The sequence below is a fragment of the Microtus oregoni genome, unplaced genomic scaffold (assembly GCF_018167655.1).
Source record: "Microtus oregoni isolate MIOR12 unplaced genomic scaffold, Mior012 000064F_ref0000363, whole genome shotgun sequence".
Classification (NCBI taxonomy): Eukaryota; Metazoa; Chordata; class Mammalia; order Rodentia; family Cricetidae; genus Microtus; species Microtus oregoni.
This window is the reverse complement of record NW_024543874.1, coordinates 9,007,073-9,295,430: the sequence shown is the minus strand read 5'-3', so window position 1 is coordinate 9,295,430 and position 288,358 is coordinate 9,007,073. Positions and strand designations below refer to the sequence as shown.

Here is a 288,358-nt window from a genome sequence, read left to right as displayed (position 1 = left end):
AAACAGAACAAAATAAAAACAGCAACAGAGGAAGAAAGGGCCAGGGATCCTAGAGCAGTAGACAACAGACAAACAACAACAGCCTTACTTAGCAAAAATCTACTTTACTTGTTATTATCCGGGAACTGAAACCTGAGCTGCACGCAAGTGGTTTGCTATCTAGAAAACCCTGAAGATGCCATATTCCTAGCCCCAATAATATAAAAATATAACTTCTCCACCAAAAGACAGGGTAGATGGGAACAACCCCCTCCCTACCTTCCCAAGATCCAACTGTTGCTACACCAGGGACTCACTAAGTTAAGGACACAGAAGCAGAAAGTGGAAAGTCAGTTCAAAAAGAGCAGTGGAAGGGAATGGGGTGGACACATGTACATCAGACAAAACCCTGTCCTAAACTCTCAAGTGCCACATTCCCACCACCTCTGAAAGCAATCTCTATCAAAATCCAATGGCAACTCCTCCCATAGAAATAGGCAAAACCAAAACCAAAACCAAAAATTCATTTATAGCACATTAGACCACAAAGAACTAAGTGATCTTAAGAAAAACAAAGCAAGGATTTCACTCTCCTGATTTCAGACTACATCACAGTGGCAGTCACTAGAGCAGAATGGTCCTGGCACAACAGTCAGACACGAGGATCAAAACACGAATAACTAATATTTACAAAGGGTGCAAAGAACTGACAGTAGGGAAATCATTGTGTCTTCAATAACAGTGCGGGGAAAACTGGATATCCATAAGCTAAAGAACTAGACACCTAAGCCACACATAAAAACCAACTCCCAATTGATCAAAGCCTGACACTGTGGGTCTGGAGGAAAACACAGGGAAAGGCTGTTTGACTCTGGTCTTGGCAATGACTGTGGATATGAATCCCAAAGCAGAGACAAATGAAAAAGTAAACAAGTGGAATAGCATGGAGCTAATAAGATTCCACAAGGAAACAACAGTATAATGTATAAGGCAGCCTTCGGGGCTTGTTCCAAGGTGATCCGAGTTCAATCCCCAGTACCTACCTCCAGGTAGGAGGAACCAATTCCTTTGAGTTGTCCTCTGACCGCTAGGTGTACGCCACGGTGCGCGCGCATGCACGCGCGCACACACACACACACACACACACCAACCAAATAATAAAATGTAGAAAGGTCGCTTTCAGGATGGGTGAAGGCATTTGCAAATCCTGTATCTTATATGGGGTTAATATGCAAAATACATAAGGAACTCATACAACTAAATGAAAAAAACAAACAAAACCCTTGAAACTTGATAAAACAAACAAAGAAAGAAAAAACAGGCTAAGGATCTGAATAAGTTTTTTTCCAAAGTAGACAGAAAAGGCCAACAGGAGTGCGGAAAGGGTACACATCACTCATCAGGAGGGGAATGCAAATCATAACCATAGTGAGGCACTGCCTCCCCCCATCTGTATGGCTACTGCTAAAACAATGTAACAAGTGTCGGAAGGGTGTGAACAAAAGGTAGTCCTTGTACTGTGTGTGGGGGATGAAAATTTGTACAGCCATTATGCAAAACAGGGGGGAAGTTCCTCAAAAAAAAATTAACAATAGAAATGTCATAGAGTGCAGTAAGCCCACTGTTGGAACTGAGGTCTGAGTGCTAGAGACACAGCACCCCACGTTCACTGCAGCAGCACCTACAAGAGCCTGAGTGTCCATGAAGGGGTGAATGGATAGAGGGAACATGGCCTGAACACATAACACACACTTAGCCTTCTCAGAACAGTCCTGTCATTTGTGACCACACGGACGGCACCATGCAGAGTGAAATAAGCCGGACACAGACACTACACGATATCACCTTTCCATGATCTAAAGCACAGTAGGACAGTGCTTGTCAAGGCTGGGGCAGTTGGTTCAAGGGTTCTGGCATCGTGCTTTATTGCACAGCTACCACAGCTAACAGCTGGGTCATGTACTTAAACACACCTGACACTGACTTCACCAACCATACCCAAGCCACAGTAATAATGAAGGGATAGGAATGGACTTTGGAAAACAGAGGATGTGCTCATGACCCTGATGGTGCTGACAGTTTCATGTGGGCATACTTATGCCCAAACTCATCAAACTGTACACACTGAAACGGTTCGCATGTCAATCACACAGGCAGTTTAAAGTAACATGGAGTGATGGCTATGTGGATAAGAGCACTTCCAGAGGACCCAGGTTCACAGTGCTCACATGGCAGCTCACAACATACATGCAAGCAAGTCACTGCACACAGATAAAACAGGTCATAGCTCCTTGCCTTATACTAAGGTAATACAGGGATCTAGAAGTCCATAGTGATATCAAGTGGAGGGAAGGGTGCTGCTTCTTACTGTAGAATAAGAATAAACAGGCGGGAGTTGTGGCACACGCCATTAAGACCAGCACTTGGGAGGCAGAGGCAGGCAGATCTCTGAGCTTAAGGCCAGACTGGTCTACAGAGTTCCAGGACAGCCAGTGCTACAGAGAAACCCTGCCTCAAGTAAACAAACAAACAAAAAGAATAAACACAGAAGAAATAAAAAACCACCCAGACACTGTCCAAGCGAGAGTTGTCAGAAAAGGCTCACCTTGTGATGTGCAGCAGTTCCCTCCATTTGAATATATGACCATAGCCAGCTTGTAGCCAACAAGTTTGATTTTTTGCAGGAAAAGTCACATGATAAAGGGAAGAGAGTCTGGTGATGAACTAGGTATGAATAATCTTACAGTCCTGTATCAGCAGTTTCTGGGATGGCAGAAGCAACTCTTTCCTATGGGACCCAAGCCAACTTCTCACATAGACTCAAGCCAGCCTCAGAACTCAGTGGTGGTGACACACTACAAAAAACAGCTTAAAAGAGGTTTATTTTAAAGTAAAGTTTACACCTTTGTTGAGGGAGCGGCGGGGCTGCGTCCCCGGCACCTGGCCGCCCGCATGGCTTATGCCCCGAAATAATTATATGGAAACTGTATTTTTTTTAAACATTGCCTGGCCCCTTATCTGTAGCCTCTTATTGGCTAGCTCTTACATAACGATCTAATCCATTTTTAATAATCTGTGTAGCCCACGAGGTGGCTTACCAGGGAAGATCTTAACCTGCGTCTGTCTGGAGTGGGAGAATCGTGGTGACTACTTGACTCAGCTTCTTTCTCCCAGCATTCTGTTCTGTTTACTCCGCCTACCTAATTTTATGTCCTATTAAAGGGCTGAGGCAGTCTCTTTATTTAACCAATGAAATTAACACAAAACAGAAGACTTTGGATTTTAAGGTCAATTTTGTTACATGTATTTCTGATCTTGATTAACGTATTGAGATTGTGTAGTTCACTTAAAATGTATATAGGTTGTTAATAGATAATCATAATAGTCAGGTTTGTAGTCATGTTAGTTAAGACTTTCTAAATGTACATAGATATATTTTAGATAGGCATTCTTCATATCTTTCAAAGATTATAAAATATGGCATTTTAAATGTTTTAATAACTTAGGACTTTTCGTGACAATGAGACACATCTACTCCTGACAACACCAATCTACTTCAAGAGAAAGATGGACATCAAAGAGGATCCTTATAGAGTTTGATAGCCATTTGAACAAGAAACTGCTCTTGCCTGGACTGTTGGATAAACTGGACACAAAAAACCCGCAGAAAGAGGACTGCTAAACTTGCCTAAAGGTGAGATGATTCTTTGGGGTTCCCGACTCATGAAAGAGTCTGTGAGACATTCTGCAGGACACAGCAGATAGTGACTAAACTGCCTTTAAAATTTCCTGCTTCATGGAAATGTCTGCTGGATATTGTGGGCCTGTAGGCCAAAGATGGATGCCCCAACGATACAAAAAAACTTTGGGTGACTGTCAAGGCAGCGAGATGTCTGTCATTTCTAAAATTTTAAAAGTTACTTACTTCTTGTTTGCTTAGGTAATATTATATCCTTCTAAAGTTTTTGGTGGAGTTAAAAATAGATAGTTATATAGTTTTCCATTGTTATAATAAAATATAAAATAGATGTAAATATCATAACTATAATTCTTACTTGATAACTGTTTTATGTAATTTTGCTATGTTAAAGTTAAAGCTTTTTTTGTTTAAACAGAAAAAGGGGAAATGATGTGGGAGTGTCATATCTGTTTTCATTGGTTAATCAATAAAGAAACTGCTTGCCCTGATAGGTTAGAACATAGGTAGGTGGAGTAAACAGAACAGAATGCTGGGAGGAAGAGGAAGTGAGCTCAGACGCCATGCAACTCTCTCCAGGGTAGACGTGATGCAGCCAGCCACCAGGTCAGAATCTTTCCTGGTAAGCCACCTCGTGGGCTACACAGATTATTAGAAATGGGCTAGTCCAGGTGCGAGAGTTAGCCAAGAAGAGGGTAGATATAATGGGCCAAACAGCGTTTAAATGAATACAATTTGTGTGTTGTTATTTCGGAGCATAAGCTATCCAGGCGGCTGGGAGCTGGGGTGGCAGGAATGCAGCTCGAAGCTCCTACAACATTTATTTTATAGATGAAATTCCCCCATTTAAAAAAAGTGGTTTTATAGTTTGTTTGAGTTATAGTTTTATAGTAAGTTTGTTGTTTGAGACAGGGTTCTTTATGTAGTTCTGCTTGTCCTGGAAGTCACTATGTGGATCAGGTTGGCTTTGAACTCAGTGATCCACCTGCCTCTGCATACCAAGTGTTGGGATTAAAGGTGTGTGCTATCACTGCCTAGCTTTTACATTAGTTCCTAATCTTTATGATAAGAAATACACGTGTGTATACACACACACACACACACACACTCAGAGAGAGAGAGAGAGAGAGAGAGGGGGAGGGAAGAATTACTGTCTCAAGCCTTGCAGTCCTTTTCAAATGCAGGTATGATACAATTTTAAAAGTACATATTTGGGACCTGGCATAGTGTTACACACCTTTAATCCCATCGCTTGGGGCAGGGTTAGGGATGGCTGGTGGATCTCTGTGAGTTAGAGGCTAGCTTAATCTATATATTGAGTCCCAGGACTAGGGTTACTTGGAGATACTCTTGTCTCATAAAACAAACAAAACACACACACACACACACACACCAACAACAACAAAGACTCATTTAGAGCTGGAGATCTGGCTTGGTGGTTGAGTGTTTGCTATTTTAAGAGGACCTGAGTTTGGTTCCCAGTACCCACACTGGCAGCTGACAACTACCTAGGATTCCACCTCCAGGGATCCCTTTTGTGGTCTCCAAACACACTCACACACGCATCCACACACTCTCACACAAATAAAACTTAGAAAAAAATAAGAAAATACATTCTTTTCTGAGTGAAGCTAAGGAGTGAGCCCAGGGTTCAAGCAAATGTTCTACCACGGAGCTGTACTCTCAGCCCCCAAATGTATACACTGTCAAATTGATAGGATTCAGAGTCACCTAGAAGGCAAACCTTTGGAGGTTCAAAGTGAGTTTCTTGATTGGGCTAATTTAGGTGGAGACCCATCTTGAACATGGGTGGCACCTTCCCATGGGTGGGGTCTTGGACTTAGTAAGAAGGAGAAAGTGAGCTGAGCACCCATGTCCATCTTGCTGCTTCCTGACCGCAGATGCAATGTGAGTTCTTGCTGCATGGCACTCCACCGTGACAGACTGTGTCTACACAGTATGAACCCAGGCAACCCTTCCTTCCACTGCTCTTGCCAGGTGTGTGTCACAGCAACAAGAACAGCAGCAGACACTGTTGAACACCTCAGAGCTCAATCCTCCGGGATCTGCACCAACATCTCTTGACTACACATGGTCACCTCACACTGCTACAGGGACATGCTGTTCAAAACTCAAACCAAAGAGGTGACTCACCCAGGAGCAGCATTCCTGGTCTGTGCCTCCCTTCCTGGAATGCACACTCTACACAGAACACTGCTGGGTGGAAGGGCTCTGATTTAGTTGCTTTCCAACAACTGAAGATCAGAGCTAGACAAGTCTACAGCATTTAAAGAAGCAAACTTTAAGGCTGTAAAATAAAGAGTATTCATGCATCCAAGGCCATTCCTTCTTACTTACCCACCACAAGTGTTCCTATCTTTCTCTGTTATCACCAGGTACCCAATACCTATCTGAAGTTGTCTTATCAAATAGTCCCCAAGGTGGGATTGATGAATGGGAGATATCAGATTCTAATCACCAGGGTAACTTAGCTTTTGAACTTTTTTGGGCAGGGTCTCATGATTTGCTTTGGCTGTCCCAGAACTTGCTGTGTAGACCAGGCTGGCCTTGAACTCACAGATCTGCCTACCTGTGCCTCTGCCTCTGGAGAGCTGGGATTGGAGGCGCGTACCACCGTGCTTGGCCCAGCTTCTGAATTACTAATTTTTTAGAAGGTCAGTCTTCACGGCTTAATGTCCCCATCTTCTCTCCCCTTTCCCTTTGATCTGCTATATACATACAAAAACATTTAAAATATACAGTATAACCAGCCGGGTGGTGGTGGTGCATGCTTTTAATCTCAGAATTGGGAGGCAGAGGCAGGTGGATCTCTGTGAGTTTGAAGCCAGCCTGGTCTACAAGAGCTAGTGCCAGGACAGGCCCCAAAGCTACACAGAGAAACTCTGTCTCGAAAAACTAAAACAAACAAACAAAAACCCAGTACAACCCTGGGTTCAAAAAAGTCTGAAAATATAGTATTTAAACTGTGACAAACCATGGCATAATACTCCCCACTCTTACAGAGACAGGACAGGCTTTTGTGTTCACACATATCATCTCTTTGGCTACATGTTCCGTGTCCTTTGACTACATTCTTAGGATAGCTTTGCCCTGTAAAGACTTGGATGCAAGGCCTGCCCTCTCTCTCAGCAGATTGGCTTCCTCAGCACTCTGGAGAGTCTGTGTGTGCTTCAGTAAGAAGTGGCTAATGAAGAGCTTCAGGCCTTCTTGCAACATTCCCAGCTTTGGGTTGTCAGACACTCTGAAAGGGAATTAGAGACATAGGTCAGGGAGGGGCTGGTCTTCCTGATCTCAGTGCCTGACAGTTCAAGCAGCAAGGCAAAACCTACTTTCAGGCATTTGTTTTTGTTTTTTTGGATGATGGGATAAAACTCAAGGTCTTCCATAAGATAGGCAAGTACTCTGTTACTGAGACAACCCCACCATGTCCCTTATTTAAGAGAATTTATTTTTAGGCAGAACCTTGCTATACTGTCTAAGCTGGTCTTGAACTCCTGGACTCAAAGCACCCCCCCCCCCCTTTGCTCAGCCTCTAGAAAAGTTGTGACCACAGGAATGTCACTACACCTAGATAAAGCAGTATGGGGGGCTTTACATTTGGAATCCTTCTGCCTCAGTCTCTGAGGTGCTAGGACTACCGACTGGTTGCTTTTAAAGTAGGATTCTGGGTGTGGTGGTACAAGTCTTTAATCCCAGCACTGGTGAGGCAGAGGCAGGCACAGACCTGTGAGATCAAGGTCAGTTTGGTCTTCAAAGCAAGCTCTAGGCTAGTCAGGGATATATAGTGGGACTCTGTCCCAAAAACAAAATAAAATGAACAAATAAACAAAAAGCAAAGCAAAATAAAAAAATCTTTTTTTTTTTTCTGCCTCAGCTTCTTAAATTCTGGGCTTACAGGTGTGAACTGAAATGCCCAGCTTTCACTTGAACTTCTTGAGGGCTAGGGATGAGGCTCAGTGGTAGAAGCATATGCTTAGCACAGAGAGAGGCCTGAAATGTCGGCACCTCATAGGAAGAACATGAAATGAAACCTAAGGAACAGTTTAACATATGCACGTGTTACAAACCACGTTCTCCATCAGGCAATCCTGTGCATAGACACTGTAAAGTAGACTTGGTCTACAATCATGTGCTAGGCACATCCCTGGCATTATAGGCCGACAGGAGTACCCTCCGTGCTTGCCCAAATGGCAATGTTTGCTCTTTTCCCATGTCTTATCAGGAAATACCGGGCACGTACCTTGAGAAAATTAAACCCAGGTCTTCTTCTTCTGTTTCCATCAACAGCTCGGTCAACACTTTCCGTAGGAAGTGGACTCTGGGTTTATCCAATTCACTGAACTCAACTACCTAAGGGTCAGGAGATAGGAAAACATCATCCTGCTGATCCAGTGTTAGCATGATTTGTGACAAGCTCTCTGCAATACCAACTGCTGGCAAGTACAGAGCACTGCGGGGCAAGATGGGCTGGCTCCCAGGCTGTGAGCTACACGGCAAAGCTAGGTTTACTTAGTAGAGGGGAAACAGGTATTGCCTCTGTCCTCTGCAGCAGCCACTCCTGAGTTACAACTCTGCACAGAGAGGCCAATTAGCATGCACATATGTACGTGTTTCCCTGAAAAGCACGACTGCACAAAGCTTCTCAATTTTAGCAGCAGGATTAGCATGCTATACTTACACCGTAGACTTTCATGCCGAAGTCATTACTCAAAGACCCAGACAGCAAAACAAAATCAAGCTGAACTTAAATGGAGCTTCCAAACATGCTTCCCCTAACACTCTGGGCTTTTTAATTCTTTCTCCAAAGCCTCCAATCCTGCAGTGCTGGCACACGCCTTTAATCCCAGCACTTGGGAGGCAGAGGCAGGCAGATCTCTGTGAGTTTGAAGCCAGCCTGATCTACAAGGTGAGTTCCAGGACAGCCAGGCTGTTACACAGAGAAACCCTGTCTTGAAACACCAAAAAACAAAACAAAACAAAACAAAAAAACAGCCTCCAGTTTTACCCTGAAGCTGCTTATTTTGTTTTGTGACTACTTCCATGCCCGCTTAAACGGCATGGTCATTTTTCCTTTATACAGCTTATCTGTACTTTTTCCTTTTTAAAATGCTAATAAAATTGTCCATGCTCGTAACAAAGAAAGAAAAACAAAAACGCAGAAATACAGGGTACAGCAGGTAACTAGGCACTGCCTAGAGACTTGAGCTATGCCCACATACACTCTGCTTACAGACACAGGCACAGGAAAGCACGGCTAGGAACAAGGATACGCACCACAGTAGAGTGGCTCCCCTGAGAAGAGCCTAGGGCACAGACCAGAGCCCAGGAACAGGGTCAGGGATGTGTCTAGGGCCCTGTGATGGCTATTCTCAACTGTCAATTTGATTACACCTGGAACTAAAACCCCACCTGTGAGGAACTTTCTGCTTAATTTGAAATAGGAAGATCCACTTCTAACCCAGAGTTTAGGTGGGAAGATACACCTTTAATCTGGGCCACAGCTTCTGCTGGAAGCCATATAAGGACATGGAAAAAGGAAGCTTTTGCTCTTTGCCTGCTTGTCCTGCCTTGCTAGCAAGCCCATTCCTCTACTGGCATTGGAGACTACTGTTTTGGAAGATCAGCTGAGATAGCCAACCTCATGGACTGGGCAACTACTAGATTCTTGGATTTTCTGCTCACAGTCATTGTTGGATCAGTTGAACTGCAAACTGTAAGTCATTCTAATAAATCCCCTTTATATATCGAGAGATTTCTGCTATATGTTGTTACTCTAGAGAACCCTATCATCCACAGCTGGCTCCTGCCCACTTCTCACAGTCACAAGGAAATTGTCAGCAGATATTTGGATGAAAGCCAGGAAGGACAATGCACACAGGACACCACACTGAAGACCTGTCACAGAAGGACAGAAGGATTTTCTAGGACACTGGCAGCCCATCTTGAATCCTACCTCCTGTGCCTAGGCTTCCCTGTCTTCTGTACTGGTGCTTCAGGTAGGAACGGACAGCATTATGGTATTTTGCAGTGAAGATCCACAACTATGTCTTTAAAAGGAGGAGTCTGTCCTAACTAGTAGTATGTCAACTTACACAAGTCAGGGTCATCTGAAAGGAGGGAGCCTCAGTTGAAAAAAATGCCTCATAAAATGGGCTGTAGAGATTGATTCTGGAGGGCCCAGCCCACTGCAGTAGGGCCAGCTCTGGGCTTGGGGGGCTTGGGTTCTATAAGAAAGCGGGCAGAGCTGCAGTCCTTCAGGACCTCTGCATCAGCTCCTGCTTCCAGGTTCCTGTCCTGACTTCCCCCTGAGATGAACTGTCACCTGGAAGTGAAAGTGAAATAAACCCCTTCCTCCCCAAGCTGCTTTTGGTCATTCTGTTTATTACAGCAACACGGTGTTTATCACAGTGAACCTGAAGATCCTCTTCACTCTACACTCCCAGCTAAGCTGTGACCGGTTCAGCATTGTATAACTAGAGCTTGGTTATTAAACAGCCTGTAACACGGCTGATGGGATGGCTCAGCAGGAAACTAACTTGCCAACAACACTGATGAACTGAGCTGATTCTCAGAACACATGGGGTGGAAAGAGATAACCAATTCCTGAAAGTTGCTTTCTGAACTCAGCACATGCAAGCCCACACACATAAAATAAAACCAAAGGGGGGAAAACCCCAAACAAACAAACAAAAAAGAAAACCCTGTAGCTTGACACTAACTTTCTAAGTAAATTTATATTATGTATTGATTAGATATTTTCTGTGATGGCTATGATAATGAAAACATTTTATAGCTAGGGGTGTTGGTGCGGCACACACCTTTAATCCCAGTACAGGAGAGTCAGAGGCAGGTGGATCTCTGAATTTGAGGCTAGTCTGATCTACAGAGTGAGTTCCAGGACACCAGGGATACACAGAGAAACTCTGTCTCGAAAAACCAAAACCAACAACCCCCATCCCCCCAAAAAAAGAAAGAAAGAAAAAAACACTCCAGAGGTTCAGTAAAGGCATTTTAAAATACACCAAATAGAAAGAATTTTACTAATTTCTTGCATTATACAGACCTTTAGGATAGAAAGTGGAAGTGATTTTGTCTTCAACAAGTGTGCCACCAGATGAACCAGATTTGAGAATTTAGTGGCTGGCAAATTTTCTAAGTCCCGAAATTTGTCCCATATGCTAAACTGGAAAGTCATCTAGTTAACAGTAAAGAAGAAAAAAGTTAAAATGCAGCAAACCACTGGAACAACTCACCGTGAACATACTTTAAAGGTACTCTATAGTCAATAACCCAAATCACAACTAAGCAACTTCCTGACACCATCACAGAAGTTCCTTCTGGTTGTAGTTTTGCCCCACATGTCAACACATGGCTTTGAAGAAATGTTGTTAGCAACAACCAGTTATTAGATAGCAGTGGTCTGAAACACTAGAGAGGTGTCCAGCCAGCCTGGTACACTCTTCCAGCTGTGGCAGACAAGCTGCCTCGGGATGTTCTGGGCTCTTGTTACCTTGCCCCTCTGTTCTATCTTCTCCAGTGCAGGCAGGCCTGGCTGCTGGCATGGCCAAGGTCCATGGTGGGATAATGAACCAGGCAGATGTACTGGCGGTCTTCTACATTACCTGGAATCTCCTTTCATAGCAGCAGAACTTGCTAGCCAGGAAAGCATAGAAAGGGTTGTAGGTTTTTTCCTGCAGGCAGCAATCCATGAGAATGTGAACAATCTCTCTCTCCTGCTGGTCCTTCAGCCCAAGCCTAAAAACAACCAGACTAAGAATGTATACTACTTCAATTTCTAGGGCAATATAAATCCTCCCTATTGGAGGAGTCCAGTGGAAAGGGAGTCGGTAAAGATGGTGATGGCAGTCACATACTGGTCACAACCAAAGCTTGTTCCCAGCCCCGATAGGCCTCAGTGCCCTATGATGTGACAGAATGTCCCAAGCTGTACAGTAGTAAAAGCCAAGGACTGGCTCTTGCAGACAACACAGACGATTCTCCTGTGATGCCATGAAGCCGGGGGTGGTTAAGGTAATCACTTTACTTTTTGTTTTTCTTTTAAATTATGTTTTTAAATTTTCTATGTGTATGAGTGTTTTGCTTGCATGTATGTCTGTGCATCACCTACATGTCTACTGCCCATATGGATCAAAAGCAGGCATCTGAGGCCCTCTAGGCTGGAGTACAGACGTTGGTGAGCTGCCACGTGGGTACTAGTGATCAAACCTGGGTTCTGTGGAAGAGTAGTAGCAAGTACTCTTAAATGCTGACCCAATTCACCAGACACTTTGACTTTTTTTGTTTTGTTCTGAGACAGAGAAACTCTGTCTAACCCTGTGTAGCCCTGGCTGTCCTGGAACTTACTCCGCAGACCAAGTTCAAGTTGGCCACCTGCCTCAGCTTCCTGAGCACCAGACTAAAGGCTTTCGCCAGGTACTTTTTTGTTTTTATTTGTTTTTTTGTATAACTTATGGTAACAGCTCTGGTGCTGTATAACAATAACCCAACAGTTGGGAAGCTGAGGTGGGGAGATTTGTGAGCTTAAGACCAGCTTGACCTATACAAGGAGACCTGTCTCAAACCTCCCAAACACCCTTCTCCCAGGTAAAACTCACAACAAAATGCATTCTTTCCTGTGTACAATCCTGTGAGTGTGGACAGGCCCACAGGGTCAAACAGCAACCACTCCAGTGAAAACACAATTCTACAGTCCCTCTACCTCCTTCCTCCCTTTGCAGCAGGGCATTCTCCCTGAAACACAGGCCACTACAGATGTGTTTTCTGTGCCTCTAGTTCTGCTGTGTCAACATGTCAACAGTCATGAAGTAGCTGTCCAAGTCTGGCTCTTGTCCCAGGTACAGAATATTTAAGACCCATCCTTGCTGTATGAGCCTTGCTGCCCTGTCTTCTGCAGAACTGACTGACAAGCAACCCATGTACCTAGAGGACCCACAGTCAGTCTACCCATCAGTGGAAGAACATACAGCCTTGGGGTTTCTGGCGATTTAAGATAATTGTCTTCTTTCTTTTGGAGGGCATTAGGAGTTGAACCCACAGCCTTGCACATGCCAAACAAGACCTCTACCCACTGAGCCATGTCCCTAGCCCTAGCTGACTGTCCTCTGAATCCAGGAGCTGTAAACAAAAGCAGAAGCTCTATGTATGACTTAGGAGAAAACAGCAACTCTGCTGCCATGTTACCCCCACGCTGTTCCCAAGCAACAAAACCCAACAGAAGCAGCATGCCTTTCAAGTGTATGTGGGCCACTCAAATAGCCAGTTTCATTTCAGCTGTACTATAGCAATCCTTGGGGTGACATGTGTACAAGAATAGACAGTGATCAAAAAAAAAAAAAAAAACCCAAACCAAAAAACCCTGCAATACTGGAATGCCGGAGTCAAGGACCTCACACTGTTGAATTACAATCCCAGTCTGGCTAATGATTTTCATGAATACAAGTGGGGTGGGCAGGGAGTCACTGTTAAGTCTGATATGCTTTTTCTTTTGTATCCTAGCTGACCTGGAAGTAAGACTGACCAGTTTTAGCTTCACAAGTGATAGGATGATATAGGTTGCGCCACCATGCCCAGCAATGTTAAAAGTTTGAAAACACTGAAATGAACTAGAATGCTCTAGATTTCTTATGTTTTTCTGATAAAAATGTGATGTAGAGTGACTTGAGGAGAGGGTTTATCTAGCTAACACTTTCAGGTGACAATCTGCCACTGAGGAATCAGGGCAGGAACCACAGAGGAATGCTGCTTACTGGCTTACCCTCTGGCTTACTCATCCTAGGCTAGTTCCTTATTCAACCCAGCACTATCTGTTTGGAATGGTGCTGCCCACAGTGGGCTGAGTCTTGCAGCAGTTAAGACGGTCCCTCACGGACACATGCACAGACAACCTGTTACATACAGTTACTCTATTGAGATTCTTTTCTGGTGATTCTAGGCTGTGCCAAGTTGACAGTTAATGCTAACTAGGCCATGAGAGAACAGTGAAGGAAATATACTTTTTGGCATAAAGGACATCAGTCAGAACTGGAACATTTCCCAAAGGTCATGTGCCGAGGGCTTGGTCCCTAAGCTATGGTGTTATTGGAAGTGAAGGAACCTTGAGAAGGCCCAGTGGGAGGGAAGTTAGGTCACTGGGGACATGCCCTTCAAGGGAATGCAGGGAAGCTAGATCTTCTTTCTGCTTCCCAGTTTCCACGAAATAAGCAGGTCTTTTCTACCACATTTCTGCAATGATGTACTGTCCCACCACTACCCAGAGCAACAGGGTCAGGGAACCGTGGATTGAAACTATAAGCCCAAATAACTTTTCCTCCTTCAAGTTGATTTTCTCAGGCATTCTATCACAGAGACAGAAAGTTGACTGTGGGAGCCCACAAGTGGCTCAGTTTCCATCTGGAGTCAATTCTGACTTAAAAGTCATCTGAATCTGAGTTCAAGCTTGCCTGCCCTGCCTGCATCCTTGAGGGCTGTGAGAAAGATCTGATTAAGTCCATGGGAAAGAGCATTTTGCCCAATGAGAAAGAGTACATTATCGAATGAACACAGGCTGGTGAATGCCAGCTGAGGGCACATCCAGACGTGTGTGCTTTGTTATGCTTTTGTGTATAAGCAGGCTCTGAAATAAACTCAGGGCTGTGCAGAGTAAGCTGGCAGTCTCCAGAATATACCCTGTGTTTTCTGTCTCAGTTTCTCTCAATCTAACAGTTCTTTAGCCTCAGCGCCCCCTTCCAGGTAGACTCTGTTAGAACAGGCTCTGACAACTGACTAGCAATGGGCAAGTAGGACCCTTTGACTGGACAGGATAATCCTCCTTTAACAAAGTCTCTCAGAGATGGAAACTGACTGAGGGACTCAGTGCTGCCTACATTCAGCAAACAGCAAGGTCTCAGAAGCATAAGCAAGCTCAAGGTTTCCATGTCAACAAGGCCCAGTTCAGAAAACCCAATCATCAGACTTGCACTTATTTCTAAGTTTGAACCAGATTAAGAAGGATTTAACATTCAACTGTTTAGACACACTTTGCAAAATTTACAACTAATTACAGGAACTATATTGTAAGCTTTATATTACGAGTCAGAAAGATAGAGATAATAATTCCCGACAAGCAGCAGCCCCGACAATCAGGTGGCTGGTTACTTAAACACTGCCGATCAAGCTCTCACCTGATGCTGCACATACTACTTACAAGGGTGCACTAGTACGGGTCAATGCCTCATGAGCTTCTCATGGAACCCAGAAACCCAGATGAGAGGTTCAGACTAGCCAAAAGCTGAACCTAGATCTATGTACAGTATGTCTACTAAATAACAGATCAAAATGCTCACACCAATGCTTACTTCAGCAGCTTCTCAAAAGCATCCAGGAAGTCCTCACTCGTCATGATAGTGCAGAATATGTTCCTCCTGACATCAGTGTTCATTCTCTGCTTCCTTGCAAGTTCCAGGATCTTGGAGCTCATCTGAAAAGAAAGCAGTCAGTGTCCAGACCCTCCCATCATCCTGATGGAAGAAGTTTCCTCAGAAACAGGACACTGTTCCTTAGCATAGCATGTTTCTGAACTTGAATTTCTAAAGTGTAACATATACATTTGAGCACATAAGGGAGAAAAGCACAGTGGGAGCCTTCTCAGGAGGTGGATTTGCTCTGTGGATCAGATCTGTTTATCAAATGAAGATCAAGTTCAGATACAAGCTGCTGCCAGAGTCTGGAAGTAAGACCAAGGTCCCCAGGAAGGAAAGACAAAGGAAATCGGAGTCACAATTTGAATCCACAGTAGGGACTGGAACCTACACCTCCTGGGAACAGCATGTGCCCGAGTTCCAACAACAGCTCCTCTCGGGCGAGTTTCCTCTTTACCCCTTTCTCATTACACTCAATTTCTAGATTTTATTTAAATTGGGTCTTGGAACTTTTTTTTTCATTTTTGGTTTTTCGAGAGAGGGTTTCAATGTGTAGACCAGACTGTCTGCAAATTCACAGAGATCCACCTGCCTCTGCCTCCTGAGTGCTGAGATTAAAGGTGTGTACCACCACTACCCAATGGGTATTGGAACTTATAAAAATTCTTAGAACAGAGAAATTGAACTAATCATACGCCGACAGGAGCTACTTCTCTGAGGCATCCTGATAAGCCTGTGTGGTACACTTCATGAATACTCAGGACTAACAGGGAGCTACTTCTCTGAGGCATCCTGATAAGCCTGTGTGGTACACTTCATGAATACTCAGGAATAACAGGGAGCTACTTTAGGCAGAGTAGACTTGTAACACAGCAGGCTAGGCAGCCACTGGGGTCTTCATACCGTTCCTGCAGGCGGCTTCTGTAAGAGCGTTTGATGACTGTTGTCAATCATTGGGGTCCCACTCCATGCAGACCCTACAATCCACCAGCGACCAGTCTGTTCTGCATTTAAGATGCCATCCCAGGAGATTCGAAGCTGAGTCTCAGAACCTGAACCAGCATTGCGTACCTGATTAAAAGAAAAGGCTTCATGAAGAGCTTTGGCTGGCTCACACTCTGAACTTTTCTTATGCTTTGTTTGAAAAGGCAGTTTGGGTGTATGACTATGGCAATGAACAGTTAGTCTGTTTGGGAAAATGTCAGAAAGAGCCATCAACTCTTAGTGTTCTGTCTGTGAAGTCTATGGGTCCATTATCCAAATGTGTGTGACCTGGACTACAACAATGACTATGTTAGAATGCCCACAGTAACCATCTCACGCTGCATGGCAAGACTACAGGTTGGACACCTCAGGAGACTCATACTGGGCACTCAACCAACTTGACGATTCCTGTGCATGGAGGTTCCACAATCTCACTACAGATATACAGTTTTTAAGACTTGTGCTGGGCATAGCATGACCACTGTTCACAACGAGTCCATGATGGCATGGAGACTCAGGACAAACCAGAATAGGGTGTCACTCACCAGAGCTCTCTGTAACTTCCTTAGTTTCTCCACAGGCTGAGGATCATAGCCAGGGATTTTACGCATGTCATTGTTCTTCAGGGCCAGCATTGTCTCCAACATGAACCGCACCTTAAAGGAAAAGGAAAAGCATCCGAAGGCATCATTTAACAGCCACTGAGGATTCCACACGGTGAGAAACACATCATGGCTGAAGCACATGGTCACCACTGATGGAGAACACTGATAGTCTGGAGGCAGTCTGTGATACCTCTAACAGTTCATTCAGCGATAGAGTATCTTAAAATAGATGTGTCTCACTATCTGGAAGCCTTCTCTTCTGCACCCCCACAACCCCAGCCCTGGTGTGAGCGTGACCAGAATCCTTCCTTGCAAACCCTTCTTCCAGACTTTATCTAGATGCCAAGTTGAATATTCAGAAGCTGTCACCTTCCCTTCCAGCCTCAGATCTCCTCCTGTATGTCCTACAGGGTGACCCCAAATTTCCATCCCATGTCCCTGCTCCTCCAAAAGTCACTTACTTCTGATTCCCAAGGTGACACCCACTGCCACCACACTCACACATGCTACTTTTATTTAGAGATTCCTGAAACCTTCCCCCTGCTCTGTCATCTCTCATCTTTCCTACACTGGGATCAAAGTCTCCATCAGAGTAGAACAGCTGTCAATAACTATCTGCTCAGATTTCCCTCCACCAAGAAAAAAAATCCTGGCTCCCTGGGCCTTATCTTCTCCTTCCTAGTCAGGCCCCCAGGTTCCCACACTGATGATCTTCAACAGGTCACATCCGGGCTTCTCAGGTGCTGTCCTAACCCCTCAGATGGGGTGGGAGCCTTGACAAAGGAAACTGGCAAGATTAAGCCTCTGCCGCTGACACCCAAGCATGGGAAATAGCTTCTGAGAGGGCAAACAAACCATTTATAATCATAAAATATGTATGAGTTCTTAATGAAGAAACAAGGTTCAAACAGGGTGTGGTGGTACACACCCGTAATCCCAGCACTCAGAAGAGTGTATCGATCACTGTAGGCTGCTCAGCCCCAGAATAATCACTCAGAAACTTTATTATTTGCAATACTGTTTGGCCACTAGCTTAAGCGTATTTCTAGCTAGGTCTTACATCTAGAATTAACCCATTTCCATTATTTTATATTTTACCACAAGGCTCATGGCCTACTGGCAAGGTTCCAGCCAGCAGCTTGCTTCTTTCCCTCTGGTGGCTGCATGGTGTCTCGTCTCCACCTTTCTTCTCCCAGAATTCAGTTTAGTTTTCCCCACCTGGCTCTATTCTACCTTGATATTGGCCCAAAGCAGCTTTTTTATTCATTAACCAATAAGAACAACACATGTACAGAACGACTTTCCACACCAGATCATGAGCCTGAGGCCAGCTTGGGTTACATAGTGAGACTTCATCTCAAAAAAACCAAGGAAACAAAAGCAGATTCCTCAAAACCAAGGTCAGTCTGCAGACTAGAGAAGAGGTCAAAGTACTAGGTGAGGCGGAAGAGAACAAGGGGCAGTAGGGCACGAACTAGTGTTCAGCCAGCTACTCGTTTACGCTCTACGTGCTTCATGGTCACTCAGCAGGTCAAGTGGCACTCCTACCCTGTTCTGGTCCTGAAACATGCTGCCTGCCCCACTGGCCTTGGCCTGGGCTTCTGTGATCAGCTCCTTAAGTGACAAGGCGTCATCTTTTCTCAATGCAAAGCCCACATTTTTCAGCATCAGCAGGATCAGTTCAATGTCTTTTTCCGTAAAAGTTCCAACAAGCTTCTTCAAAATGTCAAAGATGAGGAGAGACTGTACCACGTGGAAGTTGTACAAATGTGCAATCATGGTAAACAGGTTGTCTAGTTCTTTCCCCTCACCTCCATCTTTATAGACATCATCAAACTTCTTCACCACAGCCTCAAGGAAACAAGCACCAACCTGAAGGAGATGGAAGAAATGTCACCACGGTATTCTGGGACCCTGCCTGTCAAACTGCACAAATACCCATAAAGTACACACGAATCCAGGTGGGACAAGAACTCCAGCAGGGGCGCTGGTAACTAAGAATGCAGACTTCAGTAACTCAGGCTTCACATACTGATGAAAAGATTCTAGATAACAAACATAGTACTGAGTGCTTGCTTCAGCATAGAAACCTTTTCTATAAAAAAACTCTCATGTCTTTAGAATCATCAAAGAAGTGGTGGCTTCCATTGGAGTCACTGTGGCTCCCTAGAAATTCCTTTCAGAAGTGATAGCAAGATGGCTCCGCATAAAGGAGGTTGCTTCCCACCCGATGACCCAAGTTTGGTGTCAGAATACACGTAAGGGTGATAGCCAGGGGAGAGCAGTAGGCTGAGAACTAGCAGATGCCTGGTGAAGCTGGGCAAGGTCGCTATGGCGCTGTTCTTTTGCTGTTCTGGAACATCTATTTACAATTCATAAGTTGTATGAATACATATGTATGTATGCTGGGGAAGGCCAGGATTTCAACTTGTGGTGGTTCTGAACAAAGGCAGTGAAGGTAGAAATGGCAGTAACCCCGCTGCTGGTAGCATCATCTTGTGACTACTTTCTCCTGCAGGATATCCAGCTGGGAGATGAGTGAGGCATCTGTGATATATGGGAAAGGGCTGCTCATAGTGACGTGGGGCAGACTGGCAGGGTAGGCACCACTGAGTGTGATTCCCAGCATTTGCTCTGGATCTCCAGGAACTACACAGGGATGAGCAGGTTGTGGGCTGCTAGTCAAAATCTGTTTCAATGTCAGTTGGTCCAGTGCATATTTCTGTTAAAATTCACATCAGGTAAGACATGTGGATGTACAAAGGCAGATGAGATCCACATATAGCTCAGAGTATAATGGGCAACTATACACAGGACTGCTAGACTGCAAAACAACAAAGCTAGAAAGACTGGCAATACTGATTTCTGGGGGCCCAAAATAAAGGCCTGAGACTTGATTCCCAGCTCAGGTCTTCTCACTGAAGAGAGCCCGAAGCACATCCTTTCCTAATAATAGTCCCACCATCAAATCACGTAGAATGTTAGCAGGATCACAAGAAGCATTGAGACACTAACTGAGGCATGTTTTCAGCATACAATTAGGTCCAATTATGTAACCACCTAAAATTTAAATTCTATTAATGTTTTTAAAATTAAAGATACTGGTATAATGTAGAAATAGGAAAAAAAACTCACACTGCCAACACTGATTCTGATATGTGAATTTTAGCACAAAACCTGCAAAGGCCTGAATGTTAACTGACTGACAGAGGCCCCAGTAGCTGAGAAGACCCTTTCATATTTTTTCCCTCCCATGAGTTCCTGGGAGGTTTTTCTCAGCACAGTTCGATGGGAACCAGCATCCTGAGAAGGCAGCAGATCTGGCACAAGCTTGAGCGGATGCCATTAGCTAAAGTACTAAATGACTTCCCCTTGAACAAGTCATCTCATTGTCCTGCACGCTATTAGCAAAGGTTTAAATGGGAAGTAGGACCGATAATTTCAGGTTTTCAAATCAAGTAAATTCCTGATGTGCTGCGGTGGTCATATCTATGACTTTTAAAATAACTCACAGAAATGCCATCTGCACTCAAATCACTTTGATTAAGTCTGCTGAACTGTCCCAGTGTGGAGTGGGATGGGGGAGGCACCACAGCAGTCACAGAACAGTGTCAATTACTGTGATTATGGGGCACCAGGAAAGCTGTCCAGGGCGTCCATTACACTTTGTAATAGCAAGAAAATGGACTTGGGCATTGGCATGTGAAAACAAGCACACCCTTGGGGGTGGGGGGAGCACTACAGAAGCACAATTCCCAAGACAGCAATGTAGACCTTGCAGAACAGGGCAATCTCTCCCATCCCCAAACTCACTGACTCCACAAGGAATACTATTCCAGATGGCACAGGTGTACCTCTATCCCAACTGTGTGGTGAAGGATGCTGACTAAGAGGACATGCTCCATCATCAGTCTGCTGGGCATGGCTGAGGCAGTGACACAGGCATCCATGAGGGTAGCAGTCAGGGTGTCATTCATGTGCTTCCTGCTGTGGGTCATGTATAGCTCCTCCAGCTGCCCACTTATAGATGCCATGTTTGGCTCGCTCAGCCTGCAGTGAAGTATGAGCAGTGTTACTAATACATTCTGTTTTATGGATATTATATGACCCAGAAACCACCCTAACTTTGCCACAAAAAACCTGGTGCATACTGCTCTTAACACACTCTAGAATCCTGAAATAATGAAACCATGTTTTAGCGGTGCATAGCCACTGAATCATACCCTAGGATCCTCTCTATGTCTGTCCATATGCCCACAGGTGGCCTGAACTACTATCCCCCAGAGGCAGTGATCACGCCTAGGTGTTGAGTTAAAAACAAAAACAAAAACATGAACTTACTCATCTCTTATGTGACACAGACACACTCTGTGTACCTGTACTTACTACTGAACCAGCTGTCAAAACAACAGGTAGTGATGGAATTACAGGATATTAGGGAAACAGTGTGGGCTTTAACAAAAAAGAAAGAGAAAGCACAAAGGAAGGAAGAGGAGGTGTGACAAGGACTGGCATGAGAACCTTGTGTGATAGAGGAACCATGCATCTTGATAATGGTGGCAGTCACCCAAATCTTCATGGGACAAAACTGCACAGACTCAGTCTCAATCTCTCTCCTGTGAAAAAGATGTGACCTGGAACACTTGTGGGCGCTGTGTCAGTTTCATTTGAGACAGGGTCTCATGTATCCAAAACTGGCTTCAAACTACCTGTCTAGACAAGGATGATCCCGAACTTCTGATCCTCTTACTCGTACCTGCAGAGTTCTGGGATTACAGACTTTACAGACATGTACCACTATGCCTGGCTTATGTGGCCTGGCAAGCTAGGGCTTTCGGCTTTGTGCATGTTAGATGAATACTCTACCAACTTAGCCACATCCCCAGTTCTCTCTGTTTTGTTTTTAACTGTAATAACAAGCTGGGGGTGATCCCTCTAAGGACCGCTCCCCTTACCTCCCCGTCTTTGTAACTCCCAGTGATCTATAATAATAGGTTAAGCAACAAAAGGACAATACATATTTGAAACCTGACAAAATTAGATGAAGTGCTAGAGGCCAGGACAGTGGTCATCTTTCGAGGGCTTGGAAGAGGGGCCCGAATGAGGCCAAGTGAGGGACATGAAAGGGAAGGGCTTTAGACAAACGATTCTGATCCACGGGTTAAGTCTAGACAGCCAATAGGGAAAGGTAACTGACAAACCCCCACCCACGTGGCTTCTGATGAACCCTCTGATGTTTTATTCTTAAAATGAACAACAGAAAATGACGAAGCGAATGGCGACGGAGGACCCTGTTCACCACCAGGTGAATTCACTTTCACAGGGAGGGTGACTTCTGCTGGTCATTCCTGGGATGACACAGAAAGAAAGAACCCTGACCTGTTTCTTCCTGCTTCTCAGAATGACCTGTGGGAGGTCTTCAAATACGGAAAGGGCAATACCAAACAGCTGAGCATCCTACCTCTTCAAGAGTGATCCAGTTATCTCACACCAAGAACAAGGATCCAAAACACTGTCTAGTCCTGGCCCCATCGTTCGCTTCTTAGATGGTTTCTATAGCTAACTGATAATATGCCATCGTTGTATACGGTTACCTGTTAATGAGGCCTTTAACGTGTTTCTTGAGCCTTTCCAGCTCTTCTTTCTTGTGGACATCCACTGTTTCCTCACCCCGCAACCGAGGTGGGATGTACTTCCCACCACTTTCAACACAGTGCCTTTCCTTGAAGACAGGAATGAAATCGCAAAAAAAATTTACAGTCGACAAACTTAGTATTTTTCCTCTTTACTCAAATACTACCCCGCCTCTTGAGGATTTGGAGCAACTATCATTACAGGACACGGCTGCTCGACAGAGACGTTCTACTGAGCGAATGGCTGGAATGGCCTGGGTTGGCCTTTCCCTGGGCAGGCTGTGGCTGTCATTGTGTCCCCTACCCCCTCACCCCGTCTGGAATGACAGCCCAGGGCCTTACACGATGTTGGCGCCATACCTCATATTCTGTGTCGTCTTCCGAAGAACTTTCGCTCTTTTCAACGGCCTCTGCAAAACGGACTCTCTTACTCCCTTTATTTTCTAGCGTCCCACCCTCTGCTTCTTCCTCCCTGTGCGAGTTTACATCCTCCTGATCCTCCGAGTCTGAATCCTCCTCACTTTCCTCGGAACTGTTCTCTAGATCACTCTCCAGTGCCTGTTCAGTCTCCGCTTTGGCTTCCTCCTCCTCCTCCCCGCTGCTTTCGTACAGGCCGCCGCCTCTCCCGCATTCCAGGGCCCCCAGAATGTAATCTAGTCCGTCGCGCGCGAAGCTGAGCGGCACCGAGCTGCCGTTGCCCTTCTTTTTGCGCTTGTTTAGGCCGAGGCATCGCTCCAGCTTTCGGATCTCTCGGTCCTCCTCCTCGTTGGCTGCTAGAAGTGCCCGCTTCCGGGCGGCGGAGGTGGTGGGACCGAGTTTCCCGGGGCCACCTTTAGCTTTGGCCTTAGGTGACACCGCCGTGGCCGGAGAAGAGGAAGTCTTAACCTTATCCTGGGTCGCGGCGGCCTTAATGTTAGCGGAGGAAGCCTTGGCCTTGGTGGGGTTTGCTGTGGCCGTGGCAGAGGTCGGTCGTGAGTCAGAGGGCGGTGGAGCTTCCCGGCCGCCGGTAAGACCGACATTACCCTTTCTGTCCCCGGACCCGGAGTCCACCGTCCACTGCAGGCGCCGCGCTTTCCTCAGGTGTCGCTTCTCCTTACGAAGCTCCTTGCGGCTCTTTCGCCCGCCGGGCCGGGAGCGTGGCACAGCACCGCGGTCCTCGCAGCCCTCGAGGGCCTCGCTCTCGGAGGTAGCCCGCACGAAGTTCTCCACTGCCAACCGCATCCGCTTCAGGGCCCCCTCCCCACCAACCGGACCGCGGCGACCGCCCCTACACTTCGGGCGGACGGCGCGCGGGTGCGCTCCACTGCGGCTTGCAGCGCCCATGCCTACAGATACGGCTAACTTCCGGGATGCCCAGTGCACGACTTCCGCTAGGGGCGGAACTACCGGACTAGCGCTTCTGTGAGACTAAAAAGTTGGGATGGGAGGGCGGTGCCCTCTGCTGGTGGGAGGGCGGAGTCACAGACACTAACAGAGTTTGAAAACTGAAGCCCGTGCTTGAGGCAAGTCTGGACTACAGAGCAAGTCTAGACAGCCAGGGACGGAAGGAAGGAAGGAAGGAGGGAGGGAGGGAAGGAGGGAGGGAGGAAGGAAGGAAGGAAGGAAGGAAAAAGTTGAAACCCGGTCACTTTGTTTTGGGGTGCACAGCGGAACTCACCCTAGCTCTAACTTCCACATATCCTTGTTTTTCTGTGCATGCATGTGGACCCAAAGGAAGGCAGTCAACACTGTTTCTCTGTGTATCCTCTTTCTTTCTCCTTTTGAGACGATGTCTCAGTCTGTAGCACAGGCTGGCCTTGAACTCTCAGCCTCAAGCACTTCCTAGTTGAGTCTCCCTAGTAGTAAGACGCCAGGCCCACAGCACTGCACCTGACTAGTTATTTCTGACATTTGTATGTTAGAAATGACGCTGTGGAAAATACATTTGAATACATAGCATTTTATGTTTTCAGGAGCAGAGCCTGAAGGTCACATTGTAAGAAGAGTGATTTCTGAAGCAAAGAGTTTATCGTTTGATGAATGTGAAGATATTGCTGACTTCATAGAGTGAACATGTGAGGTGTGGAGTTTAGAATACTGCCCGGCTCATGCTGAATATCTATCTATAGAGCTATGAGTTGACAAGGTCACTGTTATCACTATAGTAATGACTCAGCTCCTGTTTGAATATACAGCCTCAGTGTCTTCACCAGTGATGTCCAGGAAAGAGTGTGGATGTTATCGAATGCTCTGGGATCCCAGGAGAATGACCAGGAGGAGGATGGAGAGTGGGTGCTAATGAGAGCAGGAGGACAAAGCCTGTCTGGAAGAGGATGACGTTTCTGTGTGATGGTTGCTGTGATGGTTAATGTTAAACTTGACACAAGCTGGGGTCATCTGGGTAGAGGGAATCTACCAGAAAATGCCTTAACAGATTGCTCTGTAGGCAAGATGCTGAGACATTTTTGGTGTAGGAGGGCTCATCCCACTATGGGTGGTATCACTCCTCCCAAGTGTTCAGGGGAGGTATAGGACATCTAGGTGTTATAGCATTTGTGATCCCTGGGAAAAGACCATAGATTCAATCCAGTTATGATTAAAAAAACTCATTGATTAGCTGCTAGCAGAACAAACCGTCTCTGAGACGAATTTGAGATTGCCATGAAGAAAGGGTATGGGGAAGGGTTTTTCTTAAAGGCAAAAACTACACGAAAACCTTCAATACCTATGCAAGCAAGCTAAAACTGGTCTGTTCACTAATGAGGGTAAGGCTGCCCAAAACAATCTTTGGGTATCTGTGTAAGCAAGTTACAGTGTTGACCGAAGCTTCTGTCCTGCCCAGTCCTGCAGCCATTCAGTCCCAAAGAAACACACAGAGGTCTACATTAATTATAAACTGGTTGGCCTATTAGCTCAGGCTTCTTATTAACTCTTACTTCTTAAATTAGCCCATTATTCTTGTCTGTGTTAGCCATGTGGCTTGGTTCCTTTTATCAGTGAAGCATTCTCATCTTGTGTCCTCTGTGTCTGGGTCACGACTGCAGACTCAGCCTTTCCTCTTCCAGGCATTCTCCTGTTCTCATCACCCTGCCTCTACTTCTTGCCTGGTTGTCCCGCCTACACTTCCTGCCTGGCTACTGGCCAATCAGCATTTTATTAAAAACAATACAAGACCATTGTCCCACAGCAATTATTCCCCCCCCCTTTTTTTTTAAAAAAAAAAAACAAGAACTCTGAATTTAATCTCCTTTGTTTAGCTTTTTTTTTTCCAGACCATTTTCCATAACAACTGTAACCAACACTCTAAACAAAGATAAATATCCATAATCCATTTTTTGGGAATGTGAGCATGGTTTTCCAGGCTACTTCCTGCTGATTGGGAGCACTGATAATCTTATGGGGACCTAAAGAAGATTTAGAATTATGATCAAGTCCTGAATGGAGTATTCTGTAAGGCTTGATCATCTCAGCCAGCAGTCTTGAAACTGTTCTGGATGTAGAACTCAGAGGAAACTCCAACAGAGGTCCTCTGAAATGTTGGATCATCTGGACCATTTCAGAAGGAAAAAAAAAGCAGTTAGTCATATCATAACAAATAGATAGTCATGGTTGTATATGGGCTCTTTGAGTCAGTGTTAATAGGGACTTATCTTTCAAGGGCTGGAGTCAGAGACAAACAGCTAGTGGGTACCAGGGTGGATGCTTGGCATAAAATAGAGTTTCTTTATCGTTCACATAGGAATGGAAGCTGAGCAGAGCCTGGTAGAGAGCCAACAAACACATCCCTCTATTGTTTCTGCTTTAGATCCTCCCTCCAGGCTCCTGTTTTGAGTTCTTGCTCCAACTTCCCTCAAAGATGCGCTTGATGCGAAAGTGTAAGCCAAATCAACCATTTCCTTCCAAGGGCAAAATGGTCATGGTGTTTTTCACAGTTACAGAAGGCAAGCTATGATGGTTACTCTTCTCTGTCGACTCCATTGGATTTCCAGCCACCTGAGACATGGAGGCACCCTTTTTGTTTGTCTATGGGGCATCTCCAGAGGCCCGAGAGAGAGGAAAAGACCCATCCCAGATATGGTTTGCTTTATCTCATGGGCAAGATCCAAATGAAGTTACAAGGAAAAGGAGCAAGTCAGGGAGCACGGGAACTGCCCTTCGTTGCTGCCTGGGCAGTTGCCATGGGAACAGCCTGTAACACGTGCTCCTGTTTTCACTGTCTTTACATCATGGGGCATCACTGCAAACATGGCTCTAATCTTGTGGGGTCAAGCTAGCTATGTGGTGCCTCACTGATTTCCTGGAGGAGCAGGAGTATGGGGTCAAGCTAGCTATGTGGTGCCTCACTGATTTCTTGGAGGAGCAGGAGGATGGGAAGGTTGGTTTGGAGGAGGATGGAGTAAGGGTGCATCCGAAGAACATTATGGGGAATAATGGAGGAAGCTGGAGCATTCTTCTGAGAGATTTTCCCCACATCCTAAAGTGTCAACAGGTATGGCTACAAATAAGAGATTCTGACTTAGGATGTGGTTAATTAGTATTTTGGGAATAGAGGTGGATTTGCTCCACCTGGACCAAAGGTTGGAGCATTCAAGTCTATTCCTTATATCATGTTAATGAAGTCTGTTGCATCCGCCTCCTCTTCTGGAGTGAAGTTTGTAAGCGTGTGGAAAACTAACGCGGTGGATTTGGTATTCACTGAATGTCCCTTCCAGTGCTGCGCTGTGTTTCCATCTCTTATTTCTCTCCTATCTCTGCTCCTTTTGCTTAATAATTCTAATTCTCACGCTCCTACCCTGGAACGTATGAGTTTTGTTGAAGCAGGTCTTTGGCAGTGTAGCTGTGAGTTAGCTTTGTATCAGGAAACAGTGAGGATCATTTTGCTGGAGTGGAGGGAGCAGGCACTGGGTAGGAAGGAGGAACAGAAGGCTGTGGCCACAGAGCCTGCCTCCCTAGGCCACTCCCCCGTCTCTAGTCTACAGAATCAAGTGTAAAGTGGGATTGGAGTGAAAGATGAATTCCCCTCAGCCTGGAAGCCCCAGCCTGTGTTAAGCAGGGCATGACCAACCTCTGGCTTGCCCAGTCCTCTCCAGGTGGTGCCCTACCCCGTGCTCCCCATGCTCCCCGTGCTCCCCATGCTCCCCGTGCTCCCCGTGCTCCCCAATAGCACTACTGTGATTCTTTGTCACTGGTTGTCTCCAAGACACAGTCTGCAGAGAGGGATGTTCAGGTTTGGTCTGGCTGTGTGATTCTGCGGTGCAGCCCTGCTCACTGATGGGACACTAGGGCCAGTCAGACATTTGCTGAGTGAGTGAATAAGGGAAGGGAAGGACAAAAGGGAAGGGAAGGAAGTGTCCTGGCCAGTTTCATGGCAACTCGACACAAGGAGAGAGTCAACAGAGAGGAGGGAGCCTCAGTTGAAAAAATACCTCCAATTCTGGCTGAAAGGCATTTTCTTAATTGATGTGGAAGGGTAATCCTGAGTTGTATAAAAAAGCAGGCTGAGCAAGCCATGAGGAGCAAGTCAGTAAACAGGACCCCTCCATGGCCTATGCGTCAGCTCCTGCTTCCAGGTTCCTGTCCTGCTTGAGTTCCTTCCTCACTGCCATTGTTGTTGTTTTGTTTTGGTATTTTTTTGAGACAAGGTTTCTCTGTGGTTTTGGAGTCTGTCCTGGAACTCACTCTGTAGACCAGACTGGCTTCAAACTCAGAGAGCTCACCTGCCTCTGACTCCCCAGTGCAAGGATTAAAGGCGTGCCCCACCACCACCCAGCTTTTGATGATATGAAACTGTGAGAGAAATAACACTTCCCTCTGCCCCCCACCCCTCCCACCCCTTCTACCCCCACCCTGCAATTTGCTTTTGGTCATAGTGCTTTATCAGAACAATAGTCACCACAACTAAGATGGAGAGAGGGAAGGAAGGAAGGAGAGAGGAAAGGTGGAAAGAAGCCCTTTGGGGCTCCTGAGTCCTCTGTCTTTTCCTGAGTTAATTGTGGAATGGCTCAACTGAAAGCCTGGGGGGGGGGTGTCAATTTCCCTTCATGAGCCTTGGGCAGCACTTGCCTGCAGAGTGTGGTCACACTGGCCTTAAAGAGGGATATGCTGGCCCTGGGGTAGAACTTTGGTGTTCTCACCACGTTTGTCCACAGGCGACTGAGCTGTTGTTTATTAGGAGTTAGCTGTAGGCTGCTCATCCTTTGACACACTCATCCATTCATCAGATGAGTAAGGAGTTGTCCTGGACCAGTGGCCTTGCTGACATCTCTCCCACAGTGAATACAGGGAGAAGCAGCCGGAGTTACATGTGGTGGTTTTCAGTAGCTGTAGTTTATAAGCCAACTGTTTATCACATTAGGACATGGATTCATAAATAAATTTGAAAGCGGTGATACATCTGGGTCCTTGTAGACCTCAACTTAAGTCAGCGACTTGTAAATATATTTGTTTGTGTCGCTGATCCCTTTATTATTAATGCCGTGGCTTCCATTGTCGTTATCAATCTCACCCAATTACCAAAGTTCTTGAGGAACCTTTGTTCCCAGCATGGACTGACTGGTCCTTACCCATCTGGGCAGCGGAAGGTTGCCTCGATTCTGATGGGATTTCATATGCAGAGCCTTTCCCGTTAGTGCTTTATCTTTTTATTTTCCCCCTATTTTCTCTTGTGTTTTTATATTATCAAGCACACAACTTCCTAAACTGTGGGTCACAAGTCTGTGCTGGATTATAAAACCAAACATAGGCATTGTGACACATTTGGTAACTGTAAAAGGTTCCTGAATGTGCAACAGCCAAAAACTAATTGAAAACTAAGTGTTCCATGACACCTGTGTGTCTGGCAATGCTTACCTGTGTTGTATCATGTGACGTTAACGCAGCCCTGGCCTGCAGCCCCAGTTCTGTTTTGTTCTGTGAGACAAGGTCTCACTATGTAGTTCTGGCTGGTCTGGACTATGTTATGTAGACTAAACTGGGCTTGAACATACAGAGATCTTCCTGCCCCTGACGCCTATAGTTTGGATTGATTATAGGGATGAGAAGACACACCACTTGTAGCTCTGGCTCTGAACACATAACACTTCCCTCTCAGCTCCCAGGGCCTCTTCTTTCCCAGAGCCCTCCTTTCACTTTCATGCCTTGTGCTTGTGGATCTCCCTGTACCAACAATATTTAACATATAAGGAACTTGTGGAGAATTGAACTTCTTTGTGTCAGCCTTAAAAACAGCAAATACTGGATCCGGGGAGATAGCTCACTTGGCAAAATGCTTGCCATACCACACAGAAGACATTGGCGGCAGCAGGATGTGCTCTAATCCCAGCGCTGGAGAGATGGAGGCAGGAGCGTCCCTGGGCTCTACAACTAGCCGGTATAGCCAATGAACTGAGTTCTAGGTTCAGTAATAATTTACTCAAAATTTAAGTCAGAAAAAAATCAGTGGATTAAAAAAGAAGAAAAAAGAAAAAAAAAGAAGGAATGAACTTGGGAGGGGGCATGGTGATGGGGTCTGGGAGGAATTGGATGGAAGGAGTGAGGCTGGATAAAATAAAAATATATTGTATGCATATATTAAATTCCTCAAAGAATAAATGATTTAAAAATAAAACATTAAAACCACAACAAAAATAAGATGAAGAGGGTCAATGAGACTGTTTAGCAGGTGAAGCCTTGTTGCTAAGTCTGTTTACCTGGGTTTTTTGTATCTGGGGACCCATAAGTAGAAAGAGAGAACCAATCCTTCCAGTTATCCTCTGACCTCCACATGAACACTATGGCGCATGCATGTCCCATCTCCACAAATAAACAGATGCCAAGAAATTTGTAATATAATAAGAGGGGGGTTCTGGAGAAGTGGCTCAGCGGTTAAGAGCACACACAGGCTACACCCACATGATGGCACAACACTGGCTGTAACTCCAGTCCCAGGGGATGCAGTGCCCCCTTTTGACCTCCATAGGCACAGGCACAAACGTAGTACACAAACATACATGCAGGCAAAACACACATCAAATACAATAAAAGGAAAACCACTTTAAAAAGGTGGAAGCAATTGAAGACATGGCATTGACCTCTGGCCTACACAGGGACACACACACACACACACACACATACACAGATGCTAATATAGACACACAAGAATAGCAAATGCTTGTTGTGTGTTTGCCATGAACCAAGCATGATCCCAACTTTTTGCTTGTGTGCGTGCGTGTGTGTGTGTGTGTGTGTGTGTGTGTGGATTTGACACAAGCCAAGCCATGTGAGAAGAAAGAATCTCAATTGAGGATTTGCCTCCATCACATTGGCCTGTAGGCAAGACTATGTGGGTGTTTGCTTGATTGCCAGGAGAACACCCAGCCCACTGTGGGCAGTACCATATCTGGGCAAATGGTTCTGAGTTCTCTAAGAAACAAACTGAACAAGCCATGAGGAGCAAGTCAGCAATTAGTGTTTCTCCATGACTTCTGCTTCAGCTCCTACCTTGAGTCTTGTCCTGAATTCCCTTCGTAATGGACTATGAACTAAAAACTGAAACAAATCCTTTCATTCCCAAATTACTTTTGGTCAGTGTTTATCACAGCAATAGAAATCTACCCAGGACTCAACTACAGGATCAGATTTTAACCCTCACAGCAGCAAGTCTGCAGCATGTCAGTCCTAGGGGGCCGCCTGCTGGTGGCCTTCAGAATCCCATCCTGGAAAACAAGAGTCACTGCACCAGTTTTCTTTCTCTCCTTTTTTTTTTTTAGCTTTGTTTTTTATTTGTTTTGTCTTTCACATCATGAATCCTGATCCCACACACCTCCCATCCACTCGCATTTACTCCCTGCCTCTGCAACCCCCCAAATAAAATAAAATTTAAGATAAAAAAGGGAGAGTTCGATCGGTAGAGGGAGCGGAGAGCGGACCCCAGAGAGCTCTGAGAGCCCCACTGCCGCCGCCGGCCTAGTCACCATCACACCCCAGGAGGAGCTGCAGCTGTCGCCGCGGGCCCCAGTCACCACCACCGCAACCATGAGCTGCGAGGCCGAGACCTAGCAGCCCCCCCACCCCAGCCCCCGCCGCGCCCTCAGCGCCCGCGACACCAAGCCCGGCTCCATGGGCAGCGGCGCGGGGCGTGGCGGCCCGGGCGGCCTCACATCGCAACGAAGGTTTTGGGAACAGTAAAATGGTTCAATGTAAGGAACGGATACGGTTTCATCAACAGGAATGACACCAAGGAAGACGTATTTGTACTCCAGACTGCCATAAAGAAGAATAACCCCAGGAAGTACCTTCGCAGTGTAGGAGATGGAGAGACTGTGGAGTTTGATGTTGTTGAAGGAGAAAAGGGTGCGGAGGCAGCAAATGTTACAGGCCCTGGTGGAGTTCCAGTTCAAGGCAGTAAATACGCAGCAGACCGTAACCATTATAGACGCTACCCACGTGGTAGGGGTCCTCCATGTAATTACCAGCAGAATTACCAGAATAGTGAGAGTGGGGAAAAGAACGAGGGATGGGAAAGCGCTCCTGAAGGCCAAGTCCAACAACGCCCTAAGAGCGTCGACCACAGTATTCCAACCCTTCTGTGCAATGAGAAGTGATGGAGGATGCTGACAACCAGGGTGCAGGAGAGCAAGGTAGACCAGTGAGACAGAATATGTATCGGGGTTACAGACCACGATTTCGCAGGGGCCCTCCTCGCCAAAGACAGCCTAGAGAGGACGGCAATGAAGAGGACAAAGAAAATCAAGGAGACGAGACCCAAGGTCAGCAGCCACCTCAACGTCGGTATCGCCGCAACTTCAATTACCGACGCAGACGCCCAGAGAACCCTAAACCACAAGATGGCAAAGAGACAAAAGCAGCCGATCCACCAGCTGAGAATTCATCCGCTCCCGAGGCTGAGCAGGGCGGGGCTGAGTAAATGCTGGCTTACCATCTCTACCATCATCCGGTTTGGTCATCCAACAAGAAACGAATATGAAATTCCAGCAATAAGAAATGAACAAAGATTGGATCTGAAGACCTTAAATGCTTGCTTTTTGCCCGTTGACCAGTACGCTAGAACTATCTGCATTATTTATGCAGCATGGGGTTTTTATTATTTTTACCTAAAGATGTCTCTTTTTGGTAATGACAAATGTGTTTTTTTTTTTAAAAGGTCTGGTTTTTCTCAATACACCTTTAATGGTTTTTAAATTGTTTCATATCTGGTCAAGTTAAGATTTTTAAGAACTTCATTTTTAATTTGTAATAAAAAGTTTACATCTTGATTTTTTTCAAAAAAAAGTCAACAAACTCCAAGCACCTGTTAATAAAGGTCTTAAATAATAAAAAAAAGGGGGGGGGGAGAAAAAAAGAGTAGAGAAAATTTTGTCATGGAGGCTGCAGAGTGACCCAGCGAGTTGCGAAGTAACCCCTTTTATCCGTACATCTTTATATGCAATCATTCATCACAAAGAGTCACTGGTCTGGTTTGAGACCTCTGGTCTCTGCTACGCATCGGTCCTCACTGGGACTCTTATTGGACGTCCTGTTGCTGCCGTGTGTTGTGGAGAGCCTACTGCGGCCCTGGGTCAAGAGGACTACCCGCCTCCTGCCTGTGCTCCAGCAGATCACAGATGGGGTGGATGTCAGGGTGGACCAACACTTAACCCTGCTGGTTCTGGGCTTGGATATTTGCAGGGTTCCCACCACCTCCCCCCATCCTCACCGCTAGGGTGAGTTCTCCAGCGTTGTTCTGGCTAGTTCACCCCTGTAAAGACGAGCAAAGGAGTGCGGCCAGCTCCCCCTATCCTCACCGCTAGGGTGAGTTCTCCAGCGTTGTTCTGGCTAGTTCACCCCTGTAAAGACAAGCAAAGGAGTGCGGCCAGCTCTCACACACTTGCACCTCAGCTCTACTGTGTTATTCAGTTGAGGACTACACCACTTTTCAATGAGTAGCCCCTAAACAAATTCTTTCCATTAGATTGTAGATTTAATAGTGGAATTCCGGATATGTGCCTGTGCTTGGCAAGTGCTCATGGGAACTTCACAGAGCGGTTGCTTATTCTATCCCAGAACTTTCCAGCCCATTTATTAACCTATGTCTGGCATACAAAGTCCCAGACTGAAACTAGGGTGGATTTTTACAATTTATACACAGATTCAAGTCTTAATGTACTTTTTGCCTTCATCATAATGTCACAAAGAAAGGCAGAGTGAGTGGGGATGGACTACTGATATTAAATTCTATGGTTAAAAGTTTTCACAAGACTCTTTTCTGTTTGGTTTTTTGTTTTTTCGAGACAGGGTTTCTCTGTGTTACAGCTCTAGTTGTCCTGGAAACTCCCTTTGTAGACCACCAGGCTGGCCTCAAATTCACAGAGATCCACCTGCCTCTGCCTCCCGAGTGCTGGGATTAAAGGCGTGTGCCACCACCACCTGGCTTACAAGACTTTTTACACATCCCAGGCACCTAAAAGTTTCAGCATTTTAGCCAATCTGGTCCTACGACCTCCAAAATGAGACAAACAGGAGGCTCCCTCAGCTGAGGACACAGAGCTGTCCTGGGAGCCTAGGAAGCCATGAAACCTTTGGCCAAAGAGCATCAGGAGCAGCAGCCCAAGTGTCAGCTAATGTTAGAAAGCTGCTCTTTCCAGGCTGGCTGTGACGTCTGAGTGGGGACACAGCTAGCGCCCCGCCCCCATCTCTGCAGCGAGTGGTTGTGTGTGTCCCCGTCTCCCCCCTCTGCAGCGAGTGGTTGTGTGTGTGTCCCCGTCTCCCCCCCTCTGCAGCGAGTGGTTGTCAGGATCCCCAGGAATTCCAACACGAACAATGCTGGAGTCCCTTGGTTACTGTGATGCAGGGTTTGCCTTGAACAGGCCACTTCTCATGCACTTTGAATTGCTGCGAGATCGCTAAGAGTACCTCGGTGCACAGTGTAGATCCGTAAAGGACTGTACTGTCGGGAGAGTGGTGGAAGTCACACTCATGCTGTGTTAAACCTAACACAAGTTGTTACCCTAGGGATACACACCCGTAATCCTAGAACTTGGGGGACAGATGCAGGAACATTATCATGAGTTCAAGGCTTTGTTTCAAAGACCTTAGGGTCTTTAGGGTCTTTAGACCTTAGGGTATAAAATGTTAGCATTTTATACAACCGTTGTAAAAATTGTTGAGGCTGGCAAGAGGCATCAGTGGTTAAGAGCGCTTGCTGCTCTGGCAGAGGATCCAGGTCAGGGTCCAAGCACCCACACGATGACTTGAACATCTGGAACCCCAGTTCCCACGCCAGTTCCCGTGGGTCCGATGCCCTCTTCTGACCTCACAGTGCCCGTGGGTCCGATGCCCTCTTCTGACCTCACAGTGCCCGTGGGTCCGACGCCCTCTTCTGACCTCACAGTGCCCGTGGGTCCGACGCCCTCTTCTGACCTCACAGTGCCCGTGGGTCCGACGCCCTCTTCTGACCTCACAGTGCCCGTGGGTCCGACGCCCTCTTCTGACCTCACAGTGCCCGTGGGTCCGACGCCCTCTTCTGACCTCACAGTGCCCGTGGGTCCGACGCCCTCTTCTGACCTCACAGTGCCCGTGGGTCCGACGCCCTCTTCTGACCTCACAGTGCCCGTGGGTCCGACGCCCTCTTCTGACCTCACAGTGCCCGTGGGTCCGACGCCCTCTTCTGACCTCACAGTGCCCGTGGGTCCGACGCCCTCTTCTGACCTCACAGTGCCCGTGGGTCCGACGCCCTCTTCTGACCTCACAGTGCCCGTGGGTCCGACGCCCTCTTCTGACCTCACAGTGCCCGTGGGTCCGACGCCCTCTTCTGACCTCACAGTGCCCGTGGGTCCGACGCCCTCTTCTGACCTCACAGTGCCCGTGGGTCCGACGCCCTCTTCTGACCTCACAGTGCCCGTGGGTCCGACGCCCTCTTCTGACCTCACAGTGCCCGTGGGTCCGATGCCCTCTTCTGACCTCACAGTCACTCATCCACAAAAGAAAAATAAATAAATCTTTTTTTAAAATGTCATTTTGGATAAACAGTACTTAAAAAACTTTTCAAAGGTACAGATAGACTTGCTAAGTTGAATAAAAATTTAAAAATAGCAACTATGATAAAAAGTTAGAATTTATGACTATGGGTTTGAGATGGTGGCATATGCCTTTAGTCCCAGCACTCTGGACTGAATGAATCTCTTGAGTTTGAGGCTAGTCTGGCCTATCTAGAGTTTCAAGCCAGGCTCTAGTAAAATCATAGTAAGATTTTTCTCTTAAAAAAGTGCTTATGTATAATTTTTTCAGAATGAAAGTAGTTTTAATGATAAATGTTGTTTGTGTATTTATTGTTTGCAGTGCTGGGGATTCAATGCAGGCATCATTGTACATGCAAGGCAAACGCCTGCACCACTGAGCTATTTGCCCAGTCCCTAGAGGTGGTTTTATTCTTTTACATATATTTGCATGCCTGTGAATATAAGTACATAATTTTATCGAATAATAATGTGTGCTGGTCTTTACAGTGGAAAGCAACCCCTGGTCTCTGGTTGGTTCCTCCTGGCAACTCTTGTAACCTTAAACAACATGCATTCCACCTCACTCTTGGTTCCAACAGTTGGAAATGTTACTTTTGACCCCCTCTTTGTCAGGTAGAACAATTGCATCTTTCTTGACGGTTTTGCTCTGCTCCCTTCTTGATTCTCCCATCATCACAACATAACCATCTTGTTATCAGCAACAATAACATGTGTGTTCCTGGTGGGGCCATGATGAAATCTACTGTCCAATTTGTATGTTGACTCTAAAATTAAAACTCAGCATTTACACTATTGTGAACTTAATATTGTTCTCTCTACCTCTAGAAAGACAGATTAGATATTTCCTTTTTTCTTCTGCTAAAGACAACTAAAATCATTGCATGGGAAATACAAAACAATCATAGGAAACGCTGAATTGTGGTGTGCAGGAGAGAGATCCAGTAGATATGTTGAGCCCAAGGGCACTGTGGGCTGAGTTTCCTGGGTTTACTTTCTGCCTATGTATTTCAGAGTTGGAACTAAAGAAGTTAGAAACCCAGAAACACCAGTCTGCACAGATATTCTTTTCTTTTTTTCTTTTCTTTTCCTTTCTCTTCTCCCCCCCCCCCCCCCAACTTGATTTTATTTCTGAGACAAGATCTCACTTTGTTGCTCGGGCTGTCCTGGAACTTACTACATAGAACAGGCTGACCTTGAACTAACAGAGATGTGTCTGCCTCTGACTCTTGAGTGCTGGGATTAAAGGTGTGTGCCACCATCGTGTCCAACACTGCAGTGAGCTTTTAGATGAAGATTGCTTCTTTTAAGACAAGTTCCACAGGAAAACCGACTGCTGAGTGTCAGCAAAGACTAGACTAGGGCAAATCTACCCTATGAGGCCATCAGGAGCTTCCCAGTGTCTGTGCTGTGTAGAGCCAGAGGAGACCATGTAGAAAACCTGGATGTCACACCTATCTGGCAGAGATGTTAAAACGTCCAACACAACCGGGTGGTGGTGGCGCACGCCTTTAATCCCAGCACTCGGGAGGCAGAGGCAGGCAGATCTCTGTGAGTTTGAGGCCAGCCTGGTCTACAAGAGCTAGTTCCAGGACAGGAACCAAAACCACAGAGAAACCCTGTCTCGAAAAATCCAAAAAAAAAAAAAAAATAAAAAGTCCAACACAGATTTTGACATTGTTACCATAAAAATGCCTCAGCTAGTGAAATAAAAATCCCAGAAAATAAAAGTAAAATACAAAGATGAACCAAATGAAACTTTCAGAACTGAAAAAATGAAATAATGAAAGGGAAAAGCTCAGCGAATGAGTTCCCCTGCAGAATGAAAGAGACAGAGGGAGAGTCACCGAGCCGGAAGAGAGCGGTGGAGATGACAGAGGAGCACTGGCAGAGACAATGGACCAGGAGCTGGAAAGAACAGCTTCAGGAAGCGTGAGATCTGACCACTGCATCCCTGGGAAGCTTGAGGAGATCTGACCACTGCATCCCTGGGAAGCTTGAGGAGATCTGACCACTGCATCCCTGGGAAGCTTGAGGAGATCTGACCACTGCATCCCTGGGAAGCTTGAGGAGTTCTGACCACTGCATCCCTGGGAAGCTTGAGGAGATCTGACCACTGCATCCCTGGGAAGCATGAGGAGATCTGACCACTGCATCCCTGGGAAGCATGAGGAGATCTGACCACTGCATCCCTGGGAAGCTTGAGGGAGATCTGACCACTGCATCCCTGGGAAGCATGAGGAGATCTGACCACTGCATCCCTGGAGCTTCAGAGGTGACAGCAAGAGGCTAGAGGAGCCACGAGCAAAGAGAGCTACACTAAGAAGAAGACACAGGATACCATGGAAAGCTCACAAGGGGGATTTCCTATGCTTTGTTTATCACATCTGTCTGTCTGTCTGTCTGTCTGTCTGTCTGTCTATGTATTTGGGTTGGGGGATTGTGCCACAGTGCACTTACAGAAGTCAGAGGACAATTTGTGAGAGTAAATTCTTTCCTTTGGCCATGAGAGTCTTAGAGACTGAATTCAAGTCATCAGGCTTGGTAGCAGGTAAGCTTACGTTTTGAGATATTTGTACAGCCCCAACAAAAGAATTCTCAAATAGCTTCAGGTAGCCCCAAGGAAGGCAAGGAAGAAACAGATGAAAATATAGCAAACAAAACAAAAAATGAAACGACACGTGTGGGAACACTTGTGCCGAAAGTTACACTAAATACTGTCAAGGACAGACATGAACAGAGGAGATTGAGAGAACACGAGCCAGCCACGCATGCTTGAAGGAAATCATGTCAGCTATCTGAAACGGGTAGTTTGAGAGGAAAAGTTTGCAAAGCTATGTCTGATGTAGCATTAAAGGAAAACATGCATGGCTAATAGCCAATAAAGTAGGCTTCAGAGCAAAGAAGACAGGAGGAACATTGCATAGTAATGTTATAGAAACTATCAGAGATAGAGAGGAATATTATATAGTAAAGTATAGAAACAGAAACTCCAGTGATCCTAATTGTGTATATTATTGTATAGCTGTTACACACTGAAACATTTCTTCCTGGAGACAGGTGGGGACGCAGAAAGACTAAGAAAGTTCAAAACGTTTTAAGAACCCTCCCCAAGTGTGGTGGTGTGTTGGTTTGTTTAATATCAACTTGACCCAAGTTGTGGTCATCTGAGAGGAGGGAACCTCGATTGAGAAAATGCCTCCATTAGATCAGGCTGTAGGGAGGCCTTTAAGGGCATTTTCCTAATTAGTGATTGATGGGGGAGGACTCAGGCCATTGTGGGTAACGCCACAGCCTGGCTTCTATAAGAAGGCAAGCTAGCAAAACCGTGAGCCGCGTTAAGAAAGCAGTGGTTAGCTCCCGACTCCAGGTTCCAGCCCTGTCTGAGTTCCTGTCCTGAATGTCTTTGATGCTGAACAGTGATGTGGCAGCATAAACCAAATAAACCCTTTCCTCCACAAGTAATTTGGTCATGGCCTTTCATTATAGCAACAGTAACTAAGGACAATTAGGAATTGCCTCCCTCAGCTTAGCCTGTGGGCAAGTCTGTGGGGCATTTTCTTGATTAACAACTGGTGTGGGAGGGCCTAGTGCATTGTGGGTGGTGCCTCTCCTGGGCAGGTGGTCCTGGGTTGGAGAAGAAAGGCAGAGCTAGCTGTGAAGAAGGAGCTGATAAACAACACCCCTCCATGACGTCTACTTCAGTTCCTGCCCCTCAGTTCTTGCCTTGAGTTTCTGTCCTGATTTTCCTTCATGAGGGACTGTAAGATGTAAAATGAAATAAGCCCTTTCCTCCCCAAGTTGCTTTTGGTTGTGGTGTTTATCACAGCCACAGAAAGCAAACTCGACAATGTAGAAACAGAAAACACAACAATTCTAACTATGCAGACTGTTGTGTAGCTGTTCTGCATGGAAACATTCCCTCTTCACAAGAATCAGGAAGCTCAGAGCTCTGCTTAAGACTCTCATGGCCCCTCTCCAACACGCAGTTTCTGGGGAGGAGGTGACTCTTCTGGGGGAATTGTCTGCAGGTTGAACCAGGAGCTCTGGGGATCTAGCTCCAGCCGAAAGAAAAGGAGATTAGGCCTCTGAGCGGGAAGACCTCTCTCAGCCCCTTGCAGCCAGCTTAGGGTTTTGGAGGCCGAGTGTGCTCCTGGGACTCTGTTGAATGTGTGCTCTGTGGTGCCGCGGTACGAATTAACTGGCTAGATGTGGCACATGGACGGGAGGTGAGACCTGTGTCTTAGAGAATAGTCCGGCTGGACCTGAAACCTTCAGCACACAGGGAGAGCCTGAGCAAGAGGGAGAGCAAGAGCATGCAGATGGACAGACTGCCAAAGCCCTGAGGAGCTGGGGACTGCAGATGAGGGAGGCAGAGTATGCCCTGGGTAGAGCACGGAAAGGCAGCCACCCTCCCCTCAAATCGTTGCTTTCTTCCCTCTGAGACAGTGACACAGATGAGGGTAAAGGCCCCAGTTAATCAGGGAACTTTCCCATGTCCCCAGCAGTGGAGAGCATTCTCATGTGCTCCTGACAACACCTATGTGAGCAGGCACTCATGTGCCACTGGACGGATGCACTGCCCCGTGCTGTACCCATGCAGTGCAGTGGAATCATCAGCCACAGGTCGAGGGACCAGGGAAGGCTCCATCTCTCTCAGCCCTGTGCCCAGAGTGTGTGCTCAGTGGTTCTGGTGAGAACAGAGGGGTGAGAGGGTCTAGTTCTGCTGTTATTGGTGGCGGGGGTCTGGGCCAGGTGTTTTCAGGTTCTTTGTCTCTCACCCAAAGAAGTTAAATAAAAACTTACACAGATTTGCAAAAGAGGCCAAGAAACCGTTCCAAAGCAAAGCGATAGAAAGGGCAGATTATACCACAAGAAGACAATGGGCCCTGGTAGTGAAGATACTCAAGGACCCTGGGTACTGTTTGAGGCTTCGTCCTCCTCCTGGAAGAGGAGAGCCTTTAGTTACTGAGAGTGTAGTGAGGGTGGTTCTGTTTTGATTGATAGATTAGGTAGCAGTCATATTTCTACCGCACTCCTGCACATAATGTATCTGATACTAATCCCATGCACATTCAGCAATGCATAGGAATAAGGTCATAAATAGGGAAGGCTCCTTAAAAGTTCACTTAAGGACACATGTTCCTAAAACCAGCACAGACTAGGTTGGCCTGCATATACTGAGTATACATTTGAATAGAAAGTGTCCAAGTTTGATGGTTATTAGGAGAGCAGAAATTTATCCCATTGTCCAGGGTGAGGTGTGTGTGTAGCCCATGCAGGTGGGAGTCTGAGGTTGCTAAGAGATTCCTAGGTGCACAGGTGGGGGGGGCGTGTGCACAGCACATCCAGGTAACAGGGCTGGGCTCCCAGGTGGGTTATTAGAAGAGGGTGTGCATAGCCCAATCCAAGTGGAGTCCCAGTTGCTAAGCTGTGTTTTATCATTTCCTGCCATGAGTGAAGCCTACAGAGATACCAGCAGAGGGCTGCAGAGTGCTCTGTCAGGAGTGTAGGGTCGACGGACAGTGGTGGCACACATCTTTAATCCCAGCACTCAGGAGGCAGAGGCAGGTGGATCTCTGAGTTCAAGGCCAGCCTGGTCTACAGAACCAGTTTCAGAATGACCAGCACTACCTAGAGAAACCTTGATTCCAAAAACAAACCAATGAACAAACAAACAAACACAAACAAAAATGAGTGTAGTGTCTCATGTGTATCAGCTGGGTGGCCAGGCTTCTTGGCCACCCACATTGGCCACTTGGGGCCCATTCTGGACTGCTGAGTGTACAGCATCTGCTTTGTTGCAGAGGTAGAGGACTGTACCCAGTGGCTTCCCATGGTTGGTTTCTTTCTGGGCCAGGGATGTGAAGGGCCAGCTCCTGTGAGTTATTCAGAAATAAAGAAGCAGAATCAGGGCCTGGTGGTACAGCTCTGTCGGTAGGTGCATGAAGCCCAGGGCTCACTGCTAGCACAAACTGGGCCTGGTTGTGAATACCCATAATCCCAGCTCTTGGGAGATAGATTCAAGAAGGCCAGGAGTTCAAATGTCATTGTTGGCTACATAGAGAAATTTGTGGTCAGCCTGGGCTACATGAGGCTGTCTCAAAACAACCTAAACTCAATTTTGGAGGGAGTTGGAGGAAAAGAGAGCCTCACGGTGCAACTTTTGTAATAAAGAACCTATCCCTCAAACCTCTCCTCCCCCCAAAACGGGGAGGGGGGAAGGAAAGGAAACAGAATCCACAGACGGGCTCTGTACACTGGCAGCACGAATGTCTGTGTCTGCAACCTTAATACAATACAGCTGGGACATTCAGAACTCTGCTAGGACTGGCGAGAAGGCTCAGTGGATAGTGGCATCTACACCAACCCTGACAACCGTGTTTAAGCCCCAGGTATCAAATGAAGGAAGCAGAGAAGCAGCTCCCATATGTTGTCCTCTGACCTCCACGCATGAACTGTGGCATGCATGTGTGCACACACATACACAAATGTTTTATCCTTTTATATCTTTTTTTTTTTTTAAAGAAGTGCTTAGGAAGTTTTAGTGTGCAGTGCTTTGGGGTGGGTATGTCAGTTGTCCACCTGGGGAGCCTCTCATTTCTGAGTGCTGGACAAATGGGTTTATTATGCAGTCTCTTTTTCCCACATAACAATATCCACTGCCCCCTGGTCTTTGGCTCTATGGACCTATAATGTTTGAAGCTGCAAAGAATCTACCACACAGTTCTGTTTTTTTTTTTTTTTTTTCCGAGACAACGTTTCACCTAGCCCAAGATGGTCTTAAACTTGTTGTGTAACCAAACTGGCCTTGAACTCCTGACTGATCCTTTGGTTACCACCTCCCAAGTGCTGGGATTGCAGGATTGCATGCACACTCATGGAGGCCAGAAGAGGGCATTGCATGTCCTAGAACTGTTATAGGTGTTATAACCTGTTGTGAGCCACAATGTAGGTGCTTAGAATCAGACCTGGGTCTTCTGCTTGGGCAGTCAGTGCTCTATACTGCTGAGCTGTCTTTCCAGCTCCAAATCATGAGTGTTTTTAACTAGCTCTTCTAGATTAGAACTGAAGTCATTATGGTGAGCTGGGATGCTGGGATACCTCACTCTCTGCTGGCTAGCTGTCTTCCTTGGAGTGAGAACACTGGACTTCTCCCAGAGGCCATTGTTTCTGATGGTTAATGTCCCCAAGCCCTGTGACATAAACCTGTCATGAGGAGTTGTCAGTTGGTTTACTGCAAGGCCTCTTTGAGCCATAGGTTAATATATTAATGAAGACGGTGGCTGCTACCCTCCATTAAATAATGACCATGAGTGACTGGAAGGAAAACATTCCTGTGTCCCTTGGCAGCATGTGAGATTGATGGGAATGGATTGCCCTGCCAGCAGAGCGCAGAAATATGACAACCTTTTATTCCTCTGCAGCCTGGGTGAGGATGTCTTCATTTCTATGTTATTATTTTACAAAACCTTTTACGATGATTCGGAGCTAACACCACATTAAATCATATATTTAATTATATCGAAACAGGACCCTGAGATTCTGCCACTAATCCAGCTTAATCTTGACATATCCCCTCTAATATTTCACTTCTGCTCGGGTCATATTAGTCAGCTGGGCACAGGCAGCAGTATTTGTTTCTCTTACTGGTTTATTTTGGTAAAGTAGTAAATTATGGTAGAATTATAATGATTCCTCAGTTAATATGCAGCTCAATCACATGCAGATGATATTTTGAAATATGGTCTAATTGTAATATTGGCATTGACACTGGCATTTCTACAACTGCCTTTTCCAGTTTTCCAGGACAGCCTAAGTGGTTTGGAATGTTCTAAATTTTTCCTAACCTGCTTTCTTTTTTTTTGAGACAGAGTTTCTTTGTGTAGTTCTGGCTGTTCTAGAACTTTCTCCATAGGCCAGGCTGGTCTTGAACTGAGCAATTCGCGTGCTTCTGCTATCCAAGTGCTGGAATTAAAGGCATGCAACACCACTGCCTGGCTAAACTGCTCTTGTTTAGAGTTCCACTTGTGATATTACTTCTTTTGTACAGATACAAACAGAGTGGGTGTGACAACAAGCGTTCAAGCTAGAGGAGCAGGTGGATGGGGCCTGGAGTGGTCCCAGAGGGCGCAGGCTCTGTGCTAACCAGATGTGTTGTCCTATACTCGGAATTATCCAAGGGAGGCAAGTGAGGAGTCCCCTCTACTCCTGCTTCCTCCAGTCTGTCTTTCTGCTTGAGTTCTCCTGAAGCCCAATGCTCCCTCTGGGGCTGGCTGCCTGCTTCTCTACTGGTAGAGACAACACACTGGCTCTGTATGGCTCCTCCACACACTCCTCACAAAGCCAGATTCATTAGCGGCTCAGCTTTTTCAATGTCTGGTCCTGTACTTCGCTTCATCGATTCAGAAATCCGCGGCAGTGGAGGCGCAAAGCTGGTCTCAGGGCTTTCATGTCCATGCCCATGAAGACACCCTGGGGTGGGTTTACAGCCTGAAGTGACTGTCAAACCAGTGCAGCTGGGTCCCGGCTACAACTAGCTTCTAGCTCCTGTGTGCTGGTCCCAATAGAAAATGTAAACGCCCCGAAGATGCTGGATATAAGACTGCACCACCAAAGGCCTAAAGGGAAGGAATTCTGGGAAATGGAGTTGGCCGACTCAGTGTACTGGGTGACACCATGCCAGAGGATGCAGGCTCAGGATGTGTAGGTCCTGGTGGGGGCCACGGCATCCAAATCTACCAGCAGCAGCTTCCACCCAGGCCTTCAGTCTCTCACTTCCCTGATGCTCAAGGAACTCCCTTTAGCCGTTCTTTAATGGTAGTTCTGAGACACATTCTTTCATTTTTCTTCGTATCTTTAATCATTAATTAATTAACTTTTAAGGCAAGGCCTTACTGTGTGCCCCAGGCTGGCTGGAATCTGTCATCTTGCCTACTGAGAGTTGGGCTACATGTGTGCACCAAGTTTACTTCACTGTTTTTTCAGGGTAGGGAGGTTGTTTCGATTTTTTTTTTTTTTGTGAGAGGCTTATCCCCTAGTCCTGCGCTAGCCTAAAACTTGAAACAATCCTCCTGCCTCAGTCTTCTAAGGATGGTGTGCATGGGCCATCACACGCACTTTGGTGTGTGTATGTATGAGTGTGTGTGTGTGTATAATTGTTTTCTTATTACTTGAGAATTTCATAATGCATAAAATGTATTTTGATCATACTTACCTCCCATTCCCTGCTTTGACTCCTCCCCAAAGCCCTCAACAGCCTCTTTTCTATTTTTATCCTCCCATAACCCACTGAGTCCAATTAGTGCTGCCCACATAGGCTTGGGAGTGAGGCCATTCTCTACAATATGGTTGACCAACAAGAGGCCATACCACAGAGGTCACTAAGTCTCCTTCCCCTAGAAGTCACCAACTATCCATAGCTCCTCAGCTAGGGGTGGTTCCTCCTCACCCTGTGCTGGAATGTTGCCTGGCTTGACCTCGCGTAGGCACTGTAGCTGCTGTGCGTCTTGAGAGTCCCTAACATGTCCTTGAGACACTGTTTTACCTAGATCCTCTCTATCCTCTGCATCCTCTTTTGAGATGGTCCCCAAGCCTTGGGGAGGAGGCTTCCTCCACTGGGTGATGTCTTGTGGAAACAGCACGTCCCACTCACAGAAGGTGTTGTACCTGCTCTGACCTTGAGAGGTTATGTTGGCAGAGGCCACTTGTTTGTTCCTGTCTGTCCAGACTCAAAATAACCACACAGAAACTGTATTAATTAAATAATTGACTTGGCCTATTAGCTCTAGCTTCTTACTGGATAGCTCTTACATCTTAAATTAACCCATTTCCATTAGCTTATATTTTACCATGAGACTCGTAACCTACCAGCGTGGTTCAGGAACATCTGTCTCTGTCAGCAGCTACATGGCTTCTCTGACTTTGCCTTCTTTCTTCCAACATTCAGTTTAGTTTTCCCTGCCGAGCTCTGTTATGCCCTGTCATAGGCCCAAACAGCTTCTTTATTCATTAACTAATAAAAGCAACACACATACAGAAGGGAATCCCATATCAAGGTTCTCTGCCTTTGCTTCCTGAGTTGCACTGCACTCTGTTGGATTTCTAGGGCTCATTCTGCTGGAATGTGTTTTGTGTCTTGAATCTGTCAGTTTATCTTTTTAAAACTAAATTAGTAAGTATCCTGACGTTATTACTTGAATATACATATGCTGTTCTTGCCTGGGACTCTGGTAATCATAATACTGGGTCTTTTGTCATTGTCTCACTGGTTCTGAAGATCTGCCTGTCTCCAGTCCCCAGTGTCTTGAGGCTCTTGGTTAGGCATGGATTCTAGTCCCCAAACTTCTCTTCTGCCATCAACACTGAGCCTGACTAGGAAGTTTCCTGTGTTGGTCACTGTATTTTCAGTTTTTATGATGTTTGCTTCTTCTTCTTCTTCTTCTTCTTCTTCTTCTTCTTCTTCTTCTTCTTCCTCTTCCTCTTCCTCCTCCTCTTTCTCCTCTTCTTCTTCCTCCACCTCTTCTTCTTCAAATGATAATCTCATTTTCTTTACTATAGTTTCTAGTTTTTCACTTGTTTCTAGGGAATTTAGAATTATCCACAGAAACTTTTTATTGGTTTATTAACTTATTTTTTAGTTCTTGGGATCAAATCAGGGCCTGAGATGCACTAAGCAATTACTTTACCACTGAACTGCACCTCCAGTCTCTAAAGCATTTTTATTCATGGCCAGTTCAGTTTTTTGCCCAGTAAACCTGACCCCTGATGGGTCTTGACATTGGCACTGTCTGATCTATATTCCCTCTTCAGCCTGTGAGTCTCTTGGCTCTTGACATGACAGGTCGTGTTTTTATTGCATCCTGGTCATTTTGGCTACAATGTTAGAAAGCTGGGAGACTGGGAGGGGTTTGGTATCTGTGGGCCATTGTCTATCTCTGAACATAGAATGTAGAAACATAGAAAGAAGTGAACTGGGCCTGGAGCCCAGACTCAGCTATGACTGCGCACCTCCTGGATCCTCCTGCCATGTCAGGGATTGCTTCCTGATTCAAGTCCTCCACAAAGACACGGGTTGCTCGTGCAGTATGTTCTGAATCTTATTATCACTTTCTCTCACTTGCCTTCTGAGAAGAGGAAGGTGAAGTTTGAGGAAGCAGTTGAGCTTGTCAAGCCTTGGGTCTCCTTTGGTTTGCCATGAGTGGCCCTGAACCTTTCCCTGCACTAGTCTGTGAGTCTGATACTATTTATTCTTGTTAATGAGTCAGAAGCCGAAGATTGGAAGTTTTACAACATTAGGCATTTAATTATCGTCCAGGACCAAGGCTGTTCACCTCCCCAGTCTGCTCTTTAGTGTTCTCAAATGCCTAGGAGGAGTCATCAGCACTTGAATTCCATTAGAATACAACATTTGTTCTTTCAGAACAAAGCTTGTCCCACCTAATACTGAAAATTAACCCAACTTATTCCCATGAGAATTATAATGCTTCTGGAACAAATCTCTAAGAAGAGGAATGGCAGGTTTTGTTTTTGTTTTCAAATTTTTATTATCTTATGTCCCAACTGTAGAAACAGATATGGCGGCTGTAAAAGACGTCACCCCTCACTTAATGTTTCTTATTTATTTGCCTGCTTTTCACAACTAAAATCTCAACTAAATTCTATAATACTACCCACCAGGACTCCTATGATGATAAGTGCGCAGACATTGTTAGAACAGGTGCATGTTGAAGAGGAGTGGAGTCAGGGAGTGCAATGCTAACACCTTTACCAAGGTTGGCTGTGGACTCTCCTCCCAGGGTCCTCAACAACCCAGACATGTTCTCTCTCTCTCTCATCTGAAGGCTGACATTGGGACAGGCTTGAGATCTCAATCTTTAACTCCTTTTCTGTTTGTTTTGATTGCAAGACAGGGTTTTCCTGTGTAGCCCTGGCTGTCCTCGAGCTCACTCTGTGGAGCAAGCTGGCCTTGAACTCAGAGATCTGCCTACCTTTTCCTGTGCTGGGTGGGATCAAAGGCACATGCCACCATACCCAATCCTCAATATTTAACTATTAAAACTAGCAAAGAGGCACTGGAGATGTAGCTCAGATGGTGGAGTGCTTGCTTAGCAAGTATGAGCTTTGGGCTTAAGGGATGAGATACCTTCCCTCAAGCTATTGGTCAGGGATGGGTACCAAAAGACCCAAAATAATACAGCCTATTGCCATTGCTCTTGGTGGGCCACCAGAACTCAGTGGTAGGACTCTCCTGAAAGGGACACTACACACCTTGATCACAGGCTATGGAGAAATCAAGTTGGTACTGAACAAAAAGATTCCATCCTTCTGGATAGCATCCATAATGCCAGAGGGTGTTATGTGGATTTCAGAGAGGAAAAGTCATCAACACTCTTACCTACCTGTGTACCCTCAGTGCTACAATAACAGCCAGACAAAGCATGCTCATCGATGCAAACACACGGAGATAACCAATTACTTTCTGATTGGATGTAAGGCACTCCAAGGGAGGAAAAGCCTGCCTGACACTGTAGATCTGGCTAAGAACCTGTGGCAAGGGACCTGACAGGCCCTAGAGGTGACCTATTACTATTATTCTGCTAAATAGACATAGCATCAAATTTCCTCTAAATCCATATCTCTCTACCCACAGATCATTGCAGTTCTCGGACCTGATCAGGGAAGTCGCTTTGTGTAGTTGGCGGTGGCTGATGCAGAAACTCACAACAGTCAAACTGCAGAGAATAAGAGTCCGTAGAGTGCTCAGCCAGACATGGGATATCCATATCAATACCTCCTTCCCAGGGCCCAAGGACCGTCTTGGAAGAGAGAGCAGAAAGGTTGTAAGAGCCAGAAGTCAGGAGGACCTGAGCTAAACAGTCTTTCATGCAGGCCAGGTGTGACAAAACTGTTGTTGCCCAGGTGAGCTCACAGCAGGTGGGTTGCCCAGGTGAGCTCACAGCAGGTGTGGTTGCCCAGGTGAGCTCACAGCAGGTGTGGTTGCCTACACAAGATCTACAGAAGACTGAGTCAGTCAACATTCCACCCTGGGGTAGGGAGTGGCTCACGACCTTCCATCCCTAGTTTAGGAGCTTGGAGCAGCCAACTTCTGCAGGAGGGAGAGTCAGTTTTCCTTAAGGATGTGGTCCCAGGTAGGTTGCTCAGGCTTCAACCCCTTAGCTATGAATAAAAACATGGACAGCACAAATTGGATTTGGTGGGTTTAAAAAAAAAAGAGGACACAATGTGGGGAGACATGGAGGTTAGATCTGGGGGAGTTAAGGTTAATAAGATCAAAATACGTTTTATGCATGTATGAAGTTCTCAAAGATTGGATTGAAATAGTTATATATATATTAATTTTTTAGATTTATTTATTTCATTTTTATGTGTATGAGTGTTTTGCTTGAATGTATGTCTGTGCGCCTTGTACATGCCGGATGCCCACCAAGGTCAGAAGTGGGCACTGGATCCTCTGGAGCTGGAGTTCTGGATGGTTGTGAACTGCTATGTGGTGCTAGGAATTGAACTCAGATTCTCCTAACTGCTGAGCCATCTCTGCAGCCCAAAATAATTATTTATTTTAAAGGCCCTGGGGTTGGTCCTCAGCAATGCATAAACAGGGTGAGGTGGTACATGTCTGCCATCCCAGCACTCAGGAGGGAAAGGCAGAAAGATTAGCAATTCAAGACTATATAGAGAGTTCTTAGCCAGCCTAGGCTACCTCTGTCTCAAGCAAATGGGAAAAAAAATTAAACTCCAAGTTACTGATAAAGTCACAGGACAGAAAATGAAGCTGTCTCCTGAACTAATACCTTGTAATTAATATGTATCATTTAGCCCAGATCCCATCTCTCATTCTCCTCAGTACCTTTCACACAAAATTGTTACTTGCTTATTTTGTCGCTGCACTGTTAGGTGACTTGATAAGAAGCCGGCTGTAAGGTAGCAAGGTAACGGAACAACCACGACTATGCTTGGACACAGCCCAGTACCTCTAGCTGACTTCTGCACACAGTGTTTTCTCTAGCTGACTTCTGCACACACTGTGTCCTCTAGCTGACCTCTGTACACACTGTGTCCTCTAGCTGACTTCTGCACACAGTGTGTCCTCTAGCTGACCTCTGCACACACTGTGTCCTCTAGCTGACCTCTGCACACAGTGTGTCCTCTAGCTGACTTCTGCACACAGTGTGTCCTCTAGCTGACTTCTGCACACAGTGTGTCCTCTAGCTGACCTCTGCACGCAGTGTTTCCTCTAGCTGACTTCTGCACACAGTGTTTTCTCTAGCTGACTTCTGCACACAGTGTGTCCTCTAGCTGACCTCTGCACACACTGTGTCCTCTAGCTGACCTCTGCACACACTGTGTCCTCTAGCTGACTTCTGCACACATTGTTTTCTAGCTTCCTAAAGATGGGGCACAGGCATAGCCTTAGGCCACATTTGAGGTTACAGTGGACGCCAGAGCACAGTTTTTACACCGAGAAACCAAACAAGGAACCCCTTTTCCTGAGTGACAGAGCCATACACTTTAAAGATGTGAGGAATAAATACCGTGGGTTGACCACAATCATGATTGCAGCTGGGTTTTTCAGATGAGCCATTTTCAGTGCTCAATAAACATCTATCCGGGCTGTCAGCTCAGTGAACACACCTACTCTCTCTTCAGAATACCAAAGTGTGTTTTAGGAGCATTCGAAATTCATAAATTGTCAGGTGAATGCTTTCTCACATGCTGGCCAGATATAATTCATGCAGGGATTAATTCTTATGCTCAGAGCCCTCCTCTGCCCTGAGCATTATAGGAACGTCAAGCTGGATTTATCTGAGAGGATCTCGGGAGGGGGGTTATTGATGGCAAGTGAATCTCCAGACAGAGGAAATCGAAAGTACTTCTGGAAAAAAAAGGAAGAAAGAAAACCCCTTTTATTTGAAAGGACTATAAATCTGCAAATAATATTGAATTCACAAGCAAACCTTTAATGTAATGAGTTGATAGCAGCTATGTTACTGAAGACACAAACACATAATTATCTTAAAATCTACCACGGCTGGAAGTGTATTGTAGCTCCAAATTAGAATTTGTTTTATAATAACATTTTTGAGCTTTTTTGAGTTTTAGCTTTTATTCTCATGTATAGAAAGACACATACAGATTGTCTATAAATTAATATCCCAGACTACCCAGGAAGTCCTCACATTTTCTAATCATAGAAAAAGCAGACTTTGGAGACAGGAAAAAAAAAGAATATTTGAATTTCCTTTTTAAAATGTTGACTTGGCTAGTTGTTATGGTGCATACCTTTAATTTTATCACTCCCTTGGGGAGGGGAATAGGCAGGTGGATCTCTGTGAGTTCAAGGCCATCCTAGTCTAAGTATTGAGTTTCAGGCTAGCCAAGGCTACTTCATGAGCCCCTGTCTAAAACAACAACAACAAAAACAAAACAGGTTCAGCGATCATCACTCTTAACTTCACAGACATTATTTCTGTCCCCTAAGCTGGAACTTGCATGGGCTGAAGAAGCTATCAGGGTGGATTACAGTGTTTAGAGTGGTCAGCATGAAGGGATGTTTGTGTCCTTCCCTGTGTTAACACATCTATCAATTCATAGTTATAGCTACATTCAAATAGTAACTATATATCTCTGTATAGATAGTATCTATATCCACAATTATAATTATGTCTTTGTTTGCTCGTATCTATACCCATAGCCATATTTAGGACTGTCCCCATAAGAATGTCAACATCATTAATTCTCTCTCTTCTCTCTCACGCAGTTTATGTTCATGAGTGTTTGTCCGTGTGTATGTATGTGCACCAAATGCACGCAGTACCTGAGGAGGCCGGAAGAGGTGAACAGGTCTCCTGGAAATGGAATTATATAGATGATTGTAACAGGTGGATGCTGGAACTGGACCCTGGGTCCTCTGCAATAGCAGCAAGTGCTATAAACCACCGAGACATGTCCAGTCCATTGTACACACAGTTTGGTATTCAGGGTTGTTCTGGTGTTAGTCTGGTCTGTCTGCCTGTCGTCACCATGCTAGAACTGGAGGGTAGATGAGAGAGTTACCTGCTCAGCCTGGGATGTACAATTTATACCTGGCTCTGCAGTTTGCCAGCTGTGCTTCCTGGGCATCGTATTTAACTCAGTTGCCTTTCAGTTTCCTTATCAGGAAAAGCCCTCTCAGTCCTCGCTTGCTTGTTGGGTTATTGTGAACCTAAGTATGTGCATTGTGGAAATTTGCAAGAAAACACATCAAAGTTAAATATGACGATTGACTAAAATTTCTGGATCTAGTCTGGGAAATAAAATAAGAGGGTGGGCTTTTGTTTTAAAGCTCCTTCTGCAGAAAACCACTGTGATTTATGCCTGATACAGAATACTTATTCCCTTGGATTAAGGTCAGCTGAAGACGACCTCCTGCCCCCAGGTTGGTCCCAACTAAGGCAGATTAGGAAGGATTAAATGTAAAGATAAGTGAGACAAGCAACATTAGCTTTGGTTCAGATTCCTCCAATACTCTTGATTCACGATGGGCATTAGCCTGCAAGCTTGGAACCCTTTCAGGAAAAGACAGAGCACAGCAGGGTCTTGGAGGATATCCAGTGCTGCATGTGGCGCTAGCGCCCCCTCGTGGCGCTCATGGCCTATAGTGTGTTGTCACTGCCCTTCAGCGACACCAAGGGCTGCACAAGAAAGGCTGCTCCCTTTCTAGATCTATTAAGGAATGGAGTAGTGGCAAGAAATTTTAGCTAGATTGCCTTCTTATTCAGGGAGGGAGACCCACCTTTTGTTACCGCCTCCTAACGCTGCGTGTGTGGGCTCACAGGGTCACCCTAGACACAGGTTACTAAAAGCAATTTTCAAAATTGGTGTTATACAAAGCACTTGTTTGGCTAGCTTTTACATAGATTTTTCTCTTTTATCCTTTAAGATAGGGTTTTATGTAGTCCAGGTTGGCCTTGAAGTTGAACTTGAAAGGTATCCAAGGCTAGTCTTGAATTCCTATCCTCCTGTTGCTATATATACAGAGTTGCTGGGTTTGTAGGTGTCCTTCCTCACAGTGTGCTGAATTTTTAAGTGTAGAACTATAGAAAGTATTTAGCTTCATTCAAAGACTTGTTACAGCAATGTGCACACGAACCACTTATTGCTGAGTCCATTAGAGGTTTTAAATCTTGAATATACTGTCATCAAGAGTTTCCTAGGGGCCCTCGTGAGAGCTCTGTTAGACACTGCAAAGAAATTACAAGCTGTGATCCTTGCCTTGCAAGATTTGAAACTGTCTGTGCAAAACAGAGCTCCTGCCTCAAAGGGAAGGAGAGAGAGAGAGAGAGAGAGAGAGAGAGAGAGAGAGAGAGAGAGACTTTATTCTAGAGCCAAATCTTAGTGGCCGTGGCCTGGGAACACAGTCAGGTTGCCCAGAAAGACATGTTCCACAGAGGAAGTAGAATCATGAGATTTTATAAGTTGTAGAAAAAGGAAGTCACAATCAAGGTATTTACCAAATAAATTGGTAGAGAGAATAGGTAGGTGGGTCACAGCAAAGCAGAAGGATTCTGCCCTAGGTTTCAGAGTCTATCTGATGGCAATCCAAGTATTTGTAGAATTTGGGTTGGGGGAAGATAGTATAATCTGCTAAGAATGCATTTTAAAGGTTTTGCTCATCACAAGGATGTTAGGTCAGACATAGGAGTGGGCAATGGGTGGTTATTAAGGGGACTAGAAATAACCCTAGGTAATTTCGATCTATAACATTCTAATCCTCAATAGTCATGAATCTCTAATCAGTAGGTCTTCAAGACAGGTTTGGTCTTTTATTTCCTCTCTGGGACTTCAGTTTCTAAAATTATACTAAAATATATTAATCAGGGTTCTCTAGAGGAACAGAACTGATTGAACATACATATATATGTCATAATATATACTAGAATGCTGTCCAGGCTGTGGTCCAGCTAATTCAACAATGCTGTCTACCAAAGGAGGTCCAAGCATCCAGGGGTTGCTTAGTCCATGAAGCTTGATGTCTCAGCTGGTCTTCAGCTGGAATCCTGCTGAAGTGGACTTTAATGCCAGCGAAGGAATGGACTTCCAGCGAGAGTGGGAGCCAGCAGACAAAGAGAGCAAGTTTCCTTCCTTCATGTTCTTTATATAGGCTGCCAGCAGAAGGTGTGGCACAGATTAAAGGTGGATCTTCCCACCTCAGAAGCTGTGTTTTAAAAGTGGATCTTCCATCTTCAAATGATTTAAGTAAGAAAAAAAAAACCCTTCACATGTGTTCCCAGCCTCTTGGGTTTTAGTTAATTCCAGATGTAGTCAAGTTGACAACCAAGAGTAAGTCACCAGAGAAGACAATCCACATATGTTGTAAGAGCTGCAGGCCTCTTCCCACAGCCCGGCTCCTGGCCGCTTGGCTAGCTTATGCCCCGAAATAACAACACACAAACTGTATTCTTTTAAACACTGCTTGGCCCATTAATTCTAGCCCTTACAGGCTAATTCTCATATCCTGATCAACCCATCTCTAATAATCTGTGTAGCATCAGTCTTACTGGGAAAGATTCAGCATGTCTGACCTGGCAGCTTGCTTCATCGCGTCTGCCCGGGAGAGGGGAGCATGGCCTCTGAGATCACTTCCTCTTCCTCCCAGCATTCTGTTCTGTTTACTCCTCCCACCTATGTTTTAACCTATGAGGCCAAGCAGTTTCTTTATTATTTAACCAATGACCTTCCTCCATCACACATACACAAGAATACAAGCAGTGTCAACAACTACAACACAAGGCTCTCATCTACTCTTCTGTTTAGTTTTGTGTGTTTGTCTTGATGTCTCAAACAGCATCCAAGAAAGCAAACACTTGCAAAATGATTCATCTCTGTCCAGAGGGAATAATTTTTCTGTTTTTCTAGTCGTAAATTTTACCATGTCCCCATCTACAACTGGGAAGTGTTCTTTATGTCTGCTCTCTGACAGCATTTTTACACTTTTTTTTGTAGCATTTGTAGTCCATTTTCAAGCATCGTATTGTGTGAAGCATGTAGGGCTAGTCTTGCTGGACTCTGAAGTCCAATCACCAAAGAGGAGTCTCCCAAGAGAACACTCTCACACCACAGTTGATGTAAAAGCAAGAGGATTTAATTAATTCTGTCATAACAGGGTCTTTCAACATTTGAAAAGCCAGAAAGACCCCAAATAGCTGGTACAGGCTACTTCTAAAGCAAAAAGCCACAGAAACAAGGGGGGGGGGTCTGGGGGTTGTTTTTCCAACTATTAGGATTGGCCAATTTAAAGGGCTACTAGCAATGACTGGTCTGAGCCACGGCGAGAGAGTGGCTGCTAGATCAGGCAGGGTAAGGGGGAAACATCTGTGAGTCATCCTAACCGTATCCAAGGAACTGAGTCAATATCCCCTGACCAAGGCTGAGGAACTGAGTCTAAGGGTTATCTTGCCCCAATTCCAATAACTGAGTTCTATCTGGAGAACATCCACAAGGACACAGGGAGATGGAAATTCCCCAACATTCCAGTATGTGCATGTGAAGTTGTTAGGTCCTTGGTTCCTAGGAGAGGGGGGATCACTACTGCTGAGAGGCCTCAGAAATGGCCCCGGAGTTGTCAGACATGGCTTCAGAGTTATCCTAGAGTTTTACAGTCTGATCCTTTTAAAGGTCTGTGTGATGGGCACAGTCCAGGGAGTCTGAACGCAGGGGTTGTAGCGCACTCGCTGGAGACTTGGTTTACAGGTGCAGGGATGGAGAGCTGGAGCAGCAGGTGTATTGGAATGCATGCACATGTGGGCACACAGCTGACATGGAGTTTTCCATCAAGGTTTGTATGCTGCCTCAGGGAATCTCTGGGGGCCCTTCTTCCAGGCTCCAGACTGGTGCTTGCTTGGTGCTGAGTTTTCCCAACAGCTGGGAACTGATTCTCCACAGTGAACCAGGGCTGTGCAAGGAGAGAAGTTGCTGTGCTGTGTGCCCTGACCCTGTGGTAGAGATGGCTTTAGCGTGGGGAGAAGCCTGTATCCAGAAATTCCGTCACATATTTCTGTTTGGTGGTTTAGCTTATAACCTCAGAGCCAAGAACTGACAAAGAGATGTTTGCTCATTTAAAGACAGCCTTGTCTTTGGTTAGGAAGGCTCAGACATTACAACCATGCTATTTTCCAGCTCAGTTCCTATCATGCCATCAGGGCTTAATGGCAGGGGTTAAGGGAGAGAAAAATGACACTAAGTTTGCCTGTGAAGTAAACATTTGGAACAATCAGTAAACCTTGAGCCTGGAGCAGGAAGAGTCTCAGTGGATTTATGCCCTGGCCCCCTGCTTCCTCTTCCTCCCTCAGCTTAGCTCTGAGCTGGAGCTCAGGCCTGGACCCCTGGGCAGGCCAGCATCAGACCTGGGACCCCAGGGATTCAATCCATGTTTTCCTACGGGGCAGGAACCTCTTCCTTTGCCTGAGTTAAAGGCCAATTCCAGATGATTCCAGCCTTTCCAGGTGTCTGACTTCATGCTTAGTAGATGCTCCTGGGTTAGACAGGTAGGCTTTGGGCTGTCTGCCTCAGGGGAACTGCATGAGGCCTGTTTAGTCTGGAAAATTCTCTGAAGCTCCTATAAGTACTGTTTCGCTTCACCCAGCCAGGGGCCAGTGAGGCTGAAAAAAAAATCCTATGTACTATTCTTGTCCAGCCTGGTCTGGTCCTTTCTGTCTAGTTTTTTGGAATGCTCCTTGGGGAGGAACCCAGGGACTGGGTTTCCAGGAGCTACCCGGATACCCAGCCTCACCCCAAGAGACTCTCCAAAGTTTGCACAAATGTGTGAAGAGCGGAGTGAAGTATGCCTGGGAATTGCCTAATGGGATCAAAGCCAACAAGAACTGAGCGTAACCTGAGACTGTTTAAGTAAGTGCGACCACACTAGCCAGTGAGCTACTGCTCAGACATGAAAAAGAATAAGATCTGGGCATTGTTCATGGGGAAAGAACCAAGGTGTATCATTAAGGAAGCTTGTGACCACAACGGCAAGCTACAGTGTGCTTATATATGTGCAGGGAATTCCAGAGGAACTTTACCCTCAGTAAACTTTACTGCTCAGTGCTCGAAAGTGGCAGATCCCTGGAGGAGGGGAGAAAGGTACCACACTCAAACATGGCTTCCTTGCTGCTTCCATCTTTCTTCTCCGGAAGTACACTTCAAAAGCTAGCGTGAAGCAGGAGCTGCCCACCCATTTCACAGCTGTGGTCTCCTTCCTGTGGCATTTACGAGCCAACGGTCCAGTTCTAGTGTTTTCCAGCCAGAGAGTTTCAGAACTTGGCCTTGAAGTGACTTCTCCCAAGGCATACGTGAGAACTCTGCGGATGGGCACGCCTGAACTCACTCTGTTCCGTGGGTTCCAGACGGAGGTAAGTTGATCAGCTCCTCCAGTGCTTCTAACCCGACCACAGGAAAACATCCTGTCCTTTGTCTGACTCTGCTCATCTGGCCCTTAAGCATCCTGTTTTTCTCCTAGATCCTGCACGAAGTTGTCCAGTTTTTTTTTCCTCATCCTGTTAGCTGACTTCCTACCATTCACTGTGTGCCCCAGGAGCCCAGCCAGCCCTGCCATGGCTGGGATGAATCTCACAGGATCAGGCATTTGGATGTCCATGCTGTCCATAGCTGAGAGAGAATCATATGATGCCTGAACAAATCTCTCAACCAGAGAGGTTTTGCTTTCCCAGAGACCCTCTCATACAGTACTGTGTTTTCCACACCAGCTAACACTTCAGACACTAAACCAAGCCAATCACAAAAAGGGTTCATGGCCCCAAACTGATGACACATTTTCTGATCATGCCTCTTTGTCTCTTCTGCTAGCGGAATCTTGATCATACATCATTCTTTTCTTTTTTCAGAGACAGGTTTTCCCTTGTCTGGCTGGTCTTGAACTCGCTATTTCATCCAGGTGACCCTCCAGGCTCAGACCTGCTTCATAAGGATTACACACATGCCGGGCGGTGGTGGCGCACGCCTTTAATCCCAGCACTTGGGAGGCAGAGGCAGGCGGATTTCTGTGAGTTCAAGACCAGCCTGGTCTACAGAGCTAGTTCCAGGACAGGTTCCAAAACCACAGAGAAGCCCTGTCTCGAAAAAGCAAAAAAAAAAAAAAAAAGGATTACACACATGCCACTGTCTGTGACCTTTGTCCTTCATTACACCTCAGTGAGAGCCAGGCATTGAAACTTGCACTATTAGCCTTAACATAAAACCCTTCTAAAAATCAGAGACTGACATCAAAGGTGGTAGATGTGGAAGTTGTAGAGGCTGAAATTATGGTGTGTGCACATACGCTATCCATGGCTAAAATTACGGTGTGTGCACATAAGCTATCCATGGCTGAAATTATGGTGTGTGCACATACGCTATCCATGGCTAAAATTACGGTGTGTGCACATAAGCTATCCATGGCTGAAATTATGGTGTATGCACATACACTATCCATGATTCCCTGAGCCAACTCAAGTTCTGGGTCCGTTCATTTCCTCTGATTATTTCTTGTCTACCTCAGCTCTGGTGGCTGCCTCAGAGGCAAATCTCCGCCCCAAATTAAAGCTCCCTTCTTCCAGCCTAAGCAATCTTGCTCTTGTCTTTGGAGACAGTCTTGATATATAACCCATGCTAGTCTAGGTTCCTCAAACCTTCTATTCTTGTTAGCCTTCTGAGTTACAGGATTGCAGACATGCACCGCAGACATTCACCACCATGTTAGACTTTTAGTATCCTTTTCTTCCTGGAAAACTGTGAGCATTATGGTATTGACGTGTACCTATACATCTATGCAACATTGCAAATGTCAGTACGCTCTCTCCTCAGATCCCAGTGTTTCAGATGATGACCAAGAGATGAGTTTTACAAAAATCCTTATACCTGATGGCTTATGTCACTTAGTTATGACAACCATACCTGGTGAATATCTCTAGTCCTCCTGCCCTCCATTTTACTGATGAGGAAACAAGAAACATAGAGCTGATAAGTCCTTGACCAAGGTCAGGTACCCAGAAGTGAAGCTGGCATTCAGATTCCATGCTGTTGAGACCAGGATCTTAACTAATCTGTTAATGATCAAAATCTCAGTTCATTTAACCTCACCCAGCACACAGCAGAGTGTGGCAGGACACTATGTTTAGCTAGCAGATGGGGCTCGGTGCTGGGGCAGGCGCCCATGCTGTCATTGAGGAGGACTGAAGAATTGGTACCCCAGTGCTGTCTAGAAACCACAGGGGATGTGATTCCTCGTTCATTCCCGATTCTCTCCCTGATATGCCACCTCTTCCCTCCTGAAGTCTCTCACACTTCTTGCCTCTCCCCTTGTCTGGTTGAACTTGCTGTCTACTTCCTGAGGGAGGAGTGAAGCGGAAGACAGCTCTTACTGGTTCAGGGTGATTTGTGTCCCCCAAGTCCCAGACATCAGAATGGCACTGACTTTGGAGACAGTCCCTCTTTTTTTCCCTGTGTAGCCCTACCTGTACTGGAACTCACTCTGTAGACCAGGCTACCTGCAAACTCAGAAATCCACCTGCCTCTGCCTCCCGAGTGCTGGGATTAAAGGTGTGTGGCACCACTGCCTGGCTGAAGACAGGATCTTTACAGAGCTAAGTTTAAATAAACTCATCAGAGTTGTCAGTGATCCCTTGGCATAGATGTCCTTGGAAGATGAAGAGGTCAGAACACATTCACATACAGAGGATGATCAGGCAAGGACTGAACACAACATAATAAGATAATTAGGAATTGATAGATTTTTAAGTATTTATTATCATTTGAATGCATAATTTAAGTGTGTAAATTTATGAAGTTTAATTTTAGAGTAATGGCGGTGTCATCAATCAGCTTGCAAAATTCCTAGGAATTAGACTCTAGCTCTTAGGAGCCAGTGCCAATGGACACTTGACGTTCTACTGCCTGCTTACCACCCACTGAGTTCTAAAGTCCATTTCTTTACAGTTTAGATTTCATACCTGGACTATGCTGCATCTTCAGAGCGCTTTGAACCGTTTATGAGTGAACAGTGTCTGAAACGTCCCTCCCTATTATGAGACACCCCATCAGGCACAGTGAGGACTCCCCCCAGCTCATGGTAGCAGCTCAGACACTCCATCAGGCACAGTGAGGACTCCCCCCAGCTCATGGTAGCAGCTCACAATACCTAATACTTTCTTTGCAGTAAAGGACCCAGGCTCTGCTAAGCAGACATGCTCAGCCCAGCCCATCATGGTAAGCAACAGCTATATTCTGGGTCCAGAATGAAGCAGGGGTGACCAGTGTTGGAGAAGGTGGGAGTGAGTGAGCTGTGTGACTGCGTGTGAAGTTGGTTGTGTGGTTTGTATCGGCTCTCTTTTATTCTTGTTCAGCTTCCCAGAAACGTGCCATCCATCCATGTGACAGTCTAATTCCTCTTTAAATAAAAATTAACTTGTAACTTTAGAGTAGTTTCAGATTTCTATAAAAAATTGCAAAGATAGAACAAAGAGTCCCCATTTTCTTCACATCTAGTCTCTCCAATGTCAACATCCGATTATGGTTTACATATCATAGCTAATGAGCCAATTTAGATACACTGTTAACCTGAGCCCTGGGACAGTATCTCTGACTTCTCTTTTCAGTGCCTTGACCATGCTGGAGAGTCCTGGTCTGATATTTTGTGGAAGATGCTTTCAAGAACAACCTATGTCCCTTTTCCTGTCTCAGCTTTTTACTTAGACTGTAACCAGCTCTGCATGTAGAAATGTCTGTCATCTGAGAAGAGTTTTATCCAATATGGTAACACAGGGGACTTGGCCTGTAGGTCCTGGTCTCTGTCCTCCATCTTTGGTGGCCCGCCCCTATGCTCACCAAACCTTGATCCCTTTCTGGAGGAGTGTCAAAGCAGCTTGCCAAACCTTGACCACTCCCCCAGTCTATTTAAACTCCCCCATGGTCATGTTGGTGGCTTCCTGGTTCACCCCATGGGGGGGGGCACCCGAGAGCACAGGAATCCCATTAAAACCTGGATATCCTTTAATTCGGCATCTTGTGATTTGTCTTGATTGGGATTTTGGCTTTGGCAAAGTGCTTGTGTTAGGAAATATTCCTAACATGGCCTGTTCCCTTGGGCTTTCTCAACGGCTCTAGTACCATCACTCCTATCATATGGCCAGGGAATTAATGCAAGATTGTAAACAGAGTTTGCTCGTTCATTCCCCAGTCACCCAGAACCGAATAATCACACAGAAACTATATTAATCACAACACTAATAGACTGATGACTCAGGCGTATTTCTTGTTAGCTCTTTAATCTTAAATTAACCCATTTCTATTAATCTATGTATCACCATGGGATTGTGGTCTACTGGTAAGATTCCAGCGGTGTCTTTCTTCTTTGGCAGCTACATGGTGATTCCTTAACTCTGCCTACTCTTTCTCTCCCTATCTCTGTTCTCATTTCCTGCCTGGCTTTACTCTGCTAAGCCATTGGCTGAAATAGCTTCTTTATTAACCAATGGTAATAGAACATATTCACAGCATACAGAGGGAAATCCTGCATCACAAGATGGGATGGCAGATGTATTGCTATAATTCCTGAATGACATTGACTGCCCATTAGTCCATTGAGTACAAGTGTATTTGTGCCCAAACAAGACAAAACTAAAAGCATGACTAATGAACAACCTTGACCCCACAGGGAATGACACTATTAGGAGATGTGGTCTTGTGGGGGTAGGTGTGGCCTTGTTGAAGGAAGTGTGTCACTGGGGGGTCAGCTTTGAGGTGTTAGAAGTTCAAGCCAAGCCCAGTGGCTCACTCTGTTGCCTGCTGATCCAGTTGTAGAACTCTGTGCTCCTTCTCCAGCACCATGTCTGTCTGCATGCTGTCATGCTTCCCACGATGATGATAATGGACTGAACCTCTGAACCTGTAAACCAGCCCCACTGAAATGTTTTCCTAATTAAGAGTTGCCATGGTCATGGTGTCTCTTCACAGCAATAGAAACCCTAAGACACAACCCCAGAAAAGTCAACAAAAGCCTGTTTTCTCCTTTAGTGAGCGGTTGGTTACTGCTCATCAGTGATGGCTTCATTTGACTTGAGTCAGCTGGCTCAAGCAGAGGTCCAACAAAGCAGCCTTGCCTGTGTGCCTGTGTGGCTTGACTATGTAGCTCGGCCTCATTTCTATTATTTCTATGCCATACGCTCTTAGTGCCTGTTATCAGTGTTAGAAACAAAGATCTTGGTGCTGAATCTGCTCATTGCTACCAGAGAGTCAATGCTTCTGGGCCCTTCTCAGCTGACAGAAGAGAAGCATGTGTCCAGGGGCACATGCACACATGTGCAGAATCTACAGTTGCTTCTAGTGCAATGCATTTGTGTTTCTGTCAGGATGAAATTAAGTTCCTATTGAACCCTCTTTGTTGCCTGTCTTTTCCTGTCTTCAGTGAGCAAGAGTTTGGTTTGGGAGGTCTGATTCACCTTTTGCTGTTTGTTGTTTGTGTGTTAACTGTGGCGTTTTGGAAGTCATCCCCTAAGCCAGGGTAGTGAAGACGCACACTGGGTTTTCATCTCCCACAGAGCTTGTTCTTTACACTAAGGTTCAGCTTCTTTTCTTGGATCCATGCTCTCCAGACTGCTGTGAACCTTTGACTAAATCCAGAGAGCTGATGACATTGATTCTTACAACTTCTGCCTGTGTTCTCATTGCCTCAACAGAGGAGGGGCATTTTGGAAGTCCTTATACTGGTATTTTTGCAGACACTATCTTAAGTTAATTGTGAGATAAAGGAATGAGGGAATTCTCTTTTATTTTATTTTATTTTTTGTAGTTTTTTATTTTATTTATTTATTTATTTATTTATTTATTTATTTATTTATTTTTTATTGAGAAAAGGAAGAAAAAAAAACAAGTTTCCACCTCCTCCCAGCCTCCCATTTCCCTCCCCCTCCTCCCACCCTTCTCCCCCTCCTCCCACTCCTCTCCCCCTCCCTCTCCAGTCCAAAGAGCAGTCAGGGTTCCCTGCCGTGTGGTAAGTCCTAGGTCCTCCCTGCTCTGTCCATATCAAGGAAGGTGAACATCCAAACTGGCTAGGCTCCCACAAAGCCAGCACATTGCGTAGGATCAAAACACCGTGCCATTGTTCTTGGCTTCTCATCAGCCCTCATTGTTCGCCATGTTCAGAGAGTCCAGTTTTATCCCATGCTTTTTCAGTCACAGTCCAGCTGGCCTTGGTGAGCTCCCAGTAGATCAGCTCCACTGTCTCAATGGGTGGGTGCACCCCTCGTGGTCCCGACTTCTTTGCTCATGTTCTCCCTCCTTCTGCTCCTCATTGGGACCTTGGGAGCTCAGTCCAGTGCTCCAGTGTGGGTCTCTGTCTCTATCTCCATCCATCACCAGATGAAGGTTCTATGATGATATGCAAGATATTCATCAGTATTGCTATAGGCTAGGGTCATTTCCAGTTCCCTATCCTCAGCTGCCCAAGGAACTAACTGGGGACCTCGGCTTGGGCTCCTGGGAGCCACTCTAGGTTCAAGTCTCTTGCCAACCCTAAGGTGGCTCCCTTAACTAAGAATTGTGCTTCCGTGCTCCCCTATCCTACCTTCCTTTATCCCAATCTTCCTTTTTCCCCAAGTTCCCCCCCCATCCTCCCCTTCTCCCTTTTCTCTCCCCATATCCCCTTACCGCCATCCCACCCCACCCCCAAGATCCCAATTTTCTCCCCGGCAATTTTGTCTACTTCCCATAGCCAAGAGGATAACTATATGTTTTTCCTTTGGTTCAACTTCTTACTTAGCTTCTTTAGGATCACCAATTGTAGACTCCGTGACCCTTATTTATGGCTAGAAACCAATTATGAGTGAGTACACCCCATATTCATCTTTTTGGGTCTGGGTTACCACACTCAGAATAGTGTTTTCTATTTCCATCCATTTGCATGCAAAATTCGAGAAGTCATTGTTTTTTACCGCAGCATAGTACTCTAATGTGTAGATATTCCACACTTTCTTCATCCATTCTTCCATTGAAGGGCATCTAGGTTGTTTCCAGGTTCTGGCTATTACAAATAATACTGCTATGAACATGGTTGAACAAATGCTCTTGTCATACGATAGGGCATCTCTTGGGTATATTCCCAGGAGTGGTATTGCTGGGTCCAGGGGTAGGTTGATCCCGAATTTCCTGAGAAACCGAAACACTGATTTCCAAAGTGGTTGCACAAGATTGCATTCCCACCAGCAATGGATGAGGGTACCCCTTCCTCCACAGCCTCTCCAGCAAAGGCTATCATTGGAGTTTTTTATTTTAGCCATTCTGACAGGTGTAAGATGATATCTCAAAGTTGTTTTGATTTGCATTTCCCTGATCACTAAGGAGGTTGAGCATGACCTTAAGTGTCTTTTGGCCATTTGAACTTCCTCTGCTGAGAATTCTCTGTTCAGTTCAGTGCCCCATTTTTTAATTGGGTTAATTAGCATTTTAAAGTCTAGTTTCCTGAGTTCTCTATATATTTTGGATATCAGACCTTTGTCTGTTGCGGGGTTGGTGAAGATCTTCTCCCAGTCAGTAGGTTGCCTTTTTGTCTTGGTGACAGTGTCCTTTGCTTTACAGAAGCTTCTCAGTTTTAGTAGGTCCCATTTATTCAATGTTGCCCTTAATGTCTGTGCTGTTGGGGTTACACATAGGAAGCGATCTCCTGTGCCCATTTGTTGTAGGGTACTTCCCACTTTCTCTTCTATTAGGTTCAATGTGTTCTGACTGATAGTGAGGTCTTTAATCCATTTGGATTTGAGTTTTGTGCATGGTGATAGATATGGGTCTATTTTCATTCTTCTACAGGTTGACATCCAGTTATGCCAGCACCATTTGTTGAATATGCTTTCTTTCTTCCATTGTATACTTTTGGCTCCTTTATCGAAAATGAGGTGTTCATAGGTTTGTGGGTTAAAATCTGGGTCTTCTATATGATTCCATTGGTCGACTTCTCTGTTTTTATGCCAGTACCACACTGTTTTCATCACTGTAGCTCTGTAATAGAGTTTGAAGTCAGGGATGGTAATGCCTCCAGACAATCCTTTATTGTATAGGATTGTTTTGGCTATCCTGGGTTTTTTGTTTTTCCATATAAAGTTGATTATTGTCCTCTCAAGATCTGTGAAGAATTTTGATGGGACCTTGATGGGGATTGCATTGAATCTATAAATTGCCTTTGGTAGAATTGCCATTTTTACTATGTTGATCCTCCCAATCCAAGAGCGAGGGAGGTCCTTCCATTTTCTGGTATACTCCTCAATTTCTTTCTTCAATGCCTTAAAGTTCTTGTCAAATAGATCTTTCACTTCCTTGGTTAAAGTTACCCCAAAATATTTTATGCTGTTTGTGGCTATCGTGAAAGGTGAAGCTTCTCTGATTTCCCTCTCTGCTTCCATATCCTTTGTGTATAAGAGGGCGACTGATTTTTTGGAGTTGATTTTGTATCCTGCCACATTACTAAAGGTGTTTATCAGCTGTAAAAGTTCTTTGGTGGAGTTTTGGGGGTCGCTTATGTACACTATCATATCATCTGCAAATAACGAAAGTTTCACTTCTTCCTTTCCAATTCGAATCCCCTTGATCCCCTTATGTTGTCTTATTGCTATTGCTAGAACTTCAAGCACTATATTGAAGAGGTATGGCGAGAGTGGACAGCCTTGTCGTGTTCCTGAGTTTAGTGGGATGGCTTTGAGTTCCTCTCCATTTAATTTGATGTTAGCTGTCGGCTTGCTGTATATAGCTTTTATTATATTTAGGTATGACCCTTGTATCCCTAATCTCTCCAATACTTTTATCATAAAGGGATGTTGAATTTTGTCAAATGCCTTTTCAGTATCTAATGAAATGATCATATGATTTTTTTCTTTCAGTTTATTTATATGATGGATTACATTGATAGATTTTCGTATGTTGAACCAGCCCTGCATCCCTGGGATGAAGCCTACTTGATCATAATGGATAATTTTTCTAATGTGTTCTTGGATTCGGTTTGCCAGTATTTTGTTGAGGATTTTTGCATCGATGTTCATGAGTGAGATTGGTCTATAATTCTCTTTCTTGGTTGAGTCTTTGTGTGGTTTTGGTATCAGAGTAACTGTAGCTTCATAAAAGGAATTTGGCAATGCCTCTTCTGTTTCTATATTGTGAAATACATTAAGGAGTATAGGTATTAGGTCTTCTTGGAAGTTCTGGTAGAATTCTGCATTGAAACCATCTGCTCCTGGGCTTTTTTTGGTAGGGAGGTTTTTGATAACCTCTTCTAATTCTTTGCGACTAACAGGTCTATTTAGATTGTTCACCTGGTCCTGGTTTAACTTTGGTATATGGTATTTATCTAAAAAAGTGTCCATTTCCTTTACATTTTCCAGTTTTGTGGCATATAGGCTTTTGTAGTAAGATCTAATGATTCTCTGAATTTCCTCTGTGTCTGTGGTTATGTCCCCCTTTTCATTTCTGATCTTATTAATTTGCAAATTCGCTCTCTGCCGTTTGATTAGTTTGGATAGGGGTTTGTCAATCTTGTTGATTTTCTCCAGGAACCAGCTTTTTGTTTCATTGATCTTTTGTATTGTTTTCTGTGATTCTATTTTGTTGATTTCAGCCCTCAGTTTGATTATTTCCAGTCTTCTACTCCTCCTAGGTGAGACTAGTCTGCTTCTTTTTTTTCTAGAGCTTTCAGGTGGGCTGTTAAGTCTCCAATGTGAGCTTTCTCTGTTTTCTTTAAGTGGGCACTTAGTGCTATGAACTTTCCTCTTAGGACTGCTTTCATAGTGTCCCATAAGTTTGAGTATGTTGTTTCTTTATTTTCATTGAATTCCAGGAAGACTTTAATTTCTTTCTTTATTTCTTCCTTAATCCAGGTATGGTTCAGTAGTTGACTGTTCAGTTTCCATGAATTTGTAGGCTTTCTGGGGGTAGCATTGTTGTTGAATTCTAACTTTAATCCATGGTGATCTGATAAGACACAGATGGTTACTAATATTTTTTTGTAACTGTGGATGTTTGCTTTGTTACCGACTATGTGGTCGATTTTTGAGAAAGTTCCATGAGCTGTAGAGAAGAAGGTATATTCTTTCCTATTTGGGTGGAAAGTTCTATAGATGTCTGTTAAGTCCATTTGATTCATTACCTCCATTAATTCTCTTATTTCTCTGTTAGGTTTCTGTCTAATTGACCTATCCATTGGTGAGATAGGAGTGTTAAAGTCTCCCACTATTAGTGTGTGCGGTTTGATGGCTGCCTTGAGTTTTAGCAATGTTTCTTTTATGTACGTGGGTGCTTTTATATTAGGGGCATAGATATTCAGGATTGAGACTTCATCCTGATGAACTGTTCCTGTTATGAGTATAAAACGCCCCTCTCCATCTCTTCTGATTGATTTACGTTTGAAGTCAACTTTGTTAGAGATTAGTATGGCTACACCTGCTTGTTTCTTGGGTCCATTTGCTTGATAAGCCTTTTCCCAGCCCTTTACTCTGAGTAGGTGCCTGTCTTTGTGGTTGAGGTGTGTTTCTTGTAAACAGCAGAATGTTGGATCCTGTTTTTTTATCCAGTCTCTTAGCCTGTGCCTTTTTATAGGTGAGTTGAGTCCATTGACATTAAGTGATATTAATGACCAGTGGTTGTTAACTCCGGTCACTTTTTTAGTCGTAGAGTTTGTGTGTTTCCCTTCTTTGATTTGTGTTGGTGAAGGGTCTCTAGATGTCTGAGTTATTGTGGTCATTGTTGGACTCCTTGGTTAGTGATTTTCCTTCTATTACTTTCTGTAAAGCTGGATTTGTGGCTGTGTATTGTTTAAATTTGTTTTTATCCTGGAAAATTTTATTTTCTCCATTTATAGTGAACAAAAGCTTGGCTGGGTATAGTAATCTGGGCTTGCATCCATGGTCTCTCAGTGTCTGCAGTACATCTATCCAGGACCTTCTGGCTTTCATGGTTTCCATGGAGAAGTCAGGTGTAAGTCTGATAGGTTTACCTTTATAAGTAATTTGGCCTTTTTCCTTTGCAGCTCTTAACATTCTTTCCTTATTCTGTATGCTTTGTGTTTTGATAATTATATGGCAAGGGGATGTTTTTTTTTTGATCCAGCCTATTCGGTGTTCTGTATGCTTCTTGAACCTTCATAGGTATATCTTTCTTTAGGTTGGGAAAGTTTTCTTCTATAATTTTATTCAATATATTTTCTGGACCATTGAGCTGCACTTCTTCTCCTTCTTCTACTCCTATTATTCTTAGGTTTGGTCTTTTTATTGTGTCCCATATTTCCTGAATGTTTTGTGATGAGAGTTTGTTGGACTTGCTGTTTTCTTTGATCAGTGTGTTTATTTTCTCTATGGTATCTTCAGAATCTGAGATTCTTTCTTCTAATTCTTGAATTCTGTTGGTTATGCTTGTTTCTGTAGACTCTGTTTGTTTACTTAAATTTTCCATGTCCAGCCGGCCCTCTGTTTGTGTTTTCTTCTTTGCCTCCATTTCAGTTTTCAAGTCTTGAACTGTTTCCATTATCTGTTTGATTGTTTTTCCATGGTTTTCTAGGGTATCATTCACTGATTTATTCAATTCTTCAAACTTTCTGTTATATTTCTCATCCATTTCTATAAGGGCGTTTTTTACATGCTGTTTAAGGGCGTCAATCACTTTCATGAAGTCAATCTTTTCTACTTCTTCTTGATTAAGGTGTTCATGTCCTCCCGTTGTGAGGTCGCTGGTTTCTGGTGGCTTCATGTTGCTTTTCAGCTTGTTGGGCGAATTCTTGCCTTGGCGTCTGCCCATCTCTTCTTCCAAATGCTCCCTTATGGATCTTCTTTTACTGGATCAGGTCTCCTTGCCTACCCAACGCTGGCTCTCCCCAACGCTGGCTCTCCTGGTGCCGAGAGATCAGGCCTCCGTGCTGATGGGGCAGCTTGCAAACAAAGCGCCTACCCTGCTTGGTGCAGGCAGGCCATAGAAGCAAAGGAACTCCCACCCGCTTGGGTGCCCTGAGGATTCGGACCCAGTGCCCAGACAGGCTGGGCTGGGTGATGTTATGTGCCGAAAGAGGGCGGTGGGGCCGAAGTGGGGAGAGTTCTGGATGGAAGCTGGGTGGGCTAGGAAGAAAGAGGCGGTATGCAGGGAGGAGAGGCCCTGCAGAGAGCCCAGGAAGGATAGGGGGCCAAGGAACCTCTGAGCTCCCTGTCCCAGGCTGGCGCTGTGGGGCCAGAAACTCACCCCAACGCTGGCTCTCCTGGCGCGGAGAGATCAGGCCTCCGTGCTAATGGGGCAGGTCGCAAACAAAGCGCCTACCCTGCTTGGTGCTGGCAGGCCATATAAGCAAAGGTACTCCCACCCGCTTGGGTGCCCCGAGGATTTGGACCCAGTGCCCAGACAGGTATGTGCCGAAAGAGGGCGGTGGGGCCGAAGTGGAGAGGGTTCTGGATGGAAGCTGGGTGGGCTAGGAAGAAAGAGCGGGAATTCTCTTTTAAAAAAGAGATTTGTTTGTATTTTATTTATTTATTAATTATATATTTGTTTATTTGTGTGTGTGTGTGTGTGTGTGTGTGTGTGTATGTGAAGGCGTGTGTGTGGAGCTGTCCATGGAGGTCAGAAGCACAGTCAGATCCCTTGCAGCTGGAGTTACAGGCATTTGTGAGCCTTCAGATGTAGGTGTTGAGATTGGAACTTGGGTCTTCTGAAAGAGCAGTGAGCACTCTTAACTGCTGAGCCCTCTCTCCAGCATGATATTCTTCTAATTCTTTTAATAAGTCCCTTTTCTGTTTCAATTGGTACAAATTTACTCTTTTAGGCTTGTGATAAAAACTTCTGAGCTGAGTGGTGGTGGCACACACCAGTGCTTGGGAGGCAGAGGCGGGTGGGTCTGTGTGTTTGAGGCCAGCCTGGTGAGTTCCAAGGCAGTCAGGGCTTCACAGAGAAACTATGCCTCAAAAATCCAATCCAAATCAAAACAAAACAAAAACCAAACTTCTGATTGAGAACCCTTGCAGACTTTTTCTTTCAATATTTTTTAAGACAATTACTTTGACTTAAATGTTTTTCTTGTGTATGAGTGTGCATGTATGTGAGTGTAAGTGCCTGCATATACATGTGGAGGCCTGAGGAGGGAGTCAGATATCCTTCTCAACACCGTCAGTTTGATTTCCTGAGGAGGGTGTCAGATATCCTTCTCAACACCATCAGTTTGATTTCCTGAGGAGGGCGTCAGATATCCTTCTTATCACCCTCAGTTTGATTTCCTGAGGAGGGCGTCAGATATCCTTCTCAACACCCTCAGTTTGATTTCCTTGTGGCAGGGTCTCATCCCTAACCTGGAGCTTATGAAATTCTTCGGTCACTACCCTTCCTCAGTGCTGGGGTTACAGGCATTGAAGGACCATGCCCGGGGGTTACATGGATACTGGGACCCAAACTATATAAAGTCTTCATGACTTGGGGTTTTCTGGCCTCCTCTGGGTGATGTGATCCCTGGATAGGTGGTCCTGGGTCGCATAAGGAAGCAGTGGTTGCTAGCCTTTCCGCTACAGGACTGGGATATAGCAGGAAGAATGGAAGCACCTGTCCCCCTGAAAGGCTGCGCACTCCTCTGCATCTGAGCCGCAGCCAGACTCGGAGGCCTGGCTGCCTCTATACTTTTGCCATTCCTCTGGTTCCATGGACATTCGTGCTCCTCCATTTCAGGAGTGGTTTATTTCATTGATTGTTCCCAACCTCCCTCTATTTTTTTCCTTCCTGTTTTGCGTATGCTGAAGTTGGAAGAAAAAAAAAGAGTTAAGATGCATTAAGAGAAAGATATAGGAGTGATTTCAATATGTCTTGATAAAAATGACTCAGGCCATCTTCAGTAGACTTAGTGTCTATTTCTGATGTTTCCTTTAGAAACTGTACTAATTGCTCAGTTCATAAAAACCCAAGTTGCACCTCTGTAACTATTCAGAGGACTTAACGCTGTTTTTTTTCTTTCTTTCTTTTGTGTGTGTTTTGTTTTGTTTTTGGTGTTTTGAGACAATGACTCATTATGTAATTCTGTCTGTTCTCTGTAGACCAAGCTGGCTCAAACTCACAGAGATCGGCCTGCCTCTGCCTCCTGAGTTCTGGGATTAAAGATGTGCACCATCATGTCTGGCTAGCACAGGTATTTTAGGTTACAATGTACAGAAACCTTCCACAGGCAGTGGCTAAGGGGATAGCAGCACGAGAGGCCAGCAGTCCCCATCCTGATGTGGAGTCACAAGTGGCATTTCTTCTTTAGATGTGTACACATGACTGGGTCCAGACAGCTGGCCAGACACTATTCTGTGGGAATCTCTGAGGATGTTTTTGGACAAAATGAACATTTGGTTGCTGGATCAACCAAAGTAGACATCTCTGCCTCATGTGGGGCCTCAGTCAGTTGAGGCCTCAGTGTTTCCATGTACAAAGGAGAACTGACCTCTGCTTGACTTGGGACATTGGACTCTTGACTTTGTCCTTAAACTCCAACGTCAGTTCTGGGTGACCCGCCAGTTTTCAGTCTAGAACTTTCATCTTTGGCTCCTATAGGTCTCCAGCTTGCCCACTAAGATCTTGGGACCCAAATTCTTTTTTTTTTTAAATTTATTTATTTACTATGTATACAATATTCTGTGTGTGTGTATGGCCAGAAGAGGGCATTACAGATGGTTGTGAGCCACCATGTGGTTGCTGGGAATTGAACTCAGGACCTTTGGAAGAGCAGGCAATGCTCTTAACCTCTGAGCCATCTCTCCAGCCCCGGGACCCAAATTCTTATTGTCTCCTTCTGTACCTGTCTCTCTCCAGTCCCACTGGGCCTGCTTCTCCAGAACACATGGATACATTCATTTGTTACTTCTCCATCTCATGGGATGGTGAGGGTGTCTGCTTGTTTTGTTTTCTGGTGTACATACTGAGCTTAAGCACACTAATGCTGCCAAAGAATTTAGGAGGGGAGAAAATGGGCGGGGTCTGGTAGTTTTTCTATGTGTCATGCATGGTGAGGCAAGGTTTTATTTTATCTACATTTTTATGTATATGAATGTGCTCGTGTGTGTGTGTGTGTGTGTGTGTGTGTGTGTGCAATTGGAGGTCTAACTATGTAACCCAGGTTAACCTCATCATTTGCTTATTTAATTATTTCTTTATTCAACAAAGGCTCATTGAGCTGTGGTTTTGTGTCGGGCCCTGGATTGCATTTGGGATTGAAAAAAAGCAAATGAATCTCTGTTACGGCTACACTGTACAAACAGAAACAGATCCATGTGCCAGTAACTTCAGTGGTGTTGTTTTGCAGAGAATAAAGTACTGACTTGGGCTCAGGCACCGAATCAGCTACTAGGTCTGCCATCTTCTCTAAGGGGCTAGTCTTGGTGAACCCTTAGAAGTACATCTCTTGATGGAGTGCACCCTGGGAAGGGGGTGTGGCCAGAGTAAAGGTGGGGAGCTTGCTAAGTTGGGGAGGCGAACAGTGTTGGTGTGGGGTCTCTGCAGGTGTTGGTTAGGGTTAGATGTAAGACTGAGATGGGAAGCCATGAGGAAGGCCCACCTGATTGATTTATTTATCACTCAGAATGGATGGGGGTGGGAAGGGCTAAGAAGAGAGGACCCAGAGATTCACTAGAATGCGGTGTTTTGGACTACATAGGAATGGCAGGGGGTGGGGAGCAGTGGTTGAAATTAAAACGACATAGTCCATAGTCCTATGGGAAAGTGTGGAAATTGGGGTGATCCTCAGGTTTGGCACCAAACAACCAAGGTCCACTATGTTCTTCCTGTTCAAGAGAAACATGTCTGAATACAAATCTTCCAAATTAGCCTGTGATACACTTTGAATATGATTTGTCCTCTCTAGCTTCATGTTGAAATGTGACTGCCTTGTGGCAAGAGGTAGAGTCACAGGGTAGTGCTCAGCTGTGTTCCTTAACGCCTTTTTAAGGGTGTGGACTATTTCCCAAGGGTGGGGATGACTTGGATGGCAACGGCTTGTTATAACAGCGAGCTCAGTGTTCTCGTTTCTTCCCTCACTCTTCTGCATGCACCACTTGTTCTTTTGCTTTCTGACATGACTGGAAGCCAGATGAGACCCTCTCTGGAACCATGCTCTTGGTTGGGCAGTCATTTCTTATGAATTGAAACTTTCCCTCCTGCGGGAAACAGAGAAGCATATGCTCCCAGTATGGTCAGGAGTGTATACCACTCCTGGTACCAACTTCTGTCTTAGTGTTCTATTGCTGTGAAGAGACATCATGACCATGACAACTCATAAAAGAAAGAGCTTAATTGGGGCTTTCTTACAGTTTCAGAGGCTTAGTTCATTGTTATCATGGTGGGAAGCGTGGCAGCATGCTGTAGCACAAGGCTGCTTGTTTATTTCCTGGCCACCCAGACTCCCAAAATAACCACACAGAAACTGTATTAATAGGTTGGCCAATAGCTTAAGCATATTGCTAACTAACTCTTAATCTAGAATTGACCCATCTCTATTAATCTGTGTATCACTATGTGGCTGTGGCTTACCGGCAAGGTTCTGGCTTGTCTGTTCTGGGCGGCTACATGGTGTCTCCAAACTCTGCCTTCCTTCTTACAGCATTCAGTTTAGTTTTCCCTGCCTAGCTCTGCTCTTTTGCCTTATTACAGGCCAACAAAGTTTCTTTATTAACCATGTATTCACAGAATACACAGGGGAATCCCACATCAGCATGCAGCAGACATGGTGCTGGAGAAGTAGCTCAGAGTTCTATATCTAGATCTACAGGCAGCAGGAAGAGAGACACACTGAGCCTTGCTTGGTCTTTTGAACCCTGAAAGCACACCTCCAGAGGCACACTTCCTCCAACAAGGCCACACCTCCTATTCCTTCTCAAGCAGTACCACTCCCCGATGACTAAGCATTTAAAGATACGGTCCTATAGTGGTCATTATTATCCACACCACCACAGGAATATACTCTGCTCATCCATATTCATTTCTGCTCTATTCACAATAACCAGAAATTGGAAATATCCTAGATGTTCATCAACTGATGAGTGGATAATGAAAATATGGGATGTTTAGACAATGAGATATTATTCCTTGAGAGAACCCTAACTAATAAAGTTATGTATGGATGGGGGCAGAGACTGGAATAGGAGGAACAAATAGAGACTGGGAGAGAAGAGTGAAATGAAGAGGATATGGGGAAAGACAACTAAAATTAAGGGCCACTTAAGGGGTAGTATGGAAACCTAATACAGTAGAAGTTTCCTAAAATATATACATATATGAAAGTAATTTAAATGAAATCACCAAATAACGGAGACAGAGCCACAACTGGCCCATCTCTTGCCACCAATGAAGCATCTAGTGCCAGGATTGGGTTATATTTCATTGAGATGTTGGTCAAAAGAATCCCATGGGGCCGGGCGGTGGTGGCGCACGCCTTTAATCCCAGCACTCGGGAGGCAGAGGCAGGCGGATCTCTGTGAGTTCAAGGCCAGCCTGGTCTACAAGAGCTAGTGCCAGGACAGGCTCCAAAGCTACAGAGAAACCCTGTCTCGAAAAAATAAAAAAAAAAAAAAAGAATCCCATGGGAACCCCCACAAACAACCCAGGCTGTTGCCAAAACTATAGATTACTCTCCACAAATTAACAATTTCATTGCTGAAAACACTGACAAACTCATTGAACACACAGAACTTGAGCAGGTATGAAGATAGAGCCTTCACCCCTCCTACTACTGTCTTCAGTACAGAAAGGTCCTAGCAAGTTACCAAGAAAAAATGTAAACACCAACCCGGCCACAAAGCTTTTGGTCTACAATGGTGACCTGGCTGCAGCATGTGCTCATGCAATGGTAGCTTGTGGGAGTAACCAGTATCTAATTTGACTTAAGGCCCACTCCTTGAGATGGAACCCATTCCCTACACTGCTTGGGTGACTCAGAACCTGAGAGTAGATACCCAGGGATCGAGGGTAAAACAAAATACTACTGATTTTTAAAAAAGTAGCAGTAAAATGACCCTAATGACATTCTGCTTTACTTGTAGATCAGCACTTTACTCAGCCATCAGCAGAGACGCTTCCTCCTGCAGCAGCTGAGAACAAACACAGAGACCACAGCCAGACTTTATGAAGAGGGTGAGAGACCTTGGAATGCTCAGTCCTGAATGGAATATCTCCATCAGATCCTCCCCCACAGGGTTCAGAAAGCCCTGTGGAAGAGGAGGTTGGAAGAATGTAAGAGCCACAGGGGATGGAGGACACCAAGAAAACAAGGCCCTCTAAGTCAATAAGATCAGTGAACATATGAACTCAGAGAGCGGGCAGCATGTGTTAGGCACACTGTACCCGAAAGGAGAAGTGGGCATATGCCCCATTCCTAACCCAGAAGCTCTTTCCTATTGCTAACAATGTGCAAATGAAAATTTACTTGCCTCCTAGGGAATCTCACTGGGGAAACAAACTACTCTTAAAAGTAGGCTGTATGCCCCACAGATGGCCAACAGAAAGTAGGCTGTATGCAACACAGATGGCCAACAGAAAGTAGGTTGTATGCCCCACAGATGGCCAACAGAAAGTAGGCTGTATGCCCCACAGATGGCCAACAGAAAGTAGGCTGTATGCCCCACAGATGGCCAACAGAAAGTAGGCTGTATGCCCCACAGATGGCCAACAGAAAGTAGGCTGTATGCCCACAGATGGCTAACAGAAAATGAACTCAATGCATCTTTGGAGGTTCCTTGTCTCATAATGTGGCAGGACTTTTAAAGCTTTTTTTACATATCTATATCACATATATAGCATATATACATATATATTCTCTCTTTTTACACGGATCCTTTACATAGATATGATGGCATCTACTTAGTATTTTTATGGGATTCCTGAGTGTGAGAAAGAGTGGGTCTCTGTTTCTTGGGCCTTCTCTTGGGCTCTTTTCATTCTGCTTGTTTGTTTTGTCCTATTCCAATGTATTAGTTTTTGTTTTTAACTTATTATACTTTATTATTATTCCTTAGAAGCCCGTTTTTTGCTTTATTTTTCTTTTTTAAAGGACTTTAGAATATTTATTTATTTTTACTTTATGTAAATTGGTCTTTTGCTTACATGCGTGAAGGTGTTGGAATTTCTGGAACTGGAGTTACAGTTTTGAACTACCATCTGGGTGCTTGGAATTGAACCCAGGTCCTCTGGAAGAGCAGTCAGTGCTTTTAACCACAGAGACATCTCTTCAGCCATTGTTTTGTTTTATGAGACAGGATCTCTCTGTATAGCCCTGGATGTCCTGGAACGTTGGCTTCAAACTCACAGAGATCCACCTGCTTCTGCCTCCCGAGTGCTGGGATTACAGGCAAACGGGGAAATAATCAAGTGGAAAAAAATAACTACTGCCAGGCACCTGTTTGTCTCTAATGAGACAGAAAGGGAATGGATCAGAGAAGGATGTGGGGAAGAATTGGGAGGAATAGAGGGAGGGGAGACTATAATCATGATATATGAGGTGAGGCAAAAAAAATCTATTTTCAATAAAAGGGAAAAAAAGAAATTGCTTTTTAAAATTTTTAGCAGGAACATTCTGTGCATTATACATAATGTATATGGCATGAAGAGTAGCAATCTAACAGAGTAGTGAAAAAGCTAACCCCAATTTAAAATCTGCGGCATCACCCTCAAGTCTTCACAGCCACAACACCTCTTACCAGTCCCGCCTCTGACCACGCCCCCTTCAGGTTTTTTTTTTTGAAAAAAAAATACTCCTGGGAATATACCCAAGAGATGCCCTATCATATGACAAAAGCATTTGTTCAACTATGTTCATAGCAGTATTATTTGTAATAGCCAGAACCTGGAAACAACCTAGATGCCCTTCAATGGAAGAATGGATGAAGAAAGTGTGGAATATCTACACATTAGAGTACTATGCTGCGGTAAAAAACAATGACTTCTTGAATTTTGCATGCAAATGGATGGAAATAGAAAACACTATCCTGAGCGAGGTATCCCAGACCCAAAAAGATGAACATGGGATGTACTCACTCATAATTGGTTTCTAGCCATAAATAAGGGTCACGGAGTCTACAATAGGTGAATCTAAAGAAGCTAAGTAAGAAGGGGAACCCAAGGAAAAACTTATAGTTATCCTCTTGGCTAAAGGAAGTAGACAAAATTGCCGGGGAGAAAATTGGGATCTTGGGGGTGGGGTGGGATGGGGGTAAGGGGATATGGGGAGAGAAAAGTTAGAAGGGAAGGAGGTCGGGCCTTGGGAAAGCAGGAGGATTGGGATAAAGGAAGGTTGGACAGGGGAGCACGGAACCACAATTCTTAGTTAAGGGAGCCACTTTAGGGTTGGCAAGAGACCTGACCCTAGAGGGGCTCCCAGGTGCCCAAGCCGAGGTCCCCAGTTAGTTCCTTGGGCAGTTGAGGATAGGGAACCTGAAATGACCCTATCCTAGAGCAATACTGACGAATACCTTGCATATCATCATAGAACCTTCATCTGGTGATGGATGGAGATAGAGACAGAGACCCACACTGGAGCACTGGACTGAGCTCCCAAGGTCCCAATGAGGAGCAGAAGGAGGGAGAACATGAGCAAAGAAGTCGGGACCACGAGGGGTGCACCCACCCACTGAGACAGTGGAGCTGATCTACTGGGAGCTCACCAAGGCCAGCTGGACTGTGACCGAAAAAGCATGGGATAAAACCGGACTCTCTGAACATGGCGAACAATGAGGGCTGATGAGACGCAAAGGACAATGGCACGGGGGTTTGATCCTACGTAATGTGATGGATTTGTGGAAGCCTAGCCAGTTTGGATGTTCACCTTCCTAGATATGGACGGAGTGGGGAGGTCCTAGGTCTTACCATAGGGCAGAAAACCCTGACTGCTCTTTGGACTGGAGAGGGAGGAGGAGAGGAGTGGGGTGAGGGGGAGAAGGGTGGGAGGAGGGGGGAGAAGGGTGGGAGGAGGGGGAGGGAAATGGGAGGCTGGGAGGAGGTGGAAACTTGTTTTTTTTTCTCCTTTTCTCAATAAAAAAAATCAATCAATCAAACAAAAATAAAAAAAAAAATGGGGCACTGAACTGAACAGAGAATTCTCAGCAGAGGAAGTTCAAATGGCCAAAAGACACTTAAGGTCCTCCTTAGCGATCAGGGAAATGCAAATCAAAACAACTTTGAGATATCTTCTTACACCTGTCAGAATGGCTAAAATAAAAAACTCCAATGATAGCCTTTGCTGGAGAGGCTGTGGAGGAAGGGGTACCCTCATCCATTGCTGGTGGGAATGCAATCTTGTGCAACCCCTTCAGGTTTTTATCCTTCCTTTTTCTTCTGGTTCTTCCGCACATTTGCCTCATCACAGGATGTATTTCTATGTTTTGCATTGCTCTGATCTATGTAAGTGGACTCACACCTATTTTCCTGTGGCTCTCTTTTGCCCAGTACTTCGTTTTAGAGCTCCATCTGCGTTGTCACTTGTGGCCCTTGTTTGTGGATTTTGGCTTCAGCGCACTATAGTTCCCTGAACAAGTCATTTCTCTGCTGCGCTGTGGGTGGGCAGCTGGGCTGTGGTGACTTCTTCTCACTCTGGAATTGCCCGTGCCGCTTCCTGTCCACCTCTCCTGGGGCACATACGTGAGCAGGAGCTTCTCTACACCGGTGGATAGGAGTGCGGTTGCTGACTGATTGGTTCCAGCTTTAAAAGACAAGGCTACATTATGTTCTGGAGACACTGTATTGGTTCACCTGGAACCCAAGAGAATTTTTTGGACCCACACTTTTTTTTTGAAAAGACAGTTTTAATTAGAAAGATGAAACACAAGTGGCAAAAATCCCCAAACTTTTGTCCATCAAAATTAAAACTCTATCTCATCTGAATCAGAATGGCTACCACCGGGAAAACAAATTAGACCACCCCCAAGCCACTCATGCAGTTCTTCTCAGGTGGGGGCGAGCCAGCCATAGGCCAGCTTGGGCCCTCAAGGGTGTGGCTGGCGGGAAGACATTCACGGGCCCTCTCGGCACCTTGTGGTGCCAGGCAGGTGGATCCCATCATGATGAGCAAATGTGCGGTGAAGAAATGGGAGAGAAAGAGAAGCAGAATGGTCCATGTGCTGTGGGAAAAGGCAGAAAGGAAGAAATGAAGGCAGTTTGGAGCAGACAGATGTAGGAGGCCTACTTCCAACCTGGGGACATGGTAATGTCTGGGCAGGGCTGCTGCCAAGGGCCATATATGGGACCCACACATTCTTTTTTTTAAATGTTTTTTTTTATTGTTTTTACTAAGCTATACAGTTCCCCACTCCCCTCCCCTCCTCCTCTCTCCTCTTTTATCCTCTCCTGTGACCCCCACACTTTCAGTTTACTCAGGAGATCTTGTCTTTTTCTCCTTTCTATGTAGATCCATCTATGTCTCTCTTAGGGTCCTCTTTATTGTCTAGTTTCTCTGTACTTGTGGCCTGTAGGCTAGTTTTTCTTTGCTTTATGTCTAAAAGCCACTTAAGAATGAGTACATATTATATTTGTCTTTCTGGGTCTGGGTTACCTCACTCAACATGGCTTTTTCTAGATCCATCCTGCAAATTTCAAGATGTCATTTTCTTATTGCTGTGTAGTACTCCATTGTGTAAATGTACCACATTTTCTTTATCCATTTCTCGGTTGAGGGGCATTTAGGTTGTTTCCAGGTTCTGGCTGTGACAAACAATGCTGCTATGAACATAGTTGAGCACATATCTTTGTTGTATAATTGGGCATCTTTTGGGTGTATACCCAACAGCAGTATTGCTAAGCCTTGAGGTAGATTGTTTCCTAATTTTCTGAGAAATTGCCATACTGATATCCAAAGTGGCTGTACAAGTTTGCACTGCCACCAGCAATGGAGGAGTGTCCCCCTTACCCCACATCCTCTCCAGCTTAAATTGTCATCATGTTTTTGATCTTAGCTATTCAGACAGGTGTCAGATGGAATCTCAGAGTTGTTTTGATTTGCATTTCTCTGATGGCTAATGATGTTGAGCATTTTCTTAAGTGTCTTTCAGCCCTTTGGGATTTGTCTGTTGAGAATTCTGTTTAGGTCTGTACCCCATTTTTTTAAAAATTGTGTTATTGGTTCTTTCTTGAGTCTTTTGTATATTTTGGAGATCAGTCCTCTGTCCGATGTGGGGTTGGTGAAGATCTTTTTCTATTCTGTAGGCTGCCATTTCGCCTTATTGATCATGCCCGTTGCTTTACAGAAGCTTCTCAGTTTCAGGAGGTCCCATTTATTAATTGTTTCTCTCAGTGTCTGTACTACTGAGGTTATATTTAGGAAGTGGTCTCCTGTGCCTATGTATTCAAGTGTACTTCCCACTTTCTCTTCTATGAGGTTCAGTGTGGTTGCTTTTATGTTGAGGTCTTTGATCCATTTGGAGTTGAGTTTGATGCATGGCAATAAATATGGATCCCTTTGCATTCTTCTATATATTGATATCCAGTTATTCCAGCACCATTTGTTGAATATGCTTTTTAAAATATTTTTAGCTTCTTTGTAAAAAATCAGGTGTTCATAGCTGTGTAGATTGATACCAGGGTCTTTGATGCGATTCCATTGGGGACCCACACATTCTTGACAACATCTCACACTGTCAGATATTTTTATATTTTTTCCATGTGAGTGTGATGAGTTGCATCATTTAGGTTTCAGTAATGCATTCTAAATATTAAGTTAAATGAAACATCTTTTACACTTGTTGGTCATGCTCTTCTGATATAAAGCTTAGTATCCAGTACATGTTGATAACCAGGGAGTATCACTCCTTCATTTTAGGAAGCTCGGTTCACAGCTCACCTCTACTTTACCAAAGCCATTTCTTCTTAGGTGTTACAACTCTGCCCTTCTAAGAGTTATGGATCTCTTGAGCCTTCTTCTTTCTACTCCCATCCCGTGTGATAGGAATTCTTGCTACAGACTCTCAACACACATGTAGTCTGCACACCTCTTTTCATTTGGACTCCCTCCACCTGGGGTGCAAACTATCACAGCGAGTCTCATGGCTTTACCCTTACTTGCTGTCTAGTCTCCAAACATGGGAAGGTCATGTGACAACTGTACACATCCCAGGATGCTTGCTAACACCTTCCAGAGTAAAATTCGAAGCCCTTATAGTGGCCCAAACAATCTTACAAGACAACAATATTAAGAATATTAATATTTTTTCTAAATTTAAAAATTACATTTTTTTGTTTTGTTTTTTGAGACAGGGTTTCTCTGTGGTTTTGGAGCCTGTCCTGGATCTAGCTTTTGTAGACCAGGTTGGTCTCGAACTCACAGAGATTCGCCTGCCTCTGCCTCCCAAGTGCTGGGATTAAAGATGTGCGCCACCACCGCCCGGCTAAAAATTACATTATTTATTTGTGTGTGTATATGCTCATGGGCCACAGGTTACATGTGGAGGTCAAAGGACAATTTGAGGGAGTTGGTTCTTTTCTCCACCACATGAGGCCTGGGGATGGAATTCAGGACATCAGGCTTAGCAACAAATGCCTGGAACTTACTGGTCTAATTCATTTTTAACTGGTGTATGTTCATTGCACATCATTATAGGTATCACGATGGTGTTTTCTTTCACATATACTTTTATCGTTTGCACTTTCAGGCACTCCTTATCCTTTCTCCTTTCCCTCCTGCTAGTCCCCTTCCTCCCTCCAGATGATCTTGCTTTTTCTTACTTGTCGTGTGTATATAATATTTTAGGTATCAATAGAAAACTCATGATCCACAAATGAGTAAAAAAAAACAAGGCACACTTATCCATGTCTGACTTATTTTTACCCAAGATTAATCTTGAAGAGGGATGTGGGAAAAGGGTATTCATTAAGAGTAGAAGATGCAATTGAAGAGGACTTCCGCACAGTGGGGGCTCCCTTTCAGACCCCAGATTGGGTACAAACATCCAAACGCCTGTTTTCACAGAGGAATCCTTTATTAAATGGAGAAGAAAAGTTAAAGTGTCTGCATGGTAAAGGAGATGGAGGATAAGGGAGAAAGGGAAGTGGACAAGGGAAAGGGGCAGGGATATTTATCCTGGAGGGACAAAGGATCGAGAGGAGACAGATGTGGCACATAGGCAAATGGCGGTTTAATAAAAGTAAAGGGAGAAACCTCATGTTAGGGCGATTTTAACTGGGCATGTTGTTTAGGCAAACCAAAGGGGAATTCTGATTGCTGGACTCTGGTAATCAGCCCGGGGAGGAAGTGGCTAAATAAGTGAATGAATAAGACCTTGGTGGCTAGCTTTAGGAATGTAGTCTAACAGTTTTTAGCAAGGCAGAGGGAATAGGGAGAAGGGTAAGGCCTGCCAGAGCCACATGCTTTAGTGGCCTAGCATCTCTTCAGTAGTGGGCTGCCTAACTCCCGCTTGCCTCAGGCTTCTTTTTACTGACCACAGGAGTTGCTAGGAGACACAGGAAGGACAAGCGCTAAGGCACAGGCCTTTCCCCAATAGTGTCATAATTTTGAGTTTCCTATTGGATGGAGCATATCACAGGATCAGGGCCAGACTTAAGGGTGACTGGTTCTCACTGGAAGAAAGGCAAAGCCATAGGACAGATGGGTGGGCCAAGGTGTCTGATGCGGGAGTGGGGGTTTGTGTCTATTTTTGAAGCTGACCTTCCTGGGATACGTTTCAGAAGTGGCAAAGACAGCAAAACTACCAAATAAAAGGTGGGTAAGCCTCCATGAATAGCTCCGTAATAGAAACATAAAGGTTTAATTGGTTGCAGTATCCGATTGGAAGGATGTGAACTATTGTCCGCTTTCACTTTCTGGAATAGATGCCCACTGACACACTCTTTGAAAGCTGATGTGTTTATCCTTTCATTTGGACAGATTTACCCAGAGATCATCTACATCAGTTCAATTGGGCATTTAACCTAGCTCTCAGACTATGGGGTCCAGAAAGAGAGACCAAGACTCTAGTCTACTAGTTCTTTAGGGTTGAGAAATTTAAAGACATATTAAAGGTGAACTGGTGTGAATTCTACCAGCTGGAAGTTGTTACTGGATGATCAGCCCGCTGTCTCTGGAACACAGACTGGGAGCATGCCTCAGGTACTCCAAGATCTCCTACCAAATGAACCTGGAAACACAATTACGAATATTCCTTTAAAACCTGGGTGGTGGCAGTCACACACGCCTTTTATCCCAGGATGCAGAGGCAGGTGGATCTCTGAGTTCGAGGCTAGCCTGTTCTATGGAGTGAGTTCCAGGACAGCCAGGACTACTTAGAGAAACCTGTCTCAAAAACAAACAAACCTAAACCAAACACTCCTTTAAATTAAAGACAAAAGAACTGCAGAATGGAGAGAAATTACAGTGTTGGGATATTTAGCAGTTCTCCAGATAAGCGCGTTGAAGCCTACAGAGGGTCATGAACTTGAGCTTCCCTGATCATCTGCAGGGCTGGGGACCGCGCTATCTCTGCCCTCCAGAAAGGCAGTGGCTCTTTTTATCTCCGCAGAGGAGCTGGGCTTCTAGCTTGCGCCTAGGGTGCTACTCTGCAACCTCTTTCCAGTTTTGCATCTGTTTGGGAGAGAATTTCTGTAGTAGACCCCAGTCCGTCTTGGCCCAGGATTTCAGGCTAGGCGAGCCTAGTGCTGAGCTTAGAAGCGGAGAGCAGGATTGATCAGCCTGAGGGTCATCCAAAAGCTTCAGCAAGCGAAAACGGGGAAGAGATGCACCTGTACCTGGATTTAACCACGCCTCCGAATCCTGCCCCCACCAAGGGTTCTGCCTCTAGACCCCTCCCTGCCTGGATCCTCGGCACCGCCCTTATTCCCAGCCCTGGACAATGGACAGCAAGACTGGACCCCAACACTGCAGGCCGAGCTACAAGATTTCGGGCCTGCCTCAGCACGTCCTGGGTCCTACAAACTCCGCCCCCATTCCAGCCACGCCCCCTCGCACCTTGCGACCCTCGGCCCAGAGCCCCAGGCGCGAGGCGCGCGTCTCTGACGTACGGCGCCCTCCGAGTGACGCACAGTCCCGCCCCGGCCTCAAGCCCCGCCCAGGCGGTGGCCGTTCCCCGCCTCCCGCAGCCCGAACCACTTCTCCAGGAGCTGAGGCGGCGGCTGAGGCGGCGTTTTCCGTGCTCGCTGCGGTCTGGTGGCGTTCCTGTCCGGCAACGAGCGGCTGTGCAGCCCCGGCACCCGCGGGCAATGGTGCGGCGGAGCGCGCGGACGCGGGCGGCCCTGCGGCGGGCATGAAGGAGGATGGAAGGGCAGGACGAGGTGTCGGCGCGGGAGCAGCACTTCCACAGTCAAGTGCGAGAGTCCACGGTGCGTGGCCGGGCGGTTCCCCTGGTCCAGACCAGCACGGTCCCCTAGCTTCTTCCCGGACCTCCCGGCCACAATGGCTTTCCAGCGCCCCACCGGGTCTGCTGCAGACCGACTCTGACGCCCCGCGTCACTTACGTCCTCTGTCACCTGCGACTCGGTCACCTGTTCCCCACCGCCTCACCTACGTCCCTCTCCTGTCACCCGCTGCCTTCTCCACCGGCGCTCCCTCTCTTCCGCTCTGTCCTCTCTTCACCTATGTTTCATCCCTACACCTGCGCTTCCAACCCCTCCTGTCATCTTTATCCCCCCCTCCTGTCACCTGAGTCCGCCTCCACTGCAGCCCCTCCAGCCACTTGTGTCGCCTCTCCTTCCCTGCACCCTCTCTCCTGTCATCTCTGTCCTTCATTCACCTGTGCCCACCTCTTGTCACTTGCAGTGCCCTTCCGTCACCTGTGTCCTCCCCTCCTGTCACTTGTCCCGGTCACCTACACTTGTACCCTTCCCATGTCTTCACGCACCTCATCTGCTCCTTTCACCACCTGCTTCACCATCTTCTTCACCTGAGGTTATCCCGCATCTGCTGATGGAGGGTGGAGGGTGATGGGTGGCTGTCGCTTTTCCTCTAGTCAGGTATGGTACCTGGACTGAGCTGGCTGTGGCTAAGGTGTAGGTGGTGCAGACTGCCCGGCTTTCCAAGCTTCCAGTCCGGCTGTGACTCTGGCCTCCCACTCACATCCCTCCCTCTGCTCCGTTAGCCAGGACAGCTAAAAACTTGCAGAGGAGGGAAGACAGGTCTCTCCTGGGAAGGGTGAGAGCAGAAGCCCACAGGGCACGGAAGCGGTTGCTCTGGAAAGGATGGGCCCGCTTCATCCTCTGCCTCTAGCAGGTCAGGATGCCAATTTGACTCCCTAAGTTCTCCTTTGATGAGCACCTTTCAGGGTACCCGACAGTGTATAAGCGGGTTTGTTCGTGTCTCCATATCTCTGGAACATATGCCCAAGTTACAAGTTTGCATCTGCCCCACGTTTAGCTCACTTTCCCTATTCAGTCACACCTTTGGTTTGAGGTGAGTAAATTCTGGTTCACAGTAGTCCAGCTTGTGCAGTTACTGACTTTGAAAATTGATTATATGGCAGTAAAAGGAGATGTATAAATCTGCGCTGATAGAATTAGGTATGCTACATTTGGTTTTATTTTTATTAATTCTTTGAGTAGTTTATAGAGTGTATTTTGATCATATTCACCCCTCGCCAACTTCTCCCAGGCCTAGGCCCATCTTCTCAACTTTGTGTCATTTTTAAAAACCCATTTGTGCTGCCCTTATAGTCTTAGGTGTGTGGACGTTCATTGGAGTGTGGTTGACTTATCAGGTACCACACCCTTAAAGAAAACTGACTCCCCCTCCCCCCTTAGCAGTTAGGGACCAGTCTTCATGCCCATCTCCCGTCTCCATACTGAGATTTTGTCTGCATTGAGCTTGCCCAGATTTTGTGTGTGTGTTTCACAACTGACCTCAGTTAATTGTACAACTATCCTGTTGTAACTGGAAAATACTGCTTTCTTATGGCCATCTACTGTGCCTGGCTCTTGTACTCTGTTTGTCCCCTCTTCCACAGTTGTTTTAAGCCTGAAGAAGAGGGAGAGTGATATGGAAGTCCTATGTAGGTCTGAGCGTTCATTTCTTGGTCTCATTCTCTGCACCTTGCCCTCTGTTAACATTATATACACAGAAAGCCTCTCTGATGCGGGTCGAAAGACTCACCAATCTGTGGATATAACAATAAGTCATCAGGAAGCAGTTTAATAAGATGTCTATTTAGCAGTGTTATAGTAGTAGGCTCTCTCTAGGGCCTATGACCCACCTAGCACAGGTTCTTGTCTCCAGGAGCGGTGCTAGGTATGGGTTTCCTTTCTTGGAGTGGGCCTTAAATCCAATCAGAAAGTGGTTGGTTACTCCCACAACATTTATGCCACTAGGAAGAAATATATAATTTTAAGTATGCTCTTGATACATTTCTTTATTCTTTTCTTCTTTTGTTGGGGAGGGGGTTAGAGACAGGTTTCCCAGTAACTTTGGAGCTTGTCCTGGAACTCATTCTGAAGACCAGACTGGCCTCAAACTCACAGAGACCTGCCTGCCCCTGTCTCCCGAGTGCTGGGATTAAAGGCATGCACCACAACCACTCGACTATTTTTTTTCCGTTTTTTGGATACTTTTTTTTACTAAACATACCCGACTAATCATGGTTTCAGATGCAGAAACAGTTTTATTACCGTGCCAGAGGCCCAGCTTTCCCCCACAGCTGTAACTTTTGTTTCCTCCAAGAGTAGCTGCTGCTCTGGCTTCTAAGGCCATAGGTTAATTTTCACCTTATTTTTTTAAAAATTCATATTATATATATGTGTATATATATATATATATAATTGTTTTGTCCTCATTTATGTCTGTATATCATGTATGCATCTGCTGCCCATGGAGGCCAGAAGAGGGCATCAGATCCTCTGGAACTGGAGTTACAAGGCATTGTGAGTTGTCCTATTGCTACTGGGCACCAAACATGGGTCCTCTACCACTGAACTACATTGCTAGCCCAGAGAAGTGGCAGGTTTGCTCATTCATCTGGATGTGGTGTATCTGGTGGTGGATATCTGTTAGCTCCTGAAAGTTCTGTCAGCGTGGATTCGATCTGGCAGAGTCATAAACCTGAGACATGGCTGGTACCGCAGCACAAGCATGCCCCTCAAGTTCTTAGGGCTGTCTTTGGAATCCCAGTGAGCATAGGTGGATATGTTGCAATGTGTGTGTGGTAATAGGCTGAAGTGCTTGTTTTGTGAAATTTGTAAGTATTACTCCTTGTTTTTTGCATGTGGGTGGATGTCTAGTTGGTTCAACAACATATATTATTTTCCTTATCGTATTATCTTTGTGCATTGTGAATGATCAGTTAACTGTATTATATGGTTATATTTCTAGTGTTCCAATTTTGTTCCATTGACCAATATGTAATTAATACTATACAATTTTGATTATTTAAGTTTTATTCTTTCTTACTTTACAAAAGTAATTTTTGTTCAAATTTTGCTGATTATTTTGGGTTTTGTCTCTTCACATAAACTTTAGAATCAATTTGTTTCTGTCTACAAAGTAACTTACTTGGATTTTGATTGGAATTGCTTTCAGCTTGTAGATCAAATATGAAGAATTAACATCTTCTTGTTCATGAACATGGGCTATCCTATCTCCCATTAATTAAAGTTGTTATTTTTAGATGTCTTTCATCAGAGTTTTATAATTTTTCTTATGACTATTTTGAATATATTTTGTTAGATATTTGGTTAAAATTCATACACACACACACATATTGGCATGCTAGTGTAAATGGTGTGTGATGGCTTTGACTTTAAATTTCACTTGTCCCTGGGCTGCTGGTAGCACACACCTTTTTATTTATTTATTTATTTTTCAAGACAGAGTTTCTTTGTCTATCCTTGACTGTTCATCTGTCCTAGAACTAACTCTGTAGACCAGGCTGGCCTCGAACTCAAAGAGAGTGAGTCTGCCTCTGCCATCCTAGTGGTGGTATTAAAGGCATGCGCCACTACTGCCTTTTTTTTTTTTTTTTTTTGTGGGGGATGCTGGCACACATATTTAATCCTAGCATTTCCACAGGTAGAGGCAGGCAGATCTGTGTTGTTTCAAGGCTATCTGCTGAGTTCTAGTCCAGTCAGGGCTTTATAGTGAGACCCTATCTCAAAACAAAAACAAACAACAACAAAACCCCAAAACTAAAATTGAGATCAAACCAAAACAAAAATTTCACTTTTCTATTCTGACATATAGGAAAGTGATTGACTTCAGTATATTAACCTTGCATCCTCCACTCTTGCTAGAAATATTTATTAAGATCTAGGTTTTTGTGTGTATTCATTGAGATTTTTCTGTATAACTAATAGAGATAGATACCTGTGTGCAAAGGCGATTTTACTTATTAAAGTCCTTTTTCTTCTTGCACTAACTAGGATTCCCAGTACTGTGTTGTTGATATGAGAAAAGGTGCTCTTGTCTTGCTGTAGATCTTAGGCAAGCGTTGCATTTCTCATTAGTAAGTATGTTAGTTATTGATACTTTGTAGATTGGTATTCTTTAGCTGTTGAGGAAGGATTTTAATTTTAGGTTCTTTAGTTTTTTAAAGTTTTATTTATTTTTATATAATTGGGGTTTTGCCTGAATATATGTGTGAGGATGCCAGATCTCTTGGTACCGGAGTTACAGACAGTTGTGAACTGCCAAGTGGGTGCTGGAAATTAAACCTGGGTCTTTTGGAAAAGCAACTGGTTCTCTTAACTGCTGAGCCATATCTCTAGCCCCAATCTTAGGATCTTTTAAATTTAAAATTAATATTTTTTCTTGTTTATTTGGTTTAGGTTTACTTTTTCTTTCATGATGAATTAATGTCACCCAGCTAAGTAGTGTTTTATTTATCTTTTTTTGTAAAGTTAATACATTTTTATTTAAGGGATTTCATATGTGATTTCCTCACTGTCCATCAAGGTCACTGAAATTCAAGATTTTTGAAGGTAGTCCTTTTTCAAAGAGCCAATGCTTAATTCAGTTGTGCTATCAGACCATAATTCTTTATTTCTCTATGCATTAAAGACAGACATATTCATGAAAACTTCAGAGTTCTCCATTGAAGAGTCTTTAAATCAATTTCTTCAATTTACTTTAGGAACCATGTTAGTGTAGGTTTGCCTCTCACTTGCTGACACTCCATGCCTCTAAAGAATGAGTTCAGACCATATTCATTCCTGTCACATTCAGAATACTATGGGTCTATGTGCAGGATATGCCAGAGTTACATTGAAGCAAACTCTATTCATAGGTGTCTTCAACTCTGACCTCATTCATTTTCAAGACAAGCCTTTGATATTCACATGTTCATCTCCTTTCCAGGGCTTTCTGTCCTCCGCCCAGTATTTTTGGCCTTAGAAGCTTTTTTAAAGACTGCAGCTTCTTTCTTACTCTTCTCTTGTTATATATTGACTTTTCTCGTCTTTGGGAATTTCAAACTTATCCATAAATTGTTCTCTACCAATTTGATATCACATTCTTTATATTCAGGGATATATTCCCTCCTCGTAGTCTGTTATGAATCTTCAATAGGAGAAATGGGCCCATTATCATCCAAATACTCATATCTCTGTCAAGATCTTCCTCTTCTACAACTTCATCAGCATGCATTTGCTTTACAAATTTCTTAAGGTGGTGTCCATACTTCAGTTTTTCAGTGTGGTGGAAAAAATTCTCTTGCAGGCAGGGTGGTGGCGGTGCACAACTTTAATCCCAGCACTCCAGAGGCAGAGTCAGGTGGATCTTTGTGAACTCCGGGCCAGCCTGCTCTATAGCGCTAACTCCAGGACAGCCAAGGCTACACAAAGAAACCCTGTCTCAAAAAACCAACCAACCAACCAACCAACCCAACCAACCAACCAAACAAACAAACAACCAACCAACCAAACAAAAAACAACAACAAACATTCTCTTGTAATAGCCCCTGCACACACCAGAGCTATGTGCACCACTCATCTCCTCCTCTACCATGCCAAAAAGCTGTTCTATTTATCTCTATATATTCAATTAAAAAAGTATTTTGGAACTATACTTTTTTGGTACATGATGATTCATGACAGTTATGTCTTCCTTGTGGGTTATATCATTTATTTTATTTTTGGGGATATATATATATATATATATATATATATATATATATATATTTATAAGTGTTCTGCATGTATACCTGCATGCCAGAAGAGGGTACCAGATTCTGTTATAGATGGTTATGAGCCACCATGTGGTTGTTGGGAATTGAACTCAGGACCTCTAGAAGAGCAGTCTTTGCTCTTAACTGTTGAGTCATCTCTCCAGTTCCAATCACAACTATTTAATGCATATTAATTATACCAATTGGATTTTACTGTGAGCTTTCTATGTACTCATATATCCTGACTTGATTGTGCCTACTTCTTCCCTTTTCTTTCACTGTCCTCCTCTCTTATACACTCCTTGGTCCTTTTATCCTTCTCTAATATTCCCTCTTCTACTTTTAGGTCTTTAGTAAAATTAGTTTTCTTCTTTGGTAAAACTTGTAATATTTCTCTTTCTTATCTGTCTTCACTTAAAATGAATTCTTCATTTCCTTCTATTTTCTTGTAAATCACGCAGTTTTATTCTTTTTCCAAGCTGAGTAATTCTCCACTGTTTATAATGCCATATTTCCTTGGTTCAGTCATCTGTCAGTAGGCATCAAGGCTATTGTGAATGGTATCATAGTAAACACAGAAATGCAGATTTCACTTTCTTGGCATATATATTCAGGACTGGCATAACTGAGTCAGATACAGTTTTTTTTTTTTTTAGTTTTTTTTTTTGAATCTCCATTTCCGTAGTGGCTGTACTGATTCACATGCCTTCCAGTGTATATAAAGGTTTCTTTTTGTTCACATCTTCATCAGCATTTTGGATAATAGTCATTTTAACTGACATAAAATGGAGCCTCAGTGGAGTCTTGATTTGCATTTTCCTGATAGCTAAGGATGTTGAACATTTAAAAATAAAGGCTAGTTCCAGGACAGGAACCAAAAGCTATGGAGAAACCCTGTCTCGAAAATCATATATATAGGCCATTCATGTTTCTCCTCTTTTTTTTTTAAATGATAAGTATCTGTTTAGATCATGTGTCACTTTTTGATTGAATTATTTGTTTTTTTGTTATAAGAGTTAATAATGGGTCAATCAGTTTATAACTAATATAGACCTCTAGCACATTTCTTTGGGGCTGAATGGCTAAAGGCCAGGTGGGACAGAAAACCTTGGTCAACAGAATGGCACCCAACATGTGGACAACTGCATTCACATAAAGCCTGAGAGAGCTTGGGAAGTAATTCTAGACACAAAATAATAGAGTTAAGCACAGCTTATTGATAACAGCAGTTTTTTTGGGTGGGCTCTGCTTGCTAGAGGTAAGTGCTCTCATTTTAGAGAGGTTTCCTGACTCAGATTTAGCTGCAAAAACTTTGCAGTCCTTTTAAGAGGTTCTGCCACAAAACTCTTAAATGGTGTTTATGAATAGCCTATAGCCTACAGCATGCTTCTTGGTGGTGGCCCGGACCTTGAAATGCTAAAGAGTTGTGACAATAAACATGGCTGTGGCCGGTACTGCCACCATGAGGCTGGAATCTCAGAAAGCTAAGGAATGGGCTGTATCCAGCTGTCAAAGCCACAGCTTTAATCCTAGCCATATCGCTTAGCAAATTAAATACTCATGTGATCAGGAAAAGAGAGATATACAGTAAAGATAGACTCAGATGAAAAAAACCTCTAAATGGTTTACAGTGTGTTTAAAAATAAATGTAGGCTTGGGATTAAAAAGGATAAAGTCCTTAACATAAAGAAAGAGTAGTTGGGTGTGGTGGCACACACCTTTAATCCCGACACTTGGGAGGCAGAGGTGGGGGGGGATCTCTGTGAGTTCAAGGATAGCCTGGTCTACGAGGGAGTTCAAGGACAGCCAAAGATACACAGAGAAACCCTGTCTCAAAAAGCCAAAAATTAAAAATAAAAATAAAAGAAATAGAGGTTAAAATCAAGCCATGTAAAGATGAAAAATACACAGACAGTCTAGATTCTGTATGTTACTATGTTCTCTTTCAATTGTTTGAATGGTAAGGAAGGAGCAACAGCTGCTAAAAGATATTTGTTTATAAATGCTGCTGAATTAATCCAAGATAGGTATTTTGAAAATACCTTAACTTCAAATTGAAATCAAAAGTATGTTACTTTGGAGAAGAGGTTTTGCTTTTGTTTCCACAGAAAATGAGAGGCTATGGATTTATTCTGGGCTAAGAAAAATAAGGTTTGATCAAGGAAGAACCCCTGAGAAATCTCTAATAGGAGCAGATGGCTCAGATGTCTGAGTTCTACATCCAGAACAGCCTCAAGACTGCTGCCTGAGATGATCAAGCCTCACAGGATACTCCAGTCATGACTTAATCATAATTCTAAATTTTCTTTAGGTCCCCATAGGATTATTAGTGCCCCAGTTCAGCAGGAAGTAGCCTGAAAAACCACAACCACATTCTTCTTGTCTGGTCACCCTGCCTATACTTCCTGTCTGGCTACTGGCCAATCAGTATTTTATTAAATCAATATGATTGACAAATCTTTACAGTGTACAAGAGCATTATTCCACAGCAAAACTGTTTCTTCTATAAATAGCCTTATAGAAGTCATGGTTCTTCGCAGCAGCAGCAGTGAAGTAAGACAGAGGTGGTACCAGGATGTGGGCTACTGCTGTGACAGAGCTGACTATGCTGCTTTGGGGAGAAATATACAAGACCTTGGGACTTTGGACTAGGAAAGTATTTGAATGCTCTAGGTAGTGTTTAATAAACTAGCATAGTAGGAGCTTAAAAAACATTATTTCTGAGATCTATGTGAACAATTGAATCTCAACTCAAGAGGTTTCAATAGTGGAATAATATTAGTAACTGGGCTAGAGATCACTCTTGTGATACACTGGCAAAGAATGCCACTGCTTTTTGCCCTTGTCTTAAAAATCTCCAGGCTGAATTGAAAAGTTTTGAACTAATTTCAGTAGCAGAGATTTCAAGACAGCCTAATATTGACAAGGTTATTAGTGATGCAGGCCTGCAATGAAAAAGAACAAGGAGTGCAACAAGAAATATAAAACACGGGTTGGAGAGATGGCTCAGTGGTTAAGAGCACTGACTGCTCTTTCAGAGGACTTGGGTTCAATTCCCAGCACCCCCATGGCTGCTCACAACTGTCTGTAACTTCAGGATCCAACACAGATATACATACAAGCAAAACACCAATGAAATAAAAGAAACAAGGCATGCATTTCTAAAACAAAACAAAACAAAACAAAAGCTCAAAAATATAAAACACACAGTTTTAGGAGAAAAAGAGCATCAGAAATTGAATGTTGGAGCCAAGGTTTGTTCTGAGAAAGATGGAGAAATGGACTAAAGAGTATGATATCCTTATGTGAGACCCTACCCAGCCAATCTGCAACTTGTGAAAGGAAAAGGCCTGTGGAATTATCTGTTCCTAGAAAAGAAGCAACAAAGGAAAGTTTATGCAAACATAATGCTCTACCCTAAGTATGTAGCTGAACTTGGCAGCATTGACCATGTGGTTCTGAAAGATACAGGAGTAAAGGGTTGTGGGGTCTTCCTTAAAAGTTAAGAAAATCTGCTAAGGCCAGTCTGGCAGTAAAGTCCTTGCATGGAGATCTGGAGAGGCCATTGTACAAAACTTTGAAAGTGAAATCTGGATTGTGTTTGAGATCCTAATATATTGGAGATGTTAGGGCCATGGAATACTTCCAAGAAGAGCTGCATGTAGGGCAAGGAACCAGCTTGAGGGAGGGGAGGGGCTGTGTTACACTCAGCAAAATTGGAAGGGTGGAGTCATGTAAGTCCTTTGACTTTGGATATAGAGCTACAGGATTTGGAGTTTCCCTGCTGGGTTTTGGTCTTGCTTTGGTTCAGTATTTTCTTACTATACCCCCTTTCCTTCCTTTTGGAACAGTAATGTTACATTGTATGTTGGAAGTATGAAATATGTGATCTGCTTTTTTATTTATAGTTTAAGACATTGCCTTGAATCTCAGAAGAGACTTTGGGCTTTTAAACTGTGTTTGAGACAGAAAGATATGGTGTCTTTTGAAGTTGAACTAAATGCATTTTACATTAAGATATAGCTAGGGGAGCCTATAGGGACCAGGGAGTAGAATGTGGTAGTTTGAATAAGAATGGCTCCATAGGCTCATATATTTGAATAGTTAGATCCCAGTTGATGGAACTGTTTGGAAAGGATTAGGTGTGTCCTTGATGGAGGAGGTGTGTCACGAGGGGTTTCAAAAGCGCATTCTGGTCTCAGCTGTATATTTCTGTAATATGTGAATGGAGAGTTGAGACAAATGGATCCTGGAGTTTACGAGCAGTCATATGATCTTTTAATATACTGTTGAATTCCATTTATACATATTTTATTGAGGATTTTTGCATATGTATCCATGTATATTGGTTTACAGTTTTTGTATCTTATAAGGTTTTGGTAGCAAGGTAATACTGCCTCTGTAGGATGAGTTTGGAAGTATCTCTTCCCTTTCTATTTTGTGAAATAATTTAAGGATCTATTTTTTCTTACTCATACCTTTTACCTTAACTCCAGTTTTATCTGGGAATAAAAACAGAAACTAAATCCCAGCATTCTGGAGGCAGAGGCAGGTAGATCTCTGAGTTTGAGGCCGGCCTGGTCTACAGAGTGAGTTCCAGGACAGCCAGGGTTACAGTAGGGAAACAGCTGTATATTTATTCATCTCTCCATTTATCTGCCCATCCATTTATACATGTATGGTAGATTAAAACCTGGAGCTCACTGCTTGGATTAGAATGCCTGGCAGTAAACCCCCAGATCCACTTGTCTTGACATCCTGTGCTCTGGTGTTACAGATGTATGCTGCTGAGCCTTGTTTTTATGTGGTGCTAGGGATCTGAACTTATGTTCTCATGTTTGTGTAGCGAGTGTTTTACTCACTGAGCCATCTTTCTGATATTTTTTAAAAAATAACTATTTGAGTCTTTGTGTCTTTCATTCATCTGGATTTTTAAGTTTTCCTTGTCTTTGGGGAATTTCAAAGAAGTACAATTTGAATTTGCTTTAATTGGTGGTTAGTCTGTAGACTTTCTGAATACTTATGTCTTTATATTTGAATTAATGATATTAAAATAAATCTAGTGCAGACAGTGAGCCTCTCAGTAACAGCTCTTAGCTCTTAGGCTGGGTAGAGATGTTCCTGGTCCTGCTTGGCATCTTTCAATTTTAGATCTTAAATAGTAAGATAAATTGTAAAAATTTATTATAATGCAAGGCTTGTATCTAAGTTCAATGCTATTCTTGAAATTTAAAATTATTAGCTTTTGACAATACATATTAAATAAACTTAGATCACTGGGGACTAGGTCCCTCAATTCAAATCAGGTCTAAAGGCATGCAGCTCCCAAGGCCTTGAATCACCTTCTGCACAGGCTACATGGCCTGTCATCTCCTGTGAGCTGGAATAAAAGCTACTGGCTGTAAATATAAACATATTCCATTTATGTTTTTAGAATTTGTAGCCTTACCTGTACTCTTGAATATATTGCTTTCCCTTGGTTTCTTTCTCTGGATTCTGGCTCCGAGGGCCCTTTGTTCACTAACTTTCATTACTTATTATTATTATTATTATTATTATTATTATTAACCTTCTGTATGAACTCCCTGGAATTTCTGCAATTCTTTTCACTTTTAAATATCATTAAAAAAATTCTAAACATCTTTGGTGAAAACCTCTATTCTTATTTTGTGGGGAGTGTTGAAGATCTATTTTTTTTTTTTTTTGGTTTTTCGAGACAGGGTTTCTCTGTGGTTTTGGAGCCTGTCCTGGAACTAGCTCTTGTAGACCAGGCTGGTCTCGAACTCACAGAGATCCGCCTGCCTCTGCCTCCCAAGTGCTGGGATTAAAGGCGTGCGCCACCACCGCCCGGCTTGAAGATCTATTTTAGTTTAAAATTTTTTTGAGAATTTTATATGGATATTCAATGTATTTTGATTCTATTCATCATCCGCCTAACTTCTCCCAGATCTACCCCTGACTTTGTTTCTTCTCACCCCTTCCTTCTCCCTTCTTTTCTCCTTCTCTTCTCTTCTCTTCTCTTCTCTTCTCTTCTCTTCTCTTCTCTCCCATCAAGCACATTTTGGGCTGCCCATATACTTCTGAGTATGGGGCCATTCACTGGAGAATGGTTAACCTTCTAGTGACGTAACCTTCAAGAATATCGTCTCTCCCCAGAAGCCTTTAACTCTCTGTAGCTCCTCAGCTAAGGGTAGAGGCTTGTGAACCCTTCCCACTCCATGCTGGGATCAAGTTCTTACACAGATCTTGTTCAGACAACCAAAGCTGCTGTGAATTCCTGAGTGCAGAGAGCCTGTCATGTCCAGAAGACAGCTTTTCTCTGGTCCTCCCCAACTCCTTGACTCTTGTAGTATTTCGGTTTCTTCTTCCACCAAACATCTATTTTTCTACTGTCCTTGATTTTTTCACTGCAGCCCTATGTCTGCTCTGGCCTCTGCTCTTCTGTTCCTCAGCCTGTCCTTGGCTTCACTGTCTTCCAGTCTTCTCGGGTCTCACTTTGTTTTGCATTTTCATAAGCCAGTACTTCTCTAGCTGTGTTCAAGGGCTTCCTGTGACTGGAGGTTAAACCTGGGGAAATGAGAGAATGTGAAGAACTTGTGGGTGCTTAGCCCAGGAGTCAGAGGAGCTAGCTGGTACACGCTGAGGAAAAGGGAAGCCATCAGATAAGAAAGGATAATACTGACAGAGGTTGCTGTATGGAGGTCAAGGAAGGTTAGGACCTGTAGTTTGGCTGTTGGGTCATCACTTCTACTGACACAGAGAAGGGGGCAGGTTGGAGGAGTGCAGGAAGAGAAGGGAAGAAGTGAGAATAGGGAGAAGGGAGAGAAACCAGAAGTCTGAAAGTATCTGGGCTATTAGGATCATCAGGTGGTTGATGTTTCTTGGGGGCTCTAGTTACATCGTCTCAGCATCAGAATCAAGCATCATGTTTTACATCATTGTCAGGCCTTGGGTGTCGGGATTCCAGCCTGGGTTTCCCTGGAACTTTAAAGGCCATTTAGTCTCACTTTGTTATTTGCTCTTGTTATACTTCTCTATTTTTATTTATTTGTCCTCTTCTTCCACTTTCCATATAGAATTTCAGTTTGATAAATTGTACCAAGGGAATGAAAGGAAACAAAGAGGTAATTTAGACAAATCTATTTAACCTAACAATGGAGCTGAAATATTTGTGCTCACCTTTCCCCTTTTCCTTCTTTAAAACTGAGGACAACATAATGGTCTGTTATTAGACAGTAAGTAAATTCTAGTGTGTTCAGTGATGCTGGGGCATGCTTAGGAAGCACCAGCTGCAGGGGCAGTGGCGGTACACACCTTGTCAAGATGTCATGTGAGGAAGAGTTGTGGGACAAAGGATGCGAGATTCAGACATCCTAGAGTTGGTTTAGAAGCCAAGACAATAGTGATCCCAAGGGTCTGACGTAGGATGGATTGGTATGCTCAGCTGAAGAGGACAGTAGGAGACGAGAGCAGAGATGAGTGTAGCTGCCCTCTTCCTCCTCTTTCCCTTCTCTCAGGCCTTCTCCTTTCTCTTTCTAGCTCTTCCCAGAATCTACGTCAGCCAGGCTTTTGTTACCACTACAACTCTTGTCAAAGTTGGAGTAACTTCCATGGTACCTAACCCAGTTGTCAGCTGCACCACCATCATTATTATGGTCTCCTCCTCTTCTCTTTTATCCCCTCTCCCATCATTTCCTGCCTCCTTATCCAGAAAGATTACTGTCAGTCCCTCAGCTTCACAGTTATTTCAGCATTATTCCATTTCCTTCTTCTGTTTTTTGACTGCTGAATTATTCATTCTATCTTCTGTAGCTTTTCTCATCTTTGAAAAAAGCCTTCTGTCTTTGAATTCCTCTTCACGATTCCTTTGTTCTGCTGCAGCACTAGGGAAGAACTCCAGTGCATTTCTTTCTGCTTGCACTTCTCTTTCCAGCTCTTCCTGGAATCCACGTTAGCTGGGCTTTTGTCTCCACTACTCCAGAAAAACAGTTCTTGTCAAGGTTGCGGTGACTTCCGTGGCACCAAATCCAGTTGTCAATCCCCTTTTCTCATCTTGCTTGGCCTGTCAGCAGTATTTGACACTGTTGCAAATTCCTTTTTCCTTCCTGTGGGTCAGGAGATGTGCAGGCCCTTGGTGCCCAACCCTTGCTAACTGCTTGTCTGGCAGCCTCTTCACCGATGCCGAACATCTGAGAGTTACACTTTGCTTTTAGACTTCTCTGCCTGCTTTTGCATCTTAGCCTTAGGACATTTTGTGTCCTCTGCTGATTATTTTTTATTTTTTAAGCTTGTAACCTAGCATTTCCTCTGAACAGTGTATGTATTTATATATACAGACCTACTCACTCAGCTTTCCACCTTCATAGTGTATACCTCAAACTCAGCAGAACCTGGTCCTCCTCGGGATCATTCCTTTTGTAATCTTCCCTGACTCGGACTTGGCAACTCAGCCTTTCCAGTGTCCTGTCAGGACCATAAGGGCAGACCAGTACAAATGCCTGAATATTTACGTTCCTCTGGGAAAAGGACCCTCTTGGGGGGGGGCAGAAATTCCATTATAGAATATTTATCTTGTTTATTAAATAACTTATTTATCAAACATATGACATCACTTATTTAAATTCTCTAGAAGCTTGGTATTTGCCAAGTGGCAAAGATGTAAGTACTTAGGTGTAAATCTCTAAGTCAGCTTTTGTTAATCTGAATAGACCTTTATAGCCTTAATTTTTTTTTTATCATGATATAGGGTATATTCTAAACCAGAGTTGAATCACATTTAACTTTACATTTCTATCATCATTCATACAGTTTATACCAACTCAAAATATTTGAGACTTGTTGCATTTCTTAGTCTAAAAGGAGATAAAATGAACAGAGAGTTCATTATGACTAATAAGTATACTGTTTAACCTTAGTAAAAGATGGCTGCCAGCCATGCAGCTGCTTACATCATTATATGTCACCAGCTAAGATGGAGGAGAGCCACGTGGTTACTGTTTAAAACATGTTTTTTTTTTAACCAATAGTTACATGCACATATACACAGAACTGAATCCAAGTTACATACACATACATGCAAAATTAAACCCAGTTTACATTTACACATAAAGGGTTAAATAAAGTCACATGCATTCACACACAAATACACACACACATACACAATACTAAACAAGAGTTGGGTAAATAAAAAGAAAGGAAGAACCAATTGGTGTGTACTGAGTGTTAGGAAACTCCATCTAACCTGCACGTTGCCACAAACAGACAGGGCATATAGAAAGGGAGAGCAGACAGACACAAGCAGGTTTTGGAGCAAAGAAAAAGGAAGAAAGTGGAGAATTTTTTTTCTCTGTTTCATGACTGCCTGGTCCAAAGAATACTGAGGCCAGATTTGATTTGAAAGGAGTAGTCAGTGGATCTTAAAAGCGAGGATGTTTATGACACAGTTCCCAAGGATGAGACAGATCCAGGGATTCAGGGAGAATCAGATTGAGTAGACACAAGCTGTTCAATATGTCATTATACAAGCACAGGGCCAAGGGCTCTGAACCCAAGAGAGACACAGTTGCCTGGTACCAGGACTTCGAGAAAAGGCAGAAGGCAAGGAGTGCACTGTGATCAAGAAATGAAGCTTCATATCCAGGGGAATGGTCAGAGGCAGGGAGCCCCTCCAAAGATCCAGTTGTTGGTATTGAATAGAAAGGCAAAGCTGTGGGTGAACAAGAAAGCAGATTTGTTACAAGTGGAAGAGAGTGGATCTGCTGCAGGTGGAGCAGGCCGGTAGGCTCCTAGCGTGAAGTGGCTACCTCTGGCGGGCCCTGCCCGGTATGCCACTAAGCAAACTCACCACATGCAACAGAGTTAGTGCAAGAGGTTTATCGGGAGGGGGAGAGTGAAAGCATGAAAGGCTGCGTTGAAGTGGGGACTTGAGAGAGGCAGACAGACAAGAGGAAGAGAAGCATGAGAGAAAAAAGGGGGCAAGGGAGGAAATTAGAGACAAAGAAAGGAGTAAAAGGCAAGAGATGAGGCAAAGAGAATGAACTCTGCCTCGCGGACACTTCTAAAGGGTGCACATGTCACATAGCTGATGGCTGAAAGGTACCTAGTGACATGTAACTACTTTGGCAGCAGAGGCAGGCTGTTGCTGTGGAAAATAATATTGGAATTCGTAAATGAAAGAAGCAGAGTTATACATATAAAACCCCAGTTTTTTCTCTATTTGAGAGAGTTCACTTAATGAAAAGGGGCAAATGTAGTTTAATAGGATTTATAATTAGCAGCAACTGAGTAGGGGAACAGGAAGAGAGAACAGAGAGAGGGTTTGAAAATGGGGAACTCCCTCCCAGCTATCAGATCACTGGCAGAATGTTGTAAAGGTCCTATAAAATACTGGGATATAGGGTGCTGGGAAGCAGCCATTTGGATTAATATTTAAGGGGTATTTGGGCTAGATATGACAAAAGTCTGAGGTTTTCTAAAGGCATTCCACGGAGATATAGTGGAAGACATAGTTCCCATGAGTGAAGTAGAGAAGTAAGATCCAAGGGTCTACAATTCCTACCTTCCCAGGAATCCAGAGAGGATTGGATTTGAGGAGGCACAGGGGCCATGTCTGCTGAGTTCCAAGAGATGTGATTGCCTGATATCAGGGCTTGTTGAAGAGGTGAGAAATCATGGTCAAGAGATGAATACTCACTTGTGGGGAATGGCCAGAGAAGGGGGCTTACATGCCAGTGTTCAGTGGAGGGACCCTGCCATCCCTTAGGTGGAGAAGTGAGGCTGTCATACGTGGACTGGGCTCCAGGGTCCTGGCAAGCCTCAGACTGCTGCTGGGCAAGAGGAAGTGCCCGGAGAGCCTGCCAGGGTCACAGCACTAATGTTATAATTTATTTAAAAATTGTGGGAAGGAGTCATGCCGTGCAGCAGGGCTCACATGGGAGGTTTATTGGAAGAGGATAGAGAAGGGGGCAGAGAAGTGGACAGAGAGGGAAGCAGACACTGGTCCCTGAGGGCAAGAGTGGTGGAAGAGAAAGAGACGGAGGTGGGCAAGGCCTGCATTTTATAAGGGAACATAGCAAGTGTGCACAGGTGGTATTCTTGGTAGCTGCAGCTGAGGATGTAGTATCCTGTCAGTACTCTAAGGGCAGACCAATACGGATGCCTGGATTCTCACTAACACTGAGAATACTGACACTCATTTTCATTGCTGTTTTCTAAGTGGTGTCATTACAGAGGTGACAACCACCCAGGTCCAAAGTCTTTGTTATCATATCCCATCAACTTATCCTGAGAGGTCCATGCTCAGGGTACCCCCTCGATTTCAACACTCTGGAAGTCTTCATATTTTCCCACATGCTCCATAAGCTTGACTGAGGCTTTATTTTTAGCATTTGGTCTTGATGGATATCCTGTTTCTTGACCTTCCCTGTTTACCCTTTTGTCACCCCAGCTCTGATAAAAGGAATGCAATGTAAGCATAATGGTTCTAATAAAAATGGGCAAAGTACATTTCTTAAAAGAAGACATACAAATGGACAACAGGTATAAGAAAATGTACTTAGCATCCTTTGACATAGAGAATGGAAAGAAAGACTCACCTCATACCTGTTGGAATGGCTGTTTCCAAAGAGCAAGAGGGAAGTGCTGTTGAGGATTTGGAAATGGAAAAAAAAGGAAGCCTTGGGTATCACTGGCACCAGAACAACATGGTGTGCTCTCCAGAATGCAAAGCAAAATTTCCAGGTCTTCCATTATGGATTCACATTAAAAAGAAATGAATTGATTTATGAGAGACACTGCTCAGGGTTCTTCACCATGTCAGGTTACAGAGATGACTGATGGTGTGTGTCAGTAGGTGAATGGGTAAAGAAAATGTGGTAATCCTTACATGTACCATTTAGCCTGAAGGAAACTGTGCCATTTGTGACAGCAAGGGATTATCTGGGGATATTCTGCCAAGTGAAGTCTGTGTATCTAGAAAAACAGGTACCAAATAATTTCATTTGTACATGGGATCTAAACAATTTGAGCTCATAGACATAGAGAGTAGAATAATAGTTCAGGGACCAGAAAGGGAACTGCCATGTTGAGGTGTGGCCAGTGGATGCCAAAGTTCATAAGAGTGAGCTTATTAGGTTTGCTGTGTGACGTAGTGATGTGGTGAAGAACAGTGCACTGTATGTTAAAAACCCTGAGAGTACATTGTAAGTTCTAATCAGTGTAGATGGTAAGCCTATAAGCCTCTCCCTTTATTAGCACAGTGGGGGAGGGCACTGCTGTGCATGGGTAGCAGAACCTCAGGTCATATTAACTACCATACAGTTTTTATTAGACAAAGTGAATGGAATTTATCTTTAAGAATTAAACCACAGCTGAATAAAGAATTTTAATTTTGATACGTGGTGTATTTATTGATCAGTTATTTTTATCCACGTCGAGCTATAATGCTTCTTTTATGTTAAAGCTTCATGTGATTGTCAGGTTGTGTTACCAACACATCCTTTACATATTATTGAAGCTCTTAGCATGCCTTGCTCTTCAGGAGGCCGATGTGTGTTCATTGATTTCAGTTTCCAGAATTGTTGATGATGGTTTGGCTTTTTACATTTCCACATGACTTTGAAAAACATTTGATCAAGTTATGAAAAGAGAAACTTCCCAGTGGGCTTTCTCAAAAAATAGTATTAAACTAGAATACTGCAGATCTTCAGAATTTACCAGTTCACATACATTAATATTTTTAATTAAAACATTACATTTGTGAAATGTCCAAAAGTTTCACTTTTCAGTAATTTGATCCTTCATTTTCTTTAGATACCAAAGATTAAACCTTTCTTTAAAAAATAAAAATGACAGGCAAAAAATGTAAATGACCTGTTAAATTTCATTTCAGATATGTTTTCTTCTTTTTGCCATCCTCTACATCGTTTCCTACTTCATCATTACAAGATACAAGAGAAAATCAGGCAAGTAGAAACGTTTTTGTTACAGCTTTCATCAGAGCTGGATATGTGGAGTGGTAAGCGGGCTCCACCCACACACTGCAGTTTAGCCATGCTGAATATGCTGGTGACTGAAGTAAACAGTTGCCTGGTACTAAGAACACTAAAAATAACCCCTAGGGAACCTGACTATGTTCAGAGTCACCTTACTAGACCAGAGTCCTTGCTTATCACAATTCTCATGTCCAGCTAAGAATAGTGTTGGCTATTTACTACTTGGGAAATCCAGAGTTTATGAGGGTGTTTGGTTCCTTGTGGCTGATTCTAATTGAACATCCTATTCACCCCAGCCCCTTCATTTTCTCACTATAGAATTGTCTCATCGTTTCTTTCTGCCTCTTTCTGTCTCTGTCTCTCTTTTAAGATAGATGTGCTTTCTTAGTTACTCTTTTTGTGCTACGGGTTTTGCCTGCATGTGTATTTGTGCACTGTATTCATGCCTCATGTCTGCAGAGGCCAGAAGAGGGTGTTGGATCCCCAGGAGCTAGAGTTACAGATAGCTATGAGCCTCCATATAATTGCTGAGAATCAAACCTGGGTCCTCTGCAAGACCAGCAAGTGCTCTTAACTGTTGAGCCATCTCTCCAGACCCTGTTTTCCTTTTCCAAAGCAGTGTAGAATTTACAATATCAGTAATTGTACTGATTTTTTAATCATATAGCATCCTTGTATTATTTCATTTTGTCCTGAGTTAATCATTTTTGTGTTTTTCATGTCTTTATATTTTTTCTGTTTTTTAAAATTTATTTATTAAAGATTTCTGTCTCTTCCCTGCCCCCTCCCCCAATCAAGTCCCCCTCCCTCATCAGCCCAAAGAGCAATCAGGGTTCCCTGCCCTGTGGGAAGTCCAAGGACCACCCACCTCCATCCAGGTCTAGTAAGGTGAGCATCCAAACTGCCTAGGCTCCCACCAAGCCAGTACGTGCAATAGGATCAAAAACCCATTGCCATTGTTCTTGACTTCTCAGTAGTCCTCATTTTTTAATAGACTGATCAACTCACACATTTTTTGGTCAGAGTTTTATATGTTTCCTAGCATATGCCTTGTTGCCTTTTGCTAATTCTCAGCTTTTTTTAAAAAAATCATAATATTTTCTACCTGTGGTGCTGGGCTGATGGTTGAAGATGTATGATGCTTAAAGGTTTCATGTAGTAAAGATTCTTTGATTAAAATATTACCAGTTTAAAACTCATCAAACAGCAATATGTTGCAGTATGCTGTTTTAGAGTTGTCCCCTGGCTCTGTGACTGTTTGGAAATGTTCTTTGGATCATGTAATCTGCCAAAAATTTGAAATGTCTGCAGATTCAAGATAGTGCCTCAGTTGTTTTAAAGATACTTGGTCACATGGCTTCAAAGATTACACACATAGGAGAAAGGAGAGGGTTTGAGAGAAAAACATAAATACATTGTTTAAGGGGAAATTAAGGATGATGCACAGGAAAACTTTAGACTTAGAAGATCTTAACACAGTAGTTTTGGGGATCGAGAAAGACTGTAGACCTTGATGGTGGAATAGAATGGGCATGTATAAGGAGGTAGTTAACCTTTTCTCTAGACTTGGTGATGAGTTGGGTGTAGGAGTGTCAGGATAAAAATTAATCGGGCTGATGAGACACCAAGGACAATGGCAGGGGGTTTTGATCCTACTTAATGTGCTGGCTTTGTGGGAGCCTAGCCAGTTTGGATGTTCACCTTCCTAGATATGGACGGAGGGGGGAGGACCTAGGACTTAACACAGGGCAGGGAACCCGGACTGCTCTGTGGACTGGAGAGGGAGGGAGAGAGGAGTGGGGGGAGGGGGAGAAGGGTGGGAGGAGGGGGAGAAGGGTGGGAGGAGGAGGAGAAGGGTGGGAGGAGGGGAAGGGAAATGGGAGGCTGGGAGGAGGTGGAAACTTGTTTTTTGTTTATGTTTTTTTTTCTTCTTTTCGCAATAAAAAATATGCTAAAAAAAATTAATCGGGGGTGTGATTTTGTGGTGCCTTTGACTGTGGTTATTTTGGGAAGTCTGTAATTCATGATAGACCCTACAAAGAATGGCCAAAACTCACAACTGACACTGAGGCAAGTGAGCTCCCAGAGGTTCAGAGATCCAAGGAGAGCCTTTCAGAACATGAGACAGATGAGGAGCTAGAAGAACTGGGAGGGTTTTGCAATATTTGTGTTCTTAGGCAGTCTTTTTGGCTGGTAAGTTTATGATCAAGGACAAAAGAGATGGTGACTGAGGGGCCTGAGAGATGAAAAGGGGAACGGAAGGTATCCTAATGAAGTCTGCCTGGTATTTAAAGAAATACAGAAAATGATATTTTTTTTTCTGTCTGTAACTTGGACAGTGCTTTCAAATTATTGAGGTGATGCTATCCAAGGTAGTTTAGAATAGTTTAAGAAAGTATTAGCATTTCATTTACTAATGAAAATTTGAATTTAAGAAAAGTGTGAGTTCTAAGAATATGACATTTTATAATAGAGATGTCTATTGGCTGTTTATCTTGACATTGTGTACATGTGTTTCACAATCATCCTGTGGTTCTAAGTTTTATTTTTTGAGACTGTGTGTTTGTAAGATTTTAATTTACAAACAGTTAGTCAACATTTGTGTCAGTTAATCAACATTTTTCAAAAAAGGGTCACAACTCACTTTTTAATTATGCCCACTTAACATGTTATAACGAAATTTATATTTGGGTCTTTGTTGAAGTTTACAAAATGCTCTTTGAAAGACTTTTTCATTTAGTAGTTGAATTTTTAAGCTTTCTATTTTTGGTACTTTTTAAAGATAAATTCATAAAATACTTTGGAGATAAAATAGTAACACTATATAAACATTTTTTTTTTTTGCAGATGAACAAGAAGATGAGGATGCTGTAGTCAACAGGATATCGTATGTATTTGTGTGTTAGGTTTGCTATTGCTGTGAAGAGACACCATGACCACAGTAACTCTTATAAATAAAAATATTTAAGTGAGGTGGCTCGCTTACAGTTTCAGAGATTCAATACATCATCATCAGGATGGGGATCATGACGGCATCAGGCAGATGTGGTACTGGAGTTGAGAATCCTACATCTTTACTCAGAGGCAGCAGGAGGTCGACCTCAAAGCCCGCCCTCGCACTGACAGACTTTTTCCAGCAAGTCCACACCTCCTAACAGTGACACTCCCTTTGGGGGCCACTTTCTTTCAAACCACCATAGTATTCCAAAATTTAATTGTTCTGTTTATAGTTTTGAAGTTAGAGTCTAAAGGAAATAATTGCTTAAAGTACTAATCCTTATTAATAATATTCTTAAAAAGCACCTGTAAGCAAATACACATGGTTACTTTAGAACTGATCGTTTCTTGCTAAAATGTGTTTATTCCCGCTGAGTGTGGTACGTACCTGTAATTCTAATAATGGTAAGGGGAAGGTGGGATGATCAGGAGTTCAAGGCTAGCCTCAGCTACATAGTAAGTAAGGGCAGCCTAGGCTACATGAGATCATATTCTAAGTGCTTATTTAAAGAAATGGCAGATTTCATCTTCAGGAGATTTTTTTTTAATAAGGAAAAGAGTTTAAAGGTAGAATGGTTGTTTAGGAAAAATCTAGTTTGGTATAGTGGGCACAGGCTTATAGTCTTAGCATTCTAGAGGTGGAGGCAGGAGGATTGAGAGTCTGAGGACAGCCTGGGCCACACAGCAAGACTCAGAAAAAGGGAAAACTGTCAAAGTATCAGCCATTTGTGTCCTGAGCAGACTCTTGACTTTTTGCTCAGAGTGAGACACTTGCCTGCGGAGAGCAGAGAGGGGTCTGATTGCTTTGTAGGTTCCTTATGTATGTGGAGGAGATATTATAGAAATGTACTTTAATTTTTGAAGTATCAAATTAAATGGGAAACAGTTAAGTTCTTTCTATTTGATTTTGCCTATTTAATGTGAAATCTGGGCCTGAAGAGATGACTTAGTGGTTAAGAGAACTGACTGCTCTTGCAGAGGACATGGGTTTGGGTCCTGCCACCCACATGGTGGCCTCACAACCATCCCTAACTCCAGTTTCAGGGAACTCAAAGGGTGGCAAGATCTCCGTGAGAGTGTCAGTGTCACCACAGATAAAGAGGGTGTCCATGCCAAAGGGAGGAGCCTGCCAAGGGTGTTTGAGCAGACTTGGGGAAGGAGGATGTTTTGAGTGTCAGGACCATTCAGTCCAGAATGGGGAGCTACCCAGACAGGAAGGTATGTGTCTGTATAGAATTGGGATCAGTATGGTAGAAAATTGGTTCCTTGTAATGGTGGGGAGGCTTAATTAAAGTCAATAGGAACCAAAAATTAAGGGAAAAAGGAGAAAACAAAAATGACCACTGAGTTGTTGGTTTGGAGTTGGGGTTGTGCCATTGTGAACACATGGTTTTCAACACCTACAAGATGTAGAACTGTAGTAAAGAAGTGAGTGTGGCCATGTTTTTGTACATACAGAGTGCACATTGTATGTCTCTGCTTTGCCTCCTGAGGATGTCTCCCAGTAGCAGGAATTCCAAATAATGCCCAGGCCATGTTTAAGTAGAATTTCCCACTCAGTAGAGCCAGAATTCCTTGAAGGAGGATTATAGAAGGGCTGGATAGGGAAAGGCCAATGCTAATTTTATTTTTGTACAGAATATAACAATGTAAGAATTAGCTGGGCAGTGATGGCACATGCCTTTAATCCCAGCACTTGGGAGGCAGAGGTAAACTGATCTCTACAGAGCAAGTGCCAGGACAGGCTCCAAAAAAAAAAAAGTAAGTAAGAAAAGTAAGAATTATTGGGATATTTTAAGGAAATAGTCCTTAAAGGTTCTCACACCAATTGGGGACAATTTAAACATCAAAATAAATAGTTATTGTACTGGATTTGAAGTCACTCCATATAGTAGGACAATCTTTGCCCATCCTGACAGAAACCAGTAGATTGGATGTTTGATAAGAACAAACAGGTTTCTCTTGTAGTTTCAAACTTAGATTTCCACAAAATACTGACTGAAAGGAAGAGTATCCTGGTAGTCACTACCTTGACCTAGGACCAAGAAGACAGGGTCAGTAGAGAGACAGCAACCCCAAGTCATCTGTGACTTGCAGGGAAAAGAATTAGAGAGCAGCAGCTTGCAATAGTCTTTCACCTGTCTAAGGCTGATGTCCTCATTTCCCTGTTCAGCCTGTCTTCTGCACATCACGAGACACCAGCCTCTCAGTTGCCTTTGACTCCTCTCTCCAGCTTCTTGTTAGGAGCCGTGTTGGTTCTGTGTTCAGAGTCTGACTTGTCTTTTCATTGCCACTTCAGTTTTCCTTACTTGCTTATTTTCTGTAGTGCCCATCACCTTGATACACTGTGCAGTTACCCAGTTAATATTTTATTGTTTTTTTGTCTGATGCTGTCATAGCATTAAGTGATGGTTCACTAGAAGCCCTGTGAAGGCAAAACATGTCTTGTTTACTGTTTTAACATGTCAGGTACAGTGCTGACTCAGAATCAAGTGTTTGTTAATATCTATTTAGTGAGTGAGCTTCGCCAAGAGATTCCTGGGTTAGTCTGTGGTGTGTGTGTGGTTGCTTGTGAGTGATCCTGATGGTAATATGTTCTGAAGTTCCACTGGTTGAGAGCCATTGGCCAGAGTGAGCACTTGGGGCCCAAGTTTACAAAACATGCCTTTATTGATTAGCCAGATAAAGGCTGAGACAGTTACTTTTATCATCACTGTGACAAAATACTAGGCAGAAGCTACTGAAGGAGGAAAAGTTTATTTTTATGCAGTTGCACAGTCCACAGTGTTGGCAGTGTATGTCAATTTTTTGTTACCTGCAGATGGACCAGAGAATAGAGCAAACATACAGGCTGGAACCAGCGATGGGTGAAACCTAGTGACCTATTTTTGCCAGCCAGGCCCTACTTCATGGAGATATATAGCAGTTTTTAAATGGTGCCACAAAGCATAAACCTGTGGGGACATTTCCGATTCAAACCAGAAACACTTAGGGTGACATGTTGGTGCATTTCTTAGAGTGTGCAGATAAAAAGGAGGGAATGCTGAAAAAGTTGTAGAATTTCAAGAAGGAAGTACTTATCTGCTTGAAATATACAAGGTTCAACATTTGAGGTCCTGTCTCATTTGCCACCTGGAAGCGTGTGTGGCAGACTTGTTGAAATAATTTACTGTGGCCTGTAGACGATGGCATTCTGAGCCACTGGTAACATTTAGCATCCAAGTAAGTTCACACACCCTCTTGTTTAAGGAGATAGTCACAAATGACATATTCAAGAAAATATTTTTGTTTTCCTACTACCATAATCATAGAAGGTGTAATCTTTCTTTACTACTGCATTTTAGAAGGTGACATTTCTGAAATGGTGTATTTTATGATTGCACCAGCCATGTCTCTACTATACTTTTCCAATTCAGGACCTTATTTTAAGGACTCTTTGTCAGTTTTAACTCTACATGAACCTTTTATGAGTAACTCGTAAACAGTAAAAGTAGTTTTCTGCTTTCTGGGTAGGTTTGTCACAGTAACAAAGTGTGAAGTGGAGGCTCCATAGCTGTTGAAAAGCAGCATTATAGTATTGGAGACATATATACGGGATTTTCTGGGCCACTTGTGACCTGATGATTTATCTCTTTTGTCTCATAAGTGAACTCCTTTTGCAGGTCATGTGTTCTAGAATTGGATTTGGAAGTTATGTTAGCCTAGTGTGTGGTCAGTGTTATGGTGGGTAAGAGGAAAGAGGAGCTGATTTTACTGAGAGGAGCAAGAAGATAGGAATTGAGGGACACATGACAAGCAAGTGGCATTTGAGGTCTGTTTTGCTATTCAGGTACATCTGCCATGTGGAGTGTTGTATGGGCACCCAAGAGAAAGAGAGCGACCTGTGGTACTGGTGACCTTTTGGGGATCCTACTCCAAGGCTGTCTTCAGGGTATAAAAAAATCCATGAAGGTGGCAAGGGCTAGACTTTTCTATCTGAGGGAATAAATAAGGAAACACACATTTTCTAATAGTAACTTTTTCTTTTATTTCATCTTGAAAAATCTCTTTCTGAAAATCTCTCTGTCTCCACACATCTACATCTCTTTACATACAGCGACATAACACTTCTCTCTGTTTCATACGTCTCTCTCCATCACCCTTCTTCATCACACTTCCCTCCTACTTCTCCCTACCTGTCTCCTGCTGTTCTCCAAAACCTCTGAACAATTATGAATCACATCTTCAGGGTCACAATACTACTTGAGTAAACAATAAGAAACAGAGCCAAACTGATCACACAGTTTTTCTCAGGCTAGGGAGGTCATGCTGACCGGCTAGTGTGTAAAGTAAACAGGGTTCCCAGACAGAAAGTGACATTGAAATTCAGGACTTAAACAATAAAACAGTTAGTTGACTGAGCCTTGAGGTTGGGAGTATGTGCAGAAAGTCAATTGCCGAGAAAGTTATGTCTACTAAAGTCATAAATCAGCAATAAACACCTGGGAAATTGACCTTGTATATTTGTCTGTAGGGGCAATCATATATTCATCTCCAGGGAAACTAGTTTGTTTTGAATTTGTAAAACTAGCTGTCTTAGTGACTGAGAATACTATTATTTTCTTTTGTCAGTCTGAGTAATAAAAAATATCCTAGTATTATTTCTATTCATCAGAATTATGCAGTTGAGCAGAAATTATCCTTCTGACCATCTACAACTATATGTGTGCCCAGTAGATAGAATATTTTCACAAGATAAACACACAAGCAGTGGGAATAATACCCATAGCTGTTTTTTGTGGCACATGAGACAATTATAGACAGAAATAGTTATCTTCAGCCAGTGACCCCCCTGCCTTTTCAAGTGGGGCTCCCCGTCAGAGTCACTCATCTGGTAGATTGGCCTGTTGAACACTAGTTGTCACCTTCTGTATACTCCCATGGCCTCCAGCACTGTGGGCAGAGACCTGGAAACCACACAATCCATTGAGGGTTAGAAAACAGTTAGGGAATAAGTGTAAACTGAAATGTGCCCTGCTGAGGGGCCTATAGTATTGGGAGAGCTGTGCAGGCCCTGGGGTGGTGAGTATTTGGATTTGATCTTGGCGGGAATGATACTAATCAGGGTGATGGTGTCCTCACTGGGCTGAATCTGGCCATTCACTCCAGATGAGCAACTTTTCTGAGTACTCTCTCAGGAAATGTGCTCTTCATTTTTTTGGATTAATTCATGAATCTTCTGAGTTGAGTTTTGTTTGGAGTGTTCCATTGAGCTACATTATATCGTTGGCCTTTGATTTACTGAACCCAGGGGTTTATAGGTACTTGTAGCTGTGTAGGCAGTCATTTCTGCTGTATGCTACAGGATGGCACTGAATGCAAGGTTACTCATGGTGGAACATTTATTATGACTTTCTTTGTTTGCTGTTTTCAAGACAGTTTTTCCATGTAGTCCTGGAACTCGCTCTGTAGACCAGGCTGGCCTCAAACTCAGATATCTGCTTGCCTCTGCCTCCTGAATGCTGGGATTAAAAGTATGTGCCAACATGGGTCTTATTACTATGACATTTAAAAAAATTCTCACATTTATTTTCACATTCTTTCAATATTAGCTTCAGTGTTATGGATACTCAAATTCTATCTTTAGTGCTAATTAAGTTTTCTTTGCTATTAACTGCTGCTATGTCTGCTGCCTGCCTGGTTTCCTCCTCCCTTCCACCTTCCCATTTCTCCCCTCCATTCCTCCTTCCCTTCTTTCTTACCTCCCTTTCTCCCCTCCTTTCTTCCTTCCTTCTCCCCCTCTCCTTCTTTTCTGAGACAGGGTCTCACTATGTTGACCTGGCTGACCTGGAACTCTCTATGTAGTCTAGGCTGGCTTTAACTCACAGAAATCTACCTTCCTTTGTCTTGCTATTTATTTTTTAAAAATCTTTTTTCAAAATTAGATGTTATAAAAATTTAAAGCTTTTCAGAAATGTGTAACTGGGAAGTGAAAGCCCATTGTGATTTCACTCTGTCCTTGGGTTGTTATAAATAATGATGGATTTTGGAACAACGCATTTCCTGATATTATGTAAGCATTTCTTGGTGTGAATAGAGAGCCTGCTTTGTATTTATTGTTAGCATTTTTCTTCAGTTTGTTTTGTTGAATTAATTTATTTTAGATCCTAATTTTTACATATGTATTATTTAGGAAGTATTGAAGTAGTGTTTGAAATATTGATTAGTGTTATTTACTACTCTCTGCTATTTACTACTCTAATTTAACTTTGTTTAAATCATATATCAGGGGCTGGTGAGATGGGTGTGTGTCAAGGTACTTTCTTTGTAAACCTGGAGACCTGAGTTTAATATTGGAATCTGTGTAAAGGTAGAAGGAGAAAACAGACTCCACATAGTTGTCCTCTGACCTTGCGTGCATGCCCTATCATCCCTCCCCTGCATAGCGCGCACTCTCACATACACACAAACAACAGTAATGCCCAGTTTCTTAAATTTGTGCAGTAGGCTCTTCAGTATATAGATCTCGTTATGGATTTCACCTGGCTGCACTTTCTAGACCCTACGCATGCCATTTGTCCTTCAGCTGCGTATCTGAAGTGGGAATCTTAGGTAACACACTGGTGTTGCTCTCGTGCTCACTGCTTTCCAGACCCCTAGTGATGATGTCTCTTCTCTCTTGCAGGTTGTTTCTGAGCACCTTCACTCTAGCGGTTTCAGCTGGAGCTGTTTTGCTTTTACCCTTCTCAATCATCAGCAATGAAATCCTGCTTGCTTTTCCTCAAAACTACTATATTCAGTGGCTAAATGGCTCCTTGATCCATGGTTCGTATATATTACTTAATACATGACTCGTGCGACTTTTTAACTACACTATAAGTTACAGGTTTTTCTTAGTTTCCTTCACAGTTTGTAACTTCTTCCAGTAAACTATTGTCTTGTGAGGGTTTCTATTGCTGTGATAAAACACCATGACCAAAAGCAGCTTGGGGAGGAAAGGATTTATTTCAGATCACTGTAGCACCAGTTCTCGTTGGTCTTAATAATAAAAACCCAGAGTCAGATATAGGGATTAATGCTGAAGATCAGAGAAGCATAGCGGCCAGACAGAGAGTTCTTCTAATTCTACTAGTGCTGAGATTGAAGGGGGCGATCCTGTTTCCAGAGTGTCTCCTCAGAATTTGTCCTCTGACTGGAGGGGCGATCCTCAGACTGCAACTGTTTCCTGTCTCCTTCCGCTTATATTCCTCTCTCCTCCCAGCCATACCACTCCCGTCTCCACCTGCCTAGCGCTGGGGTTAAAGGTGTGTGCCACCACTGCCTGGCCTCTAGTGGCTTAGCTTAGCACTCTGATCTTCAGGCAGGCTTTACTTGTTAAAACACAACAAAATATCACTACAGAGTACAGTTCAACATCAGAGTTCATCACTGAGGGAAGTCAGGACAGGAACCTGGAGGCAGAAGCTAATGTAGAGGCCATGGAGGAATTCTGCTTATTGGCTTGCTTTTCAAAGCATGCTCAGCCCGCTCCAGGGCCACCTGCCTAGCTGTGTCACTGTGCCCATTGGACTGGGTCTACCTATGTCAATCACTAATCAAGAAAATTCCCGGTAGACTTGTCTACAGGCCAATCTTATGGAGGAATTTCCTTAATTAATATTCCCTCTTCCTTTGCATGACTGGGGCAGACTGAGGGGCCACTGGCAGTGGCACCAGGATTTATCCTTGCTGCATGTACTGGCTTTTTGGGATCCTATTCTCTTTGAACATATACCTTGCTCAGCCTAGATATAGTAGCGAGGGCCTTGACTTTCCACAAGGCAATGTGCCTTACTCTCTCTGACGATTAGATGGGGGTGGAGTGGGAGGGTGTGTGGAGGGAATGAGAGGAGAGGAGGGAGTGGGAACTTGGATTGATATTTTTTAAAAAAATCTAATAATTTAAAAAATTCCCTCTTCCTACACATGTTTATGTTTATGTCTATGTCATGTTGACAAAAAAATTAACCAGTACAATTATTGAATCCCTCTGTGAAGTCAGAAACTATCTTTTACCTACATACTAGTTGTAGTTACTATTTTCCTTTACTTAACTAAGAAGCAGTTCTTATACTTACTGTAAGTTTTGAATTGGTATGTGTGTCTGTTTTGAAATAGTGTCTCACACTATAACTTCAGGTGATCTAGAGTTTGCTTGTAGGCCTTGAACTCATGGAAGTTCTCCTGTTTCAGCCTTTCAAGTGTTGGGATTAGAGATGTGAGCTACTAGCCTGAATATTTACTTGATTTTGGTTCATTTAAATATTGTAGGCAAAGACTTTTTGGTTCATCTGGTTATGTCAGAGAACCTCAGTCTCCACTGAAGACCTGATAGAGCAGAGACTGCAGTTGTTATTTTGTTTTCTTAGTCATTTTAAAACATGACACAATATTAACAAGATCTGCTGGTTAAAATTTTAATGTGATTTAAAAAGTAATAGTGGGGCATGGCAGTTATTTGATGACCTCCGAGTCTCCCTTGAATAGCAGGGTTTGTGTTTGTGTCTGTGGTACTTTCAAATTTTATTTTTACTTGACCATCCCATTCTTGGAGCAGCTGAGCTCCTCAGGGCTTCTGCTCACTTCCATACTTAACATGGTCTCACTTGTATCTATCATTGAACTGCCTTAGATGGTAGGATTTTTTTCTTTGTCTGTTCTGGTCATTTCAGTTTGCAAAAGACCAAATTAAAGTCAAAATTAAAGGTCGCTTGAGATCTTATGGGATGTAGAGGCGAGTCCACATTTGGTAACTTCTCTTGGTTCTCAAAACCATGAGACAAGTTGATGGTCATTGTGGAAAGTCAGAAAAAGAATTTATGAAGAAAATAATCACCACAGAATATCTACATTTCCTTCCACTCTTTGTCCTGCAGGGCTCTGGAAATCCAAATCCGAAGGTGCCAAGCCCCTTACATAAGATGGCACAGTGTTTGGAATAACCTATGTCCCGTCTCCTAAAAGCTTTGTCATCTTTAGATTACTTAAGATTCCTAACTCAAAATAAATGCTGTATAAACAGTTACTACAAAAAAAAAAAAAGTAGTGGTGGTATCTGTGTATGGTGGCATGTACCTTTAATCCCAGCACCGGAAAGCAGAGGCATGAAGCTCTCTGTGAGCTTCAGGTCATCAAGGACTAGATAGTGAGATCATGTCTCCGTCTCCCTCTTTCTGACTCTCCCTCTGACACACACATGCTCGCACATGCACAATTGAAGTGAGGTAGACCTGCCGTGCAATTTTGGGCAGGACACTATGTTGTCTTGTCCTCAGATCACTACTCTTTTAAGTAGAATTGTAAATGCACCTTGCACACTTGCTTTTAGGGATATATCTAATAGAAAAATATGCCTTTAATAGGCACTTAGTATGTGATAGTTGTTGTATGAATTTAGTATGTATGCGCTGACTATTCTCTCTGCTAGGACAGTTCTTTATGGTGTCTATTAGATTAGATTATGACTTTAGGGTGCTTGAATAGCTTTCTTACTCTTCCTGTCCATACCATTCATATTTTCTTAGTATTGATGTTGTGGCTAGTGTTGTTAACTATGGTATTATTACTGTCAAACAATTTTATTATGTTTATATAATTGGATAGTTATATGGATGGTTAGATACATTGTTTATGAGCACTAAAGGTATGTAAAATTAGGACACCTCACTGTGAGATTTTTTTTTGTGAACACAAATCTTTTCACTTATTCCAGTGAAGATGTTTTATAATAGTGAAGAGAGTCTATGAAACCATATTTTTTATTGTTTTGCTATTTTTTAAAATTTTTTTATTACTTAAAAAATACCAATCCAAATTCCTACTCCCTCCCCTCCTCCCAATTCCCTCCCTCTCCCTCCACAGACCCTCCTATCCCACCCCTCCAACCCTAAGGGAGTGCCATGCACCCCACCCTGTGGAAAGTCCAAGGCCCTCCCTACTACATCTAGGTTGAGCAAGGTTTACATCCATAGGAAATAGGATCCCAAGAAGCTGGTACATGCAGTAGAGACACATCTCAGTGTCACTATCAGTGGCCCCTCAGTCTGCCACAAGTGTCAACCCCCTTCAGAGGGGCTTGTTGTCCCCATGCTCGCTCACTCCCAGTCCAGTTGGAGTTGGTGAGCTCCCATTAGCTCAGGCAAACTGTCTCAGTGGATGACCCCCTCATGGTCTTGAATTCCTTGCTCATACTCTCAGTCCTTCCACTCTTCAACTGGATCTTGGGAGCTCAGTCCAGTTCTCCAATGTGGGTCATTGCCTCTGTTCCCATCTGTTGTTGGACAAAGGTTCTATGGTGATATTTAAGATAATCATCAGTCTGACTACAGGGTAAGGCCAGTTCAGACACCCTCTCCTCTATTGCTTAGGGTCTTAGCTGGGGTCACCCCTGCGGATTCTTGGGCATTTTTCTAGGGCCAGGTTTCTTGCTAACTCCATAATGACTCCCTCAATCAAGATATCTCTTTCCTTGCTCTCATATCCGTCCTTCCTCCATCTCGACTAAACCATTTCCTCAAGTGTAGCGGCGTAAACGAATGCAGACAGATTGTAAAAATATATATAGTTTTAATGTAGAAATAGACTTACAGAACCACCGTTCCCGCGGAGACCAGGAAAGCAGAAGAGACAGCTCGGAGCACACTCGCCAAATTTATAGGCAGACATTAGCCCGAGGCGAACACACCCCCTAAGGGGCGGGACTTATCCCTACATCTCCCCTTTTTGTCTAAATAAGACAGAACTAAACCAAATACAACTACATACAATAACAACAAATAATAAATATAACAAACAATATTGAGAACAAAAGCTTTGCTAAATATTCTATCTCAAGGAGTCCAAATAATGTAAAGAGTAACTACAATTATATAATCTTCAACTCAGTCAAAGATCTGAGAAGGGAATAAACACTACTCAACAAACGAGATATATCCAAAATGTGCAACAATTGACAGAGACAACTGACTACCTGGGCAATCACCCAAAGTCTCGTTTGCAATGTTGAGTCAACCAATTTTGGCTAAGGCCTAACATAACTGACATACCATTATTAAAGGCAAGGAACTTTTCAAAACTATCTTACCCTGTCTTGGCAGGATATGACAGTCCTGTTTTATCCATTGATGCACGCTCTGTATCTGTGTCAGTGGTTGCGGTATGGGCATTTCTTTGCCCAAAGGCCAGTTCTGCCAAATAGAAAGGCTCCAGGTGGAGTGTCTTTGGTGCTCAACATTCTCTCGGGAATAGAGCGGTGTTGCCAGGAGCAATTGTGTCTCACTATCACAAAACTCTGAGTTAGATTAAAGGCCATTTTCTACAGCTCTTTGAAGAGATTGAAGATTATCTATCTATACTGAGTATAATCTCTATATATCTAAAGAACCTGATTAGTCTGATTATAAATGACAAACTTAGATGACTATTTATCTATATAATTCTCAATATCTATCTAACTTAAAGACTAAGACAATAAACAACTGTGTAACAAATGAGGATAATGACCTCCAAATATAAACACTGTACAAATATACATTGCAATATGGCAAATATATATCAATACACAAACATTATATAAGTATCTTAATCAGAGGTAGAAATGTACATTGCAATATGGTAAATATATACAATATATATTTCAATACAATATATGTCAATACATAAAAATGTTTTAAACAGACATAGAAACATGCATGCATACAATAGTCAATATAATTTAACTTTGTTTCAATATACAAGAATTGATACCAATATATTTGTCTAAAAGCAGTAACTCACAATTATAAATCTATTATCCCATCATTCCCTCTTTTTTTTTTTCAAAATGATCCCTGAGCTTATAAAATTCCTCCCCCAACCTCCCAACCCCTAAATGATGTCCCTAAACCCAGGGGTAAACTTTACTGGGAGAGGGGACGTCGTCCTCTAGAATTACTTCCAGCTGTCATGGGGGCGACGTTCTTTCTGGGGGATCCTGTGAAAGTAAAATGATGGTTAAATTTCAAGATCAATGTCTTTTAAAATTGCAAATAGTCTCTGAGTATTTTGTGGAGGTCTGGCCAGAATGTTGTACAAGATGTGCACCATTTCAGCTAACCAAGTTGGGATCGTCTTGTGCATCTGGTATCCAAAACAGGTCTTGTAGTAGCGCTATCAGTATCATGACGTCATATCAACCAGGTAGAGTTGTTGTTGTGGGGCCCCATCTTCTTCCTGGAAACTTCAAATGTCACTTCAGGAAAAACTCATTGTTCATTGTAAAAAACTTAAACATTAATCATATAGACATACATATATATATTCAATGAAAGGCATGATAGATATATTCAATGAAAAGTATGATAGATATGGAGAAAAGCAAAGATGTTTTCTAAACTCATATTTCTTTCTGTCCCATATCATGGCTCTTGACATGAGACAGAAACTCCAGAAACTCTGGGGTTTTCTCTTACTAGCAGGCTTGGAATTGGAGAGGGACTGAGCCAGAGTCCAACTTCAAAACCAGCTCTATATATTTATAAAGAAATGTTCAATAAGGCATATATATATATAAATTAATACTTACAAAATGTGTCCATCCATCAGTAATTAAATATTCAGGGTCCCTTAATTTCTTTGAAGATGAGTATTTTCCTGTGGAGATAAGAAAAGAACCCTGCCTCCAACCTATCTGTATTTCTTACCATCAGTATGCTCGCCATCCTTATGAAAGAATTGTTATTTATCTTTTCCAAGTGACTTCTCTTCTTCAAACCGAACCTTTATTAATTTTGACGGTATCCACAATTTTTCCTCACCTGTGGAGATAAGAGCAAAACCCCTTCCCCAACGTAGCACATCTCCTGGCTTCCATTGTGAGGTCAGCACATCCTTGAAATAAACTGGTTGATGTAGTTCAGTAGACTTTTCATTATCCAATGTCTTTCTACAGCTGTTGATCCCTTCTCATTAGCGTTGAGAAAATTCAAGGTTAACAAAGCATTATGTAACCTATTTCTGGGGGTGTTTTCCACCCCTTTCTGTTTGTTCAACATATCCTTTATTGTTCGATTTGATCTTTCTATGACTGCTTGACCTGTAGGGTTGTATGGTATACCTGTAACATGCTTGTTATTGTAATAATCAAAGAACCGTTTCATTTTCCTAGAGACATAAGCAGGACCATTATCCGTCTTTATTTGTGTAGGTATACCCATGATAGCCATGACTTCTAATAAATGAGTGATTACTGAATCAGCTTTTTCTGAACTTAAAGCAGTTGCCCACTGAAAGCCTGAATAAGTGTCAATGGTGTCAATATTTTAATTTGCCAAATTCTGCAAAGTGGAACACATCCATCTGACAGATTTCATTCCTTTGGGTGCCCTTTGGATTAGCCCCTGCAGGCAGTGGCGTTTGGTTATAGAAAGAGCAAGTAGGGCATTTCTTTACAATCTCCTTAGCTTGTTGCCATGTAATTGAAAACTCTTCAAACCTTTGCTATTAACATGATGTTTTTTATGAAATTCAGAGGCTTGTAGCACACTACCAATCAATAATTGATCAATTTCTGCATTACCTTGTGCTAGAGGACCTGGCAGACCCGTATGGGATCGGATGTGTGTTATGTACATAGGGCAAAGCCTGCTCCTGATCAAATCTTGAACCTGGAGGAACAATGAGGTTAGTTCTGTATCATCAGGTATAAATTCAGCAGTTTCAATATGTAAAATAACTCTTTCTGCGTATTGTGAATCAGTGACTATATTAATAGGTTCTTTAAAATCCCTTATCACCATAAGAATGGCATATAATTCCGCCTTCTGGACAGAATTATACGGACTTTGTTCCACCTTATCCAAGTCTTCTGATTTGTAACCTGCCTTCCCTGATTTATTGGCATCAGTATAGAATGTACGGGCTCCAGTTATTGGAGCATCACGGATGATTTGAGGAAGAATCCAAGAAGTTCTCTTTATGAAGTTAAGCCGCTTGCTTTTTGGATAGTTGTTATTAATGTCTCCCAAAAAATTAGCACAAGCTCTTTGCCATGGTTCATTATCTTCCCATAATTTCTTTAGTTCATCAGCAGTGAAAGGCACTATAATTTCTGCTGGGTCTATGCCTGCTAGTTGACGAAGTCTCAGCTTGCCTTTTATAATTAACTCAGAGACTTTTTCCATATAAGTTTTCAGTTTCTTACTTGGTTTATGTGGTAAAAAGATCCATTCCAGAATAATATCATCTCTCTGCATTAAAATTCCTGTAGGAGAAATTTTTGATGGTAGTATGATGAAAATACAATCGAGCTCTGGATTCACCCTGTCCACATGTGCCTGTTGTAATTTTTCCTCAATCATTGTCAGTTCCTTTTCTGCTTCAGCTGTTAATTCTCTGGGACTGTTTAAATCTTTATCACCATCCAAGGTTTTGTTCAAATGAATTATTAGATCAGGTGTTATTCCAATAGCTGGTCGTAGACTGGAAATGTCTCCTAACAGTCTTTGAAAGTCATTAAGAGTCCGTAGGCGATCTCTCCTAATTTGTGCTTTTTGTGTCTTAATTTTTTGCAAACCTATTTTATAACCTAAATAATTAACAGAATCTCCCTTCTGAATCTTTTCAGGAGCGATTTGCAATCCCCATTTAGGTAAAAGTATCTTTATTTCTTCAAACAGTCTGTTCAAGGTATCCATGTTTGAATCGGATAACAATATGTCGTCCATGTAATGGTATACTATAGATTTGGGAAATTTCTTGCGTATTATTTGCAATGGTTGGTTCACAAAATATTGGCACAGGGAGGGGCTATTTAACATACCCTGGGGGAGAACGGTCCAGTGGTACCTCCTCGAAGGTCGAGAATTGTTATAAGTAGGCACTGTGAAGGCAAATTTTTCTCTATCTTCTTTTTGCAAAGGTATAGTGAAAAAACAATCCTTTAAATCAATAACTATGAAAGGCCATCCTTTTGGTAATAAAGAGGGCAAAGGAATTCCAGATTGCAGAGGGCCCATAGGTTGAATAACCTTGTTGATGGCCCTGAGATCTGTCACCATTCTCCATTTACCTGATTTTTTCTTAACCACAAATACAGGAGAATTCCAAGGGCTGGTAGATTCTTCTATATGTCCAGCATCTAATTGTTCTTGTACCAGCTGTTCTAAAGCCTGTAACTTTTCCTGAGCTAAAGGCCATTGCTTTGTCCATATTGGTTTCTCAGTCAACCATTTTAGAGGCAAGGCTGTTGGTATCTCTGAAGGGACATCAATTGCTTGTTCTTGTACAGCCCGAATGGCCGGTTTTCTCTGTTTGTAATATCTTTTAATATTATTCTCAGAAATATAGGCGCTAGATTTAGCAGGAATGTTAATTTCGGTATTCCATTGTTGTAATAGGTCACGACCCCATAAATTCATTGTGATATTGGCTACATATGGCTTTAATTTTCCTATTTGTCCCTCTGGCCCTATACATTCAACCCATCTCGTGCTCTGCCTTACTCGAGATAGGGTTCCAATCCCCAGGAGCTGAACATTTACATTCTGAAGAGGCCAATACGGATACCAAGATTCTGCGGTAATGATACTTCCATCAGCACCTGTGTCCAGCAGGCCAGTAATAAAAATGCCATTTACACACACTCTCAGTTTAGGTCTTTGATCATTTATAGAAGTTTGCCAAAACACACGTAACTTATCTTTCTGATCATTATTGCTTGTAACAGTAGGCATGGGGCTTCCTAATTGTCCTGATGAGGCACGTTCTCTGCAGAAACTGGATATGACTGAACCATGTTTGCCATGGGGGCCTGTGAGGCCCCCCCTCTCACGTTTCCCGACTGTATCAGGTTGCCTTGTCTATCTCTTGTAGACCTGCATTCATTCGTCCAATGTCTGCCTTTTCCACATCTTCTACATAAACCTGAAGGCTGAGTCCTCCTATTTCTGTTATTTCTAGAAGATGCATTACTATTATTATTATTTCTGAAAGATGCATTATTATTATTATTATTATTATTATTATTTCTGAAAATCCGTTGTCTACAATTCCTTTTCATATGACCCATTTTGCCACAATTAAAACATTTGGTATTCTGGTGTCTCCTTTTACCATTGGAAATTGCTTCTTCTACCCATGCTTCAGTGCCATAATCAAATGTATCAACATTGAGTGTATGCAAGACCCATTCTTCCAAAGGCGCTGATCTGAGCTTTAAAGGCCCCAAAATCCTTTTGCATTCCACATTTGCATTTTCATAAACCAAAGACTCAATCATTATACATCTTGCTTCTGGGTCAGATATCCCTATTTGTACAGCCTTAGTTAATCTTTGTAAAAAGTCACTAAAGGGTTCTCTCTGACCCTGTTTAACTCTGACAAATGATTCCATTCTCTGTCCTGGGTCTTGTACCCTGTCCCAAGCCCTTAAGGCTGCTGTAGTACACATGGAGAGTGTGTTTTCATCCAAATTAGCTTGTTCCTGAGGGTCGGAAAAGAGCCCTTCACCTAGAATTTGATCTAGGGAAATGTCAATTCCCTTCGCTTTTTCCTGCTGTTCTAAGAGTCTAGCCTCTTGCCTGAATAAGCATTGCCATTTCAATTGCGGTCCACTCTCAAGTACTGCAGAGCTCAGCTGGAGCCAGTCCAACGGGGTTGCTCTGCTTGTCGTGGCCCAAGATCTTAGCATCTCTTTAACAAAAGAGGCTTGCATCCCAAAAGTCATAACAGCCTGTTTAATTTCCTTGAGGTCATTCATACGGACAGGCTCCCATGTATCCTCCTTGATGACCCTAGGGTTTTTGGAACCAATCACCTTCTCTGTTGTTATTACTGGAAAGGCAGGTAGAGCTGTAGGTAGAGCTTTGTGGAAATTGTCCCGGAGAGACTTACCCACAGATGTAGTTAAAATTTGCCTTTCTACCCTTTGCTCTTCTTCATCAGAATTTAGAAATTCCTCAATCTTTTCAATTCTATTCACCATTGCCTTCTGCAATGTCTGAATCTCCTGTCCAGAATTATGTTCCAAAGCCTTCATTGAGGATTCTAAAGTATGAAGTTTGTCCGTTAGAGATAACATCTCATCTTTGGACATAATTTTTATGGCATAAACCGTGCCTTCTTGTATTGACAATCTTTCCGTCAATCTGTCATAAGCTTTAGACAAAATCCGATTGTCACATTCAGCAGTTTTGATTCTCTCAGTTAATGTTTCATTTCCTACAGAAAGGGACTGAATCTTATGGTCCAGATCAGCTGTTCCCTCTTCCATAGTAATGAATTTCTCCTTAATATCAGCCACTAATGTTTCAGTTTCTACAGAAAGGGACTGAACCTTACAATCCAGATCAGTTGTTCCCTCTTCCATAGTAATGAATTTCTCCTTAACATCAGCCTGGAGAACTTAAAACTGATTCTTGAGAAGATTGTTATCATTCTCAATTGTTTTTAAGCGTTCAATCTCTGCCTTAAGAATCCTGGATTCGTCTCGTAAAGACTTTATCATATTTCTATTATCAAACCATTTGGTGCCAATGAAAACTACGAATCCCAGAAGGATCCATATATGTGGGGTGATAGACACCTCTTGTAAAATCTCCCACATGGTACAATTAAAAAAACTGTTAAATTCTTGAACAGTAATGTGTTCAGACATTTTATTTATAAAAGAAAAATTTTTTACCTGCAATGATCGGTTCCTGCCAGTGGTGGTTTCTGTGTTTTTGGAGCCTGTACTAGAACTAGCTCTTGTAGACCAGGCTGGCCTCGAACTCACAGAGATCCGCCTGCCTCTGCCTCCCAAGTGCTGGGATTAAAGGCGTGCACCACCATGGCCTGGCAGGCCTCAAACTCACAGAGATCCGCCTGCCTCTGCTTCCCAAGTGCTGGGATTAAAGGCGTGCGCTACCACTGCCTGGCCAAGTCACTTTATATCAGACCAAATCTGATGCTGTGGCAGCTTTTGTTGCAAAACCGCAGGTACTTGAGCTTCTGCTAATTCAGGCAGTGGGGTTCCGCTGCAAAACTTAGCCAAGGCAGGCAGAATGGGCCTGTGTCGCCGAGTATGTCTCGGACTCGGCACTGGGGCCAGAGTCACAAACTGAAAAACAGCACCCGGGAAGGTTCTGTGTTAGCTAGAGGGCTACCCGCTTGAGTTGGGGGCAAAATAGCCCGACGTTGGACGCCAAAATGTAGTGGCATAAACGAATGCAGACAGATTGTAAAAATATATATAGTTTTAATGTAGAAATAGACTTACAGAACCACCGTTCCCACGGAGACCAGGAAAGCAGAAGAGACAGCTCGGAACACACTTGCCAAATTTATAGGGAGACATTAGCCCGAGGCGAACACGCCCCCTAAGGGGCGGGACTTATCCCTACACTCAAGATCTTCTCAACTCCCTTCTCCCTTACTTTCTACTCCCTGCCCCCCTACTCCCAAATTTTTGTCTGATTCCAATTTCCAGGTGAGTCTATATATGTTTTTCTTTGGGTTCAACTAATTACTTAGTGAAACCATGTCTTGAAGAATAGTCAGTGACAAATATTTACTTTTTTTTTGTTTTTTGAGACAGGGTTTCTTTATATAGACTTGGCCTTTTCTAGAACGCTCTCTATAGACCAGACTGGCCTCAGACTCAGAGATCTACCTGTCTCTGCCTCCTAAGTGCTAAGATTAAAGACATGCACTGCCACCACCACCACCTTTGGGCTGTATTTACTATTTCTTAAGATAAAAGATTCAGATTTTTCTCTTCTAATTTAGGAGCCTTCTTTTGAGTTAATGGTAAATGTCTTTAACAAAAAATTGACTGGCTTGCCATTTGACTTAGAGAAGGTTGTATCCAAGGTGCCTGGTTTTATTATATAATTTCCCCTATAATGTTTGGGAGGCAGAGTCACTTCTCCATCTAGGCTGCTTGCAGTGATGCTGGCTGCTGTAAAGGCTCTACCACCTTGGCCATGAAATAGAGCTTAATTTTCAGTCGCTGTTGTGATGTTTGTGCTGAAGCCTCCAGAGGGCAGTAGTGAGTCTGAAGCGATCATCAAGATCATGTGTTTGCTGTGAACCAGCTGTTATAATTTATTTAAAAAATCAGCACCAAGAGAAGTCATGCCATAAAACAGGGCTCACATGGGAGGTTTATAGGAAGAGGAGAGAGAAGGGGGCAGAGAGGAGAGGGCAGAGAAGGGAGCAGGGGGGGGGCAGAGACTGATCCCTGGGGACAAGGGTGGCTGGAGAGAGAGAGAGAGAGAGAGAGAGAGAGAGAGAGAGAGAGAGAGAGAGAAGAGGCAGGGAAGGAAGGAGGAAGGGAGGGAGAGAGAAGGTAGGCAAGGCCCACTTTTTAAAAGGGAATACAATGAATGTGCCCAGGGAGTGCCCTTAGTAATTGCAGCTGAAGATGTATCCTGTCAGTACCCTAAGGGCAGGTCAGTACCCTGAATGCTAACACCAGCAAGCTGTCATCTAGAAGTACGGTTCTGTGTGACACAGGAGTAAGCTTTATGTCTTCTCTCTTTGTGAAAGTACAGGAGGCACTTTCTGTGAATGCTGTTGCTGAGAAGATGACTCTGGGTATGAGGAAGGGCAGCTACACTTCCAGCTGTGACTTTCTTTACTGTGCACAGTAAAGTACGTGCTCACTCCAGAATGAGTAAGAATACCAAAACGTACAAAGCAGGAAATGACTTCGACTCTTTTGTAGTACATATACACACCATGTGTTTATAGCACATGTAGCTTGGATCTTTTCAAGCACTGAATTTGTGCTGATTATTTTTCTGCTCATCATGTTTTTTGAAAACATTTTTAGTGCCTGTACAAGAGCTCTGTGCATATTCACCAAGCAGCCTTCAGAGTTACCTTGTAGCTTTCTGGAGTGAGAGCACTTATTCTCCAGTGACTTCTGACGGATGTGAGATGAGGGCTGCATGGCCCTGGGGACCAGCAGCTTTCTGTGCTGTGGCCCCGCCCTTCATTGTCTCCTGTTGGGTACCCAGGGGATTTTCACAGTGACTTTTGAGTTTTTCATAATTTATGTAGATAATTAGGATAAGAAATTATTAGGCTAATAAATATCATTGCCAAACTATTTTCTGGAAATATTTGCTTATCCCTTCTGACAGATGGCATAGGTGCCTTTGTTTCTAACATAAATCCAGCAGAATCAAATACTGATATCTTTGTTGCCAAAGATATGACTGAGAAGTAGTTCTCATGATTATCATTAGAAAAATTCATGATCTTTGAATTTTAGTTTGTCTACAGACATCTACTGCATACATAAGTTGTCATGTTCTTTCCCTTCTCTGTTTTTTATATTGAAGTATGTGATTTTTTACATGTAAAAATAAACCTCTATATTTGTTTCTATACTTGCTATTTTGATTTTGTATGCTCTTTGGGGTTCTAGAGTTTTTATATTTTTGTGCTGCCTGGTCTTTTCCTTCTTTTGGTTTCTCTAAGTAATTTTTTTTGTGTAAAAGATCTCCTCTCACCATGGATGTTAGCAAACATTGACTTTCTTCTTGTCAGCAGTGTGTTTGCACTTGACTGTTTACTCCATTTGGAGTTCACAGAGTGGGTTCATCCTCACCCTCTAAGCTCACTGTCCTAGCACCACCAGTTCACTAGCCCCTCTAGTGACTTTAATGATATCTTTTTATTTTGGAGGTCATCATCCCATGAGAGTCTGTTTCTTGGCTTTAGAGTCAGCTAGACCTGGCTTTGAATTTCAGCTCTGTGTTTTACTATTAGTAACCCTGAGCAAATTGTTTAAGCTTTTCAAGTCTTAGTGTTTTATCTGAAGAATGATCAGAACAAGAACTAGTTGGTTTCATTTTTTTTAATTGAAAAAAAAATTTCCGCCTCCTCCCAGCCTCCCATTTCCCTCCCCCTCCTCCCACTCCTCTCCCTCTCCCCCCACTCCTCTCCCCCTTCCTCTCCAGTCTGAAGAGCAGTCAGGGTTCCCTGCCCTGTGGAAAGTCCAAGGTCCTCCCCCCTCCATCCAGGTCCAGGAAGGTGAGCATCCAAACAGGCTAGGCTCTCACAAAGCCAGAACATGAAGTAGGATCAAAACCCAGTGTCATTGTCCTTGGCTTCTCATCAGCCCTCATTGTTCGCCATGTTCAGAGAGTCCGGTTTTATCCCATGCTTTTTCAGTCATAGTCCAGCTGGCCTTGGTGAGCTCCCAATAGATCATCCCCACTGTCTCCGTGGGTGGGTGCACCCCTCGTGGTCCTGACTTCTTTGCTCATGTTCTCCCTCCTTCTGTTCCTCATTGGGACCTTGGGAGCTCAGTCCAGTGCTCCAGTGTGGGTCTCTGTCTCTATCTCCATCCATCGCCAGATAAAGGTTCTATGGTGATATGCAAGATATTCATCAGTATGGCTATAGGATAGGGTCATTTCAGGTTCCCTATCCTCAGCCGCCCCAGGAACTAACTGGGGACATCGCCCTGGGCACCTGGGAGCCCCTCTAGGTCCAAGTCTCTTGCCAACCCTAAGATGGCTCCCTTAATTAAGATATGTGCTTCCCTGCTCCCCTATCCAACCTTCCTTTATCCCAATCATCCTTTTTCCCCAAGTTCCCCCCATCCTCCCCTTCTCCCTTTTCTCTCCCCATCTCCCCTTACCCCCCTCCCACCCCACCCCCAAGATCCCAATTTTTTGCCTGGCAATCTTGTCTACTTCCCATAACCAGGAGGATAGCTATATGTTTTTCTTTGGGTTCACCTTCTTATTTAGCTTCTTTAGGATATCAAATTATAGACTCACTGACCTTTATTTATGGCTAGAAACCAATTATGAGTGAGTACATCCCATGTTCATCTTTTTGGGTCTGGGTTACCTCACTCAGGATAGTGTTTTCTATTTCCATCCATTTGCATGCAAAATTCTAGAAGTCATTGTTTTTTTACCGCTGAGTAGTACTCTAATGTGTATATATTCCACACTTTCTTCATCCATTCTTCCATTGAAGGACATCTAGGTTGTTTCCAGGTTCTGGCTATTACAAATAATGCTGCTATGAACATAGTTGAACAAATGCCCTTGTCATATGATCGGGCATCTCTTGGGTATATTCCCAAGAGTGGCATTGCTGGGTCCAGGGGTAGGTTGATCCCGAATTTCCTGAGAAACCGCCATACTGCTTTCCAAAGTGGTTGCCCAAGTTTGCATTCCCACCAGCAATGGATGAGGGTACCCCTTCCTCCACAACCTCTCCAGCAAAGGCTATCATTGGTGTTTTTAATTTTAGCCATTCTGACAGGTGTAAGATGATATCTCAAAGTTGTTTTGATTTGCATTTCCCTGATCGCTAAGGAGGTTGAGCATGACCTTAAGTGTCTTTTGGCCATTTGAACTTCTTCTGTTGAGAATTCTCTGTTCAGATCAGTGCCCCATTTTTTTTATAAATATTTATTTATTTATTATGTATACAGTATTCTGTCTGCATGTATGCGTGTAGGCCAGAAGAGGTCACCAGATATCATTACAGATGGTTGTGAGCCACCATGTGGTTGCTGGGAATTGAACTCAGAACCTCTGGAAGAACAGCTAGTGCTCTTAACCTCTGAGCCATCTCTCCAGTCCCAGATCAGTGCCCCATTTTTTAATTGGGTTAATTAGCATTTTAAAGTCTAGTTTCTTGAGTTCTTTATATATTTTGGAGATCAGACCTTTGTCTGTTGCGGGGTTGGTGAAGATCTCTCCCAGTCAGTGGGTTGCCTTTTTGTCTTAGTGACAGTGTTCTTTGCTTTATACAAGCGTCTCAGTTTCAGTAGGTTCCATTTATTCAATGTTGCCCTTAATGTCTGTGCTGCTGGGGATATACCTAGGAAGCGATCTCCTGTGCCCATCTGTTGTAGGGTACTTCCCACTTTCTCTTCTATCACGTTCAGTGTGTTCAGATTGATATTGAGGTCTTTAATCCATTTGGACTTGAGTTTTGTGCATGGTGATAGATATGGATCTATTTTCATTCTTCTACAGGTTGACATCCAGTTGTGCCAGCACCATTTGTTGAAGATGCTTTCTTTCTTCCATTGTATACTTTTAGCTCCTTTATCGAAAATCAGGTGTTCATAGGTTTGTGGGTTAAAATCCGGGTCTTCTATACGATTCCATTGGTCGACTTCTCTGTTTTTATGCCAATACCACACTGTTTTCATTACTGTAGCTCTGTAATAGTTGGTTGCATTTTCATATGTGGAGAGTGGAGTGGATACAGAGTATAAGGTACCTGTTTTGTTTAATGCCTGCTTCAGAGCCACTGTTGTCTACAACCACTCCCTATCCTTTTGGGTTAGCATGTCTTTTGTTTTTGTTTTGTTTTTGAGACAAGGTTTCTCTGTAACTTTGGAACCTGTCCTGGAAGTAGCTCTTTTTGACCAGGCTGGTCTTGAACTCACAGAGATCTGCCTGCCTCCTGAGTGCTGGGATTAAAGGTGTGCACCACCACACCCGACTCTTATCATGGCTTCTTTATCCTCTTGATAAAGTTAATACCTCCTCTGTCCAGGGAGTATTTTCATGGCATACAAACGTCTTACTTTTTTCTTTCTGTCTGGAGAGGGCTGTAGAGTTAGAGCCACCCACATACCTATAGAAATTGTAAGAGCTTAGACTAAATGAGACCTAGACCCCTTCATCTGTCAGCTGAGAACAATATACACAGATAGGAGGAAACCTTGAGTATTTGGGCCACTTCTAAATGAAATTACTTGTTCTCTTAGGACCAGCTTATGCTGGATCACAATACATCATTTCTATTTAATAATACAGTACTTTTGCACATGCCTAGTTTTTTGGATTAGGGGTATCATAAGATACTCTCTTATGATAGGCAGCTGGATGACCTATCACAGCCCCAAGATCAAGCACTTAGTCTTTGTGAAAGTCCAGTATTGGGCCAAGAGCTTTTTCTCAAAAGGCAAGTAGTTATCCAAAGAAGGCAACCTCCACTGTGATTCTTTGAGTTCGCATGCCATATATTTTGAGCTGGAACAGAGGAGGCAGAGGTGACAAAGTGGCATCACTGACATAACTAAAATAGGAATCAAAGGAAAAATGGAAGGACCCATTTATAGTGTTTACTCTTTGTATTTGTGCATTGTTAACAAGTTAGTGGAAAGATACAGAACTTCAGTTCTACATGTGACTAAGCAGTGGTACAACATAGGACATGTCCTGGAACTAGACAGAGGCAGCGGCTGCACAACATACCCTACTTCAGAGTGACTACTTTTCTGCAGTTTAAAATTAAAGCCAATAATGGTAACTTTTTAAGAGAGGAGAGTGATAGGATTAATGTCTAGTCTTAAAATCTAGAAACAATTCTCCAATATTGGAAGTATTTTTCTCCAGAGGTACCCAGTGTTTACTTGACTTTCATTTGCTGGGGCAGAGATGCACATTGATAACTGAGTGTGAAGTTGTTAAAGTGAGCCTCAGTGATCTGGCTGGTCTCTGTGAATACTGCAATTTATCTTGACTTACCAGGAGCAGTGAGCTGGGGATATCATGAATAAACAGTACAAAACCCATCTTTTCTCCAAAATCTGTTTGTAAACTCCACAGAAGGTCAAACAAGATTTTAGGTTATTAGCAATCAAACTTAAACAGAAGATATATTTGATTGTGAATATTTATTAAAAGATAAACCTTAAATTTTATTGCACCATTGTTAAATGCTACTAATAATTTATTAGTGAATTGACACTGATAGTTTAGTTTGTTGTGACAGTTTGTACAATGGCTAGACACTGAGATACCGTTTATCATATTGAAAACCAGTCTCGGTTTTTGGGTAGGAAAATGACTTAAATTAAGTTTCCTGGATCCAAACTGGTTTGGTTTGTAGTCAGTCCATTATGGATGAGGATACCAATGAATACATCTTGTTAGATAAAGAAGTTGAGAAAAAGGATAGTTACGATCAGGTGTACCCCGCCTCACCTTGTTTATTTTGTAGTACAAAGGTTCAAACCCAGGGCCTTTGTGCGTTATTTTTCTTTTTTCTTTTTTTAATTAATTAATTTATTTATTAAAGATTTCTGCCTCCTCCCCGCCACCGCCTCCAATTTTCCTCCCCCTCCCCCGATCAAGTCCCCCTCCCTCATCAGCTCTAAGAGCAATCAGGGTTCCCTGACGTGTGGGAAGTCCAAGGACCACCCACCTCCATCCAGGTCTAGTAAGGTGAGCATCCAAACTGCCTAGGCTCCCACAAAGCCAGTACGTGCAGTAGGATCAGAAACCCATTGCCATTGTTCTTGAGTTCTCAGTAGTCCTCATTGTCCGCTATGTTCAGAGAGTCCGGTTTTATCCCAGGCTTTTCCAGACCCAGGCCAGCTGGTCTTGGTGAGTTCCCAGTAGAACATCCCCATTGTCTCAGTGTGTGGGTGCACCCCTCGCGGTCCTGAGTTCCTTGCTCGTGCTCTCTCTCCTTCTGCTCCTGATTTGGACCTTGAGATTTCAGTCTGGTGCTCCAATGTGTGTCTTTGCAAGTCTATCAGATTAGCAGCCGCTCTAACCCTGAGATTCTCTCAACGTGAGTTGAATATTGTATTTTGGAACTATTTTGTGATACCAGCAGGTGGCGGTAGAAGATAAGGAACCTTATGGTGATCTGGCAGTTTGGTCTTGTGTTTGAAACTGAATGTTCTGGGACTGTTGTTGCCTCCATCTGAAACCTCTTCTAGAGGTGGGCACTGGCTGCTACCTTCAGTAGCGTGCTATGGATGCTCACTTTGACAAACCACCTTTCTTAAGTTTTGCATTCTATAATTGAAGTTTTTAATTCTAGCGTTTTGAAGCAGAGAAGTTTGACAATTTTTATTTTATAAATTAATATGAATATATGCAATAAAATATGTGTAATGTTGGTAACTATAATTTTCAATTATATCAAAATTGTAGAATGCTTTTTAAGGGAAAGGCTGTAAATTGATTGAGCTTTGAAAAGCTTGTAAGCCACTTTACAATGTGTATTGAACACCCATATTTTTCCCCCAGAAAGTACTAGCCTTGTGCTCAGGGTCCTCCTTGCCTCCACCTTCCAAGTCCTGTGATTGCCCGTGAGCCACCACTCCTGGCTTTAGGTACACTTGTTATTTTTGTATATTAGACAAACCTCTAATGGTGAGTTTAGACTTTCCTATTTGTCTGGTATTTTGTAATTATATTGCCATAATTCAGTTCATTTTTATTTCTTTTGCCTAATAATGTTAATTAAAAATACATGACAAAGACATCTTATTTTGTCAGTTGATATGTGTAACCGTGTGAAAATCCTCTGTGATTTTTTTCACTTGCCCAGAAGACACTTTTATTTTATTGCCATGGGGTTTCACCACATAGGCCTGTCTGGCTGACCTGGAACTTGCTGCATAGACCATGCTGACCTCAGACTTCTGATGACCCTTGGATTACAAGCATGTGCCACCACTCCTGACTCTTTTACATTGTTTTTAGAGATTAAGTTTAGGTGTTCATACTCATGCAGCAAACACTGCATGAGTATGCAAGTGGCCAAGCTAGCTCCCTAGCCCTATCTTAGTTTAAGTGAATGAATTGGTTAGAGTTATTATTGTTATTGTTTTTGATTTGAGTTTTTGCCTTTTGGCCTGTGTAGAAGAATTTGGATTTGTTGTTCTGGAAATATCTATGTGTATAGATTAATAATAAGAATAAAAAGCCTCTTTTGTGCTACAGATTTTTCTGTTTATGAAAATATAGTAGACATTAGCATTCACAAACCTTTATTTGGTAGTTTTTCTGAGGCTGATGTTTGAATGGTGAGGACAGTGTAGCTAGCAGCAGAGAGCCTGGACTGGGTCTCCACCTCAGTTTATCTTTGTTTTCTGTTGTTTTCATTATCTTTTAATGCATTGTAAGGGGAAGCTTCTGTGATACAGGGATATGGAGATTTAGGCATGTCACAAAGGTATTTAAGTATATGCCTCATAAATTTTAGAGTACTTCTGTGCCTTTTATAGAAGATTTATGCAGAAGGTAGAAAGGAAGAAAAGTCTATCAATATGCTATATTTGTGTTGTTAATAACTTGTGTATCTCTTGGCAGTTATTTTTTATGCTTAGTTTAAAATACTTATTTGTTTTTGTACATGTTTGTATGTTTGTGTGGGTGTGTATGTGTGTTATGTGTGTGTTGTGTTGTGTATGCACCACACATAGGTGAGAGCCAGAGCAGGACACCGGTTGTCTTCCTTTATCATCTTCCACCTTATTTCCTTGACACAGGTTTCTCCCTGAACTGGAAGTGCATCTGTTTCAGTGGGGCTGGCTGAGCAGGAAGCTCTTGGGATGCTCTGTCTCTGTGCCCTACTGCTGGGTTCCAGGCCAGCAAAACCATGCTGGCTTCTTGTTTGGGTGCTCGGGTTCACACTCAGGTCATCATTTTTACACACCAAATCAGTCCCCCGTCCAACTTAGTTTTCTGTCACGATCATTTTAATGTATTTTTAATGTCATAGTGGATAGTTTTTTTTTAAATAGTGTAAGTCTTTTTGAGTAAAATTAATGAAATGGTAAGGAACGAGTTGAACTAGTTTTAGCTGTAATTCACACCATTTTCTTGTCCCTACTTTGTCTGAGTGCTGGTATATTAGAAATTCTCATTTTTTAAACTTTTGTTTAAAAATTTTGGTGTTGTTTCTCTTTTCTTCTTGCTAAGAGCCAGAGCTGTAACCCATTTAACAGGAGAAAGCCCAGTGACTGAGTTGAAGACCTTTCAAGGTCATGACAGCTGAGTGGTCCGAACTGTGGTTGTCAGATGTAAGGTGCTCCTGACTGGTGAGCTCCTTTAAATCACAGCTCGGCTGAATACCTTACTTTTGGTCAAGACAGTATAGTGCACTAGGTACACAGAATTTATCTAATGTGTTGTGTTCTTAAAATTGAATTGAAAAGTTTTTTGGTGTGTGTGTGTGTGTGTGTGCTTGTATGTTTGTGTAGGTGCTCTGTGTGCATATGTATTCTTGTGGAGGCCAGAAGTCAATTTCAGGTGTTATTTTACTCATGAACTATCCACTTTTTAAAGACAGAGTCTTTAATTGGCTTGCATCTCACCAGTTAGCCTTGGCTGGTTGCTGGCCAGCAAGCCTGGGATCCACTCATCTGTACCCCTCCAGCTCTGGGTTTGCAAGCATATTTCATACCACCTGGATTTCCACATGGGTGCTAGGGTCCTCATGCTCGCAGAACAAACATTTTACCAAGTGAGCTGTTTCTCCAACCTCTTGACATTGAAATTTAAAAAATTTTCCTGTAGTTTAGAGGTGTTTTAGGGAGGTTTGTGTATGTGTGTGTGCTTGTACATATATACCTGAAAAAATAACTGTAGTATTGCTTTTTCCTATTTAATTGGCTTAATGATCATGGGCTCAGTTAAGCACTTTGCTTTATGCCAATAGAATTAATGGACTAATCGTTCAATATGTCCTGAATAAAATATTATGAAACTGATATGTTCTTTGGTAGATAAAAATAATGAAATTAAGTTTATGATGCCCTTGTCACCCACAGCAGTAAGTTTGAGATGGCACAGAGCAGTGAGCGAAAGGGAGACCTGCAGTTCAGCTTCAGGTGTGCCATTACGACTTCGAGAACTTGTGTATGAGGAGGATTCATTGAAATTCTTCGAACAAAAAATAAATTTGCTTTTGAGTGAGATAATTTTCTTCTCCAAATTTCTGTTTCTGTGCTATTTTTGGAGTTAATATAAGTATTTTACTTTTAGATTCTCACAAGTGGTTTATCTATTTTGTGTAAGGATTTTATTGAGGCAGTGATCTTTAGAAACAGATAAGCCATTCTTTCAGTTTAAAGCATTTCTTTGTCTTAAGAAGATAGAAAACATCAATCTTTTCTAAGCGGTCTTTCCCAAGAATGAATACCAGTAGTAGGCATTAGACAGTGTCGTAAGACCCTGTCCCAAGGGAGCCTTTGCACCCATTTGTTGTTATGTCTAAGATATTCTAGATCCCCGTGTTTTCTCACAGGGACTATACCTTCTCCAAAGCTCTGCCTTCAGATGTCATTACACTAGGGACTAGGCCTACAGTTTGTGAGTTTGGTTGTATTTTGTCCATGATAATGTTAAAAGGCTAATCCTTCCTCTCATTAACCTATAGATTCAACACAATGCCAGTCAAAATCCCAATAAGTATTTTGGGTGGCAGATGGTTTGAAAGAAAATGGTTGCCAAAGGGAGAAAGTGCGTCACTGTGGGGGCAGGCTTTGAGGTCTTTTTTGCTCACTTACTTCATGCGACAGTCATTTGACTTCCTGCTGCCTGCAAGATGTAGGACTCTCAGCTTCAGCACCACATCTGCCTGCATGTTGTCTGCCTGCATGTCTTTGTGTTGCCCACCATGGTGATAATGTACTGAACCTCTGAACCTGTAAGCTTGCCACCCCAACTAAATGTTTGCTTTGTAAGTGTTGCCGTGGTCATGGTGTCTCTATGGCAGTAGGAACTGTAGCTAAGACAGATGGAAACTGATACTCGGATTTAAAGTTTAGCTGAGAATTCAGCGAATTTTCAATGGCTAGAACAACATTGGAGGACTTCCTACTTCAGGATGGTTTTCAGTCTGTGATGATCAAGACAGTGTGGTAGCAGCATAGATACGGGGCAGTGGTCAACCCAGCAGGGTACTGAGTCCAAGGGCACATAACATGTATTGCTGATTGACTTTTGACAAAGATACAGAGATACAATTTAGTAGGTAAAGGATGTTTTTAACAAATAGAATTGGAACAGTTGGATAATCACAGACAAATTTGGCCTTTAGTTGATACCTGGCTCCACATAAAAAGTTATCTTGAAGAACCATAAACTTAACTGTAAATTGTAAAACCACAAAAATTTCAGAAGCAGACAGGAGAATCTCTGTGACTCTGGGCTGCACCACTGTTTCTCAGGTAAGATCAAGATCAAGATCAAGATCAAGATCAAGATCAAGATCAAGAAAATGTTCATAAATTTGGCCTTTTAAATTTGGTAAACTGTTCTTTGATTTGAAAAACAACCCATGGACTGGGAGAGAGCACCTGCAGATCTGATACCTGTTAAAGGATTTGTTTTCAGGGAATGTGAAGAATTTTCCTTTGCTGGTGGGAATGTAAAACACACCAGTTTGGGAAATATTTTGACAGTTTCCTGAAATGTCAAACACACAGCTCCCATCCTCTGCCATCCTCTGCTGTACACTCACCCAAAGTGAAAGCCTGTGTCCATCACAAAGTTTGGACATGCATAGTTTTGTAAGAACCACAAGGTGGGAGCAGCAGATGATGTCTACAGGTGGGGTAATTCAGTAAGGGTTTGCTGTAGCCACTGCTATGGGCACAGATCACAGTGCCCACAGAAGCCAGACCAAAACCCAAAAACTACAGGGTTCATTTAGACAAAAATTGTAAAAAACAATTTTTTTTTTCGTATAGAATTAGTGGTTGGCTGTGGGATGGGGGAGTGTGATGATAAAGAGAGGGTTTGTGGAAGTGTCTGGGCAGTAGGTGTGCTCATTATCTGGTATGGGTGTAGAGCTGTCCACTTGGTGTGTTAGTCGGACTGATGTGGCTGTAATAACATCTGGGGTTGGGGTTTTGGACAGAAGTGTTTGCTTTATCGTTCTGGCAGTGTAGGAATATGGGTCTCCTCATGAGGGTCCTGTTTGTGATTCTCACTCACCAGAGAAGGAGTTGGCTGTGTGCAGAACCTAGAATGCTAATGGAGTGGCCTCTTCTTACAGTGACTTTCTGTAGGAACAAGGATACAATCCCATGAGAAAAGTGTTAGTCCCTTCATATTGCTCTCTAGACTCTAGTCGTCTTCCAGGAGGCCTGTCTCTTATAGGCTTCCCAGACTTTGGCACGTGGGGAGGCACATTCAGACTGCACCTGAACCAGAGCACTGTGTATTCGTTATTGCTCAGTGGGGCTGTTAAGATAAACATGTTTTACTTTTTGTATACATTGTGGTTTTCTTCATTTTACATTGACAATTAAAATTTAACTCTAAGGATGGAGTTGGGGACTCAAATGATGGAGAGCAATATGATGTATTGCAGAGCTTAAATGTGGAAATTTCTCATTATAAAATTGCAGATATGGAGCTGGAGAGATAGCTTAATGGTTAATAGCACTTGCTACTCTGTCAGAGGATCCAGGTTTGAGTCCCAGCATCTGCATGGTGTCTCACAACCAAGTACTCAGGGACCCACATCTTCTTTTGGCCTCTGAGGGCTTCTGCATACATATGGTACACATATACAGGCTAACACATATGTACATAAACAAGAACAATTGCAGATATGTGGAATTAATATGAGTAGTTTAGGAAATTGAATTTATTTTACCCAGAGGTTTCTCAACAAATCAGGTAGTGCACTGTAGCTGTTTTCTGGCTTTGGATCGCTTCAGAACTGGTTTTTCTTTTCTTTTCTTTTTTTTTTTTTGGTTTTACAATTTTTAAAAAATGAGCTATCACCAATTTTAAAATTAAACACTTAGAAAATGTTATAAATAACTGTTTGTCTGTGCACCATTGGTACCCACGGAGGCGGGTACCAATGGAAGCCAGAAGAGGGTCATTGGATCCCCTGGAACTGGAGTTACAGATGGTTATGAGCCACCATGTGTGTGATAGGTATTGAACCTGGATTCTCTGAAAGAACAGCAAGTGCTCTTAACTGCTGAGCCATCTTTCCAGCCCTGATCTGGCATTTCTGAACCTGACGTTGATTGTAGAACAGGAGCCCTGGTTGAAGGATTAGGTGTTACCCCATGTTGCTACAGTGGGTTCTTAACAGATACAGGGGGTTTCTTTTTTAAAAAATAGTTTCTAAAAGGGCTGTGTGCCATATAATTACATACAAACTGTTTCCTCTAATTTGAATATAATCCTCGACATATGACATCTTCTATAACACAAGTTATTTAGAATTGCTGTTTCTCTGTTTCCCACTATACTGAAAGCTACATATCAACACTAGATGTGTTTCAAGGATGTAATAATTTACATAATAGGAATTATGATTATTTCCCTTCCTCTTATATCTGGAGAGCCTTAAAGAAAATAATGTTGAACAGCCAAAATAGGAACCGGACACCACACACAAAAGTTTATGGACGGAGCCTGAGAGCACAGCTTTGATCCAGGCCCATTTATTCTTCCTTCAGATACAGTTCCTGAAAACTGTGCCTTGAACCCTTTACTCAGATCAGGTAGCGGTGGGGAAACTGTAGGCACATGCAGATTGTTAGTAATGAAAACCAGGAGTTGATACACCTCGGTGGGGTGAGGGGAGAAGAAATAGGAAAGGAAAGGAAAAGGCAGATAGTGGTGAACGTAGCATGCCAGGAGCTAACAGTTCTGCAAATTAGTTGCCTCTAAGGAAATGATGGTTAGTAAAAGCAGAAAAGCATGAAGTACTTGTTCTTCGAGGCGTTGGTCCAGCTGTCAGCCATGCCTTATTTCATTATGCTAATGATGGCCATGCATATATCATTAGAGCTGCAGGTGACAAACCTGGAACCTAGCAAAGTTGCTACAGTCAAGTCTACGATTTAGGATTTAGGAGTATGCATTTAGTTCTCCCTTATTCCATTTACCCTTCTGTTGATTATAATTAGTGCTCATCAATAAAGAAAAGAATAAAGCCTTTTTTCTTTTTTAAAGTAAATTTCCCTGAAGTTATCCATGTTGGCCCTGAGCTTGTAGTCTCTAGTAGTTTTCATGGTTGGCCTCCCTAGTATGTGGAGCTAGAGGTGCGCGTGTTTGGCCTTAACTTTTTTTCTTTTAAGGGTCAGTACACATAAAAGTATTTTAAAGCAATTTTTGCTTTATAAAGTTCAAATTTCCACTAAAAGATATTAATATAGGAACTGAGGGTGTAGTTCTGTTGGTAGAGTGCTTGCTTGATATGCATGAGACCCTGGGCTTAAGTCCCAGCACCATTAACCAGGTGTGGTGGTGCTTGCCTTTAATTCCAGCACACAGGAAGTGGAGGCAAGAGGATCAAGAACTGTCTTAGGCTACAAAGAAGAATTCAAGGCCATCTTGGGATAATGTGATGTGGTCTCAGAAAAGTAAAAGATATTAAGACATTTATTTCTAACTATTTTTGGCCTTGAAAAGATTAAATATGTATTATATGTACATTAAATCTAGATTTCTGGATAAGAAACTAGGAATTGATGTTATTAATTATCTACTAAAATAAATAATAAGTGATACAACTTATGTTCTACACTCTCCTAGGAGCAGGGTGACTGTGCACACACGTTAACTCATGCCATAGCAGTGGGGAGTTTGAGTTGATACTTTAAGTTGTATGCAATGCTCTGAATGCATTGGTATAACTTTTAACTTTGACTCAATTTTAAGGATTACAGCCATCATTTTGAAGCTCAATTTTAAATTTTAGTGTTTTTCTTGTAAAAAAACAGATGTTGGGCCAAATACTCTGTCAGTGACAGGCCTAAAAGCGTCACTTTCTGAATGTACTTATTCTCACTGTTATGTATTGTGGCATGATGTGGACAAAAGGAAAATGGCTCTGGGAGCCTGCCCACCTGGCTCACATTTTCTTTCCCACTTGGAATTGTGTTTAGAACTCCTGTGATGTGTTTTTCAGGATTCCAGGTAGTCTGCCTTGATACTCACATGCTCTGCAGCTTGGCAAGTGTTGGCCTCCACTGCAGTGCTGCCTGCCCAGGCACTCCTGTGCCTAGAAATGAGTTCGTAGAAGGTCTGCAAGGCCCTTAGAGCAGTGCTGGGCTCGTGGGGTCCAGGAAGTGCTTTCCCCTAGGCTGGCTTGTGAGGCTTAAATGGGCTGTGTATGAAATGCTTGGTGTGGGCCTGGTATCTGCTAAATGATAAGCAGATGCAGTGGCTGTAATTTAAATATTCAAGTGCTGATGCGTTTAAAGATCTGTTTCTTTGGATCTCTGTGTATAAGAGATCTTTGGGTAATTTACTTGGAGAAGTGAGGAAAAGTAGCTAGTTTCTATATTGTCTTTCCCCAGTAGGTACAAATCACAGATAAAAATGTTTAAAGTAAATATATAATTATTTTTCTAGTTGCCAAGTTTAGATAGTCATTTAAAATAGGTATTGCTTTTTATTATTAAAATATAGGTCTTGATGAGCATCACAAGCATTGGTGAACTTTGAAACGCCATGTCGATATCTAACCCAATTTTCTTTTTTTTCTCTTATTGTCATCTTTATAGGTTTGTGGAATCTCGCGTCTTTATTTTCCAACCTTTGTTTGTTTGTGTTGATGCCCTTTGCCTTTTTCTTTCTGGAATCAGAAGGTTTTGCGGGCCTGAAAAAGGTAAGTAAATTGAGTTTTGATTAAGTTTGTTAAATAACTACTTAAATATCACTCATATTAAACTAGAAGTTGATTTAAACAAGCAGTTGAATTACTAAATAACCGTGTTGACACATTGTTGTTAGATATTAAAGCAATGCACAGTGAATTACTGTGTACACAGCAGGAAGTCCATTTACGGTGCACATCCCCCTGAAGGAGTGTCTCCTGTGAAACTGATAGCCTGATAGCAAAGCTGTTAGGCCTTTCTAGGCCTCATCTACTTTAGAACCGATAGGATGCACTTAAAGTACATCTTTTTTTTTTTAAAATTGTTTATTTATTTTTATTTTATATGCATTAGCCTTTTGTTTGTATGTATGTCTGTGTGAGGGTGTCAGGTCTTGAAGTTACAGACAGTTGTTACCCGCCATGTGGCTGCTGGGACTTGAACCTGGGTCCTCTGGAAGAGCAGTCAGTGCTCTTAACTGCTGAGCCTTCTCTCCAGCCCCTACATCTTAATGTGAAAGCTATTCTACATCTCATATTTTCAGAATAGTAACACATTATAAAATCAAACGCTCGATAGTAGGTAGACCCCCGTAGTACTGAGAATGGCTCATCTTCCATGAATATGGAAGACCTGGGAGTGAGCATATGGGGAAGCTTTTTGAGAACATCTGAAAACATACTATGGCTTTATAGGGGGCATGACTGACTCTGACTTTGAATACAGAGTATCCAGCCATAAACTTTGGAATATAATTTAGAAATATAATGAACAAATTTAAGTAAACATTTGAAAGAGTGAACTAGTATTAGAGTTGAGGTATCTTACACTTTTCTGATTTACTTCTATTCCTGTTGCAATATATGGAGTGAATTGTGCTTATCCATGTCATATACTTGACATGGGAAGTTGTAAACATCGTGGATTAATGCTTTTTATTTCACATAACTTGTTTCCCCCTTTTTCAGTATGTGACATCTGTGCATGTGTGTGTGTTTGCATGTGTTTGAGCAGGTGTATGTACATGTAGAGGACAGAGATCAAAATTGGGTGTCTTTCTCCTTTCCTTTCACCATAATTTTTTGAGACAGGAATTTCAAGGAATCTATGTTGACTGAGGTTTTCTGTCCTGCCCAGTTCCCACAGTCATTAAGACCCAAAGAAATCACACAGAGGTTTACATTAATTATAAACTGATTGGCCCAAAGCTCAGGCTTCTTATTAACTCTTATAACTTATATTAGCCCATTATTCTTGTCTATGTTAGCCACATGGCTTGGTACCTTTTTTCGGCGAGGCAGCCACATTTGCTATCTTGCTTCCTCTGTGGCTGGGACATGACTGAAGACTGCACTTCTCTCTTCCCAGAATTCTTGTTGCCCCGCTTCTACTTTCTGCCTGGCCACCCCACCTTCCTGCCTGGCTACTGGCCAATCAGCATTTATTTAAAATATAAGTGACAGGGTACAGACCATTGTTCCACAGCAAATGTAGAACTAAATTTGGCTCAGCTAGTTGGCCAATGAGCTCCAAGGACCTGCCTGTTTCTGCCTCTCTAGCCCTGGAGTTACAGATAGACACATCTATACCAGCTTTTACAACTAAGGTCCTCACGCTTACATGGCAGGTCCTTTACTGACTGAACCCCAGCCCCAGCCCCCTCACATAACTTTGCAAAGTATGGAATGCCTCATGAATGTGTGTCACCTTTGCCCAGGGATGTGCCCCAGCTGTGCTGCTTCAGTTTTAGTTATGCTGTCAGAGGAGCGTTGTTTATGTGGGGTCTCGCAAATGAGCGTGATTAACACTTGATAGTCTGGGAGACACAGGGAAGGACTCCTGAGAGGCCAAGAGCTTTTGTGGACTGGCCTTCTTACTTCAGACGTGAACACCCTGCAGCTGAAAGCTGTCAGCTCACTTCTTAGTTAGCAAATGTATTGAGGTGAAAATGGATTAGCTTTGCTATCAAGCTCCAAATTGAGAAAGCTGGCTTTTTTAAATGTTGTAATTATTTTCTATCCTAATGTGTTAAGATTGGCAATTAAAATTTTATGTTATAGGAAAGAATTCCTTGGTTTTAATTTAGAAAGCTGCTAGAGCTGGGTGTGGTGGCACATGTGTGTTTAGTTCCATCACTTTGAGGCAGAGGCAGGTGGATCTCTGAGTTCTAGGCCAGCCTGGTCTACAGAGTGAGTTTCAGGACAGCCAGAGCTACAAAGAGAAACCCTGCCTTGAAAAAACCAACCAACCAACCAACCAACCAATCAAATAAGCAAGCAAGCAAACAAACAAACAAAAAGAAAGAAAGCTGCTTTCCTATTTATAGTTTCTTGAGGGAATTATGCAAGGTCTTATCATTGAATTAGTTCAAATTCTTCCTGTATATAGCTAAAACTGAGGTCCAAAAATATTAAATACTATTAAATCATCTAAAGACCTCATGTATAAAATAGCAGTGATATGACATCTGACATTCCCAAAGTCCCACACTGGAAAGCACAAGGAGATGGCTAAGGGCAGAATGTGGGAAGGGAAGACAAGAGGACCAAGAAATGCTGACAGCAGAGGAGCTGTGCTGTCAGGGTGTGAAGAAAGGGGAGGCTTCCCCTGAAAACCGAGGCCAGACGGCTTCTAGAATAAGTGTAGAATATCCAGCCTTACAGAGTACTCCAGAAAATGGACAGCCTGAGGAGGAGGCTGCTGGAGACTCTTCAGATGTCAGTTTTTGTGGAAGTTTGGAGCTAGAGTTTTTCCTAGATATCTGTTCATCAAAAATTTAGTAAGCAGCTCTAAGTATGAGTTACTGTGCCCTTAAAGGAGCTTGCTGGGGCTGCTCATGTAGAACTTAGACTCTGCACTCAAGGGACAGACAGTGGGGGGTAATCAGCAATGCACACAAATAAGCCATAGTTTGACATGTACTGAGGAACTGTGGGACCCACTAACAGAAGTGGTGCCTTGATCTTGGGGCAAGCACAGAGGAGGAGGCCAGCTAGATGAGCTGAGTCTGGAGGATGAGCAGGGCTGGTAAGAATGACTTTCAAGACTTGTCTTGTAGTCTTTTTGGGTTTTGTACCTACCATTTTTTTAAAGTGTAGTGATAAGTCTGCATTTCAGTGTTTCTCTTTTGTCGTCAAGGGAAGGAGTACCCTGGAACACATGTGCCACTCAGTGCCAAGCACTGCTGGGGAGGGGGCCATGCAGGCAGCAGTGCACAGGTGTGTAGGCATAGATGCATAGACTCACAAAACCACCTGCTGCTGTCTGCACAGTTCCTCCTCTTCCTAATCCAGCCTGTGTGCTAGCTATAACTAAGTACAAGCAACAGGTTTAACTGTTGCTTTACTGCTGCTCTTGTTTGGTGTTCCAGGAATATCCGCTCAGTTCACACTCCTTATGAAGATGTAGTTGTTAACTAGGTAGGTCATGACTTAAGGCAGCCTGTGATTTGGACAGTCCTTGCCTCTGCCCTGTCTGCACTTACCAGCCAGGAAAGGGACTCAGCTACATCTTGTGAGGCTTAATTAACAACAGCCTCTGGAATTAAGACCTGTTGGCAAAAGCCAGAAACATCACCTCTTGTGCTCCTCCTTAGACCAGTGGTTCTCAACTTTCCTAATGCTGTGACCCTTTAATATAATTCCTCATTGTTGTGGTGACCCCAACCATAAATTATTTCCTTGCTACTTCATAACTATAATTTTGCTACTGTTATGGCTTGTAATATAAATGCCTGTGTTTTTACATGGTCTTAGGTGACCCCTGTGAAAGGCTTATTTGACCCCCAAAGGGGTCACAAATGACAGGTTAAGAACCACTGTCTTAGACCTCACATCAGCGAGAAGAACCACCTGAACAGGGATCCAAGAGACAAGCATGATGTCTCATATCCACATTTGCACAGATTTTGCTGTTAATTATTTTTATTTCTAATTTTTTCTTTTATTATTATTATTATTACAAATTTTCACCTCCTCCCCTCATCCTCTTTCCCTCCACCTCTCCCCATTCTCCTTCCCTCTCTCTCTCCAGTCCAAAGAGCAGTCAGGGTTCCCTGCCCTGTGTTAAGTCCAAGGAGCTCCCTCCTCCATCCAGGTCTAGGAAGGTGAGCATCCAAACAGACTAGGTTCCCACAAAGCCAGTACATGGAATAGAATCAAAACCCAATGCCATTGTCCTTGGCTTCTCAGTCAGCACTCATTGTCAGCCACGTTCAGAGAGTCCAGTTTGATCACATGCTCCATCAGTCCCAGTCCAGCTGGCCTTGGTGAGTTCCCATTAGATCAGCTCCACCATCATAGTGGGTGGGCGCATCCCTTGCAGTCCTGACTTCCTTGCTCATGTTCTCTGTCCTTCTGCTCCTCATTTGGACCATTGGGCTCCAATGTGGGTCTCTGTCTCTGTCTCCGTCCACCGCCAGATGAAGGTTCTATGGTGATATGCAAGATATTCATCAGAGTGGCTATAGTATAGGGCCATTTCAGGTGCCCTCTCCTCAGCTGCTCAAGGAACAAGCTGGGGACATCTCCTTGGACACCTGGGAACCCCTCTAGAGTCCAGTCTCTTGCCAACCCTCAAATGGCTCCCTTAATTAAGATATATACTTCCCTGCTCCCATATCCACTCCTCTTACATCCCAACTGTCCCATTCCCCCAAGTTCTCCCCATCCTCCCCTTCTCTATCCACATCTCCCTTCTCTCTCCCCATCTCCCCTTTTCCCCGTCCCCCCCCCACCCCCAAGCTCTCAATTTTTGCCTGGAAATCTTATATACTTCCAATATCCAGGAGGATAACTACATTTTTTCCCCTTTGGGTTCACCTTCTTAATTAGCTTCTATAAGATCACCAACTATAGGCTCAATGTCCTTTGTTTATGGCTAGAATCCACTAATGAGTGAGTACATACCATATTCATCTTTTTGGGTCTGGGTTACCGCGCTCAGGATAGTGTTCTCTATTTCCATCCATTTGCATGCAAAATTCAAGATGTCATTGTTTTTTACCGCTGAGTAGTACTCTAATGCGTATATATTCCACACTTTCTTTATCCATTCTTCCATTGAGGGGCATCTAGGTTGTTTCCAGGTTCTGGCTATTACAAATAATGCTGCTATGAACATAGTTGAACAAATGCTTTTGTAGTATGATAGGGCATCTCTTGGGTATATTCCCAAGAGTGGTATTGCTGGATCTTGGGGTAGGTTGATCCCGAATTTCCTGAGAAACCGCTACACTGATTTTCAGAGTGAAAGAAATTGAAGAGGACACCAGAAAATGGAAAGACCTCCCATGCTCTTGGATGGGTAGGATCAACATAGTAAAGATGGCAATTCCACCAAAGGCAATCTATAAATTCAACGCAATCCTCATTTAAATCCCTACAAAATTCTTCACAGACCTTGAGAGAACAATAATCAACTTTATTTGGAAAAACAAAAAAACCCAGGATAGCCAAAAAAAATCTTATACAATAAAGGAACTTCTGGAGGCATTACCATTCCCAACTTCAAACTCTATTACAGAGCTACAGTAATGAAAACAGCTTGGTACTAGCATAAAAACAGAAAAGTCGACCAATGGAATTGAATAGAAGACCTAGATATTAACCCACAAACCTATGAACACCTGATTTTTGACAAAGGAGCTAAAAGTATACAATGGAAGAAAGAAAGCATCTTCAACAAATGGTGCTGGCAAAACTGGATATTTCTAATTTTTCTATGGATGGCTAAAGAAATACTTGTCCTAAATACATATTTAACCATGTTTGTATCTCAAAACCCTTCAAGGGTCACCGTGCCTTTCCTCATCTTTGGTAGCACTGAAGTGTTGAATGAAGGGAGGTGTTGAATGTTTGAACAATGCAATTAGTTCCATCAAATAAGCTGATTGCTAGCCACAAGGGATTTAAGAAAAGAGACCAGCTGGTAGAGGCCAGCAGGTAGAGACCAGCAGGAAGAGATCAGCAGGAAGAGATCAGCAGGTAGAAACCATCAGGAAGAGACCAGCAGGTAGAGACCAGCAGGTAGAAACCATCAGGAAGAGATCAGCAGGTAGAGAACAGCGGGAAGAGACCAGCAGGTAGAGACCAGCAGGTAGAAACCATCAGGAAGAGACCAGCAGGTAGAGGCCAGCAGGTAGAGACCAGCAGGTAGAGACCAGCGGGAAGAGACCATCAGGAAGAGACCAGCAGGTAGAGGCCAGCAGGTAGAGACCAGTAGGTAGAGACCAGCAGGTAGAGGCCATGAGGTAGAGACCAGCAGGTAGAGACCAGCAGATAGAGACCAGCAGGAAGAGATCAGCAGAAGAGACCAGCAAGTAGAGGTCAACAGGAAGAGACCAGCAGAAGAGACCAGCAGGTAGAGGTCAACAGGAAGAGACCAGCAGAAGAGACCAGCAGGAAGAGGCTGGAGTGACTTTCATTGATCTGACTAGGGATGCTAGGAAGCTAGGGGATGAATAGGTGTTACAGAAACCAATATTAACAATTTGTTTCTTAATGCTGAGGATGGAAAGAGATGGCCGTGGCTTGGAGGTGGAGTAGGGAGAGTAAATGATGTTCAGGAGATCTGGCAAGCTGGCACACCAAGGAGAAGGGGGTTTGAGGGTGTATTAGATGTTAATATCAGACTCTGACTGAGTTACTTCACCTGAACTGTAGATTCTCCTATGTAGTTGGCACAGTAATATTTACTCTACTGTATTATTTTGTTTGTTTTTGAAACAGGGTCCCACTATGTAGCCTTGACTGACCTGGAGCTCAGAGAGCTACTGCCTCTACCTTCTGAGTGTTGTGATTAAAGGCTTGTGTCACTACATCTGGCTTTACTGTATCATTTTGGTGACTAAATGAGGTAATTTATGGAAAGGCACACAGACTAGAACTTATATAATTTTTTCCTTTTTCACTTTTTCAAAACCATTTATATTTTCTTAAACCTAAATATTTGTAAGGGGAATAGTGAGGAAATGGCCCTAAGAAAATGGCAACTTACACCATAGTCAGAAGATAGATGGGGGCTGGCAAGATGATTCAGCGAGTAAAGGTGTCTGCTGCCAAGACTGATGACCTGAGTTCAGTCCCCAGGCCTGAACATGCGGAAGAAGGAGAGGACTGACTGCTGCAAGTTGTCCTTTGACCCCGGCATGTGTCCTGTGGCACAGGTGCCCCCTGACAAACAAGCAAATAGATAAATTCAATTAAAAATAAAGAGAGATGAAAGGCCCTGAAAGGACATGGCCAGCCCTCTAGACCCTCAATGTGCTGTTGTACTTAGCACAGTGATTTAATTAAGAGGCACGTCGTCTGTAAATGCACTCAACTAATGAGTGTGCCTGTCGTAAGCAGTGACGCATTGTCAGGTGGTCTAACGTTCCACATTATGCTCTACACTTTGAAGTAGAGAGAGTAGAAGCAAAGCGAGTCAGTTTTAGCGTTAGGAGTAGTCTCCCTTGACAAAAAGCTACTGGAAGGTAAGGTGTATTACAGAGCCTCGTAGACATGTTTAGAAAGTTTTCAGATTAAGTGAACAATGCTATTATAAAGTGCCTATGTATTTTTTTCAGTTTAAAAATCAGTTACAGAGCCGGGCCGTGGTGGCGCACGCCTTTAATCCCAGCACTCGGGAGGCAGAGGCAGGCGGATCTCTGTGAGTTCGAGACCAGCCTGGTCTACAAGAGCTAGTTTCAGGACAGGCTCCAAAACCACAGAGAAACCCTGTTTCGAAAAACCAAAAAAAAAAAAAAATCAGTTACAGAAAAGCTACAAAGATTGTTGGCATTGTGCAATAAATATCCCTGTAGTGTCTTGAAATCTAGTGTGACATTTGGCACAGGTCCTCAGTGTTTCTCAAACAGCATCCATCTTTATATATGAGGCTACATCAGAACAGTGAACTTCACTACAAGGCTGCTGTTCATGCTATCATTGACCACAGTCATCAAAGTGTTTACAAAGCCGGCTGATGAATACATGCAGTCATGTATGGTCCTGTACAACCGTTTGCTAATTGACTTCATTGGGCATATCTGTTTCTGACTGGTACTGGAGAGAGGGTAGAAGCCTTCTGAGTGTGAATGTACCCAGTGATTTGAGCCATGACAAACTTACAGTCTGGCTAGTTCCATTTCCCTATCCCTGGTGGCCACCCTCCTGGGCTGTTTTACTGAGTGTACATCTGGTATATTCTCTAAATGGCACATGGCCCCCCATGCATCCATGGATTCCCCTGGGCAATCGATTTTAAAACAGCTCCTTGCATTTTGTGCAGAGATGCGGAAATTGGCCACTGGCTACAGGATGGATGCAGAGCTTGAGTTGAAAATCCAATGAAGCAGAATTCTTCACTTAGTTTTTAATTAAACAGCTGTGTTAATTCAAACAGGACACGTTAGGCCTGGGGAGCTGGCCATATCCTCTAAGGGCTGTAAGTAGCCTTTCTTCTGTCTTCTTACACTGGGGTGAGTTGCTGTTTTATGAGGGCCATCTCCTCACTGTTTCTTTTATGAATTCTCAAGTCTAAGAGAACATAGTTTTAGAAAGTGTTTTTTTTCTTTCTTTCTTTTTTCTTTTTCTTTTTATAAGAAGGCTGCTTTTATCTGAGGGCTCTAACTTCTTCCTGCAGTGACTGTTTTGCAGTCACTCACTTGCATTGCCTCTGGCATTGATTGGGTCACATGTGTTTGAACTGATTCTGTGCTTGGACCTTAATACAACTCTGATAGAAATGTCCATGTTGAATTTGTTGTGACCTCAGACATTCATTGGTATGAGAGAGTCATTGGGGTCTTAGGGATTGGAATCATCTTGGGGCAGACCACACTGCTGTGACTATCGCCTTTGGACAGTGGTACAGTGTTTTCTTCTTCTCCTGCTTAGAAAAGACAGCTTGGTTATTGGCAGTAACTCCAGGTGATGTTTTCTGGTTTATAATGAACTCCAGAGGTTAACACACTGATTAGTGTTGAAATGAGAGGAGTGTATCTGATTTATTTTGTATGTTACCATTATATTTTGAATTAAAACCTTATAAAGACAAAATTAACTTAAAGTGAAGAAAAGATCTCACCATAGGATTGTTTTGTAAGTATAATGTAAATATAATGACAGATTAATTCATAAGCCCAGGACTTTTCTGGTAGCAGATTTATATTGCCCTTTAATGCCTATCTTTGATTAGAAGTCCTGGCATAAAACTTAACATAACGACAGCAACATCCTGACCAATTATCCAAACCATCCAGCCATCCTAGAGTGTCCAGAACCTCGCACATGATCTGTAGGATTAAGAGGTTAGCTCCTGTAACTTCAAACAAAGTGCTTTCATAATAAAAGTAAAACGCACAAAATCTGAGGTCACTTCCTCTCTTAATTAGTTGCACTGGCCAGGTGGAGGCGAAGCTCTCTGTGCTGGGCTCGGGCTGTCCATAAAGCCAAGCAACATGGCAGCACAATAGAGGAGGAACGGAGATCGTTTTAATATGTTTCTGTCCTGTGTCACAGTTTGAGAGTGCCCTGGTTTATGTCGCTTTTGGCAAACTTACATAAAAGTGACCTTGTACTGTATTTTATGACCAGATGACTTTTCCCCTCAGTGGCTAATTTGTCTCAGGCCTCCATCTTAAAGAGAAGTGAGTAGGAAGCCAGCCTGGGACTCCGTGAGCTTTCATTGCATTCTTTCATTATTTTTGCTCGTTTTTTTTGCCACTGATGATCCATAAATTGTTGGAAATGAGCGATTAAGGAAGTGCTGCTTAGTGTTAGTGGCAAATGCGCATACTCAACCTGGTTCTGCTGGGTGAGAGGAAATCATAGACAAGAGGAAGGCTCCTGCTGGGAACCTTGCAAGGAAATTTGACTTGGGCATGTTTTGATCTTGGCGTTTATTACAGAAAATGAAGTCATATCTCACTAACTGTTGCTATGTGTTAATTTGATTCTCCCAACACCTGCAAGAAAAAGATGTAGTCATGTATTAATCAGAACTCTTTGCCTTCCCCCACTAGGGAGCACTGGTTTCTTCCCAGAAATAGTAAGGACAGGATCAGCTGTTTTCAAAACAGAGGAGCGCTGTTCTGTGAAAGGTGGCAGTGCCAGTCTCTTGAGCTTTCCATATCTGAAGGTGCACACAGGAACTCAGAGGAAGTCATTGTGAGGAAAATAATAAGGCATTTAATTATAACAATTGTTCAAATTTATAAAGACTTTGACTTAAAATTCATTTAGCTCCTAACATTGTGTTGCCACCGTTCTTTGTATCCTTGCCTGTTTGAAGGAGCTAATTACGTCTTTAGCTACAGTGTCTGGTTTTGTTGACGACATTGTTTTCTTAACACCACTCAGCTCTCAGGCATTATAGTGCTTTGATTTCTTTAATTTTTCTCTGCATCTATAAAAAAATAAGGGATTCCTACATTTAAGGGTAGATTCTCTTTATTTGAATAAAAGTAGGTTTCCGGACTCAAGTCTAGACTCTCCTTATCTACTATGCCTCAGACGTATTTCTCAGACTTTCTGTGAAGCTTGCTGCTCTCACCTGTGTTAGTAACATACCCAAGATGTGCTGGGAGCACAGTTATATACTCAGTGCTCATATGTGTCTAGTATGTGGAGTTGCTAATGAGACGTCAGGGTTGTGTATTGTGTATGGGGTTACTTTTTACATCACAGCACAATATGAAGGTGCATTGTGTTGAGTCAGAGAGGCACACACCTGTAATTCCAGCACTTGGGCAGCTAACACAGGATTACAAGTACTAGCTTAGCTTGGCATAAAAGGTATGAAGATGAGGCCAGGTTTAAAAAAAAGTTACATTGTATTGTCATGGGGCACTTTTGTTTATCTGTCTCTTGAGTTATGTGTTTTACTTAGAAAAGTGCAGGTTGTGCTGCTTTCATAGGGAACCAAACCTTATACTTTATTTTATAGGATGATTAAATTAACTAATGCCTCAGAGTGTCTCATAGTTCAGCCCTCTGTTAAATGAAGAGAAGAGCCCTGTTAGGGAAGAAATAAAAGGCTACCAGCTTCACATTTGAAAGTAATATGCTTTTAATTACCACAGTCCCAATCTTTATATTCATAAAACAATTTTATAGAAATAATCATTGCTAATTAGAAGTTTCCCCCCATTTTGGGGGGGGGGATAAAAAACTTTACTTTTGGGTTAAAATGAATTTTATTTGAGAGTGAAGTTAGATGTCAGATTTAATGCTGCTGGAGACTTCTTAGTTACAGGACCCTAGATAGTGCTCACCATGTACCACACAGCTTAAGTTGTAGATCTTGTGTCTATTTGGCATTTAAGCTTATATTTACTTGCCTATAAAATGATTTTTCAGTGTGTTGCTCTGGTAATAATTTGCAAAGTCTATGAAATGTTTGGCAGTGTCTCTCTGAATCTACACAGCTGAAATCGGCTGGCTGAAACGTGGTGCGGCGTATTAATTGACAGCCCGTTGATGGAGTTTGTAGACCAGGGATAGAAGTGTAAGTGACGGCCAGCTTAGTTCAAGTGGTGTTTCAGGTTGTGGGGAACTACTCTAGTCGCTGACAGCGATAGTGCTTCAGACAGACTGCTGTGCACACCTTCAATTAAAGAGAAGAGAAATTCTAGTCTTAGGGAGATACAGGGGAGATGAATTTTAAGGAGCAGACATGTAAATTCTACATGTAAATGCATCTTTTTAGTGGGTGAAATGAGATCATTAGGCAAAAATTGAAAAAGGGGGTATATTTATGATCAAAACATTAAAATAAATATATTAAAATGATCACTTTTGTGAAAACAATTCCCATTTTTTTTCTTGGTTATTTTGTAACAGTAGGTTTAAATATTTATACTTTTTAAATTCTAACTGGGATTAGCTGCTAATGTTTTCATTATATAATAATGAGTCTTAAATTCTCTAAGCAGCTAATTTGATCATAGATTTATGAAAGGCTTACATTTAAAAAAGAATTATTCTGTTTTATGTGTATGAGTGTTTTACTTGCATGTTTGTTTGTGTATGTATCACATGTGTGCCCAGTGCCCAAAGAAGCCAGAAGAAGGTGCCATATGCCCTGGAACTGATGTTAGGAATGATTGTGACCAACCATGTGGCTGCTGGGAACCAAATCAGGGTCCTCTGCAAGAGCTGCAATTGCTTTCAATAGCTGAGAATCTCTCGAGACCCTAAGGCTTACATTTTTAGAACTTCTTTGAGGTATCAGAATTATTGTGGTGTAGGAGGGTCTTCTGTTTATGTGTTACTTTCATTGGTTAAATAAAGAGACTGCCTTGGCTTTTTGATAGGGCAGAAAATTAGGTGGGCAGAATAGACAGAACAGAATTCTGGGAGGAAGAAAGCAGAGGCAGGGAGAGCCGCCATGGTGCCAGCCACCAGGTCAGACATGCTGAATCTTTCCCCGTAAGCCACGACCATGTGGTGACATACAGATTGTTAGAAATGGGTTGAATCAAGATGTGAGAGTTGGCCAATAAGAAATTAGAGCTAATGGCCAGGCAGTAGTTTAATTAATACAATTTCCATGTGGTTATTTCGGGTATAAGCTAGCCAGGCAGCTGGGACACAGCCCGCCGCCGCCCCTCAATACAACATTATTGGCTGAATAATTTCTATTCTTTTTAAAACACATGTAATTTATGTCATTTTTTTAGTATAAGGTTTTATTTAGTTAGTTTTGGGTGGGGTCACAGGGTCTCTCTATGTAGTCCTGGCTGTCCTAGAACTTGCTCTGTAGACCAAGTTGGTCTCAAACTCACAGAGATCTGCCTGCCTCTACCTCCTATGTGTTGGGATTAATGCATGTGCCACCACACCTGACATAGTTTGTTTGTTTATTCTGTGTTAGGAAAAAATTGATGAAAGGCCGCTTTATTCTGTCGTGGTAAGAATGTATTGCAGTAGATGACTTATGATACCTTGACTGCGGAGAGGAGTTTTCTTTCTTCCACTCTCTTGGCTCACCTTCCTGGGAGTCCAACTACCATATGTTTTTTTCTGAACATCTCTCTTCCCATACAAAATGACTTCTAGTTTTGTTTTCTTTTTTCTCTTTTGTTTTTTTTTTTTTTTTTTTTTTTCAAGACAGGGTTTCTCTGTGCAGCTTTGGATCATTGTCCTGGAACCCACTCTGTAGACAAGGCTGGCCTTGAACTCACAGAAATCCACCACCTGCCTCTGCTACTACTGGTTAGTTTTGTTTTTCTTAAAGATACAGTTGGTTATATAACTAGCTCCCGTGAAATTTTTGATGGCCTCTAATAGCTAACAAACTTGTTAACTTACATGAATTACATACAGAATACTCTGAAAGCTTTACTCCATTTGTTAAAATTTTATTAAATTTATTTATATTTTAGTGTGTGTGTGTGTGTGTGTGTGTGTGTGTGTGTGTGTGTATCCTTGGTGCCCACAGAAGACAGAAGAGGATAGTGGATCCTTTTGAACTAGAGTTACAGGAGATTGTGAGCTGCTGTATAGAAGCCAGGAACCAAACCCAGGTCCTTGGCAAGGGCAGCAAGTGCTTTTAGCTGCTGAGTCATCTTTCCAGGCCTCCATCTGTCTTTTAAGCCACTGTTTCCATTAGGCATACCTGCTCATCCTCTGCTGTTCTTGTTGAACTTGTTCCCACCTGGAACCTGCTTATTGTTTTCTTTTCCAAGGTTGGAATCTAAGTGCATATGCTGTTGTTTTTGTCTATAAATTGTCTCTCTCTGCCTTACCTTCCAACATCCTGTTCTTGACTGATTCCTCCAGGTTTTCCTAATGTTCTGTAGTGACTTTCTTGTAACTTTCAGGTTCTCCCACAGTAGGGTTATATTGTGATTGTTTGCTGATGTGCTTTTGACAGAAATACTTGGGACACTGGACAGAGTCCTTGTGCGGGAAAACGAGGCATGAAAGCTGAATATTCTTGTTCCCTGAATTTATGAGCAGACCCAGGAATGCGCCATAATCCCTATGTGTGGAGTGTCTTTTATGATTGGTTAAAGGAGATTAACTAGCTGATGCCGTAATTAAATATGACTGAGTAAAAAAAAATGTAATTCTGTAACAAGCATTGTGTATTATTAAGCGTGTAGTTCTCAAGAAGGCAAAAAACCAAAACCAAACCAAACAAAAAACAAACTCTGGGTTTGGAGAAAAAAAAAGGAAGACCCAAACCCTGAGAGTAAATGAGCATGTGATCCCACTCCTCCTGGTCAGGGGGAGGAGCTGGTGGTGACTGTCAGCTCTGATGTGAGTCCACTGTGAGTGGAGGACGGCAGATGCCTCCTCATGAGAAGTTCTCAGCCGCAGGGCAAATCGATTTGTGTATGCCCTGCCACTGACAAAAGGATATCTCTTCTGAGACTTTGTTTATCCACCTTTATCTCCCAAGAATTTGGGGTTCAGTATTATATCTGTTATTAGAAAACCCCCAGTCAAGAAACTAGCATAAAAATTACTGAAAAATATTAAAAATCACTCATCACTTATTCTAATATATTAACTGAACATAACATATTAACTGAATATAACATATCAACTGAACATATAATACTTTTAAATGTGTGTTGGTCAATAGTGGTTTATATAATACACATTTAAGGCAGGTTTTAGCAAGTTTATTTGATATAATTTAAAATTCATACTATACAATGCGTTTAACTTGGTCCTGCTTATGACATGTGTTGTCTACTGTTCCTTAAATTAATTCTGTGAGAAAACTCAGGACTTGACAATAAGCAACACATAATCAACCCAAACAGAGTATTTTCTCTGGTTTTTGTGCATCTTTATTCTTAGCTTCTTTCTTGGTAATTTGATAGTTGATTTAGCTCTTAAAGTGCTATCATCCTTTCAAAGCAGGTGTGTATTCTATTTCAGTTACTCACTTTTCCCATGAGCTTTTGTAAGGATCTAACATTTATATTTATTTTAGATAACTTTGTAGAGTGATTTAAAAAGGCAAGTTAAAAATTTTATCTATATTTCTATATAGTTTATTCTAGAAAAATTTACACACATATTATTTCTTAATGTTAAATTCTTGTTCATGGTTAGATGTCATATTTTGGCACTTTTGGATCATAAGCTTTACACAGCAATATCACTCCTATCCATTATTTCTTAATATTAAATTATTGTTCATGGTTAGACACATTTTAGGACTGTTGGATCAAGAGCATCAGGAATCATCACTAACACTTATTTTTTATTTTAGTCTGTGGTTTCCTGGCATTTCCCCACAATTTTGTTCTCTACTTTTTGTTTTTAGGGGCTCTCCAGGCTGTTGGTAGCACATTTGTTTCACAGTGAGATGCAGTTTATACTTTGGACTGCTCACCAAAAGGTGTGGACAGGGCTGAGAAAGACAGACTGATGGGTTGTATGCTGCGTCTTTCTTCCCTTGTCATCCTGAACCTGCATCTCTGATTCCTTTTTAGTTCTTGCTCGGAGTGCTATTGTCCCTTATCTAGGACGTGGCAGTCATATAATTCCTAGCTAACTTTTGTGACTGTCCTTATTTCTGGCTTGGAAGAGATTCGTGTTCCCTATTTGAAACTGCTCAGATTTCTTCTTCAAAGATGGGCACAGTGTTTTTCCTCCTCTTTACCTTTTTTTTCCTGCTTTGGCCTCTCATGACCTTACTACCCACTTTAAGAAAGGCAATTTTAAATCCACTCAAGGGATTCACACTATAGTACAAGTTCTTCCTGAGTACACGTGGGCTTCAGAGTCTTCATGTTTACTTCCCCGGGGTTTGGCTTGCTTGGACACTCACAGGGCTGATGGTTTTGGCTAATTATCCTGTGCATGTTGACAACTGTTTGTTTTCATGAATATTTTATACTTTTAGACAAAATCTTACTATATAGCCTTGACTTCTCAAATTCACAATTCTGCTTCAGCCTTCCAAGTTCTAGAATTATAGGCTTGAGCCACCATACCTGAGAATATTTAGTATAAATATTTTATTGAAAGCCAACTAACACTAAATTGTGTTTCATGCCATTTATTGTATTTGTGTTACTGTATATTGGTAATTAGTGTGAGAATATATTATTTACCTTCACCACTATGGTAGTTTGAATAAGAATGGTCTCCATGGTCAAGACCATGATTGGGGAACCCACGAAGACAGCTGACCCAAGCTTGTGGGAGCTCACAAACTCTAGAGTGACAGCTAGGAGCCTGGATGAGACTGACCTAGGCCCTCTGCATGTGGAGACAGTTGTATAGCTTGGTCTGTTTTGAGACCCTTAGCAGTGGGACCATTATCTGTTCCTGGTGCATGAACTGGCTTTTTGGAACCTATTCCCTATGGTGGGATGCCTTGCTTGGCCTTAATACAGGGTAGGAGGAGCTTGGTCCTGCTTCAAATTGATATGCCATGCTTTGTTGACTCCTATGGGGGGTCTTACCCTTTCTGAGGAGTGGATGGGGGCGGTAGAAAGGAGGTGGTGGGAAGGCAATGGGAGGAGAAGAAGGAGGGGAAACTGGCTGGTATATAAAATAAATAAAAAATTAATGAAAAAAGAATGATTCCCCCATAGAATCATATATTTGAATGCTAGGCCATCGGGGAGCAGCACTACTTGAGAAGGATTAGGAGGTGTGGCCTTGTTGGAGAAAGTGTGATACTGGAGATGGGCTTTGAGGTTTCAAAAGCCCAAGCCAGACCCAGTGTTGTTCTTTTTATGCTCTGAGTCTCCATAAATAGAACTCTCAGTTATTCCTTAGCACCATGTGGACCTGTATGCTGCCATGCTTTCTGCCATTATAATAATGGATTAAACCTCTGAAACTTTATTAAATACTTTGTCTTGCAAGAGTTGCTTGGTCATGGTATCACTTCATAGTAATAAAACATTGACTGAGATACCCACTTAAACTTATTTTGTATACACAAATTTTCTGGTGCCAGATAAAAAAATTGCTCAAGGACAGTTAATTGAGAATAGTGTATGTGACTTGTATGGTAGAGACAAAGTTGATGCCTGCCCTGTATGATGCACAATCCTGAACATTTCATTTTGTTGTCCTCTGGGATTTTTCTCCCGGCTTCTATCTGTTAGCACATTGTCTGTAGATTTCTGATGAATGTCTGTGTGTAACTGCTTCACATTTTCCTTTGACCTTGATTTAGTGAAAAATAAACTCAGATGTGGCTATGGGATATGAGGACCAAAATGGTCAGTGGCGGAGTGTTGAAAAGCAAGACCAGTAATAGCCACCAAAGGATTCAGGAAGGGATATGGATCCTAATGTTGTGAGAACATGACAAGGTAGCCTGTACAGAGGACCAAACCCTAGTCACCAGATCTACAACCATTAGAGATAGGAGATAAGAAAAGAGTAAACCTGAGAATCAGAACTTCATTGACATTTTTTCTTACCCTGATCAGAACACTATAGGCAGAGATTTCCTTTCCTGACTGCCTGCTTCCAAATAACCAGCAGCTGCTTCCCAAATAACTGACCCAGAGACTTAATATAAATTATAAATGCTTAGCCAATAGCTCAGGCTTGTTACTACTTAAGTCTTATATTTTAATTAACTCATATTTCTTATCTATGCTTTGCCATAGGCTCATGGCTTGTTACCTCATTTTCTTTTTCCCCCTTTTAAATTGTCTTTATTGAGCTTTATTTTTTTCTCCACTCCCTTCTCTTTCTCTCCCCCCCCCCACCCTCTCTCATGGTCCCCATGCTCCCAATTTACTCAGGAGATCTTGTCTCTTTCTACTTCTGATATAGATTAGATCCATTTATGTCTCTTTTTTAATTTTTTTTTTTATTTTTTATTTTTTTGGTTTTTCGAGACAGGGTTTCTCTGTGGCTTTGGCGCCTGTCCTGGAACTAGCTCTGTAGACCAGGCTGGCCTCGAACTCACAGAAATCTGCCTGCCTCTGCCTCCCGAGTGCTGGGATTAAAGGCGTGCACCACCGGGTCCTCTTTGTTGTTTAGGTTCTCTGGGATTATGAATCGTAGGCTATTTTTTTTTTGCTTTATGTTTAAAAGCCACTTATGATTGAGTACATATGATATTTGTCTTTCTGGGCCTGGGTTACATCATTCAATATGACGTTTTCTAGAGACATCCATTTGCTCACAAATTTCAAGATGTCATTATTTTTTCGGTTGTGTAAATGTACCACATTTTCCTTATCCATTCTTCAGTCGAGGGGCATTTATGTTACCTCATTTTCTACAAATCCTACTTCCTTGGCTGTTTGGTGTCTCCCCTGACTCCACCATTTTTCTTCCCATCCTTCTCCTAGTTTGGTTGTCCCGCCTATAATTCCTGCCTTACTAGTGGCCAATAAGCTTTTTTTATTAAACCCATCTGAGTCACAAATCTCTACAGTGTACAAAAGGATTATATTCCATATCAGAACACATACCATTAAGAGAAAAAAGTAACAAATACTGTCAAGAATTAGAGGAAAGGGGAACACATATACCCTACTGGTGAGAATATGGTCAGGTTAGCCATTCTGAAAATTAATATGGACTGTCTTCTAAAAAAACCCAAAAATGGAATATCAAACTATTATATGATCTAATCATACTTCTCCAGGGAACTTAAAGGTTTTAGGTTACTGTGACATGTAATTTTAATTGTAAAGTTGACTGGATTTAGAATCACCATGGAGACATACTTCTAGGTGTGTGTGCCTTTGAGGATATTTGTAGAAAGATCTTTTTTTTTACTTTATACTATTTATTTATTTATTATTCATTTTTATATTTCAATTACAGTTCTCCCTCCCTCTCTTCCTATTCCTCCATTGCCTTCTCCCATCTCACCCATCCACTCCTATCAAGGGTAAGGCTTGTCATAGGGAGTCAACAAAACCTGGCACATTAAGTTTAGACGGAACCAAACCCCTCCCCACTTGCAGAAAGTCTTAACTGAAGAGGGAAGACATACCTTGAATGTGGATGGCATGTCTCATGGGCATGTCTCATCTCTGTTAGCTTCCTGACTTCAGACATAATGTGACAGCTTTCCATGCTCCTACTGCCTTACCTTCCCCACTCTGATTGCTGTATCATTTTGAACTATGAGCCTTCAAAGTGCTTCTTGTCAGGTGTTTGGTCACAGCAATAAAAAATAACTCATACAATCAGCTCACAACAGAGATACCTGTAGGTCTGCGTTTATTGTGCCAGTGGTCATATTGTTGGCTAATGGAATCAGCCCAGGTATCTGTCAGTGGATGACTGAACACATACAGACACACATACACATATGCACACACATTGAGTTTCATTCAGTCACGAAGAATGAAATGGTGTTTGCATGAAATGGATGAGAATCATCACATTGAAGTCAGGCAGAGTGAAGACAAATACACATTTTCCTCTAATATGAAGACCCTAGATCCAATCAATCAATCTGCCAGTCAATATATCTCTATCTATCTATCTATCTATCTATCTATCTATCTATCTATCTATCTATCTGTGAATAATGTGGAAGCAGAAGCTTTCTGGGTGCTGTCTATCTGGGATCAGGAAGATTAGTGGGAAGGGGTGGGGGAGAAAGATCAGGGAATGGGGTACATGATACTTAAATATTTAAATGAAAATGACTTTGTGAAATCTGTAACTACATACAATTGTAGTAATAAGAGCGGCGGGGCTGCGTTCCCAGCACCCCGGCTGCCTGGCTAGCTTATGCCTGAAATAACAACACACAAACTGTATTCATTTAATCACTGCTTGGCCCATTTCTATCTAGCCTCTTCTAGGCTAATTCTCACATATTAATTTAGCCCATTTCTAATCATCTGTGTAGCGCCCCTAGGTGCGCTTACCAGGAAGATTCTAGCCTATGTCCATCCTGGGTCGGAGCTTCATGGCGTGTGTCTGCCTGGGAGCTGGTTGTGTGGCGCCTCTCTGAGGCGTCTGCTCCCGAGAGGAGAGCTGTGGAGTCTGAGCTCACTTCCTCTTCCTCCCAGCGTTCTGTTTACTCCTCCCACCTATCTTCTAACCAATAAAATGGGCCAAGGCGGTTCCTTTATTAGCCAATGACCTTCCTCCATCATACAATGAATATACACCAAGAAAAATGATGAGTTCATCAATACGAAGACAAATGAATAAAAATAAGCATTTGCGTGAAGCTGACTGTGCTGGCTGTTTTTAAAAATGTTTTATTTATTTTTTTCATTTTACATACCAGTCAGTTACCCCTCTCTACTGTCTTCCTGCTCCCTCATACCTTCCCCTGATCCAACCCCCTATCCATTCCTTAGAAAGGGTAGGGCCTCCCATGGGGAGTCTACAAAGTCTGTCACATCAAATTGAGGCAGGACCAAGGCCCTCCCTCCCCCCCTGTATCTAGCCTGAGCAAGGTATTGTTCCATAGGGAATGGACTCCAGAAATCCAGTTCATGCACTGGGGGATAAATCCTGGTCCAACTTCCATTGGCCCCACAGACTGCCCAAGCCACAGAACTGTCACCCACATTCAGAGGGTCCAGTTTGGTCCTCTGCAGCTGTCAGGTCAGTCAGTAAACTCCTCCTAGCTTGGGTCAGCTGTTTCTGTGGGTTTCCCCACCAGAGGACCCTTTTGCTCATATAATCCCTCTTTCCTCTCTATGACTGGACTCGGCCCAGTGCTTAGCTGTTGGTCTCTGTATCTGTTTTCATCATGTACTAGATGAAGGTTCTATGATGACAATTAGGGTAGTCATCAATTTGATTACAGGAGAAGGCCAGTTCAGGCATCCTCTTCACTATTGCTAGAAGTCTTAGCTGGGGGTTATTCCTGTGGATTCCTGGGAGTTTCCATAGCACCAGATTTCTCTCTAACCCTACAGGAGCTCCCTCTATCAAGATATCTCTTTCCTTGCTCTCCCTCTCAGACCCTCCCCCAACTCAACCATTCTGTTCCTTTAAGTTCTCCTCCTCCCCTCATCTTTATGCCTCCCTTTCCACCCTGTGCTTCCAATTTACTCAGGAGGTCTTGTCTATTTCCTTTTCCCATATCTCTCTAAGTGTCCTCCTGGTTACCTAGCTTCTCAGGGGTTGTGGGTTATAACCTGGTTATTCTTTTCTTTATGTCTAATATCCCCTTAAGAGTGAGTGTGTACCATGTTTGTCTTTCTGGGCCTGGGGTACAATACTCAGTTTGTTTTTTTTTTCTAGTTGCATCTGTTTGCCTTCAAATTTCAAGATGTCATTGTTTTTTTTTTTTACCGCTGAATAATATTCCATTGTGTAAATGTATCACATTTTCTTTACCCATTAGGGCATCTAGGTTGTTTCTAGGTTCTGGCTATTACAAATAATGATGCTGTGAACATAGTTGAGCACATGTGCTTGTGGTATGAAATGAATGTGCATCCTTTGGGTATATGCCCAAGAGCTACCGCTGGGTCTTGAGATAGATTGATTCTCAATTTTCTGAGACTGTTACACTGATTTCCAAAGAGGCTGCGTAAGTTTGTACTCCCACCAGCAGTGGAGGAGTGTTCCTTTTACCCCACATCCTCTTCAGCATAAGCTGTCATCAGTGTTTTTGATCTTGGCGTTTCTGACTGATAAAAGATGGAATCTCAACGTTGTTTTGTTTTACAGTTTTCCTGATGGCTAAGGATGTTGAACAATTCCTTAAATATTTTTCAGCCATTTGAATTTCTTCTGTTGAGAATTCTCTGTTTAGATCTGTACCCCATTTTTAAATTGGATTATTTGGTATTTTGATGCCTAGTTTTTTGAGTTCTTTATGTATTTTAGAGATCAGCCGTTTGTCAGATGAGGGGTTGGTGAAGATCTTTTCCCATTCTGTAGACTGCCGTTTTGTCTCATTGACTGTGTCCTTTGCCTTATAGAAGCTTCTCAGTTTCAGGAGGTTCCATTTATTAATTGTTGCTCTCAGTGTCTGTGCTATTGGTGTTATATTTAGGAAGTTATCTCCTCTGCCAGTGCAGTCAAGGCTACTTCCCTTTTTCTCTTCTGTCAGGTTCAGTTCTTGTGTTCTGTCAGGATTTACGTTGAGGTCTTTGATCCACTTGGACTTGAGTTTTGTGCATGGGAATAGCTACAGATCTATTTACTTTCTTCCACATGTTGACAATCAGTTATGCCATGTTCTGGCTAGTTTCATGTCACCTTGACACATGTTAAAGCAGCAGTTCTCAACCTGTGGGTTGTGACCCTTTGGGGGTTGAACTTTCATAGGTTGCCTGACACCATGAGAAAGCACAAATATTTACATTACAATTCATAACAGTAGCAAAATTATAGTTATGAAGTAACAACAAAAACAATTTTATGGTTGGGGGTCACCATAACATTAGGAACTGTATTAAAGGGTTCAACACCATTAGGAAGGTTGAGAACCACTGTGTTAGGTTCCAAAAGGAGGGAACCTCAATCGAGAAAATGCCTCCATAAGATCTGGCTATAGGGCATTTTCTTAATCAGCGATTGATGGGGGAGGGACCACTATTGTGTGTGGTGGTGGCATTCCTGGGCTGTGGTCCTGGGTTCTATATGAATGGCTAAGCAAGCCATGCTGGTCAAATCAGTAGGCAGCAAGCACCCTTTCAGGGCCACTTCATCAATTCCTGCCTCCAGGTCTGGCCCTGTTTGAGTTCCTGTTCTGACTTCCTTCAGTGATGGACTATGGTATGGAAGTGTAAGCCAAATAAATCCTTTCCTCCTCAACTTGTTTTGGTCATGGTGTTTTATTATAGAAATAGTAACCCTAACTAGAACACTGACACTAAGAGGTATCAGTTGGTTACTCAAGAGTTAGTAGACAAAGAGGAGATTGTAGGGAGACTTAATATTTTATTTAGCATTTGAGATATTCTGTGAGATAAAGGCCTGATAAGGATGTCTAGTCCTTGGTACTGTATTGATGGAAGTCCTCCTACTTTATGATTATTTTTTAAAATTCTGTCTTGGGGTTCCTCTAGATAATTCTCACTGGAGAACATTTCTATAGGACCTAGTGAGTTTAATGGGGAGTTTAATGTAGGCCTTCATATTGTTTGTGGTTTTGTGATGTGACCTGGGTCTGTGGACTTCCTTCATTAGTTATATATCTGAGGTGAGATTCCAGGCTGATATAGAAGTTCTAGTTAGGTTACTGTTGCTATGATGATTGCACAGCTGGACCTAGGCTTGGAAGTTTGGGGATAGCACAGACAGGGTAGGGTTTGGAGGGATATACTGGGCATGACTGTTTTAGGTGGAGATTGGGCAGGCAGGTGTTGTTCTAGAGAAACCCATTAGGCAAGGCCTTTTCATGAGCCACATGTCTGGATCTAGGCCCAAGAATGTAAAGATAGTGTAGGCAGGCTTGGTTCTTCAGGGACTTACCAGGGAAAGCCAGTATAGGCCTAGAAGTTTGGGATCCCAATCACTTTTTCTTTTTCTTGTTTTTTTAAAATTTTTTCCTAATCATTTTTTTATGTAAAATTTATAACTAAAGAATTATTAGCATAGAAATAGAAGAAAAAGAGCCTTTCTGGGTAACCAATAAAGTATCTTGACATGATGTAGTATACTGAGACATATCTCTTTTTCTTTTTTCTTTTTTAATATTTATTTATCATGTGTACAATATTCTGTCTATGTGTATGTCTGCAGGCCAGAAGAGGGCACCAGACCTCATTACAGATGGTTGTGAGCCACCATGTGGTTGCCGGGAATTGAACTCAGGACCTTTGGAAGAGCAGGCAATGCTCTTAACCACTGAGCCATCTCTCCAGCCCCCAACTGAGACATATCTCACACATTTGAATTATATTGAACTTTTGTAATTCAGGACTTTGATTTACATGTTAACTTCTTAGTTACCCTTTGAGTATTAATTCTTTGAGAATTTCATGCAATATGTTTTGATTATATTCACTCTACTCCTCCACCTAACTCTACAAGTCTATCCCCATCTCCTTCACCCTCCTGACTTTGTGTCCTTTTCTTTTCTTTTAATATTCCACTGTATGGATCTGCTTTCCATGTATTTCTGGGCGTGGGGGTATCTACTAGAGCATGGTTAATCCATCAGTAGCCATACCCTAAAGAAAACTGGTTTTCTCACTCAGAAGTCATCAGCTGCCAACAATAGCCCTTCAGCTAGGGGTGGGGGCCCATGGACCTTTCTTCCCTCTATGCTGAAATGTTAACTTGCTTGATCCTGTGCAGGCAGTCTGTGCTGCTGTGAGTTCTTGAAGTGCAGTGGTTCTGTCATGTCCAGAAGACACTTTTGCTCAGGTCTTCCACTACCTCTGGCTCTTATAATCTTCTGCCTCCTCTTCCATGATGGTCCTTGAGCCTGGTGGTCAAGGGGAAGACAGTGTTAGAAATGTCCTATTTGTTGCTGGATGCTCTACAGATACTTATTTTCTGAATTTGACCAGTCATGAGTTTCTGTGCTAGCAACTGTACAAAGAAACAGACCTGATGAGGTCTGAGAGTTGCATTAATCTGTGAGTATAGAGCTATGAATTTAGACAGCAGTTTGATACTATATCCACTTGTCAAAATAATATAATAGATTCACTTCTGGGATCTGTGAGCTCCCCAGCCATGGGTTGTTGGTGGTATTTGAAGTATTAGACATGTGTTTCCTCCTGTGGAGGGGGCTTTAAGTCCAATCAGAAAACAGTTTCCCCATAACACCCCTGCCACTGTTGTATTAATGGGCCTATCTTGCCATGCTAATTTTTCTTATTGTTCACAGAGTTCACAGCAAGGTAAGACTGTTGTTGACTTTTGCCTCCTAGCAGCCATCATTGCACTTTCTATGAAAGCTAGCCAGCAGGGAGGAAGCTCTAGTTAGTACCAACTTGATTCCTCCATCATGTAACTAGTGTGTGGTGCTTTCAGTGATACGGGCTCATCATCAAGTTTTGGGGGACAACCAAGAACAGCGACAGTAACCTGCCTGGCTACTGGCCAATCAGCATTCTATTAAACCAATAAAAGTGACAAGTCTTTACAGGCTACAAGACCATCGTCCCACAGCTCTGTAATAGATAATTAAAAATTAAAAACAATTTTGGTTTTTTTTGTGGAAAAACATTACACAACATATTTTGATGTTTTTCCCTTTCACCATTTTTTCCAGATCTTTTCCACCTCTTTACCTACTCAACTTTATGTTCTCTCTGTCCTTCAAACAAAACAGAAAACAAACAATAGCCGCAACAATAAATATCCCCACAAGAAACAAAAGAAAAAGCAAAAACCAAGAAACAAAAACACAAAAATGAAATTCAAAACAAAAAGCAAAAGAAAAATAAGATAAAAAGTTTCTCAAACAAAATAAAATGAAACTAAAGGTTCATTAAAGTACAATTGATTCTGTTTTGTGTTAGCCAACTATTCCTGAGAACGGGGCCTTCCCTGAAGTGTAGTTGATATTTTCGTTGAGACTTCATTGGAAAAAACTGATTTTCCCTTTGCCAGAGGGTATCAATTCCATGTAGTTTCTTGGTTATGGGTGGGGCCAAAGTTAAAATCAGTTTTTATACAGAATCTTACTTTGTAACCCAGACTGGTTGTGAACTTGCCATGTATCCTAGATTGGCCTTGAACTATGTTTTTTAGGGTATCGAAACCCTCCTGCTTCAGGCTTCTGAGTGCTGGGATTGCAGACTTGGGCAGCTATGCTCACCTTGTCTTTTGATTTCTCCTTTCTTGAAATAGCTGTTCTTTACTAGACCTAATGTGTTAAGATATGAGCCTGATTCCTTTTGGTTCAGTGGCCTTCCTTGCCATACTTTACTTTACTCATACTTTGGATGAGCCGGCACATTTGAACAAGTGTTTAAAGCCTACTGTTGAAGGATAGGTAGGAAAAAGCTGCTTTACCCTGATATCAGCACACTGGGCTAGGGCATTTCTTTGTGCCACGACTCAGGACTGTAGAGATGTGATGCCAGTGTTCTTGTTCCTGTCCTGCAGCTCAGGTATTAGCAAAGATCAGGCAAAATGAAGTGTGTCTGAGTCTTTGTAACTTAAACCTTTAAACCATTCTCAGTATGAAATGGAGGGATATTAGATTCCAGAGAAAGCAGGTGCACTTATAAGTTTGTTGTTAGAAGTTAGAGATATAAAGCAGGGATGTAAATCTTTGAACTAATTTACAGAAACAATCATTTGGTGACTTTCTAGGAGTAATAAAGTTTCAGCTTAGCTTTGTCTAGCAGTTTCCAAGTTTACAAGTGGTCTTTTGGTCCAACTTTTTGAGGTCAGAATCTGTTTGTTTATTTTAAAAATGTGCATGATGATTCCTTATTATAGTCAAGCCTCATAAACTAGTTGTTCTCCCATTGTATATGAAAAATGAATGGAATATAGTTGGTGTTGCTGTTCATCAAGCAATTCTCCAGCTGGTCACTAGAGGACTCCAGAGGCTGCAGGATGTTGCTGGGGGCCCTTCTGCTGTCCCAATGTCTCCAGTGTGTCAGATAGTCTGTCATTCCTTGATTAGAACCACAGATGGAAATTTGCAATGTCCTTTCTTATGGGAAGTGCTAGGAAAGTAATAGTTAAAAATCTTTCTTCAAAATGCTGGTATGATTGATTTTTTTTGTGCTTTAGTCCAAGTTTATTATTTTTTAAAATATAATTTTGAAAAGTCACTCTAAACATAAACCTTAAACAGTATTTTCTCTAATAAATATAGATTTATATAAAACAATATAAATTTATTAAAAATAAATGTACATTTTCTTCCCATCCAAAGGATGGCTCTGTGCTTTCAAATAGAAGCCTAGTTGCTCATGAGGTGATACAAGTATTAAAACACTGTTGTTGTTGTGTTTCCAGGGGATCCGAGCCCGAGTTTTGGAAACTCTGGTCATGTTGCTGCTTCTTGCATTGCTGATTCTTGGGATGGTGTGGGTGGCTTCTGCCCTGATTGACAGCGATGCTGCCAGCATGGAGTCTTTATATGGTACATGATTACTGTTTTAAATTATTCCTATGATGGGCATCTGAGTTTGGGATACAATTATATGGGGTTTTAAAACTTTAAAATAATTCTTTGTGCAGTTAACTCTTTTACAGAATTTAGATGTCTTTAGAGATATTTAAACAAAGCAATAAATATTCATTTTTTCAGAAGACTAAGCTGTTTTCCATCTATTTTTGTTTAATTAGTTTCTATTCTTAAAATTCCATTGAGTATTTTCTCCCTTTGAAACATTTTTTTTTAATTTTTTTCTTCCTTCCTTTTTTTCTTTTTTTTCCTTTTTCCAAGACAGAGTTTTACTGTGTAGCCCTGAGTGTCCTGAAGCTCACTCTGTAGACCAGGCTGTCCTTGAACTCACAGAGATCCAACTGCATCTGCTTCCTGAGTGCTGGGACTAAAGGCATGCATCACCACTACCACTGGCTCAAAAGGGTTGTTTCCTATTTTTTTTTTTACTTTAGATATTTTTATTCTTAATTTAAATAAGACCATTTATGCACTCAGATAGGCAGTTAAAATTTTTTTATCACAAGTTACTATTTATTAAGATAAAATATAAACTATTTTATTTGCTACACTTTCTTATTAAAATGCATTGATATTTTCACAGATCTCTGGGAGTTCTACTTACCGTATTTATACTCCTGCATTTCACTGATGGGATGCTTGCTGCTTCTCTGTAAGTACTCTTCATGGTGACACTGGCAGGACAGTGAAGTCTTGTCCCTGGAAAACTGGCAGTTTTCCTGATGAGATTTCTTAACAATGGAGTCTGGATTTTGAGTTGTCCTTAACTTTTTTTTTATTATTTCAGATAAATTTTAATAATTGAAATAATTGGGTGCTTTTCTTCCACTATGTTGGACACACACCCACCACAAAACTAACATGTTCCCCGTATATCTCCCACTCCCACCCCATGTGCATGTTCTTTACATGCACTCTAGCCCACCTGTAACACTGGAGTTACTTTAAACGGAGAGAGTAAAATTCTTTCTGATGACTTTGTAGTCTTTATTTCAAAATTTGTTTGGTTTTACTGAAGACATCATACTCTTCTCAGGAATAGTATAAGTTGTCAAACATAGTTCAAAGGACTTGTGACTATAGTTGTTACTTTAGATACTATTTTCTGGCTCTCAGTTCAAACAGGTTAAATGTTGTATTTTGGGGGGGGGTTATTTAATTTGTAATCTTGACTGTTGTAGTCTTTTTCCATCCTCACATTCCATGTGCTATGCATGGGCTCCTCATGCTGTGCTAGCTCTTCTTTGGTGGAGTTGAAGGCCTTCTGATGGAGTGCCTGGTGAAGCGAGGTTGGAGATGAGGATATACCTAAAATGCTCTTGCAGCTGATTTTTCTGTTTTCTCACTAGTTATTTCATTTTTGCAGTGTGTACCCCAGTTGGCCTTTCCCGTATGTTCACAGTGATGGGTCAGTTGCTGGTGAAGCCAGCGGTAAGTATTTTATTTTATTTGGGTTTGCTAAATATTTATGTTTATATATTTGATCATATAACAAAGATTTTAGAAAACTAAGGACAGTATTTTTTAGGTTTATCATTCATTTTTTTTCTAAAATCACTTTTTTAATCTTTAGAAACAAAATCTGTGTTTGCTTTTCAAAGTGCTAGCCATATGCACTTAAATAAAAGTTTATGTAGAAAATTTTAAGACAAACTTTGCAGGTGTTTGTAAGTATTTTGTGTGTTCATTGCCCTGAATCCAACAGTAATTTTATCTGTTTTAGAATTGATCACACAGCTGACCATGGTGTTAATATCCCTGATTCTAGGTTATGAGAGGCTTGGGAATCGTGAGCTCAAGACTAGTTGGGCTACAGAGTGAGGAGAGCTGTCTACACATAAAACTAATAAATCAACCAAAGCTCCCAGACGAACACAAAACAGAGACAAAAAGAAAATTGACAGTATTCATACTTGGATTTATGAACCAGTTTCTGAAAATATACACGTTGTATCTTGAATTATACTTTTACTCTTAGAAATGACTTTTAGTGGGTAACAATATAATGATCTGTTCTTAGTTCTCTGATCTTTGAACTATTTTTTACAGACAATAACTTCTTAGCTATTCCTTAGACAATCTGCCATTTATCATTTAAGTTCCTTCCCTGGCTCCTCATTGCCTGCAAACTTAGATCTCAGCTATCTACACATTTAGGTTTCTCAGTGTTCTGTGTTGCGCTTCTCTTCTGCTCCTGCACAGACTCTCATAACAGTTTGAAGCTGCCTTGCTGTGGTACACAGGGCTCTGTGCTGTCAGTTCCAGGCTTGCTCTGTCTCTGCAGGGCAGCTCACCTGCCACTGCCCCCAGCATACTCCTGGAGGGAAGTCCAGATGCCACTGTGGTCACTATTGTACTGCCTTCTCCACATTTACCAATGCCTGTGGCTTGTGTCTGACCAAGGCTATCTCTGGAGCTATTTTGGCCCAGGGCCTGTCCTCTCCTTGTGGTGATGTCATTAAGGAAGCACACTGAGGCAATATTATGGTAGATGATCTTTCAGTTATCTCTTATTTGATTTTGAAAGTTACAATCTCTCATTCAGTTTCTTTTAAAAGAGGTTTTATGATACCGAATTCATTTAGTTTCTTCTACTTCTATGTTCTTTTTTTTTCTATTTCCTGTAGACAAGTTTTCAATTCCCACTCATAGTTTCCAGTTTTGTTACTGCTCTACCCTGTGCCCTGGACCTTCTCTGTCATTTGAACCTTATCTACAGATGGTAACGAGAAGAGGAGGAATCCACTTATAGTCTGCTAAGCACTGTTGACTAATGCAGAGCTGCAGCTCCACCTTCTTGTTTATAAAACCAAAGTACTTCTGTGTCACCTGTCTCCATGCCGCCTTTTAACAACACCTACACAGCCTTAGTTGTTTTTATTTTCTTTCTTGTTCCTAATAGCCAGTGAACATGACTAGTTACTGAGTAATCATGCATCTGCCCCATGCTGGTTCTAAGTGCTATATGCGACACACAGTTTCATGTCATCTTGACAGGCCATAACGTGGGTGTTGGTGGCCTCATTTTGTAGGTAAGTTGGCTTCAGGGAATCTGAGTAGTTAGTCACAGAGCTGTGTAAAGGCAAGTTTGAACCCAGAGCCCAGGCTCCAGAGCACTATCTTCTAGTCCTACAAGAGCTTCAGAGTAGCAATTTCCTCCTCATGAACTTGCCTCCTTTCTACCTCTGTGTTTACACATGGCTTTCTCTACCTGAAGTGGCTGTTCACTTCTCAGAGTTTAGGCTGTCAATCAGGTCAGGTATTTTAGCCATCAGAAACACTGGCTCAGTGTTCTTTCTCTTCAACTTGAAGTACTTTTTCCCTCTGACCTTTGCTAACATTTTATTTAAGCCTCAGTTTTGACATTTATTTTAATCTCAAAGTTACTGTTTGAAATTCTTATCTTGGTTGCTCATGTCTGAGTTCCTGTTAGTCCACAGTAGTGTTGAGCCAAGGCCCTGAAGGCACTTGGAGTTTCCCTGTGACGCCTTTGCTCCTTAGAGCATGAAGTAGAGAAGATTCTGGAATGCTCAGAGGCACATGATATACACACATTTCTGTGCTTCTCCTCTTGTCATTCAGGTGTGGTCTGAATTAGCAATAGTTTATACTGTGAAATGAAAATCCTAAAAGTGTTAGGACTTAGGACAAGTAAATGTGACTAATTTAAATTCAAACAGCTGGAAGTTATGGGAAACACTGATCGAGAGGAGAGTTCTTGTCTCTGCCCCCTCACTGAGAAACAGTCTTGGGTTACTCTCCCTTTGGTTATCCAGCCGGCCTCATCATAAACCATTCCTGCTTAGGACCCCATGCTTTTTAGCCTGTGTTGCTTTTCAGCCTTAGTAAGGTCGCTGGAGATGTCTTTTTCTCCTTTCTCCTCGCATGTGATGGTCATTCTGTATCATTATCTATTATTTACTCCTTCCTTCCTTCCTTCCTTTCTTCCTTCCTTTTTATTTTTATTTATTCATTGTGTTTCACTTCATGCATCTTGGTCCCATTCATTTCCCATCCCTGTGTATCTGCCCTCTGTCCTTGAAGCACCCCCCCCCCCAATTAAATTTAAGAGAAAAAAGAAAGAAAAGAAAAAGGAAAAAAATTCTTAGCGTGGAAACTATAGCATGACATAGGATGTAATGCAGTAAACCCCTCTATCCATATATCTTAACTTGCAAGTGTTCATTGCAGAGTCTGGCCCCCTTGCTCATCACTGCAAAGGGTAAACTCAAGAGAACTCACGCTGGTGGTGAGGACAAGGGAGAGCTGGTGGGTTGACCAATACTGCGACTACCCAGGCCCAGAACCAAGGTTGTGGGTTGGTCCTCCCCCAGTATTCACCTCATCTGTGATCTGCTGGAGCCTGTGAAGGGGCCAGTCCTGCAGACCCAAATCTATTTTTTCTTTATTTTGTTTTTATTGTTTTATTACTCCCAGGGTGGATCTGGTGATAGATACATCTGTTCAATGATAGCTGAGTGCCAGGCTGAAGGGAATGGTAGATACTTGTGAAAGGACTGGAACACAGTGGGTTGCTTTACGAATGTGTTCAGGTGGGAACCACATGCCTTTAGAGCAACTTGTCGAGTTGGCAGGTGCGCAGAAACAGTCATCCCATCCTTACTTTACTCCAGCAACTCCTCCCTTTTTGTTGCTTTGCTGGAATCAGTAGCTCGGGCTTGAGTGATAGGATGCACTGCCTCAGCTCTGCTGCTTTCACGCTCTCCAGAGACAGAACCTTCTAACAGAACAGTTAGTTAACAAAGCCAGAATTGAAGTTTTGGGTTTTACTGGTTTTGAAGACAATCAAGACACTATCCCACACAGCTGGTGATTGATGAGCGCTCTGCCCCCTCCCCCCATTGTATGGATACTGTTGAGTGTTTGTGTGTCAACACACTGCTTTTCTGAGGTATTGTCTTGGATGGATTTTATGAGCTCAGCTGCCAGTACTCATGGAAGTACTTGCTGTATCAAGTTAAAAAATGGGATGTTCTGTGTGTCTCTGATAAAGTTTATGGAACTTTTGTTTTATTTTATTTTTATTTTTTGTTTTTTAATATTGAGGCAGGGTCTTATTGTGTAATTCTGGCTAGCCTAGAACTTGCTATGTAGATGAAGCTAGTCTATATGTGGTTGTGAACTGGCTTGTGACTGGTGGGAAGCCAACTCAGGCCCTTTGGAAGTGCAGCCAATGCTCATAACCACTGAGCCATCTCTCTAGCCCCCAGTTTACAGATTCTTAGAGAATAGGTAAAAAACACATGGGAGATAAATATTGTACTACATGTTCTCTTCCTTTTAGCTTGCTCATATAGATGTATTTGCTGTGTTTGACTCTGTTTAAAATCCATGCCCTTGTTAGCCTTTGAGAATACTACTACAAAGTGTAACCCTTTAAGCCTTAAAATATCCAATTTAGATGCATTTAGATTTTATTCTATCAAGTTTTGAACTGTTTGGTTAGTACTAAAATAGGAAAACATAAATGTCTTCAAAATAAAGTATGTAAAATATGTTTAAATTTTTCACAAATTAAATAGTTTGGACATTTAATTTTGGTGTCCTAGTTATTTGAGTCAATATAACACATGGTCTTAAAACAATAAGCTGCAGAGCCTGGGGTGTCCTATACTTGAGTTGTCTCACTGCGTAATTAAGTAGTTCATCTTTTTATTTAGATACTTGAAGACTTGGATGAACAAATTTATGTGATTACCCTAGAAGAAGAAGCACTCCAGAGAAGACTACATGGTATGTATGTTACATAGTTAGATCAGGTAGAAAAATTAATTCAATAGAGACACACAGTTGAAGAGTGGAAATATATACCTCTCAGAGGTTTACAAGTGACAAAGAGAGCTTGTGAGAATTGGAGGGAGATGGGCCAGGGCCACATGGTTGGCTTTCTGGTAGGCAGTGGCCACAACAGCTCCTTAGACATCTGCACTTAAGGTGCTGCAGGTCTGCACACTGCCTCAGTGACTCAGGCCTGCTTTTCCCCTTTCTGTTGAGAGTTGAAGGTAAGAGTAACCTTTCTTAGGAGATCCTTAGGAGCACTGTTAGCTCATGTGGTTTTTATACCAGCCTTGAGTTTAGTCTTTCATTGCTGGAATTGTTCTGGCTGGCAAGCTGCCTTAAAAATGATTTTAGGGAAACTCCTTAATAATGTGTTGCTGTGACTGGCCACTGTAGGTTATTTCAGGTGGAAACTAAGAGGCTAAATTGTTTATAATATAAATGATTCTAGGGCCAAGTTGATATTTGACTGTATAAAGAATTGCAACTTCTGTGGTTTATTGGTTAGCATCTGCAGAGGGGAAAAGCTAGACGATAATAACATTTCATGATTTGCTGTTTTAAACTTTTTAAAAAATATTTGTTTTATACATATATGAATATATTGCCTGCATGTATGTCTGTGCACCATGTGCAAGCAGTGTCCATGTATGACAGAAGAAGGCAATGGATCCCTTGGAACTAGAGTTACAGATGGTGTGAGCTGTCATTTATTTGGGTGCTGAGAATCAAAACTGGGTCCTCTGGAAGAGTAAGCAGTGCTCTTAACTTCTGAGCTATCTCTCCAGCCCCAACGATTTGCTACTTTTAGGAAAGAGTAGAAGTAGGCCCTCAGTAAGGTAAGTCATCTTCATGGATTTTATTAAATATTTATTTAATATAATGTTAAATGCATTTTGTTGTAGCATTTATTTTATATTTTAAATTATAAAGCAAAAAGTATGTTTTACCCTTGCTCTGGGAAGAATTAGAACAGTAAGAATATCAGACTCTAAAAGTGCACTCATGTTGCTGCTTTATGGGACTGATGGTGGCATTTTACTAGTGTGTGTGCTGGAGGTTATTATGACAGGCAGCTTTGGGATATCTCTTCTCTCCAGTGCATTCTTATAGTGCCCTGGAGAGACTCAACACTTGGCTGGTGGTAAGAAGGACTTGTTTTACCTTGACTGTAGCATGATGTGTAGTGGCATGGAGTTCCCATGTCCCTTGAAATGTATTAGTATAGCTGAAACATGGAATGTCTGACTGTGGCTTCTCCAGTGTTCTCCGACACTTGACAATGCTGTTGTAAAGCTGTTGAGTGGTTTCGTTCTTTTTCATAAGCCATTAATGAAATAGCAAAGTTGTGTTTGTTTACAGTGTCAGTGTCCTGAGGAAGCCATTCTGTCCTCAGCCTGTTCCCTTTCTCTTCCTGATTTTGCATCAGATGTGAAGATGAATTAAGACCGTTTCAAGATGATAGACTAGTTGACTGATGGAAAATGAATAAATAAACAATAAAAATAAATAACACTTTAGTGCCCAAACACAAGAGAGAGGAAGAGGGATCTACAGAGTTCTACATATGTGGTTAAGGCAGCCACTGCCTGATGCCCCCTCTTAGTTGGCAGAAGTAGAGGTACAGCTTCTGAATTACCTGTGATCATAACAGAACTCCATGCTATTCCTCACATAGTCTCCCTTCCATGCTGCCTGGAGACTTAAGGCAAAGGGTGTACTTAGCCCTCACCTCACTCTCTGTGACAGGTCACAGTAGATGAGTTTATAGTGTCTGAACTCCTGCCTCTGTATCTCTGAATGCCTTATTTCTGATGTAGTTTCCATGTTCCCTAGTTCCTATAACTTTGGCACGTGCTGCTTATATCTGAGGATTAATCCACTTGTGACTCCTACATCCTTACCCCTCCCTTTCCTTACTACAAACCCTCCCAATATACCCCTCATTTTTCTCTTTCAAATTCATGGCTATTTTGTTCATTAATTGCTTTTATGTACATATATTCATAAATACAACCTACTCAGTCTGTATAATGTTATGTATGTTGTATGTTTGTATTTGGGGCTAACCATTTGATGTTGACTCACTACTTGGCATGCTCTTTCCTGGGGAAGACTATTTCTCAGCATTACTTAGTTGCCTATAGTTCTTTGTATAAGGTTGAGGCCTATAGAGCAATAGAAAAAGAAAAGGAAAGTAAAGGGATACAAACAGGGAAAGAAGTTAAACTATCCTTCTTTGTAGATGACATGATAGTAAACATTAGAGATCCCAAAAATTGTATCAGAAAACTTTTAGAAACAATAAACAAACTCAGCAATCCTTTCAAATAGCTCCACACCCTGGTGACTAAACATTCAAATATATATGCCTGTGAGGGCCATTCTTCTTCAGACCACCACACTTCTCTTCACAATAGCCTCACAGAAGATAAAATACCTAGGAATAAACCTAACCAAGGAAGTGAAGGACCTCTACAGTGAAAAATTTAAACATCTGAAGAAAGAGATAACATCACTAGAACATGAATAACATCTCATGTTCATGGATGGTAGAATTAATATTGTGGAAATGACTGTTTATCCTAAAAGCTATTTACAGACTTAATATGATCTCAATCAAAATCACTATCTCATTTTTCACAGAAATAGAAATAACTATTTTAAAATTCATATGGACCCACAAAAGACCTAAAATAGTCAAAACAATCTTAAGAAAAAAGAACAGTGTTGGAAGGATCATCATTCCAGATCTTAAAGATCAATTACAGAGCCATAATAATACAATTAATATGGTATTGGCACAGATATAGACACAAACCTGTGGAACAAAATCCAAGACCCAAACATGGGTATTCATGACTTCAGGCAGTTGATATTTGACAAAGATGTCAAAAAGATAAGCTGGAGAAAAGAAAGCATCTTCAATAAACGGTGCCTGAAAAACTGGATGTCCACCTGTACGAAGACCTTATCTGTCACCTTGCACAAAAACTAATTTCAAATGGAGTGAAGGATTGAAGGTGAAACATGGAACACTGAAACTGCTAGAAGAAAACATAGGCAGTGCCTGCATGATGTAGGAAAGGACTTCCTGAATAAGACTCCATTCACTGAATAATTGAGGCTAATAATTAATAAGTGGGACTTCATAAAGCTAAAAAGCTGCTGCACACCTAAAGAAACAATCAACTGGGTGAAGAGGAAGCACATAGAATGGGAAAGAAACTTTGCCAGCTATATATCTGACAAAGATTAATACTCAGAATATATATATAAAAAAACCCTCAAAAAATAGAGCCAAAAAAATGAACTATCCATTAAAAAAAATGGGCCTGGAACATGAACAGAGAATTCTCAAAAGAAGAAAAAATGGATTAAGAAATATTCAAAAATGTTCACAATCCCTAGCAATTAGGGAAATGCAAATCAAAACTGAGATTTTATCTTACCCCAGTCAGAATGGCAAAGATCAACCGAATAGTTGACAACAAATGCTGGATGCAGCATGGTGGAAAGGGAGCCCTCATTCACTGTTGGTGAGGTTGCAAACTGGGGCGATCATTGTGGAAATCAAAGTACTAAAGCTAAAAATACATTTACCATGTGTCTTAGTTACGGTTTCTACTGCTGTGAAGAGACACCATGACATGGTATCTCTTATAAAGGAAAACATTTAATTGAGGTAGTGGCTTACAGTTTTAGAGGTCTAGTTCATTATCATCATGGTGGGGAGCACGGTGGCTGGGAATATGGTGGTATACAGGCAGACATGGTGCTGAAGAATTCTACATCTTGATGCCAAGGCAATAGGAAGTGAATCAAGACACTGGGCATGGCTTGAACATATATGAGACCTCAAAACCTGCCTCTACAATGTCACACTTCCTCCAACAAGGCCATACCTAATTCAACAAAGCCACACTTCCAAATAGTGCCTGTTATATTCAAACTACCATATCATATGACCCAGTTCTTTCACTCACTCATTGACATATGTCTGAAGAACTTGACCTCAGACTCCACAGATACTTGTTCAGCCATGTTCATTGATGTGCTGTTTACAATAGCGGGATGACTGACTTTCCTCAGATATTCCTCATTACCTCAGCTGCTGGCCTTGCTTCCTGTTTCTTCCTCCACACTTGTCACTGCCTATACCCTCTCTGTGCAGCCTCTTCTCTTGGCCCTGTGGCTGTCTTAGCTGTGTTCTGGCTTAGGTCACCTTGCTCAGATGCCAGCACTTGTCTTTATTCACTGACCCAGGAACTTAGCTGCTACCATTCTGTCCTCCCCTCCAAGGTGGCCCATTTTCATCTGCATGGAGACACATGTACCACAGGAAACCGCAGGAGGGGAGGGAGTGGGAACTGGATTTGGCATGTAAAATGAGAAAGGATAGTTTTTTAAAAAAATAAAATAAAATAAAAACTAAAAAAATTGTTTTTACGTTATCCATACAAAAGTTCATCTATAGGAAGATAGAACCAGCCTTGAAAAGCCCAGTGTAGTGAGGACAAGATCATGTGTACTAGGATGTGTGATATCAGCCCTTCCCCAGTCTTGTGTTTGGCCACCTGAAGCTGAATGAAGAAATACTATGCATGTTTAATTTCCTGGTCTGGGACACAGACCATGTCATTTTGAGTTCCACCTCCACCTGGCCTAACAGATTGTCATTTGACAGGTCTGTGGTGATCCTAGAAACTATAGAAACTAGATACATAATCCGCTATGACTGACATAGCATATGACTTAGCTTGCAGGCTGGATGCTGATGTGTCAATGGGACTACCAGAAGCTGGAAAAGGAGGAGTGGGAAAAAGAAGAGGTGATGCTCAGAGGTACAGAGTCTTAGAGGAGCAAGTATTAAGAGTTAGTGTACTATATAAAGACCACAGTTGATAATGAGGACAAGTGCTGGCAAAGATATAGGGACAGAGGAACACTTATTCACTACTGGGGGAATACAAACTGGTCAACCAATATAAATAAGTGTGGATGTTCCTCAAAAAGATGGAAGTAGATCTGCCACATGATCCAGCTGTACCACCCTTGAACACATATCCAAAGGACTATATATCCTACTATAGAGATACTTACTCATCATTGTTCATTATTGCTTTATTAACAATAGTCAGGAACTAGAAACTGCCTGGATGTCCATCAACTGATGAATGGCTAATGAAATGTGATACATTTACACAATGGAATGCTATTTAGTTGTTAAGAAAAATGAAATTGTGACATTCACAGACAAACAGGTGGATCTGGAAACAGTCATTTTGAGTGAGCTAACCAGACTCATAAAGACAAATATCACATTTTCTCTCACTTATGGTTGTTGAAGATTCAAAGCTATCATTCACAAATAAGAGAAAACATGTGATACATACCATATATAAAAAGTTTAAATGGGGCTATCCTGTAATGGGCAACAGTTCTCTTACTAAATACCACAGGCTAACAAAAAACCCAGTGCTAGGTTGGGTTATTTCTTTGTGAGTTGTGGGCTTGTGAAGTCTCAAAGACCCCCTAAACATTACAGTGTGTTGCCAATGCTGTTAGTTACCCTCCTGAACTTGACAGTAGGCCCAATTGCTGAAGAAATTGCAACCATCCAGAAATCGAGCTGGTTCAGACCTGGAAGTTTCATCCCTATTGGCTAGCTCTCATTGTCCAGGAAGGTGCTAAGCAAGCTGCTGATAAGAAGAGTAATCATCGATCTTACCCAGCTGTGAGGCCTGGGAGCTACAGTAACAACTTCTCTGACAAGACATGTGATTGTGACACAGAAATGACTTTCCTTCTGTGTCGTATGTCTTGATCTCAAAGCTCCTCTAGCAGGACTTGCCGTATTTTTCATAAGTACAGCAAGTATCAGCCATACACCCTCAAGTCCACCTCCACTGCATACTGCTTTCCCTCACCTTTATTTCTCTACAGCCCTTTCAGTCTCTGGCATCCCTGACAGAGCATCTCAGGGCAGGAAGCTTTGTAAGTGTTCGTCTCTTCTGTGCAAGGTACAGGCTTGGTGTGATATATGTGTGTGTGTGTGTGTGTGTGTGTGTGTGTGTGTGTGTGCCTTGTTTTTTGGTTTTGTTTTGTTTTTCTTTTTATCTACTCAATGATGCAAGTAACACCCATGTATAGATATAGATATAGGTATAGGTATAGGTATAGGTATAGGTATAGGCATAGGCAGAGCATTAAGTGGGCAGGCAGGGGAAGTGAAATTCAGTGAGAAGACAGAAAATAGAATTCCAGTGAACAGGTTTAAGAAGGGTGACATGGGGCCCCAGTAAATGGCTGAGCTTGGGTAGGTGGAAATGAAATGGTTTTCCTGCTTTTGTGCCTAAAAAATCTGAGCAATCAAAACTGTTTGCTTCTAGGACTCCCGCAGAGGAGCCTGACAGAAAGTCCATTACAGTAATCGGACAGAAAATCTTTTATAATTTTTTCCCAGTGTTAAGAGGATACATATATCATTAACATACTTAAATGTTTAAGTAATGCAGCAGCATTAATTGAAATAATTAGCTTTTGTGTGTATATAGCCCATGGGTATACTGGGTAACTTTAGAAGTTCCATAATGAATAGAAATTATATTTGTTGTTTGAGTTCAAAACCTTCACAGTTCTTTTAAGGTAATTTATTTTAAAATATTATAGTCTTTGAACTATGATTCAATTCTGTTAGGTACCATTTCCATCTTCATGATAAAAATTTGTATATAATTTTTGGTAGCAGTTTCTTGCTTGATTCTAATTTTTTTTTCAGTACTGGAGATCGAATACTGGGCTTTCCTTCTACATGGTAGGCAAGCACTCTACCACAGGGCTGTCTCCAGCCTCTTGATTCTAATCTTTTTTAAAAAGCCTTTTTCATCAAAACTTACATTAACTCTTCATTCTTAGAGCTCAGAAGAGGTAGTGACTTTTTCAAGGTTTTGATACCTCTGGACACAGAAAATGAAGGGAATGAAAATAACAAGACATACCTGTGCAGCCTCTCCCTGGACCTGGGTACCCTCTCAGCTAGTCTCAGAGTCATTGTCAGTGTTTGACTCTTGCTATTTAGAAGCTGAGTTTCAGAGTTTTGTGAGGACACTGACTTGGGATACATCTCTGGCTGCTTTTTCATATAGCCTTCTGTCAGGCCTTTCCCTGTGTCACTGGCAGGACCACCGGGCAGTTGGGCTGCTGCTTTTCTGACATCATTCATATGGCAAATATGGAAGTTTTCTTGGCTTTGTCCTAGGGAAATCTTCTAGGTTCTAGCAGTGATCATTTGAAAAATTGTGTGTGGTGGGAGTGAGGTGTTTTCCCTGCTGTTGTGGCCACAGAATCTGAACTGTCAGAACCATTCCACACACTAAGAATACTTGATTCATATAGAATATCATGTATGTATGTATGTATGTATGTATGTATATAAATCACTGAATAAAGAATACCTTCTTTGAATAGGGATTATATATATACATATATACCATATGCAAAGTATATAGTAGATTATAAGTATATATATCTGTTTGCCTAGCATACACATAAACACATACATACATATGTCATTTTAGGGAAGAAAATATCTTGGATTCAGCTCTGGGCTTTTATGTGAAGTATTTGGACACAGTCAGACAGCCTAGACCTGATATGTATCTCTGAAAAGCATATGTATTCATAGATAAAACAATGACAGATGCCATAATTTATTTGGCTTCTTGGGCTCTTTAGTCACTTTCATGACAATAAAATGTAGTCCAAACAAATTTTTGATGCAAGATGAAATGAGTGACTGTGGGAAATATAAACTAAAATGCCAGTAAGGATGGCAGCTTTGGAAAACAAGCAAGAAGCTTGTGGAGCCTGTGTCATAGCCTATAGAATTTATAAGAGAAGTTGTATTATAAAATTCACATTTTAAAAAATGGAATGAGGATTCAGTATGTGTCAGCTTCCTCCCAACCACAGTCTATGTGAACGATAGTGTTACTAATGGTAGCATCAAATATGAAAGGTAAAGGGTTACTCTTAACATCGTATCTAGTTCAATATCTACTGTGCTTGTAACTGAAATAGAAAAGGACCAAACCATTATTTTGATTGCACCTAACATTCTATAATACTCCTAAAGCTGTTTGTTTTTAATATTTTTGCCCTTGATTATAGTTATTTATAGTGAAAGTATGTTTGCATGTCCACAGTTGTATTGGGTATCAGAAGTCTTATAACACAGGTTCATGGTCAGGTGATGTTAGAAGTCAATAGAAATTGCAATGTTAATAAATATGAGTGTTGCAAATAGAGTGGGCACAGAAATGGAGCTTGTATGTGTGTGCCTGTTTCCTCTACAGGCAGCTTCAGTGTTAGTACACAAAAACAGATTCACTGGACACTTGGACTTGAGGCTCCAGCTTCCAGGTGCCTCACTCATCGGGTTTGTGGAGCATGGTGTGGTGTCTCTGGGGACAGTCTTTTTTCTCTGTGAAGTATTAGGAACCTTGGGTTTGAACAGTTGCTTTTCTGACCAAGTTACTTGAAATAATATCAGAACTTGAAAAATCTCCCATTCTTGGAGATGGGATTGTTGGTCACATTTAAAGTTGTAAGCAATTAAAACTTTATACTTACTTGGATCAGATTTTCTGATCTACCCTTTTTTGTTTGTATGCTAAATTAAAAAATAAAGAAAATCTGTTTATGCTGGAGATTTCTACATCCACATAATATTCAAGGAGACTAAGTTTAGTACCCTGAATTATTTAAAGATCAGAATTGTTTGTGGAAATAGTTTTATTTCATCAAGCTATTTGAATTATGTACATGCCTAAGTTCAAATGCTTATTTCTTCTAAAATATACTGTATATTTTAAAATAAATAATATCTTGAACAGCTGAAGCTATCTTGTATTTTGAGACTGTTTTTGTGCATTGGAAAAAGTAAAAGGGCAGCTCAGTTACTGGAGAAATGCTGAAGTTTGGGAAATTTTGTTATCTTGGGAGCAAAATATTTTCAGTACCACACCAATTCTTCAGCTTACGAATAAAGCTGGGAAGAATGCCTTCAGCTATTAGTTTTCCTGAATCCAAAGACATGGGTGGGGCAGGATCAAAATACTCATTTGATCAAAGTTATTGGCTCTGAAGGTATTCTTACCTGTGTAAGGAAGATGAAAGGTGTTGTTTTTATTGCATGCTAGTAACAGTGTAATTTTGAACTAATTGGTGTTGAACTGCCAATCACCTGGGGGGAATGCAAATAGATACTCTTACAATTTCCTTTGAGGTAGTGAAATCTTATGTCGGGGCTGGAAGAAAAACAGAATAATACCGTGAAATTGACCTTAAATGAGCTGCTTTGTGGTTTTCTTGGAGAATCCCTTTTTATTTTTCAGGACTTGTCCAAACAGGTTTTTGTCTACAATTTGACTTATTGACTAGACAATGCTGACACTAAACATTTTAGGTTTGTTTTGAAATAAAATAATGATAATATGGTTTTTAGGATATTTTCATTTTTGATGCAACTTAAATTTACATAATAGTTGAGTGTTTACAGTATGTCATAAGTCCACATACTAGCCATTGTTGGCTTTTGGTCATTTATAATGTAGGATTCTCTCCCACATTTTCGCTTGGTTATTAATATATTACCATGTAATGAAGGAAGGGAATGTCCTGGAAAACTGTTATTTCAGGTGACTTATCTGAGGAAAGTCGGAATGTGCTCTTGATTTTATATGAAAGATAGTACTGACCAATTAACTCTTGTGTGTCTGGAGTTGGACCACCTAAAATAATAGCACATTTTGGAAATGTGACTTCAGGGGGTTGGAGAGATGGCTCACTGGTTGCTCTACCAGAGGATTTAGATTTAATTCTCAGCATCCACACAATAGCTTAAAACCATCCACAACTCCAGTTACAGGGAGTCTGACACCCTCTTTTGGACTCTGATGGCATTGTATGCATGTGGGTGCATACACATACATTTGGGGAGGGGGACACACGTGAACACAGAATAAAATTTTAAAAAATGTCACTTCATCTTTTTTTCTTTGAGGAAGTATGCATTCATTATTATAGAAATTTGTATTGAGCTATGTAGACATATCACAAGGTAGGCTGCTAGTCTCTTCACTTAATTTCAGATTGACACCACACCAGGAATACTGTCCTGGTAACCATTCTCTTTCCAAGTTCAGAATGTTCATCAATTATTCCCCAGCCTCAAACTAATTACTGGAAGTAAAATATCACTGTTAGATATTTTGCAATTTTATTTAAAGATACTTGACAGTCTTACAGTGCTGTGCTGTCCTCTGCAAGTCCTCTTTCCTTTGGAGGTGCCCACTAACTTTGTAACCTAATTGCTTCTTTTTTGCTTTGGTTGCCAGAACCCCAAAACTAAATTTATAGTCAAGTTGTAGTAGGTTTGGTTCATAATGCCTGAGTATCTCTTTGCTACATTTAACCCTACTTTTGTAAAAGTGTAAGTTGGATATTAATGAATAAAATAATGAAGCCAAGGCATTCTGGAGACAGCATGGAACTTCTAGCCAACATGTGGCGTTGGCTCTCTGTCTCCAGAGATGGGAAAAATGAGAGAGGGACAACAGGAGGACTGAGGATCTGTGACTTTTCTAGGGGCTTAGAAAAGAAGGCCTTTGAATCTCTATAGTGAGACCTATGTGGCCCAGCACTCCTTTGGACCTTTGCTTGAGAATGGTCACTGTTTGCCCTACTACTCAGGTTAGCTGCCTCCTTCTGAGTCAGTTCTTTTGGCTACTTGCCCTTTAGTCCCCAAGACCAAGAGCTAGCTACCTTCCAGCTTTTTGAAGGACCACCTATCTTTCAAAGGAAACAACAGTGAAGACAGAAAACAGAAGCAGGGCACTTGTTCAGAGACAGTGAGGAAGAGGATCACACGACAGGTGAAACCTACTGTTGTTTAATTCGAGAGTCAAGACAGAATTTGTACCTAACCTCCAAAAGTATCAAGATGGGCCAGGGAAGTGTATTAGAAAACAAAACTACCCAGAGCTTAAAAAATAAAAGGAAATAAAAAATATTTATTAAGGTAGACAGAATAATGCTTATCCAAAGATGCCCAATCCTAAGCCCTAGAACTTGTAAATGTGTTACTTTGCAGGTTTGATCAGAGTAAAGGTCTTGATATTATGCAGGCATACAGAGTACCAGGTGGACTCAGTGTAAAAACTAAAGGAGGATGGCCAAAGAGTAGAAAAGACAATGGAAGCACAAGTGTAGTAGAAAAGCTCTTGTGAAACATAGATCAGAATATTGGAGAAGTAAATCATTAATGAAATAGTAAACATGGACTACAGGTAAGCACATATCTAGATGGAGAGAAAATAACAAGTGAGAAAAGATGGTAATGTAAATAGCAGGAAAAATTCATCAAGCTGAAACTTGAATGCAGATTCAAAGCCAGAGAGGGTTGTAGGAGAGATTGCTACATGGACATGTATACCTCTGTTATGTCAGTGCTCTATGCTTCTGGCCTGAACAGGGATTTAAAAGATAATTTATCCTATAAGAATTTGACTTCCAGAAATGATGTGAAAAAATGCATACAAAAGAGAGTTCAGCAGAGAAGTTGAACTGGTGCCTAACTAGAGCCTTCGCCCTAGTGTATATGGTTCTGGAAGGTACTCTCTGTGTTACTAGAGGAGAAGGTGACCACTAACCCAACTATAAACTCTGAGATCTATGACACTGACCTACGTGCCTAATTTGTTGGTGCAATAGTGATACATACATTGTGGGAGGAGCCAACCACTCTCTGATTGGATTTAAGGCTCACTGTAGGAGGAGAAACCCATGCATGACCATTGCTTAGGTAGCCAAGAACCTGAGACTAGGTAGGCCATGGGCCTAGGGGAAAACCAAATACTATTGTCCTGCTAAAGGAATATAGCAATCAAATGACTCCTATACATAACATTCTGCTCTACCCATACATCAGTGTCTTGCTCAGCCACCATCAAAAGTTAGAAGGGTACCGCGGCCTACCACCACAGACATCCACAACTGAGTAATGTGGAGAGTGAGGGATTTTGGAATACTCAGTTCACAATGGGCTGTCTCCATCAAACCCCTCCTCCCCTCAGGGCTCAGGAAACTATGAAGAAGAGGTGGTGGGAAGATTGCAAGAGCAATAGGGGATGGATGACTCCAAGGAAACAGTGTCTTCCAATAGGACTGATGCACATATGAACCTTCAGAGACCATAGCAGTGTGTACAGGACCTGCACAGGTTCAAGCCAGACAGGGTCCCAGCACTGAGAGGAGAAAGTAGACACAAACTCCCATCCCTAACCAAGAAACTATATCCAATTGACAAACCACTTGCAAAAAAATTGGTTTTCTCCAATAGAGTCTCATTGGGTATATTAACAACACTTAAGGCTAGGCCCCAGGACCAGCAGTAGATGGCCATCAAACAAAACAAAACAAAACAAAGAAAATGAACTCAATGGTATTTTTGAAAACTTTTGTCTCATATTGCTTTGTTTGGGCATTCTTTTTGTATTCATCCCTATTTGCTTATATATTATGGTTTCTGCCTTTTTTTTGTTTTTATGGGTTTTGTTTGTGTGTATATATATTTATTGTTTTTCTTTTCTTTCTTTAAATAAAAATCTGGCCAGGCAGTGGTGGCTTACACCTTAGTCCAGCATTTATGAAGCAGGGGCAGGTGGATCTCTTAGTTCTAGGTCAGTCTGGTCTACAGAGTGAGTTCCAGGACAGTCAGGGCTACCCAGAGAAACCTTATCTTGAAAATAGAACAAAATTCTGATTTGTTTTTTGTTGGCCTGTTTGTTTTCTTTTTTTTCATCAAAGAAAAGTTTTTTTAATTTTTCAAATTTCTTAAAAAGTAAGAAATGTTCAGCCTGTTTGTTTTCCAAAGAGAGAAGAAAAGAAAGGAAAGAAAGTATAGTTAGGAGGGTGAAGGAGGTGAGGAGAATCTGGGAAGAGTTGGGGCAGTGCAGTGGAATTATCAGAATATATTATATGAAAAATTGTTTTTAGTAAAAATATCTTTAAAATAGATAGTTCAGCATCAAACTTACCTCTCTGACTTGCTACAGGTCACTAAATAACGTATGCAGTTGTAAAAGGTTACACGTTCCCAAAGATGTTACTTTTTTTTTTTTTTTGGTTTTTCAAGACAGGGTTTCTCTGTGTAACAATCCTGGCTGTCCAGGAACTCACTGTGTAGACCATGCTGGCATTGAACTCACTGAGCTCCGCTGCCTCTGCCTCCCAAGTGCTGGGATTAAAGGTCACCACTTTCCGGCAAGATGTTACTTATTGATTAGGGCAAAAAAATATTCATATACTCATTTCATGTCTCTGCACTGAGCACTGAATTTATGCCAGGCACTATTCTAACTTCTGCACTAAAGGAAAAATGTACCATTAGTACCATTGTACTTGAAATAATATTTCAGGAAGATGAGGACTGGGAGGAAAGATGATTGGCTAACATGGTGGTGAGCGCTTTTACCTTGACACAGTACTTTATACATAGCAACAGGTTATAGGCTAAGGCTGTTTATACTGAAATATGTTTATACTGTAGGCTAAGGCTGTTTATACTGTTATAATGAAAAAAATCTATCCAAGTATGAGAGCTCCAAATGAGAATGTAAGCACTGACATTACCTGTAAACCTGAGGAAAAAAAATCAATAAAAGTCCTTGTAGCTGGGGAAAGATGAAATAAAGACAAGGCAGAATAAATAGTCTACACATTTGCCCTGCCTAGAGGGAAAAGCCCCACTCCTCACACATTAGTCTAGCTGCGGGAGGCAGTTTAGTCCCTTGATGTCACTGTTGAGCTGTTGGAAAACTACACAGAGGCTTGCTCTGTCTCCTAAATTCCTAAATCCTAATTATGTGAAACTATTTACTTTTTTTTTTTTTTTTGGTTTTTCGAGACAGGGTTTCTCTGTGGTTTTGGAGCCTGTCCTGGAACTAGCTCTTGTAGACCAGGCTGGTCTCGAACTCACAGAGATCCGCCTGCCTCTGCCTCCCGAGTGCTGGGATTAAAGGCGTGTGCCACCACCGCCCGGCTTCTATTTACTTATTTTTAAGTTACTTTGAGTTTTGTGGCTTAGTGGAAAACATCCTGATAGGTACTTGCAATTCCACGGGTGAGAACAGTGAGTCTCAGAGAATTAAAATCTAAGAGGACAGAGAATTCCAAGAAGAAAAACCACAATAAAAATTTTGGAATGTAGTAGACAAGAAAATGTTGGAATTAACCAGTTTAAAAGAATAAAAGAAACCCATTCCTAAATCATCTATGCTTGATTTATACCTTAGAATACCCCAAAGTCCCAAAGTGGCACCACCAGGTGAGGTAGTATGAAGGAAGAAAGGGAGCACTCATGGAAAAGCTGTCATGAATGGCTTAAGCTCCATGTCCTTTGCTTCTATCCAAGGTGCCAGACACATGCCTCTTGTCCACTTTAGAAGGGTGGGAGTGCGTTCAGACAAAATACATAGGCTCCATCCTCCACTTGCACTGCTGAACTTTATTTGACAAGGAGATCAGGAGGGTTCCTCTCAGGAACCTGCCCGGGAGGAAAGCTCTGCAGCTCTAGCAAAGGGAATCATTGGATTCTTATGAGTGAAACTCATCTTGTCTGAAGTTCAGACCAGCATTTATCTCTCATAACTTCATTCTTAAAATGCAAACAACCAAGACTGGTGAGTGAGGAAAGCCTCCCATGTGAACACAGCAGGCATGGGCATGTAGATATGGGTGCATGGGGGAGGAATGGCTCGAGATGAACCACTTCTCATACCCTGAGTCGGACAAGAAGGCCACTTTCACCTGGAGCATTGACTTAGACGTAAGAAAATAAGCCAGAATGACAAAAATAAGTAAAGTGTAAGAGGTAAGAATTTGAGAGACCCCCTTCAGTAGAGCTAGCCTCTAGCTATCAAGACATTCCTTCCAGAAAGGGATAAAGAAAAAATATGATGAAAAAAATGACAGGATCAAGAAATTGCTCTGATCTGTGAATTTTGAGATTGAAAATGCTCACTGTATTCAGAGCAAGAATATTGAGAACAAAGATCATGCACAATTTACAGTGTCATTGACAAGCAGACTTTTCTGGGGTAAGACTGAGAATTGCTGCAGACTTCTCAAAAACAGTGTTGAAACTGTAGGCTCATGATTAAAGGCTCTAGCTGGTCGTGATAGTTTGCAAGATGCTGTAAACGTTACAACAGTGGTTCTTAACCTTCCTAGTGCTGAGACCTTTTAATACAGTTTCTTCTGTTGTGACCTCTGACTATAACAGTATTTTTGTTGCTACTTTCTAACTGTAATTTTGCTTACTGTTGTGAATTGTAAATATGTATTCTGATGGTCTTAGGTGACCCATGTGAAAGGGTTGTGACCCTCAGGTTGAGAAACATGCATTAGAAGGTAGATCTTAGCTTCAAGGAACTGGAGGCATGCCCTTGAGAGGTATTCTTTCTGTGATTCCTTCCTCTCTCTGCTTCTCTCTTCTGCTTTGGTGAAGAATCAGCAAAACACCCCTTGGAGAGGTGGCATTAGGAGGAAGTGGGCATTGAAACAAGTCCAAGCAAATGCTTGACACAGAGCTTCGTGCACACTTTATTCTGATAAAGATAAAACTTAAAATTCACTGAAAACTAGGACAGTAGTGTGGAAAGCTGATGTACTGAGTTATTCAGAATGCAGGTATTGTATTTTACTGAATGTAATAGGGTGAATTGGCTATAGACGAACAGAATGAATGAGGGTGGGCTACTTTAGAGCATCATTTTGTTCAGGTCCTGCTTGCATTTTCTCTGATAAAGCCAAAGCTTTGCAGTTTTCCTTCCCCTCTCACCTTTTCTTGCTGAGGCAGGAAGCACTCCTGAGCTTTCATTCTGGAGTCTAGGTGATTAGACTGACTTGTTCTTGCTGTGCTGTGCTCATCAAGGCTCCAGGGACAGACCTGACTGAAGGGGTCTTTGGCATTCTTACCTCCTATGCTTTATTTATTCTTCTTGTCATTCTGTTATTTCTAAGGGTCAATGAAGAAAAGACAGATACAGAAATTGGATTCAATTGGACTGGGCTCTCTGTTAGAGAAACCAAAGCAAGCCAAAAACTCAGCATGTTCTTTATATTGAATTGAATAGGGAGGCAGGGTTATTGCATATAATTGAACAAGGTTTAGTTTATCTGAATAGGAAATCTCTGAAGGGCTGCAGTCTTCAGGCCATAAATAATTCTGGGGAAGAAAGCTATGGTAGACATTTTTCTGCACTCACAATCAACATTTGCTCTTGGATCAGGAAGGAAGGCTTTGCCATTTGTTTTCCCATGGGTCTGAGGCTTTGTAGTCCTTAACATATCAACAACACACAATCATTCAGGACTTCATTCACTCAGGGTTTTGTCTGTTCCCCATACTACTGTAAGAGGATTCCTGACACTAGGGCTTCCAGTTGCCTGGTTTCTCTGCTTGCTTGTTTATGTATTTTCTTTTATAAATAGTTTTATTCACTTTTGAGAATTTCATACATGAGCATTGCATCTCCATCACTGGTCCTTTCTATTTCCCCTCCAACTACTCTACCCTTCCAAATTTCTGATGTCCTCTCTAATTATTATTATTACACATAAACACACATATACACAAATGCATATATAACCTACTGAGTTTATTTAGTTTTGTTTGTACATACGCATATATCCAGGGTTAACCTTTACTGAAAAGTTTCCTGTTGGCCTCTTCAGTGAGTTGCTTTGCTGTTTTAAATAGGGAGTCAAGTTCATTTGCTTATCACAAATGTTCCCCCAACCCCCAGACAGGGTTTCTCTGGCTGTCACTCACTTTGTGGACCAGGCTGGCCTTGAACTCACAGAGATCCTCCTGCCTCTGCTTTCCAAGTGCTGGGATTAAAGGCATATGCCACCACCTACTGGGTTCTAATGAATTCTTAACTGATTTAAGAGATTAAACTTCAAATAAGATCTAGATAATGATTACAGAGAAACACATGCACACAAATGCAAGGCAAGTAAAACCTAAAAGGAAGTAAAACTTAAAAGTTCTCAAAATAGAATTTAGGTCACAGAACATTTAAGAAAATGATCAATATGAAATGATAAAATATATTTTATAAGAAAAATGTAGCTGGGCGATGGTGGCACATACCTTTAATTTCAGCACTTGGGAGGCAGAGGCATGTACATGATCTCTGTGAGTCCGAGGCCAGCCTGGTCTATAGAGTGAGTCCAGGACAGGCTGCAAAACTATACAGAGAAGCCATGTCTCAAAAAACCAAGAAAAAAAAAAGTAACAATCCTAGAGATGTAATAAGGGAGACCTTCAGCAACCAAATGCACATTCATAATGAAAACAATCCTTTAACAGTGGAGGAAGCCTAACCTGACACATTGTATCTGGGGATTTAAAAATCATCTGTTTCAGGATTTAAGAGATTGAGCAGAAAGACTAGGAAGATACTGTACATAGACCATTGAGGAGACAAGTAGAAAGTAGGAGTGGAGGAAACCCATATGAGAAACACGAGGTACAGTCCGATGCATTTAGGGAAATGTGCATTTAAGTAGCCTATCACTTTGGCAAAAGTTCAACAGTTGGCTGCATCCAATGTGAGTGATGGATGATATAGGCATTTTGAAAACAGGAATTTTCAAAACCTGTTGATAGAAGTTGAAACTATTACAATAATTTGAATTATTATAGTACATAAAAACATTTGGGAACTGTAAACCTTAAAAAGCTTTTAAAACTGAAAGTGGCCCACTTCAGACTGGAAATCTGCCCCACAGAAGTAATATAAACAAATGAACCGAATGTGCTAATGCTCACCAGAATATTGACAAATGCAATAATGCTGAGTGGAGCTGCGGCACGTCCAGATTGTGATATGCATACTCAGCTGTTAGGAAATGTTTATTGACAGGCAATAGCAAACAGTCAACTAATGTGTCTGGTTTGACATTTGTCAAAGAGTTTGGATGAGTCAGAAAACCCATATGTAAGACAGAAGTTAAATATGAATGTGAAGAAAGTCATGGAAGCACCAGCCACACTGGGGATAATTGTAATTTTAGGGAAGCAAACTGGAGAGCGGAAGGTTTTGACTCCTTGTTCTTACTATAGTAAGCACATGATAAGAAAGATTAGTATAAGAGATCCAGCAAGGAAAGACATTTTTCTAAGAAATGTGATTGTTAGTCTTCAAGGGTTTGGATTCTCTAGAGCAGTGGTTATCAGCCTTCCTACTGCTGTAACGTTTTTACAGCTCTTCATGTCCTGGTGACTCCCAACCATAAAATTATTTTCCCTGCTACTTTGTAGCTGTAATTTTGCTACTGTTATGAATCCTAACGTAAATATCTGTGTTTTCTGATGGTCTTATGCGACCCCTCTGTAGGAGTCATTTGACCTCCAGAAGGGTCACAACTCACAGGTTTGAGAACCGCTACTCTAAAGAGTGAGCTTTTATGTGATTCACAGCAGCAGTTGTCCTTCCCAGCCCTCAGTGAGTACCAGATGTTTTGTATTTTAGCTACAGGTCTACCTGCTCTCCCGTGTTAAGGCATCCACTGCTACACTTACAAGTACTTTTGCTTTGATAGGGCTGTCTTCATCAGTGGAATACAACGTAATGGAATTGGAGAAAGAACTTGAGAATGTAAAGACCCTTAAGACAAAATTAGGTATTGTACTTTTCTTTTGGACTTATTTGTTAGTCTTGGTTAGTTATAAAAAGACTGTAAATAGTCTTAAAATATTTGAAAATTTATGAAAGTTTAGTTTGTGTTAAAAACTTTCTGTGTTCAGAGTCATTGGTCTTTCTTATAGGAGAGGGTAAGTATAAATTCTCTGAAATTACTTTTTTAAAAGGCTTGTTTATTTTATATGTTATGAATGCTTTGCCTGCATGTCTATCTTTGTATCCCCTATAACTGGAGTTACCAGTGGTTGTGGGAGTTACCAGTCCTTGTGGGAGCTGTGTGATGAGCTGAGGCCTCTGCAAGAATAACAAATGCTTTAAACCACTGAGCCGTCGTCTCTCCAGCCCCTGAAGTTACTTTTCAAATATGTTAACATGCAAAGATGTTGGGGCTTTATCTGTTCACTTGAGTTGATTTTTTCTGTATGTGGCTGGCTGCACACATACCAGAGTGGGTGTGGAGGTCAGAGAAGAACCCGCAGGAATAGGTTCTTCTGTTCCTTCATGTGGACTTTGACTGGTGGCAGGTATCTTCAGTCACCAAGTCATCTTGTTAGCCCCACTTGCATTATTTTTGAGAAATATTAAGTAAAAACTTCTCTGTCAATGTGATTTTTAAAATGTGCTTTTAAGATGTCTTTTTCTGACGGATAGAAGGCACTTTAATTATGATGTGCCTTAATACCTTTCTTGGTTTTTGGCTCATCAAGCTTCTTGGATGTGAGAATTTATACTTTTCATATCACCTGAGAAATTTTGGCTCTTAATTTATTCCAATATTTTTCTTTTCTCCTTTGTGCTACCCTTTTCAGGGACTTGAGTTACTTGCAGATTCTCTGGAGCTCGTTTGGTTTTGGATAGTTTCTGTTGCAGTTTTCTCATCTCAGCCTTTCTTCTGCAGGTCTGATCTGTCTCTTATCCCCGCTGCTGTAGTTTATTCTCAGACACTGGTTTTCAGTTTTGCTTTGGGCCTGTTATCTTCATGCTGATAATTGACATTGTTCAATCTATTTCCTCCAACTTAGTTGGAAAAAGGAAGGACTATAGTTATGAGAGCACTCTAAAGTATGTGTGTGCGCATCTGTGGGTGCATGTGCTTGCCAGCGGTTAATATCGGCTTTCTTTCTTGATTGCTTTCTACTTTGTTTTTGAGATTTTAAATTTATTTATTTATTTTTTATTTGAATCTGTTGCTCACTGTTTTGGCTCTACTACCTGGCCAGACATCCTAGAGCTCTTCCTGTCTCTGCCCCCCCCGCCCTGAAATTACAAGCCTGTGCACTATACTAGGCTTTCTCACGTCAGTTCTGGTGTTTAAACTCGGGTTTTCATGCTTGCACAGCAAGGCCTTCACCAACTGAGCGGGTTCTGTAGCCCTCTGAGAGCTGTGCTGGTTGTCTATTGCTTTGTCAAGCTAGAGCAGTGGCTCTCAACCTTCCTCATTCTGAGACCCTTTCATACAGTTCCTCATGTTGCAGTGACTCCAACCATACAATTGTTTTTGTCTCTACTTCGTAACTGTAATTTTGCTACTGTTATGAATCGGAATGTAAAGATCTGTTTTCTGAGGGTCTTAGGTGACCCCCAAAAGGGTCAAGACCCGCAGGTTAAGAACTGCTGAGCTACAGCTGAAGTCATTTGGAAAAAAAGAACCTCAATTGAGAAAATGCTCTACTAAATTGGCTTGTGGACATTTTTTTTTAAATTAATGATTAACGTGGGAAAGCCCAGCTCATTGTAGATGGTACCCACCCTTGGGAGGTGGTCCTGAGTGGTGTAAGAAAGCGGTCTGATCATGTTAGGAGGAGCAAGCTAGTAAGCAGCATTCCTCTGTGGCTTCTGCATCAGTTCTTCCTCCACGCTTCTGCCTTGAATTTCTGTTCTGATTTCTCTTCAGATGAGGGACTATAACTGTGAGCTGAAATAAACTCCTCTCTCCCCAGGTTTCTTTTGGTCATGGTGTTGATAATACAACAATAGAAACCATCACTAGTAAAAAGCACTTCTGATCGCTTTGCCTGTGAATTCTGACATTCTTTGTTAGCTCTTGATAAGTTTCAAATGATTGGTTTTGTTTCATATTATTTGTTTTATATTATTTTTTACTTCTTTGCATGCTCGGCATTTTTTGAAAGGAAAATGGGCATTTTTTTTGGGGGGGGGGGATGCTGGTATTTTTTTGCATCCCTGAGGGGAAGGAACTTTGGATTGAAATGCAGTTAACTGATTCAGTTGCCTGTCTCTGAAATCTCACTGGGCTGGACCCAAGCAGTACTGCTCCAGGGCACCTGCTCCATAGTGGGGCATTTCTCCTTGTGGCCCATGCAACTATCAAGCACTATTCCCTCATGTTTGTCTTTAGCCATGGAGTGTTTCGTGTCTGAGTTGAATATGTGAGGTGACCGTTGGCAGACTTTTGGTGTACTTAATTTGTCCTGCAATCTTGTTTCTGAAGATCTCAGTTAGTTGGGTTTTCTCAGACGCACATTTCATGTTTTCTGGGTAGGAATGAACTGAGCTTTTCTTGGTTCCTTTGCCTAGCCATCATGTTCTAGAAACTTTCAAAATGTTAAATGAGGTCATTTAGGTTTGTATTGTTCACTGCCCCTCAAATCTATTGTGTTTCCCAAGATCAGAAGTTGAGGGTCCTGAACATTTTGTGTGTGTATGTATAACTGCTTGCCTGCCTTTCTTTCTCTTCTTACTTCTGTGGCTGTGGCTTGATGATTTTATTATTTGAAAACTATTGGTCATTATCTTTTTCTTTTATTATTTACTTATTAAAGATTTCTGTCTCCTCCCCACCACCGCCTCCAATTTCCCTCCCCCTCCCACAATCAACTCTCCCTCTCTCGTCAGCCCAAAGAGCAGTTAGGGTTCCCTGCCCTGTGGGAAGTCCAAGGACCACCCACCTCCATCCAGGTCTAGTAAGGTGAACATCCAAACTGCCTAGGCTCCCACCAAGCCAGTACGTGCAGTAGGTTCAAAACCCAGTGCCACTGTTCTTGAGTTCTCAGCAGTCCTCACTGTCCGCTATGTTCAGCAAGTCCGGTTTTATCCCATGCTTTTTCAGACCCAGTCCACCTGGTCTTGGTGAGTTCCCAGTAGAAACATCCCCATTGTCTCAGTGTGTGGGTGTACCCCTCGCGGTCCTGAGTTCCTTGCTCGTGCTCTCTCTCCTTCTGCTCCTGATTTGGACCTTGGGGTTTTAGTCCGGTGCTCCAGTGTGGGTCTCTGTCTCTGTCTCCTTTCATCACCTGATGAAGGTTAATATCCAGGAGGATGACTATATGTTTTTCTTTGGGTTCACCTTCTTATTTAGCTTCTCTAGGATCACGAATTATAGGCTCAATGTCCTTTACTTATGGCTAGAAGCCAATTATGAGTGAATACATCCCATGTTCCTCTTTTTGGGTCTGGCTTACCTCACTCAGGATAGAGTTTTCTATTTCCGTCCATTTGCATGCAAAATTCAAAAAGTCATTGTTTTTTGCTGCGGAGTAGTACTCTAATATATATACATTCCATACTTTCTTCATCCATTCTTCCATTGAAGGACATCTAGGTTGTTTCCAGGTTCTGGCTATTACAAATAATGCTGCTATGAACATAGTTGAGCATATACTTTTGTTGTATGATAGGGCATCTCTTGGGTATATTCCCAAGAGTGGTATTGCTGGGTCCAGGGGTAGGCTGATCCCAAATTTACTGAGAAACCGCCACACTGCTTTCCAAAGTGATTGCCCAAGTTTGCATTCCCACCAGCAATGGATAAGTATACCCCTTCCTCCACAACCTCTCCAGCAAAGGTTATCATTGGTGTTTTTGATTTTAGCCATTCTGACAGGTGTAAGATGATATCTCAAAGTTGTCTTGATTTGCATTTCCCTGATCGCTAAGGAAGTTGAGCATGACCTTAAGTGTCTTTTGGTCATTTGAACTTCTTCTGTTGAGAATTCTCTGTTCAGCTCAGTGTCCCATTTTATAATTGGGTTGATTAGCCTTTTACAGTCTAGTTTCTTGAGTTCTTTATGTATTTTGGAGATCAGACCTTTGTCAGTTGCGGGGTTGGTGAAGATCTTCTCCCAGTCAGTGGGTTGCCTTTTGTCTTAGTGACAGTGTCCTTTGCTTTACAGAAGCTTCTCAGTCTCAGGAGGTCCCATTTATTCAATGATGCCCTTAATGTCTGTGCTGCTGGGGTTATACGTAGGAAGTGGTCTCCTGTGCCATATGTTGTAGAGTACTTCCCACTTTCTCTTCTATCAGGTTCAATGTGTTCAGACTGATATTGAGGACTTTAATCCATTTGGACTTGAGTTTTGTGCATGGTGATAGATATGGATCTATTTTCATTCTTCTACAGATTGACATTCAGTTTTGCCAGCACAATTTGTTGAAGATGCTCTCTTTCTTCCATTGTATACTTTTAGCTCCTTTATCGAAAATCAGGTGTTCATAGGTTTGTGGGTTAAAGTCCGGGTCTTCTATTCGATTCCATTGATCGACTTCTCTGTTTTTATGCAAATACCAAGCTGTTTTCAATACTGTAGCTCTGTAATGGAGTTTGAAGTCAGGGATGGTAATGCCTCCCCAGATGATCCTTTATTGTATCAGATTGTTTTGGCTATCCTGGGTTTTTTGTTTTTCCACATAAAGTTGATTATTGTCTTATCAAGGTCTGTGAAGAATTTTGATGGGATTTTGATGGGTATTGCATTGAATCTATAGATTACTTTTGGTAGAATTGCCATTTTTGCTATGTTGATCCTCCCAATCCAAGAGCAAGGGAGATCCTTCCATTTTCTGGTGTCCTCTTCAATTTCTTTCTTCAAAGACTTAAAGTTCTTGTCAAATAGATCTTCCACTTCCTTGGTCAGAGTTACCCCAAGATATTTTATGCTATTTGTGGCTATTGTGAAAGGTGATGCTTCTCTGATTTCCCTCTCTGTTTCCTTATCCTTAGTGTATAGAAAGGCAACTGATCTCTTGGAGTTGATCTTGTATCCTGCCACATTACTAAAGGTGTTTATCAGCTGTAGGAGTTCTTTGGTAGAGTTTTTGGGGTTGCTTATGTATACTATTATATCATCTGCAAATAACGAAAGTTTAATTTCTTCCTTTCCAATACAAATCCCCTTGATCCCCTTATGTTGTCTTATTGCTATTGCTAGAACTTCAAGCACTATATTGAAGAGGTATGGAGAGAGTGGACAGCCTTGTCATGCTCCTGATTTTAGTGGGATGGCTTTGAGTTTTTCTCCATTTAATTTAAGGTTGGCTGTCGGCTTGCTGTAAATAGCTTTTGTTATATTTAGGTATGACCCTTGTATCCCTAATCTCTCCAAGACCTTTATTGGTCATTATCTTATCAATTTTTTAAAACGTAATTTTTTATTGATTCTTTTGGAATTTAACATCGTGAACCTCAGTTCCACTCATTTCCTAGTCTCTCCATATCTATCCTTCACCCTTGTAGTGTCCCCCACCAAGAAAAACTTTAAAGTAATAATAAAAATAAAAATAAGAATATGAATTAAACAAACAAACAAAAGCCCTCCCCTCCTCCATTTTCCCTGCATCTCTATTGCCTTTTTATTCGTTTCAGTGACACTGGCAGCTGCAGTGTATCATGTTTTCTGTCCAAACAGCTTTACTTGAAAATGTTCATTGTGTAGTGAGTTGTTGGTCTGGTTCAAGGCCTCTAGCTTCTGGTACACTATCAGTGCTGGACCCTCACTATCTCCTCTCAGATCTTCTGCTGTTGCCCCAAGTTATAGAGATCCAAATGTCCCTCATGTATTCTAGCAGGTCATAGCTGGGGTAGATATTGGGGAGTGCCAACTCAAAGCCCTAGATGTATACCTGGTTGGTAGCTGACTTGGTTTATCTGGGCTGCTGGGATCACCACCCCTCAGATGAGGGCCAGACCCAGCTCTCCCATGCCCATGTTGAAGCTTGGGGCCAGCTTTCCCAAGTGCACATGGGGGCCTCCTATGAGGGGCAGGATGAGGGGGCAGGGTCAGCTCTCCAGTCGGAGAGGGCTGCTCTCTCTGGGCCAGTGAGAGCCAGTGCTAGCTCAGCCCTTGTACTTTAACACATGGTTCACATGGCCTCTGTGGTAACATGGGCAACAGATATCAACAGAGACCGCAGCTATATTAGAGCCATAGACCTAGATATGAGCATCAGCAACAGTTTGGGCTCAGTTGTCACCATTGCCCAGGGTGGTAGTGCAGGCCTCTCAGATCAGAATGGGCCCAGCAGAAGCATGGTCCCCACTCCAACATGGCCAGGTGGTAGCACAGACTTATGGCATCCTTGTGGCTTTTGGTGGCAACATGGGCCGAGGACATCAACATAGAGACCTGATTATGGAGGGATCATTGTCTGGTTCCTAGGAGCAGCTGGGCCCAGATGTCATCATGGCCCTATGTGGCATCATAGGCCACTCAGATCAGCATTGCTCCAGCCACAGGGTGGCTCTCAGACACCAATATGGCTCCAGGTGGTGGGCCGGTTCCTAGGCATTGCACTGCCCTTGATGGCAACAGGAATCATAGTTGTCAGTATGGACTTTGGCTGCAGTAAAATCATGAACCCAGATATGGTCTTGGGCTGTAGCTTGGGCCCTGGTGGCAGTGCAGGCCACTCACTCAGGGTGGCCCCTGTGGTGGGATGGCCTTCGGGCTCCAACATGACACATATGACAGCCCAGACCTCAGGCATCCTCATGGCCTTCAGTGATGACAGGAGCCACAAACATCAACACAGACCACAGCTAAGACAGGGCCATAGACCCATTCATGGCCTTTGGCAGCAGCCCAGGCCTGGAAGTCATCATGACCTCAGGTGGCAAGCAGGCTTCCCTCATCAGCCCGTTCCTTACTGCCTTTGCCTCTTTAGATCTGCCTCTCCCCACAGAACATAGGCCATTCTGCTTCTCTATCTCTCTCATACCATATATTGGCTCACTCTAATGGACTGACCACCAGGCACCAGAGCTGGCTGATGGTTTCTCCTCCCCACCCTGGGTAAGTTACTCCAGGTGGGAATGTCAGTGTCCTTCATCCACCAGGCCCTAGTGGCACCCAGCAGGCCCCCTTATCAGTTTTTATCTGTCCCATTTTCTTTGATTTCTTCAGATTCTGGTTAAATACACACTAGACTTTTCCCCATTCTCTGTCATTTGTTTCCTGTGTCCTAGCCTCTCATGCTGTCTTCTGGTCTGTCTTCTACTTTAGTATTTCCCAGATGTGCCATACTGTTGTTTAAACTTCTTATTGAATTTTTCATTTTTTTAACATTTTCATTTCATTTTACATTTACAGTATTTTTCAGCTCTAGGATGTTCATTTGGCTGTTTTCATTGGTTCAGATTTATTTGTGAGTTTTGTTGTTTTGTCATTTATTTAGTTGACTATCAATTAAGGCCTCTTTTTGTTAGTCTGTGTGTGGACAATTGAGGGTCTGTTCCTGTTGGCTCTGTTTCTTCTTTACCTCCTGATAATGTTTGACTGATTTCTGGATATTTCTTAAAATTATAGAAGCTGGAGGACATTTTCTTCTTTTGGGTAGGCTGTTAGAGTGGCCGTACACTGTCTGACTGTCTCTTTTCTAAGGTATTGCTTTTCATTGGTTCTGACTCTACTTCCTAGTGGACTTTAGGTTGGGCCCGGCAGCTTTGCCTTTCACCTATATCTCTCTCTTCCTTTTCATAGCATTCTCACTACTGAGGTCTCAAGGAAGAAGGGATCTACATGGCAGGCTTACTTCTTAATCCATTTCTTCTCTCTGGGATTTTGCCCTCTAAAATTCTGACTTCTTTGCTAACTCCAAGCTTCTTGGTTTTTTTTTTTTCCTCCTTGGCTTTGTTGGGTTTCCTGAGAGTTTGCCTCAGCATTGCTGCTGCTTTTGCCTCTTTCACAAATGTAAAGGGAAAAAAATTGTGTGTGTGTGTGTGTGTGTGTGTTTGTGTGTCTGCTTGGCTGTATGTGTGCCGCATGTGTGCAGGTACACACAGAACCCTGGAGCAGGAGTTACAGGTGGTTGTGAGCCACACAATGTGGGTCTAGGAACCAAACCCAGGTCTGGATGAGGAGCAGGTGCTCTGAACTGCTGAGCCACTCAAGGCCCATGCCATGCATTGTCTCTTGACTTCTACTTGATTTATCAGACTCTTGGGCCCATACTAACTCCATATTGAAAACTGCCTTGCTGGGAATGGATGCACACAGAGAGGGCTCACCTCCACTACATCACACAATATTGGCCTCTTGCTTTCCTTAACTTGTTGCTCTAATACATCTAGAGATGGTTTTCAAGTTCAGTTTCTCTTCCCTAGTGTTCATAGCATGGATCGGGTGTGGTATGAAGTAGATTGTTTCATCTAGAATGGGAAGTTCCCTTAAAGCCTCTGGAAAACAGATGTTCAGCTTTGGGACCTGAGACTAGAGGGGATTATCACTCACACTCCTTTATTCCCTCAAATATCTGCCTGTGTCAGTATATACATGTGTGTCAAGTACACATATTCGTCATCCTAAAAGTGAGCTATTTATTAATGATATATTTTCTTAAAAGCAAAATTGTCTTTACTAAGCTGAAATTTAAGCTTCATGGCATTGAACTTTAAATGTAGCAAGCTAATTTTAAATGGATTTTTATAGTTTATAGATAAAAATACAAAAACCAATTTATCTTAAAATTTATGTTTTTCAGAAAACAAAAAATAATGTACACTGGTCACAATATAATGAGATGTGAGGAAAATATGAACCTGGAGAGAATTTTTGGAAATTGCTGAAATTTTTACTTTGTTTTTCTTTCTAATAGAGAGGCGAAAAAAGGCTTCGGCATGGGAGAGAAATCTGGTGTATCCTGCTGTTATGGTTCTACTTCTTATTGAAACAGTAAGAAGTTGCTTGCTGGCTTAAATAAACTGTATTGTCTTTTGTTTACTGTTTCCTTTAGCTGAGCTGTTTCCAGTTAACTGGGTTTCTAGCAACAGAATCAAAATCTGTCTGTATCTCAATTTGTAAAAATTCAGCACAGCAAAGAATGGAAATGAATGACAATTAGATAAATCCTTAAGGTTACACTTCCTCATGCAACAGGAACTGCAGGTTTTGCTTGAGTAGAATTAAGAAAACACAAAGCATAACTGCTGCGCCAAAAGCTGCAGGAGTGGAATTCCTTTCTAAGATGAGCTGTGCTAGAGCATGGCCCTAGAAAGTCAGGGGAGCTGTGGACTTCTCACTGAGAAGTCTACACAGTAAATCCATCCGTATTGTTACCTTCTGTCATAAATCTTGAAATCATAATTTACAAAATGCTTGCAGTTTGTCTCGGAGTGCTTGTATATACTGTACTTCCCCATTCTGAAAGACACAGGTGATGTGCACTGTCAAAAGGAGTGTTTGAAACTGGGACCTGACAGCTCTCTCTCTCTCTTGCAGTTCATTTCGGTCCTCTTGGTGGCGTGTAATATTCTTTGCCTACTGGTTGATGAGACTGCAATGCCAAAGGGAACAAGGGTAAAGTTAAATGCATTCAAAAGTCTTTTTAGATGTGTGTTTGAATATTTTGTGTAAGTTCCTGGAAACACCTTTCTGAATGTAAGCATCCCAAGCCCTGTGACTTTCTCTGAATAAAGAGCTTTCACAAACATGTTTACGCACTCATGCACACTTTGGTTTCTAGGGCATTTTTTCAAGTATCAGTGTTATTTATAGACTTCAATATCAGACATGATATTGATTTTTACTGAAGTTTTTATTTGGAATTCTTTAAAGAAAATGCATGCTTTAAAACAGTGTTGTATAAAGAGCAGATCAGTTAGATTTAACAAATTTGCTACATATTTGTGTATATATATATATGTGTGTGTGTGTGTGTGTGTGTGTGTAGGAAAATGAGTGTCAGAAGTTTTATGAAACTTGTTTAAAATGTGTGGTTATTGGAGGAGAGTCCAGATGTACTTTTTTCATGAGTTAACTTTTATCTGGTTTAAAGATTGGTGCTTCCACGAGTCTTGGTGGCACAGGCATCGTGCATACACTCCTAGCACCTAAGAGACTAAATGTTTTGAGTTTTAGTTCAAGGCCAGCCTGGACTACACATTAAGACCGTGTCTCAAAAATAGTCCCAAATAAAAAGTTGATGATTTTTGTTAGGTTCTGGTATATATTCGAACATATGCTCAATTAGGAAGAGATATATCATTAAATATTTGTAGTTGACTTGCTGTCTTTTGTCATCCTTTTGCAATGATCTTGCCTCAGTCTCTCAAGTGATGAGGTTACAGATGTATGCCACATTATTTAGCTTGCAACACTTTTCCAGCTGTCTATAAAGTTTGGAAATACCCCTCTTCTGCTGCGGCTAATGGTGGTGGTGTCTGTGTGTGTATGTGTGCATGCATGCTCATATGCCCATACATGCACACACTCATGTACACACACATTCATGTGTTTATGTTTTTGAACAGGATCTCATGTAGCGCAGCCTGGCTTCAAACTCCCTCTGGAGCCAAGGATGGCTGAATGTCTGATCCTCCTGCTCCTACCTCCTTTGTACTGGGATTAACAGGTGTGGGCCACCAGACCTGGTAGCTTTTGAATATATAAAATGTTACTTGATTTACATTTTGAAGTACATTTTGTTTTTCTAGGTCAATAGGATTTCCAGTCCTCATAGTGGTGTCTTTAAGACCCTCTTGATCTTACTATGTCATATTTCTCGTAAGCCAGATGTTGCCATTTTTTTCTCGCAGAAAAAAAAAGTCAAAAAAAAGTCAGTCCCTGTCTTAATTACTTTCTTTTCATCTGAGATGGAGGTACCCTGCTTTTAATTTTTTTTAGCCATTGTCTTGACTTTCCCAACCAGCAGTGTGTCTGGGCCCTCCTGCCACCTTCTATCACCTTGTTTCACCGTCAGTTCTCACTGGAGGGCCTGCTGCAAAGGCACTCCTCTTCTGCAGCTCGGCTTTGTCTTTTTTCTTATGCCGAATTCCCACACCAGGAAGTTGCTCCTGTGATTTCTGTTGACTCTCACCCCAGTATAGTGGAACAAAAAAGTGGGGTGCATTTTGTGTCATCTCCTTCCTGTTCAGTAGAGTGACTTGTACCCCCAGGGCTCCCTGTATGCTTGTGTAAATGTATGAACTCTTTTTAATTTTCCCTTAGTCTCTCTTGAGAGAGTGAGTATTCCAGAACATCTTTCCATCTTGGCCAGTATACCTTTGTAGTGTAGGAAAGTAGGATCTTTTCCTTATCCAGCACTGGGTTCATGGTAGAGGTCTTAATAGCAAAAGGCATAATGAGAGAAAAATGGATGAATTTAATATAAAATTTATGAAAGCGTAGCTTCCATTTGCGGAGGAATGGACAGTGATGGCATGCTGGACCGTGATGGTATGGTGTGCCGCTCCCTAATCATGTGCTCCACTGCCTCTGGGTCCTGCCTTGAGGAAGGAGGAGGCTCCTCTTCTCTGCATTGGGAACCCGACACCTGCAACAAGGGATTTTCTTAGGGTCCAATTTGGGATGGCATGTCTAAAACCTGACCACTTGCTTTTGGCATTGTCCGTATTCTCTTAAATGACAAAAAGATGATAAGTCCCATGCCATCACTTTATTTATGAATGGAATTGCCATGGTATTCTTATTCCTTTATGTCTAAATTAGATTGTATATATAATGTGTGATATTATTTATTGGTTTCTGTTTTATTAGTCTGGCTGCCATTGTGATTTAAAATGACCAGGGAAATGATGATGTGCATTCAGAGATTATCCTTTAATCTCTACCAGTAAGCTTTGAAAATATTGTTCCTGCTTTAATGGGGGAGTGATGGTTGCTCTCAGTTATCAGTATCTGAACATTATTTATTTTGTTTCTTGGTAAAGGTAGGTCTTGAAATTGGGGTAATTTTTGTGAGAATTTATGCATTGCTTTTTATTGTGTTAAATTACTTTACATTTTTTTTAAAAATATGCTAGCAGTTACACTTTTATAATAAATTATTGAAAAAATTTGGGAAAAGGAAACTGGATATACATTATTTGTAAGTATATCTTAAATTTGGCAGGATTTATGGTATAATTTTTATATATTACTTCTACCTTGGTTTATGTCTGTATTCTGCTCTAAACTATTATCTATTTAAAAAACCTCCCTAGAACATTCAAGATGCTTTTCTCAAATAGCAGATTGTTTTATTTTATAATAGTAATCATATTGGTATCATTTTGGCAAGAAACTTAAAAGTACGTTTACAGTTATTCAGGTTATTTTTGAACCTGTTAAAATGATTAGTGTGCTGCCAAGTTTGTGCTTAGGTCAGTCATCCTTTGGAAGACTCACGCTATTCTAAGGTTGATGTTTCCAGTTGGAACTGTCTGTGTAATGGTGTCACTGGTTCTGAGGAGTGTTTTTCCCTGCAGGGGCCTGGGATAGGAAGCGCCTCTCTCTCCACTTTTGGCTTTGTGGGAGCTGCACTTGAAATCATTCTGATTTTGTATCCTTTCTTCAGCTGAATGTTACGTTTGTTAACAAGTTTCCTGTCTAGTTCCTGGGACAAGGGTAATTTAGTAAGACGCTTGTCTAGAAGAAAAAGCGAGTCAGTCCTTCTCAAGCCCAGTGGCTGGTTGTGTTTTGTTTTTCCTCTGGGCTTCAGACTTGGGGAAATGTGCATTTCCTTGGAGCGTTTTTCCTTCATTCCTACAGCTATCTCATGGTGTCTTCTGTAGTTGGTTTCTACAGCCTCAGATTTTTTGGAAACTTTACACCCAAGAAGGATGACACAACGATGACCAAGGTAAGGTAGAGTGGTAGGTGCTGGTGGCTTTCCTCTTGCTCCAAGACAAACCAGGCTTTAGTTAGTAATCACCCTGAATGGCTTATCCGGGCTGATAGGTATTTGTAAGGAAGATTTCAGAATGCTGAGTGAGTGGCAAAGGATGTGCTCTGTGTAATTTGGACTGCGTCCATTCACTTGTAAATGCATGGAACTACAGAGCTTGGTAGCTCCTTGTGGAATGCTCCTGAAAGGACCTTTTTCTTCTTAAAGAAAACATATTGCTAATGAGTAACTTGGACTATGCTAACTGTACTTCAGGACTTTTTTGAAATCTGAAGAACTTAGTTGCTACAAGTAGTTGAGACAAAGTATTTCAATTCTGAATAATTAAAGTGAGAAGGAAGAGCTCTGTTTATTAACAGTGTGGTCTGAGGCTAATTTGACTTTATACAATATGTCATTGGCTCCAGAACAATAAAGGCTCTTATCTTACATAATAAATGTGTCTTTGTAAAATATTCTCACATGCTGCCTAAGAAGAATGGTTACAAGCTGCTGGCCCATTTCCGTTTTTATTATGTAGTCTGTATTTACAGCCTAGTTAAAGTGTGTTTGTATGTATGTGTATATATGGCAAAGAACCCCCTCTATAATACATATCACATATACATACATATCCGTCTATCCGCCAACCCAGATGTATAAGGTGCAGATTTTTTAAAGTCAATCAGTAGCCAGTGTCTAGTTGAGGAGAATATAAATACTAATTGGTGCTTTCAGTGCTTCCTATTGAAGATGAAAGAGTAAACAGAAGATACATTGAAAAATGAATAACTAGAGTCTAGATATTTTGGTTTCTAGTGTTTTCACATTTAAGACTGAACTGTATAAAAGTCAAACAGGTCAGAGTAGATATTATATAAAAGAACTTGTCAGCAATCTGTCTTTAAGATTTAGTCAGAAGTCCAGAGGCATTCTTTTTTATTTCATTGTCAAAGCTTCAAATTAACAACTGCATCAATAATATAAAATGTGTATGATTTAAATATTCTTTGACTTTGTATTTGTACCTATACTATGTGTATTTTGTGGAATTCATAGAAATAACTTTAATTTCTATAAAATTAAAGGAAAGGCTTATTCTGTTTAAATTTTACTCTCATGGTTAGTGTGATTAGGGAGCTAGCAAGTGCTCTGGGTATCTGCCCTGTACTGAGTGCTGTCTGTGAGTGTGCTCTTTGCCCCCTGCTGTTTTACTACTCACTTCCTTCCTTTCTCTCCACAGATCATTGGGAATTGTGTGTCAATCCTTGTCTTGAGCTCTGCTCTGCCTGTGATGTCAAGAACACTGGGTAAATTTGACTGAGAACTGTTCATTAAAAATCATTATCTTTGTAGATAGCTTTACTAAATCTTTCTAACTTTTGCTTGGTAAAGTTTTTTAAAATCATCTTTAAAATGTAATACTTCTTCTTATATTATTTTGTGTTTGATTTGTGTTTAGGGCCGTACCAAAGCAAGTGCTTTTCTTAAACAAAGGCCATTTATTTTTTAAGCACTTAAAGCATTCCTCTCCTAAACAATAGACTCTTTCCCTCACTAATTCACAAGTTGGGCAGAAAGAATCTTCTAGTGAGGAAACTTGTGACTTTTAAAAAAGCTTAATGCCTAGAAAATATAAAAATAATTTTTATGAAATGTCTTTCCAGATGTATAGTTTAGTGTGTGCTTTTAAAAATTTGTAAACCTACTTTAAGCTGCTTTGTGTCCATGAAAATAGAGCTGAGCATGATGTGCAGGCCCTGGGAGCACACGCCAATTCCAAGATACTTTTTTGTCTTGTTTCCACGTGCCTGCCAATCATAGCATTTCCTTACATTGTCAGTGTGCAGGCAGGTTTTTGTCACTGAAAGAGTTGAGTCGTAAGTCATTTGGCTCTTTCTATAAAGCATTGTTATAGGCTGTGCTTGGCTAAACATTATTTCAGGCAGAAGTTTCTTGTAGGCAGTTCTATATAATTCTCTAGACTTAGGTTTTAACTTTGGAAATTAATGATTGGAAAATGACCAGACAGATTTCATCTATGAACTCTGGGCCTGGCTTCCATAGCAGCTGCAGGCCTGGGAGTTGCTCTAACTCAGACACTGCCTCCATTTTTAATTTGAAGCTCACGCCATCAGTGTTGCAGCTATGTCAGAAAGTGGTTTTCTTCCTAAATTTTCCAAAGTCTTCTATGTTTCAATAAAAAGTAGAATTCAAGTGTAAGTGTTAAAGAGACCTGTTTTCCATGGGCCATTTGTTTAGTGGTTATGTCTCTTTCATGTTTGATTAGTAGGACGCATCTGCTTATGGTGTCTAATCTTGAAAGATGCACATTATGCCACCATTTGAAGCTAAATGCTACATCTGTTAGGACAGTCAAGCAGATAATGGTAGTGATCAGCCATCTTTCCATTTTAAACCTTTGCAAACCTTACTTATTATAATGTGTTATTTAAAAGTAATTGATATCCATTAATGTATTTCAATTTTGTGGGAGAAAAATCACATGCTTAGTATAGACTTAATACAAAGAAAACAAATTAATGGCGAAATTTACTTTTTGAAGCCTGACAAATTAAATTCCTGAGTAGTTTGCCATAGAGATAAATAAAAAGAAAAAAAAAGATGGAACAATTAAAATGCAGCTGAGAAGCTCTTGGACCCAGCTGTCCAAACAGGATTAGTGGAGTGCGCTGCGGTACGGTGAGTCATGTGGCGCCGTGTAAGACAGCAGCACGCACTGCAATACGTGTTATGCCCAGCGGCACTGAATAGATGAAAAGAGTAAATACGTTAAACAGATTCACAGAGGCTTTCCGCAGCATTAAAAAAGCAAAGTTCTAGACTAGAGATAAAGCCTTATTTTAGTATTATGGGAAATGCAAACTAGAGAGTTACTTTGTAATTCTTCTGTTAATGCTTTAGGATTGAGTCTTTGATTTTAAGAAGGTGAGATACAGAGAGCTGTGGCGAGTGTGCCCCTGCTGAAGAGCAGGATTGTGATGCACCAGCTGAAAAGCTTGAGACCAGAATAGAGGATGCATTAACCACATTCCTAGCTGTGAAAATGTCCCTCTCTCCTCGCCTCTCACAAGGAGATCTGACCTTGGCATGGTCTCCTTTGCTCCTGTAAGATCAGCCCACAGCATCTGTCATTAGGAGAAATGGGACACAGCAGAACAAAATATAGAACCTAACATACAACTTTTCTCTATTTCAGTGATAGTTTGGTGAAGAGGGTAATTTCAACTATGAATTGAAAGTACACTGAATCCAGAGTACCATAGTTAGTTTGGTAATCTGGTTGTTAAAAAGAAGAGGAAATTTTTTTTGTAGCTGATTTCTTTTAGAAATCATTAGCTGCTATTGTTGTTGCATTATGGGTACTGCCATACATCCAGCTCAAGTTTTGAGTGCACGATGTGACATAACGTGCTCACTGAAGCATTACTCTCAGATAGCTTGCTACATTTGAATGAGGGAAATGTATTCATTGAAAAATGTCCACTAAATAACTTAATAAGCTTATCACTTGCTACAAAGAAGGAGTGAGGGTTATTTTGAGCAGGCATTTTAAGTCGATGAAATGAATGTAGTTTATTGTATGTAGCAAATGTAAGGTTTTTGCATTCAGCCCTTTAAAACCTGGAAGAGCATTGTTGTGCCGCCTGTGATCTGGCACATTGTTGTGTTGTGTGCTCAGACTTTGGTTGTGAAGAGTCTCTGTTTTGGCATAGTGGATGCTTTTAAGTAATAGACTGCTGTTTAATACGGTCTGAGTGTGACTAGCGGAGATGGTTGTTAAAGGTCAATTCAGAAGAGTGAACCAGTCATCCCTAGATGCCCAGCCTTCTCTGTTTTGAAAAACATATCTCACATAGTTGCCAGTGTGCTCTTTATCATGCTCTGTGGAGACAACAAATGAAGGTTGGTTTTCTTTATTCTTCTTCTGAAGTTTTTCTTCAGGTGCAGACAATGGTCTTTGGAATACATTTGCTAATTACGCTTCAAAATTACTTTTATTTTTTATCTTAAAAACCTTTTCTGTACTTATAAGTTATACAAGGTTCAAATGCTGACTTACAGAAAGTATTTATGATACTGAAACAAAAATACCCTTTAGATTAGCTTATACATATTTTAGGTGTCTTCTCATCTGAGTCTAGTAATCTGTCATCTAGCAGGAGGTAAAGTGGATTATTCTCTTTTGTTGCATCTTGATTTGGGGACTTTGTTAGAAATCTCTGTTTCTTTTCTTTTTTTTTAATTTTTTAATTTATTTATTTATTAAAGATTTCTGTCTCTTCCCCGCCACCGCCTCCCATTTCCCTCCCCCTCCCCCAATTAAGTCCCCTTCCCCCTCAGCCCGAAAAGCAATCAGGGTTCCCTGTCCTGTGGGAAGTCCAAGGAACCCCCACCTCCATCCAGGTCTAGTAAGTTGAGCATCCAAACTGCCTAGGCTCCCACAAAGTCAGTGTGTGCAGTAGGATCAGAAACCCATTGCCATTGTTCTTGAGTTCTCAGTAGTCCTCATTGTCCACTATGCTCTGTTTCTTGAAGAGTCATTTATTTGCGTAAACTGTTGCTTTTCATTGTGGGCTTTGCCTGTTTCCTGTTTCTCAATGTAAGATGGAAGTAAATGATGCTTTTACAGATATCCATCCCTGGCAGATTTGAAACATATGTTTAATTTATATATTCCAATTATAGAATCTATGTAAAAGTAGTTTGAAGATCCATACTGAAAATTTCTCAGGAAAATTTGTATATAATGTCATTATATCTAGTTGAATAAAAGATAATAACAAACAAGCAGTTTTAACTAACTTATGTTTGACTACTAATGTTCCTTATATGTTTGAGCATTAAATTTTTAGATCTGCTTAGGATTTCTAAGAATAAGGAATTGCTAAAACTATCCTGCATTATATGCCAGAATCAGGAGAGCAGCTAGTGATGGTTCTTAGCTCATGTCTGCTTGTCTTTCCATGTGTTCCAGTGCTCTGCATAGAACAGGCCACATTGGTCATTGCAGTCAAAATGTAGCTGCCTGTTGGTATAGTTCCTAAGCTCTAGCTTGTATGAAAGTAATTCCAGTTGGAATCATCTGGTGAGAAGGTGCCTTGGGTCTGCTTTAAAATGTGAAGTGAAGATGTTGTCAGAATTCGGCAGTTATAGTAAGGGTCTCATTTATACTAAGAATAAAGAGCCTTAACCTAGCTGAGTATCTCCAGTGGACACATACAGTCAACTCTGAGATGGGAACAAGCCATCTCAGTTGTAGAAAATTAAAAAAAATATGAATAGATTACATTTATGAAGAGTATTAAGGATTAGATTGGACTGAAGAGGCTTCTGACTATGATTTTTTTAATTTAAAACAGTATTTTCATTAATTTTTTGAGACTGTCATATATATATATATATATATATACACACAATGTATTTTGATCATATTTACCTTCCTCTTCTCTCTTTAACTCCTCCCAGATCCGTACTTTCTCAACTTTGTATCGTTTTTTAAAAACCCACTGATGCCAATTTGTGTTGCCATAATACTCATTAGTGTAGGACCATCCACTGGAGCATGTTCAGCATACCTAGGGCCAAGTTCTTAAAGAAAACTCTCCCTCTTCAGAAGTGATCTGCTGGCAATAATTTCCCCACCAAGGTGGGTGGGGCTCATGAGCTCATCCCCACTCCATGCTGGCAACAATAGCTGCTTTGAGCTCATGTTTAGAAATCCTGACTCTTTCCTTCATGACATCAGAGCCTTGTTGGGAGCTGTGATATAGATGTTCCCTTTGTGACCGAGCTTTCTTTTGGATTTTGACCAGCTGTGACTTTCTATGTTAACTGCTGCTCACTGCACAAGGAAATTTTTCTGATGAAGTCTGAGAGCTGCACAAATCTATGAATATAGAGATAATGAATTTAGGGGGCAGATTGATACTATGTCCATTTAAGAAAATAGTATAAAGTTCTCCAACCATGGGTTCTTGGTCAGATTTGTAGTATCAGACATACATTTCCTTCTGCGGAGCAGGCCTTAAATCCAATCAAAACTTCATGTCATTGTTGCACCCATATGCTTATCTCACGATTGTTATTGTAGTTCACAGGGTTCACGGCTGGGTAAGATTGTTGATGACCCCTTCCACTCCAGCACTGTATAGCACCTTCGAGTACTATGAAAGCTAGCCAGTTGGGAGGAAGCTTCTTGTTGAGTGCCAACTTGATTTCTCCATGCACCGTGGCTAAAGTTTGTGGTCTGATCATGCTTTCAATCCTAGTCTCTTCTTCAGTTTCCACAAGCCACTTTGTTTTCACAGCTTTTCAGATTTTTTTCTAGAGGTGTGTGCCTCTAGAAAATACTCTGTAGGAAATGGTAATTGTCATGTGGCTATTACTTTGTTTCTGATTCTTTTGTTGACTTTGTTGTTCCTTCTGAAGAGTCTTGATTCTGTGCTGCCCAGTGGGCATTAAGAAGGGAAGGTTTTGAACTCATTTCTTCTGTCAGCATTTAGACATCTGAAAATGAATTTCAAACTAAAACACTTAATAAGGTCTGTATGTGCAGGCTGCTGCTGACTCCTGGGTTGTCCCATGCTGTGCCATTTGACATTTGTGATCTCACACCCGTATCTCTTCTTCATTACTACCCCCTGCTTTCCCGTTTGTCACCTCCTTCTTTGTCAACTCCTTGACGTCTCCTTCATTGCTCCCTAACTACCTTTCATCGTTTGTTCAGAATCTACACCTCTGACCACCGTTTGCCCCGTGGTAAGCAAATCAGTGTAACTCTGGGATGACCTGGGGTCCCACTCAATGCTGCACAGGTCATTGCAAAAGCAGAGCTCATTAGTCTTTGGGACATTTACATCCAAGAGGCCAGAGCACGTGAAAGTTAGGGCAGTGTTACTGTCATCTTGTATCCAACTCCTTCCTATCCACCTTGTTTCCCTCCTGAACTCCCGGGAGGAATCCACACGGGAGCAATGGGTCCTGGGCCTTCTTGTTATTTATGATTTTGTGGAGAGTGGGGTAAGATTTGAAGCCAGACCAAAAGAGAGAAAGTGTCTCTGGGAGACTGCTGGACCTCCTCTGAAGAGTTCCTTCAGGAAAGGGTTAGATGTTTTCATCTTTGAAAATTGGTTCTTTCTTAGACTCTCCTTTTTATTCTCTGTCATTGGATTTTAGTTTATATTTGAGTTCACCTACTGAAGTTTACCTGAATACTTCATTAAATTGCCTTCAGTTAAAACAAAGTGAGTTTAAAGCAAGGAAGTAGTCATAAAAAAATGATCATTTCAGACACAGGTTCCCATCTTTAAGCTTTCGTTTGCATGCTCCCAAAACCCTTGACATTTATTTACTACCCAAAGACTCCTAGTTCTTTGAGGTAAAGTAAACTCCTATGTTGCAGATGAAATGTCTCAGGTTCTTGATGGGGATTGCATTGAATCTATAAATTGCCTTTGGTAGAATTGCCATTTTTACTATGTTGATCCTCCCAATCCAAGAGCAAGGGAGATCCTTCCATTTTCTGGTATCCTCTTCAATTTCTTTCTTCAATGCCTTAAAGTTCTTGTCAAATAGATCTTTCATTTCCTTGGTTATACTTTCAACTTTGTATTACACTTTGATTTGAATTGATGTTCTTTTTTTACAATTCTTTTTTTTATTGAGAAAAGGAGAAAAAAAAACAATTTTCCACCTCCTACCAGCCTCCCTTTCCCTCCCCCTCCTCCCACCCTTCTCCCCCCTCCTCCCACCCTTCTCCCCCTCACCCCACTCCTCTCCCCCTCCCTCTCCAGTCCAAAGAGCAGTCAGGGTTCCCTGCCCTGTGGTAAGTCCTAGGTCCTCCCCCCTCCGTCCATTTCTAGGAAGGTGAACATCCAAACTGGCTAGGCTCCCACAAAGCCAGCACATTACGTAGGAACAAAACCCCGTGCCATTGTCCTTGGCTTCTCATCAGCCCTCATTGTTTGCCATGTTCAGAGAGTCCAGTTTTATCCCATGCTTTTTCGGTCACAGTTCAGCTGGCCTTGGTGAGCTCCCAATAGATCAGCTCCACTGTCTCAGTGGGTGGGTGCACCCCTCGTGGTCCCGATTTCTTTGCTCATGTGCTCCCTCCTTCTGCTCCTCATTGGGACCTTGGGAGCTCAGTCCAGTGCTCCAGTGTGGGTCTCTGTCTCTATCTCCATCCATCACCAGATGAAGGTTCTATGATGATATGCAAGATATTCGTCAGTATTGCTATAGGATAGGGTCATTTCAGGTTCCCTATCCTCATCTGCCCAAGGAACTAACTGGGGACATCGCCTTGGGCACCTGGGAGCCACTCTAGGTTCAAGTCTCTGGCCAACCCTAAGGTGGCTCCCTTAAATAAGAATTGTGCTTCTGTGCTCCCCTATCCAACCTTCCTTTATCCCAATCCTCCTTTTTCCCCAAGTTCCCCCCATTCTCCCCTTCTCCCTTTTCTCTCCCCATCTCCCCTTACCCCCATCCCACCCCACCCCCAAGATCTCAATTTTCTCCCCGGCAATTTTGTCTACTTCCCATAACCAAGAGGACAACTATATGTTTTTCCTTTGGTTCAACTTCTTACTTAGCTTCTTTAGGATCACCAACTGTAGACTCCGTGACCCTTATTTATGGCTAGAAACCAATTATGAGTGAGTACATCCCATGTTCATCTTTTTGGGTCTGGGTTACCTCACTCAGGATCGTGTTTTCTATTTCCATCTATTTGCATGCAAAATTCGAGAAGTCATTGTTTTTTACCGCAGCGTAGTACTCTAATGTGTATATATTCCACACTTTCTTCATCCATTTTTCCATTGAAGGGCATCTAGGTTGTTTCCAGGTTTTGGCTATTACAAATAATACTGCTATGAACATAGTTGAACAAATGCTCTTGTCATATGATAGGGCATCTCTTGGGTATATTCCCAGGAGTGGTATTGCTGGGTCCAGGGGTAGGTTGATCCCGAATTTCCTGAGAAACCGAAACACAGATTTCCAAAGTGGTTGCACAAGATTGCATTCCCACCAGCAATGGATGAGGGTACTCCTTCCTCCACAGCCTCTCCAGCAAAGGCTATCATTGGAGTTTTTTATTTTAACGATTCTGACAGGTGTAAGATGGTATCTCAAAGTTGTTTTGATTTGCATTTCCCTGATCGCTAAGGAGGTTGAGCATAACCTTAAGTGTCTTTTGGCCATTTGAACTTCCTCTGCTGAGAATTCTCTGTTCAGTTCAGTGCCCCATTTTTTAATTGGGTTAATTAGCATTTTAAAGTCTAGTTTCCTGAGTTCTCTATATATTTTGGAGATCAGACCTTTGTCTGTTGCGGGGTTGGTGAAGATCTTCTCCCAGTCAGTAGGTTGCCTTTTTGTCTTGGTGACAGTGTCCTTTGCTTTACAGAAGCTTCTCAGTTTTAGGAGGTCCCATTTATTCAATGTTGCCCTTAATGTCTGTGCTGTTGGGGTTACACATAGGAAGCGATCTCCTGTGCCCATTTGTTGTAGGGTACTTCCCACTTTCTCTTCTATTAGGTTCAATGTGTTCTGACTGATAGTGAGGTCTTTAATCCATTTGGATTTGAGTTTTGTGCATGGTGATAGATATGGGTCTATTTTCATTCTTCTACAGGTTGACATCCAGTTGTGCCAGCACCATTTGTTGAAGATGCTTTCTTTCTTCCATTGTATACTTTTGGCTCCTTTATCAAAAATGAGGTGTTCATAGGTTTGTGGGTTAAAATTCGGGTCTTCTATACGATTCCATTGGTCGACTTCTCTGTTTTTATGCTAGTACCACACTGTTTTCATCACTTTAGCTCTGTAATAGAGTTTGAAGTCAGGGATGGTAATGCCTCCAGACAATCCTTTATTGTATAGGATTGTTTTGGCTATCCTGGGTTTTTTTGTTTTTCCATATAAAGTTGATTATTGTCCTCTCAAGATCTGTGAAGAATTTTGATGGGACCTTGATGGGGATTGCATTGAATCTATAAATTGCCTTTGGTAGAATTGCCATTTTTTACTATGTTGATCCTCCCAATCCAAGAGCAAGGGAGGTCCTTCCATTTTCTGGTATACTCCTCAATTTCTTTCTTCAATGCCTTAAAGTTCTTGTCAAATAGATCTTTCACTTCCTTGGTTAGAGTTACCCCAAGATATTTTATGCTGTTTGTGGCTATCGTGAAAGGTGAAGCTTCACTGATTTCCCTCTCTGCTTCCATATCCTTTGTGTATAAGAGGGCGACTGATTTTTTGGAGTTGATCTTGTGTCCTGCCACATTACTAAAGCTGTTTATTAGCTGTAAAATTTCTTTGGTGTAGTTTTGGGGGTCGCTTATGTAGACTATCATATCATCTGCAAATAACGAAAGTTTCACTTCTTCCTTTCCAATTCGAATCCCCTTCATCCCCTTATGTTGTCTTATTGCTATTGCTAGAACTTCAAGCACTATATTGAAGAGGTATGGCGAGAGTGGACAGCCTTGTCGTGTTCCTGAGTTTAATTTGATGGCTTTGAGTTTCTCTCCATTTAATTTGATGTTAGCTGTCGGCTTGCTGTATATAGCTTTTATTATATTTAGGTATGACCCTTGTATCCCTAATCTCTCCAAGACTTTTATCATAAAGGGATGTTGGATTTTGTCAAATGCTTTTTCAGCATCTAATGAAATGATCATATGATTTTTTTCTTTCAGTTTATTTATATGATGGATTACATTGATAGATTTTCATATGTTGAACCAGCCCTGCATCCCTGGGATGAAGCCTACTTCATCATAATGGATAATTTTTCTGATGTGTTCTTGGATTCAGTTTGCCAGTATTTTGTTGAGGATTTTTGCATCGATGTTCATGAGTGAGATTGGTCTATAATTCTCTTTCTTGGTTGAGTCTTTGTGCGGTTTTGGTATCAGAGTAACTGTAGCTTCCTAAAAGGAATTTGGCAATGCCTCTTCTGTTTCTGTATATTGTAAAATACATTAAGGAGTATAGGTATTAGGTCTTCTTGGAAGTTCTGGTGGAATTCCGCATTGAAACCATCTGGTCCTGGCCTTTTTTTGGTAGGGAGGTTTTTGATAACCTCTTCTAATTCTTCGCGACTAACAGGTCTATTTAGATTGTTCACCTGGTCCTGATTTAACTTTGGTATATGATATTTATCTAAAAACGTGTCCATTTCCTTTACATTTTCCAGTTTTGTGGCATATAGGCTTTTGTAGTAAGATCTAATGATTCTCTGAATTTCCTCTGTGTCTGTGGTTATGTCCCCCTTTTCATTTCTGATCTTATTAATTTGCGTATTCTCTCTCTGCCGTTTGATTAGTTTGGATAGGGGTTTATCAATCTTGTTGATTTTCTCTAGGAACCAGCTTTTTGTTTCACTGATTCTTTGGATTGTTTTCTGTGTTTCTATTTTGTTGATTTCAGCCCTCAGTTTGATTATTTCCAGTCTTCTACTCCTCCTAGGTGAGTCTGCTTTTTTTTTTTCTAGAGGTTTCAGGTAGGCTGTTAAGTCTCCAATGTGAGCTTTCTCTGTTTTCTTTATGTGGGCACTTAGTGCTATGAACTTTCCTCTTAGGACTGCTTTCATTGTGTCCCATAAGTTTAAGTATGTTGTTTCTTTATTTTCATTGAATTCCAGGAAGACTTTAATTTCTTTCTTAATTTCTTCCTTAATCCAGGTATGGTTCAGTAGTTGACTGTTCAGTTTCCATGAATTTGTAGGCTTTCTGGGGGTAGCATTGTTGTTGAATTCTAACTTTAATCCATGGTGATCTGATAAGACACAGGTGGTTACGAATATTTTTTTCTAACTGTGGATGTTTGCTTTGTTACCGACTATGTGGTCAATTTTTGAGAAAGTTCCATGAGCTGCAGAGAAGAAGGTATATTCTTTCCTATTTGGGTGGAATGTTCTATAGATGTCTGTTAAGTCCATTTGATTCATTACCTCCATTAATTCTCTTATTTCTCTGTTAGGTTTCTGTCTGATTGACCTGTCCTTTGGTGAGAGAGGAGTGTTAAAGTCTCCTACTATTAGTGTGTGCGGTTTGATGGCAGCCTTGAGTTTTAGCAATGTTTCTTTTATGTACGTGGGTGCTTTTATATTAGGGGCATAGGTGTTCAGGATTGAGACTTCATCCTGATGAACTGTTCCTGTTATGAGTATAAAATGCCCCTCTCCATCTCTTCTGATTGATTTAAGTTTGAAGTCTACTTTGTTAGAGATTAGTATGGCCACATCTGCTTGCTTCTTAGGTCCATTTGCTTGATAAGCCTTTTCCCAGCCCTAAGAGCTGTCGTCATGCAAGGCGAGTGCTCTACAGACTGAGGTACAGCCCTAGCAATCTGACAAGCACTACATACACTTGCAGGAAGGGTTCTACTGTTGTCTGTTAATTGAGGTATTTATTCTAGTTGTCACCTACCGTGTTCAGGATGCCCCTTTTTTTCCCTGCTTTGCTGGAATTCTTACCAAGATAGATGGTGAATTTTGTTAAATGCCTTTTATTCATCTATTGAGACAACTATACACTTTTTAAGTCTCAAAATATGTTGAATTATATTAATTCTCAAATATTAATTAGCCTGAGGTTTCTTGGGTGAGCTCCATGTGTCATGATGTATTATCTTTTTTGGATTGAATATGATGAAAATTGGCTGAGGACTTTTTATTCAGTGTTTTTGATAACATTGTTCTGTGGTTCTCCCCTGCTTTTTTTTTTTTTTGAAGCTTCTTTCTGCTTTTGATGTGTATGTGATGATTTCCTCACTACATGTGTTCAGAAGCACTTGAATTTCCATGGGTGGTTGTCATAGACTTATTTCTCCTCTTTTAGTGTTCTATTGCTCACTGATGATGCCATCTGGTTTGAAATTTACTTTTTGTAAAAGGTTTAGCAACAGTTCAGTTTCTTTTATGAAAAGAGCCCTACTCAGCTTGAACAAGCTTTGTTAATATCAGCAACAGTGTCAGATCTGTGGACAGCTCCCTCAGCCAGCAGTAGAAGTGGAGACTCAACATTGACACAGATCTTTTGTGTTTTCTTTCTCTTTTCCTGAACAGTGTGCATACATATGTATTGATTTATTGATCCTCTGAGAGAAGCAGCTTTGATTTCATTTTATTTTTCTGTTTGTACTTTCTAGTTCACGGATTTGGTCCTTTCGAGTATATTTTCTGACTTTCTTGCAATTGGAGCTGAGTTCACTGAGTTTTGAGGTCTTTTTCTGATCTAAATATTGCTGGCTGCAACCCCTTTCCCATTGCAGTCATGCCCCCTCTTCATTTTACCTCCTGGCTGCATCCCCTGCTTTAGCTGCTACCTCCCTGTGCTGCCCCCTCTGTTGTGTCCCCTCCTGTATTACCCCTTTGCTTCCACCCTTTGCTCCCTGCTGCTGCCTCTCCACTGCATCTCCCCCAAACCTTCATACAGAGCATTTTAATTTTAATTTTGTTCAGAATACTTTTTTATTTCTTCTTTCACTCATGGGATATTTTGAAGTATGATATTTTATTCCCAAACATTTGGGGATGTTTAAGAGATTTGATTTTTAGTATTTTTTAGTTTCTTTGCTGATGTCAATGTGAAGGAATGCACTTTGCATGTATAGCATCATTTCAGCTTGTTGAGTAGGCAAGACACAGTAGGAAGGAAAGGACATTCACATCTTCTTGGTGCTACGTTTTTCAGTGTTGGGTCCACTGGCTGGCAGGTGCCCTCACGTCCTCTGGATCCTTGGGTCCACTTGTTTCGACTGCGTTGAGAGCAGGACTGTGGAAACACTGGTTGGATTGTGGGCCTCTCTCTTGTGTATGTCTGTCTGCTTGCTTCACATACTTTAAAGCTTGGGTCAGATGCATAAATGTGGGGTCCCTGGTGAACGGACACTTTATAATTATGATAGTGGCGCGCATTACTTGTAACTCTTTTCTGAAGTCTCCTTTTAGTCATGTTAAAAATAGCTGTTTCTCTTTTCTTGTGACACTTTTCCATTCTTGTACTTTAAACCTTTGCCTTCATGTTAAATAGCTGTGTGAGCCTGTCTTGATTTGGATAGCTAGAGTATTGATATCAAACTTGATTCCTGGTGTGACCTCATCTGTTGCCTATTTCTAGCCATCTCATCTCTCCCTTGATACCCTTTCTTCCTCATCTATACAGATGTAAACTTAGAGGTAAACTTCTTTGTTGGTCTATTGGCATAGCTCTGAGAAGTTGCTTGACTGGTTACTTGAAGGTTTACACACTGTTACAGTTGTGTGAATAGAGCAGTGATGTCCATAGTGTATCAGTAGTGAGCTGCCTAGATTCCTTTGAGAGCATATGTAGAAAAAACACTATTGGATCATATGGAAGTTCAATTTCTAACTTTTTGAAAAACCTTCGTATTGGTTTTCATAGTGGCTAGAATAATTTATATTCTAACTAGCAGTGAATAGGTTTCCTTTCTCTACACCTTTATCAGCATTTGTTGCTTTTGGTTTTTGTTTTATTTGTTTGAAAAAAGCAGTTCTGTCTGAGGTAAGATGGAATCTTGGTGGTATTTCGATAGTAAAGAGGTTAGTGTTTTTTTTTTGTGTGTTTATTTGTCATTTTAAAATTTTCTTTTGAGAACAGTTCGGTTGTTCATTTATTGAATTATTTGCTCTTCTGGTGTTTATTTTTTTGAGTTTTAAAAATATATTCTATATATTAATCTGTTAAACAAATAGATGTCAAAGATTTTTCTCCCTTTCTGTAGGCCTTTTTCATTCTGTTTCTTTTAATATGCAGATTTCTAGTCTAATGCAGTCCCATTTGTCTCCTTTGCTTTTGTTTCCTGAGCTGATGTGGTCCTGCCCAGAAAACCTGTGCCTGTATCTTATTTCTTGACTTTAGTCTAGTAGCTTCAAAGTTGTTGGTTACACTGCAGTTTTTAGTCTCCTCTGAGTTGATTTCATGCAGCAGAGGCAGGATCTAGTTTTGGTTCTTACTGAAGACACTTAGCCTCCCTGGTACCACTTGTTAAAGAGGCTGTTTCTCTCTAGTGCTTTTGGTTCCTTTGTCAAGAACCAGGTGGCAGTGGATTACTTCTGTGTCTTTTATTCTACCTCATTTGTGTATATGTTTTGTGCCAGTACCATGCTGTTTTTGTTACTATAATTCTGTGGTTATAATTTCTGTAACATTTCTTGCAGTGCAAGTCTGCTGGTAATAATAAATCCCATGCTGTTTGGATGTGCAAGATGTCTTTATTTTGCCTTATTTTTGAAGGTATTTTTGAACATGAGATTTTAGATTATATTTAATTGAGGGTGACTAGCTTACAGTTTCAGAGGTTCAATCCATTATGACCATAAAGGGGAGCATGGCAGTGTACATGTACAGGCAGATGTGGTGCTGGAGCTGAGAGTGCTACCTCTGCAGGCAACAGGAAGTCAACTGTCACACTGAGTGAAGCTTGAGAAAAAGAGACTTCAAGGCCCACCCCCCACAGTGACACACTTCCTTCAACAGGGCCACACTTTCTAATAGTGTACTCCCTTTGGGGGCCACTTTCAAACCACCACACATATGTTAAAAATATTTTGCATTGTTTTCCCCTTTACATTGCTTTGACAAGAATTTTTCTCTGATCACTATTTCTATTCTTTTTCTTTTTTTTTTTTAAAAAAAGAAGGTTTAGCAGTTTGATTATTATATGCTTAGGCAGCATCCTCCTCAGATTTTTTTTTTTTTTGCTCTTTGAGTTCATTATGCATATATGTCATCAAATTTGAAATATTTCTAGCTGTCAATCCCTAAACCAATATTTCTTCAAGGAATCTATCCTTGATTTTAATCTTATAGAGACTGTGTGTATGTGCCTCTGTGTATACATTGATGTGTGTGGGTGTGTGTGGTATGTGTATGCACTCATGTAGGTGCTGATGCATATGAGTATAGTCTAGAGGTCGACCTCAAGTGTATGTGCCTCTGTGTGTACATTGATGTGTGTGGGTGTGTGTGGTATGTGTATGCACTCATGTAGGTGCTGATGCATATGAGTATAGTCTAGAGGTCGACCTCAAGTGTATGTGCCTCTGTGTGTACATTGATGTGTGTGGGTGTGTGTGGTATGTGTATGCACTCATGTAGGTGCTGATGTATATGAGTATAGTCTTAGAGGTCGACCTCAAGTGTATGTGCCTCTGTGTGTACATTGATGTGTGTGGGTGTGTGTGGTATGTGTATGCACTCATGTAGGTGTTGATGCATATGTGCATATGAGTATAGTCTAGAGGTCGACCTCAAGTGTCGTTCCTCAGACTCTGTTGTAGTTGGAGGCCACGTTTTTGTTTCCTGGCCACCCAGATTCCTGAAATAATCTCACAGAAACTATATTATTTGCAATACTGTTTGGCCAATAGCTTAAGCATATTGTTATCTAGTTCTTACATCTAGAATTAACCCATTTCCATTATTTTGTATTTTATATAAGGTTCATGGCCTACCGGCAAGGTTCTAGCTAGCTGGCAGCTCATGTCTTTCCCCTCTGGTGGCTACATGGCATCTCCCTGACTCTGCCTACTTTCTGTATATATCTTTTCCAGCCTGGCTATATTCTGTTAGGCCATTGGCCAAAAGCTGCTTCCAATAAAAGCAACACATATGCAGAAGGACTTCCCATACTACTCTGTCCACCTTGATTTTTCAGATAGGGTTTTTTTTTTTTTAGAGGCTTTGGGCTCATCTGAGTAGGTTAGTCAGGCTGGCTGGCCAGCAACACCCAGGGGTTGACTTTATACTTTCATTGTTTTGGAATTAAACTCAGGTCTTCTTTTTTACATATCTAGAATGTCACAGGCCAAGTATCTCTGCAACTCCACTCCAGGGACTCTGGAGAGCAAGTGCATCATCAGCCACTGGGCATCGGTGTAGTTCATTGACATTGTTAGCTTCCTGTCTATTTTGTGTTCTTTTGCTGTCTTTGAGTATGCCAGTCTCTGTAGTATCTAGCCAGCTCTTAATCCCGTCAAGTATACTTTTCCAGTTTATATTGTGATTTTCCTTTATAGGTCAGCTTTAGACTTTTTAAAAATTGTAGTAGGTTCAATCTTTCCTCTAGCTTCTGAACTAGAGGATAGGTTGTAGCTGCTGTAATAGTCATATCTGGGTTTTCTGCTCAGTTCTGCTCTGCTGAACTTCACTCCAAGCAGCTCTCTGCTCACTAAGCCATCCTCATGCTGACTTCTGAGTCCTTCCTCCTTAGGGAGGGTAATGGCCTTGTTTGCCCTTGGAAGAAGTATTGATGACCAGGGTCTCGAAACCATTATTTGGATATTACATCCACTTTTTAAGTTTATTCAGGTAGGTGAGAAAATATTGTCTCCTCTATTACCTTTTGGCTAGTACCTGAAGCCTATAGTTATATTTCTTGTGGATATAATTTAACAAAAACATACTTTCACAGTAAGACTGACCAATCTGATTTCCTTAGTATCTGGTATATGCAACCCCCCAACATAACAACAAACAAGCAATGTTTATTAAAAGTGGAGGCTGGCCAGATTGCTCAATGGGTAGAGGCACTTGCTGCGAAATATGACAACTTGAGTTCAGTCCCTGGAACACACACATGGTGGAAGGAGAGATCCAGCTTTCACAAGCTGTCCTCTGACTCCCATACACTTGCTGTGGCACATACATGTACATGCTCACAAACTTACATACACATAAGATAAATACATGTTTAAAGATTTTAATTACATAAAAATTTAAAGATGTTAGAAGTTAGTCTTTGATTTTTAATTTTCATCTTTCATTCTACTCACAGAGCAGAAGCTTAATTTTATAGTGACTTTTTTCCCCCTAATAAACAGGACAATCGATTGCTTATACCAATCCTGAAAGCATGGATGTTTAGAATGATTGTGGATTTTATTGCATTACTGTCTCTAAGTCATGCTTATTTTATAGACTATCTTAGCTAAATTTTTTTCATAAATCTAATTAGGGGAAGTTTATGGAAACATAGTGAGGATGGTGTTGAAACTAATCATATGAGTTTAGAGATTAATTTTTAATGCAAATTAGCTAATAAATTTAATAAGAACACATGTTATTTTGGCACCTTTACATTAAAATCATGGATATTTAGGTCAGATGTTTGTGTACTAGGCCAGCTTGTATAATTTACTGATAACATCACTTTCAGGCCCTTTGTGTCCCATACTTTACAATTGCTCTGAATGGCCTCCTGCAGTTTCACCAACATGAACATGCTTGCTCAGAGTAGAAGTTGACTCAGGTGGGCGAGAGAACATGCGTTATATTGACTTATGATGTGGGTGGGGCAACCTGCTCCTTCTTAAAGTCATTGTATTTTGTGCACCAGTTCTTTTAAAACTGTGAATAGAAAAAAGGTTGTTTTGGAAGGAATTACTCATGAAACATTCTTGGTTGAGTCCTTTTCGGGGAGGCAATGCATTGCTTGTCATAAAGTGTTGTAGTACCCAGGTCAAATGACCTTGTGCTTCATTGCTGTCTAATGAAACTTCTTTGTGTACGTGCGTGAGTGCGTGTGTGTGTGTGTGTATGTGTGTGTGCGTGTGTGTAGCATGATTAATAAAATCTTATAGACAGTTATTGGGGTTCAACCTGAAGGTCAGAAAAGCAAAACAACCAGACACTGGCTCTTAACCTCTATTGCAGTCCAAAATGGCGATCCTGCCTCCCGGATTCCTCATTCTGAATATTTTGGTTGGATGGCTTTTTTTTTTTTTTCTAAAGTGCATCTGTTTTTTTTTTTTTTTTTTTGGTTTTTCGAGACAGGGTTTCTCTGTGGTTTTGGAGCCTCTCCTGGACCAATAGTGTCTTCAGACCCAACACTGTGAACTGGCATTTTTGTTCCTCTTGGGTGTCTATGTATGTCTGCTGAAATACCCTGAGCTTGAGATTGTTCTTCATTTAGATATCCTGTTAGGGCTGGACCCTAACTTTCTATTTTCTAAGTGGGGTTCATTTCTAGGGTCTGTGTCCACTCTTCTCACTGTTCTAGCACTTCTGTGCTTGATGTGACTGATTTGACCTCCCAGCTCTGCTCCTCACGGACGGTGCAAAGCTATCTACAGCCTTGTTGACAGCAGGGGTCCAAAGTGCTGTCTGCACACCTACACAGGTTCACTAACAAGAAAATATTAGACCTTGTATTTGTGTCAAGTGATTTGTCTGTATGGAGTGTCAGTGGTACATATAAGAATGGATAATCAAATGCACACATTAAACACATGTGTTAAATCTACACTAGTCCTCCCTTTCTGCACTTACCCATAGTAGTAGACATCTTCTAGGGCCTACTCAGCTTGTCCTTTGGAAACCATCTAGGTGCAGAAGTTTGAGTGTGCTTTTCTTACAGGGTGACTATGGCTTTTACCAGACACTTAAGGAGATCTTTACTCTTGGGATCAATTCAGTTGCCAGTCCTGGGTTCACTGAAGCCTTAAGGCTTGTGTTGGTAGCACCATAACTGTTTACATAACTCAGCTTGAAAAGTAAGGTATCTTATTAGGCATCCATTCCTTTAAACAAAGTCCTTTCTTTTAGGCTTAGCACTGAGAGACTGAAGCCAAAGTTGTCATCATCTTAAAGTAATACAGGACAGGCACTGAAGGCTTTTCTGGTATCTGGTTTTTAAATTTCTTTTTGTAAGGTATTATCTAATGTCTTCATTAATCTTCATCTATTTTTAAAACACTTCGGCAATGTCTTTCATACTTGCACACATTGGTTCCAGATGGGAGTGACTTCGGAGCTATTTTTGAAATGCCCTGTTCTTACTGTACTGTTTGCATAGGAAGATTTTCTGCTGCCCATAAGCTTCTCTATGAGGCTTGCAGTTGATGGAAGTTTGTTGGATCAGGGCAAAAAGCCAAATTCAAAAGCCAGTTGATGATGTGAGATTGAGTCAAAGGTATTTTTGAAATCACCCATAAAATCCTTAAATGGCCTGTAGCATATGCAGTACATAACTGTGTTTGTATAGTACTAGAGGAAGTAGCTATTTCTTCTTGTAACTCTTGTTGTAGGTCCATATAGCCCCATGTAGTCCCTCGGTGTCTTCCTCAAGCCTGCCGTGGCCTTTCTTACTCCATTTATCCACCTGACTGGTAGGATTTATTTACCAGAAAATCCTGCCACTCATGCCCTCTTTATGATAAGTTTTGGACCTGAGTCACATACTGATTTAAATATTCTTTCAGTTAAAAAGATTTTAAATGTGTCTTTGATTGAATTAAGTAAGTTAAATCCATGTGTGATACAATCTTCACACATTCCTGACATTCCTCTCTTACTTTGTAAATGGTAGCATGAAATTCTGCCAATGGTGTATTGTAAGGAAATGGTCCTATTTATTCACTTATGTGATGAGCACTAAGAATGTGTAAGGTGCAGCAGAAAAAAATGACATCTTGAAATGTGCGGGCAAATGGATGGATCTAGAAAACATCACATTGAGAGAGGTAACCCAGACCCAGAGAGACAATTATCACATGTACTCACTCATAGGTGGTTTTAAAATATAAAGCAAAGAAAACCAGCCCACAAATCACAATCCCAGAGAACCTAGATAACAGTGAGGCCCCTAAGAGAGCCATTCATGGATCTAATCTACATGGGAAGTAGAAAAAGACAAGATCTCCTGAGTAAATTGGGAGCATGGGGACCTTGGGAGAGGGTTGAAGGGGAGGGGAGAGGCAGGAAGGGGAGCAGAGAAAAATTTATAGCTCAATAAAATCAGTAAAAAATAGGAATGTGTGAGGTGTTGCCACTGAAATTTGGGTTGCAGGAGTGTAATAGATGTCATTCCTATGGAAGTAGTGGGGGAGAACAGGCTCTAGTGGATGGCACCTGAGCTTTCTCTTTAATTCAGGTGTGGACTCTAAATACGTGATAGACACTCATGCCACTCCTCCGTGTATCACATGCAATGACAGGTACAGACATGAAGGTTGGGGCTGGCTTGGGTTGACCTGCTAGGAAACAGTCACATGATTCATGGCAAAGCCTTCCCAGGGCACTGAGAAAGCATCCTACAAATATCTGAGAAAGTTTGTGGAATCTGACCTGTTTTCAACTGTATTTTGTTAGGGATATGAATGCACCTCACTTTATTAAGGACTTTTATTTGTTTATTCTTTTAACAGGAATCACTAGATTTGATCTACTTGGAGACTTTGGAAGATTTAATTGGCTGGGAAATTTCTATATTGTATTATCCTACAATTTACTCTTTGCCATTGTGACAACATTGTGTTTGGTCAGAAAATTCACGTCAGCTGTACGAGAAGAACTTTTCAAGGCCCTAGGTAATCTTGAGGTTTATGGATGTTTCTTTCTGCTAATCATGACTTTGACATTTGAGTTTCAATTTAGTTTCTAAGTGTTCATGGCTGTCATTTGCATTCTTGACTCATGTGTTGGTTGTGATTGGATTGGAATCATGTGCTGTACTATAGGCCCTCATCTGTAAGGTGTGTGGGTAGGAATTGTGGTGGTTCTTATGGGGCCTTAGTACAGTGCCTACGACACCCTAAGAACTTGGGACTGGCAGTCAGCCCCTTTGTTCTTATCATGATAAAGGTGAGAACGACTTGGTGTTAAAGGTTTGCTTTCTGCTGTTGATGCCTTTTACTATTGTTTGCTTCAAGCTTTTTTTTTTGAGGGGAGGCTTGAATTTTCTAAGTGTATAAACAACCTATAATTCTATTCAATAAGCCAAATAACTCTGGAAAACAATGTTAGCATTCTTGGTACTGACAGGACAGGAGGTTTGCTGTCATGTACGCTGTCATGTGTAGTGTGGTGGCATCAAAGTCTGCTTTAAGTGATGTATGTTTGCTGTGTTTATTCCTACACTCATGCTGAACTTAGTCCAGAGTTTGTGCTTCAGGATGAGAAGCACTCTGGAAGCTTCCCAGGCTTGTAGCATCTACCTCCATAGCAGAAAAGAAAGGTGGTGGTTTCCTGTAGGAAATATAGGAAACCCTGGCATTCACTCATTTGCCTGATACCACTTGAATGCTTATGCTTCAAATAGGATGTGTTTTTTGATATTTTAAGAGGTAGCATGTTTATAGATTCATTAAGGTCCAATTTCAGAAAGCTAAACTACAGGAGCAGCAATAAATCTTTTCAAAGTGCCAACTTTTATGACCTTGATGGAAAGGATGACCTTTAAAGAAAAATCTACCAGGTTACTGCTCCATGTGTGTTTTATTTGTACACTGTGAGGGGACAACTGATTGAAATATTACCCTCAAATGAAACATCTCATCTCAGATGAAACGCCAGATAATTTATGAATTTTAGTGCCTGTATTTCACAGTACTGGGCACATTAAAAGTAGCCAGATGCCTAGGAATCAAGAAACCCTCAGTCTTATGTCTAGGTGAAACTTCTTTTCTAGCTAGGACCTCAGATGGGTTCCCACTTGGCTATGGCTGAGATGGCTGCAGTGCTTCAGTGTTGGCGTCTCTCTGTGGAGCTCCTGCCAGGGGCCAAAGGCCCTCTGTGTCATCTTAGCAATCTGACCATAAGACACAATGGGGTTTTCAAGAGTTGAGTAAAACCTCCAATTGCCGTGTTTGTTTTATTTTTCAAATGTTTTCTGTTATCCTTTTGTATATTCTTTAGGGGCCATTCTTTGTATAGAAAAGATCCTCTTTAAATATAGGCTCAAATGTCCAAAGATGTTAAATCTGACTTCATTAGCTCATTCCTAATAGGTATTTTCAGAGAACATCTGCACACTAGTCATCGTGGTGGTGGTGACCAAGGGACTATTTCTAGGGAGGTCTACAGATGAAAAGATTGCAGTTATATCAGAATGCATGTCCTGTGTCACACTTGGATTTAAGAAGTGAAACCTAACCCGGAGGTGCAAACCTTTAATCCCAGCATCTAGGAGGCAGACACAGGTGAATATCTATGAGTTTGAAGGTAGCCTGGTCTACATAGTGAGTTTCATGACAGCCAGGACTACACAGAGAAACCCTGTTTCAAAAAACCAAAAAATAAAAAATAAAAAGGAAGTGAACCTACTTAAGTCTTCTTTCTTAAAAGAGTAGTTTCAAGGCCAGGAATGTGGCTCAGTGGTAGAATGCTTGCCTACCATGTGTGAGGTCCTGGGTTTGGTCTTTAGCTCTGCACACATTCCCCATCCAGAGACAGTATGGTTCCAGGGCAGTGTGGCAAGTATGCCCTTTGTGCCCCATCCCTCCCCTTACTTTTTTCCTGGCAAGTTTTCTTCAGTGCATGTCTTGTTTTGTAGGAGCCCGCTTCCTCACTTCCCAGCTGGCCAGACTCCCAAAATAACCACACAGAAACTATATTAATTAAATCACTGTTTGACCAATTTCTTAAGCATATTGCTAGCTAGCTCTTACATCTAGCATCAACCCATTTCCATTATTTTATATTTTACCATGAGTCTTGTTGCCTACCGGCAAGGTTCCAGCTAACAGCTCATGTCTGTCTCCTCTGGCGGATACACGGCATCTCACTGGCTCCACCTTCGACTCCGCCTTCGACTCCGCCTTCTTCTTCTTCTTTTAGTTGAGTTTTCCCGCCTTTCTAGGTCTGCTAGGTCACTGGCCGGAACAGATTTATTCATTAATGAATAAAAGCAACATATAAACAGAAAGACTTCCCACATCAGTCTTGTCTTAATTTTCAGAGATTCTCTGATTACTTAGTGGTTTGGCCATTTCTGGGATTAAACTATTTATTTTACATTGATTTTTTTTTGTCTAATTCAGTTATAGGCTCAAGCTCAAATTTTCTTTCATTAAGTTATGTAAGTAATAAAGACTTTAAATTTGGGAGGAAGACTTTATTGGCTTAGGAGTTATATAAAGCTTTCTAATGAGAAAATTACTATCTGGAAATTTAGAATGAATACCCACCCTACCCCCTAACTTAGTTTGGGGGCATTCAAAAATCTGAGCAGTATGGGTGCTCTTCCATGGTCTTTCCCGAGGATGCACTACTTGTAGACGCTTACATGGCATGGGTTTCACTTTGAGTATTCTTGCCACACGTTTTGTGTTTTATTTTTTTATTTTTTTTTATTGAGAAAAGAAAAAAAAACAAATTTCCTCCTCCCAGCCTCCCATTTCCGTCCCCCTCCTCCCACCCTTCTCCCCCTCCCCCTACTCCTCTCCCCCTCCCTCTCCAGCCCAAAGAGAAGTCAGATTTCCCTGCCCTGTGGTAAGACCTAGGTCCTCCCCCCTTCGTCCATTTCTAGGAAGGTGAACATCCAAACTGGCTAGGCTCCCACAAAGCTAGCACATTACGTAGGTTCAAAACCCTGTGCCATTGTCCTTGGGTTCTCATCAGCCCTCATTGTTCGCCATGCTCAGAGAGTCCAGTTTTATCCCATGCTTTTTCAGTCACAGTTCAGCTGGCCTTGGTGAGCTCCCAATAGATGAGCTCCACTGTCTCAGTGGGTGGGTGCTCCCCTCGTGGTCCCGACTTCTTTGCTCATGTTCTCCCTCCTTCTGCTCCTCATCGGGACCTTGGGAGCTCAGTCCATGCTGCGGTAAAAAACAATGACTTCTCAAATTTTGCATGCAAATGGATGGAAATAGAAAATACTATCCTGAGTGAGGTAACCCAGACCCAAAAAGATGAACATGGGATGTACTCACTCATAATTGGTTTCTAGCCATAAACAAGGGTCACGGAGTCTACAATTGGTGATCCCAAAGAAGCTAAGTAAGAAGGTGAACCAAAGGAAAAGCATATAGTTGTCCTCTTGGCTATGGGAAGTAGACAAAATTGCCGGGGAGAAAATTGAGATCTTGGGGGTGGGGTGGGATGGGGGTAAGGGGAGATGGTGAGAGAGGGGGGATAGGGGGAGAATGGGGGGAGCTTGGGGAAGGGGGATGATTGGGATGAAGGAAGGTTGGATGGGGGAGCACGGAAGCACGGTTCTTAGTTAAGGGAGCCACCTTAGGGTTGGCAAGAGACTTGAACCTAGAGTGGCTCCCAGATGCCCAAGCCGAGGTCCCCAGTTAGTTCCTTGGGCAGCTGAGGATGGGGAACCTGAAATGACCCTATCCTATAGCAATACTGACGAATATCTTGCATATCATCATAGAACCTTCATCTGGTGATGGATGGAGACAGAGACGTTTTGTGTTTTAAAACAAAAAAGTCATGTATCTATATCAGCTTAGCTTCCTAGGCAGTGTGTTTTGAGACGAGAACAAGCTAGCTTACTGGGAAGAGGCTTTTGTGGTGAGGAGGAGGAAGAGACAGTGAAGAGATGAAGGGTGCTTTGACACCTTTGACCCTATGGGGTATCATGCTTTGGAGGCCCCATCACATCAGAGCCACACTGAGGATCTGGGGAGATGGCTCAGTCTATAACCTACTTGTTACACAAGCATGAGGGCCTCAGTTTGATCCCCAGAACCCATGTAAAAAAGCTAGACAAAATCCCAACACTGGGAATGTGGCTCCCTGGGCTTGGTAGCTAGCCAGTCTCATCTACTTGGTGAGTTCCAAGTTTAATGGGAGACCCTGTTTCTTAAAACAAAGTGGGTGGCACTTCACATGACATCCAAAATTGTTCTCTGGCTTCTACCTATAGACACACACAAATGAACACACACACTCAAAAAATAAATAAAAAATAGTAGGACCCCACCGTATTGAGAAGAGTCATGCCCACTTGTCACCCAGTCATTGGAGGGGGCAGTCCTAGAAAAGAGGCGTGACTTCCATAGAGCTGCCTCCGGGGAGGAGAAGGCTCTCATTACCAGAACGCTGTAGATAACCCATACAAGAAAGCTGTCCTGCTAAGTAGGTCTTTTCTGCTCTTTCTCACCCGTGTTCTATTTTCCTGCAGGACTTCACAAGCTTCACTTGTCAGATACCTCAAGAGATTCAGAAACTGCAAAGCCTTCTGCAAATGGTCATCAGAAAGCATTGTGAGACCCGACTGCCTCAGCAGCATTCTGCAGCAAGTCCCCTGAAGACTCCTGACATTCCCACAGAAACTCATCAGCTTGTGGTGAGGTCTGGGCTGCCTGTCAGTGCCACCTTCTCACCAGCACGAGCACTTGGCATTGCTGATCAGTTTCTCCTTTGACTTTTCTGATTGACCTTAGAGCTTTTGGTTAAACCCTGAGTCTTAGAGACTGGGGAAAGGTTGTATGTCTACAGCAGGGAGCCATCTGGATGAGCGGTGAAGATGTGCAAAGAAGCTGACTTGGACTTTCTTATGCTTTGCTTTATGCCATGAGACGTTTGCATCTGCAGGCAGAAGCCTACCTGGAAGTTGCCTAGTACCCCAAAACATTTTCAGAAAGTCCTGAAAACTTATGTACTAGTAGCAAACTACATTTTTTATTTCCTTAAAAAACCAAAAGCAGAGTTTCTGATTCATGTTACAGAATCTTCATTAGACTTTGGGCCAGTGGGAAAATACTAGGTTCCTTCCAAACTTGAGCCTTGGTGGGAAGCCCCAAGGCTATCTTTTTGTGGTAAGCAGCAGTAAGAAGCATATGTGATTGTAGATTTGGACATTTGTGTGTATACACCTGATAATACTTCACAGCACAGTGCCAGTGTTGTACACACTTGTAACTTAGACTTTGCCTTATAGGCCATGTGTATATTCACTTTTTAAAACCTTTTTAAAAACTACTTCACTCCTGTGCTTGTTGTGCCTGTGAAACCCATAGATAGAAATTGTTTCCTTTTTAAATCTCAGGCTTTGGTGACCTTCATATACACCACCTTGAGTCTTCACCTCAGGAAAGTTACCAGGGTGATACCCAGGACTTAAAGGTCATAGAAGGGCAGACACAGTGGAATATGAGCTCATAATTATTCAGTTGTTTAGTTGTACGTGATTGTTGGGATGGTTTCTTAACTCTTGAGTTCCTGACTAAAAACATGAGTGCATGCTGTTGCTGTCCCTAGGTAGCACACAGGTCACAGAAATATAATGGTGCTTACATGCACGGTGTGGATGACAAAACAGGATTTGTATTCAGAAAAAAGTAAAACACTTCTTTTTCCCTCAAATTGTTGAATTTAGTTTCTTTTGGAGAAATTTACGAAAAACAGGATGTATCTGACATAATTTTTTATTAAATAGGAAAACCAGAAAATTGAGCTGTACTTTTACAAGGCATTGAGTACACTTCTTCCATTACATCATTACCATTCTCTGATTCCTTAGTCTGAAGGAGAAGGAGCATTGGTGCTGTGGCTCTGAATGGCTTAGTGCATGCCTTCAGCGAGTACTGGTAGATTCCTGAGTATGAGGTCTTGCACTAGCACAATGCAAGTCAGCTGCCTTCAAATTTCCGTGATCATTATGTTAGTTAATGCCAGGCTCTGCTTCTTATTGGAACTTGAAATCCATCCTCTGGGAAGACCAAGTGAAGGAGAGATCAGAGAACAGTTTTCCACTGCAGTCACTTTCAGTGCACACCATTTGCCGATCCATCCAAGCACAGAGCTCCTGGCTAATCTGTAAGGTAAGGTGTCTGGAAATTTTATAAAATATTAAACTTTTCAGTATGTCTCAACTTTAATTTTCTTAACGTTCCCCTGTGTTTATGCCTCCCTGTGTGTATCTGTGCATCTGTGTCTGAGGACAGCTTTCAGGAGACGTTTCTTTCCTTTCACCATGTATACATGATTGCATCCAGGTACCTTTCCCCAATGAGCCATCTCACTGGCCAGTCTCAACTTCTTGTTCATTTGGACATTCTTAATCTGAAGATGAGCCGGGCTTGGGTGACCACACTTAGTCAGATATACGATGAATTTTAAATACTGACTGGAGACATTTGCTGATGAGATGAAAAATGGGCTTCAAGGGTTGCCTCATCTTGAATCTCAGGCCCTCCGTGGTTGATCTGCTGTGTGGTCACCACTCTTTGAAGGTCAGTGGTCACTCATTCATCTAGTGTGAAGGACCCAGTCCAGGTGCAGTCACTGCCTTGGGCATGTGCTGGAGGCTGACCGGTATAGAACTTCAGACATGGGCAGCAGCACGCAGAGGCTTCCCGTTCTAAGTTCACAAAGGCAGGCACACTTAGGAGTCTCATGTTGCAGTTGCGTGTGACAGAGAATGCATAAAGCTCTGCAAACAAGTGCACCCATCCACACTCATCATGGTGCTTTCTGGGTTTTGACCGGATGGGGCTGCACCAGTGACTCTGTTATATAGTCCTTTTATTCTCTCACTTTGAATTTCCTCTTTAAAGGGCATGAAGCTGGGCATGGTGTTGCATGACCTCATCCTAACACTCAGGAGGCAGAGGCAGGAGGCGCCTTATGAATTTGGAGTTAGCCTAGTTTACTTAGTGAATTCCAGGCGAGCCAGGGCTACCTAGTGAGATGTTATCTCAAAAACAAAAAAGAAAGAACACTAACAAAAAGAGCACAAGGGTTGAGGGTAGAGTGACTGGAGAGATGGCTCAGCCGTGAAGAGCACTGGCTGCTCTTTCAGAGGACTCAGATTTGGTTCCCAATACCCACATGGTGGCTCACAGTCATCAGTGACTCTAGTCCCAGTGAGGATTCAACACCCTTTTCAGGCCTCCATGGGTACTGCAGGCATGTGGTGCAGGAAAACCACACCTATACAAAAAAATTATACAATTTAAATAAGAGAGCATGAGACACTGTTTAGATCTTGCTGGGGGGATATAGTAGATTCTTACAATTAATTGGGTCTGTGATATTTAAATCAATTATAGTTACAAATTTTGTAGATTGTAACATTGCTTTTTACTGATTTTCTAGCATATATTTTAGATCTCTCTCTAATCATCTGCCTATCTATCTATCTATCTATCTATCTATCTATCTATCCTTCCTATGTAAAATAAGGTATGATCTAAATATGCGACCCTGGGTGAAGTTGTCCACACACACACTATTAGCTCCTTCAGTCATACTTCTGTGGGGCTGGCTGGTAAGTCAGATGAAGCCTATTGGGCCTGCTTCTCACAGCCTCTGGGGCTGTGTGCTTCTATTCATGGTGGCAGCAGCAATTGCTGCCACCGCTGCTTTGGCCAAGTGTAGTAGGTTGTTTCTGTAGGCCAGATGCTTGTGGTTGGCACAGTATTTAATGCACATAGGCAGAATTGTTATAGGATCTTTAAATATGTGAACATAAACACAACACTGATTTTAAACTTCAACAAACTGGTGTGATACTTTTCAAATGTCTAGACACTGGTGAATTTTTGTTATAGATTGTTTTCAAATTTTCTGTTAGTCTTGTTTCTATAAGGTACTTTTACTGTGAGTTAAAAATTCTTAGAAATCAAAGTTCTGCAAAAAGCTATCCTATACTTGGTTTATAAGTCACTATACATATAAGCATATACTTAATTTATGTTTATTTTTTCGATTCCATCATGATGAATACTCAAGAGTATTGACACTGGTGTTGAAGCACAGTGCTTAGCATGCTAGAGAAAGAGATGTTTTCACTTGCTTTCTGTTGTGTTACAGATAAATTCTTTGTAACCCAAAAGTAACATTAATAGTTAAAAATGTCATCTTACACATTAGTTAATGATTCAAGCTCATTAGACTTGTTTCTTATTTCTTCATAGAGGAACTGAACATCATCCAGAGTTCTGCAGAATGTGAGTGCTGTGAACACCAGCTCATTTGCTGGCAGTACGCACAGTCTGTGAACACCAATGACGTCACACTGCAGTCCACAATAAGAAATAAATATTCTCTATGACTGAGTTTACATACACATCAAAACACATATAAAAATTTAACAGTGACATTTTTTCGTATGATCCATGCTGGCATTTTCTAATGTTTATTATAATTTTTTTGAAATACCAGACACAAACTAAGGTATTTCCTAAAATAACCTATTAATTCAAAATGGGAGGTAAATTTCCATTTGAAAAACATAACTGGAACCTTTTTTTTTTTTTGGTTTTTCAAGACAAGGTTTCTCTGTGTAGTCCTAGCTGTCCTGGAATTTGCTCTTGTAGACCAGGCTGGCCTCAAACTCACAGTCTGCCTCTGCCTCCCAAGTGCGCCGCCACCACCCGGCCTATATTTCTTACTTCTTATTGTGAACTCACATCAGAGACTGAAGTGGCGCTGGTGTGCAATACAAGAGCATAGTGACAGGCAGTGGGTATTCTGATACATGGGTAGCTCTGAACTCTGTCAAACAGGAAATGCTCATTTTTACTTCCTGGCTTTGAAACACAGCCAAGAAAACTAAAGGTGCTTGACGTTGCTCCGTTCTGAGTAAAGAAGTAGGTCAGTCCAGGCCAGCCAGATCCCAATGACTCCCATTTGCTTGTTCAGAGTTCTCAGTCAGCATCACTCTTTCTGTGTGTTGATGAGCACCCACCCTAGCTTGCTTGCCAGTGAAACTTGTACATGGTGAACCTCCTTCTCTGATCTTTACATGAGTCCAATACTTAATACAGATCAATAACAGATGTCTAAGTTGATTTGATTCTAAAAGGAAATCAATTTTGGATGTAGCTTGCAAGGACTTAGAGCCTGAAATAGCAATAGCAGCAGCAGCTACCTTAGAGTGCTGCCCTTGTTACACATTGCTGGAAGCACTTGCTTTCTCTTTACCCCTACTCAAACCTGTAATTATTTAGGACTCAAGAAGCCTGAAGTAGTTCCAGCTCTGGCTACACTGCAGAATAAACTTAGTAGTTATAACCTGAAAAGTTGGTACCGGCTTTGACCCCAGGAACCCCAGGGCCAGACACTGAGTCCTGTGTAGGAACTGAAGGTACTAAAAAGTAAAAACAAAAACCTATAACCCATTTCCAAATCATCATCTCTGTGCTGAGTGGTAAGGATAGCTAGTAGAGGACCATGCAACATTGCAGTTTTATAATGATGTGGCTGTTTCATGTGCTTTGAAAGGAAAAAAGAGCCCTACAAAATTTACTAAGGTCAGACTCCACCCCAGCTTGTTATATGTTGTAAGGAGCTGCGGTGGGCTGCGTTCCCGCCCAGCTCCGCAAGGCTAGCTTTACGTGAAATAATTACACGGAAACTGTATTCATTTAAACACTGCTTGGCCCATTAGTTCCAGCCTGTTATTGGCTAACTCTTACATATTGATCTAACCCATTTCTAATATTCTGTGTAGCACCACGAGCTGGCTTACCAGGAAAGATCTTAACCTGTGTCTGTCTGGAGTGGGAGAATCATGGCGACTCACTGACTTGGCTTCTTTCTCCCAGCATTCTGTTCTGTCTACTCTGCCTACCTAATTTTCTGTCCTATCAGGCCAAGCAGTTTTCTTTATTAGTTAACCAATGAAAGCAACAGATAAGATACAAGACCCACCTCCATCAGTTATAGACTTCTATAGCTCCCACTGCTCCAAGAGGTCCTAGCAAAAGACTTAGAAAACCTGTTGCTGGCTCATGGGACTGCTTCTGGTGTGAACGCCCTGAGGACACATTTTCTGGGCAGGGTCTTACTCAGTTCATGAGTTAATGAGGAGGGTGCCTAGGGATGGGTTAGGGCCTATGAAGCAGCAACCATACAAATTTGTAAGTGTGGAAGAAAAAATGACTTCATAATTGCCTACAACCCATGCCTAAGTATTATTAAAGTAAAAAATGGAGGAGCAGTGAGAAGAAGGCTTTATCCTGAAGGATGCTGAGCATCTGCTAAGCTAAGGGAGAGATCAGTTCATCACAATAAAGACTGCTCTGAGGAAGAAGCCACACTGAGAGCTGGGCACATGGGATTCTGTGACCTCTGGACCTTACTGGCATAAAGTGTCCCAGTCGGGGCACTAATTTCCCTGTGACAGCCGACTAAAGACATGATGGGATGGTAAAAGTTTGCACTGTCCTCTTGAAACTTCATTAGAAATTTACCTGAGACCCTGCCTTCAACACTAGAATATTTCCTGCCCTCAGAACCCCAATGAAGTGGATGCCTGTGTACTTCAACCCGAGGACCTGTTGCCAACAACTGGTATCTGTTCCTGTGTCAGTAGAAATAGACTCTGTTACTTCTGACATTCACAGGTTCCTGGGAGGGCAGTGCCATCCCAGCTTGTGAATGGCCTCCCTCCAAGGTCAGAGCAGTCAGACTGCTGGAATCCTTGCTGCATTCCCATTACATGTAGTGACAGCTGCAGCTGAGTTTTCTGAATGGAAAAGTTGGTATCTGAGATGCAGCTTGTCTCTGTCTCTTGTTTAAAGTGAGTCTCCAAATGCAATAGTATGTCTCTAATCAAGAACTTTTGAGCATAACCTAACATATACATACTAATTCATAAATTATATATCTGTATTATAAACCAAAAGAGCCATTTCAAAAGGATAAATATAAATATGAATTTTAAACACTTATATAAATATGAATTTAAAACATTGTGTAGGGGAAAGTTCTGAACCCTGGCATGTACCTTTACTTGCTACCTGCTTCACTGCTGTGCCTCCATCCAGGCTGGGTGAAGACTCTAGCCAGCTTAAGCATGGCACACATGGCTCTGGCAGGCCTTGCCCTTTTCCCTATTCCATTAGATTACATTCTTAAAGCTAACCATCAAGGTCCATTCCCTTATTTGGTCACTTCCTTCTTTTGAGGCTGACTACCAAGATCCACCTATCAAAGCAATGAAAAGCCCCCTTTATACCCAATTAAAATTAAACCCCTCCTCCTAACACAGGGTTTTCCCTTTTATACTCATAAACTGCCATTTGCTTATGGGCCATGTCAGTCTCCTCTCTATCCAGAGGCAGTCTTTTGTCCCTCTGGGACATATATACCTTCTTACCCCTCTCTCCCTTTCTCCCTTCCCCTTCTGCCTTCTCCTCTATCTCTTGTCTTTGTCTCTTATTCCTTGTCCTTTGTCCCTCTGGGGTAAATAAATCTCCCTTATGCTGAGAACTTGGTCTTGCTTTCTTGAGCCAATACCGGTCCCTTCCCTGGGATTCTGTCTCACGTGGACACTTTGCCTCCCAGCACAGTCATCAACAGGCTCTTCCTCAAAGAGAAGAGATTCCCTGGTCAGACTCAGGCAAAAGAGACTTAAAATCCGGAGACAGAAAGAACCAGGGAGCTCGAAGGGTCTGTAGGATAGACACCCCAGCATTGATTACCACATTACTAATACTGTTGGATGGGTCTTTATCTGTTCCAGTGGCCAGGGCACTGAGCAGAGCTGCTCTTTAACTACTATGTACACCACCAATCTTAGCACCAGTGCTCTGTATCCGACCTGGGGTTTAGAGAGTTAAGAAAATCACTATATCTGTGCTCACACCCACACACGTTTTTTCTTTTTCCTGTCCTTAGTTCCTAAGTAATACAGTGCAGCAGCTGTCCACAGAGCACCTACACTACACTGGGCATTTTAACTTAGAGGATGTGGTGAGGTGTATGCCAGCTACACGGAAGTACTCACCATTTCATATCAGGGACTTGAGCACTTGTGGGGTTTGACATTAGAGCACTGGCACCAATTCTGCAGGCTCCAGGGATTTTCAGTTGTCTGTCTCGGGATTCTGTACACCATCATTAACATTTGACTTATCCTGTTTTGATGTTGAACACCACTATTTTTTCAGTTTACATGTTAAAAGTACTTCACTATACTACTAATTTATTACATAAAAACCAAGGGAACATTTGTATGCATTGGATAAGAATGTCAGTTTCCAGGTTGTTGGTTAGACACTATATTTTAAGTAACATTATTCCTCATTTATTTCAAGTAACTAAACTCACAATACACAAACTGCTTTTTATGTAATAAGGGCGACAGTTAGATGGGCCCTTTTATCTCCTTCGTGCAATCACAAAGGACAGACAGCAGTGTAGTACTCAACCCAAAACTCACACAGCTCATCCAAAAACAAGGTAGGCTTTTTACTCCCTTTTAGTCTTAACTTCCTGAACATGAATTCAGCATTTAAGAATTTTCTTTTGGTAGCAGGAGCGGCAGAGAGGACAGGCATGGAAAGGAGCATTGTCTCCCAAGGAAAACTCTTCCAAGGCCAGGAGGCAGGCATGGTGGAACAGGTGTGCACAGGACAGGAGGACCGTCTCGCGGGGCCGCTGGCCGCTGGTTCCTACAGCTGCTTGCCGGCAGTCACCGTGGAAGGAGAGTGGGGTCAGGCAGATGGAACACTCGTAGATCTCCCGGTGAGCAGCCTGCAGCACAAAGCAGATATGAATTTGTCATAGGCATTGACTGTCCTGTCACATTCCACAGTTACTCAGACCTTCAGTGAGAACTATATCCCAAGACATGGATCCTCTGAAAATGGGCACTACATTGACAAATGTCTAAAATGTGAGGTGTAGAGATTATAGTAAGCCTTTTAAAACACAAATACTGAGCATTAATAATGTAAATGATGCCTTTTAATTAAAATGAAAAAAAATTGGCTGATACTGTTAAAAAGGTAAAACATTCCCAATTTATATTTTAATCTTTTTTTAACGCCCAATTTTCTGTTTAAGTTTTCCTTGCATCTGACATCAAGTCACTTCAGAGCCCTGCTTTCCTTCCTTAGGTTACTACAGATATAGGAGGAGGACAGGAAGCATAGGCTTGTCCTCTTGGGTTTTCATTGTTAACACTTACCATCGAACTAGAACTTTAACATTTCAAAATGAAAGACCTTGATGGTCATCACTGAGCTCATGGCAAATCCCTGGGTGTCCCCATGCGAGGCTCCCACCCTTTACAGACCTGTGACTGCAGTCTATTCTGCACTGGCAGCAGGGAAGCTGGGCTGAAGCCTACCTGCACTTGGATTTTCTCCCAGTCCTCCTCAGTGATCTCATGGCCACATCTTTCGTCTAGCTGCTGAAGAATGCTGCGATTCACAGCCAAGCAGAGGTCGATTTCGGAGAAGAGTTCATCGATGTTGGTGTTGTATGAGCACAAGAGTCGGTGGCTGATTTCTGTGAACTGAGAACAGAGGCACAGGCTGGAGCATCTGAATGACAGGGCAAAGCCATTCCTGAAGGAGGAACTTGACTTCCCTTCCCTTCAGAAGCTGTCATGAGGCCCTACTGTAATGCAACAGGAGTGCCCTCATCTCTGAGGATAGGGGTCCCGAGAGAAACCTAGCACAGACCAGGCCAAGCCGCCTGTCTCACTGTCCTCAGCTGTCTCCTTTTTGGTACTTTCCATTCTTCATCAGTGAAAGAAAGCTCAGTTCACTGCTGCTTAGCTGTGACTCAGGTCTGTTTCTGTAAGAAGGGGACCATGTTACAGGAGACTTTATTAAATAAGTGCTTATACTTTTCTCTTGCTAATAGATCTCTTGTTGGTCTAATTCACAGGATTCCAGCTTAATAGTTTGGGGATGTGTAAAAAGATACTTTTCTCTGCAGCAGTTAGCAAGTTAGTATATGGGACTAAAGCTGACAGGAGGGGGGAATTAGAATCTTTCAGAGGGCTTACACGCACAGTGTATAACCTCTTGGCACTGCTGCCAGGCTTGTGGGGACTAGAGCTAGCCGCGCTTATGCTTTGCCCATCGGCCTGTGAAGCTATGGCTCCAGATTGTAGATGATCTTAGTATAAGCAGAAAAGAGGAAATCCAAGCAAGGAGGGTTGTCTTCTTACTTTCTTCCCATTAAGCTCTAAGGTCACAATTTGAAACAGTCCTTGCCCAATAACTTTAAAAATCTTCCTCTAGAATCTAAAATGGCTGAAAGACACTTAAGGAAATGTTCAACATCCTTAGCCATCAGAGAAATGCAAATCAAAACAACTCTGAGATTTCATCTTACACCTGCAAGAATGGCCAAGATCAAAAACACTGATGACAGCTTATGCTGGAGAGGCTGTGGGGTAAAGGGAACACTCCTGCTTTGCTGGTGGGAGTGTAAGCTGGTACAGTCTCTTTGGATATCAGTATGACAATTTCTCAGAAAATTTGGAAACAACCTTCCTCAAGACCCTGCAATACCACTTTTGGGTATATACCCAAAGGATGCTCAATTGTGCCACAAGGACATACGCTCAACTATGTTCATAGCAGCATTGTTCATCATAGCCAGAACCCAGAAACAACCTAAATGCCCCTTGACCGAAGAGTGGATAAGGAAAATGTGGGACATTTACACAATTGAGTACTACACAGCAGAAAAAAATGACATCTTGGATCCAGAAATCATCATATTGAGTGAGGTAACCCATACACAGAAGACAAATATCATATGTACTCACTCCTAAGTGGCTTTTAGACATAAAGAAAAAATAAAAAGAAGAAAGAAAAAAAAGCAGCCTACAAGTCACAATCCCAGAGAACCTAGACAACAAAGAGGGCCCTAAGGGAGGCATACATAGATCTAATGTACATGGGAAGTAGAAAAAGACAAGATCTCCTGAGTAAATTGGGAGCATGGGGACCATGGGAGAGGGTAGGAGGGGAGGGGAGAGGAAGGAAGGGGAGCAGAAAAATATATAGCTCAATAAAAAATTAAGAAATTTTTTTTTAAAAAAGTCTTTTTCTAAGCAAAGATAATCTATTTATAGATAACTAAGATGCCCCACTACAGAACAGATCCCTTGGGACTTAGGTTGAGTTCTACACTAGTAGTTTCAGAACAGAGACAGCATATGCATGCTATCTAAAGTTAACCTTAAATAAGTCTCTAGTGTTCCTCTAAACCCAGTTCTTTTATAAAGTTTTACACATACACAATTATAAAACATACAAAAACAGAAAAGCAGTTGATCTTAGGACAGATGACTTGGGCATTAGGTGTTGGCTGTGGCAGGGCATGCAGTCATCTCCTAATGGCATGGACAGGAGCTGTTGGATCCACAGAACTCCAGCACTTGAGGCACACACTGGAGTGAACTACTGTTCACACACTTAGGAAGGGCAGACATTCCTGCACAAGTTCCCCACTTGTTTTACCTACTGCCATTAAATAGACCTCAGTCTGCCTGCTTCCTGACTCATCTGGACATGCCTGCTGTGATTCTTTGACCTCTGTGTGTTCTATCCTCTACAGTTCAAAAGGTTTGACACTGTGCCTGCCCTTTCCTCAAGGTTCTGTCACTCTATTTTAAAAGAGCAAAGTCGTATGAGTACTATATTACTTATTAGAAATGTAACTGCCTTAAACTTAGTGGGATTTGTATTAAGACTGTAGGGAGGCATGGTGGTGCATACCTATAATCTTAGCATTCAGGAGACTTGAGACAAGGGATCAGAAGTTTGAAGCTAGCCTGAGCTATATGAGACTTTGTCTCAAAGTGATTTTTTTGTTGTTAAGAGTTTTGCTTACAAAGTTGTATAGTGGTGTGCCCCAACTCATTTTTTTGGTAAGTTTTCATTACTTACTTTTCTTAATTAGAACATGTATTAAAATGTACATTATTGGTCCTGTGCTTAAATATCATTGTAATCGTGGTCTTATTTACTTAGAATATAATTGTAGGGATTTTTTCACAGTCACCTTCTAGACAAGTTCAAATGTATACAAATGGTGCTGCTTCACACAGCATTCCGTTATAATTAATAAGTTTAGAGAAAGAATTATTTTTACAATATTTACTGTTATAACAGTATTCATGAAAGCTGGGCATGACAGGCACAAGAGCACTCTCTGATCATACTGAGTTTCTTATTTCACAGATACTTTTATAATTCAGGTAGATCAGCTAACCAGATGTTTGTTCTTAACAAGTAGAATATTTAAGTCTCCTTAACCAGTATTGCCCTCCTGGGCCATCCTTTCCAGATAGGAAGAGAAATTTTGATTAGGTTCTTCAGACCAGGCAGTTACATATGACACCCAATCTTCATATGCTGTCCAGTTGAAGATAAACAGAAGGACTCCCACTAGGATATTCCATAGAAAGGAGATCACGTTTTTATGCTGGGTGTCCAGTTTAGATCCTGGACACCATGGCTCTGCATCGCCAGCTTCTATCACTGCTCTGCTTTTTTTAGGCCCCGTTTGAGCTTTTTCGGGACTTACAGTGGCAGAAGTGCTTAGGTGGGTAGTAACAGTAGTCACAGAGGGCTTGCAGAGTCCAGAAGACAGTCTCTTCCAGATGGCTGGCAAAGAGAACCATTCTCTGGATTTCAATGAGGCTATAAAAGTTTTGGTTTCTCTGAGCAAGAGGAAAAACATTTGCTGTTAAGGGAACCATGTGAGAAAGGCTGGGAAATGGGTGTATTTAGTCATCGCGTGGCAGCACATCTCATAACTTTACAGTCTTTTGCCATAGTGAAAGATCCAGGAGTTCTACTACACCACTGTGTGACAGAAATGCTATTGGAGCTACATGTACAAAGCTAAAATTTTTCCTAGTCTCACTGAAAGGCTTATAAAATTAATTTTTCCCACCCCCAAATCACAAATACTGTTTCATCACTTCCATTTGAATGACTATACCCCATCTCAGGTCAGACTTGTCTTTTTCCCAGAATGTAAAGCCAAGTGCTTGTGGTCATCTGTGTGGGACTCTGATGTGTCAGAAAGACAAGCATTAATGAGTAGTCACCTGTGCCATTTGAGGCAGGAGAGGGACTTCATTCGGAGCCACCCACAGCTCTAGGGGCTTGGTGGCAGTTCACTTAAGTATCTTAGGAGCTGAGAATTGATTAGACTCTAGGAGACTGATGTTAGAGGAGCACAACAGTGACAGATGAAATCACATGCTCACCTGCTGCCCACGGCAGCTGGCATCTCACCTGGAAACTGTTTCCCACGTACCTAGGAGCCTGGAGACCCACAGGCTGGCTGCTTGCAGGCCAGAGAACCCACTGCACCTGTGAATAAGACCCGAGCGTGACTGCACACAGGTGTGTGCATACTGTCCTTGCAACTCATCAGTTCCATTTGTATAACTGCTGACACCTGCCCAGCTGTGTCCCTCCTGTGTTCTCGTCTGTGTAGTCTTTTTGTTCTGCCACTTTAAACATTACTATTACATTTATTTTCTGTGTGGGTGTGTACATCGTGGCATGGTTGTGGAGGTCAGAGGACAGCTACTGGGAGTCAGCTCTCGTAGGTCCTGGGCTTTGAACTCTAATCACCAGGTTTCACACACAGCAAGTGCCTCTACCTGCTGAGCCATCTCAGTGTCCCCACATTAAAAACAAAACAAACCTCTGTTGGCCAATAAAAAGTTTGTATTTTTAGCTTTTTTCCTCTATTGCCGTACAGGTGAAAACTCTTCTGTCCTTCTAGCTCCTACCCTAGAGATGCATGCCTAAATTATCACACTCCAAAGTTAACCAGGATCTTCTCATGCTTTCATCCGACTATCCTCTTCTGGTGCAGTGTAGCAACACTAGAGCTCTCTGACTTAACTTGTTGGGGACACACTGTTATTCTTGTTTGGCAGATTCAATGCCTGTGAGATAACTCCCTCTCCCTTTATTTACTACTTATACCACAGACTTCCCATCTAGGGCAGATTTCTTCCTTCAGGGAATGCAATTGTCGGTGCTCCTCGCAAGAAGACATTTTGGAGTCATCACAGCATTGTCCATCTGAGCTCGTGTCTCTCTCGGACTCTGCTCTTACACATAGCTTTCTTTTCGTTCACATCACATTGTAGGCTGTTTCATTTCCCCCGAGGATGCCCAGTCTTTGGCTTATGTTGAACCTCGGAGACATCTGTGTGGTGCAGGTGCTGTTTTTTTGAACACCCTGTTGGGTTTCTTTGCTCCTGAGGTATTCCACAGCATTACTAGGTAGAACACTCACCCACCTTTTAAGTCATATTGAGGGTCCTTTGACCACTTAAGTTTGTCTGGATTAGTCCTTTTGTCTGGAAAGTCCTTTTCCTTTGCTGCTTCAGACTGTTCTCTTTGACCTGTGTATTCACCTTTCCTTCTTGGTTCTAATAACAAGGTGGAGCCTACTGCACCTTCTCCATTTGTGATTTCTCTGAGACACTCCCACTGAAAGGAGAAGGAAAAAGCAGCCAGGGCAGCTAGGGCCTTTTCCCTAGAAGATGGTGCTCACCAGTGCCCCCAGTGCTGAGAGAAGCTCATTACTCTGAAAGTAAACAACTCTTTGAAGTCCCTGAAACTGAGCATTCACAAGGCCCCCTCCCCAAAGATTCCATAAACAATAAGGACTGCTGTGGAGAGGAGACTCTACCTTCACGCTGTGCTGGGCTTTCTGTGATGTACCTGCCTTTGAGTCATCCATCCTCTTGTAAGTAACCTAAGTAAACTCACTGGTTCACCAAGCTGGCCTCTGGTGGCACCGTGACTTCACTCTGTTGTTAGTTCCCTTTCTGGGATTCTTGTTTACATCTTGTTCACAGCATAATGTGTTGGTGAGGAGAAAGACTTGACACAAACACAGGATGTTGAAATTGTGGTGTGGCCACAGGGCAGGCAGGCAGGCGGGCGGGTGGGCAGGCAGCTCCTTTAACAGTGCAGCTCTTTGGCTGAGAAGTGATGGGCATGTGTGTAGGGCGGGAAATGATAACTCTGGGCTTCCACATGTGAATTCAGTCCTCACATCTGTACTTAAACAGACACCATACAATTTAAAGCTAAGTGATTAGCTCATGCTAATGATATAGAATGTTACTCTAAACAACAAATCACAACAATTTAAAAGGCCAGAGAAAAGAGAAAATTTGTAGTAAAAATTTTGTGTGTTTTCATTTCTGGCTTGGGTTGGCCCTATCAGCTGGAAACAGTCTTTGTGTCCCTCACGTGACTGTCATCAGCTGCAGCTGTTCCCACTCCTAGTCTAGGATGCCTTCTATTCTCCCTTGACAAGCCTCCCCCTCCCCCATGCACTCCTGGTGCTCCCTTCTGGGATCATGAGTAAGTGGACTTCCCAGGCACGGTGTTCCATCTCTCTGCTGGCTGCTGGCCTTTCCCTGCTGCACCCTGTGACTCGCTGCAGGACAGAATCCTGTCTGTTCCTGAGTGAGGGCCTGCTCATTGGCTGCCAGGAAGCACTTCACTTTGAGATCTCACAGGCACCCCAAGCAGCAAGCCCAAGGCGTCCTCCCCAGCTCCAAAGAGAGCTAAGTTTGGATGTGAGCCCAAGTCACAAGACCACACCTGTATGCCTCTTTTCCTCCGGATCCTACACTGATTCATGAGCAGATCCCGAGGTCTGTCCCTGAGCACTTCCCCAGTGGGTACTGCCTGTGTAGCCTGCTAGGCCAGTTCCCAGCCCACACCACTAAGAGGCTGCCTACCACCCTGTGACACATGTGAACATGCCATCATGGAGGTGGCCCAAGGCAGCAGGGGTCCACTGGCTATTTGTGTTTAAATTTATCTTCCACACAGCCCTTATTCAGAATTCTCTGCTATCTCTGTGTCTGTCCTCATGGCACTTACTGTTCCTTGAAATTTAATTTTTTTGTTTTGTCTTATTGAGGCAGAATCTCAATTTTTTAGCTCTGTTGGGTCTCAGATGAATTCACTGCCAATTGGAGTAACATCACCTTTACACTCACAACTCATACTTCCTAAACTTTTTAATAATAACTATTTTATAAACTTTGTTAGTTTTAAAGAATTTGAGCAGAAGGAGAGAGAGCACGAGCAAGGAACTCAGGACCGTGAGGGGTGCACCCACACACTGAGACAATGGGGATGTTCTATCGGGAATTCACCAAGGCCAGCTGGCCTGGATCTGAAAAAGCCTGGGATAAAACCGGACTCACTGAACATAGCGGACAATGAGGACTACTGAGAACTCAAGAACAATGGCAATGGGTTTTTGATCCTACTGCACGTACTGGCTTTGTGGAAGCCTAGGCAGTTTGGATGCTCACCTTACTAGACCTGGATGGAGGTGGGCGGTCCTTGGACTTCCCACAGGGCAGGGAACCCTGATTGCTCTTTGGGCTGATGAGGGAGGGGGACTTGATTGGGGGAGGGGGAGGGAAATGGGAGGCTGTGGCAGGGAAGAGACAGAAATCTTTAATAAATAAATAAATAAATAAAAAGACTTTTTTTAAACAAAAATAATTACTTTCATATGTAATGATGGTTAAGAGCTATTAAATGCATTTTATTCAACCTAAATTTCACTTTGTCACTTATCAGGCATTACATGGTGAAGAAGAAAAGGCTTACCCATTTCTGTGGGGCTGCTTGTTAAAGGAGCTTAGAAACTGAGCTAGTATTTAACAGACAGTACACTGCCCTGAGGAGCAAAGATCATAAACATTGTCCTTTTAATGAAGAGCTCCTAAAGTAGTAGGACCACCACTGACAATGCTGGTGACTTGGGGACTGGAAGGCTCCTGGGAGGTGAGGAGAGGATAACTTACTGTAATGATCTGTTCTGTCTCTTTAAGAGACAAGCCACACCCACTTCCTCCCCTGTATGCTGAGACAGGCTGATCTTCAGCTTCCAACCTGAGTTCGTTCCCTCTCTTTTCTGTCTCCCTCTCGAGGCTTCTCTCTCTCTCTCTCTCTCTCTCTCTCTCTCTCTCTCTCTCTCTCCTCTTCTCTCTCTCTCTCTCTCCCCATCTCTCTGCTCTTCTCCCCTTCTCCCTCTTCCCTTCCATAACCCCCTGAATAAATATCCAAGTTTATTCTGCATGATGTGCCTATCCATGTCTCTGTCTCTTGCCTGCCACCGTGTTGTCTCCCTGCCCTGGACCAGCCACTGCTAGGGGGCCTGCAGCTGTCCTTGCCCGGGACTGGCTGCTCTCAGGGCCCGCTGCCTGCTGCCACATGGCTCACTGCCTCTGCTTGGCGCCAGGGATCCTGCAGCATTTTTATTAATCCATTTCATGTACTATCTTTTAGAACTCAGGAGGCCAGAGCTGATGCTGCACCAGCTTTGCCCATGTCTGTGTCATTGGTCACCACTAACCAGAAAGGCTGTCTTGAAGACATCGTGTGGTGTGGCCCATGTGTTTGCTCAGTACTGTGAATAACTGCTGTTGGTTTTTCCTCTTCCTGCACTTCATGTGTTGCTGAAAGTGATCTCTCCACCACTCACCCACTGGACTTTTGGCTCTTGACGGCTGATATCTATTTTGTATACATTTCTTATCTCCTCAGATGAGTACCACAGATATAGGGAAGCACCTGATTCATCTGCGTAGGGTCCTTAGCACTGAAAAGCGCTGCTGACCTTAGGTTTGCAAAAGATTAGAGATGAGAACAAACACATGCCCTAAATGAACATATTTAGAAGCAGCACAATACAAATTCCTTCTTGGAGGAGGGAAAAGGTGAAAAAGAACAAAGCTTATCTAGATTTTAAAGTGACCTCTGTTGGCAAAATTCAGTAAAAACACCAGTATTTAGCTGAAAACCACAATGTTGATGTGAGGTTGTCAGCATACTGGAGGTCTGTCAGGGTGTGTTTCTGAAGGGAGCAGACAGAACTCTCTTGCTCTTTAGAGTTAGTGTTCAGCTCAGCAACAGTAATCTTTTCAGGGTTAGAACTGTAGGCTAGTGCGTGCTAGCCTGGGTGAGGTCTCGGTTAATACTGAAAGAGTCAACACATTTAGTGACTGCTCATTGTAATCAACTCAAAGCAACTACTAAATATTTCTGAAATGTCACATTCTTGTTTTCAGAAATTTTTATTTCCTCATTTCTTATGTGAGTTGATAACCTTCATAATTCAAAGGGTAAGGACGACAAAAAAAACATGTCAACTTAGTTCTAGTTTTTAAACATTAATGTTATAAAATTCCACATAAAATATATAAAAATTCAATTTAGAAAAAATTAGTACCTTAACATATTTTTCCTTTTAAGTCTTCTATTTTGGATATTTGATAAATTTAATAACCATGAGTTTTCATTGATATGTAAAACAGTTACTGGTCATTCGCAATTACTGGCTAAACATTAAAGAAAACACTAACAAAAGCATTTAGGTGAACTCTGTCTGCTCAGGAGAGTCTTAAGTGATCCATCTCATGTCAGCAAATTGCTTACTAATGTGTTGACTTAGGGCCACCCTCAAAAGCAAAATGAAAAGCTTGGAATTTACAGCATATCAATGCATCAGTTGATAAGCTTTTACTGGTTTAATATCCTTCCAGGCTTGCAGCTTGGAGCCACTTCAAGTTAGCAACAGAATGTTTGCCATCTCTATGTGATAAAGGAAGTCAAAGGAATGAACAAACTTGAGGACCATTATGCTGTTTGGTGAGATGGAAATGAAAACGCTAGAGAAGTCACAGGCTGGGGGTGTGTGAGAGCTGGGCCCTCAACTCCAGCATCTGACAGATTGTTAGCCTCACCTTTCAAACAATGGTCTGGACTTTAGCTGGGGCAAAGATAACACAGTGCATTTGGAAAGTTTTAATTGCAGCAATAAAAGACTGTACCTCAATTATATGACAGATGCTAGCAGAGTTTCCAGATAAGGATCAAAGACATCCAAGGAGTGGTCACTGCACTTTGGGCCACTCTAGGCTTTCTGTACACACTGCTGGGGAATTAGCACATCAGCTTTCCTGACCTTTCCAGGTCCTTTGATCTGAGATCTCAAGCAAGTCAGTATACCAGGACTACTGTATCAGCCAGACAGGTCCAACACTCCCTCACTGAATTTTAATCCTGACACCCACCAACACAAAACCCAATACCTGACCTCTGCAGTTCTTACCACAAAAGTTCAGTATGCTTAAAAGAACCTGCCTTGTCACACTACACCACTTTGCCCTGCTTCTGTTTTGCTAGCAGCGTGCCAATGGTACTTTACAGTCAGGCTACCTTGAGAAGAAAACTTCTTAGTGTATGGCAACATTTTGTTTGTAGAATTTAGGTGGCTAAAAACCAAAGAGAAGGGCTTCACTAACTCTCCCAGGAAGAGAAGGGAAAATGCAGAACCACAGTTTGTGTGTAAGATGGATTATGAAATCAGAACGGCCGAAGCGAACCTGATCTAGAATACTGAAAATATTCATCTCAGTACATGAAGTATTCAAGGCCACTAGCTCCTCCAGTTGTTCACACTTAAAGCTCCCAAATGGGCGATCTTTTCTATTCATTAGACTTTTTCTCCCGCGGGGACTTTATGTTGGATCTAGGCCAGCGGCTTCCAGCCCAGCAGAGGCTTTGCCCACACTCCAGCGAAGGTGCACGGATGAGGTCGCTTTGTAAAGCGAAGCTGCAGCTCCGCAGTCGTTCTGGAGATGCAAGTACATTGGCTTTTGTTTGTTTGTTGTTCTTAACTGCAATTACATGATACCAAAATAAATAAATGGTGTTTTGTTTTTTAAAAGTCTCGACTTCTGGTTTCCATGAGGTACAGATCACAGTGACTGCTCGTGAAGGGGCCATCTGCCCCTTCTGCTTTACTGCAGTGTTTACCTACCTCTCACTGCAGTGAGCCAGCAGATTTACGTCTCCTAGTCACTTGCAATTTCTTTTTTGACTAAAAATGTAAAAGTGAATTTACATTACTCTTTGATCATGGTGAAAAGGGAGCTCTATCTTAAATATGTGGTAATTTCCAGATTAAAATAATTGTTGCCTTCCACAGATAAAGAACTTGTCACTTCCGCCTTGTTATTCACGACAGCCTGCTTAGTAAAATCTGCAGTTTCTGACACTCAAACCTTCAGTCTCTGAGAGTTTAGTGATCTGAAATTTTGTGCAGTTAAGATTGGCCAGGAGGCATGTGAGAAAACAGGGCCTCCTGTCTCCCTAGAATAACTTGGTATTTCTGGAATGCTGCTAACTGTATCACAAAGCTAGTCTCTCACCCAAAGGAACCTTGCTAGAGCCATTGTTCATTGTGGCTTTGGAATTTGTTCTTAATGGAGTTACTACCAGGAAACCTCCGGACATACTGGTTCACCTCAAGCTGTACTTCAATTTTAGTAGTCATTTTGTTTTTGAAGACTTTCATGACTTCAAGCTGCAGAGTATGGGGAAAGAATAAGCTTGGGCAAACACAAAGATAGCGAAAATAAGTTTAGAAAAGCTTTTTTTTTTCCTTTTTTTTGTAAATGAAGGGTCCTTTGGAACCCAAAGCAGGCTAGAAAAATTTACCTGGCCAACCTCCATCTTTCAGTAATACAGAAATAGTCACACAGGAAGTGACTACCAGGGAGCTAGACTTCATAATCTGATGTGACTGGCTAATTGACTTGAAAGGGAAGGGGATTCAGGGAATAAGGGCCCTTGTTGGGCTAACTACCTTTGATAGAAAAAAAAGTTACTCACATACTGAGGAGCCAGAGCCAGCAGTTATATTTTTATATTAGATATACTAATCTGTCTAACTCTCCTAAAAGCATCTTTATTTACAACCTTATGTTAAAATATTTTGGAACTGGGGCATGGCCCAGTGAATAAAGAACATTTAGTGCTTCACCTGAGGACCTGAGTTCAACCCCCAATACCAAAGTAAAAAGCTGGACATGAATGCCTATGCCTGGAACCCAAACAGAGACAGGGAGATTTCTGGAACTTGCTGACCATTCAGTCTAACTAAAACAGCACACCTCTGGTACAGTGAGAGACCCTGTCTCAAGGAAAGAAGATAGAAACCAGCATATCAGCACACACTTCTGGCTGAGCACACAGAGGCCATCTGGACATATACATTCACATCACTTGCCTGAATAACTGCATGCACACACACCTATACAAACACCTCTGTACACATGCCCACATACATATACACACACCTGTGCACAAACACATGCATACTTGTACATACACTTGTACAAATACACCTGTGTATATATGTATCCATACCCATAACACACACCTGTACAAGCACATGTGCACATATTTGCACACACACACTTTACAGCCATTCTAAATGGAAAACTTTTTTTTTTATTGAAACCATTTTTCTTGTAAAAAAAAAAATCCTGTTCTGGCCAGGCAGTATTGGTACACACCTTCAATCCCAGCACTTGAGAAGCAGAGTTAGAAGGATCTTTGTGAGTTTGAGACCAGCCTGGTCTATAGAGTGAGTTCTAGGACAGTCAGGACTACACAGAGAAAACCCTGTCTCAAAAAACCAAACCAAATCAATCAATCAATCAATCAAAATTCTGTTTCTATTATTATCAACCACATTGAACCTAATAAGGCAGTGTGCAGTGCCTCGGGCTGACCGAGTCTTGCACATACACTGCTTGGCCACAGTACTGACTTCAGAAACACCTGTTATTCAGCTTTCCTGTTCCAGCTAGGAAACATTAACTTCACTCCCATGAGAAAGTTTTTAAAAAGCACAAGCAAATGATTGGACCTCCTAAACATTTATCTATGTATGCATGCCGATATTCTTTTAATGAAAACTGTATTCTTTATAGTTTTACTAAAAGTAAAGACTCTGCTTTGCTGTGTCCAGGACAAGTTGCTGTCTAGTGTTTCAGTCAGGATTCCTTTTGGCCGTGGGAGGCACCCAAAAGTACTAGGTCTCAGATCCCCGCAACCTCCGATGCAGTGGTTTCTATCCTATCCACTGCTTTATCTAACAAGGTATGGTACCCAGGAAGTTGTCTTTGACTAGTTTCATTAGTGTTTAGATATTAAAACTCACACAGCTTTGATAGGTTATGGCATGAATTGTTCTCTTGTCCTCTCCATGTGAATGGGCTAAAATCCTCAGATTAGATGATTCTATATGCTGATGCATATGGATTTCTACAGTTCACTAGTTGTCCCTTATTTAATGGGGATTTAAGCTACTAAATTTATGTTTTATATATCAAAAGGTTTGTCTTTTATAATATAGGATGGCTCTTTCTACCCTGCTATAGGTGTTAGAGTTAACTTGTGCAATTTGAGGTGCACAGGCAAACTTATCAATTTTTTAGAGTTAAGTCATATTAAATCTAATCTAGAGAAAATGAATATTTATATTTAAATATACCATAAATATTAATAATTTTATTCAATACTTTGATTTAATCAGAAGAAGCTCTTCTGTGGTTTGAATACTCTTTGTTAAGTTTGGGGTGTGAACTATTATGAAGGGACAGTTTCCTTCATTCACATCTGATGATTGTGGCTGTACAACAAATAGTTACCACATATATACATGGACTCTGAACCCCCAGCCATCTAGTTGTGGTAATTTTATGTGATTTTTGTGCATTTTGTCAATATAGAGTATCACACACATTTACATTTGCAACACACACCAGCTATATTTTGTCTCTTTGCACTCCTGCTAGGCAGAGACTGGCCAGAGTGCTGAGCAATCTAGGTTACATTGTCATCATTTGATATGTAGCTTTTTTTGTTTTGTTTTGTTTTGTTTTGTTTTTTATTTTTTTAGAGACAAGGTTTCAGCCTGGCAGTGGTGGTGCACAACTTTCATCTCAGCACTCGGGGAGACAGAGGCAGGTGGATCTCTGAGTTCAAGGCCAGCCTGATCTACAGAGTAAGTTCCAGAACAGCCAGAGCTACACAGAGAAACCCTGTTTCAAAAAACAACAAAACAAAGATGTAGTAATAAGGGCGGCGGGGCTGCGTCCCCAGCACCCCGGCTGCCTGGCTAGCTTATGCCCGAAATAACAACACACAAACTGTATTCATTTAATCACTGCAAGCCCATTTCTATCTAGCCTCTTCTAGGCTAATTCTCACATATTAATTTAGCCCATTTCTAATCATCTGTGTAGCGCCCCTAGGTGCGCTTACCGGGAAGATTCTAGCCTATATCCATCCTGGGTCGGAGCTTCATTGCATGCGTCTGCCTGGGAGCTGGGAGCATGGCGTCTCTCTGAGGCGTCTGCTCCGGAGAGGAGAGCTGTGGAGTCTGAGCTCACTTCCTCTTCCTCCCAGCGTTCTGTTCTGTTTACTCCTCCCACCTATCTCCTAACCAATGAGGGCCAAGCAGTTTCTTTTTATTTAACCAATGACCTTCCTCCATCACAAAGACAAACAGACAGGGTCTCTTGCAGCCCAGGCTGGCCTCTACAGCTGAGATGTAGCTTGCCATCCTTGCCAAGGATCATCTTGGGAGCTGAATCTTGCCTACTTTACGAGCTGGAATTACAGGTACGCACTGCCATACCTGGTTTATGTGGTGCAGGAAATTGAACTTCAGGCTGTCTGTATGCTGGGCAAGCAGCCTAACTACTGAACTACATCCCCAGCCCCAATAAATGACCTTTATAATAACAAACTCCATCCTAGTTCTGGTACTGGTGGTCAGGATTAGGAATACATTTAGGATTAGCTACACTTGAGCATCTTTTTAGTTAAGTTAAAATGTTCATGTAAGTTTCTGTTCTTTCATACTTTAAATTTTTCCCATGTTTTCTATTTTTGTGGAAACTGATTTCAGTTACATTTTGATCTTTAATGGCAGCAGGCTGTATACATGAGCCTCTTACAATTTTAACATGATTTTCATGTCCGTGGATGCCTTCCTCCTCAGTGCTTTCAGCCTGGTGATATTTTATCTTCCAGTGTTCACTTTTAAGTTACTTATCATCAGATGCTGGGCTCAGTAGCTAGGTTTGCTCCTTTTCTCCTATCTGTCTGTATGTCTCTGTCAGAGACCAGCTTATTCTGGTCTCAAATTCATTATCCTCCAGTTTCCGACTCTTGGAGCTGGCATCACAGGGGTGGAAGACTGCCTGTTGGGGATCCGAGAGCCTGGCATCTAACACCTTACCTACTGAACAATCTCCCAGACTCATTTTTCTTTATTTGCTTGTTTATTTTTCTGAGACGAGATGCTGCTATGCAGGCTTTGGCTGGCCTTTGAACCCCCAGCCTCCCAGTAATTGGCCTGTGCTCATTTGTTTTCTTGAATTGATATTTATTGAGCTCTACATTTTTCTCTGATTCCCTCCCTACCTTTCCCTCCCCCCTCAATCCTCCCTGAGGGTACCCATGCTCCCAGTTTACTCAGGAGATCTTGTCTTTTTCTCCTTTCTACTTCCCATGTAGATTAGATCTATGTAAGTCTCTCTAGTGTCCAATTGTTGTCTAAGTTCTCTGGGATTGTGGTTTGTAGGCTGGCTTTCTTTGCTTTATGTTTAAAAACCACTTATGAGTGAGTACCTGTGATAACTGTCTTTCTATGTCTGGGTTACCTCACTCAAAATAATGTTTTCTAGTTCCATCCATTTCCTGCAAAATTCAAGCTGTCGTTTTTTTTCTGCTGTGTAGTACTCCATTGTGTAAATGTACCACACTTTCCTTATCCATTCTTCGGTTGAGGGGCATTTAGGTTGTTTCCAGGTTCTGGTTATGACAAACAAAGCTGCTATGAACATAGTTGAGCACATGTCCTTGTGGAATGATTGAGCATCCTTTGGATATATACCCAAAAGCGGTATTACTGGGTCTTGAGGAAGGTTGTTTCCTAATAGTCTGAGAAATCGCCACACTGACATCCAAAGGGTTTGTACTAGCTTGCATTTCCAGCAATGCATCATCAGAGAAATGCAAATCAAAACAACTCTGAGATTCCATCTTAGACCTGTAAGAATGGCCAAGATCAAAAACACAGATGACAACTTATTCTGGAGAGGTTGCGGGGAGAAGGGAACACTTCTGCATTGCTGGTGGGAGTGCAAGCTGGTACAACCTCTCATTTGTTTTTTATTAATATGAATTTACTCTGAAAATTTTTGTTTCACTTTAAGTGTCTTATATCAATAGAATCCAAGAGTTTATTTATATAACAGGTAGATTTATCTCAGTTATATTTGATTTCTTACTATGCTTTAATCCCTCATCACCTTTTCTATTCATTATCCTCTCTTGCTGCTGCCTTTCCCCATTTCTGAACTTCTGCAAGAATATTTGTGTGTGTGGGCCTACATGTGACGGTCAGAGGACAATCCTGGGTGTCAGTCCTTGCCTTGTTGGAGATAGGGTCCCGCACCACCACCACTCTGTGCTTCAATGATCTGGTCCTAGAGCTTGTGCAGTCTCCAGTCTCTACTTCCTGCCTCCTCCCAGGAGCTCCAGAGTTGGAAACATCCCTGTTATGCTCTCTGGCCTTTAGACTGGTGCAGGGGATTTGAACTCAAGTCCTCACACTTGCACAGTAAGCTCTTTTACCCACAGAATCATCGCCTCAGCCTAACAGGAATATTTGTAAATTATTTCATTAAAAGCAGAAAAGTCAGTGAGGAAGAAATTTCCTCTTAATTTTAGTGAAATAAAAATCAATTCATGTATGACTGCAATCTTGCACTACTTGCACTACCTGCTGACCTAGCAGAATTTCTACCTGCCTGAATCTTGGAGGACAGGATGCCTGTAGGTTAAATCTGTCTTCAGATGAGCTGGCAAAAATTGGTGGGATCTGTCAGACAACCCTGAACTTTATTATTGTCCCATCTTGTACTAAATGACCTACCCTCCTACTGACTGGTCTATGACCACTGACAACAGCCATGATGAGAATGGAAAGAAGTATAAAAGAGCCCAAACAAACAAAAGTGTGCCTGGATTCCCAGGAAGAATCATCTTTCCTAATTGTTCATTTCTTCTACTCTGCATCTGAAATCTCTCAGTTTTTAACAAGCCAAGCAGATTTATACACATAACTTCCATTTCTCCTGTCTTTGACTGTGCACAAGTCTCCTTGGTACTCTATGTTTATTGGAGACACAATTTAAACAGAACAAAAAGACCCAGTTTGGGGTGAAAAATTGGTAACAGCAATAGTTAAAAAAAATCATAGAACACAAAGGTTTATACAAAAAGGAACTCTGTGGTGGGCATGGTGATGCATAACTTCAATCCATAGCACCCTAGAGGCTGAGGCAGGAGGATCAGAAGTTTAAGGATAACCTGGGCATAAAGGGTTAGAAGAAGATGTCTCATAAAAACAAAACTAAAACAAAAATTCTCTTTTGGCTTTCATCTCCACTAGCCCTGTATCTTTCTTACAGAGTATGAAGAGTCCTATTGTCTTAAACAAATGCATACCTAGATCCACTCATTTTTCATTTGTAGTCTATGCTTGTAATAGTCCATACTTTGTTGTTTAGCCGAATTACCTATCATGAAAGTACTTCCAGCTTATTTGCCTTGGGCTTTGTAACTGTTGTGCAGTTGACTCTGGTTATATTTTCTTCCTTTAAAAGTAACTATTGCTGTGGATGCGGCCCAGTATCTGTGCATAGACTACATGAGAAAATTTTAGTGGCAGTCAGCCAGTTGCCAGGTCCACCAGTAGCTGTAGAGAAATCATTAGCACTGGAGAATGTTGCCAGGCTGTCTATCTTTGGAGGAAAAGAAGGCTGCTTGTATTAATGTCCATCTATTTATATGTAAAGAGATGCTCCACATAACAACCCCACATGACTTATGGAGTATGGCTGCTCTTTACAAATGATCACACTGTGCATGTGGTAACAGTAAGTCGACTCTCTTGAAAGGCTTTTGAGAAAAGCCTATGAAAAGTCAGTATGGAAGTTTAAAATCTAAAAATCGAACCATCATGCAGTAAAGCCGTGCCACTCATGGGTGCATTCCTAAATGTCCTAAATTGTAGAACAGACATACTGTACAGCCATGTTTACTGTGCAGCTGTACACAGCAGACAAGGTAGTGAACTAGCCTACATGTTCACCTTCAGATGGACGAAGAAAAAAAACAGGAAATTGCTGGAAAATTGACTGAATTCATGTTACAGGAAATGCACTCTATTAGAAAGAGACAAATATCACTGTCTTCTCTGGAACACAAGGTCTACTCTCATAAATGTGTATGATAGGAGAGCATCAGAGGGACCACTTGGAAAGTTACTGTCAGGGAGGGGAACAGACAAATATCACTGTCTTCTCTGGAGCACAAGGTCTACACTCATAAATGTGTATGATAGGAGAGCATCAGAGGGACCACTTGGAAAGTTACCGTCAGGGAGGGGAACAGACAAATATCACTGTCTTCTCTGGAGCACAAGGTCTACACTCATAATGTGTATGATAGGAGAGCATCAGAGGGACCACTTGGAAAGTTACCGTCAGGGAGGGGAACAGACAAATATCACTGTCTTCTCTGGAGCACAAGGTCTACACTCATAATGTGTATGATAGGAGAGCATCAGAGGGACCACTTGGAAAGTTACCGTCAGGGAGGGGAACAGACAAATATCACTGTCTTCTCTGGAGCACAAGGTCTACACTCATAATGTGTATGATAGGAGAGCATCAGAGGGACCACTTGGAAAGTTACCGTCAGGGAGGGGAACAGGCACAAGAGTGGCACAGATATAGTGCATGACTGTTCAATTCTTAGATTTCTTCTGAGAAACATCCATACTGACTTTCCTAGTGGGTCTACCAATAAATATCCCAGCAGCGGCAGTAAGAGCTCCTTTTCCCCCATATCCTTACCAGTGTGTTGTGGTTGTCTTGATATTATTGTAAACAGGGTGAGATAGGCTATCAGTAGAGTTTGATTTGCATTTCCCTAATTTTGGCTAAGAACAGTGGCTGTTTTTTTCATGTTTATTGACCTTTTCATGTTTATTGGTTTGTTTGGGCATTTTTTTGAGTGTGTTTTGGTTCTTTTGTTGTTGTTGTTGTTATATAGCCTAGACATTATCATATGAATAGTTGGCAGTTACATTTTCTCCCATTCTGTAGGTAGTCTCTTCAATTGTTTCTTTAGCTGTGTAGAAACTTTAAATTTCATGCAATACCATTTGCTAATTTATTATTTCTAGGGCTGTTAGAGTCCTCTTCAGAAAATCCTTCCCTATGTCTGTATCTTCAAGTGGTGTCCTTATGTTTTCTTTGGGTAGTTCCAGGTATTACATGAAGGTACATGTTCCATTTGGATTGAATTCCCCATGGGACGAGGGATCTAGCATCATTCTCGTGAAATCCAAATTCCTACCGCAATTAATTGGGATTTGTTTTCAATGTGCTTTTGACATGTTTCCTCAGTAACTTGGTGGCTGTAGCTTGAGGGTTTATTTCTGGCCCCTCTGCTCGACTCCAATGCTTGTTTTGTGCCAGCACCGTGCTGATTTTGTTATTATGACTGTAGTATACTTTGAGATCAGGTGTTAAACTGCTAACATTGTTCTTTCTGCTCAGGATTGTTTTGGCTATTTTGTGCTTCTTTATCAATTTTAGTTTTTTTCTCCAATCTTGTGAAGAACCTTATCTGAAATTTGATGGAGATTACACAGAATCTGTAAGTTGCTTTTACTCAAATGACCAGTTTTCATAATATCAATTCTGTAGCTCCAAGAGCATGAGAAGTCTTTCCATATTTTAGTGTCTCCATCAATTTCTTCAATGTTTTAAATTTTCATTGTTTTTCAACTCTTTGGTTGTTTATTCCTGGGTGTTTTATTTTTCTGAGGCTATTGCAAATGGGACTATTTTCATTTCTTTCTCAGCATGCTTGTTATTCGTATATAGAAAAGGTTTTCTATTTTATCCTGTTACTTCGCTAAAAGTGTTATGGATCCTTTTGGGTCTTTTAAGAACAAGGTCATATCATCGCAAAGCATACTATGACTTCCTTTTTTATTTGTCCCCATTTTATTTCTTTCACTTGCTTTATTGATCTCTGTCAAAAATTTCAGATACTATATTGAGTGGATCTTTGTCTCCTTCCTGGCTTTAGGGGGAATGCTTTGAGGGTTTTCCCAATTTAGTATAAAGGTGGCTAACTTTTTTATATATACACTTTATTATGTTAAGGTATGTTTGTTCTTTCCGGAGTTTCTTTGGACCTTTATCAGGAAGGGATGTGGAACTATCAAAGGCTTCTTCTACATCTATGAGAGGATCACATAATTGATTTGTTTTTGAACTTATATGCTATATTGCCTTTGTTATTTTACAGATGTTGAACCCACCCTTACATCACAAGAATGAAACCAACTTCATCATGGTTGTCATGGCTTGACTGTGATGCATTGCCTATAGGCTCATTTGTTTGAACACGTGGCCTCCAACTGGTGTCACTGAGGATGTGGGACATTTGGAACTGTGTTCTAGCTAGCAGAAGTGGGCTGCTAGGTCAGTCCTTGAAGGCTTTTGGGCCTGTACTCTGCTTTCTGATCCACCAAGATGTGAATAAGCTCCTGTCATTATGGGTGCATGTCTCCAGTTCTTTCTTATTGTGATGGACTCCCCCTCCTGGCACTCTGAGTCAAAATAAACCTCTCCAACTTTTGTTTCCATTGGTATGTTATCATAGTAATGAGAAACTGTGCTGGCTAGTTTTATGCCATCTTGATACAAGTTAGTCATTGGGGAAGAGGGAGCCTCAATTGAGAAAATGGTTCCCTAAGATCAGACTGTAGGCAACCCTGTAGGGCATCTTCTTAATTAGTGATTGATGTGGGAGGGCCCAGCCTATTGTGGGTGGTGCCACTGCTGGGCTGGTGGTTCTATAAGAAAGCAGGCTGAGCAAGTCATGGAAAGCAAACCAGTAAGCAGCACTCATCCATGGGTTCTGCATCAGCTCCTGCCTTGAGTTCCTTTGATCATTAACAGTGATGATAATAAATAAACCCTTTCCTCCTCAAGTTGCTTTGGTCCTGACTTTTGAACACAGCAATAGTAACCATAACAAGCACAGAAACATAAGTAACACAATGGTGCATGTTCTTTGTAGTGTGTCATGAATTTCAGCTTGCCTAGTATTTTTATTAATTTTTTGTTGTATTTTTAAAAAAGCATCCTGTGGTCCCAGACCCAGAAACACAAACATGGTGTGTACTCACTCATAAGTAGATATTAGCTGTAAAGTAAAGGATAACCAGGCTACAATCCACAGACCCAGAGAGGCTAGGTAACAAGGAGGACCCAAGAGGGATGGGGAAGGGTGGGTATGGGAACTTGAGGGACTGGGTTGTGGGCTGGATGGAGGGGGAAGAGTACTAGAGGAGACTGGAAGTGGGGGCATTTTGGGGTCAGGTAGAAACCTGATGCAAGGTAACTCCCATGAATCTACAAGGATACCCCAGCTAAGACTCCTAGCAATAGTGGGCCTGAACTGGCCATTTCCTGTGATCACATTGGTCACTACCCCAATTGTCATCAGGGACTCTTTATCCAGTAACTGATGGAAACAGATACAAAGACCCGCAAGAACATTAGTCGGAGCCCAAGGAATCCTGCTGAAGAGAGGGAGGAAGGATTGTAGGAGTCAGAGGGGGTCAAGAACATCACAAGAAAACCCACAGAAACAGCTGGCTCATAGAAACTCAGAGTCTGAACTAACAGCCAGGGAGCTTGCATACCCAGGCCCTTTATATATATATGACAATTGTGTAGTTTGGTCTACTTGTGGTACTCCTAACAATGGGAGCAGGACTGTCCCTAATACTCTGGCTGGCTCTTGGGAACCCATTCCTCATACTGGGTGGCCTTGCCCAGCTTTAATACAAGGGGAGGTGCTTAGTCTTACAGCAACTTGATATGTCATGTTTTGTTGATACCCATGAGGCCCTGCCCCTTGCTGAATAGACACAGGAGGAGTGGATTAGGGGGCAGGAATGAGAGAAGACGAAGGAGGGGAAACTGTGGTCAGGATGTAAAATAAATAAAATTAAAAAAAATTAAAAGTGAGTAATATTGGCTTCAAGAAAGGATTTAGTAACATTTATTTCTTTTTTACTTGACAGGTAGTTTGAGGGTCATAGCTTCTATTCTTTAAAGGTTGGGTAGAATTCAGCAGTAATCTGTTTGGTTCTGGGCTTTTCTTTGTTGCTTCAATGTCATTGTTGCTTCAGTCTTGTGTGTAGGTTGTTTATATCCTCTTGATTTGATTTTGATAGGTCAAATGTATCCAGGAATTTAACCATTTATTTTAATCTTTCCAATGTTTGGGAATATTTTCAAAATATTCCCTAGTGATCCTCCAGGATTTTTTTTGGTGTGTTGTAATGTCCCCCTTTCCTTTCTAATTTTATTATTTTGGGCCTTTTACAACTAGGTTACTTTGGCTAAGGGTCCTTGATCTTATATATCTTTTTAAGGAACCAACTCTTCGTTTCACTGATTCTTGGGCTCTTCCAGTCTCTGTCTCATCAAGTTCTGCCCTGATTGTATGTATCATCTTGGGTTATATTTGTTCTACCTGGAAGTCTTGAGGTCCATCTTTGTTAATTTACAGTATTATTGGATTTTTAACCTAAGCATACCTCATTTCTATGAACTCCCCTACACTGCCAAGATTCTAATAAGCTGCTTTGCTTCTCATTCTTTTCTAGCTTTACAATTTCCTCCCCAGTGTCTTCACAATCATTAGGAGCTTATTTGCTTGCTCCCTATACATGTGTAGGTTCTAAGGTTCTTGTTATGGGTTTCTTTTATGCCACTGTGATCTGATGCACCATTTTTTATTTTTTGTACTTATCGACTCTTGCTTTATGGACTAAAATGTGATCTATTTTGGAGAAAAATCCCATAGGCTCCTGAGAAGAATCTGTGTTTCATAGCTGTTGGATATAACAATTCCTACATGTCAATTTGAGTTACAGCAGTTTTCTCTGTTGAGCTTTGGGTCTATGTTATCTTTCTATTGGTGAGACTGGGAGTAATTATTTCCCATATTATTATATCTGGGCCTGTATGACCCTTAATATCCAGGAGTGTATGATTTACAAAGCAGGGTATACCAATATCCAGTGCTTATATACTCCCATCACTGCACATTCTTGATGGAGTTTATAAAATTGTAATCACCTTATTTATTGCTTCAAATTTCTGACTGAAGTCTGCTTTCTTTTTCTCTTGTGTATGTGTGTGTTCAGGTGGGTATGTACATGCAGGTGCTAGTGTATGCCAGAAGGTGATGTCTGGTATCTTTCTCAATTGCTCTTCACCTTAACTTTTGTAACAGAGTCTCTCACTTAACTAGGCTGGCCGGCCACTGAACTCCCAAGGTCCTTCTGTACTTTGTCTATGCTACTTTTACCTGGGTGTTGAGCATCAGGTCTTCTTGCTTATGCAACATGTTATCAGCTAACCCATCTCTCCAACCCTTCAAACCTGCCTTCTCAGCTATCAGCATAACTATTCCTGCTTGCTCCCAGTTTCTACTTCCTTGGTATAATGACTTTCATCCTTTTACTTTTAATCCCCCCCCCCCATGGACATCAAATAGTTTGTTTTTGGTTGTTATCAGGAGCCTCAGACCACAGTGTTGTCCTTTTCAGTGAAGTGGTATTGGTGCTGTAAGAGACTCATAAAGCCAAGAGGAGCCTTTGTGCAAGGGTTCTCAGCTCTTCCCTGCAGGATAGAAGATGGTTATGAGTGGAGAGATTTGCCTTCATGTGATGGCTAGTCCTAGTTTTCCTTGTCATTATTAAGAGAAACTGAAAGTGTTTTCTTATATGGGAGGAATTATTTGGAGATTCTAAAAAGCTCCAAGAAAAATGACAGTGGGGTTCATTTGCAGCAAGTAAAGATACAACAAATGTTTTCAGTGTCTGGAAAGCATTTTAAGAAATGGAACAGAGCAATCAGGGCTGGGCCTCAGACACTACTGGGCCTCCCTTGACTTAAGAATACAGCCTCATGAACCTCCATAACTTCACAGGGCTCTGAAAACAACCACCAGCATTGGGTCTTCACATGTTCTCAGACCATGTGAGTTAATCTGCCATGTCACACCCTCATAGATAAATTTGTGTAGTGAGGACCATCAACTGATTGTCATGATTGCTTTATGTGACAGCAATGTATAGCCTAGACTTTCCAAAGTCATTACATGTAAACATGAACAAACTATCCACATACTGATGGTAAATAGTTTTCAAGTCTTTCTTAAAATTTTGCAAAAGCGAACAATGACACTGACTTGTAAGCCATATATTATTGCACACAGAAATTATAAAGAGCTTCCGGCTCAGTGGTATTTTTGCCTGTTGTCACAGCTTATGCTTCAACTTACGAACTTAGGACCAGCCTAGGCAACATGAGACTGTCTTAAGAAAAAACAAAAAAATTATAATTACTAAGAATGTATCAGAGAACAACACTGACCATCAGTCCACTGAGTATAATACCCAGGAGAATGCAAAAAGATGAGAACAATTACAAAAGGCATAAGTCTGGATGGAAGATGAAACAGTTCTAAAGACAGATGTCCAGAAAACAAAGTGCCTATCCTGGTTTGATTCGGGGTATCATCCTGACTAATGAGTAGGGACAGAGATGAGACCTAGAAGGAAGGCTTGCCTGCTGCCTTCTTTATGGGGAAGAGGAAAACAGGAATCTTTTCACCCAACAGTAGACAGGAATGAGGAATTCTCTTTAGAAATTCATCCCTACCCCAGATATTCTGTGTTCCTTATTCAGTTAGGAGAGGTCAAGGTTTTTTGAGATATTTTGTTTTCTTCTTGGTCAAATCCAACTTGGTAGGCAGCCCCTGTAGTCTTTGTCTTTGGGTCTCCTTATAGCCAAAGACAGGAGCTTTTTCCAGCCGGACCAACCAGTCCCTCTGGTATCTTCCAGCCACCACTTCACAATGCAGTGTGCAAAGCCCTTAGCTTAGCATCCACATCACATCTGATGCCAACCTACTCTTCAAGGAAACTCAAGTGTTCTTAACTAAACATGAGGAACAGTGACAACCACAACATGCCAAATGTTCTAGTTTACATATTCTAATGACTGTGTTGCTTGGAACAAAGACTTAGTGCCTGAAGGGGCTCTAGTCAGTCCAAGCAGGGCAGACATGCCTCTGGCAGGCCTTGTCCTTCTCCCCCATTCCTTCTGCCTTGCTAGAACCCATTAGATGACATTCCTAAACCTAGCCACCAAGGTCTGCTCCCTTATTTGTCCACTTGCTCTTCCTGAGGCTGACTACGAGGGTCCACCTATCAAATTTTGAAATCCAGCAATCAAAAGCCCCCTTTGGTTCACCTAATTAACATGCCCAATAAAAATAAAAAAAAAACTCATCCAACACAGGGAGCTTTCCCTTTTACATTCCTAAACTGCCATTTGCTTATGCACCATGCCTGTCTCCTTGCTATCCAGAGGCAGTCCATTGTCCTTCCAGGATAAATACCCTTTCTTCCCTCCCTCCTTCTCCTTCTCCCATGTCCTCTATCTCTTGTCTTTGTCTCTTGTTTCTTCCACTTTGTCCCTCTGGGGCAAATAAATCTCCTCTTGTGCTGACAACTTGGTCTTGGGGTGTCTGTGTTGATACCAGTCCCTTCAGTGCCTAGGAAAGGTACTAGAAAAAAAATTATTTTGCTTTAATAAATGTAATTTTAGCACAGTTGAAATGGGCTGGCTTACCCAGGTAAGGGCAAAGCCATACACAGGTCACAGACACTCCCATTTCTTCCTCTAGGCAAATGAGTGTCTGATGGGACCAGGAGTTATGTGATTGTGATCACTCGGTCTTGTGCCTAAAGGTGGCAATAACTAGGAAAATAGTTAGAAAATAAAGAACCATGTTTTACTTTCTTTATTGTTTATTGTTTTTCTTAGGAATCATGTTTTTCATTAAAGGCTATCTGTTATAGTCATCATCCTAAATGAAAAAGCACACATGTCAATGGTACCTACATAGGGAATGATGGGCAGCACAGTGTGGCTATGAGACGGGATCCTTTTCTTCTTCTTCTTCTTCTTCTTCTTCTTCTTCTTCTTCTTTTTTTGTTTCTGAGCCAACGTCTTGGCTCTCCTTTCATTTTTTTCTTTAAAAAATATTTTTATTTTTTATTTTATGTACATTGGTGTTTTGCCTGAAGGTATGTCTGTTTGAGGGCATCATATCCCCTGAAACTGGAGTTACAGATAGCTGTGAGCTGTCATGTGGGTGGTGCTGGGAATTGAACTCAAGTCCTCTGGAAGAGCGGTCAGTGCTCTCAACCACTGAGTCATTTCTCCAGCATGATCCTTTTCTTCTTTGATATGGGGTCTTGCTATGGTGCTTAGGCTAGCCTCAAACTCCAGATTCAAGCAGTCTTTCTACCTCAGTTTTCCACGTGTTGGGACTATAGATATGGATCATCATGTCTGGCTGAGGAGCTTATCCCAGTGATCTGAGGTTGGCATGCTGGGATACCACAATGTTACCATAAACTAACACTAACTGTTACCAAACCTAAAACAATGTACATGAAAATTAACTTGGAAAGATATCAATGTTTGCAACAAATATAATATTTTCTGTGCCTACTATGTTTCTTTATTATTGATTTTTAGGCCTGCAGTGAACATACCAGGTGAGGAAAAGGGTCCCAAAGCACCCACCCATGGTGGCTAGATCTGCCATCCTGGAGCAGGCATGAGAAAGGTTCTCTCTTCATGACTGGTTACTTCTAATACTTGCCAATCCTTTTTGTTCAAATGGAGACATGTTAAACATGCACCTCCCATGTAGTGGTTTGAAAGAAAATGGCCCCTAAAGGGATAGCACTATTAGGAGGTATGGCTTGGAGGAAGTGTGTCACCGTAGGGGTGGGCTTTGAGGGTTCATAAATGTTCAAGCCATGCCCAGTGTCTCAGACCACTTCCTTTGCCTGTACAAGACAGAGAACTCTCAGTTACCTCTGCAGTACCATGTCTGTCTGCAAGCCGCCTTGTCCCAGAATGATGATAATGGACCTTTGAACTGTAAGTCACCCCATTAAATGTTTTCCTTTATAAGAATTGCCATGGTCATGGTGTCTCTTCACAGTAACAGAAGCCCTAACTAAGACACCCTACACCCTGCCAAATAACATAAAAAATGCAAAGCGAGCATAAGCAAGCACAGGCAGGAGTTGTCTGTTTCTGTAATGTGGTGATCCTACGAAGTTCAGCCAGCTACTGGGAGATAGTAGTGAGGTCTCCATTTTCATTAATGTTATAGCGTAACTGTGGACTCTTAGAGTTGTAAAAGCTCAATTTTACCTTATTTTATCAGAAAATGGTACCATCAAACAGCACACAATGGTCAAACCAAAGCTGATTTGAATACCATTTTTCATGCAATGAGGTTGGAGGTCACTAAGTTGAGCAAAAAAGCTCTAAAAGTGAAGTGAGCTGCAGTCTCACTGCCTGTTGACTTTAGCAGTCCCGAATATTCACCCATATAGACCATGTGTGTGTGAGCAGGTAGTGGTACACACCCACCTTTTCTTCAAAGAACTTTCTCCTTAACTTGGCATCCGTAGGAGGGACTATTTTCCTTAGGTTTCTGTACCACTTTCTAACGATGTACCCTCTCCAGTAGGCTTGGACTCTAAAACACAGAGATGTAGAAATGATGACTGCCTAATAGCCTCATTTTTAAATTAAAAATTCTTTTATTTTATTATGCATATGAATGTTTTGTTTACATGAATATCTATACCACTTATGTGCCCGGTGCCCATGGAGGTCAGAGAGAACATCCAATTCCCGACAACTAGAATTACAGACAGTTGTGAGTCACACCATGTGGGTGCTGGAAATTGAACCTGGGTCTTCTAGAGCAGTTAGTGGTTTTGACCACTGAGCCATCTCTGCAGCCCCTAATGGCCTTATTTTAACAAGTACTCCTCCCAGCCTAGGCTGCCTAGTGACCTTCTGGGTAAGTAATCAGCCTGAGCTACAAACATTTGTCTCCCCTCCGCAGGGCATGGAGGACACTCTTACCTGGTGGCACACTTTACTTTGAACAGGCGGGCCCCATCATGTATCACTCTGGTTTGATATTGGTTCTTTCTACAGAGGGGACAGGTTTTTTTATTTGTGAACTTTTCAAAAGCCTGAAGGCATGCCTGAAGAAAAGGATTTCACTTAAAACCTTACAAGTCATTACTTATAAACAATATTTTTACTTCTAATGTAATTAGTGTTTTCTCAAGTGAAACTCAGTCCAATTTAGATTATGAAGTAGCTTCATCAGATGTTAGCACTTCCTCAGGAAACCTGTTTCAAAAATGACTTTCCACAAGAACATGCATGCAGAGACTTCAAAAACCTCTGAAAGTCAAGTGGCATAAAGGTAAAATACTACGTGTCAGACTGCAGTGCAAACAGCCGGCAGGAAGCAAGCTATCAGCAGCTTTGATGTGCGGCACTAACAATCTGCTACACAAATATCTGTGGGTCTGTCACAGAATCCACGATTTTCACCACAGGATGAGCTGCAGTCTACCCTAAAGCCATGTTTCTGACTACAAATGGTGCTCATGGATCAACAAATAGCTCTTTCAATGCGTGAGGGAAGGAGGCCAGGCCGAGGGTGGGGTTCCTTACCTTGTGGAATACGTGTGAGCAGGAAAGCAGCACCTGTCCACCCGGAGAGAGCAGAGTCCTGGGTTAGTAATACATCCTCTAGAAGGGCATCCGGATGCTTGAAGGTAGCATTCAGACAGCTGAGCACTTTCACACTTACGTTTTTAAGTTTAATATAGTATAAGCATATCATCGAAACAAAGCCAATGACCCAATACCATAAAACACATCATGCTTGATATTAATCCAGTAAAAGGAGTACCAAGATAGACACTGCTAGGTGGATAGGGTGGGCATGAAGGACTTGGTAGGAGAAGGAGCAGAGACACAATAAGCAAACATCTTTACAGGGTTTTGTTCAGCTAAATTACACTCCTCAACTTAAAATCCCAGCTTATTGTGACCTAATTCTGAGAGGTTTTAGATGGAGAGAAAATATGTTCATGAGAAAACGCCACCCTTCTGACTCAAAACTCTCCACCCAACACTGATGTTTTGACCTGGAAAAACAAAAATCAAAACTAGCCTAGACCCAATAAGGAGAAAGGATTTTAGACCATAACCACGGGCAGGTGAGTGGGCAGATCCACATCCTACCGTTTTCAGTGACCTGCCCTGTGGCTTTGCTCACTCTGTGTTTTTCTTAAGTGGGATTAAGGGAAGGAATTTTAGAATAGAGCTCATAAACTCCTAAAACCTTTTTAAAATATTTATTTTATTTTAGGAACATGGCTGTTTTGTTTGCATGTATGTCTGTGTACCACATGCATAGGGTACTCATAAAGACCCGAAGAGGGCATTAGATCCTCTGGAATTGGAGTTAGAGGTGGATGTAAGCACCATGTGGGTGCTAGGAATTGAACCCCAGTACTCTGGATGGGCAGCCAGTGCTCTTAACTTGTGAGCCACGTCTCTAGCCCCTAAAACCTTTTTCTGGACCCTGCCAACTGTAAACTTTAATTAAGTATTGTATTAAAATCATCTGTGGACTCAGTTTTTTTAACTATAACTTTCAAAGTCTTTTATCAACAGATAACATTCTGCTCTAAACAATGTAAGTCTTACATAATTCTAATAAATAATATTAGAATATTACACTTTGAGATACCGCAAACAGTTCATGGTGATAGTTAGGTAAGTGAGGCCTACACTTCATTCACATTTTGTCACATTTCCGGGTGGGTCTGTAGTGAATCACCTGAGTTCTGTTCTCACTGTTAGATGCTGTCATCTACTGCACAGATAAGAAATTACTTGAGCTGGGTGGTAGTGGCGCATGCCTTTAATCCCAGTACTTGGGAGGCAGAGGCAGGAGGATCTCTGTGAGTTCGACGCCAGCCTAGTCTACAGAACGAGTTCAAGGATAGCCAGGACTATTTCACAGAGAAACTCTGTCTCAATAAAACCAAAAAACCCAAACCAAGTAGAAAAAACAACCCTCCCAAAACAAAGACAAATAATAAAAAAACCACAAAAAACCAACAAAGTATCATCAAAGTAATTGAGAAAATTATTTCTATTTTTATTCGTGTGTGTGTTGCCTGCATGTATGTCTTATCTGTATGCCTGGTGCCATGGAAGTCAGAAGAGGGCATAGGATCTCCTGGAACTAGAGTTGTAAGCCACCATGGGGGAATTAGGAATCAAACCTGGGTCTTCTGGCAGAATAGCCAGTAAATATTCAACCACTGAGCCATTTCTCTAATCCAGAAAAACTATTTTTAACTAAGAAAAAAAAATCCAATACGGGAATACTAAGTGCAAGATTAACACAATACTGTTAGTATTTTAGCCAAATACTATAAATATAAATAAAATGACAAAGTTTAGTGAAATGCTTACATAACAGCTGAAATATTTAAGTTTTCATCCTTCATACAAACAGGCTAAACATGTACAGACAATAAATGAGGTTGCTGATGCTGGATGATTTTCTGCAGCTTTAATGATCTTGCACTTCGACACTAGATTACAAACTTCCCTACACATGACAGTTCTGTGGTTCAATGGCTGACTGAAATCTTCCCAATATCCAACTCCTACGTAAGATTAGGTCCTCTTGGAGAGCTAGAAGGAAAGTATACTTCAAGCATCTGAATTCACATTACTGGACAGCAAAAATGGCTGACAGTGAAGCATTTCTAAGTCTGAGAGGTCAGGACAAGCCCATGAAGCTTGGGGTCCTCGGCTGGGACCTACGCCTGGCTCTGTGCTGGATTTTCTCAGCTGCTGTCTCAGTGCCTACCATGTAGAAGCTAAGGCTACACACTATGTAAAAGCCTTGGGCAAAACCATATTTCTCCCCAAATTCTGAAGCATGAGTGACCTTGGCTCCTTGGAGCTGGCAGTTCAGTCAGGCACAGCAGTGGGTCTGCGTGACAGGGTCATGAGCTTTCTATGCACCGGGATGACCAGCCAGCTTATATTAAGAGCTGTGTGGACAATGATTCCATTTTATACCAGGATTCTCCCATAAATTCTTTGAAGATATTCAAAGCATCCTTTCATGCAAATGGCATACTTGTACTTAGTGTCACACGAGTAAGTGGACACCATCAAGTGATGCTGTTTAGCCATACACATACACTTTAAGGGTAGTAGAGAAAATGTTAAGTATTTGAAAGTTACAAGGGAGCATGGAACTGTGTGGCTCAGTGACTAATACTGGGGATGCAGAGCCTGGCTGATCTAAAGCTCTGTTATGTACCTGAGGATGGAGCTCAAATTCTTCTTTACATATCGGGCATGGTTGCATGGAGTCCCCCTGTAGGAGGGATCTCTGCTTCACTCTCTCCCATTCATCTGACGACAGTGGCAATGGGGGAGGTGGCAAGAGGCCTAGTTTCTGGGCTACAGGAAAGATAAGACACAATAAAAACTCACGTATTTTAGCATAGACACATGTAATTTTAGCATAGTCACATGTAATTTTTAATAGGCAACTATATGCGGATACTCTAGGGAGGCATTATAGCAACCTTCCACAATGCATATCAAGGTGCTTTTCTATGGAGGTATGAGTACAGTGATAAACCTGACATTCTCAATAATGATTTATGTTTTATACAGACTTTGTCATCATTCTGAATGCTAGGGATATTCAAGCAAGCAGGATTGACATTTAGTTGTATAGAAGTTGAAGAACACATTATTATTATTATTTGCCATTTTCCTTCTTGTTTTTTGTCTAATTTAACTGTCAGCTTCTAGCACTGCCTCCGTCCACTTAGCCTTGCTGCCCTCACCTTTACAAAGCACATCAATCATGTGCTACCTAAGAATACATTTCTTTCTTTTTTTTTTTTTTTTTTTTTTTGGTTTTTCGAGACAGGGTTTCTCTGTGGTTTTGGAGCCTGTCCTGGAACTAGCTCTTGTAGACCAGGCTAGCCTCGAACTCCCAGAGATCCACCTGCCTCTGCCTCCCGAGTGCTGGGATTAAAGGTGTGTGCCACCACCGCCCGGCAAGAATACATTTCTTAAGTAAGAAATTTATAAGAACCCATCACATGAGCTTATATCCCATGGGGAACTCACAACCTTCCTGAGCCTATGCTGGTAGGACTGTAAATATAAATCACTATCTGCAAACTGCTAAATAATAGTAAAGGTACATTAAAAAAAATAGACCTAGCACAGAGGGCCATCGGAAAAGCACTCTTGGTCCTAGAAAAATTCATGGTAGAAGTATGAATATATTCTGAAAGGCTAAAACATAAAAGTACTCTCACAGGGAGTGTATTTTCTAGATAAATAGACTTCTATGCCTTCCCAGGAAAAGTCACAGAAGAGACACTCATCCCATGAACCTTAATAATTGTGGGTATATAGAAAACAAAAAGACAATGGAGAGACATAGTACTAAGAGCTAAGTAGCTATGAGAGCATTAGTGTCAACATGGGAAGTAAATAGCAGTTCACAAGGATGTGTATGTCTGCATGCAGTTGCCAGGAAACAAACTCTGCACACAAATGTTTTACCTAAGATGATAGGAAAAGGAAATGCAGCAAAGTAAAAGAAACAAAAAGGAATTAACAAGGTCAACAGCAGAAATTCCAAGAAAATAAAAGCCAAAATGAAACTAGAACCAACAGTAGATATAAATCCAAAATGTCTTTTTCTCCAAAGAGACATTTCTAATTAAATTGATATATATAAATACAAAGCACAAGGGAAAAAATACAGAATAAGAAAAGGAAATAATCATAAAATGCATGACCAAAGCAGGGGAATGGGTTCTATCACCAGTGTCTATGTAAAAAAATTGCACAATAGTGTGTGCTTAGTGCCGGCAAGGCAGAGACAGGAGATCCTTAGAGCTTGCTGGCCAGCCAGTCTAGGTGAACTGGTGAGCTCTAGTTTAGTGAGAAACCCTGTCTCAAAAAATAAGGTAAATGAGGAAGATACTGATACCAGCCTCTGGGCTCCACACGCACATGCCTATACCTGTGAAAACACACACACACACAAACAACAGACAAAAATTCTGTCAAGAGCATCTATATTCCAAACTCACCTGATAATATAGGTGAGATTAACTTATTTCACTAGACTTAATTCTAGTAAAAATATACCAACACTAAAACCATCAGGAGAACAACAAACAAACAAACAAAACCCCCAAAATCTGAGTTGAACCCCGAGCCATTAGGCTCAGGGCCTCTCCTGTCTTGCTTTAGTACCTGCCATCCTGAGCAATGAACTCAGTCTTGATTTATTCTTACACTGATGGGCATATGACTTACTATAGGTGATGTGATGCCTACCATCAAGGGCCAGACTCTGAACTGCACAAACCTGTATCTATAATATAGCCCAAAGCAGCAAAGCTGAGAGTAAGCTTTCTCTCAAGGTGCCTGCCACCCTTGGATGGCTCTTCTGCCATACGTGGAAACTTTCTGCTCCTCACCTCAGCAGCTAAAGGAACAAGAGGCGTACCTGACTGCCTGATGAGGGGTTTTCCTTCTGTGCTATGCAGGCACCCCTACCGCCTCCTGTCTACAACACAACAGCCCTAACCAAACCTATTTGCCATGCCTAATCATTTAGAAATCCTTTATTTCTAGCTTCCCAGTTAAAATGATTTCAAACTTACACAAGATTGTAAGAATGGTATAAAGAATTCTGTGGCCTTAACATGCTACTATAGAAATGGGAACCAGGAAATTAATGCTAAGCTAATTATCCACTGAAGTCATGCTCCCTTATCTGTGGTTGTACTTTCTGGAGGGCTCAGTGATTCACAGTCAACTACTATCTGAAAATATTCAATGGGAAATTCCAGAAATAATTCACAAGTTTTCATTTTGTTGCCAATCTAAGCAGCACAATGAAATCTTATGGTCCCCTGCTCCATTTCTGTCTAGTCTATCAGGCTGTGTATTTTGTACCCCTTGTCCCTCTGTAGTTGTCTTGGTGGTTAGACAGAATGTGGCAGTATTACAGCTTTAGTGTTTGTTGAGGCTCCAAAGCAACAAAGCAGAGATGCTGACTATTCAGATGTGCCAAGAGAGGAAGTAAAGAGCTTCTTTCAAAAAAAGCAGGAAAGTTCTTGATTTCACAGAAAATAATTACATGCTGAAACTGCCAAGGTAAGACCAAATCTTCTATCTGCCAAACTATATGAAAAAAATAGATTCATGACAGTTTGACAACTTTACTTCTGTAATAGTCATATAGGGCTACAGTAGGAGCAGAGGCAGGAAGGTTGCATTTAAGACAGCTTCAACTACACAGTGAGACCTTCTCTCTCTCAAAAAAAAAAAGTTATGGCCCTAGTGTATGACAGGGATCCAATTAAGATGGAAAGGCACTAAATTTGTGGGTGGTATTTAAACTGATGTCAGTGTCACCAGAAAGCACTGAGCATGTAAAAATTTTGGGAAGGGGGTCCCCTGGGGGGCATCAAGGCATTTAGTTCAATGAGGGATTACTGCACAGGTTCAAGTAGAAATGGGCTGAGAGTATGAGCATTACTGCTGGGGCTGTGCACCAGTGGGGACACTGTGCCTCACCAGAGGTGAGAAAGCTGCTTAAGGAGGAAGGACACCACCTGAAGTTCATCTTCAATTTAATGGACCCAGGCTCATTTAGAAGATGCCAGATGGAAACTACATTCACAAAACACAAAGATCTAGACACGCACCTATAAACCAAACACTCAAGAGGTTGAAGCAGAAGGATTGAGAATTGAAGGCCAGCCTGAGCTATACAAGGAGATTTCCAAAGCCAACAAAAGTATGCAAAGGAAGGCAGAAGGGCTTAAAATACAGAAGCACAGACCAATTCTGGCATTATGTGAAGTGCCACAGGGCACATGATAAAGCCAGGCACAATGTACACAGCCAGAAATTCACTCACAAAAGCAAGTCACTTACCCTGTTGCTGCAATTTATAGTATTGCTGGTGGCTACCTTGTTTATGAGACAGTTCTACCAACACGTAATCTCAGAACTGGAAAAAAACCTTGGCAGACAAAAAGTTGGCATTCAAAGCCTTATTAACAACACACTTGGCTGTCAGTATCTGCCAATAAAATGAAAATGTTAAGGTTGTATTTTTACTCCAAACACACCATTGCTTCAGCCCTGTAAATAGGGTACCTTCCAGCTTAAGGAGGTTACACTGGGTTAGTTAGCATCAAGTCAACAAATGACCAGATTAGCTTACCTAAAGTTAGCGCTGGCGGTGCGGGATCTAGAACATACTCCCTTTCTGGATCTTCCACTTTGGGGCCCTCTGTAGTTTTTCTAAGCCCAGTATCTATTATGGCCGTTGTGTCTCTTTTGAGAGATTTTGTCTTGTTCTCATTCTTTTGCACATTTGTCTTGCAAGGGTCTGCTACTGAGAGATGTCCAAGTTGAAGATCATGTAAAATGTGGTCCTGTAAGGCAACTGCAGTGACTGCTAAGTTACCTTTTTTAGATGAATGATCCTAAAAAGTAGGAGGTAGGGGTTGTCTTATTTACTGAAACAGTGTGTAACAAACATCTTTTAGAAGGAAACTGAAGCTTTGCGCTCCACTGGTGGCGGATTAGCAAATCAATGGGAAGGAATGCCAGAGCCACTGTACCCAAGTCAGCAAACCCAGACCCAACATCCACGTTAGAAACCAAGGAAACCTTTTCATTTAATTTCTGGAGCCAATTATAAACCAATACATTCAAACCTGTGTGTGCCTAAATAAACACCTGCTGTTTTGCTATAACTGAATTAGACTCCAGGCAAATACTATGCTTTTAAGCATAAGCTCATTGGTGAAAACTTAAAGCATTTGCTGCAGGACCAGGTTCTTGAGCCAGGAAAGGCCTGCACACAGCACTTACTGTTACCCACACCTCCCACTCCTGCTCACAGCTCCTCATGGACACAAGGTTTATAAACTATTTTTACGCTCAAAGAAGGTACAGTTTGACTACATCCCAAGAGTGAAACTATGGGTCGGTTTTGAGGAGGACGAAATACCTTATTTTTTAACATGCTCAATCAGGAAACACCATGGTGTGGCTTCAACAAAGTCTAGCATCACAGTACAGTTCCTTCCATTCTTCTGCTGTGAAGAGAAAGTGAGTGTGTTGGTAAACATTCAGATCTCCTAGGGTTATGGAGATGATAACAGGAATGCCAGCTCCAGGGCAGCACAGAGCTACACTCTCCATCCCTGTCCTCCAGTAGCTTCCCACAGTGCTCGAAAGAATGTGAACACAAAGAACATCTAGCAGCAAAAACGGGGGTTTAGAGTGAAGTCTCAGACTAAAATCAGACACTAAGTGAACAACCCTTAAAGACAACACTTAAGCCAAGTCTTGAAGAAAGAAATGAGCATGTTGGATAACATGAGCAACAACAAAGGTGTTCAGGAAACCCGCATGCATGTTTGTTTTTTCAGGGAGAAAAGAAACAAGAAGCAGGTATAAGGGGCCTGCTGTTTATCTTCAACCTGCCCAACACATAGCTGGACAGAAGATGAGGATGGACTCACTGAGTCCCAACCTGCTTTCTGCTTTTGGGGGTAAGCTATCTAAACATCTCTGGCTCAGTTTTTGCATCTATAAAAACACAAAATCACTGACATTGCAGGATTATTATACAAAAGAAGAAAACATCCTAAGGGCTTACAGAGAACTGTTCTGCATAAGATACTATGCAAATGGTTACTGTTGCTCCAATACCCTCAAAAGCTGGGGGAAATATTTGGTATTGCCCCTTTTAGTTTTGGGACCATGGTGTTACATTATTTTCTTTTTGCCAATTTTTATTAATACCTTGAGAATTTCAACACAATATTTTTTATTTAATAAATTTGTTTATTTCATGGTGTTATTTTTAGGAAGGCAAGAGTGTATAATATTCTACAGTGGAAACAGCAATCTAGGAAACAGCATCGAGGGAATAACTCTCAGAAGGGTGCTGGCAGAGCAGCTGTCTCCCACGCATGCATAAAACGCTCTCTCTTCTAACCCCAGCAGTACAATTTAAGAGTACAGGAAAGTGAGCTTCGTAGGAACTAACGTGTGAGACACCTGCTTTAAGACTAGGAAAAGAACTAGCGGCTGCTCAGATCCTTCAGCAGCCTAGATTGTTTTCACTGTGCCCTCCTCCTTGTTTCTTTTCAGTTCTGGCATGGGGATCTATGGAAGAAATTTGTATTCAATGTTCCTTGCCACGGCCTAGGCTGGAGAAAGGCATATAAAATGCTGAAAGGTCAACACCACCATTTTTCCAGTTCAAAATGCTTATAATCAGCAGAGAACAAGTATGCATCTAACCGAAAATTATTTAATTTTCAACAAGATTCATACTATCGTTAACCATAGGTAGCTAATTTGGTCTACAGTTTCACTTAGTTTTTATTATACCGTTGTGATTAATATCAAAATAAAAGGGTTAAAAAACTGCCTCATCAAGTCCCATAGTATCAGCAAATTGTATAATTTCCAAAACTACTCGAAACGTGCCAGATTTAGTTCAACTGTATGAGAAAATATAAACGGAGGAGAGGTGACCCGCTAATCTGGAAACAGGAAAGCGGTAAACTTAACCTCTGCCAGGCACTAACAGCTACAACAGAAAACAGCCTGTTTGTAAATCACAGCTTGCACATGTTCGGAGGTAGTGCCGAGTAGGAAAGCACAGCACGGGACGTCAGGGCATTTAGTCACCAATTGCTTTAAGTTAACACAACAATAAAAATGCACACGCGACACTGCAGACTACTTTTAAATACTCCCGCAGAGCCGAGTGATGCCGTTGGATGTAGCCCCTGAGTTCACTGATCAAACCGCAAGCCACGCGCAAGGCAGGCAGGACCCACGGGCCGCCCACAGCGACACGGATGGCCCGCGACATCCGTGCCTCCCTTCCCGCCCCAACACTATCCAGCGTCCGGGCCTCGCCGCCTCCCTCAGCACCCGCGCTTCTCCAAGCCCCAGACAGCGACGCCAAACGAACGCACGCCGGCCTCCCCGCCTCCGGGTCGCACCGTCTCGTAACTTTCCTCGTTGTCACGGCAACCAGCACTTCGGAGTGCGCATGCTCGCCGGCGCCCGGCACACTACGCGCTCGCTCCCGGGTTTTGCCAAGTCTGACTGACCAGTAGGCGGGGTCAGACGCCCTCTTCGCCTCACTGGCCGCAAGCGGTTTGATGCGTCGGCGTTTGCGTCACGGACACGCCCCCATGTCGTCAGCGAGAGCCCGGTTACGCCATCGTGAAGCGCGCGCCGTCACTCCCACTCTTCCCAGGCTGTCTGGTGTTCGTCTCGCGTCCTTCCCACCCGGCGTACCCCAGTCAGACTGCGCGGTGCGTCCGGAGGGTGCAGGGACCCGTGTGGCTTTTCGCAGTGGGTTTGTTGTCGCCCCCTGCGTCGGGAGATTTGTTGGCCGTCTCTCGACCGCTTCGCATGCGTTTCCGCCCTCCCGGCCTCCGCATGTCCCTCTCACGATGGCTGCATTGTCCAGCCTTGACTCCCGGTAACTGAGCTGACGATCTCGGCCTGTTGTGTATTGCCGGGGCCTTTTCACGTTCGCCCCCTCCTCTAGTGATTCCTTTCTAGCCCTGGGCGCTCAAGGCTGCTCTGAAGGCCAAAGGGAAGGTGGAGAGAGCTGGCTCTGTGGCTACTGGCCTCCTGGGGTACCTAACCCCTCAATTCTCAGTGACATCTCCCACGTTGACCATTGAACCAAGCCTGAACCCCTGGGGTCTTTTAAAAGAGTCTCTTGCTTCTTGGTCCAAGCAGAAGTCTGTATTGATTTTCTCCTGCCTCGAATGACAGTTTTGTTGTCCGTTAGTTGGAATACAATTCACCTAGAAATGCAAAGAAAACACAATTCAAGGTTTCCTACAAAGATAGTAACTTCCGCAGAAGTTACTGAGCATGACAATGGTCTTCTGTCACTAACGTCCCAAAAGTCTATATAAATCTGGTATACATGATGTAACTCTGGAACAGTAGAACTTTAAGCTCCTCTTAAAAGTTACAACTTTTTCTTGGCAGTGAACTTTCTGAACTGGCTCTTACTGTCTGAACCTTGTAAAAGCAGATTAAGTAGTTTTAAAAGTCAAATACACAATTAGGGTTTTTTTTTTTTAATTGAGAAAAGGAAAAAAATAAGTTTCCGCCTCCTCCCAGCCTCCCATTTCCCTCCCCCTCCTCCCACCCTTCTCCCCCTCCCCCTACTCCTCTCCCCCTCCCTCTCCAGTCCACAGAGCAGTCCGGGTTCCCTGCCCTGTGGTAAGTCCTAGGTCCTCCCCCCTCTGTCCATATCTAGGAAGGTGAACATCCAAACTGGCTAGGCTCCCACAAAGCCAGAACATGAAGTAGGATCAAAACCCCGTGCCATTGTCCTTGGCCTCATTGTTCGCCATGTTCAGAGAGTCCGGTTTTATCCCATGCTTTTTCAGTTACAGTCCAGCTGGCCTTGGTGAGCTCCCAATAGATCAGCCCCACTGTCTCAGTGGGTGGGTGCACGCCTCGTGGTCCCGACTTCTTTGCTCATGTTCTCCCTCCTTCTGCTCCTCATTGGGACCTTGGGAGCTCAGTCCAGTGCTCCAGTGTGGGTCTCTGTCTCTATCTCCATCCATCACCAGATGAAGGTTCTATGGTGATATGCAAGATATTCGTCAGTATTGCTCTAGGATCGGGTCATTTCAGGTTCCCTATCCTCATCTGCCCAAGGAACTAACTGGGGACATCGCCTTGGGCTCCTGGGAGCCACTCTAGGTTCAAGTCTCTTGCCAACCCTAAGGTGGCTCCCTTAACTAAGAATTGTGCTTCCGTGCTCCCCTATCCAACCTTCCTTTATCCCAATCATCCTTTTTCTCCAAGTTCCCCCCATCCTCCCCTTCTCCCTTTTCTCTCCCCATCTCCCCTTACCCCCATCCCACCCCACCCCCAAGATCCCAATTTTCTCCCCGGCAATTTTGTCTACTTCCCATAGCCAAGAGGATAACTATATGTTTTTCCTTGGGTTCACCTTCTTATTTAGCTTCTTTAGGTTCACCTATTGTAGACTCCGTGACCCTTATTTATGGCTAGAAACCAATTATGAGTGAGTACATCCCATGTTCATCTTTTTGGGTCTGGGTTACCTCACTCAGGATAGTGTTTTCTATTTCCATCCATTTGCATGCAAAATTCGAGAAGTCATTGTTTTTTATGGCAGAGTAGTACTCTAATGTGTATATATTCCACACTTTCTTCATCCATTCTTCCATTGAAGGGCATATCGGTTGTTTCCAGGTTCTGGCTATTACAAATAATACTGCTATGAACATAGTTAAAACAAATGCTCTTGTCATATGACAGGGCATCTCTTGGGTATATTCCCAAGAGTGGTATTGCTGGGTCCAGGGGTAAGTTGATCCCGAATTTCCTGAGAAACCGAAACACAGATTTCCAAAGTGGTTGCACAAGATTGCATTCCCACCAGCAATGGATGAGGGTACCCCTTCCTCCACAACCTCTCCAGCAGAGGCTATCATTGGAGTTTTTTATTTTAGCCGTTCTGACAGGTGTAAGATGATATCTCAAAGTTGTTTTGATTTGCATTTCCCTGATCACTAAGGAGGTTGAGCATGACCTTAAGTATCTTTTGGCCATTTGAACTTCTTCTGTTGAGAATTCTCTGTTCAGTTCAGTGCCCCATTTTATAATTGGGTTGATTAGCCTTTTTTTTTTTTGGTTTTTCGGGACAGGGTTTCTCTGTGGCTTTGGAGCCTGTCCTGGAACTAGCTCTGTAGACCAGACTGGTTTCGAACTCACAAAGATCCGCCTGCCTCTGCCTCCCTAGTGCTGGGATTAAAGGCGTGCACCACCATCGCCCGGCTCACAATTAGTTTTTAAGTTATGAATTTTCACATAGTTTAGGAGTTTTTGAGGAAACAGTCTAATTTTACCTATGCTACAGTGAATGATGGATGTAGAAAAGCAGTGGCCACCTTTTGCAGTCTTAAGACTAGTCTTTATTGAAGCCTAAGTGGATAAAGCTTTTTCTAGACCTGAGTTTAATACTTGTTTTTGGCAAGTTGCTTTATTTTCCTAAACTATCAATTTCTTATTTACAAAAGAGGCCTTGTTGAATCGTCTCCTTGGACATCTATCAGTTATCCCCAAGTGTAGTCCTGGACGTTATTCTCTGAGTGAACACGCGGTCGATCTAAACTAGTTAGAAACTGTAATTCCATGATAATGGTAACATCATGGGGGACGGTAGCCTGGCCAAGCTGGGCCAGTCACAGGAACTCAAGTGGATGGGGGGGGGGTAATTGGAAAATTCCTTTAATTCTTCCTGCTGACTGTAGGAACAAGAAGAGACACGAAACTGCAGCTGCATCTGTTCCATTAGCATCATGGGGTAAGAGCCTGAAGGTGTGGGGCCACCAGGTGAACCTTAGAAGGAGGGTTACACAGGAAATGGCAGAACTGGGATTTGGACACAGTCCAACATGGGTGATGTAGTTTGAGCCCTGGAGCTACCCCAGTTTTTGGTCTTTTCTCTTACCTGCTTCATCTCTTGTGGGTCTGTTTTTTTGTTACTTGGAGCAGGAAGAATTTCAATGAAAATAGGGGTTCTCTTACCACCTTAGGGCTGTGATGAAGTTAAAATATGATATTGTATGTGACATGGATGGTGGGATTCACTGTGTGTAACATGTTGTGTGTAACATGACTTGACTGTTTTTTTTTTGTTTTTTTTTTTTTTTAGTTTTTCGAGACAGGGTTTCACTGTGGTTTTGGAGCCTGTCCTGGAACTAGCTCTTGTAGACCAGGCTGGCCTCGAACTCACAGAGATCTGCCTGCCTCTGCCTCCCAAGTGCTGGGATTAAAGGCGTGCGCCACCACCGCCCGGCGACTTGACTGTTCTTAGAGTCTCCTCTCTGTAGTCCTTATTGCTTCTATATGCTTGGGAAGAAAGGACCTAGTATACCTGCTCAGTTTCAGGGACTTGCTAAAACTTTTGAGTTCTTTACCTCTTTAACTTAGCCAACTTTGCTTTAGCATGGAGTGCTTGACCTCCTGTTAGAACATCCTGTGTCTTAGAAAGCTTCCCTTCAACATGAAGGCTTATCATGGAGGAAACCGCTACACAGCACCTGGCCATCTGGCCCAATAGATCCTAAGCTATGGCTGATCTTTTTGGGCTAGTTGCTATTTTTTTGTGAGCCAGTATCCTTTCATGATATAGGACCTGACTGTTGTCTATTTGTATATGAGTTTCACAGTGCTTCTGTACACTGCATCAATTTCCATTGCTACAATAAGGTTGTGTCACCACCTCTTTACTGCCTGCCAAGGACGTCAAGCAGCAAGCCTTACTTGTCTGATGAGTCATTCTATAGGTTGGCGATTATAGTCAGCCTAAATAGGAAGTTATATTGGTCTCATCTGGGATGAAAGGTAATTTTCCAAAAAAAAAAAAAAAGAGAGAGAAAGAAATAAAAAAGGTAATATTCAGCTAGCTCTAGTGGGCTGTTGGGTCACCTAAACTTGCTGTGTCTGGGATGACAAGACAGTCTAGCCACACTCCATAAGGCTTTTGTGCTAGCTCAGACCAGTTCTTCATGGAGCTAAGAGGGCTCCACATGGTGTGCAGGATGCTGGAGCCTTTCAGCTCTTCCATTCTGAAGATATATATTACTAGTCAAAGTGGATCCATGGCTGGGCTCAGAACAGAGTTGTTTGGTACTGTGCCTGTGCATAGGCAGGAGAAATATGAGCCAGATTTAAGGAGGCCTTCTCCCTTTTCTAGTTTGGTCATGTGATTTCCTTTGTCACAGATAAGTACATAAAGAGGAGACATATTAATTGAAGATGATTCAACCGTCATCCCATTTAAAACCTATCATCATTTACCTTTCAAATAAGATGTCAGTCCATGAGTTCAGTATTTATGAATTCATAGCTCAGTATTAAAAATGAGACCACTAAACTGTGCCATTCTGTAGTTTACATACCTGAAATGAAGAACTTGGAAGTAGATACTTTTTGTGAAAAATTTAAAGTCGTGAATAGCACCTGAATTTATGCAATAGTTATTTGCACTGCTACTTTGAATCCTTAAGGACTTTCCACAGAGAAAAATTCATTTCTTTTGGCCTGGAAAATTTCTTTTTTTTCTTTTTTTGGTTTTTCGAGACAGGGTTTCTCTGTGGCTTTGGAGCCTATCCTGGAACTAGCTCTGTAGACCAGGCTGGTCTCGAACTCCCAGAGATCCGCCTGCCTCTGCCTCCCGAGTGCTGGGATTAAAGGCGTGCGCCACCACCGCCCGGCGACTTGACTGTTCTTAGAGTCTCCTCTCTGTAGTCCTTATTGCTTCTATATGCTTGGGAAGAAAGGACCTAGTATACCTGCTCAGTTTCAGGGACTTGCTAAAACTTTTGAGTTCTTTACCTCTTTAACTTAGCCAACTTTGCTTTAGCATGGAGTGCTTGACCTCCTGTTAGAACATCCTGTGTCTTAGAAAGCTTCCCTTCAACATGAAGGCTTATCATGGAGGAAACCGCTACACAGCACCTGGCCATCTGGCCCAATAGATCCTAAGCTATGGCTGATCTTTTTGGGCTAGTTGCTATTTTTTTGTGAGCCAGTATCCTTTCATGATATAGGACCTGACTGTTGTCTATTTGTATATGAGTTTCACAGTGCTTCTGTACACTGCATCAATTTCCATTGCTACAATAAGGTTGTGTCACCACCTCTTTACTGCCTGCCAAGGACGTCAAGCAGCAAGCCTTACTTGTCTGATGAGTCATTCTATAGGTTGGCGATTATAGTCAGCCTAAATAGGAAGTTATATTGGTCTCATCTGGGATGAAAGGTAATTTTCCAAAAAAAAAAAAAAAGAGAGAGAAAGAAATAAAAAAGGTAATATTCAGCTAGCTCTAGTGGGCTGTTGGGTCACCTAAACTTGCTGTGTCTGGGATGACAAGACAGTCTAGCCACACTCCATAAGGCTTTTGTGCTAGCTCAGACCAGTTCTTCATGGAGCTAAGAGGGCTCCACATGGTGTGCAGGATGCTGGAGCCTTTCAGCTCTTCCATTCTGAAGATATATATTACTAGTCAAAGTGGATCCATGGCTGGGCTCAGAACAGAGTTGTTTGGTACTGTGCCTGTGCATAGGCAGGAGAAATATGAGCCAGATTTAAGGAGGCCTTCTCCCTTTTCTAGTTTGGTCATGTGATTTCCTTTGTCACAGATAAGTACATAAAGAGGAGACATATTAATTGAAGATGATTCAACCGTCATCCCATTTAAAACCTATCATCATTTACCTTTCAAATAAGATGTCAGTCCATGAGTTCAGTATTTATGAATTCATAGCTCAGTATTAAAAATGAGACCACTAAACTGTGCCATTCTGTAGTTTACATACCTGAAATGAAGAACTTGGAAGTAGATACTTTTTGTGAAAAATTTAAAGTCGTGAATAGCACCTGAATTTATGCAATAGTTATTTGCACTGCTACTTTGAATCCTTAAGGACTTTCCACAGAGAAAAATTCATTTCTTTTGGCCTGGAAAATTTCTTTTTTTTCTTTTTTTGGTTTTTCGAGACAGGGTTTCTCTGTGGCTTTGGAGCCTATCCTGGAACTAGCTCTGTAGACCAGGCTGGTCTCGAACTCCCAGAGATCCGCCTGCCTCTGCCTCCCGAGTGCTGGGATTAAAGGCGTGCGCCACCACCGCCCGGCGACTTGACTGTTCTTAGAGTCTCCTCTCTGTAGTCCTTATTGCTTCTATATGCTTGGGAAGAAAGGACCTAGTATACCTGCTCAGTTTCAGGGACTTGCTAAAACTTTTGAGTTCTTTACCTCTTTAACTTAGCCAACTTTGCTTTAGCATGGAGTGCTTGACCTCCTGTTAGAACATCCTGTGTCTTAGAAAGCTTCCCTTCAACATGAAGGCTTATCATGGAGGAAACCGCTACACAGCACCTGGCCATCTGGCCCAATAGATCCTAAGCTATGGCTGATCTTTTTGGGCTAGTTGCTATTTTTTTGTGAGCCAGTATCCTTTCATGATATAGGACCTGACTGTTGTCTATTTGTATATGAGTTTCACAGTGCTTCTGTACACTGCATCAATTTCCATTGCTACAATAAGGTTGTGTCACCACCTCTTTACTGCCTGCCAAGGACGTCAAGCAGCAAGCCTTACTTGTCTGATGAGTCATTCTATAGGTTGGCGATTATAGTCAGCCTAAATAGGAAGTTATATTGGTCTCATCTGGGATGAAAGGTAATTTTCCAAAAAAAAAAAAAAAGAGAGAGAAAGAAATAAAAAAGGTAATATTCAGCTAGCTCTAGTGGGCTGTTGGGTCACCTAAACTTGCTGTGTCTGGGATGACAAGACAGTCTAGCCACACTCCATAAGGCTTTTGTGCTAGCTCAGACCAGTTCTTCATGGAGCTAAGAGGGCTCCACATGGTGTGCAGGATGCTGGAGCCTTTCAGCTCTTCCATTCTGAAGATATATATTACTAGTCAAAGTGGATCCATGGCTGGGCTCAGAACAGAGTTGTTTGGTACTGTGCCTGTGCATAGGCAGGAGAAATATGAGCCAGATTTAAGGAGGCCTTCTCCCTTTTCTAGTTTGGTCATGTGATTTCCTTTGTCACAGATAAGTACATAAAGAGGAGACATATTAATTGAAGATGATTCAACCGTCATCCCATTTAAAACCTATCATCATTTACCTTTCAAATAAGATGTCAGTCCATGAGTTCAGTATTTATGAATTCATAGCTCAGTATTAAAAATGAGACCACTAAACTGTGCCATTCTGTAGTTTACATACCTGAAATGAAGAACTTGGAAGTAGATACTTTTTGTGAAAAATTTAAAGTCGTGAATAGCACCTGAATTTATGCAATAGTTATTTGCACTGCTACTTTGAATCCTTAAGGACTTTCCACAGAGAAAAATTCATTTCTTTTGGCCTGGAAAATTTCTTTTTTTTCTTTTTTTGGTTTTTCGAGACAGGGTTTCTCTGTGGCTTTGGAGCCTATCCTGGAACTAGCTCTGTAGACCAGGCTGGTCTCGAACTCCCAGAGATCCGCCTGCCTCTGCCTCCCGAGTGCTGGGATTAAAGGCGTGCGCCACCATCACCCGGCGGCCTGGAAAATTTCTAAGCAACAGTAACTGATCTTGTTGATAGGCCAATTATCTTCCCATACTTACTTAATCTTGTTACAGTAGTCGTCACTATTCCTTTATTATCTTTAAAATCAGTCATGAAGAAATGACGTTTATCCTCAAGTAAAGTAGCTGTGGGTTTAAGGACAACATCTGTATTTAAGTGCAGCTGGGTCCAGTACCTCAGTTTTGGCAGTGTCTTTCTGCAATTGTCCAGAAATGCTTTCTTACCTGAAATCCTGTCTAGATTTGGAGGCCAGACTTTAGAATAATAAGATTTGGAGTAATAATGGCCTTAGGAATCAGCAAAGATCAGGATATGGCAAACTAAGGGAGTGGAGAAGCATCTGGAAATAGTAACAAGGCTTGTAGGTGAAGAAGCTGAGCTGTAAGACTTCAGAGGAAATGGTTGAACAGGAAGGAGGAGGGGATGTTTGTGTTTACAAAGAGCAGTTGGGGAGGGGTCATCCCTAAGATTGAGAACTGTGTGAGGACTACACATGTATGGGCCCCACATCTATAGACCAAGGGCCTATAGACCATAAGTACCCGAAGAATGGGCCTCAGGTATGAAGACTCCGAATGTATAGACCCAGGGATCTGTGTCCCAGAAGTGTGGACTACAGGCGTGTAGACTCCAGGGCTATCAGGATGAGTCCTGGGAACTGAATATATGAAGTTAGAAGGATGAAATGTGTTCTGCCATATTGGGCTATAGTCTCCCTTTATTGGCTCAGATATAAAAAATGCTCAGAGCTGGCAAGATGAATCAGCAGGTAAAGTGCTTGCTGCGCAAGGCTGACCATCTGAGTTCAATCCCCAGAACCCATGGAAAGATGGGAGGGGAGAACAGACTCCTGAAAAGTGTCCTCAGACCTCTACATGCTTGTCAATACACCACACACATTATAATGATGAATTTTAAAATCATTTGAATGGGGAGGAGGGTTTAAGATTTCTAATAGAAAAAAGTTCAATCATAACATTTAAAATGTGTCTCCCATTGTAAACCATAAGTGAGCACGCAAAGCCGGGCGACCACGTTTCGCTTTTGCACAGCTCACAACCATTCTTTTTCATTTCCATGTTTGCCGTTTGCACAGGGCTTCTTACATATTGTTTTCCTTTGTCACTCATTAGCATAATAAAAAAGATGGGGCAATGACTCTGGTACCCCAGTTTGTTATTTGCCTGTTTTGTGTCTATGGTTATAAATATATATGCTAATGCAGGTTAGAATAAGGTGCTGCCATAGTGTAATAGAGTTTAAGTTGTACAAAGGAAAAGACAATGGGGTGGTGCTGTAGCTCAGTGGTGACATGTCTATCATGTGGAAGACCCCACTTTCCAGCTTTAGTACCACAAAGAAGAAAGAAGAGAAATGGGGAGGGGATCACTTACTTGGTTTGTGACATCTTGGGGAAGCTGTTTAACCTTTATGTTTCAATTTCTTCACTTAGAAAATGAAGAAATAATTCCCATCTTGCAGAATGTTGTAAGGTATGAGTGAGATTATATACAATGCATTCAGGAAGAGATGAGTATGTTCTGATGATGGCTTTCTTGATAAAATGTGACAGTCTAAGTGAAGTTACTTTCATTCCAGAGCTGTCTGATGCTATTCCTTGTGGAGAGCACCTGTGGTTGAGGCACACAGGGAAAGGTGCTGTCTGTAGCAGCATTGTTAAACATTATCAAGGCTGGTGTTGTAGTCTGGTCTGGAAGAGATACACCACAAATTATTTCCAAGCAAAAAAAAATGGTGGTGTGTTAGTATGTTTGATTTGAATGTGTACTATTCAACTTAAGCCTTACAATGAGCTTTGTACAATAGCTGGTTGAAACCGCAGTTCTTTGAACAGTAGGCATTTCAGAGCTTGTGGTATGTGAGCTCTATTTATGTCTTTTCCTTCGTATTTGAAACTCCTTGTTTGAAAATGTAGAAAGTTCTATCATTTCAGACATCAGAATTAGCATTGAAAACATGGGATTCTTAATCAGGTTGATGAAAGTAATTTATTGTTTGCTGTGTCAAACGTGGCATGCTATTTGTCACATTGTGGTCTGTGTGTCTTTCTAGAAGCTTTCGACTTTGATCTAAGTCAAAGTACAATCAGTAGCAGAGATGACAGCACAAAACCCCCATAACACCAGTGATGTGCATTGTCACTCAGAGACTCTAAACCAACAAGTACAGAGGTGCAGAGTAAAAAGCTACCTGACTTTAAAGAGGCTTGTGCCTTCTTGTGAGAGCAGACCTCTGCCTCTCTTGGCAGAGACAAAGGTGTGGAACAATTTATTGGTTAAAGATTGGGTTCACTGTGTGCAGTCAAAAGGCGCCTCTTCAAGGCCAGATTCTGGTCCTCGCCTGCATTTTTAGGTAAACACTGGCATTTAAAAGACCTTGCAGAGCCAGGCTCCCAGCACATAAAAGCGGCTTTCTTAAACTGTCATCAGAGTGGATTTTAGAACGTGCTTTTAATACTTACAAGGTTGATGTTTGCCTTTTAAAAATGCTATTTGAGATAGCTTTTTATTTAACTTTCACCTCGGCATGCCTTTTACCTGGTTTGTAACAGCATTAAGGAAACTTACCTTGTTGTGAGACCAGACAAAGATTTAGAAAAATGTTGCACAATGTGACCTTTTAAAAGTCAGGGCTTAAAAAAAAATATCCTTGTTTAAACACTATAAAAACTGGATGAAAAACAAAGGCATATAATCTCAATCTGAACATTTTGGTTTCAAGATTCTTTTTATTGAGTGGAGTTGATTATTCTGCAAGATTCTTTTTATTGAGTGGAGTTGATTATTCTGCAAGATTCTTTTTATTGAGTGGAGCTGATTATTCTGCAAGATTGTTTCTCAGCACTGCTCTTCTACTTCTTTTTTCTATTCTAAACAAATAATTTCCAAAATCAAGAAAATGTTAACGAGACTGGGATGGAACCTTTATATGTGTGTGAGTCTGACTCCTGTATGGAGAGCCTCAGATCTGCTTTGGCACTTGTCTGCATTTGTAGAGGTAGCAGGAACTTGAACTTGTGTAATACAGCACTACTGGGAACAGTGTATCTGCGGCATAATCTGCTTATGTACTCACTACCATTCCTTGTGTTTCATGCTGTACAGTCAGAGAGGTCCTATTAACTTGCACTGATGTAGCTGCATTTTTAAAGTTAAATATATTGAGGTAAAAATACATATTCCTTTTACATTTCCCAGTTCTGTGACAAATGCAGTCACATGACCACTACCATACTCAAACTTGAACATAACCAGTGCCACAGAGATGCTCTCTTTGGGTTCCTTGTGGTGGTTCCTCACCTTTGGGGCAACTGGGAGCTACTCACCTGTTTGAACTTCCTGTAGCTTTGCCTATTCCGCAGCGTTACATTCAGGAAGATTTACAATATGTAACTTTTGAAATCTGGCTCTTCTCCCTTGGCAGAATGCATTAGAGATCCTTGCATGTTGCTGCACGCATGCCCAGTTTTTTGTTGCTAAGATTTATTCCAT

The 288,358-nt window shown here is 42.1% G+C and overlaps 3 protein-coding genes and 1 pseudogene across 6 annotated transcripts; 2 read left to right on the top strand and 2 right to left on the bottom strand.

Moving 5' to 3' along the window:
* Positions 1-6,513: 6,513 nt before the first annotated feature.
* On the bottom strand, positions 6,514-23,686 carry Nom1 (nucleolar protein with MIF4G domain 1). The gene is made up of 11 exons (XM_041640739.1): positions 22,697-23,686; positions 22,298-22,425; positions 20,558-20,753; positions 18,252-18,575; positions 16,644-16,754; positions 16,018-16,185; positions 15,052-15,173; positions 11,320-11,452; positions 10,761-10,892; positions 7,938-8,047; positions 6,514-6,938 (listed from the first exon to the last, which is right to left on the bottom strand). The coding sequence occupies exons 1-11, from the start codon at positions 23,657-23,659 to the stop codon at positions 6,764-6,766; spliced, it is 2,562 nt and encodes an 853-aa protein (XP_041496673.1). The 5' UTR covers positions 23,660-23,686; the 3' UTR covers positions 6,514-6,763.
* A 7,641-nt stretch (positions 23,687-31,327) lies between these two features.
* Positions 31,328-32,447, top strand: LOC121440008 (annotated as a pseudogene).
* Positions 32,448-83,393: 50,946 nt separating this feature from the next.
* Positions 83,394-259,340, top strand: Lmbr1 (limb development membrane protein 1). 4 transcript variants are annotated; one of them, XR_005973313.1, is made up of 18 exons: positions 83,394-83,634; positions 102,286-102,358; positions 105,236-105,275; positions 112,050-112,189; positions 139,644-139,747; positions 166,535-166,661; positions 167,290-167,358; positions 168,073-168,137; positions 172,388-172,460; positions 191,181-191,261; positions 200,111-200,187; positions 200,734-200,811; positions 203,721-203,794; positions 204,004-204,094; positions 205,362-205,428; positions 225,318-225,479; positions 230,027-231,668; positions 258,879-259,340. XR_005973313.1 is itself a non-coding variant. In XM_041640646.1 (17 exons), the coding sequence occupies exons 1-17, from the start codon at positions 83,569-83,571 to the stop codon at positions 230,110-230,112; spliced, it is 1,473 nt and encodes a 490-aa protein (XP_041496580.1). In that variant the 5' UTR covers positions 83,394-83,568; the 3' UTR covers positions 230,113-231,801. The 4 variants fall into 4 exon arrangements, 1 of the variants encoding a protein (XP_041496580.1); XR_005973314.1 differs by lacking the exon at positions 258,879-259,340 and adding an exon at positions 238,991-239,011; XM_041640646.1 differs by lacking the exon at positions 258,879-259,340 and having other exon boundaries at positions 230,027-231,801.
* Positions 238,084-274,688, bottom strand: Rnf32 (ring finger protein 32). The gene is made up of 8 exons (XM_041640647.1): positions 274,674-274,688; positions 273,879-274,143; positions 269,919-270,061; positions 267,233-267,265; positions 266,627-266,751; positions 266,123-266,231; positions 238,931-239,098; positions 238,084-238,332 (listed from the first exon to the last, which is right to left on the bottom strand). Exons 1-8 carry the CDS (start codon positions 274,686-274,688, stop codon positions 238,084-238,086), a joined length of 1,107 nt encoding a protein of 368 aa, XP_041496581.1.
* Between the last annotated feature and the right edge of the window lie 13,670 nt (positions 274,689-288,358).

What these genes read in the sequence shown, in the direction of transcription:
- Nom1 (XM_041640739.1), bottom strand. Translation starts at nt 23,659, where the DNA reads ATGGGCGCTGCAAGCCGCAGTGGAGCGCACCCGCGCGCCGTCCGCCCG. An exon ending in ACCACACAGTTGGGATAGAG is followed by an intron (nt 18,576 to 20,557) that starts GTACACCTGTGC and finishes CATCTCCTTCAG; the next exon opens with GTTGGTGCTTGTTTCCTTGA. An exon ending in GCTATGAAAGGAGATTCCAG is followed by an intron (nt 10,893 to 11,319) that starts GTAATGTAGAAG and finishes ACTGTTAACTAG; the next exon opens with ATGACTTTCCAGTTTAGCAT.
- Lmbr1 (XM_041640646.1), top strand. Translation starts at nt 83,569, where the DNA reads ATGGAAGGGCAGGACGAGGTGTCGGCGCGGGAGCAGCACTTCCACAGT. An exon ending in AGTTGCTGGTGAAGCCAGCG is followed by an intron (nt 168,138 to 172,387) that starts GTAAGTATTTTA and finishes CTTTTTATTTAG; the next exon opens with ATACTTGAAGACTTGGATGA. An exon ending in ATGACACAACGATGACCAAG is followed by an intron (nt 204,095 to 205,361) that starts GTAAGGTAGAGT and finishes TTCTCTCCACAG; the next exon opens with ATCATTGGGAATTGTGTGTC.
- Rnf32 (XM_041640647.1), bottom strand. An exon ending in AATTTGAGCTCCATCCTCAG is followed by an intron (nt 267,266 to 269,918) that starts GTACATAACAGA and finishes CCGGGTGGACAG; the next exon opens with GTGCTGCTTTCCTGCTCACA. An exon ending in AAAGTAAAGTGTGCCACCAG is followed by an intron (nt 266,232 to 266,626) that starts GTAAGAGTGTCC and finishes TCTGTGTTTTAG; the next exon opens with AGTCCAAGCCTACTGGAGAG.